At 37.4% G+C, this 230,056-nt stretch overlaps 2 protein-coding genes, 2 long non-coding RNA genes and 1 pseudogene across 11 annotated transcripts; 4 read left to right on the plus strand and 1 right to left on the minus strand.

Annotated features, from left to right (window-relative positions):
* Nucleotides 1-25,631: 25,631 nt before the first annotated feature.
* LOC149241914 (enhancer of mRNA-decapping protein 4-like) lies at nucleotides 25,632-129,022 on the minus strand. Of its 5 annotated transcripts, XM_089374075.1 has the most exons (5): nucleotides 128,670-129,022; nucleotides 128,135-128,254; nucleotides 127,851-128,021; nucleotides 115,894-116,086; nucleotides 115,321-115,715 (listed from the first exon to the last, which is right to left on the minus strand). In XM_089374075.1, the coding sequence occupies exons 1-4, from the start codon at nucleotides 128,982-128,984 to the stop codon at nucleotides 115,895-115,897; spliced, it is 798 nt and encodes a 265-aa protein (XP_089230201.1). In that variant the 5' UTR covers nucleotides 128,985-129,022; the 3' UTR covers nucleotides 115,321-115,715; nucleotide 115,894. The 5 variants fall into 5 exon arrangements, with proteins under 5 accessions (XP_089230202.1, XP_089230204.1, XP_089230200.1 ...); XM_089374076.1 differs by lacking the exons at nucleotides 115,321-115,715; nucleotides 115,894-116,086 and adding an exon at nucleotides 25,632-25,784 and having other exon boundaries at nucleotides 128,670-129,021; XM_089374078.1 differs by lacking the exons at nucleotides 115,321-115,715; nucleotides 115,894-116,086 and adding an exon at nucleotides 106,750-106,767 and having other exon boundaries at nucleotides 128,670-129,017.
* On the plus strand, nucleotides 48,916-53,556 carry LOC149241915 (uncharacterized; annotated as a pseudogene). Its single transcript, XR_016246599.1, has 2 exons — nucleotides 48,916-50,227; nucleotides 50,992-53,556. The product of XR_016246599.1 is annotated as an uncharacterized LOC149241915 (transcript).
* On the plus strand, nucleotides 53,707-56,131 carry LOC149241916 (uncharacterized). Its single transcript, XM_089374073.1, has one exon. It carries the CDS (start codon nucleotides 54,145-54,147, stop codon nucleotides 54,955-54,957), a length of 813 nt encoding a protein of 270 aa, XP_089230199.1. The 5' UTR covers nucleotides 53,707-54,144; the 3' UTR covers nucleotides 54,958-56,131.
* On the plus strand, nucleotides 94,454-192,417 carry LOC149241917 (uncharacterized). 2 transcript variants are annotated; one of them, XR_016246600.1, is made up of 3 exons: nucleotides 94,454-94,756; nucleotides 94,855-94,940; nucleotides 192,040-192,417. It is a non-coding gene; the product is annotated as an uncharacterized LOC149241917 (long non-coding RNA). The 2 variants fall into 2 exon arrangements; XR_016246601.1 differs by lacking the exons at nucleotides 94,454-94,756; nucleotides 94,855-94,940 and adding an exon at nucleotides 191,755-191,867.
* On the plus strand, nucleotides 179,819-191,503 carry LOC149241918 (uncharacterized). Of its 2 annotated transcripts, none has more exons than XR_016245669.1 (3): nucleotides 179,819-180,314; nucleotides 180,478-180,869; nucleotides 191,291-191,503. It is a non-coding gene; the product is annotated as an uncharacterized LOC149241918 (long non-coding RNA). Both variants share the same exon structure in this region.
* Nucleotides 192,418-230,056: the final 37,639 nt, after the last annotated feature.

A 230,056-nucleotide genomic window follows, 5' to 3' on the forward strand; every position in this document is an offset into this window, starting at 1 on the left:
CCTTTGGGAGTCTCAAATACTTTAGAATGATTATCCAAGACTTTTTGGAGATCTGAGAAATAAATGATTTCGATGTTTGAACCTCTAGTGAGCATATTGTGCAATTACGCTTAATTGTTTTTTCTTCAGAAGATTTTTCATGTCATTAGAGATGATTATCTTTCCTGGTTTCCCTGCGATACCCCTTAATTCAACTTCATTTCCTTCCCAAAAATTTCAAGAAAATTTCTTGAAAATTAAAAGCTATCGTCCCCAAAGATTGTAACCATTGGACTCATAGTACAACATCAACACCACCCATTGGAATGGAAATCATTGGAATATTCAATACATATTCCCCCATGGTTAGCTTGATATTATGGCATTTTCTAGAGCAATTTATAGTTCCTCCATTTGCAACCATCACTTGACACTTTGGTGTTGGATATAGAAGAATTCAATTCCTTGGTTATCTTACAATGAATAAAATTATGGGTACTACCTAAATCAATCAACACTATTACCTTTTTCTTCTTAATATATCCTTCTATCTTGAGAGTTTGAGGAGTGGTAATTCATGCCAATGCATTACAAGATATGGTTAGATTCATTTCTTCTTTCTCTGGGGTTGGTTCCTGGTGTATATCCTCCTGTTTGATGTTTCTTGTTCCTTTTCTTCCTCCTCTTCACAATCTATGTAGAATAATTTCTTCTCAGCACACTTATGACCTTTAATGTATTTTCTATCACAACTGTAACAAATCCCTTTTTCTCTTTTTTCCTCCAATTGTTGTGGTGTCAACCTTGCAAGTTTTGGAAGGCTAGGAGCAACAACACTTCCATTTTATATTTCTGAGTGGAAGACTTTCTTGTTGACATAATTTTTCTTTCAACTTTTCTTGCTACCTTGAATGTCTTCTACAATGAATTAGGTTCTCAAATGTGAACCTCATGTTGGATGTTATCCTTCAAAGTACCTATGAACAGACATCAATCCTATGCTCTTCTAGAATATCAGTTACCCTAATATTCAATTTTTGGAAGTCCTCAATGTGCTTCGCCATTGAATTCTTTTGTTTGATGTTCATCAATTAGCTAAATAAGGTGTTTCTCTTTGTATCCTCATAATGTGATATCATTTCCTCCGTAAAAATTGACCAAGTGACAAGTGGTTTACAAGAACAAATCCATCGATACCATAAAAACTGATTGGGTTCTAAATATAAAGATGTAATGCATACCTTTTGTGTGTGTTGCACATCATGGAGATCAAAATATTGCTCCATTTGTAGTATCCATGTTACTGGATCCTTGCCATCAAACTTCCTCATATCGATATTGGAATGTAGTGGTTCTTAAACCCAACATTAGAGTCTCTAAAATCATAATTCATATTCCTTTTGTCCTCATCATGAGTTTCATGGAATACCTTTTCGCCATTAGGAAGCATTTATTGTAGCAAATTTGTCAAACCTTCCATGTCTACATCTAATCCAGCTTTCAAACCTTCCATGTATGATTTTAAACCATTATCCAAATCATCCATCTTAGCTTCCATTTCATTTTTGGTTACTCTTTGTGAGAGAGAAATTTGTTGCACTTGGTCACGTAATTTGATATATCATGTTGCATTTGTTCCTCTTCTTCATGCCTTATAGAAGAGATTTTTGGTTGCTTACTAGGTGTGTCCATATTTTTGTTTCTAGGAATTTTGGAATCAAATAGTGATATCTATGCTTTACTATGCTCTTTGAATCACTCCAAACTATTTTTTCAAACAAAAGTTATGCAAAATTTAAAACAAATACACACCTTTTTCTTGATTTTTTGGAGCTCGATATTGAAATTGTTGTATCTCTGTAATTGTGAATTTCCAAGATCTGAAATTTCATATTATGGCATCCCTCCGATTCTTCTTTCCAATCCCACAATTAAGACTAATATTTTATCCTTCAAGAAAGAGTTATGCCCAATCTCCCATGATGAATTGATTATAGACTGGTTTAGTAGAGCGAAATTGTATGGAGTTTCACGTGTCACTGTTTTGACCTCCGACCCAGAAAATGATATCTAGCAAACTAAATTCTGTGGAATTTCAACCACTTTTTACGAAATTCAAATCTGATGCTTGGAGAGAAAGTTATGATGATTTTCCCTAGGTCACCTGTTTAAGATTGAATTCTGGAGCCTGCGAAAACCCTAAATTCCTTGGATCACATCTCCGAAAATATAGAGAACCAAGATTTGAAATTAGTACACACAATTGACCAATATTTTAGCTCCACATGGTTGCAATTTTATCTTCTGAAGCCTCGTAGAAAAAATGTATTTTGAAAATTCTAAGATGATATGTTTGAAGAAGAAAAACCCTAGAATCCAAAGCTTTGATACCAAATGTTGAAGTACGCTACCAACTCACAATCCCCTTTACATCACATAAATGAACAATTGGACACAAATGATAAGACCTCAGTATATAGGAGTCTAAGGGGTCACAATATAATAAGAGGCTACATAAAAATAATAATGTAAGGGCACAACAATAACAATAGTGGGCTTCTATGGGGCACAACAATAACAACATGGGGGATAAATGGGCACGACAATAACAATAGGGGTTACACTAACAATAACAATGAGCGGAATACACTAGTAGTATAGGGACTTAAGACTTTGTGTTTTCTTATTTTCTTGAAAGTGCATTTGTCACAACACTTTGTTTTCCTTTTTTATATATAATTTCAAAGTTACAAGTTAGCATCTTTGTAACCATTTTTTTTCAAATGATCTTTGTAACCAATTTATGTTTCTCATTTGAAGATAATTATTTTTCCAATAAGTAATTCAAATTATCATGATCTATTCTTACATTGAAGTGTCTTCTTATTAGGAAAAAGTGTCAATCTTAATTGCTTGCAGTATGGTCGACATTTCCTTTTCATAAATGCGTCTGAGTAGTTTTTTTTCCCTTAAGATGACTAATTCCAAAGGCAAGGATCCTTTCTTATTGCATTAATTATGGACCTATCGTGATTATGAATCAAATCATTCAAAGTTTGCAAACATTCCTTTTGATATTTTCAATATAAATTATATTTGTAAGCAAAACTTCGGCGAAAATCACATGAGGAAAGACCTTTGTCGACGCGTTTCGACCAACCAGTGTGGTTCATCGTCAGGACAAGTTGAAGAAACAGATCCAGCTTAGCATGTTAAATAGTCTGAGCAGAGACTCCAACGGCTAAATCGACCAACGGCTAATTTTGACCTACGGCCCAGGTCAAATTGCTATTCATTAATTTAATATTATTATTATTTATAATATTAATACATAAAATATTTTTAATGGTTAGTTTTTTTTAAAAAATTAATTAATATATATATATAATATATATATATATATATATATATATATATATATATATAATATATATATATATATATATAAATATATTACAGTTATAATATTAGGTATTAAGATAAATTATATTGTTTTTCATATTAATGGATTTTTCTATAAATTAATTTGCATTATTTCAAAATAACAGAGTACATCAAACTTCCCATTGTTGATAATCACAGTACACCATAATACCTCCACTATCTCCCTGGACTAACTACCTACCCAATCATAGCTGCTTCCCTAGATAAAGAACCTAGGAATAATCATGAATCTCTCCTATGGTCATTTTTTCCCTTTTCTCTTGCGCATATCTATCCACCTTGTGGAATTGTCAGGATCAACACAAGATGGTACAATACTTAAGTTTTCATGAGTCAATTCTAATTCTAGGAATTATGCATATGTAATTGCCTCCTTATCACTATTTGAGTGATTCGATTCATGAAAATGCTCGTAACTGAATATTTTTGAAGTTAGAACCATAGTTGTGTCTCCTGTGGTTCCATTCAAGGGTTGGACCCCAACAACTAAAGGTAAGACGATGTTGCATGTGTCTGAGTTGTAACTGAAGGAGTCGATTTACTTGTAGTAGTTTTTGGGGCTGAGGGTTTTGTGGTTGGTTTGCTGAAGATTTCTTAGATTCCTTAACAATTTGGGATCCTTCCATGCTCGAGGTTTATTCTTGGAAACCAGAGGATAAGGGCACCCATGGGAAAAAGCGTAGGAATTTTGTAGGTGCCTTGGTTGTTGGCAGAGTCTACACTGGAAAGCCATATTTTTATAATCCAATGACTACATAAAATATAATTTGTTCTAGTGGAGGAGTTTATCTGGCATTGACTTGGTAAGATCTACTTCAACGCATATGTGATTGAATGTAGCAATGCCCTTCTCTAGCCTTTATGTATATCCTTTAATGAAACAATCGATGGAATTGCCCACTTTAGCTAAAATATCTGGATGAAGCATATGAAGGGGCATATTTGGAAGCCTAACCCAAATGGGTGTGGGCAGGGATGGAATAAAAAGAGGGTTAAATCAATTAAAATAAGGCTTTAGGGAAAGCCTAACTTGACACTAAAACTAGGGTATTCATAAAAAACCATTTGGTAATCATGGATATTCTTAAATTTAACCACAAAGAAACCTTTTGAGAAAATAAACAAGTTTGCATCAAGTGTCCATGTATGATGAACCCAATTACAAAGTGCAATTATCGAAGGCAAAAGCCATTGAACCTACAAATAATAGCATGCCTCATAAAATCCTCGTTAGATTGATAGATGATAGACTACTCTAGATAAATCTCTGGGTTTGATCTGACTAGTCCATAATGAAATCAGACCCTAAGAGTTCTTTATTTGTCGGAGGTCTAGATCGTGACTTGAGTGCATCCTTGAAAGACTTGGACTTACAAGTAGAAGGTGCACCCCCACTAATGGCACCACCATTCAAGCTTGCAACTAAAGTGATTAAAGCATCCTTGGTAATACCATAACGACTGTAACATGCCCCCTTACCTTACTAGCACAAGGAGGTGGTTACTAGGTTTACCCGACTCCCATAGTGCAGTTGAGAGAAAGAGGTATAAAAATTGATACCACTTTGTAACACACCTCCTTACCTTACTAGCGTAAGGAGGTGGTTACTAGGTTTACCCGACTCCCACAATGCAGTTGAGAGATTAGGGTGTAAAAAAATTTCATTCCTCTTTTAGACCTCTCGAAGTAAAAAATGGTCGACACCAACACAATTGTCTCATAAATATGGCTCTAATGATACAAAAAATTGGCCCTATTCAGGTTCTGGAACCAGATGTTATGTCACCTTAAAGTTTTACTTCCTCTCTACAAAGGTGTTTTGTCATGCCACGTGGCCCCCACATGACATTCTACCTTAGGACCATTTCATCGTTATGATCAGCTAAGTGGTATTTACCACCTTCCCCTTGGGCCATGTGACATACTTACATGGGTCACCATTGGATGCATCTCATTCTTATTGTAGGGCTTTACCCCGCTAAGGCTTATATGATGGATTATATCTATGTACATATATGGCTATTTATATAATATACCCTTATATAAATTTACTAAGCGAGGCCATATAGTATGTAGGATAAGGCATGTATATATATTTTTATGTGCAATTACCATATCCATACACATGCAACCCTCAGGCACATTATGTGTTGCAATGATATGGTTTCATTAACATTGGCAACCCCATGTATGAAAAGTGTCACTATAGGTGTTGCATTGTGTTGTTCACAAGTGTGACTCCATGTACCTATAATAGGTACAGGAAATAGCTCACTCGTGTTCCAATAACTTGAACCTACCTCATAGACTAATCCAATTTCACTTGTTCCCAAACCTCATTTGATGGCCCGACTATTTGCGTATGGTCCAACTTTTTATTACTTGGCAGTCTAATGGTCCAAGTTTCACTCGATTGATGGCCTAGCCCTAGCCCTATGGCCCAATGATCCATCGTAGGTCGACGTCCCACTATCTACTGAACGACCTGATATGGGCACTCAATTCGACAGCTTGATAGGTTCCACACTTCTTGCCCAATGGTAGGTTGATGATCCAAATCGGGTAGCACTCTCTAAACCTCACCCAATAACAAGTTGAAGACTCGATAGGTGCACATGTTTGGCTACTTACATGAATTTTCTTGATGTCATGTGCCAGATATTGAGCTACATCCTACGTGCCCATTCAAGTGAGTGTGTTTCCCTTGCCATCAAGAGTGCAAGGTATAATCCCAGGAAAACCGTGCTCGGTCGGTGTAAGTGTTCATTGGTTCGGGCAGCCTCGGTGGCCTGATGTCCATTTTATTACGAGGTGTGAGTTGTGTGGATCAACAAAACCAGAGGGAGAGAGGCAATAATCATGCTCACTCAAAACATTACATGAGTAAGAAGGTAACATTCATGTACAATTAACAACAATAATTTCTCCAAAAATACTATAATGATATATAGAGTCATATAGAGCATAATCATCCATAATAGTGTAGACTAAGCTGGTCAATGGACTAAATAGTGTTCTAACTAGAAAAAATTGACTGGAAGGTGTACAAGAGGAGTATTGTTAGATACATTTTGGAAGCCAAAATGTGAAAATAATCGAACCATGCCTTGTCTAGTGTTGCAAGTTATACATATATCATCAAATTAAGAATACAGGGAAAGGCCAAGCTTTATGTATTTTGTAGAATAATGCATGGCATCATCCCCAACTTCGTGTTTAATGGGTAATACCCACACATTTCATGACATAGGTTATACATAGTGCCTTATGAACAATTCAGGCATTCTAGTTACACGTAGTTCACTGTATAGACCATACACAACATTTCATAAAATTTCCAAGTGCTCCAAGGACATAAAAAAAGCTATACATAGTATCTTGAAATCTTCCACAACATCAATCAAGACCACATTTCAAACTTACACAAGCTATGTATCCAATCTACTAGTAGTAGCAGTAGTTTGTTGTACAATTAACATAAGGGAGTAATATATTTCAAAGGGGTTAGGCACCGGGTTAGGAATAAGAACTCACCTCCCAAATGTAGATTAATTACACTCAAACCCTTTTTTTGTGCAGTTGTCTCCATAAAGTTGTATTCTTAGGGCATAAGGAGACTACTCCAAGGACAAAGCCCAAGATGCTAATTGATCCAAGTATTCTAGTGACAAGAATCTCCCTCCTAGCTGTGTGAGATTCATTCTCTTGGCTTTGTTTAACCCTACACTGCTCAGGATGGGTATAGGGATGAATCTTCAAGTCGATCTCCAGTAGTGTCAGAACAATATTTTATTGGGGTTCCCATGCTCTTCAACTCCCTCTTGTTCTTTATTTGGATATCCCTATCCTCCCTGCACAACAAGTCAAGTCCCCTTTTTCTCCCTTTCTTTTCACTACTTATTTCCCTCGTTGAATATTCCTCCTCTAGCGTATCCTGTAGTGGCCCAAATTCTGCCTTTTTTTTGTTGTTTTGCAAGTTTGTCCCAAAAACTGGCGATCCAATCAAATGAAACCAACTTGTCCATTCTGTTCCAATTTATTTTTTGTGTTAGTTGGCCTTCTCATTTCTGGTTAATTTTGTGTTTGCTTGCCAAGTCTTGCAAGCCAATCCCTATAATTCCACCTGCCCCTCACTTTCCATTTGTCATTAAGAACCTAAAATATTCCCCCAAGAAAAATCCTCCTTAGCCATAGAATCAATGTTCCTTTGCCTCAATCTATGTGTCTATATTTTCTTTCAAAATATTAGAGAATTCATAAAGCTGAAAGGTGACCGGGATATCACAACCCCCCCCCCACCCCCCTTAGGAGAACACCATCCTTGGTGTTCAATGACCATGTACAATATACAAATGACTGCTAAGAAGACACAATACAACTGATATGGAGCTTTAAATATATAAATCATTTCAACTTTAACAATAGAATTTATATGCACAATGGTTTACCTAACCAATCGTAGAAACTAATTCATTAATTTTGCAATCTTTTGAGTGGCCCTTTTTGTAGTCCTTTGTCGCTTTCGATGCATTTGATCCACTTGGATCCGTACCTTTTCCTTGGAGTGTTGTCTGCCTCCAATGTCCAATGCTGTTATCCTTGCGCTCCTTGTTCTTCTTTCAGTGAAAATTTCCCGAATCATTATTTCGAGGACACCCCTAATGTGCTTTTGATTCCAATCAGCTATGCTCATGACTATTTAAAACCAAATTATTTTCCAACCTTCCCTTCTTTGCTTCCCAATCCCTCGAGAAATCTGGTCATCTCCCTTTCGTGCAGTCACTCACCTTCTAGGTTTAGGCATCCCTTCTTTGCTTCCCAGTCCCTCAGGCAATCCATTCCTTGAAAATGTTTCCTCACATTAGAAGGGTCTCAAAACCAAGGCATATCCTTGCCTCAACAATATCATATCTGTCATAGTATGTGTTATGGTGATCAGTTGGAACCATTGGTGCTAGTGTCCTACAATGGCCTTGTTCCTGAGATATTTGCTTCTGCACACTACTGTTATTCCACCCTGTGGTCATATTTTTTCATTGGAACTGACCAGTGTCATGTCTATTCCTGCATCATAGACACACAAAATCCATGAGACTCATCATAAAGAAAATGTAATGAATGTAAATTATACCTCATTAGCAGTTTATCCTTGTAGTGAACTTGGAATTTTCCTTAATTCCTACAACAAAACCAGGTTAGTTCATAAGCCAATCCATGATAATTCAAAATATCACATCAGGTTAGCTCAAAACCAAACTATCATAAATCAAAATACTAAATCATATTCATAATTTAAAAATTTAGAAATCAATGAAATATTGATACTTATCTTGATTTGATGGCTTTCTCTTTTCTCATACACACACGGGGTCAATTGCCTAACCTGGAAAGACCCTGTTCCTTCTCTTCTCTTTGACTTCCACACACTGGATCAGTTGCCAAAGCAAAAAGGGAATCCAAAGGTTCACCTCCACCCTCAATCATAGAGGGAATATGGAGGCTTACGTCCACCCATAATCATAGAGGGAATCTGGAGGCTTACGTCCACCCACAATCATCAAGGAATGTAGAGGTTTATACCTCCACCCAATGATGAATATATATATATATATATATATATCCCATTTTCTACCCACTTATGGCCCTACTATATATTTTTCAATAGGAATATTATCATTAGGAATCCAGAGGCTATCCTGCCTCCACCTGAAAATAATACATAGCACACGCAGGCCCAGACAATCCCATACCTACTTGTCCCAAACACGTAATGGACACATACATATACTCATGGCACAATACAACGTACACATAACATGATGCCATGTACACATAACATACTACCACGACACATAACACAATACAACGTACATATGACACAATACGACACAAGTACCACACATGCACATATATACATGACTAAATACATTACAAATTATCACATAGAGTCCAAAGATCACACCGTCTATATTCTTGTGAACTAGGCCATAATGCATTTTTTTTCCATGTTCACAATGTAATAGTCATGTTCAGTAGGAATTCTTTTTGTCAATAGATTCCTCTTTTCATGTATCTGCAAGCAATCATCTTTCCATTTGAATGATCCTCGAAAACACTGTCAGACATAATGACAATTCCATACATACATGTAGGAATTCATTTTGTCAGTAGATTCCTCTTTTCATGTCATCTACAAGCAATCATCTTTCCATTTGAATGATCCCTAAAAACCTAGTCAGACATAACGAAAATTCCATACATACATAAATATGACACAATATGACATAAGTACCCCACATGCACATATACACATGACTCAACACATTACACATTATCACATAGAGTCCAAAGACCACACCGTCTTTATTCATGTGAACCAGGCCATACTGCCTCTTTTTTTTTCCATGTTCATAATGTAAGAGTCATGTTTAGTAGGAATTCCTTTTGTCAATAGATTCCTCTTTTCATGTCATCTGCAAATAGTCATCTTTCCATTTGAATGATCCTTGACAACCATGTCAGAAATAACGTCAATTCCATACATATATACATACATACATGTAGGAATTCCTTTTGTCATTAGATTCCTCTTTTCATGTCGTCTGCGAGAAGTCATCTTTCCATTTGAATGATCCGTGACAACCTTGTCAGACATAACGAAAATTCCACACACACATACACACACACACACATATATATATAATCTTGTATGCAATACATAAGTATATGTGCAATAAATTCAGGGTTAAGAGAACTCTCTTTTATTGTCCATCATTTCCATGGACTCAACCAGCCTACTTGGTTGTCTCATTGTTGTCCTGCGACAACCTCTTACATTTTCATTGTACTTATTATCATGTTCAGACTCAATATGCAATTCATGTGTTTCCCCTTTCACGAGAATTTGTGGCTTCCCTACCACCTTGGATAACTTGTTGAAAGGCCCCAAGTACATATATTAAAGGACATTTCTAAAGTGATTAAACAATGCAATAAAATAAGAGCAACATCGTAGGGAATGAGAATCCACAATTGCAATCATAATAGAAAACCACAAACAAAACAACATAGTCATGCACCTTCAACAATCATTTAACAGCTACTCACAAGATAAATTTTAAATACATAGCATAGAAATATAAACCAGGTAGTCCAAAATTTAATTCAATGTCTTGAGTCTAACACATGGTACTCTTGACCACCAACCATGCATGTACATATGTAATAAAATTAGTTTCCCATATTTTTCAGTTTGTGGGGACAATATCATTTTAGGTGCTCTTCCCCACAAGACCAACACGAGATAGTTTTTATTTCCCTCTCAGCCTCCCGAGGCCTTTTCCTACCATCATCACTTCTCTTTTCCAAGGATTGAACCTGATATGCTAATTCCTACAAGCGTTCTTGCAGTTCATAGTTCCAATGTGCCAATTCTTGTTGTTGCCCAACAAGGTAAGTTTATCTCTTCCTTACAAATATTGAGTTCAATTTCTAACTTTATGAGTTGATCCTTCAAGTCTTCTATTCTTCCCATGTGCTACTACACACACACTCAACTATTAGTTCATAAATGGAAATAAAAATGCATATATCAATGGCCCACTTACCAAGTGAATTCAAACATGTTTCCATGTAGTTGTTCACGCATTAATAGGATTGTTAGAAATTATACATCACAATCAAATCGATATTTACATGAGCTTACTTTTAAATCCAGGAGCTATCATCTTGTAATTTCAATTGTTAAACTCAATATACAATCCTTACATGGTTATGAAAGTCAGTTTCTTCGCTGAGACCATTATTACCATTAAAATTAGTTGTTTAAACATTTAGATGGATTCAACCTTCTTATTAAGTCTAGGAGACTTGGCACATACAACCTCATTAGTATGCATTGCATTCTTAAATTTTTCACATTCTTAAGAAGGAGCATGCATGACAAATCTTGTAGGAAATTTCAAATTAGTATACTCTCCAAGATCATAGCCAATTTCTTGATTCTTGGGTTATCCTTTGTCAACTTTGTCAAGCTAAGAAAACCATGCAGTGCAATGGTATTGCTAAATAACAACAAACAAGTAGTGCTGGTTTGATTCACCTATGGTGGAGTTAGCAGTTCTGTTGGTTATGGCTTTATTTCGCCCTTATGTGTAAGAAGGAAGATGATAAAAAAAAATGTTATTGCAAAAATTACAAAACAAAATCAAAATTCAGCTTCTTTATGAATCAAAGTTTTATCTCCTTTGAATGATTAGATCAAGCCATAATTAACCCATCTTTCGTAATTGGTATTTATGTTGTTTTTGCCACATCAACATGGACTCAACTTCATCCAATTTAGCCTACAGTTTGATGTGCAAATCAATGAAAGCATTTCTAAGAATGTTCAGTTTCAAGAGGAGACATGTAATAATGAATTATTGTTGGAGGTCTTTACTTCCAACAAGCAAATTGATTGGTCACCTATATGCATTTGGGGTTCTTGCTAAACATGTTGAGAAAGGCTCCCAAACAAAGACTTCCAACAAGCAAATTGATTGGCCACCTTTATTCATTTGGGATTATTTCTAAACATGTTGAGAAAGGGCTCTTAAACAAAGTGCTGGTCATGTGGATGAAGAAGGAGGTTGATAGTATTTCATGATGCCAATAGTAGCATGCCTAATCCTCTTGAAAATGCCTAGAAGCATGGCTCAAACACTATCATTCCACTTATGTGTATGAAGTAGTAGACAACTAATTTGATTTTCCTTGGGTGTTATTAAGAGAATTCTACATATTGAGGTGAAGAAAAACACACCTAACAAATGATGGTTAGCAGCTGGGAAGGAAAGAACAATAACTATAGTATCAATCTTGTTGGCTTCATTCCCTCTACCAAAGGAAGAATATAAATTGTGTTAAAAATATGAAATTTCTATGTAGAAACTTAAAAACTATTTGCAGAAAGTTGAATGTTCTTTGCAAAAAAATGAATTTTCTTTGCATAAAACTAAATGTTTTATGCTATTACAATTACTTATAATGCATATTTCTTCTTTAAAACTTTTTTATCTCATCGATTGTATATAAAACATAAACATAAGGATCATATGAAGAATTCCAAGCACAAATATGAGACACAAAGATTTAGGTCCAATGATCAGGGCAAGGCCCCTGAAAGGGGAAAACCCAAATGATTCTTCTTTTATTAGATTTATTCAAATTTTCAGCAGAGTACACACACACACACACAGAGAATGAGAAAATGAATAAAGTCACCAATGTCTGATCAACTTGCAGCTGAAGTGCTCTTGCTCTTTTCTTGAAGATCATTTGTTCCAACTCTTCCCTTGGTCTTTCTCTTCACTTACTCACACACTTCTCTTGCACATAATCAACACTTTCTCTCCTTCACAATGAACATGCCACACTCAACTCTCATGTGATCTTGCTTAAATAGATGAGAAAGGAGAGGAGCTACAAAATTGAATTCATGCATTGAGCTAACAATAGGAGAATCGAATTCCATGAGGCAGGAGTTACTTGAGGAGAAGTGTAACTCATCCCAAGAATATAGAGAGATGTACACTTTTCTTGATGAGTTACAATTCGAATTAGGGAGAGAGAGAGTAACAATTAGACATGAGAGGATATTTAATGAGAGTTACAAATCGAATTGAGCGGGGGAGTTACAAGTGCGTTTAATGAGGAGTTACACTTTTGCCATACATCAAATTAGTGAGGGAGAGTTACATTCTCTTAAGTGTAGAGTTACTATTTTATTCCAAGAGAGACGTTCGATTTCCAAGAGATTCTCAATTTAATTGGCCTATTCCATGAGACTATTGAGAATTCGTTTTTTATTAATCCATTAAATGTGAATGACTTTATACTATTTTATAAATAATAATATCATAATAATAATACTAGTAAGGATAAGTTATTAATTATTGATTGTATAATCATGATTGATTTGATTTTAAAGTGGATTTCATAGGTCGAGATCATCCTTGATCATTTAGACATGGATTTATATTTTTGGAAAGTCACTTCCAAATTGAGATGTGACTTAGTATTTTTGGAAAGTCATATTAGAATTGTCAAAAATGAAATTTTACTATATGTGATTCAAACATAACTAAAAGATATGATTTATTCTAGGAGAAATTCATCCCTTAGCTGCCAAATTTTAACAATCCCTCTCAGCTAGGGAGGAATTTCTTTCTGCATCAAAGATCTCTCCTTCCTTTAATCTCTTTCATTCATCTTAGTTCATCTCTGCTATGTAACATCTGTAATAATGAAGTCGTAATCTAAATAAGAATCATCCACTTGACACAAATTTGGAAAGGAAAGGATCACCCATGTCATATAGAGAAGGATTACACTCAACCAATTTTCATCTCAAAAATAAGTGATAGAACACATACATCACATAGACAAGACTCAAACAAGTCACATAGACAAGAATTAAACACAACCAAGTTTCTTTAAACATCAAGTGGTGGAACACCTACATTCTAGACAAGTCACACAGACAAGTCTCACTACACCTATTAGCAATATAGATGACTCTTCCCATGTCCCATGCTATGGGTCAGATGCATATTGAGGCTTACTCTTGTGGCACACACTACACAAGAGGTCCCTCATCCTCATTCCAACATCATTCCATAATCCTATGAATTATGACAAGGGGGAAATGAAGCTTAGTGTTCTTGATCAACTGTGACCGCTTCTCGAAAGAGTCATCTTCATAAGTCTAAGTTGCTCTCTAAAAGCCAAGAACTTTCCTTTCGGTAAAGGCTTGGTAAGAATTTCAAGTATCTGATCATCAATGGAGATGTGATGGAGCCTCACTTCTCCTCTCTGCACCATATCCCAGATTTAGTGATACTTGATATCAATATGCTTGAACTTGTCATGAAACACATGATTTTATGTAAGATGAATCCCACTCTTATTGTCACATTATATAACTGTTGTATCTGGAACTTGCTTAGTTCCCCAAAAATATTTCTCAACTAAACTGCCTCACAGTTAGCCATGCTAGTAGCAATGTACTCAACTTCAGTTGTACTTAGTGCAACAAACTTCTACTTTTTGCTCATCCAAGAGATAATGGTAGATCCCAAGCTAAAGAAACACCTAGAATTTCTCTTTCTATTATTAGAGTTACTAGCCCAATCAACATCCATGTATTTCAATCCTAGATTGATAGTTCCATGCCAGTATCTTAGCACATGTTTTGCAGCAATCTAGTGGGTATGAAAGGGATCAATCATATGTTGACTTAAAGTGTTTACAATAGAGCATATTTCAGGCCTATTGTTTACCAAAAACATTAAAGCACCAATGAGATGTCTATACTTCGTGGGATTTGCTAGATCAGGTCCCGCAGCTTTGCGACATAATTTCTTAAAGTTAATTTCCATAGGAGTATGCATGGACTTACATTCTACCATAGTAAATCTTTCAAGAAGCTTAACAACATATTTTCCTTGAGAAAGATAAATTTCACTAGGTCTTTGCTAGACCTCTAGACCCAGAAAGTAATGCATCAAACCAAGGTCTTTCATTTCAAATTCAGAAGCTAACTCCCTCTTACACTGGAGGATAAGAGGTTCTCTCCTGTCAAGAATAAATCATCAACATACAATACCAAAATAAAAGGTATACCTTGGACAGTCTTGAAGTAGAGGTTTAGGTTTGCACTACTTCTAGTGAAACCAAAATTCACCAGGTAGCTATCAAAGTGAGCATACTAAGATCTTAGAGCTTGCTCCAACCCATAGAAGGCTTTCTTCAGTCTGCATACATGAGTTTCCTTGCCATGATCTTCAAAGCCTTGTGATTGTTCCACAAATACCTCTTCCTTAAGTAAGCCATGCAAGAAATCAGTTTTCACATCCATTTGGTGAAGAGTCCATCCCTGGCTAGAAGTTAAGGCAATAACAGATAGAATAATATTATATCCAGCTATAGGTGCAAAAATATATTCATAATCTATTCCCTCTTTCTAAGAGAAACCTCTAACTACAAATATAACTTTATATTTTTTTATACTACCATCTACACCATGTTTAATCTTCATCTGGTTGTTCTGCTGAGAATTTCCATCCCTTAGGCTTCTTGGTTGGTTTCTTTTTCTTTCTAGGATCTTTCTTTGTCAAAGGACATGAGTTTTGTAAATGTCCAGTTTGTAGACAAAAGCGACACCTGAATGTTGTATTCACATAATTTAAGAATTGGGTCCAACAATCATTGTTGTGTTGCAGAAGAATACGATCAAGAAGTCCTTTGTTGAGGTCCACCTCTACACAAATTCGGGAAAAAGTATATATTGCTCCTTTTGTTCTTTGTGTACCCATCTTGATGTATCTTCCCAACAGGTTACCAATTCTTCGAGAATTTTGGATGCCATAAATGAAGGGCTAAATTATGAAATCTTACCCACACTGGCATTTTTGAGACCACCATTGAGTTGGCATCAAAATATGGGAACCATGGAGTGATAAATAGTCCTACATTACCCCAAAACCATGTGACCTCTTGTATAACATACTCTCTGGTCTCTGATGATTCAAATTTAACTATGAGGAAACCCTTGGACCATAAATGAACCTCACAGTTTGGTGTCCAAGTCATAAAAATCCATTGAAAGAGATCCAGAGGTTTTGGCAAAAACCATTAAACCTGCAAGTAATTTCCTGGGATTGATAGGTTGCACGAAGATTAGTTGACTATGCTAGATCTATTGTCATTGTTGGGATTTGTTTTATCTGCTCCACAATATAGGCTCCAAGAATGTTTAGAGTCTATTCAGATTTACCTGATGCAACAAATTTACCTTTAAGAGTGTCTTTAAAGGAAGTAGATCCATAAATTCGTCCAGGCAAGACTCCCCACAACCTCAGGTTAATGATGATTGTGGAGTTCCTATCTATGCCATAGTCCTATAGTTGTTGATCATCCTTCATATATCTACTGACATAGATCAAACTTTGTGCCTCCACTGGAATACGGGATCTGTTATGAATCTCTCTTTTCAAATATTGTACCAATAAATCATTTTTTAACCCCATGAGGATCGTTATTCCAAATGGGGCTTGAGTGAAAATTTGAAATACTGCACATTTTCCCATGGTAAGTGCTTTCTTTCTTTTCTTTGATGGAAACTCGTTGGGAATAAAAAATGCCTCTCACCCATATTTCATCGATCGACCTTGGAGACCCTCCTTTTCGTCTTCATCGGGTTCTACCAAGAAAGGAGGTAGAAAGCAAAGATCGAGTCTTGTACAGAGGAGGACTACAAAATCAGTATAACACTTTGGCGGATTTGCTACATGGTCTATGGAGTGTTCAATATGCATTTGAAACATAAGGATTTGGTCTCATAAATCTCACATCCATGATTATCGAACATAATCTTTAAACCATAGGAAAACCCTCCATGGTCGTGGTCATTGAATGAGCTAGAATCAAAATCATGAACATAATGGAAACATACTCTAGCGATTGAAGAAAATAGCCACCACACACAGAGGAGCCATACCACCATTTACCAATCCATGGCGAGAGCACTACGGTTGTGGAAATTTTTTTTGGCACAATGGTGGCACCCTTTGTTGGAAAATCTGATGCATTGCTCTCAAGACATCTAGATCACAGTTTCAACTTGCCACACCTTCATTTTTTAGCCAAAATTTGGTCTTCCTCAGCCATATCTCAAAGGTCCCCACTGTCGTTTGCATCAAGATAACAAAAGAAGCAGTCTCCATTGTTTGGCCCTTCCCCAAAGGTGTAAGCCAACTCATGGCAAGCAACGACATCCAGGCAAGAGAGGTGTAGCAAACAAACCCTAGAATCAATCACGTAGACCATTTTTTCTGGAGTGATTTTTCTCCTTTGATCTTCATAAGTAGGGTACAATTTTCATAGGATATTAAACCAATTTCACTTTAGAAAAATCAATTTCTCCCTATTAACTTTTTGGAGAGTCACATCTAATATACAGATAGATCCATTATTTAGAATGTTATGACAATTAACCATAATGATACAAAATCACAAAAATCATCTGTAAGCCCCACTTTACGTGTGTTAAAATTATGGTCGAAATCTTAAAGTCATAGAGAAAGGGGGCTTGACTTTCGAACATAATTTTTGTCTCATGGATTATGTTTTTCCATTTTGAAGCACTTGATAATCCATGCCCACCCTCAATAAAATTAGAATTAACATGATTATTTTCCAATTGAAATAGCACTTACAATGCATTATGTAACTCCAATTTCACAGTGGTCTCATAGGATATTTTTTGCATCAAATAATTTATAAAAATTAAGGTTTTTTGTTTTGCTCATATTTTAGTCGTTAAGATGGCAAGTAGTCATGTTGGCACGAGTAATTAATTGGTTTAGTTATCAAGTTGGCAGGTAGTCACACTATCATAAGTAATTAGATGTCTTTGCTTTCCTAGATGGTTCAAATCATCTTAATTGATACAGAGCTGATGATGCAGAGCAGTTCAACGCAGAGTCATTGATGCAGAGTCATTCAACAAATCCATCCAATATCTTCCTACAACATTTTAAATAGGTCGAATCTATATAACTCTTTTAATATATTTACCTATTTTAAATTAAAAACTCTACCCAAAGGCCCTTGTTTCGGTGGCCAGGTCGAATATGGGGGCTTTGCTTGGTTTTCCGGCCAGGTCGAATTTGGAGGTTTTTGCTGGGTTTTTCGGCCAGGTCAAATTTGGAGGTATTTGCTTGGGTTTCCTGCCAGAACAGAAATCATGGCGTACATTTAAGTACATTTAAGCTGCATTAAATGTAAAATTTCCTATCTGCATTTTCCATTCCCGCAATTTTTTTCATGCCTTTATTTTCCATCTCACGATTGTTTTCTTCTTGGCCAACTATCAATATTCATTTCACCTCCATTAATTTGAAAGGTGGCCTCCAAAATCTACACACGAAGAGCATGTTGTATGACCAAAGAAAAAGCGAGGAATAAGAGTTTCAATAAAAGGAAGAAGAAGAATTTCAAAGAAAGGAGTTGTTGTAACACACCTCTTGGAACTGGGGAAATGAATAATAGGGGAACCTGTCTCTCTAGGTGAGAATGGGTTCTATGACTCACATTATTTAAGTTTGGTTTTTGGTTGGATTGAATTATGGAGATTTGAACGATGAAACTTTTTGTTCTAGATGAGAAAACATATCTTACATCATATTTTAAATTTGCAAGGTCAACCATTTTGTCTCAAAGTATTTTAAGGGAAGCGAAAAACATATCCTTGGCAACCACTAGACAACAATAGTCTAGGTAGTAATAGAGGGGTTGCAGTTCATATGCAGGTTAAACTGCGAGTTGTAATGGATATTTTGGAGAGTTAAATTCAAGTTTGGTTGTCAACGTACCTATTTTTGAGATCTGGAATACTAATTTATATTTACCACTTAACAGAATTAGATGTCAAGTGTACTTTACATGGAGATATTTCAGCATTCCAGCTCTGTAAAGGGACTAGAAATTTGACTGTTTTCTTTGACACCCTTGTTGTTGATAGTGTGGTGCATCTTTTTTTACTCTATTCACCTATCCACTTAGAGGTTTGTGACTATAAGCATTGTTTCTACCCTTTTTGTTGAATCTATTCATGCATCTAATGAAGCTCCTCAAATTCTTCCTATTCTTTGCAAGCAATGAATGATGTAGTATAAGTTACCACATGCAGGATATATATATATATATATATATATATATATATATATATATATATATATTTCACAATCAATGACTCTAACATTGATCATAGTATTTATCTTACTTTATAGAAAAAGGAATTTTGCAATTGAGGTTATTTACAACTATTCGAATGTAAACATATCCAGCCTAGGAAAACACTACGCATGTGCAAAATTCACTTGATTAGCATACAAAACCATTATAACATGTTGTTGTAATGCATACACTATGAGATTACATATGTTAACCCCAAATTTCATCATGGATACAACCCCTTGTGCCCTCTCAGTGTGGACTTCTCAAATAAGGAGCAATAATAACCATGCCTTGTTAATCCATATGTTGGTTGTAATGTAGAGGAGATTTAAACTTGTAGATCCACTAATTATATTAATTAGCTGTAACCCGTGAACAATCTTATGTATATACACAGATTTATGGTATGGTCCTTACATATGATACCATTGGTTGTCATGTTCTAATAGGTAGCATGTTTCAGAGTAAATTCTGTAGCATCTAGGTATATGAAAATCAACGGTGGTGCATTAAACCTTATGCAATGAAAACCTGAGATTTATTTGCATATAAAAGAAACCATTAGAGGTAATTTCAGTAACAACAATTATCTCCTTTACAACATTCCAGTGTTCCTCATAATAGCACACAATGCAACTAGGGAATAAGCATGATGTAATAGACTAAAGTGCTATGTAGGTGTTATGCCAAAGCCCTTAAAGCACCATACCATTTTTGTAACTTTAAGCTCTAAGTGTAAAATGGAATATAGTTTGTTAGGTCCCTATAATACTAGTGTAGCCCCCTATTGTTATTGTTGTTCCCGTGTTGCCCCTGTATTGTTATTGTTGTGCCCCATAGAAGCCCACTATTATTATTATTTTTCCCTTACATTATTATTGTTATGTAGGCTCTGATTATATTGTGACCCCTTAGACTTCTATATATATCAAGGAGGTCTTATCATTTGTATAAACCAATAATTGTTCATTTATGTGATGTAAAGGAGGTTTCCCCATCAAAGAGGATATTTCTCAAGTCGTTGATCTATATTTTATTCTTTTTTGTGAGATGGTTTATAACATTTGGTATCAAAGTTTTGGATTCTAGGATTTCGCTTCTTCAAACAGGTCATCTTGGAATTTTCACTATAATTTTTTTCTATGAGGTTTCAGAAGTTGATATTGCAACCACATGGACATGAAATCTTGGTGAAGTTCATGTACAAATTTCATATCTTGGTTCACTATAGTTTATGAGATATGATCCAAGGAAGTTGGGGTTTTGCAGGGTCCAGAATTCATTCTAAAACAGGTGACCTAGGGAAATTCGTCATAACTTTCTCTACGAGCATCGAATTTGAATTTCACAAAAACTGACTGAAATTTCACGAACTGTAGTTTTTCTTGTATCATTTTCAAGTTCGAAGGTTGTAACAATGACACATGGAATTACCTACAAGTTCAATATACTAAACCAGTCCATAATCAGGTCATCGTGGGATATTGGGGATAACTTTATCTTGAATAATCCAATATATGTATGACTTATGGAATTGGAAATAAGACTCAAAGGGAAACCACAGAAGAAATTTCAAACCTTGTAGAGCCGAAATTATAGAGATACAATAGTTTCAATATAGAGCTCCTAAAAAGCAAGAAAAATGTGTGTATTTTTTTAAATTTTGCATAACTTTGGTTTGAAAAATCAGTTTGAAGTGATTCAAAGGGCATAGTGAATCATATGTATCGTTGTTTGATTCAAAAATTCCTCAAAGAAAAAAATGGACACACCTAGTAAGAAACCAGAAAGCTCGACTATGACACATGAAGAAGAGGAAGAAATTCAACATGATATATCAAAATTACGAGACCAAGTGCAACAAATTTCTCTCTCTTAAAGAGTAACCAAAAATGAATTGGAAGTGATGATGAATTTTAAGATGGATGGTTTAGATGTAAAAATAAAAAGGGACATGGAAGGTTTGAAGGATGGTTTAAAAGAAGACGTGGAAGCAATGATGAATGTCAAGATGGAAGAATTGAAAAAGTTACTACAAGAAAGGCTTCCCAATGGTGACAAGATAATCCATGAAAATCATGACGAGAACAAAAGGAATATGAATTATGATTTTAGAGACTCCAACGTTTGGTTAAATACAAACCACATTCCAAATATCAATATGATTTGATGGTAAGGATTCGGTAACATGGATATTACAGATGGAGTAATATTTTGATCTCTATGATATGCAACACACACGAAAGGTACACATTGCATCTTTATATTTAGAACCCAATCAGTTTGTATGGAATTGATGGATTTTTTCTTGTAAACCCCTTGTCACTTGGTCAATTTTTACGGAGGAATGATAACACATTATGAAGATACAAAGAGAAACACCTTCTTTAGCCAATTGATAAATCTCAAACAAAAGGGTTCAATGGCAGAGCACATTGAGGACTTCCAAAAATTAAATATCAGGGTAACTGATATTCTATAGGACCATAGGATTGATGTTTTCATAGGGACTCTAAAGGATAACATCCAACAAGAAGTTTTCCTTTGGGAACCTGATTCATTGGAGAAGGCATTATAGGTGGAAAGAAAAGTTGAAAGAAAAATTATGGAAACAAGGAAGTCTACCACTCACAACTATAAAAATGGAAGTTTTGTTGCTCCTAGCCTTCCACAACCTACAAGGTTGACACCACAACAATTGGAGGAAAAAATAGCAAAAGGGCTTTGTTATAGTTGTGATAGAAAATAAACTAAAGGTCGTAAGTGTCTTGAGAAGAAATTATTTTACATAAATTGTGAAGAGGAGGAAGGAAAGGAACAAGAAACATCAAAAGAGGATGATATACACCAGGAACCAACCCCTGAGAAAGAAGAAATGAATTTGACCATATCTTGTGATGCATTAGCAGGAATTACCACTCCTAAAACTCTCAAGGCAGAAGGATATATCAAGAAGAAAAAGGTAATAGTGTTGATTGATTCGGGTAGTGCCCATAATTTTATTCATTGTAAGATAACCAAGGAATTGAATTGCTTTCTATATCCAACACCAGAGTGTCAAGTGATGGTTGCAAATGGAGGAACTATAAATTACTCTAGAAAGTGCCATAATATCAACTTAACCATGGGGGAATATGTATTGAATAGTCCAATGCTTTTCATACCAATGGGTGGTGTTGATGTTGTACTAGGAGTCTAATGGTTACAATCTTTGGGGACAATAACTTTTAATTTTCAAGAACTTTTCTTGAACTGTTTTTGGGAAGGAGAGGAAGCTGAATTAAGGGGTATCATAGGGAAAACAAGAAAGATAACCAACTCTAATAGCATGACAAAGATTCTTAATGAAGAAAAACAGGGCGTAATTGCACAATTATGCTCACTAAATGTTCAAACAACGGAATCATCTATTTCTCCAAATCTCCAAAACGCTTTGGAAAATCATTCCAAGTTATTTGAGACTCCCCATGGCCTCCTACCTATTCATGATCATGAACATGCTATTCATTTGATTCCAGGAAGTGTTCCTCCAAACATCAAGCCTTACAGATATCCCTATGTCCAAAACAGTGAAATTAAACATATGGTTGCAGAAATGTTAGAGGTTGGTATAATTCAACCTAGTCAAAGTTCTTTCTCTGCTCCAGTAGTATTGGTGCACAAGAAGGATGGATCATGGCATATGTGTCCAGATTATAGGGAGCTCAACAAGCTCACTATTAAAGATAAATTTCCCATTCTTGTTATTAATGAATTGTTGGATGAATTACATGGAGCAATTTACTTCACCAAGCTAGATCTTCATTCAGGATATCATCAAATTAGAATGAAGGTTGAAGACATTTCGAAAACAAGAGAGCGACTATGGCCTAAGAGGTCTAGAATAACAGTGGGGCCTAGAGACAGGCTGTCTAAGTGGCTGACTTGTCTCCTGAGGGTTCTGTTGATGATGTTGGATGAATGTGTGTGATATTCCATCAATTCCACTGCCTTAAGGTCACATATGAGGTTGAATTTGATCATAGTAGCCTCTCATCTCATGTTTACCCCGGTTAGCATGGTTACTTGGGTAGATGTGGGAGGAGAGTGTTGCATTTACATTAAAAAAATTAAATGGATAGAAAAAGAAAATATATCTATATATATAAATGTGTTTTTAAATTTCTCATAAATAATAATAATAATAATTTCAAAAAATCCATAATCAATATTTTCTAAATTTTTATATTAAAATAAAAATCCCAAATTTTTATATAAAAAAACGAAAACACATTTCCAAATTAAATTAAAAAAAAAGAACAAATAAAACAGAGACATAAAAATAACTTTCAAAAATAAAACAAATAAAAAACACAAAAAAACACTTTTAAAAACTAAATTCAAAACACTTTTTTTAAAACTAAAATTAAAAATTAAAAGAAATTAAAACAAACATTAAAAAATACTTAAAAAATATAAATTACATAAAAATAATAATAATAAACTATTTAAAATTAAAAAAAAATTAGTGAAAGAAAACATTAAAACAAAAAAAAAAAATTCATGTATTTTGGGGACGGGCATTGTGTGACCCCTCCACCTACATTCCCATTCCTTCCACCATGTTTATCCAAACAACCACTATCTAGTTGGCCATGGGCCACCTCAACAACAACATGGTGGTGGAGTCTGCGTGGATGGGAACGATGGAAGGGTGTCCACCTTTGGTGGGGTGACCTACAAGTTACATGGTGGTGGAGCTTGTTTGGATGGATGTAGTGAGAGGATGGGAGCTTGGGTGAAGGTTTGGGTTTTGCTCACAAAACAAACGAATTTTTAATAGTTTTAATGATTTGTTTCTATAAGAAAAAACAAGGCATCAAGGCGTTCCAAAAATCTAGCTAGTGTTTTAGATAAAAGAGGGACCTTGTTGATCCTATCACCAATGTTCAACTTTCCTTTATCCATGGAACCATAGATATAATTGCTCGCATATTAAGGAAGAATCAAGTTCCTACTTCTTTCAAGCCATTAAGCAACATTAGTGGTATCTTGAAATCTGTCAAGGATCCTGTTGACCCTTCAAACATGAAAGGGGTATACTTAATGTCGTTCTCTTGAGGGGCTCCCTATGTTGGCGAGACAGGAAGATATGTTAAGCAAAGGATTCTAGAGCATGTGGAAGACATTAAACATGGTAGGTATCATTCCTCAGCTCTAGCTAAGCATTCTGAGAAAACCAAATGACATATTCGCATTGAAGACTACATGATCCTATAAAAAAATGGGCATAATCATCATAGGAAGTTCATAGAATCCACTGAGATTGAAAAACATTGGGAAATCTGAATGAGAAGATGGTTGGAAGATTAGTAAGAACTTGGTTCCCACCATTTCTTTTAGATTTGAACAATGTAAATTTTGAAATGGGAACTGATATTGTTACCCGTTTCATAGAGATAGCAAAAAAGTGACCCGATTTTGAAAAGGGGCGATGCAGAACACATATTTTTAGAGCATAGTTTTTGGCACTTTGTACATTACATTTTAGAATGTTAGTGATTTGCATGTTGATTTAAAAAAGTGGTGATTCTGCATCAGGCCCTTTTTTTAAAAGACCTATTTTTTGACTTTAAATTTTCTAATGTATGAAATGTAAATAATTATTTTCTAAATTTAACAATTTTAAAGTGGTCTTCTTTTTCATATTTTCTTGTTTTTTTTTTGTAGTGAGGTTTTTATTGTTTTGCATATTTAAAGAAGAAGGTCAATATTTTAAAGTTTCGATATTCTACATATTTATACATCATTAATTAATTTTTCAATGCACATGAAATAATTGTCTCTAAAAAACAATAATTTTTAACAATTGATATAAAAATAACCATTTTCAACATAAATATAACTAAAAAATTACATATTTTGATAATATTTTGTAATTTTTTTGCTAGAAATGACATGCCAAAATCACAATTTTTATAGGAAAATTTTAACTGAAAATGGTCAAATAATATTTTTTTTTTTTTTTAGATTTCATGTAAAAAAAATAATAATTACTGTTTTTTTCAAAAAATAATGATTAACATAAAAATTAATGCGAAAATCACATAATACAAATATTGAACACATAACAACATTAATTGAATGCTTATTTTTCTCATCAAATGTCAAAGTCAAAACATTACAAGTATAACTAATTAATAGTTACAAAAAATGAGTTTGATTTCCACGAATAACTTAAATTTAATCAACAATATCACGTAATCCAAACTCTTCATCCTCTATAGTTTCATCATTGTCTTCTTCCACAATATTTTATGCTTCATTTTGCTCATTGTCCTCTTCTAATGGATCTTTGATGTCTATGAATCTACCAATGTATGCCTTTCCAATCATTCCATGTAATAGTGGTTGAGGTTTCTTTGCCTTTCTTGTCACACGTGATTCACTAAAGTCCCCTTTCTTCAACCCAATTTCTTGCATTGCATCTGGAAGAAATTGAAGAGCATTAATTCTTTGCTGAACAAAATTGCACTATATTGGATCTTTTTCAATGGCAATGTAATTTCTTCCTTTTTGAAGACAACATGCTTGTGTTGTACCTAAATATCAAACATGAAAGAAATAATTAAGTAAATTATTACAATGACATATAAATTAAGAAAGAAGATGTTGAAATTCAATTCCATATACTAAAACTTACCTGAGCCAGAAAATAAATCGAGAACCCAATCTCCTTCATTTGAACATATGTCTATAAGATAGTTAATCAATAACTGTGGTTTTTGATAAATTTTAAGTATCTCTCATTTTTCTTCTTTGTCTTCATATATTAGTTTTCTCACAACAACATCATAAGCCAGTACTTGGTTATGACTCTTTCCATATACCTGATTAAAAATCATTGACATATAGCTATCATCTTTTTCCCAACTATCAATATGGATGAACTCACAATCATTTATAAATGGTTGATCTTCATGGTTAAGAAGATTTGACTTTTGCCTGTATCATGAAATAGTAAAAGTTCAATTAACTTGTACATAAATTAATTTTTTAACATTAATCAAATATACATTTTCAACGTCTTACCATGTAAGTTGAATCCTTGAGTTTGTTTTCCTCTTTGTAGAAATTCCCACTGTAGATCACCTGATAATGCAATATACTAAAGAAAAATACTTGATCCACTTCTACAAACAATTATGTGGAAGCTTAATTGAATATGAGCAAGATTAATAAGAACACATATAACAGATGAAGAGAAAGCAATCACATGAACGCAGAAAAATAATCCTGGGGAAAGCCTCAGCCTAAAACCCCAATCTATGTATATCATATAAGTGAAAAATATGTCTGATTACACAAAGCCTTAGCTCAGAAAACTATCCCGCTCTCAGCACAATCAGATAATGCAGCTCATAGACTGTCCAGGCAACATATATGTCTTTCCTCAGCCCTCCAAGCCTCCTATTTCCTTGTGCAATTTCTCTTAGGGTCTAGTGAAGCCACATGTGTGAATTGGTCTCATCACACTCACTAAACAAGAAGAAGTAATTGCGCAATCCTCAAGGAAAGAATTCCTTCTGCATGTAAGAGATATTCACTAAGGAATATTCTGGCAACTGATAATACATTGTCCCACCATCTGATCTCAACTGGGTCTATGACTGAACTGACATGCATGATTTATTTATGAGAGAATATTTAGTTATCTGAAGTGCAACAGTTACATGCAAGCATGCATTAACTAACTAAAATCATAATTAGTTCAACAAACTATTTGAACTAATCTAACTAGACTTGACTCAATTAATTGAGCCAACTAATTACAACTCAAATTACAACTCATCCTTATCTCTTTAACAAATGGATAAATTCCTCAATTAATGGATAAACTGTTGCATGTGTTCACATAGACTTCATGTTTGATTTTCTACAACTAACTAACTCAAGATGAATTAATTAATTATTAATCAAATAGTTGTTAAGACCAAATTCAAATTTTACTTCTCTATTTTAGTTCAGGGACTAACTAAAATAAGAATCCATCCCGAAATGATATTTATAGCAATGTTATTTTTAGCACTTCCATTTTTCATTCCTTGTTGCTATGTCCAACACTGGTACCCGAACTACTATTTATAGCAATGCTATTTTTATCACTTCTATTTTTAGCATTTATTGTTGCCATTTTCAACACTCCCTCTCAACAAGAAAGGCATTCAACTCAAACCCAATCCTGAACCTTTGGAATGTTTTGCATGCAACACTTCTCCCAAGTGTTATTGCTCCAACAACTCTAGAAACAAAAAGACTCCCAGCTGACCTCTTTGTCAGGCTAGAACATACTTTGATGCTAAAGCTTCATCTGCCGCTGGCAAGTGCTCCCTCTCTGGCCTCTGAGCTACTGCAACACTCCATGCATCTCGCACCATTGCACACCTCTCTGTGCCATCCTACACTGGTGCAACACTCCTGTGCCTCTCGCATTGCTGCAGCTTTCTAGCTCTACACAGTATTGGGACTCCTGCACTGTAGCTCTCTCTGTCGCTCCATCCGCATCTGTCTCTACCCACTCATCCAGTCCTGCTACTCCTCGTCGAAGCTCCCGTAGCAAGGTCTAATCAAAGAGGTTGGGTACCTCAATGATCCTGCCCTATTCCAGCCTTCTTGGGACTGTCACTCCACATCGCCCCACCTCCTACCTGGAGGTATGGATGCATGTGATCCCTCTGCCCACCTGGCTCGACCCCTACTGGAAGTCTCTACATGAGTGGATGCCTCCACTCTATCTCCTCTTACCTTCCCCAATTGTGGCTGCTCCACAACCTCCTGAAGTTGCTTCACCAATCGTGGTTCCTCCACAATCGTCTCAGACTTCTTCTGGAACTGCATGTTGAGAGATAATGTATTCTCCCTCTCAACCACCAGGTCTCCATCAGTTGCCTTACTCCTCAAGGTTTTTCATGCATCTTGAACCTCAAGAGCATACAGGTTCTTGACCCGTGAACCAATATGCTTCACCTGTCTCATGGTGATGTGTTGAAGGAAAACCTTTCCCTTACTGAAGACTACATCATAGCCCTTGTCTTCCAGTATGGCGATCGACACCAAATTTCTCTTCAGTCCTGGTATATAATTGACATCGGTCAAGGTAATGTGAGCTCCATGCTCACTCTGAAAAATAACCGTGCCTACACCTGAGACACTATACTTTTCATCATTACCCATCACTATGAGTATCTGGAGATCTTTCTCCTCCAAGGTACTGAACAAAATCTTGTCGTCGGTCATGTGGAAAGAAGCTCCACTGTCAAGAAAACAACCACTTCCCACCATGGTTGAAACCATGCATGCGAAGAGGGTGAAATCCAACTCAAACTGTGAGGCCAGTTCCTCACCTTCTGATCTTTCCTCAGATCTCTTCTTGGATTTCCTCAGTGGACAATTTGTAGCAAAATGGCCCATTTCAAGACAACGAAAGCATCGCACTTTCGCTTTGTCAAACTTCTTCCCACCATGTGAAGAACTAGATTTGGAATGAGAATCCTTCTCCTTCCCCTTCTTCGCCTTACTCGCTAAGGCGCAGTTTTCTTCATCCTCCTTGGATGAAGAACCATCTCTGGTGCTTCTTCTTATATCCTCCTGCATCAGATTCGACCAAAGTCGTTCCCTATCTGGCAATTTTTCTCTTCCATTTACCAAGTCTTGGTAGCTATGCCAGCTCTTAGGAAGACCGAGGAGAGCTAGACTCACCATGTCGTCATTGAGTCGTGATCCCTATACTTCCAAGCTCATCCCTGCAAGAGGTGAGGTTGTTCAAATACATAAAGATCGTGTCGCCCTTTTCACACATGATTTTATGAAGCTTGTCTTTTAGTACCAGCTTCCTTTGATCGCTACTGTTCTGATATAGATGTTTCAATGTTTTCCACATTGAAAATGGTGTCTCCTTCCCACGGAGACTCGAGACTATGTGGTCTCGAACTCTCTCCAGAAGGATTCTCCTTGCTTTAGCCACACATTTCTTCCATTCCCCCAATTCTGTGGCATTAGCCACTACGGGCTTGGGGACTTCTTGATAAATGAAGTCCTTTAGACCGTTATCCTCTAATACTGTTTCCATGCAATCCCTCCAGGCTATATAATTCGAGCTACCATCAAGGGCATACTCAAGCCTTAAACCGTTGAATGCCATTGGTGAAATTGAGATGTGATAAGAACTCGATTTCTATATTCAGGAACCATAAAATTCAAACTTATCCCTTCTTGTATATTTTTCTCTCCTTGATCACCTTAGCTCTAATACCATGTAGAAATTCCCACTGTAGATCACTTGATAATGCAATATACTCAAGCAAAATACTTGATCTACTTCTACAATAAATTATGCTGAAGCTTAATCGAATATGAGCAAGATCAATAAGAACACATATAACATATGAAGAGAAAGAAATCACATGAAAACAGAAAAATAATTGTGGGGAAAGACAGCCTAAAACCCCAATCTTTGTATATTATACAAGTGGAAAACATGTCTGATTACACAAATCTTTAGCTCAGAAAACTATCCAGCTCTCAGCACAATCAAACAATGCAGCTCACTGGCTATCCATGCAACATATATGCCTTTCCTCATCCCTCCAAGCCTCCTATTTCCTTGTGCAGTTTCTCTTGGGGTCCAGTGAAGCCACATTTGTGAATTGGCCTCATCACGCTCACTAAATAGGAAGAAGTGACTGCGCAATCCTCAAGGAAAGAATTCCTTCTGCATGCAAGAGATATTCACCAAGGAATATTCTAGCAACTGATAGTACATTATCCCACCATCTGATCTCAAATGGGTCTATCACTGAACTGACATGCATGAGTTATTTATGAGAGAATATTCAGTTATTTGAAGTGCAACAATTACATGCAAGTATTCATTAACTAACTGAACTCATAATTAGTTCAACAAACTATTTGAACTAATCTAGCTAGACTTGACTTAGTTAACTGAGCCAACTAATTACAACTCACCCTTATCTCTTTAAATGATGGATAAATTCCTCAATCAATGGAGAAATTGTTGCATGTGTTCACATACACTTCATGCTTGATTTTCTACAACTAATTAACTCAAGATGAATTAATTAATTATTAATCAAACAACTGTTAAGATCAAATTCGAAAGCTGATTGGGGAAGAGTTAACGGAAGTGGTGGAGGAATCAAGGAGAAAAGGCGAGGTTTATCCCCCTTTCAATGCTACCTTCATTGCTCTTATACCTAAAAAGGAGGATCCGGAAACTTTCGAGGATTTTAGGCCGATCTCACTGTGCAATTGCATTTACAAAATCATTGCAAAAACCATTGCAGTTCGCCTGAAACCGGTCCTATCAAACTGCATTTCTCCGGAACAATTCGGTTTTTTAGACGGTCGCCAAATCCATGAAGCTATAGGGGTGGCTCAGGAGACCATTCATAGCATCAGGGTCTCAAAAGCAAAAGGGGCCGTGCTAAAAATTGACCTGTCCAAAGCTTACGACAGAATCAGCTGGAATTATCTAAGGATGTTGCTGACCCACCTGGGTTTCAAGGTGGATTTCATAAGCTGGATCATGGGATGTATCTCAAATGCAAGTTTTGCAGTATTAATAAACGGGGCTGCATCCCAATTCTTCAGAGGACAAAGGGGATTGAGGCAAGGGTGTCCCCTTTCCCCTCTGCTTTTTCTTCTAGCTGCTGAAGGCCTCAGCAGATTGATATCAAATGCCAAAAGATCAGGTTTGGTAAAAGGTTTGGAAGTAGCTGTAAATTTGTTTATTACCCATCTCCTATTTGTAGATGATATTTTATTATTTACAAATGGAAGCTTAAATGAAATTAGAGAGCTTAAAAGTATTCTTGACTTGTTCTTGAAAGCAACAGGCCTTCAAATAAACTCTAGAAAATCCCAGCTTATTCTGGAGGGTTTCAACAGACAGGAGGAACTCCTGATTTTATCATACTTACCTTTTGAGGCCTGTAAAATGGAGAATCCTTTCAAATATCTTGGTTTTTGGTTAAAACCTCAATTGTACAGAAAGCAGGACTGGAACTGGCTGGTGGCAAAAATTGAACAAAGAATATCCCATTGGAGTTTCAAGTGGCTATCTCGAGCAGGCAGGTTGACTCTGGTGAATTCAGTCCTCCAGGCCATGCCTGTGTTCTGGGCAGCTCTGACATGGATCCCAAAAGGCATTCTTCACAAGATTAAACAACTATGCAGCAGATTCCTTTGGTCAGGGTCAAAGGAGGACTCAGTGCTTCCTTGGGTGTCATGGGACAAAATTGCAAGGCCAAAAGACTGGGGCGGCTGGGGCATTAAAAATCTCATTGACTTCAGCTCCTCCTTAGCAGCAAAATCCGGATGGCGTTTAATCACTGCTGAGAACCTATGGACCAGAGTAGTAAAGAGGAAATATATAGATCCCATGCCCCTAGAAGATTGGATAAGGAACACAAACAAGAAAGGAAGGAATTTCTCTGTGATATGGAAAGCCACAGTAGAGGCATTCAAGGTAATCGAACAGGGTCTGGCCTGGCAGGTAGGAAACGGTGAAAATGTAAGGATTGGAAGAGACCCTTGGGTGGGATGCAACGAATCTTTCGCTCTTTCTCCTGAACTGAATGCCCATCTGGATTCGAAGGGGATTCTTGGCTTAAATCAGATTGCTAATATGGGTCAGTCAACCATTTGGGGCCAAGCATGGAAATCAGAAGAAGAGTTAGGAATCGACCCCAGGTGGAGGAATGAGTGGCGGAGTTTTCTTCAGGAGCTAAAGAGATCAAATGTCAGAATTCAGGACAGACCGGATCAATTGGTGTGGGCTCATGCTGAAAATGGAGCCTACTCCCCAAAGGTGGGGTATGCTTTCTTGATGAAGAAGAAAGGGTGGGTTAATCCAGAATGGTGGGCAAAACCTCTACTAAAATTGAAGTGCCCCAAGAAAGCAAGATTATTTTTCTGGTGTGTTTTAAGAAAGAAAATCCCTACCTGGGACATCCTTCAATCCAGATTCAAACAGGGCCCAGGTAGGTGCCCCCTATGCTTCTTAGACTCTGAATCCATTTACCACTTGTTCATTGCTTGTCCTTTTGCAAGGAAAGTTTGGGAAGAAATGCAAAAGCTTTTGGGGAGAAATGTTCGCTGGGAAGGGGATTCTTTTCTCGCTGCTTGGGAATATTGGTGGAACCATTACTCAGAAAGGAACCTTAGGAATCTTCCCCCCATCCTCTGTTGGGGTATCTGGATAGCTAGAAACAGAAGCATTTTCAGAGATCATCTCACTCCAGCGGAGGTGATTGCAATACAAAGTTCAGCCATTCTTTCTAGTATCCCGGAGTCTGAAGAACCACGAAACTCAGTCCCTAAAAAGGAAGAACGGATTAGGGAAGGAATTCCGTGGGCCTATTTTGACGGGGCAGCACAAAACAATATTGCGGGTGCTGGAATCGCCATTCATATAAACCCCTCTCACTCTCTCAAAGCCGCTGTGGGATTGGGTCCCGGCACCAACAATTTTGCTGAACTTCTTGCCCTTAAACTTCTTCTTTGCTGGCTCATAAACAGAAATATCTTCACTATTCAGATCTTTGGTGATTCTCTGAATGTAATTAACTGGGTCATTGGGAAATACAGATGTCAAAATTATATGTTGAGACCGCTTCTGGAAGAGATTCAAAACTTAAAATTACATTTTAATATTTTCTCCATTGAACATATCTACAGGGACAGGAACGAAGAGGCAGATAGGCTTTCTAAAGAGGGTTTGCAGCTCGCTGTGGACTCGTGGAGGATAACTGAACAGATGAACGAACAGATCCGTGTGTCGGATCTCCCTCCCCACACTTAATTTTGCTTTTACAGGATATATAGACAGTCTTTCTACAGCTCTTCTTTTCTGTTTCGGTCAAAGAAAACTTTGCTGGTTACTATTTTCTTGTTTCACCGGTTTTGCTTCAGAAAACTTGTCTATTGAAAACAGATCCGTGGGTTGTTTTCCTGCTGTAAAAGGAGGCCCATGTTATTTTTTGGTCATGTTAAAGTGCTGAAAGTAAGCGGAAAAACTACTTATGGTCTATTTTATGCTTGGACTTTGGTGATTCAAAGGGGAGTATGTCTCTCTCCTTGAGGAATGATGGTGGTCTCATGATCACAGTAGCTGCTGGAATGTTAACTCATGTGCTTGTAACTTTTTTATTTCTTATAAAAAGGTTCGTTTTTTTCCTCGGAAAAAAAAAAAGATCAAATTCGAATCCATCCTGAAATGCTATTTATAGCAATGATATTTTAGCACTTCCATTTTTCATTCCTAGTTGCTATGTCCAACACTGGTACCCGAACTGCTATTTATAGCAGTGCTATTTTTAGCACTTCTACTTTTATCATTTCTTGTTTCCATTTTCAACACCCTTGAAGCTTGACAATAACATTGCCAATTGTGTGTTTGAATGAAATGTCACAAATCTCCATAATTTTGATGATGTGACTTCTATAAATCCCACAACAACTTTACTAAGAGCTTGATAAGTATAAGGGTCACTATCATAGTCAATGTTTGGAATATTGAAACCATAGGGAATATTTGCAATGACTAGGGCATAATCCCTTTTAGGTAGGAGTTTAACAATGTCTTCAGTCTTTTGATCTTAATTTGTTCGATAAAGGTTCTGAAACTATCTGGTGCTCCATTTTCATCCTTCCTCATCTTTACTAAAATAAACATATATAGGTGTAATTTATAAAATAAAAATAGTATACAAATGAATATATAAATCAACATACCTTTTTAAATGCGAGATAAATAAATAAATAAATAAATAAATAAAATTAATGTTGATGTGGAATGTGAATCTGGATAGTTGCGCACAACATCATCCCAACTATCTTCATTCAACAATTTAACCATTTGTTCTTGTATTTTCATGTAAAATTTGTGATTACATAGATAAAGTAAAAAAAGTTAATATAATGATATGTATAACAAATACTACCAAGAACAATATGTTATATTTAAAAGAAAATTATAATCTAGAAATAAATAAAAATAATTCAACAAACTTACTTTTGAAATTCCTCAGACATTTCTTCCAATGATAATTCCCCCGACCTCACACGAAATAATATTTCTTTGACAAGTTTTTGATCCTTCACTCCTTGCAATGCTCTCCAAGGTGTGATAGTCATATCTTCTAGAAGTTGCTTCATTTCAGAACTTGATTTACTGTCGCTACATATCAATGGTTTAGACATTTTGACCTTCTGGTTTTTAATGCCAATGTTCTCCCACATGCTTAAAATATCATTAATCAATTTCCATATCTCTCCAGTTCTAAATTCCAACTAGAAAATGTTGTCAATACCTCTGAATAAATCAATATTTACTTTGTCGCCTTTTGAACTGATTTTCTCCTTAATTTGATAGCCTATTTCCATACAACATTTATTTCGGAAATCTACAGTAGGATTTATCTTATCCCCGCCACATTTTTCTTCAAATTCACTCTGAATAAATCTAACCCTTTGGATAGAAGTCATAGACATCCTATATTCATTATTTGAATTATGATCCCATGCCACTAACTTTGCTTCTGTATCTGATAAACCAACATAAATGATACATTTCATTGTTTCAAAACGTGGGTTATTGGGATATTCCTCCATCAATTGTCTTTGAGCTTCTACAAAATGGTTCCCCCCAAGCACATAATAATTGTATTCAAAACATTTTGACTTATCAAATGCTTCTTTGTTGGGAACTTAAACTGGATCAACAAGAAGCACATAATTAACCACATGAACATATGGATTGTACCTCATCAATGTCTTCAAGTTGTGAACATGCAGGTGGTGTGGCTTTATGATTTGATATTTACATTGTCCTACACTTGCCTTATAGATTTGTCTCACATTAAGCTGAAATGTATGACGACCCTCAATTAAGTTTTTCTTTGTCAAGTTTTGTCAAATGGCATTTTGTTTTGTTTTAATAATGCCCCTTTAAATCAACTCTTGGTGTAATGATTTCTCTCCTTTCTTTTGAAGTTTCACTAGCATCTTCACTGTTGGTAATAACTACTTGAGAATGTCAACTTTACTTTTCTTCATCATAACATTCTCATCATTAACTAGAACAGATTTATTCTTGGGCATTGTTACTTTTGGTATTTTATGGCTCTTCTCCTTTCTAACATCAGTTCCAATGTCATCCTCGGTAATGACAACATATTCTTCAGTGTCAGTTTCAACTTCCTCATCTTCAAAAGTAATTAGTCTACCTTTGCTAGATTTATCCACTAGAGGCATTTTTTCTAATCCCTTGGATGTAGTTTTGTAGCATCATGAATTACTACCTTTTGCTTGTTTGCCTATCTTCTTCTGACACTGATTAGAAACTGCTGACAACTTTCATAATATCATGCTCTATGAAATGAATGCCTCCCAACATAATTGAAACACTTTCAACAAAATTATGCCAAACAAAATATCATATGTCAATAAAAACAAAGTTATAAAAATATAATGAGACATTTACAAGAATGCAAAACACAAATATAAATAACAATACTTATGATATTTTGTGTCATATCATTTACAATTTGTTTACACAACTTTGTAGATACCTCTCTCATGTCATACACTGAATATAATAATTGATATTTAATCCTTTCATGTGACTTGGGCGGTTTTGTAAGTATGTAAACAACTTCATTGTCTGGTACCGAACACCTGTCTATGACCTTTCCCAGCACCTCATAAATTCCATTATCATTAGGTATATCAACATATAGATATATCTACACATCTTGGCTTTCTCTTTCTTTCACATACCAATTTTTTTTTTGGAAGTTTCACTTCTTTTGATTTCTTCCTGTATGAAATCTTCTTATCGTTTGAGGCACTTGAAAGATTTGTAGCTATCAGCTTAGGTTTGGTTCATTCAACAGTGTTTTTGAAGATCCACCTTTAATAGTATTTGGCCCAAAAAGATTCACAAAAATCTTCTTTGATGCCATTTTCTTGAAAAAAAGAGAGATATATAAATTAGTAAATTACAAAAAAATTATAGCTTAAATTAACAAACAAAATGATAAATGATAATTATTTTTGTAAAACATAACAATTAAAAAAAAAATAAGAAATTTAAAAAATACAGCGCCTTGCCGCCCCACCCCGAAAATCGGTTGGCCACTCAACCCAGCCCCTACCCCAACCTGGCGGCCCAACAACCGCCCCCCTACCCATCCCCAGCCCTGCCCAACTCCCCACCTAAGCCCAGAGGCCCAACGGTCTACTGCCCTAATCGGCTGTTGGGTCGCCGAGGTGAGGCGGGGGGCTGGGCGCCAACCCACTTGCCCCACCTCGACGGCCCAACAACTTGCCGCCTCGGCCGACCGTTGCGCTATCGGGGTGGCGCGGGTTGCTGGGCATCTGGCCCCCCCCTGCCCTCACCCACAAGCTAGTTGGGCCATCGGGAGCATGATCGGGCCCGCCACGCCCATTGCGGGACGTAGTGAGTAAATTTGTCCCACAAAAAATTTTAATTTCTTAAAAAAAATTTCAATAAACGTATTTAATTTTAAAACTTGCACAACAGAAAAATTAACTAACCTTTCAAATGGGATAATCCTCCGTTGAATATGTTGTTGATAGCAATGTAGCTACTCCACAAATTCACTCCAAGTTTTTTAACGAACCTCGGAAAACCTTGATGTGATGTGAGGAATAGTGATAATGAAATTTATTATATAGGGGAAATTACAGAATTGTTTTACCGTACGGTTAATGTGGGATTAATTTGTTTTTATAAATTTTAACATGTAAATTTTGTTATGGTGATATAGGAAATTATGATAAAGCGAACATTACAGAATTGTTTTACAACACGGTGAATGTGAGATTAATTTGTTTTAGAAGGTATAATAAAAATAAAAATAAAATCGATTGTCTAGTCAATATTATATAGTTTAAGTAATAAATTAATTTAGGTAAAAGATTTAGTTTACAATTTTAATTTAAAAGGTTTATTTCATAAAAAAAATTAGTTAAAATCTTTCAATAAATTGTAGAACAAAATAATGGAGGGAAATACATGAAACAAAATTTTTGGAGGGAAAACTTTTGGCGAAATTTTTGTGAGGAAAATTTTCATTCTTTAAGCTATATATTATCATTAGGAGATTCTTCATTTGTATCATTCAACCTCTTCTATTTGAAAGGCATGGATTCTTCTGATAGTGAAGTTTTGCTTTTTGAAGCATCAACATCTTCATCGCGGAACAACTCTATTCATATTGATGAATATAACGGAAATTCTTCCACTATGAATAGAGATTTAATTCTTCCACTTGGCCCTAATCCTAAGGACTATGAGAGCAACATTGATGAAAGACAAGATGAAGAATTTCAAATAAATAAAGGGTCACGGTTTCCACTTATTCTTAATCCCATGGATTATGAGAGCAACAATGATGAAGAGCATGATGAAGAATTTCAAAAGAATGGAGTGTCACGGTGTCCACTTAGTCCTAATCCTATGGACTATGAGAGTAGCAGTGATGAAGAGCATGATGACGAATTTCAAAAGAATGGAGTGTCACGGTGTCCACTTAGTCCTAATCCTATGGACTATGAGAGCAACAGTGATGAAGAGCATGATGATGAATTTCAAAAGAATGGAGTGTCACAGTGTCCACTTAGTCCTAATCCTATGGAATATGAGAGTAGCAACGATGAAGAGAATGATGAAGAATTTAAAAATAATGGAGTGTCATGGTGTCCACTTAGTCCTAATCCTATGGACTATGAGAGCAACATTGATGAAGAGCATGATGAAGAATTTCAACTGAATAGAGTGTCATAGTGTCCACTTAGTCCTAATCCTATGGACTATGAAAGTAGTAGTGATGAAGAACATGATGAAGAATTTCAAAAGAATGAAGTGTCACGGTGTCCACTTAGTCCTAATCCTATGGACTATGAAAGCAGCAATGATGAAGAACATGATGAAGAATTTCAAATGAATAGAGTGTCACAGTGTCCACTTAGTCCTAATCCTATGGACTATGAGAGTAGCAGTGATGAAGAACATGATGAAGATTTTCAAATAAATAAAGAGTCGTAGTTTCCACTTAGTCCTAATCCTAAGGACTATGAGAGCAGTAGTGACGAAGGATAGGATGAAGCACTTAGTACGATTATGAGAGTAGCAGTGACAAAGGGCAGGATGTAAAATTTTCAATAAGTAAACAGTCACATTTTCGACGTAGTCCTAATCCTATGGACAATGAGAGCAACATTGACAATACACATGAGGAAGAATATCCAATAAACGTCGAGTCAAATTTTCCATTTAGTCCTAATTTTAACGACTATGACAGTAGCACTGAAGAAAGGGAAGATGAAGAATGTCCTCCAAGTCAGTATTTCAAAAGCACAACTCATCATAGTGAGGATAACATTCTTCAAAATGATGATGAAAATGCTTATACAAATGATGATCTAATGATGGAGATGTTGCAAGGAAATATTGTATCGAGGAGTAGGAGTAGACCTTTTCATATCAATCCAAGATGTTCTAGTTATACAAGGGGTAGAGAAGAATATCTGACGAGAAGAAGTTCTATCGACACTCTCATTTCAGGTGAATGTTGTCAAAATGATTGCTTGAAACATATGGATTTCAAGTTTGCATTAGAGAAAAGGAAGAGATATTTCTCAATATGGACCAGAAGAAACACTTTTACCACATTTTTTTCGCACACCCAAAAATTTACAGGAGGAAAATTTTATTCAATATCACTTGGTCAGTTGTATGACCTTCAATGGAAAAATGTTGCCAAGGGTGTACTTCACAGCTCCAAATATTCATAAAGATGCAAATTTGACAATAACCATAATTGATGATGTTCTTTCTCATTGGTATGGTAATCTTCTTGAAGTTTTGTATCTACAATTGAACAATACTTACCGTGAAAACAAAAATCAGATTGTTTTTGGATATCTAAAAATGCTTGCTAAATTGAGAATTTTTCAAAAGGTAAAGGTTGGTTTCCTTCTTGTTGGGCACACTCATGACCATATTGATTAGATATTCAGTCGTTTTTCAGTCACATTAAGGAGGAAGGAAGTTGGGAGCTTTCCATCATTAATTGCATGTACTAATAAATCATATATGTTAGAGCCTACGTTTGTTGTGTTGGAAGAAATTGTTGACATGCGAAGGTTTATTTTGGGATCGCATGGTGAGGAGAAATGCGTTGACCAACTTAATGACATTAGCTTCCAACATCAATTTTGCATCAAAAAAATTGATGGGAAAACACTAATATGGGGAAAGAAGTATTCAACTACTGCAGAATGGGCACCGTCATCAGGTTTGGAATTTTTGAAGTTCATTCTGGATCATTCAATATTTGCATCAAATATATTGTTATTAAATCAGTTGGTGAAGTTCATAATGCATGCAGACATAATAGAGATATAAATTATTCTGATTGCCTAGAAGAAACTAAAAAATGTATTAGATATACATACGAGTACTTTGACATTGTTGATTCAGTTTGGTGGGCGTCATTTTTCAATAATCAAAGTGATATCATTTCAAGAAAAACAAATGAAGATATACCTTTGAAAAATCCATTTATTTGGCCACAAAATGTGCCAAATGAACATGAGGAAAGAAACATTGTTGAACAACAACAATCTCAAGGTATTATTAATTCTTCATAGACAGAGGAAAGATAGATGTATATTGGTTCTAAAAGATATCATGCACAATGTGAAGCCATGGAAGACCTTTACAGGGATTCAATACTGGATATTAAGGAGGGTTGCATGATCGCAGTGCTAGTAGATGGAGATCCTAATGGCTATCCATTATGGATTGCAAAAGTTATAAAGGTCTTTACAGAAAATGAAGATGTTACAGGTGTTGAAGTACATTGGTATGCCAAAAATATAAGCCATAGATGGTAGCTGATAAAAAAATTGGCGTAAAGAGAAAAAGAAATGGTACAAATATAAATCGTCATCGCACAAACCTCTTAAAGTTGGAGGATGTTGACGTACTTTTTTATGACTTCAATTTAACAAAGAGAGGAACTATTTGCTTCAAGACGACAAAGATTCTGAAAATGTTGTTACCAGAAGGAACATTGTTGAGATAGGAGTGTGCTGAAACGAGTCATAGATCCAGAAGAATTTTGAAACTTGAAATGGTGGGCATGCATGTGGACTCAAATGGGGCACTAGCTGATGAAAGAGAAAAATATGGAACATCTTCATCTGCATCGAGTCATTCATCTGAAGATGTGAATTCTGATGGTATGCAAGAAAATATGAGTGATTTTGAATAATTGTCTAAGACAATTTATATAACTGATGTTTGCTTTGTATCTTGAAATAAAAATTTTGATTTCCATATGGTGTTAAATCAGAAGTTATGAGTCATTTTTATGTTATTGGATTATATGTTTTAATTATGATGATTTTTATTGTTTAGAATATCTACAATGCAACAATAAATTAAAGATATAATGTATGTTTCATTCAATCTACAAATAATGACATTTTGATTAATTTAGTCATGTAATTTGTTCATAATGTCATGGTTTTTTAATTTTATGGTTGAAAATTTTCCTAATTTTTTTGTATCTTTAATGTTATGGTTGAAACAATTAGAATTTTAGCAATCTTTAGTGTGATGTTATTATATGTTTAACAACATCAATGAAAACTAATAGAATTTTAATGTGTTTCAGATCCCATTATTTTATCTTTATCATCATTACTAAAACATGTTGAAATTATACTTAGGAAAGAAAAATGTTATTCTACCAAAAGCATTAGTGTGTTTTTTTCCTCAAAAACGACTATTTTTTTCCACATAAAAATTCGGTTTTACTGGAATTTTTAAAAAATGTTGAAAATTGACCCTAAAAAAAACCATCGTCTCAGTATCAACACTTTTCATTTTCAGGGTGGTTTTTGCACAATTTTTGCACAAAAAATTCGTTTTCACTACCATTTTTAAAACATGTTCAAAATTGACCCTAAAAAGAAAACCATCGTTCTAGTATACACATTTTTCATTTTTAGCACTGTTTTTTATGTTTTTCAGGGTTTTTTGGCCAGAGTTCCCGTTTTTGCTTCATGTTGAAGCAAATCCTTTCCATTTTCCCTTCTACTTTCATTTTCTTGTCTCATTTGAAATTTTGTCTTCTTCATTTTTATCTTCCCCTTCATTCTCTCTTTTGTTGGGTGTGGAGCCTGATTATTTTCTTGATTCAAAGGTATTGTTTCAGCTGCATTTGGATGTCAATCCCTTACGGGGGGTGTGGGGGGGCTTACCCCCCCCATCCACTAATGTCACTAGGGGGAGAGGGGGCTTGGCAGGGGTTCAAGGGTAGTGCCCTTGAAGAAAAAATTAGAGAAAATTTACCTTGTAAATATTGTAATTTCGTAGTCAATCTCAATTGTTTTGCAAGAAGAAGATTTAACAGTAGAAGTTATGTTAATTTAGGGTTTTTTCCTTAGAATACAAGTCTTAATTTATATGATGGTATTGTATTGCGCTTGTGTATTATTCCATGACAGAAAAACATAGGAAACTGTGTGAGAGATAAGAGGAAGTTACAAGGAATTTTCTATAGGTTGTATCCCTTCAGTTTGCTAGATAATATAAAAAGGAATGATTGGTTGTTTCTCTGGGGATGTAGCCCAAATTGGGTGAACCACATATATATGGGTCTCTCTTGTTTTATGATTTTTTTAGTGTTGGTGTTTCTGCAACATTTTATGTGTTCCATTGCTTTGTTATTTAATTTCTAACATATTTATGTTGATCATTAAAATCTTCTCCCTGATTCTTCTTACTTTATTTTTCTTCTAACCCCCTTCTTTTTAGCTTGGTCAAATATTTTCTTAGATTTCAAATATATATATATATATATATATATTGGATATTTTGATGGCTCGGCCCAACCCGAGGGCTGTGGGGAGGGGCTATATTACACATCAACAATCTTGTGTCCTACAAAATCCAAGTCGACCTAGGCAGGGGCACCAATAATTATGTAGAACTAAACAATCTCAAACACCTTCTCCTATTTGTGAGAGAACTAAATTGCCAAAAGATTCAGATATACGGGGATTCACAGCTTGTTATAAATTGGATAAACGATGTATATCACTGTCACTTGCACACACTCAGAGACATGTTGGATGATATCTTTACATTAAAATCACAATTTGATTTTATTGTATGCTCACATATATACAAGGAAAGGAATGAGATCATTGATCGTCTTTCCAAAGCGGCCGCGCAACTGAACATGGGACAATGGAAAATTCAGGAATACAGGGAGGGCATTTCTACTCTTTTTTCCACCATCCGTTCATTGAGATTAGTGGGCATCTCTTGGAGTGATCTCACAGATCATTCCTTTTTTTCGGTTTTTTGGTTCTATGTTTTTTTGCTACAGTTTATGTTATTACTATTGGGACAGTGACTCAGTATTTTTGTTTATTATGGTGGATATAACTACATGGACTACTATGATGTAAATTTGTATATAATTTTTCCCTAACTCTTCTAAACTACTCTTCAGTGAATGCATCTCATACATGCAACATTATACAACATGTAATTTTCTTAACATATTAATGAAAATTGCGCCTTTTTCCTTGGATATATATATATATCTTCCCTATTATTTTTGTAACCCTCATTATTGTAATAATAATTCCCTAGTGTTACTAATTTCTTTCTGAACTTAATATCTTTATTTCTTTCTTTTATAATGTAAAAATTGATTATATATATATATATATATATATATATATATATATATATATATATATATATCCTTCTATTGATTATTATATACTTTTGGCCATTTGAATCTCTTTTGTTTCTCGATTTCCTTATATTAACGATATTATTACTAATGTATTTTTACACACTTTTATTTTATATATATATATATATATATATATATACTTTTGATTACAATTTGTTGATATAATCCATATATATATACACACACACACACACACATGTTAATTTTTTATTTATTTTAATAAATATGATCCTTTGAATCATGTTCTTACAATTTTATTAATGAATTTAATTTACCTCTAACATGTATCTAACCTAACGTGTATTTTCCACTCTCTGAACTTGCATCTCTCTCCTATTTATCTTTCTAAACTTGATCATATTTCTTATCTTTGTCTTGATGATGAGCCACAATTGCTAGCTCGAAACGTCAACCAGAAAATACAATGTGATGAATCAAGAAATATCAGATCATTTTTTTTCTTTTTTATTAACTTATTTTTTCAATATATTTATAAAAAAAATAGTAAATAAATTTCAAGTGCCAATTTTAGAGTCAATTTTTATTTTGCAATCTAGATTTGTTGACTTAGTGTTCTCATTTTGAGATAAAAATTCTCATTAAGTTGATAACTATATTATCCTTCACAAGTGGAGCCATACTCTCTATTTATGGAATAGATCCCTTCACCTAAGAAGGTGCACACTGCTCAATATGGGTATCATTAGAAGCTCCATGTTTTTAAATCTTTTGTTCCTTTGAAAGACACCCTGAGCTAGGCTCTAAGTTATTCTTTTAATGATCTTTCTCAACCTCTTCTTCATTGTCAGAGCTCCAAATATATTATTGGAGGGATTGGATAAGTGTAGATGAGATTGGTTATCAAGTTGAGTCTCGCCAAGGCTATTGTCACTTATGCTTTGTTCTTACTTGTTTGAGTGCACCTTGCTCAATATTATTTTGAGAGGGTGAAATTTTCTTTGAACTCTGCTTCGAAGATGGTTGAATTTCTTGGGATTTTAAGTAACATTTTATACAATGTCCACACTCATGTTACATTTAAAAAATGACTTGCTTATGATTAGGGCCTGTTGATAGCTCTGGTCCTCCAAATTCGGTTAAATTTCCTCAGACACTCTCAGTTGAAAGTCCATTTCCACACAAATTCTAGCACATGTTAAAAAATTTCCCTTAGGTTCAATGTAAATTATGTAACACCCCAACTTGTCTCCAATAATTTGAAGGAATCAAGGTCCCAAAGATAATATGGAGGTGTGGGAGTTTGATCCAAATAGGAGCAAACATGATTTCTATATCTGGGTTAAAGTCCAAAGTCCAACAAAATAAATACATTCCCCTATTCCCCTGCAACCCATAGAATAGGAACGAGTTGTAAAGATCAAGTTCTTTATTCTAAATTTTCAAATAAAAATCGACATGGATTGGATCGTTACATTTATTTTTATCCATCTCAATGCTTATAAAGTGGAAAATTAGAGAAATCAACTTACATGAGCATTTTAGTGGTAAGGCCCAATTTGGAGAATTGGGGCCTTGAACCTTCTAGGGCCAGTGTGAGGCCTTTAATGATGTTTTTTGGGGAGTAAAACTTTTCCCCTTAAGCACTCCATCCACTAGTGTTATTATACAACATAGAACTTTCCAACTATCTACAAAAGTCGTTAATTAGAGTTTGCATGCAAGAGTTATGCCTCCCAAAGTTCACCTATCATGATGAACCACCATAATTCGAGAGGATGCCACACCGGGCCCTATTATTCATAGAAAATGCACTAGACACGTGAACATGATGAAGAGGACTCTAGAAGGGTTGATATTGTAACTTTACTTAGGAGTTCAAAGGAGTAAAACTTAACCACTAGTTGGCTACCAAGCTATGTTATAACCATGCCACTAGGAGGTAACATGGTTCCATTCTATTCAAGTGCATTATGCTCCATAGTTGAAAAGAGTTGCTAAGAGTGGATAGAGAAAGAGAGAGCATAACATAGGGTTTTGTTTTGTAGTAGCCCATGGGCCATAGGTCTCACTACTTTGTATTTGCACCACTTCCATTCAGAGGAAGAGAGAGCAAAGCAACCTCACCTTCCAACTAATTTTTCTCCTAAAAGGATTTCCCAAAGAATATCTTATGTTCATTGTGGTTTGTTGATGTTTACTTTTCACTGTCCTCTATTTTCCATATTTTTCGTTGTTCTAGATTTATTAAATTAATAAATTTAGAAATCTAAGAAAAATAAAACCTCATAATATACATTTTCGAATTTTAATATATTTTATCAAATATGTTGAGACAAACTATTCAATGGAATATCCACTGCATTTTATAGATAAAAAAATATATAAAAATGCTTTTTTTTTGCAGTAATAATAGAAATAAAGTTTTGATTGATGCAATTCTTAGGGGTCCATTCTTGAACAATATTGGGGCTAGACCAAAGGCTAGTGAAATCATTAATTAATCCTTTCTGCATCGAATTTTTGATGTTCGATTTTTCCATAGAGTGTTTCATATCTAGAGTGGAGTTGGAACTCGCCCTTTTGACAATTTTGCATTTCTTCTCACTTGTTGAACCAAGGGCTTCCACATTTGATGTGGAAGGCCCAACCATTGAGATTGTTTAACAACACACCAACAAAAAAAACTCAACAAATATGAAGTGCAAGCCTAGAGAAATGAAAGGCATAAGTAAACACACAATAATATATGGGAGTTTGATGTTGACAAAATTGCTCAAAGATCCATTCATGAAATTGGGATGAAGAAATTAATAATTTACAAACACAACTCACAACTTCACTAGACTAAAATAGCATGACAACAAAAGAAACCCTAGGTGCAACATAAACACAATTTTTAACCCCATATATATATATATATATATATATATATATGAAATTAATATGATTAATTTAGTTTTGAAAATTAATTAGATTAAACTTACAAAATGAAAAATATATTGAGAAATTAAATATAATTTTTTTATTATACAATCTATTTTTATTAAATATTTTATGAATAAATAATAAATAATAAATTATATATAATATTTTATGAATTTGTTTCTCTACATATTTATATAAAAATGTAGTTTAATTAAATAAAAATAAAAATTTAATTAAATTTATTGTCATCAATATTTTTATAAAAAAAATTGAAAATACTTGAATTTATAGAATATTCAACTCTCAATGACTATCAACAAATATGACTCCCACTTGTGAGAAATTGCATATAAAATAAAAAGTTTCCTTAGTATTTTGCATACCCACTCTCTAATTTGTTTCTCCTTATTTATAAAAATAGGTATAAATGACAAGCAATGAAGGGTTACTTTATAGCAATATTATTATTTAGTTGGTTAATGGTTATTTGTATGTAGATGCTTTGATGAGGGTTGTAAATGCCTAGAAGTATATTGATTTATGTAAGTTAAAGATGTTATTTATAAATGTATAGAATATAAAGTTAAAAAAAAAAACTTTATTGATAGATATATATAGCTTTTAATTATAGACTTTTATATTTGCAAAACGAAAATAAATTAATTTTTAAATAAAACACATTTTATAAAAACATATTGAAGCCTAAAATGCTTTAGATTTTATTTTTTTATATTTGAAAAATATACACAATAAAGTTTAAATTTTAAAATGATTTTTAAAATGATAAGCACTTAGAATATGATTAAGAATTTTCAGAATTTCCAATTATTAAGTTTTTTTAATATTTTAATATAATAGAATTTTATTATTTTTATAAAATATTTTAGCAAGTGTATAATTAAAAATTTTAAAGATGGGGAATTTCAAATTATTAATTTTTTTAATATTTTAATATAATAGAATTTTATTATTTTTATATAATATTTTAGTAAGTGTATAATTAAAAATTTTAAAGATGAGAAATTTTAAATTATTAATTTTTTTTTAATATTTTAATATAATAAAATTTCATTGCTTTTATATAATTTTTAAATAGTTTTTGTTTTTAAATTAATTTAGTAAATATATAATTTTAATAAATTTTTGAAATAAAATTTATTTATAAAAAAAGTCAAACATATAAAAAAAATTAAATTTTATATTAAAAAAATATTTATGCTATAAGGCGTTTCTCTCTCAAATCAACTCCCCCTCTGCACACTTGTCATCTTCTGCACCACAAGATTGTATGTTGTTTCAGTCGTTCGATCAAAGTGGTTACCAATTCGTTGCCGAAACGGTTTGCTGCAGGATCTGTTTATTAGATGCTTCCATCTCGGTTTGCAACTTGGCGCAACAGTGCAGGACAGGTGTGTGTTTGCCTGCATATCGATTTTTCAAACTGTAGTGGTTTTCAAGGTGTTGGATTCTAAGTCAACTTTAGAGCTGAAATGGTTCTCATCTCCACCCAAGTCTGCATGGATTCTGACTGGCCACAAGTATAACAATAGCCTAATTTCACTGCGATTAGGCTCAGACTCTTGTTTCTGCCCTCCTCCTCTTTCTTGGTTTTCTTAGGGTTAGGGTTGCAGCAAAGGCGATGGTATGGTATGTAGGTCTGAATTCATCCCATCCCGTCTGGGGTTTCTGAGCTTTACAAGCATCTCACGTACACTTTTGTAATGAATCATTACTTTAAGCCTTGGAAATTTAGTCTTGATTCATGTTTAGATGCAGCTCAGGGTGAATTTCACAAATATATGATGCTTTATTGTCAGTTATTCTCATGCAGGACTGCATCGATTAATGGGTCTCCTTCACATATCCACCATGCTCTGTAGTGACTGTAATTCGCTGTAAAGTTCCCAACTCTGACATTCTCTGTGCTCAGCAGCCCTGTTATTCTGTTATTCTGGTTTTAGTTACATTCCGCAGAGAATAAATTTCGTTTTTATTTGTGTAAAATAAACCTTTTATTGCAGGCATTATATTGTTTTTTATTTCAGGATGTGGTTACTCTAGACTCATGAATTTTCTGAATGTATGGCAATGAGGCCTTCCCCTATAGCTTATAGGTATGTCATTCTTGTGTTTACTACTTCCAAGAGAACAATAGATCACGCTTGTGCTCAAATGAACGAAGCTTCCACATCTGTTAATGAGTTAAACATAAACGGTTCAGCTCCCCTAGGGCATTCTCAAATTGCAAATTCTATGTTCTATGGGCTTCCTGCAGAAAGTGCTACTACTCATGATGGCATCCACAGTATTTCTCTTGCCACAATGATGGTAGATCAGAGAGCTCTATATGGCAATGATTCTGAGTTTCTAAGGACATTCTTTGATCCCCGTAGCTGCAACCTATCCCCTTTTAATGGGCTTTCCTCACTGAACGCCCTCAAATCTTTTAAACCCACTTTTACATGTCTCAATTTTAATTCTAACCCTAATAGAACAGAAGCCCTAACTAGAGCAGTCAGAGATATAGATGCCAGCTTCTTTGAAAGTCTCCCCACACAAATCTCAGAAGTACCGTTACCAGTGCTGAATTCCACTAATTGTGATGATTTGTCTCCGTATTCTCTATCTCTGCAGGAAGGGATCAATAATGGCAATACCAACAGGTATTCTGAGGCCAATCAGTGGAGTGCAATTGCGCAGCAGAATTTTTAGTGCATTCGGTCTTTCGTGATTAGACCCATCTCCAGTATCTCATGGCAACTCAAGCTCAAGCCTCAGCAAGCAACCATCAAGAGCATTCTGAGTCTTTCTCCACCCCCAGTTAAAATGCCACTCAGTTCCTGCTGCGTTATCTCTTTTAAGTCATTCTCTTTCCTCTCCATTTTCAATTACAAGCCCACCTTCAATCACATAAAACACTCATACTCTGTCAGTCAATGTACACCCGATTCAATACCCCACAACTTCAACCCCTTTCAGATCACCTTCAAAAACCTAAGTATTTCTCAGCTGATATATGCACAGCACAAAAACAACATTCTCAAGGATGTGGGTAAGCAAACTCTGTCAATGGCATCCATGCTCTTGTTCACCTTTCTGATTCACCAAGTGCAGTTGACACCATCTTTAGCAATTACCCAAATCCTGAACTCAGACTTTCAATCCAACATGGCCTTAAAAGGGCTAGAAGCAATAAAAGTCCCAGACCTTCAGCTACCCAACAACTTCACCAATGTTATTGACATAGCCAGGGTCTTATCTCCAGCCCAAGCAGTGAAAATTTCACAAGAGTTGTAGGCTTTGGAAGACAAGTCAGAGTGGAAAATGAGAATCCTTACAAGGTCTGGGCCATACTTGCCTCCCCTAATTACCTGCCTCGGTTTCCTTCCACATCCACCCGGTATCCACCCATAAGAGAATCATGGGAGCTCTTTCTTTCTTGTAGCTGCTAGCTGTGGGTTTAGGTCCAGGCCCCGCCTGACTGCCTGTCACTGTATGTACTTCGGAGGATCGTTACAGCCTCGGTTTTCGTCACCGTCCAGCCGCCTGCCAATCAGATTCCCTTACCCTAATCCCATGCCCATCATCATCATCATCCCCACTCAAGCTATCATATATTCACACGCCCTCTTCTCCACGCTTGTCTTCTGTGCCTTCCCTCTTTTCTTATGCTGGTCTTCTGTGCAATCTGATCTCTTCTTCTCCTCCCATTTGTTTTCATCCTGCTCCCTGTTCTTTCTGTATTTGTATTTCTCTGTGTTTGCGTGCAGAGAAAATATTTGGAAATAATTACTATTTTCCAGATTCATCACACTGTGTTACTTGAGTCGACCTTTCCAGCCATAGAGTAAACGTTACTAGCCATTCAGTGTGATTCACTTTCAGAACACTACAAGCCAACAGTTTGTTATTTAATACTAATGTTATTGAAGCCTGAGACTCCAATAAGCAAATCAAGGTGTGTGGATTTTACATTTAATTTCTGTTTCTTTGGGTAATCTCATCTCAGGCTCCCATAGCCTATCCATTTGTTTCATGGTATTAATTCTTTTGGATTCTAACTATTCCATGTTACTGCAGGATCTGTTTATTAGATACTTCCATCTGGGTCTGCAACTTGGCGCAACAATGCAGGACTGGTGTGTGTTCGCCTACATATCGGTTTTTCAAACTGTAGTGGTTTTCAAGGTGTTGGATTCTAAGTTAGCTTTAGAGCTGAAATGGTTCTCAGCTCCATCCAAGTCTGCATGGATTCTGACTAGCCACAGGTATAACAATAGCCTAATTGCACTGCGATTAGGCTCAGACTCTTGTTTCTGCCCTCCTCCTCTTTCTTGGTTTTCTTAGGGTTAGGGTTGCAGCAAAGGCGATGGTATGTAGGTCCGAATTCATCCCATCCCGTCTAGGGTTTCTGAGTATATTATATGCATATTTTGTAGCTTTACAAGCATCTCACGTACACTTTTGTAATGAATCATTACTTTAAGCCTTGGAAATTTAGTCTTGATTCATGTTTAGATGCAGCTCAGGGTGAATTTCACAAATATATGATGCTTTATTGTGAGTTATTCTTAGAATTTCATCTGAATCACAACTTCTTCTACTAGCATTCTTATTCCATGGAGGAGGTCAAATGTTTTGGCTTGTGTTGGAGATGTATCAGTCTGTTAGAATCCAAGATCAAGATCCTTTTCATTGATTGTTTTTGTTTATTTGAGTTTTATCTTCGTTTATTTGAGTTTTATCTTCAGGATACATCACATAGAGATTTATTGTGATAAAGTTTTCAAGGTTGGAAAGTTTATTTGAGTTTTATCTTTAGGATACCTCACATAGAGATTATTGTTACACAGTTTTCAAGGTTGACAAATAAAAAATAGATTTATTAGAGAGATAAAATTCAAATGAATTAGAATCACAAAAGCATAAACTCTGAAACTTTCATTTATTTTGGCATAATTAGAAATTTGAGTTGTAGCTGAGATATTGATGCTTGTATTTGACGCAATATTTCCTTTGATTCTTTGTGCAGAGTGTCATGCATGAGAGAACCCTAAAGCCTCTGGAGGAAATGCTGTCGGCTTGCTCCCGGCCTATGATGGAACAAAGTGGATTGAAGCCACCACCGCCAGATCAACCACTCAATTTCCCTCGTTGTGATTCAGCCAACACCAAGTTTTGCTACTACAACAACTACAGCTTGTCCCAGCCTCGCCATTTCTGCAAGACATGCAAGAGATATTGGACTAGAGGAGGCACTCTGCGCAACGTTCCTATTGGTGGTGGGTGCCGGAAGAACAAGCGTGCTAAGAGAACAATAGATCACGCTTGTGCTCAAATGAACAAAGCTTCCACATCTGTTAATGAGTTAAACATAAACGGTTCAGCTCCCCTAGGGCATTCTCAAATTGCAAATTCTATGTTCTATGGGCTTCCTGCAGGAAGTGCTACTACTCATGATGGCATCCACAGTCTTTCTCTTGCCACAAGGCTGGCAGATCAGAGAGCTCTATATGGCAATGATTCTAAGTTTCTAAGGACATTCTTTGATCCCCGTAGCTGCAACCTATCCCCCCCTCTCAATGGGCTTTCCTCACTGAACGCCCTCAACTCTTTTAAACCCACTTTTCCATGTCTCAATTTTAATTCTAACCCTAATAGAACAGAAGCCCTGACTAGAGGAGTCAGAGATATAGATTCCAGCTTCTTTGAAAGTCTCCCCACACAAATCTCAGAAGTACCATTACCAGTGCTGAATTCGACTAATTGTGATGATTTGTCTCCGTATTCTCTATCTCTGTAGGAAGGGATCAATAATGGCAATACCAACAGGTATTCTGAGGCCAATCAGTGGAGAGCAATTGAGCAGCAGAAGCTAGCTGAGGGTAGTGATCCTGTACAGGTAGGTATAACCCCTTTCTCTGAACTGGAAAACACTAATAGCTCCAGGAATGATCTTAACCTAAGAGTGGTCACAAGCCTCCCTTCTTGTGTCAAGGTGGAAGGTCAAGACAATCGTTTGAATATAACTCCAGAATGGCGAGTTCCATTAGAGCCCTTGTTTGAGGCAGCTAGTGATACTGCATATTGGAATGGAGGAGTATGGCCTGAGCTCACTAATTATGGATCTTCTGTAGGCTCCTTGATCTAGAATTAAGATAATACCCATTAGCTGATGCACATGAAATGCTTCTTGAAAGAGCATGAATTGATGAAAGGAACGTATTTTTTCAGATGAAGGAAATGTCAATCATTAGGGTTTAGACTTCCAGGGCTGACTAATTGTCATGTAGTCTGGCCAGTCTCTCCAGATGAAGGCTTCCCTACACTTGAATTTTGTTGTGTTTGTTTATTTGTTTTTCATTTGTCATAAAGATCTATAAGATGGGTCTTCATCAATGTCCAAATTCACTTCATAGGAATGCAGTGACATGATGGACTTGGGACATGATCACCATGATAGAAGCTGACTGAGGAATATAGATCAAATGTACAGCATAAGAGGTTTGAAGCTTCATTTTTTTCCAGCTTCAAACATCACGGGGCAACAAAGGTTGGGGTTAATAATTTGCCTTAATTATCCTAGCAAAATTGCAAGGAGAGGAGGAAATCAAATTATCACATCCAGTTCTATGCAGGACAGCTGAATATGCTAACTCACTTTTGTCTGGAGTTTGTGAGTCAAGACAAAGTTATTGCTAAGGTCAGGTGAAACTGTTTCCCAAGTTTAACAGTTTTCTTTTGATAATCAGTTGGTATCATGATGATATTCTTTGTAAATATGCGAGGGTTCATGGCAGTGGGTTGTGCTGTTCTTCTTTCTCCTCTGTGGCTATTGTTATTTCCTTCGTTTGGGATCCTTCCAATTGTGGGGAGAACTTCGGATTGGGAGCCTTTGGTAAAGAACAGCTTAGGGATTTTAGGAGCAGCTGCTGCTTTTTATCTGACACCCATTGGTTAAGAGACACATATTGTATTTGATATTATAGTGACCATAGTGGTGAAAGGTTACATTAAGAAAGGGAAACAATTAGTGGGGCTAATACATACTGCAATATATAGGAATATCTAATAGTAAATTCATTATAAGTATTTCCTATCTATTTGTTTCATGGTATTAATTCTTTTGGATTCTAACTGTTCCATGTTACTGCAGGATATGTTTATTAGATGCTTCCATCTGGGTCTGCAACTTGTTGCAACAGTGCAGGACTGGTGTGTGTTCGCTTGCATATCGGTTTTTCAAACTGTAGTGGTTTTCAAAGTGTTGGATTCTAAGTTAGCTTTAGAGCTGAAATGGTTCTCAGCTCCATCCAAGTCTGCATGGATTCTGACTAGCCACAGGTATAACAATAGCATAATTGCATTGCGATTAGGCTCAGACTCTTGTTTCTGCCCTCCTCCTCTTTCTTGGTTTTCTTAGGGTTAGGGTTGCAGCAAAGGCGATGGTATGTAGGTCCGAATTCATCCCATCCTGTCTAGGGTTTCTGAGTATATTATATGCATATTTTGTAGCTTTACAAGCATCTCACGTACACTTTTGTAATGAATCATTACTTTAAGCCTTGGAAATTTAGTCTTGATTCATGTTTAGATGCAGCTCAGGGTGAATTTCACAAATATATGACACTTTTGTAATGAATCATTACTTTAAGCCTTGGAAATTTAGTCTTGATTCATGTTTAGATGCAGCTCAGGGTGAATTTCACAAATATATGATGCTTTATTGTCAGTTATTCTTAGAATTTCATCTGAATCACAGCTTCTTCTACTAGCATTCTTATTCCATGGAGGAGGTCAAATGTTTTGGCTTGTGTTGGAGATGTATCAGTCTGTCAGAATCCAAGATCAAGATCCTTTTCATTGATTGTTTTTGTTTATTTGAGTTTTATCTTCAGGATACATCACATAGAGATTTATTGTGATAAAGTTTTCAAGGTTGGAAAGTTTAATTGAGTTTTATCTTTAGGATACCTCACATAGAGATTATTGTTACACAGTTTTCAAGGTTGACAAATAAAAAATAGATTTATTAGAGAGATAAAATTCAAATGAATTAGAATCACAAAAGCATAAACTCTGAAACTTTCATTTATTTTGGCATAATTAGAAATTTGAGTTGTAGCTGAGATATTGATGCTTGTATTTGACGCAATATTTCCTTTGATTCTTTGTGCAGAGTCTCATGCACAAGAGAACCCTAAAGCCTCTGGAGGAAATGCTGCCGGCTTGTTCTCGGCCAATGATGGAACAAAGTGGATTGAAGCAGCCACCACCGCCAGATCAACCACTCAAATTCCCTCGTTGTGATTCAGCCAACACCAATTTTTGCTACTACAACAACTACAGCTTGTCCCAGCCTCGCCATTTCTGCAAGACATGCAAGAGATATTGGACTAGAGGAGGCACTCTGCACAACGTTCCTGTTGGTGGTGGGTGCCGGAAGAACAAACGTGCCAATAGAACAATAGATCACGCTTGTGCTCAAATGAACGAAGCTTCCACATCTGTTAATGAGTTAAACATAAACGGTTCAGCTCCCCTAGGGCGTTCTCAAAATGCAAATTCTATGTTCTATGGGCTTCCTGCAGGAAGTGCTACTACTCATGATGGCATCCACAGTCTTTCTCTTGCCACAAGGCTGGCAGATCAGAGAGCTCTATATGGCAATGATTCTGAGTTTCTAAGGACATTCTTTGATCCCCGTAGCTGCAACCTATCCCCTCTCAACTGGCTTTCCTCACTGAACGCCCTCAACTCTTTTAAACCCACTTTTACATGCCTCAATTTTAATACTAACCCTAATAGAACAGAAGCCCTAACTAGAGCAGTCAGAGATATAGATGCCAGCTTCTTTGAAAGTCTCCCCACACAAATCTCAGAAGTACCGTTACCAATGCTGAATTCCACTAATTGTGATGATTTGTCTCCGTATTCTCTATCTCTGCAGGAAGGGATCATTAATGGCAATACCAACAGGTATTCTGAGGCCAATTAGTGGAGAGCAATTGAGCAGTAGAAGCTAGCTGAGGGTAGTGATCCTGTACAGGTAGGTATAACCCCTTTCTCTTAACTGGAAAACAGTAATAGCTCCAGGAATGATCTTAACCTAAAAGTGGTGGTCACAAGCCTCGCTTCTTGTGTCAAGGTGGAAGGTCAAAGACAATCGTTTGAATATAACTCGAGAATGGCCAGTTCCATCAGAGCCCTTGTTTGAGGCAGCTAGTGATTCTGCATATTGGAATGGAGGAGTATGGCCTGAGCTCACTAATTATGGATCTTCTGTAGGCTCCTTGATCCAGAATTAAGATAATACCCATTACCTACTGCACATGAAATGCTTCTTGAAAGAGCATGAATTGATGAAAGGAACGTATTTTTTCAGATGAAGGAAATTTCAAGCATTAGGGTTTAGACTTTCAGGGCTGACTAATTGTCATGTAGTCTGGCCAGTCTCTCCATATGAAGGCTTCCCTACACTTGAATTTTGTTGTGTTTGTTTGTTTTTCATTTGTCATCAAGATCTATAAGATGGGTCTTCATCCATGTCCAAATTCACTTCATAGGAATGCAGTGACATGATGGACTTGGGACATGATCACCATGACAGAAGCTGACTGAGGAATACAGATCAAGTGTACAGCATGACAGAAGCTAACTGAGGAATACAGATCAAATGTATAGCATAAGAGGTTTGAAGCTTCATTTTTTTCCAGCTTCAAACATCACGGGGCAACAAAGGTTGGGGTTAATAATTTGCCTTAATTATCCTAGCAAAATTGCAAGGAGAGGAGGAAATCAAATTATCACATCCAGTTCTATGCAGGACAGCTGAATATGCTAACTCACTTTTGTCTGGAGTTTGTGAGTCAAGACAAAGTTATTGCTAAGGTCAGGTGAAACTGTTTCCCAAGTTTAACAGTTTTCTTTTGATAATCAGTTGGTATCATGATGATATTCTTTGTAAATATGCGAGGGTTCATGGCAGTGGGTTGTGCTGTTCTTCTTTCTCCTCTGTGGCTATTGTTATTTGCTTCGTTTGGGATACTTCCAATTGTGGGGAGAACTTTGGATTGGGAGCCTTTGGTAAAGAACAGCTTAGGGTTTTTAGGAGCAGTTGCTGCTTTTTATCTGACACCCATTGGTTAAGAGACACATATTGTATTTGATATTATAGTGACCATAGTGGTGAAAGGTTACATTAAGAAATGGAAACAATTAGTGGGACTAATATATAGTGCAATATATAGGAATATCTAATAGTAAATTCATTATAAGTATTTTTATTCTTTATGAAAGTATTTTTTTGTTGTATTTGCCTTCTTCAATTTATGCCTTACGGCGTTTTCTTTGCAACATCTGGTGCAAATGCTAGTTTAAACACTTCCAAAAAGTTAAAAATATTTTTTTTTTTTTCTGTATTTTTAATAATCTTTAATAAATTTTAACATAAATTTCTATTAAATGAATTTACATGAATTTACAATTAAATGAATTTACATAAATTTAATGTAAAAATCTCAATAAAAATCTCAATAAATTTGTGTTAAATGAATTTACATCAATTTAATATAAAACTCATTAAAAGAAATTTTATAATATCACTTTATAACTTTAAAGCTTTAAAAAAGGTTTAGTTCTCCAAATACATAATTCGTCCTCGATAATAATCTTTAATGAAAAACTTTGAGCTCCGGATAATATAAACTGCACTGTAGCCACCAGACCACGATTCTCATTCTGAAAGTGCTGTTATATTTTACCACTCGCTTTCGTCTCCCGGATACGCGCTTTCTTCACTGAAATCTATTTCCAAAGTCGCTTTCTTCACTGAAATCTACTTCCAAAGAGTTAAAAGTAAATTAATTATTTTTAATAAATTTTAACATAAATTGAATTTAATAAATTTAATTTAAAAATCTCAATAAATTTGTGTTAAATGAATTTACATCAATTTAATATAAAACTATCACTTTATATCTTTAAACCTTTAAAAAAAGTTCAGTTCTCCAAATATATAATTCTTCCTCGATCAAAAACTTTGGTTTCCAAATATATAAACCTTAATAAATTTCTTTGGTAATATACACTCCACTGTAGCCACCAGTCCACGATTGTCATTCTGAAAGTGCTGTTATATTTTACCACTCGCTTTCTTCACTGAAATCTATTTCTCAGCTTTCGTCACTGCTTTCTTTATTGAAACCCTCTCCATCACTGGAAACTTCATGCCATCTTTCTTCAATAAAGCCTTCTCCCAGGCGTTGGCGCAGTTGCTCTACTATTCCCGCATCCCATTGCAGTTTGGAACATTGAGACACATTAAAATACTCCAACGAACCCAAATGCTCAACATTGGGCACCATCTCTAAATTGGAACAACGGCCCAACCGAAGAGTTTGGAGGCTCGTTAAGTTGCCAATCGAGTCTGGGAGCCTTTGCAGAGCGGAGCAGTCATACAGCTCGAGATCTTGGAGGCTTCTCAACTTCCCGATTGAGTCTAGAAGCATATGCAGAGCGGGGCATTTGGACAAGGTAAGACTTTGGAGGCCTCTTAGATCCCCAACCGAGTGTGGGAGGGTATGCAGAGTGGAACACCCTCCCAAGTAGAGATGTTGGAGGCTTTGCTAGGTTCTCAACCGAGTCCGTAAGCGTCTGCAGAGTGGTGCAGTAGAGTAAGTTCAGAAGTAGGAGGCCTGCTAGGTTTCCAACCGAGTCCTGAAGCGTCTGCAGAGCGGAGCAGCTGCTCAGGTCCGGATAATGGAGGCCTGCTAGGTTCCCAACCGAGTCCGGAAGCGTCTGCAGAGCGGAGCAGTAGCCCAAGTCCAGATGTGGGAGGCCTGCTAGGTTCCCAGCCGAGTCCGGAAGCGTCTGCAGAGCGGAGCAGCTGATCAAGCACAAAAGTTTCAGGCCTGCTAGGTTCCCAACCGAGTCCGGAAGCGTCTGCAGAGCGGAGCAGCCGCTCAAGTCCAGTTTTTGGAGGCCTGCTAGGTTCCCAACCGATTCCGGAAGCGTCTGCAGAGCGGAGCAGCGGCCCAAGTTCAGATGTTGGAGGCCTGCTAGGTTCCCAACCGAGTCCGGAAGCGTCTGCAGAGCGGAGCAGTAGCTTAAGTCCAGATGTTGGAGGCCTGCTAGGTTCCCAACCGAGTCCGGAAGCGTCTGCAGTTTGGAGCAGCTAGACAAGTTGAGATGTTGGAGGCCTGCTAGGTTCCAAACCGAGTCCGGAAGCATTTGCAGAGCGGAGCAGTAACTCAAGTCTAGATGTTGGAGGCCTGCTAGGTTCCCAACCGCAAGTACTCGGAAGCGTCTGCAGAGCGGAGCAGTGCCTCAAGTCTAGATGTTGGAGGCCTGCCAGGTTCCCAAACGAATCCGGAAGCGTCTGCAGAGCGGAGCAGAGCCCCAAGTCTAGATGTTGGAGGCCTGCTAGGTTCCCAACCGAGTCCGGAAGCTTCTGCAGTTTGGAGCACTCCGACAAGGCGAGATGTTGGAGGCCTGCTAGGTTCCCAACCGAGTCCGGAAGCGTCTGCAGTTTGGAACAGCGAAACAAGTTGAGATGTTGGAGGCTTGCTAGGTTCCCAACCGAGTCCGGAAGCGTCTGCAGAGCGGAGCAGAGCCTCAAGTTGAGATGTTGGAGGCCTGCTAGGTTCCCAACCGAGTCCGGAAGCGTCTGCAGAGCGGAGCACCAGCTCAAGTCCAGATGTTGGAGGCCTGCTAGGTTGTAAGTAGGCTAAAACTTGCAGCTAAAAAATGGGTTTATGGTTACCTCGGCGGTATTCCCTTAGAAGCCAGGGAACACTATGATTGATAACATCACTCTCTTTTCTCCATTTTTCAATAATGTCGGAATCGTGTCGATGCTGACCATCAAATGTTTTTTTCCCTTGAAGTTTGTATAGGGCTTGAGCGTAGACTCCCTGTCCGTCCTGCGTCCACCGAACCTCTGCAGGCGTGACACCAAAGAAGACTGGGATGATGGTGGACTTGTACTTTGACATAGAGTCTACCATATTTAGCAGCTCATCGAGGCACCATTTTGATTCCGCATAATTTGGAGAAAAAATCGCTATATTCACTGAGGATGTTCTAACGGCGCTTTCAAGTTGAGGGTTTACAGTATCTCCCGCGCGCAATTCCTGCTCATCTAAAAATACCCTCAAGTCATGTTTGCAAAGGCGATGGTAGAGATGGGTGGCCAAGGTTTTCTTGACATCGGGGCCCCTATGACTGATGAAAACATCAAATACATAGTCGTTGTTGTTGACGCTATGCGAGGTGGAGGTGGATGTTGAGGAGGAAGCCATGGGATATTATAGAAATGAATAACAAAGAAAGATGTAAAGATTGAAGATGTGTTGCAGAGCTTGGGAATGCGCACTTAACCTTAATATTGTGGTCCTCTTCTCACAGTACCTGCCAGGCTAGTAGCTGCGCCTGTATCACTCTCTTTATGTCTCAATATTTCAATGTGTTCAACCAATCTATGAAACACAAAACAGCACTGAGATCTGGTTGATTTCTGAAATTCGCATTTCATTGAAGACACAGTGGGACTTTATATATCAAAATAATGCCCTTCTCTGTTAATAATAAATTGTTTTAATGGATGGAGGGAAGCAACCAGGAAGCGAATATGACGCATTGATTAAACATAAATCATAGAATAAGTTTTTTTTTCAGGGAGACGGGTCCGCTGAAGAAGCTCTATGTTGACAAATATTTACAATCTGTACATAGTACAAATAGGCTGCAGGGTAGCTCACAGGAATGAAGAAGCTATAGATAAATATTTACAATCTATACATAGTACAGGAATGAAGAGGCTATATATCGACAAATATTTACAATCTATACATAGTGTGCAAACCTACCACCCCTACCGGTCAAGGCGTGCAAACCTACCACCCCTACCGGCAAATCGTAGAATAAGTTGTTCCTGGCAATTTCTTCTCAAATGCATTTTGACCCGATACTGATGTATTGTAATTAAACAATACACCATAACACATTGATTAGACATAAAACATTTAGTAAAAGAAGCATTTAGCGAAAGTTCCGGACAATTTTTTTGGTCAATGCATTTTTAAATGGGTGTAACACAGTGGTTAGATGTTTTGTTCTGTTTTTTAATTTTAATTTTTATAATTTAATAGAAATTTTGGAATCACAAATTTAATTTATGATTTTTTTAAAAACTCTAACCATTTTAATAATCTAATAATTTTTCCTCACAAAAATATATTTTAAATAACAAAACATTACTATTTCAAGAATTATGTTATTTTAAATTAAATATTAACAATAACCTTATATATTTAATAATCTACCCACCAACCAGACAACGATGTTTTTGTTATAAAACACAAAGTATTTAGCGTTTAGTCAATGTTCTTGGCATTTACTATCAATCCATTTACGCGCATCTCTCACCACTTGCGAGACATTTTCTATTCCTATTCATATGAAACACAGTTGGTGACGGGCACACCGATTTTGTTATGTATGAGATACATCAATGCTCACCAATTGCTCTCGCATGGGAATATCGTAATCAATTTGATGTATTGGACATTAGTTAGTTTTTATGGGAATATAGCAATTAGTTTGATGCATTGGACATTAGTTAGTTTTTACGGGACATTAGTTAATTAGTTTGAGTCTCCATAAAGAGAAGGCCCACCTTTTTAATGTTTTTGTTAAGAACGGTTACGGTAGGCACCTTGGTCAAAAAGCTTTCCTTAAAGCCAGCAATAATTTATTGGTCAAGAAAACCCTAAAGATGATCGAGTCAGTCTCAAGGGTTCATCTCCCTTTCATCCAAGGGACTACTCATAAGATTGCTAGGATTCTTAGGAAGCATAATGTTCCCTCTACTTTTAGACCCCTTAACACTATCCGTAGCTCCCTCCGGTCACTAAAAGACCTGATCGACCCCAAGGACATGAAAGGTGTCTATGTTATTTCCTGTTCTTGTGGGACCCCCTCCATTGGTGAGACGGGTCCTATTAATCAAAGGATTAATGAGCACTCAGCGGACTTAAAACATGGGAGGACCCGGTCGTCCGCCTTAGCAGAGCATGCTGAAAAGATGAAGCATCATGTATGTGTTGAGGAGGCTCGTGTTATTGCTAGGGTTGCTCAGTTTCATCACCGGAAATTTAGGGAAGCCATTGAGATTGGAAAAAGGCCAAACAATCTCAATAGAGATGACGGCTGGAAAATTAGCAGTTGTTGGATCCCTGCCCTCTCTTCCTAGCCGTTTCCCCCTGCCCCGCTCCTTTTGTTGTTCTTCCCCCTCGCCTCTCTTCCTAGCCGTTTCCCCGTGCCCCGCTCCTTTTGTTGTTCTTCCCCCTCGTTTTCTAGATTGTCGATTTTTCCTTTTTATCGTCCCTTTGATTTTTATTTTTGTTCGCCTGTTCTCTTTCCCTTCCTCTCAATTAATATTGAAAACTTTATTGTTTGCTTAAAAAATAAAAAATCCTTTTATAATTTTTTTTTCATAATTAGTGACGAAGGTTTTTTATTATGAACTAACCTTCTTTAAAACAAGCTTCTTTCTCCCCATTGGTTTAGTTAAAAAAAAAAAAGTATCCTTGATCCCTTATTCAACTACCTTAATAAGCTATCCTTTAAAGAATTATTCTTATTATATTTTAGATAAGGCTTAAGTTTATTTTATTTTAATAGCTTTATTAAGATCAAATAATAGATTTAACAACAATTATGGTTATGGTAATAAATGTTCCAATACTAACTTACAATTAGATTTTTAATTTTTATTAACTCCTTTGATTAAATATAAATTAAAACTAACTTACATTTAATTAACTAAATATTTAATTATATAATTTTAATAGAATATGAAATAATTAATTATACAACTCTTATGTATATTTAATGTAAACCATTTTAATTCATGTTAATTAAATATGTTACCTTATTTATATATGTTTTAAACTAACTTTCCATTACTATCTAATGTAAATTTAATATTAACTCCTTTTAATTTAATAATAGTAAAACTAACTTACTATTAATTATGTAACTTTAACTTATTTATATATTTAATATATTACCCAGTTTATATTTGGTACTAAACGAACTTTCAATTAATTAACTAAATATGTATTTATCTTACTTAAATAGATGTCATTTCAAGTAAATAATTAATTCCTAGTGATTAATTTTCATTTAAATATAGTTATGTTCTCCTGTCCCTGTCCCTTGGTCCAGTCCAACTAGCAGTTTCCCAGTCAAATATAGTTGTTAGCGAGTCTAGCTTACCAGTTCAATATAGCCGATGCATGGTCAAATATAGTCGTTGGGTGTTCTGCTCTGACTTTTCAACATGCAGCGTGGATCTGATTCTTCAACCTGTCTTGATGATGAACCACACTCGTTGGTTCAAAACGTGTCGACAAATGCATTCGAATGTGATTTACGCCGAAAATTCTTCTCAAAAAACCTGATATGGATCACATAAACTTAAATTCAACAACTATAGTAATTAGTTTGATGCATTTGACATTAGTTAGTCTTTCAACTTCAACATCTTATTTGGCCTCTTCCCTAGGCACAAGAGACTATATATTATTTTGCAGTTAGTCAGTTCTTTTTTAGAAATATTTTCGAGTGGCAGACTAATGTTAGCATTAGTTTGAGGTTCTTAAATATTATGTATTATTAAGGTGAGAAACTAATTTTTTCCTATGGTTGCAGGTCGTTGTTGTGGAGCCGCAACTGCATTACAGGTGGATGCATGTAGATGTTGTGTGGTCGCGTAAGATCTTGTCAAATATTACCTGATTGTTTGATGCTACGGAGCTGAAACTATTGATAAATATCTCCTTCATTGAGTTGAATCTTTCCTCTAGTCCATGGAGACCGCTAATGGAGAAATTTCTTAAACCCACTGCAATTTGAGCCATCTGAGGCATTTGTGGCAAAGGAAGCATTAGAAAAATCATCTAAGCCAGTAGAAGCTCCCATCATAGGGGCTAGGCCTCCTTGTCCTTTTCTCCATAATGGCGCTGGGACATCAAATTTTTTAAATTTATTAAAAGTCAATGCAACCTAACAAACTCTGTAACACACATTCGAAACATCTGTTGAGCATATTCCCTTCCCTTAAGAATCAATCTAGAATGTCAATTTAAAAAATAAAATAAAATAAAAAGGTCAGTGAATCTTCGTCCAAACATTTAACTGAAGTTGTTGGGCAATTTCTTCTTAGTGCATTTTCGATCATGCCTCTACTAGGTATAACACATTATTAGACATAAAGCATTTAGTAAAAGAAGCATTTAGTGAAAGTTCCGGACAATTTTTTGGTCAATGCATTTTTAAATAGTTGTAACACATTTGTTAGATGTTTTGGAGTGTTTTTTAACTTTTTTATTTATTTATAAATTAATAGAAATTTTGGAATCACAAATTTAATTTATGATTTTTTCATAATTTTAGTATTCTAAGAACTCTAACAATTTCAGTACTCCAATAATTTTTTCTTATTCTAATTCATATATGATTAACAAAAATATATTTTAAATAACAAAACATTACCATCCCACCGAATTATATTATTAATTTGAATTAAATATTAGCAACAAGCTTATATATTTACTAATCTAGCCACCAACCAAATAACAATGTTTTTGTTATAAAACACAAAGTATTTAGCGTTTAGTCAAAGTTCTTGGCATTTACAGATCAATCCATTTACGCGCATCTCTCACCACTGACAAGATGTTTTCTAGTCCTATTCATATGCAATATAGTTGGTGACGGGCACACCGATTTGACATATTTTAGTGACGGGCACATCGATTTTTTTGTTATGTATGAGATACATTGGTCCCTGCCATCTCGCATGTGAATATAGAAATCAGTTTGATGCATTGGACATTAGTTAGTCTTTTAACTTCAACATCTTATTTGGCCTCTTCCCAGGCATAAGAGACTATATATTATTTTGCAATTAATCAGTTCATTTTTAGAAATATTTTTCGAGTGGCAAACTAATGTTCGCATTAGTTTGAGGTTATTAAATGTTATGTATTATTAAGGTGCAAAAATATTTTTTTGCTATGGTTGCAGGTTGTTGTGGAGTCGCAACTGCATTACGGGTGGATGCATGTAGATGTTCTGTGGTTGCGTAATATCTTGTCGAATATTACCTGATTTTTTGATGCCATGGAACTGAAACTATTGATAAATGTCTACTTCGATGCGTTGAATCTTTCCTCTAGTCCATAGAGACCGCTAATGGAGAAATGTCTTAAACCCACTGCAATTTTGAGCCATCTAAGGCATCTATGGCAAAGGAAGCATCAGAAAAATCATCTGAGCCGGCAGAAGCTCCCATCTGAGTTGGGGCTAGGCCTCCTCATCCTTTTCTCCATAATGGCACTGGGACATCAATTTTTTTTAAATTTATTAAAAGTCAATGCAACCTAACAAACTCTGTAACACACATTCATATGAAACATATGTTGAGCATATTCCCTTCCCTTAAGAATCAATCTAGAACGTCAATTTAAAAAATAAAATAAAATAAAAAGGTCAGTGAATCCTCGTTCAAACATTTAACCAAAGTTGTTGGGCAATTTCTTCTTAATGCATTTTCAATCATGCCTCTATTAGGTATAACACATTGATTAGACATAAATCATTTAGTAAAAGAAGCATTAGCGAAAGTTCCGGACAATTTTTTGGTCAATGCATTTTTAAATAGTTGTAACACATTTGTTAGATGTTTTGGAGTGTTTTTGTTACTTTTTTTTTATATAATTTAATAGAAATTTTTGGAAACACAAATTTAAGTTATGATTTTTTCATAATTTTAGTATTCTAAGAACTCTAACAATTTCAGTACTCCAATAATTTTTTCTTATTCTAATTCATATATATGATTAACAAAAATATATTTTAAATAACAAAACATTACCATCTCACCGAATTATATTATTAATTTCAATTAAATATTAGCAACAACCTTATATATTTAATAATCTAGCCATCAACCAGATAATGATGTTTATGTCATAAAATACAAAGTATTTAACATTTAGTCAAAGTTCTTGGCATTTACTGATCAATCCATTTACGCGCATCTCTCACCACTGACAAGACATTTTCTAGTCCTATTCATATGCAATACAGTTAGCGATGGGCACACTGATTTTGTTGTTATGTATGAGACACATCAATGCTCACCAATCTTATCAGTCCCTGCCATCTGGCATGGGAATATAGCAATCGGTTTGATGCATTGGACATTAGTTAATCTTCACGAGACTATAGTAATCAGTTTGATGCATTTGACATTAGTTAGTCTTTCAACTTCAACATCTTATTTGGCCTCTTCCGGAGGCAGAAGAGACTATATATGATTTTGCAGTTAGTCAATTCATTTTTAGAAATATTTTCGAGTGGCAGACTAATGTTAGCATTATTTTGAGGTACATTAGTTAATCTTCATGTGACTATAGTAATCAGTTTGATGCATTTGACATTAGTTAGTCTTTCAACTTCAACATCTTATTTGGCCTCTTCCAGAGGCAGAAGAGACTATATATGATTTTGCAGTTAGTCAGTTCATTTTTAGAAATATTTTCGAGTGGCGGACTAATGTTAGCATTAGTTTGAGGTTATTAAATGTTATGTATTATTAAGGTGCGAAAATATTTTTTTGCTATGGTTGCAGGTCGTTATTGTGGAGTCGCAACTGCATTACAGGTGGATGCATGTAGATGTTGTGTGGTCACTTAAGATCTTGTCAAATATTAGCTTATTGTTTGATGCCATGGAACTGAAACTATTGATAAATGTCTACTTCGCTGTGTTGAATATTTCCTCTAGTCCATGGAGACTGCTAATGGAGAAATTTCTTAAACCCACTGTAATTTTGATCCATCTGAGGCATCCGTGTTAAAGTAAGCATCAGAAAAATCATCTGGGCCGACAAAAGCTCCCATCTAAGTCGGAGCTAGGCCTCCTCATCCTTTTCTCCATAATGGCGCTGGGATGGAGGACCCTCCACACTAGGGATATTAGAAAGTAGAGTCTGGCTTGTCAGAGAAAATCCCAGCCTTGACACTTTACCCAGAGACACTATAGGGACAATTATCACGAAGCTTCAGAGGTGGGCAGAGGGGGATTAGAGTGATCTATAGCTGCGAAAGTGTATGCTTTGTGACAAGTTACCCTTTTATTCACTATCATTGAGGCTCTGTATCTAGATCTAAAATAGGAGAGGATGCTTTTACTGGTGCTGAAACTAATGGTGGCTAGGGAACACCCCTAAAGGTAATGGGCTATGGAGAAACATCAATAGGCTATGCCTCCCATAGATTTGCTTGAACTGGGGTGGGGTATCGCTCTCGGTCAACTGGATCAATGGATTAAACTACGGAGACTGGATATTCAACTGTTGAAACTGCTGCTTCAACGAATCTGGAAGCGAGCGAGGATAAAGGGAGACTGACTACTATCAGACTGATAGTGAATTCATAAGAAAAGTAGCTTATAGGTCATGAGAAGGCAGGTCAAACTTCGAATTTTGGACCAGGCGGGCTTACAGGGGGTGCTTAACTGGGTGAATTGTTCCAGGTGTAAAGGGTTTGTTGTAACTGGGGTAGTTCTAGGCTCAAGCAGGCCTCATATAGAGAAGGCAGGTCGAACTTCCCATGGCGAATGAACAAAAAGCGTACCAAAGAGTAGCTTATCATCAGAACTGAACTAGTTTCAATGAGGTAATATGACATCTATTTCGAAACCTATGACATCTATGACATTTGTGTTGGTTAAGCTGATTTGACAGAGGTTAACGCAAATCACATCATTTATACGTGTTCCTTGCTAATAATTTATTGTGAACACATTTCATTCCATCCAGCATTATGCATGCAGAGTCGTGATATGTGTAAGTTACTGTTGTTATATAATATGGTTGTTGTCAATAAAGTTCTATTGTTTGAAAATCAATTAGTAGTGACTTGAGCCCTTTCGCTTTTGCTTCGGCCCGACTTGGTTGGTGCATATCAAGTAAGTAAAAGCATTAGTAACCTTAACATCCATTTGATCAATCTTGTAATCTTGCATATGGGTAGAAATATCTGTTACTGAAGAAATTTGAGTAAACAAAACAAAATGTCTTCCTTTGATGTTTTTCTAGTCAAGTAATTTTTTTTCTCTTTTGAAATTGTTATTATGGGCGGTGATGCTCTGAAAGCGGGAGTAGTAATCCCATTTAATGACAGTTAAGCTCCCTCGCCCAATTCCTGTAGGGTAGGTTCCTCAAAAACTATGCCTTCCCTCATAGGGGGCTATACATAACATAGTCACGACTTCTACTTAGCTAGCTCTGCTATGGTTTTGAAATGGGTGGAAAGCTCCCACATCCTAAAATGTCATCGCAGGCTCCCATGCAGATTGGATGGATACGTAGGCTAGATTCCTATCTCTATATTACCTTCGTCTTTGCAATAACTTGTGAGACTACTTAAGAGTGTTTGTCCTCGAGTTGTTCCTGATAGTCACTTGGTTTTTACAAGTCCTTGAAATGTGTGGGATTCTATGAAGTCTTGCCTTGCTGAGTACCCTTTCATTCTTTAACAGTTTCTTTATTCTTCCTATTTTTCCTTGGACTCTGTAAAGGTTGTCCTTCGTCTTCAGGGCATCTTTTGTTCTATCTAGATCAGATATTATATGAAGTCTTGCCTTGCTCAATACCCTTTCATTATTTAACAGCTACTCTATTCTTCTTAGTTTTCCTTAGACTCTGTAAAGGTTGTCCTTAGTCTTCAGGGCATCTTTCCAGTTTTCCTATATATCTCTAGCTTGTAAACAATGCCAATGTTATTGATATGCGCAATAATTTTCATGGCAGAGTAATCATATGCATTGTTGGGTTGGCTTGGTGTTTGCTCTGATTTGCGACCTTAGTACATAGTTCTTTCTGATATGATGTCTTGTCATAGCAATGCCAAAATTGTCTTCCCCTATAATTTCCAAGAAGAATCTAAATAAATCAAAGGGAGCCCTGAAAAGCCAAGTCTTTTTCCATTTTGTCTATTCTTTAGGATGTAATTTAGTTGCTTCATGGAGACGAGAGGCATGGGCTCTACATTTGTTTATTCGTCATCCCATCTAGGGAAGACCGAGGCCACTACTAGAACAACATCTCTTCTAGTTTCCTTGTAGGGTTTGGATTATATATTTCAGAAATATAATCTAGGAAATTTACTAATTTAAGAGAAGGACACAAATATCAACTCTTTCATTGCAATATATCTATATGGTATTTTGGGCTTTCCAAGTCCCTGCTTGTTTGTGGAAGAATATTGTTTTTTTATCTATTACTTTCTTCCATGTCACCCTTCTCTTAATTTTGCACATAGCCTCCTCCTAAGACAAAATAGTGTCCTTTTTCGCTTCTAGATCCTTTCACTTGGTCCTCCTAATAAGCTCACTTGACTGTCGATTCCCATATTGATGCAATTTTCCCTTCAAAATATTTGAGTTTTTTATTTGAACTCCTTTCTTTTTGGACCATTACTTTTGCACCTATTTTTCTTTTATCAAATTCTTTTCAATTGTGTTGTGTTATACTCCTCATTGGTAGGGTTAAAGGGATCACGGTTATTTTTTATGAGTTCATCATACTAAAGAAGCTTGAGCCATAGTGGCTTTGATTTGAAATAAAGATTGGAAGAATTATTACAGAGCATTGTACCTTGCTTTTGGACTTCATTTATCTCTATTGTTTAGTTTTAGATTGATAAGAAATTCAGTATGAGTCAAAGTGTTGATCACTACATAAATATAACAGTGCTTGAAAGTAAATAATGCAATTCTAGGCATAACCATAGAAATGAACATTAACATGAAACCATAGGAATTATAACTGTACATTGAATTGGGGTAGAAGTTTTCCCCACAAGATCATAGAACACTTATCTTTTTACTTCCTCTTTCTTGATTGGTTTCTTTGCTTTTAGACAAGGAAATTGTGCTAAAAACAACAAAAAATGGACACCAATCGTTGTCTTTCTCAAAGAAAAGTTTGTGTTAAGGTTGTATAAGTAGACAAGGAGGTCTTCTCACCTACACATTGAACCTCAAAATAAGAGAAAACAAATATCCAGACAAGGAGTATCAATGAAAGAAAGGAAACAATGATCATGTTTATGAGTTTAAAGTTTTTCCTAAACTTCAAGACGTGGACTGTTGTGAGTCATTTGAGACTAGAGCACAAGTATTAGAACTAATGGTGGTGTTAAAGAGATTTTTTTCTCCTCAATCCAATATGTTAGTTATGAGTATTGTGCAAGAACATATATGCTTCTTAAGAGGTTAATAGAAAGCAGTGTCCTTCTATATACATCTACACAATACTCATGAATAGCCTCTGCAAGGCTCACAAATTAGCAGGATCCTTAAAGCTTTCACTGAGTCATTCTCCTGAACTTAGGGAGCTTGCATTACATTGTACTTAATCAACATAACTAAATGGATTATTACTGAATATGCATTCTCCTCATATTCTTACATCACGGTCCCTCTATATGACACTCTTGGTAACTGACAAACTTTATTTTCATCAATTGAAGCAAACCTTATTGATCATTTTTAAATGAGTAATCTTCAGCCTCTTTATAATAGAGTATCTTCATAATACACATCATTAGAAATAGTGGCAAAATAAAATCAGGTGTCACTGGTTTGTCTCTCCTTTTTTAGTGTCCACATACTAGCTGTGACATTAGAAACAGTGTTAGATAATAGGCATGAGACCATAGATAAGTGTGTCTTAAGCTAAATCGTGTATTCTTTCATTAAATGAAATCTCACATGGTGATATTGTTTTATTTTCTTTTTTTCTCTAATATCAGACTTTTTTATATCAAAACCACCACAATTTTCATAAATATCCTAAAGCCTCAAGTCCTTAACAATATAAAACTTGACAAAAAGTAGACTATTGAAATCTTTTGAATTCCAGTCATTCTACCTTTGAGAGTTTCTAGCTCATTTTACACATCAACTTTCTCATGTTTTAGCTCATTTATGTTTTCATATTTTTAGGTAATATGCCTTTCCAAGTTTGCTATTTCATCTTCTTGTTCTTTTATTGAAGATTGCAAATTTGAAACTTCATTTTCCTTGAGTTTATGCCCATTATAACTACACTATATTAACTACCGGAGGCATGAGCTCTACATTTGTTTATTCATCATCCCATCTAGGGAAGACTGAGGCCACTACTAGAACAACATCTCTTCTGGTTTCCTTGTAGGGTTCATATTATATATTTCATAAACATAATGTACGCGATTTACTAAGATCACTCCACTGCCGATTTCCATATTGATGCAATTTTCCCTTCAAAGTATTTGAGTTTTTGATTGGAGCTCCTTTCTGTTTTGACCATTACTTTTGCACCTCTTTTTCTTTTATCAAATTCTCTTCAATTGTGCCATGGTATACTCCTCATAACAATGCTTAAAAGTAACACAACCGAGTGATCAACATTTGGACCAGCCTTGCTACTTTCACCAATAAAGCGCAACACGCTATTTCCATACCACACCCTAGCAATCCTACTTCTCACCGAGTTCAACCTTCCATAACACGTGAAAACTAAACTTATATATGTTATTTATTCAACTTTCCCATATTATTATAACATAGGTCAATAGGGATTATCCATGTGAGTCCAAGGTCAATGTTTCTATGCAATTTCAACCTGTTCTTTTTGTTCATGGCCAGGATCCCTGATTAGGAGCCGCATCCCAGCAGGTCCAAATAGGCCCCATAGAGAAATTAGTAGAATTGCAGACGTAGATATGCAACTGAAACTAGCCCATAGTAGCATAGGCTAGTACTTACCCATGGTGATATCGTATGTTAACTAGGTTGAACTAGCAACAACATAAGAGTTTACATAGGCCTTCATATTCATAGTCTTCAGGTTGATATGGGTAATTTCTCAACTATGGGAGTAGGCATGGGTTAAGGGCATAACCACCTAGGTAAAGTTCCTGTTGTTCATAGCAAGTAAGTATATATGGCGACATCATATATTAATCATGTCATTCAGGTTTTTGGATGTTATTAAGTCTGTGGGCAAGTGTAAACATCTATATGGTTACATCATATATGAACTAGTAGAGATATTTATATGGATTGTGCATCTCTGAAGTCATATTATATACGAACCATTAGCATTGTTGTTCATGGCTCCATGTCTAGAGCATTGTGCCAAGTAGATAGATATGTCAATATCAAATTTATCCATGGAAATATCATGTATAAACAAGTTTAGTGGATATGGCTCTGCAAGGATGTAAATTTCATTGCAATGGCCATTAGCCTAGCTCTAGCATCAGCAACACCTGATCGATTTAGCAGTGGATCATATCCATTAGAGAGAGCATCAACTAACCCGATAACTCATATGGCCTATGGGCAATTTCGACCAACTTCTCCATGTGAATTCAACCTGTATGGCCACGTGATTAGACCATGTCAGCTTTGGTTGTTGTTTTTTGTAACCAAGTATCATTGTATATCAATTCGGTGAACTAGTATGGATTCACCCTATCTCCTGCACATGCATGAAGTTCTTTTTCAATGTCCACTTCAATAACCCTGCCATTCCTCTACATTGTTTTGTTGGCTTGTCACAGCAATGCCAAAATTAAGACAAAATCTATGTTTCTAGATACAACCAGCAACTAATTTTGAAAACAAATTGAATTTTTTGGTTAAGCCAAGTACATACAAAAATATAGTAAGCTCAAGGATATCATTTGATGGAATTTGGAATGAGATGGATCCTTGTCCTGCAACTGGCTAGGTAGCATCATAACCAAGTTCCACTTGCATGCATGCCTGCCTCCTGTTCCTGAAGTTTGCTAAAGGCCCTCATACTATAGGTCATATGTTTCGAGGCTTTACTATCCACATACCAGCTGTGACACTAGAAACTGTGTTAGATAATAGGCATGAGACCATAGATAAGTGTGTCTTAAGCTAAATCATGTATTCTTTGATTAAATGAAATATCACATGGTGATATTGTTTTATTTTCTTTTTCTCTTGATTCTATTTGTACATGTGTTTACTAGTTTTGAGTAACATGCAATTGTATTTGGTTCTAAGGTACTCTATAATGCTTTATAAAGGGCAAGGTCTTTGATAGCATAGCCATGGAATTGTAAATCATATTGAATCTATGTTTTCAACATTTCCACAAGATCTTAGTCAACCATTTATTTCAATAGGGACTTGGACATTCTAAATAGTGTCATTTACCTACTTCTCCAACCTTTGTGGAACCAATTTCAAGTCTTCTATATTTTTATCTTATTCTTAAATTAAATTTTAAAATATAAAGAGAATTCTCAAATAGCATTATCACCTTTTTGTAGGGGGCACTCTCACTCTCTTTATGGAGATCAACCTTCACACCACTCTTCTTGGAACTATAAGACTTTATGAAAAAAGGAAGTGACAAATTTTAGTTTTATTCCCGCCCTTCACCTTTCTCATGGGTTGTTTCTGATAGTTACCTACTTTTTACAATTCCATCAAATCACGGAGGACGAGAAAATGCAGTTTTCTTTCAGGATGTCTGTAGCATTTGAAGATGTGTCAATTTTTGCTACACTTCATAGCTTTTCTTCTTGCTTTTGTTTACTGTTTTTTATTCATAGACATATGGAAGTATGTTTGCATATTTTCAGTTTCCATGCTCTTAAAATTTGGGTTCTTTCTGAGCTGTCATGTACTTAGTCATTGGAGCCTTACTTAATATCAGAATTTTTATATCGAAACCACCACAATTGTCATAAATATCCTAAAGCTTCAAATCCTTAACAGTATAAAACTTGACAAAAAGTAGACTATTGAAATCTTTTGAATTCCAGTCATTCTACCTTTGAGAGTTTCTAGCTCCTTTTACACATCAATTTTCTCATGTTTTAGCTCATTTATGTTTTCATCTTTTGAGGTAATATTCCTTTCCAAGTCTTTTATTTCATCTTCTTGTTATTTTATTGAAGATTGCAAATTTGCAACTTCATTTTCCTTGAGGTTATGCCCATTATAACTACACTATATTAATTGTACATGAATCTACAGGAAATGAGTAGAAAGCATATAAGCACTATAAACAAAAATTACATGTTAGAATGTATCATGCACCTTGACTAGCAAGGGTTGATCTGCATCAATCATTTCTTTTTGAACTTCATTCATCTAGCACACTATGTGTATGTACTAATCATAAATTTATGCACTAATTATCAATATCTTTTTTCTTGAATGTCTTTTATTGAATGAGTTCACTGGATTCTGACATTGGCAATCTAAACAACTCAGTACACATTTCAACTTGCAATCTAAACAAAAAAATAGACATTTGCACTCCAAAGGTACACAAAAATTACTTGTTGTTCTATAGTGATGATTAACATTAGTAGTTTTTGCATAGTAGCGTATTATTAAAAAGAAATATGATATAAAACTTTGCATAGATTATACATTTGGTTGACAAGAATGGATTTTATTTAAGTGCTTTGTTTGCAAGGGTAAAGTGTATCCAGAGGGGGACTCATGCTGATAATTTTAAAATATCTCTAGTCATATGCCTGCATGTCTTTTCTTTTTATTTGAAACTTAGTAGTCCCTTATGTTTCCAACATGAGCAGTTGTGTAGTGATGACGAAACCATTTTTTAAGGAAAAAGAAAACTATACCATGTAGGAATTTACAGGGTAAGTTCCTTAGACAGAACACCAAAAGGACACCGCTCACAAACAGATCACAGATCAATACACCAGTACTTTTGACGTGGTTAAAACCCTCAAAGAGGGAAACAGTCCACGGCTTGAGCCAACGCGGTCACTTCAGGCAATTTATTAATAAAAGAATGAAAATTTACATATGCTTCTCTCATAGACTGATTACCCTACAAATGACCCTCCATGCGCTTTAAATAGAAATCATGGACCAATCGGGTGTTAAGCCACGGATCAAGTGTCGGTAATACCGAGGAGAGAATGAAACGTCGGATCACTACATACCGTGACCGTCGGATTGTAAGTTACAAAATGTACAAGGTAAAGAAACACACTTTACCTAACTCTATACCTAACTCTATACTAGACCAAGTTGTACTTAACTATTTCCTATGTGTCGGAATATCCTAACATCCCCCCTTAAGAACAACTTGGGATAGGATTGAAGGATTTACAAATATGACACAATAGGAGAAGGAAGGAGGCACTAGAGCCTATCCCCCCTTAGTGACAACTTCCTGAACTCCAACCATAAATCGAAGTTTAGTGAACTTCGCCTTTGTGAGAGCCTTTGTAAAGATGTTTGCAACTTGATCATCTGTTGAACAATATTTCACTTCAAGAATATGGTCATGAATGAACTTTCTGATGAAGTGCATGTGCAGTTCAATGTGTTTGCTGCGCTGATGTTGGACTGGATCTTTGCATAGCTGAATGGCACTTTGATTATCACACCAAAGTGTAGTCGGATGATGCTGCTGAAAGCCAAACTCTGACAGGATCTGACGAAGCCACAAGGCTTCCTTACTAGCTTCTACGGCACCACGATATTTTGCTTCTGCTAAAGAAAGAGAAATGGCACCTTGTTTCTTGCAAGCCCATGTAATAGGTCCTAAACCAAGAGTGAACACATAACCTGCAGTAGACTTCCGATCATCAGGGTCACCAGCCCAATCGGAATCAGTGAAACCAACCAATAGAGGAGATGCTTTGGCACTGTAATGAATCCCAAACTGAACTGTACGTCGAACATAATGAAGTATTCTTTTAGCTGCTTTCCGATGACTTTCATGTGGGTTTTGCATAAACCGAGCAACAAGGCCAACAACAAAGGAAAGGTCAGGACGAGTATGGGTTAGATACAAAAGTTTTCCTACAAGTTGACGGTATAAGGTAGCATCAACTTCAGGAGAAGTACAAGTGACTGAAAGTTTGACTCCAGACAGAAAGGAAGAAGGGGCTGGCTTACAGTCTTCCATGTGAAAGTGGCGTAGAATATCACATGCATACTTGGACTGAGAAAGGGAAACACCTTCCTTGGATTGCAAGACTTGAAGACCGAGAAAATAATGTAAGTGTCCTAAGTCTGTCATTTCAAACTTCCTTTTAAGGCTAGACTTCACATGGTTTATAAGGTTGGAATCACTACCAGTCAGGATAAGATCATCAACATAAAGAACAAGAATGATAAGAGACTTGCCCACTTTCTTGGTGTAGACAGTATTGTCAGAATGACACCTAGAGAAGCCAGATTCTAAAAGAAAGTTATCCATTTTGGCATACCAAGCTCGAGGAGCTTGCTTGAGACCATAAAGGGATTTCTTAAGCCGACATACAAGGTTGGAGTCTGTTTGTATAAAGCCAATAGGTTGTTCCATATAGATTTCTTCATGCAAGTCCCCATGCAAGAAGGCGGATTTAACATCCATCTGATGGACTTCCCATTTGAAAGAGGTAGCAAGGGAAAGAACAAGGCGGATAGAGTTCATTTTGGCAACAGGGGAGAAGGTTTCAGTATAGTCAATGCCTTCAACTTGTGAAAAACCCTTAGCAACAAGACGAGCTTTATGTTTATCAACTTTCCCATCTGGTCCATACTTGGTTCTATAAACCCATTTGCATCTAACAAGTTTTCGTCCCTTTGGTAGGGGAACAAGATCCCATGTATCATTTGCCAATAATGAATGATATTCTTCATTCATAGCTGCTTCCCAATCTGGATGGCCTGAAGCTTCTGCAAAGGTGTCAGGATCATAATTCACTGAAGCTTGAGCCAGTAAAGAAGAGGCTCTCTCGAACTGAGAATGTGTACGTCGCTGATCTGTAGGATCACCGGCAAGATCACCTGCTGCATCCCGAGTAGCACGGACCCATTTTGGAAGCTGAGGAGCTGAAGGAGGATCCTGAGAAGGTGGGGGAGGATTTTCATCCTCGCTTTCATCATCTGAAGAAGAAATATTTTCAAAAGTAGAAGAGATAGGGAGAGGTGGCACATCCGCCGAACTAGGCTCGCAGGCTGATATATTTTCATCAAACTTTACATCTCTTCTAATGATAACATTTTTGGACTTAAGTGGAATAAGTCTATATCCTTTGACATCTTCAGAATATCCAACAAAAATACATTTTTCACTCTTTGGTTCTAAAGCTTTATGTTTCTCATCTGGAATATGGGCCCATGCTTCACTTCCAAAAAAACGAAAGTGACTTACATCTGGTTTGATTGAGCTCCATGATTCTTCTGGAGTGATATTCTTTAAAACCTTAGTAGGAGTGCAATTTATTATGTAATTTGCACAGTTAATTGCTTCTGCCCAATAATGAAGACTAAGTCCTTTAGATTGAAGCATACAATTAGCCATTTCCTTTAAGGTGCGATTCTTCCTTTCAGCTACACCATTTTGTTGTGGAGTATATGGAACAGTATGTTGCATTTGAATTCCATTCTCAGTGAAAAAGTTGATGAATGTGTTTTTAACATATTCTCCGCCATTATCAGATCTTAGCTTAAGAATTTGACGTCCAGATTGTTTTTCAACAAAGGCCTTAAAGGCCAAGAACATGTTAAATACTTCACTCTTGAGTTTTAAGAAGTATACCCAAGTGCGTCTGGAGAAATCATCAATGAAAGTTAAGAAATACTTGTAGCCAGAGAATGAAGCAACTGGAAGTGGACCACATAAATCACTATGCACGAGCTGTAAAGGGGCTGAGGCGTGCCAAGAGGCACGTTTTTCAAAACTGTCCCGATGATGTTTTCCGAGTACACATCCGGAACAAACACCATCTCTGCAAGATACCATGGGAAGACCTGTCACCATATTTTCTTTACATAGATTCTGAAGAGAGCGATAGTTTAAGTGACCAAATCGCTCATGCCAAAGTTTGCTCACTTCATCATTATGAGCAACAAATACTGAGGGAAGATTTGATGACCCAAAGTTGTGAAACTTATACAACCTTGTAGAATCATCAGCAATGCTAGTAGCTAAAATCTGTCTAGGATCTCTTAGGTCCTTAATTACAACATCGTGAGGTGAAAATTCAACGATTTTACCTTCACCTGAATGGGTTATCTGATATACAGATAGAAGGTTGCAGGATAAGGTTGGAACACATAATACATCATTAAACTGACCATTGTCTAGATGAACAGTTCCAATCCCTACAACACTAAGAGATCTATCATCACCAACATATATATTTTTGGTGTTACAATCATTTAAAGAAGAAAACATGGCTTTGTTTTTGGCCATGTGATAAGAATCTCCAGAATGAATGAGCCACTCATGAGAATGAGAAGAAGAAGATACATTTAGTGCATAGCCAGACCGAGATGATTGACAACCACATGCAAAAAGTGCCATTCCTGAAGATGGAGTTGAAGTTGAAGATTGCTCCAAATGGATGTTATGCTTCTTCATTGCTTCTTCCAAGGCTTCCATCTTCTTAAAGCATTTGGATTCTAAGTGGCCATCTCGATTACAAAATTTGCAATGTCTATCAGTCTTCTTCCCTTTGTTTTTATTTGTCTTATCATTAAATGATTTTTCATTTTGAGGCTGAAATTGCTTAGGACCCTTGTTTGGTTTAGGACCATTCTTTTTAGGATACAACTTCTTAGGATTCTTTGGATTTGGTTGCTGTTGGGCGGCTAATGCTTTCTTAGAAGATTTTCCAAGATGAAGAAGACCAAGGTGTAAGAGTTTTTCTTGTTCTCTTATTAAAGAATCACAAAAGGAATCAAAGGAAGGGGACTTGTAGGTTTGTCCTTGAGAAATGAAGGCTTCTCTTGTAGAATGGAAGGTGGAAACAAACACAGAATAGGTTGGTCCCAACTTAGTAAGAATGGAGTAGATAAGGCTACTATCTTCTTTCTTAACCTTAACACCTTCCAAGAGAAGTCTAAGGGTCTTGAACTTGGACAAAAAATCTTCAATGCAAGAAAAATTATTGGGGTCCAATGTAAGCAATTCATTTTCAAGTTGATGGGCTTTAAGTTCATTTTTAATTCCAAAGACTTTAGTAATTTGTTGCAGTGCTTCATCAGGAGTATCAAGTTCTGCAATATGGAATCTAAGATCTGGAGAAATAGACATCCCTATCAACCCATGTGCTTGGTCTTGCCTATTTTCCCATTTAGCTGCCTTATCTTTATCTTTCGGTTTGGTCTCTTGGCCTGTGGCTATTCTGGAAAGACCTTTACTTCTAAGTAAATCCACAATATAGGACCACCATTGGAAGTAGTTAGTGTTATCAAGAATGACTTGGCATGGAATTTCCATTTTTAACAAAAACTGAAGCTGTAGATGATGAAACTAAGTGTACCAATGGAAAGATCTTGAAAAATTAGGTCGTTTAAAAAAAACGGTTCTGAAAACGGCTTCCGGATGAAGAAGTTATGGCTTTTTGAAAAAAAGATTGATGAAGTCGCCGACGAAGTACGGGAATGTGTGGAAATGAAAAAATCTGCCCCCAAAAAATGGAGACTTGAACCCAAGACCTCTACTCTCATAAATTAGCTTTGCACCAAGTGAGCTATACAAAAAGTTTGAGAGAGAGAGAGAGAGGGGGGTTGATGCTTTGGGTTGCGTGCTTGCTTTGAGAAGGCTCTTTTTCCCTACAAAACAAAAAACACAAAACCCAACACGGACATACAAAAAAAAAACGAACCTTGTGGCTCGAAGTTAGCTTTAGCCAAAAAAACTAAATATTTTCAAAAAAATAACCTCGCGGCTCAAAGTTAGCTTTAGCCAAAAAACTAAATATTTTCCTCAATGTTTCTGATTTTCCGAGATCACACTAAGGCGCAACGGAAAAGAGCATACGCATGAGAAAAATCCTTCCTTTCTATTTCTGATTTGCCCAGATCACACAGAGTCGCAAGGCAAAGAGCATACGCAGAAATGAAAGGTATAGATCCGGTAATAAAAAAAGCTAAATAAACCGAAACCGAAATAAATAAAGAGAGAATAACTGTAAACTGCAAATAAACACTGTATACCTCTAGATCTTAAAAATGACGCAGCTAGGGCTACCAGAAACCTTTTCGCGTGAAACGAAAGGGGTTCCTCACTGGAACAGATGCTCCCAACACAACAGAGCATTCCTCTCGGCCCGAAAGCAGTCAGAAACAGTAGATCTAGGAAACGGCAGTCGGATGCAGTTCTACCAACTTCAGATTTGGATCACCAACGGATGCGGCCCTCAAATAGCTCTTATACCATGTAGGAATTTACAGGGTAAGTTCCTCAGACAGAACACCAAAAGGACACCTCTCACAAACAGATCACAGATCAATACACCAGTGTTTTTGACGTGGTTAAAACCCTCAAAGAGGGAAACAGTCCACGGCCTGAGCCAACGCGGCCACTTCAGGCAATTTATTAATAAAAGAATGAAAATTTACATATGTTTTTCTCATAGACGGATTACCCTACCAATGACCCTCCATGCGCTTTAAATAGAAATCATGGACCAATCGGGTGTTAAGCCACGGATCAAGTGTCGGTAATACCGAGGAGAGAATGAACCGTCGGATCACTACATATCGTGACCGTCGGATTGTAAGTTACAAAATGTACAAGGTAAAGAAACACACTTTACCTAACTCTATACTAGACCAAGTTGTACTTAACTATTTCCTATGTGTCGGAATATCCTAACATACCATACATAGTATTTACATCCATCCCTTAACCTTTACAAAAATAATTTCCATTGTTTTACCTATGGAAAGCCATAATTTAAGCCCTTCAAAACCAAACAAAATAGAAAAAATATAATAGACACTTTATTCCAGTTTATATTGGATTATAACAAATTTTTACTATAGCTTGAGAAATATTTTAGGGACTTAGGTGGTTTTTAGAAGGTTTTAGGGACTTCAGTGGTTTTTACATCCAACCATTAACAAGGGCCTTTACCAGAATACTTTCCATTCTTTTACCTACTGAAATCCAGAATTCAAACCCTTTGAAACCAACAAAAATAGAACAGATATAATGGCCATTTTATTCACATTTTCTTAATTGGCTTAGAGAAAATTTTCACTCTACCTTGAGAACATTTTTAGGGACTTCAGTGGTCTTAATAATTAGCTTTAAGTGGAGATAGTTCTTCTCTTTTTCGTTCTTCAAGGCTTCGTCTAAGTTTCTCAGGAAACATATTGAATTGGGTATTAGAAAGTGTTTCTTAGGGTTTTCTTAATATGGTGCCTCAGGTCAGGTTACCTGTAAACACATGTCGGGTCTCCTTCCTGCAAGGAATTAGTGTCATCCTCTTTCCATTTGTTTAGGTTGTTCGATTGATTTGTGCTCTTAATGAAGCTCACCTTCTATTTATGATCATCCTCTTTCTGACAAAATTCCTCTACATGTACATTTATTCATCTCTTATTAGCTTCTTACTCAGAGTTCCTTCGAGCATTTTCCTCTTGTTTGAATAAGAGGTTTTCCTCTGTCTAGGTTCTGTCCTGAGTATTTTAACCTCACCTCTGCCCCTACTACCTTCCCTATGGGTGCAACTCCCTTTGATACTAGAGTAAAATTTAAACATCACACCACTTAAACTTAATCCACTGGTGCCTCTTCAACGAATGTTGCTTAACTCCTTCTATATTTGCAGAAGCAAGCACAACAATTTGGCTTCTACATTCTCTTTATGGTCAAACCAAAGATGGGAGAGTCTCAGGACATTTATACATTGAAAAGGGAAAAAAATGTGAAGGCTTATGGTGTTTCTTGCCAAAATTTATGTTCCTATCATGTGGTTGATTCTAACAACTTGTTATCTAAATGCAAGAGCTGAAATGAAGTGCTACCAGTTGTGGGCATGATTACTTCTATATCAACCATTTTATTCCTCTGAAATGTTTGACAAGCACATGATGTTCTAGTTCAGTGCTTTTGATACCTCAAAATTTGACACTTGAAAACAGATTCTGGGTGAGTAAAAAAAATCCCTTCTCCATCCCTTTTCAAGGGAAAAACTGGCTGCTAGCTCCTTATTGCACATCCCAAATGAGATATCAGAGATCATGACCCCTCTCCACCTCTCATAGCCATTATCCACCATCTCATAGCCATTAACATGCCTTTTATTCAGGAAACAATTAAATGACTCATCTATGTGTCATAGCTTGCTTCTACAACTTATCACGTTGTTCCATGCTTTCTTGATAGCCCTTTTCTCATTCATGATTGACTTTATTTGTATTTATAATCTCGATCGCTTTTACCAATTTTTGACTTTTTTCCCACATAAGCTTCTTCTAATATGATCATTGTACTTGCTCAGCCTTGGATGGGAGCCCTCTCTACCAGTTGCACAAAATCCTGCTCATAACTCATCTGTTATAGTGGCATCCAATAAGCTTATGAGTCAACTATTGAAACTGTCAAGTTGGTTCTCTGTGATAAGATGAGATCAAACCAAGCAAGAAAGCACACCAAATTATCTTTTCCATTATGTTTCTTGTCAAACCATAGATGCGATGGGGATTCGACAAAACCAAATTCCAGATTCAGTAGAGAAATTCATGATAATTGTTGAAAGATGGTGACCAAAAACATGGTTTCCAAAAACATGACTGTCATGCAGCAGATATGGGGCATGCTTATAGAAATGCCCTTGTCATCCCCTTAACAGATTTGTATATTGTGCTCAAGTGGTGACTCCAACAGTGGAAGATTCGATTTAGTGAGTTGTGTACCAATAGTATAGCCAGGATGATTAATGCAATGCAAACATAAAAGTGGAACACACTGAAAACTCTGAGTCTTTTTGTTGTTATTCTTACTTTAGTGGATGTACTACACTGGGGAAAAAAGACTTGTTATCAACAAATACTCTAGGTGGATAGAAAATAACAAAAGAAACTCAACCCTTGCCTTGAGTGGGGTCAAGGGACTTTTTTCAGAGTTGTTTTTGGGTTGTTTAGGCAATATTTCCATTTGCTTGTCTCATAATCTCTAGAAATTTGGGATTTTATTGTCTGGTTTCCCTTTTGATGGTGAAGTCTCTGTTTGTTTCGACAAGACTTCCATTATTTTTTTCTTATCCTCAAGATTTATGAAGTAGATAATGAAATATCCCCAAGAATGAAGAAAATTGCAAAGTCCTTAGTGTTGTAAAGTGTTATCCACCATTCCAGTACATCTGCAAACAAGCAAAGACATTTGAACTTGTAGATCAAAGTTTCTTCTTTTTAATCCTTCAAAGATTTGATAAGTTTCTCTTTGTTCTATGACAAAATTGGATCTTCCTTGTAGTTTTCCACAAAAACACCCCCTCCATAGAGGTTTGCTTCATTCATGTATCGTGAATGAATTGTCATTGAAGGAAAAAGAATCCTTAGGTGGCCCAATCCCATCAGTTTTTGAAGTCCTTTGTCCAGTGACTAGGTACAATTTTAAAGGGGGGAGAAACCATGTCTACACAAGAACAAGATTTAGATAACAAGTCTTGAAAATATCCTTTTCGTGAAAAGGACACATGGGCAACTTGGGACTTTTCAGTGGGGGAATTAAAACCACCTGAAATACCTTCTATATGACTCATATAAAGCAAGCTCCTTGGAAAATATCGACCACGTCATTTGGGAGCTACTTTCTTTTAAACTAGAGCCTAATCCCTTGCATAGTCATTGGCCCTCGCATTGTCATTGGAAATTTGAATTAGAAACGTGCAAAGAGCTTTCTTGGAAACAAACAGTTCGATGTCATCAACTAATTTGAAAACACCCTGCTGATGGAAATCTCAATAGAACATGGAATCTAAAGTCTACTTTTATGGTCATCTGTCTTCAACCCATTTCATCTAGTTTAACATGAGGTTAGTCACTTCTTCTTTTATAATTGCAGCCTCTCTTTTTCAGTTTGAGAGCTAGACATAAATCTTCAATGCTAGAAATAAGCTGCACCAAAAGAAACATCTAAGAATTCTCGATATTCACCCATTTGAGTCACGAGTTAAAAATCAAAAGGTGCTCAAATCCATTGGCATAATCAAATGGGCTAGTACTATGTTCTTCATTCTACTATGCCCTCTACAACCAGATTAGAATTCAATCTTCAAGCAACTTTCATATGGTTGTCTGTTGTTGCCAGAAAACAACAAAAGAAAAATGTCTCAACATAGTCCTTGATGGTGCTTCTATGACTAGCTGCACTAAATAGAGCTTCATTCATTCATGCACCGACCAGAGCTTAATGCACTTACAAGAGTTTATAAGTGCACCGATAAGAAATCCATTCACTGAGTAGAACTTATAGGCACTAATTGTTTCTAGCCCAGTCGATCTGGTAGCCAACCAAGCCCAGTTGAGTAGTTGAGTAGCCTATAATCCAAGCGAAGTAGTCAAGTCCAACCGAGTAGTCGAGTAGTTACTTGTATTAATATAGGTAATCAATTACTTGTATTAGTATAAGTATACTAGAATCATGCACAACAACTACCTGTTCAATTGCCTTAACTTCGAAGTCAACCCATGCAGTCCTCAACCACTCACTCCTTGCTCCTCCCGCTTAAGGCAGGGACTAGCTACCGTGCAACCCTCCTTGTTTCATATGTTTTTGGTGATGCATAACGTGCATCAATGTTCATAAGTATTATTGGATATTTTTTTTATCGAGTAAGAAAATGTATCACAATTTTTTTAATAAGTAAGAAAATGTATCAATTGAGATGGTTATTATTGGCTTATGTAAATTGACTAATCATCTTTATTTAAGGAACCTATTTCACCTAAAATTACTTATACGTGATTTTTTTGTAAGATTTCAAGCGTCAAAATTATTGATAGATCTAGAACACTTTAGTGTTCTAAAAATGCTTGTAGTAAAAAAATCTGAACATAATTGGGGATCTGAAAGTGAAACCCTTTATTTATATTATTAATGGAAGAAATTATTACATACCCATACAATAATATTAGAGCCCCTGCAATGGCATGCACGACTGCTCAACAAAAGACAATGAAGCACAATTGTGGACCCTGGATGGATCCACCACATAAATTTCACCACGGGGTTTTCATCTCGGGATCAAGCTAGAACTGACCACACCAAGTTCTAAGCAAACATACAATACAATAGACAAACTCCGGATGATCCAAATGCCTAGCTCCTATCTCCTTTAATAGGTTCGAGGGGTCTCTTTAGAAATATTATTTTATTATTTTCCCTCAAAAAACGAAGGCAAATACTATGGGCAGATCCCATGGGAAAATACCATCGTAAATACCATGGGTAGATTCTGTCCATTTTGACCACATCAAGAAAAGGGAATATTACAAATCCCCTCACCCAAATATTGCTTGCCCTAAAGCAATCCACTTCTATCCACAACAAAAACATCTGCATACTGATACCTGGATCCCATACAAACTAGTGTGTTATTCCATACCTCCATGCTAAATGATTCTGAATGGATCCCTTGATACCTAGATCCCAAACAATCCTCCACCCAATCATGGCCTCAATAGACTCACCTGGATCCCATTGCCACCTAAGTCATGGGACATGTGAGTTATGATACCATCTCAACTCTTCATCACTTCCTGTGCCTAAGGGCCCAAGCTGCACTATGCCCTTTGCTAAGGGTATCCTCCTAGGAATCACGCCATCGATAGAGTTCCAACTCATAATCTCTCGCCAAAAAAGCTCGTGGGAATGATCTAATGTAGGAATGTCTGCACATGGAATAATTCTACTATTTTGATGCTGAATGATGCTTAACTCATGTTGCTCCACTTGACCACCCAACATGATCCATTTGGAGAACTTTGACCTGCTCTCCCCAATGTATAAAGGCGGGTTGGTAGTGTTTCAAGATTTAACTATGTACTCCTGTAGAAGGCTACTCTAGAACTCCCAACTGTACTCCTTTCGCTACCTTGTGAGGGACATGAGTCATTCCTCAACACTATACAACTTGGTCATTGATTCGACACTTACCCCTATGAGATCCTCAATTTTCCTATTCTCTTGTAAGACAATGTATCAGACTGTCTAGACTCTCTGTTTCAACTTCATAAGATTTGTCTTGAAATGCATGATCTTTTCCCGAAAGTCCTTTACTGACAATTCTAGTGCGTCTCCTTAATGCCTCTATGCCTGTATGCACCATATGCTCAACTATCATAGCTCTAGCTTGAACCTTTGACTGACCCTCTAGAAATGGCTCAACCTGCATATTATATTTTTCATGCTGCCCCTCATGATCATGCTCATAATATAAGTTTATTACTATTGGCTCCTCAATTGAGTCTCATTGAATGTATTTTTCTTGGCTTTCTCCACGTGTGGGAAAAATTTGTTGTTCACCCTCTCTGGTTGTGAAACATGGATGTACTGGTGGACTTTTATCTACACTTGATTTCCCATACTCTTTATGCATGTCCTCCTGGATATATATGGACTCAATTGTACAAGAGTCTACCACATCATTAGGAATAATTACCTCCTTCATTTCCCCATATACTTTGTCAAGCTGACTGATTATCATCGGCTTGTCCTATAATTCTCTCTAAAAAACAATGTGCAGCTGCTCACCATTTGTACTTGATTGCTCAGATCCTTTTGGGTGCTCTCCTGAAAACCAATGAACCTAGCTATAAATGATTCCCATGATCTGAAGGAGTTTCCAGTTGTTCTTCCCTTGTTTCCTTCTTATCACCTAGACATGAATGGTTGAGTTACCAAGGTCCCTTGCAAATAAAACATAGTCCTCTCCTTCTTAGTTCATTCTTGCTGCAAGTTTTACTACCTTTGTTCTTTCTTGCTCCATTAATCATTTTAAGCTCCTTCTTAGTCAACACCCTTATGAGAAATTTTATGTTTGCATGACCAACTTCCCCACCAGATCATAGGAAATTGGTGATACAATTAGTTCCTTCCTCCAAATGGTCAAAAGTTTGGATCTTAGTATCTTGTAGATTTCTCCATCTCCTTCTAGGAACAAGGACACAATATTTTGCATGCTTGTTTTGACACGGATCAACTGATCTATTGTTGGTGTAAAAGTTATGGAATACCTGAAAGATTAAGTCATCACATTCCAGGTTCAGCATGAATGTGCCAAAGCTAAACTCTGCCATGAGTTATAAGATTTTGCATTGCTTCTGAAAGGTAGGAAGCATGATGTTGTTCAATCCTTGTAGGGCTTCTACTATTAAATTCAATATCTCCATCATGATATCAGACCCCTACACTCAATCTGCAAAAGCCATGTCAGTTCGGTCAAGTTTGAGTGGCCTATTTTGGTTTCTCTGCCCCTTCTCAAGAAATGGTTGCACCTGCCTTTAAAGTCTCAAAGTAGATTTCCTTCAAAATGCATAGGATTTTCCAAGTACAGCTTCTGAAAACTCATGAACATAAAAGAAAGAATGTACTAAATGCCTGCCCTTAATGTTCCAAATTCAATCTCCATCAAAATGTACAAGACTTTCCCTGACCGTTTCTGAAATTTCATACACGAGACAAAAAATAACTCCCTCGGTAAAATTTGGCTTAACGTCTACCTCTAAACTAAGTTCTGAGCTGATTTCCTTCAAATTTTATAGAACTTGCCTCTATATCCCTTCTAGAAGCTCAAGATGTTAGATCTCATATGACAGTCCTAGTTCTGATCTCAAACCACCATACAAACCAGTTAAAATAATTGACTAATCTAGGGTGACCGCTAGTACCACCGAAGATGGGAAAATGTTGGTTAGGGTGAACATAAATCCATCGAACTTGAAACACCCTCCTCCCACATCCACCCAAGTAACCATGGAAACCATGGTAAACATGAGATGATAGACTACTATGATCAGATTCGACCTCCTATGTGACCTTAAAGATGTGTAATTGACAAAACATCACAAAGAGTCATCCAACATCATCAACAAAACCCTCATGAGACAAGTCAGCCACTCAGACAGCCTGTCCCTGGGTCCCACTGATGTTCTGGATCTCTTAGGCCATAATCGCTCTCATGGTATGGGAAAGGGAGCGACCAACAACCTAAAGTCACTCTCATAGACTTGCCTACCAGCGACCAAAGACCAAAATTTCTAGTTATGTGCCAGCGACCATGGGATTTAAGCCACTTTTTCAGGCTGAGAGTCCAAGCCACTGCCCAGAATGGAGTGACAACTTAGGATCAGTAAAAGTAGAAGGAAACAATGGTGCACAAGAAATAAACTGAACAAACCCATAAACAAATCCCTACTAGCTATGACAAGAATTTCGTCAAACACATCATCAACATGTAACCTACAGGTGTAAAAAACAGAATTAGGTGTAGGGATCTCATACTTATCTAAGAATCGCTCTGAACCATTGTTCCCTCATGTCAATTGTTGCATTATTCTCTATTAGGTCATAGACACATTATCCATTCATATGGAAGTAAAAGCATGCTGAGAGCCAAACATAATTGGTGTCATAAAATGTACATATAACCAACATAATAGGAATAGAGATACCATAAACATATCAACCATCAAGATCCACATAGACATCAGTACATTTGCACATGAAAATCAAGGGACTGAATTTCTCATTAATGAGTGAAATGAACCAACCGTAGATGGGACTACCATGTTCTACCCGACCATAGATTGGCTGAGCCAAGTCTCTCTTCAAGCAATCACCCCTGTGTCATATTCCAAGCATGAATGTGGAACTCATAGAACACACCAAAAACACCAATCAACATGGATGCCACTAGAGTTCTCCGCCTACACTGTGAGGAATTTGAGTGCCTCCTAGTCTCTGAGGCTTTACTGTGCATCCACATTCCGATCTAGGGATCACTAGGCCCTACACTGAGACATACTCTCCAGGCTTTACCATGCATCCCATCCCAGGACCAATAGGCCCAATAGAGAGAAAATACACCTCTTGGCTTTACCGTATATCCTGCCATTCATCGACAAGGATTCCTAGGCCCACCGAGGCACACAACCTAGCTTTATTGCAACCCATAGTCCGGTTCAGGGGCTACTAGGCTAGTGGCTTTGTGACCCTTAGTTCGGTTCAGGGACCACTCAGACCATGTGTTTGTCAATTCGGAGATCCACCCCACTTAGCTTCGAATCCAATCCGGTCATCCCACATAAACCATATGAGAGAACCCATCTCATCAAAGCTATCAGGAAATGGCAAGGCTAGGTTGAAAATACTGTCACACCTGGCAAAACCCATGCCATGGTAGAAAAGAAACACATGCAATCTCATGCATGCCAAATCTAGCAAGGAAAATACACATGCAAGTCAATACCTGCAATGAAGCCTACTGTGGCTTCTTGATCCTGCCTTTCCTTGCTTGATCTTTGCTTCATCTTTCCTTCTTTTCCTTTCTTGCTCCAATGCCAAAGTGCTCCAAGAAAACTCTAAGTGTCCAAGAGTGTGTGTGAGAGAGAGAGGAAATAATGAGAGAGTTCCAAAACTGAACCGATCAAGCTTTCCAACTAATCATCGAAAGCCTTTTTATCAATGAGGCCTCTATTTTCTTCATTTTCCATTATTTTCCTTCAATTTCCTCCTCACATGCAACTTGTGACCTTTCACCTTCCTTTTCTCCTAATTTCCATTATTTTCATAAATAAATGTGCCAAAAATGCCATTTTTCCTTTCCAAAGCCTTAGCCATTGCCTTTTCCAATTTCCTTAGCCATAAACAACCAAATGAACACCCACACTAGGATGACCTACCCAACATTCAGCTTGGAATAAGTGTCTCATCAACCGTGGTCTTATATATTTTTACATGGAATTTTCACCAGGGTTGTTATAGAACTTACGACAAGAATTAAAAAAATATATGATCCACTGATTATAACCCTCAAGCTGGCAAGATGCACAACTCTCATACCATTGTAAGATCCCAAACGTCAAAATTATTGATAGGTCTAGCACACTTTAGTGTTCTAAAAATGCTTGCACTCAAAAAACACCGGACACAATCAAGAATTTGAAAATGCAACCCTTTATTTATATTATTAATGGAAGAAATTAGTACATGCACATACAATAATATTGGAGCCCCTGCAATGGCATGTGTGACTGCTGAACAAATGAGAAAACAAAGGCACTGAAGCACAATGGTGGACCCTGGATGGATGCACCACACAAATGTCACCGTGGGGTTTTCGTCCCGAGATCAAGGTAGAACTGGCCATGCAAAGTTCTAAACGAACATACAATAAGATAGACAAACTTCGAATGATCCAAATGCCTAGCTCCTATCTCCTTTAATAGGCTCGAGGGGTCTCTAGAAATCTTATTTTATTATTTTCCCTCAAAAAATGAAGGAAAATATTATGGGAAAATCCCATTGGAAAATATCATGGTAAATACCATAGATAGATTCCGTCCATTTTGACCACATCAAAAAAGGAGAATATTACATTTTTAAGTGGGAAGCTTTCACTTATATGACATATTTTACGTGATAAAACTTTACCATATTTCCTAACATTCAAAGAAGTCGAGTTTTTAACCAAACATAAACAATTTTAAAACATACTCCAAATAATTAGTCGCAAAAGTTTATAATTAAAATCTTAATGAATGTTTTTTTAAAATTATTATTATCTTTTTATCAATAAAAGTTAGAGATTAATAATTTAATTTTAAAGTTAAAATAAAATTAAACATTAAATTAATATAAGATTTTTTATAAGTAAATAAATAAATATATATAACTATATATATATAATTTGATTATTATATATCTTATAAATACAATCTTCTAATGATTTAAAAATAAATATTATTTAAAAATTACATTTTAATGTTTAAAAAATATTTAATTTTATTTAATGATTCAATATTTTAAAAACTAACCCATACAATAAATTCAACCACTTTCATCTAGAAAGTGTAAACTTGTATTCATACTTAACCATGAGAACCTTACTTCTATAACTTATTTAGAGGCAAAGTGGTTTCTAATTCCTTTCCTTTCCATTATGTCAAGCGGGTATTTTAGTTAACCAATTTTCATGGATAAACGTCATATATTTGGTTGTCCGAGGATGCCATTAATGGAGGTGACAACTAGTATTAATGATGGGCTTTCAAGGATAGGTTTGGGTATTTATGACAAAATTGACATTTCAAGGATAGGTTTGGGTATTTATGACAAAATTGACATTTTAGTGATATAGGATTGCATGTGGAGTCGATATAGGATTGAATGCATTGCATGTGGAGTCGATATAGGATTTATAGGAGCTTTCAAACATGATTAAGAAGAGAGAAATTGTTGGATTTTTTATTACAAGTATGAAATTATCAATGACCATGGATGTTGGATTTTTTATTGTATAAAATTATTAATTACAATGGATGTTTTTATGTATAATTTTGTAAAAATATGACTAATGGTATCCTTATAAGTTTAATTGGTTCAATCGTCAAGTTATGAAATTTAATAAAAATAAAACATTAATGACATAAGTTAAAGAGATCGATATTTAAAATACAACTTAAACTAGAGCAACTATTGAAATCGAGGATTAATGGTAACGGGAACAATGTTGTTGTTTGGGACATAAATAAAAGATGTTGCATTAAGGATAAACACCATTTCTAAAAAGTTGAAGAAAAGTCGAACCCCTTGTTAGGGTAGAAGCATTTGTCAAAAAATATGAATTAACTAGATGAAGTGTCACCATAAAAAAAACAAATTACATGCAAAATTAACTCCACTTGATTATATTATCGGCTCATTCTCATAATTCCATTAAATAAGAAAATGTTGCTAAAACCACCTAACTTGGTACCGGAAAAAATGAGATATATGGTTTGTTCGGTGCCATCAATGTCAAATGGAGATATTTCAATGGGAGCGAAAGTTGAAGTTGTTATTTCCTTTAAAAGTTTTCATCCTCATGTTATGAAATTTAATAAAAATAAAACATTAATGACATAAGTTAAAGAGATCGATATTTAAAATACAACTTAAACTAGAGCAACTATTGAAATCGAGGATTAATGGTAACGGGAACAATGTTGTTGTTTAGGACATAAATAAAAGATGTTGCATTAAGGATAAACACCATTTCTAAAAAGTTGAAGAAAAGTCGAACCCCTTGTTAGGGTAGAAGCATTTGTCAAAAAATATGAATTAACTAGATGAAGTGTCACCATAAAAAAAACAAATTACATGCAAAATTAACTCCACTTGATTATATTATCGGCTCATTCTCATAATTCCATAAAATAAGAAAATGTTGCTAAAACCACCTAAATTGGTACCGGAAAAAATGAGATATACGGTTTGTTCGGTGCCATCAATGTCAAATGGAGATATTTCAATGGGAGCGAAAGTTGAAGTTGTTATTTCCTTTAAAAGTTTTCATGACTTTTAATAATGTAAATTGAGTCATCTTGATTGTGAAATGGAATTTGTTATATGATAAGAAAAGAAACATAACCCATGTATGAAGTTGGCATCAATTAAAAGAATTTGAATAAAGCATAACTCTTGTACTCTTTACAAGATTTCAGATAAATGTTTTTTTAGATAATGCGAATTTTAACCTAAAACTTTATTTAAAAGATATAGACATTATTTCATCACTTGAACTTAATTGAATTTTAAATGTACATTAATCTTGTAATATGTCAATGTTAGTTTTTACATGTTAGTATTATATCTTTTTTTCTACCCATTTGTTTTCTTATGTGTTGAAATTACTTCATGTTCTAGGGATTGTTTTTTGCATGCAAACGCTAAATTTTGTTGTATCAGCAACCCGTTAATTTGAAATGGAAAGGCCACTTGAAACATAGTGAAATTATTTTTTCTTGTATTGCTAACTTACTCAATTTAAATGTGGAATGTCATTAATAATAAGCCAATGTCTTTTATTTTTTAGTAATAACTTATCAATTGTAAATGTAAATGCACAAAAAATATGTCGATGTTATTTCAATACTTGAACCTATCCTATTCTTTGATGCCTATGGGAAATGGTATTGTTATGGTTTAGAAGATTAAGTAGATACTATTACTTAGGATTTATTAAAAATGTAGGAAGCATATGAATTAAGAATGGATAAAGAGATGATGTTAGTTACATTGCATTATTAAAATAATTCATGACATAGATCACACTCTGTTCATCATTTTTCTGTAGTCTTAACATGTGGGCAAACATTGTTTACTTTGCCATGGTTGCACTAATCCAACATCCACAGACAAATGGTTGCATTAATGTATGATCTTATCGAAAAGTATAAGACATTTTGTAGGATGTCTTCGTTTTTCTAGCTTTTCTCGAATGAAGATATATAGTGTGAATTATCAAATGCAATTGATTGTTACATGAACTCACAAGGGCTTTCTTCTATCTAATGGAAAGATATGCCTTCGTGTAAAAAAGGGTCATTGATTGAAATTGGATCATCACCAAAAAAATCTCTTTGTAAACATTGTAATAAGCGTTTAATTAGTTTTTTGGCATGTCACATACCGAACCACCTAAAATCTATTAGGAAGGTGAGATAATCACAATTTTCTTCTTAATCACCTTTCTTAACATGAATCTAAATCCACTTCTAGGCATATGGATGCAATCCATTCATTAAGAGCTTTCCAATAATTGTACTCTTTCTCAATTCCAAGCTCTAACCAAAAAGTTATGGCCTATGTCAAATGGTTCGGGTTCGAATTCGAGTTCAACAATAATTAAATTCAATTCGATTCAAATTTTCTAATAAAGTTTTGATTATATATATATATATATATATATATAATTATAATTTACTAAATTTAATATATAGTCTCGAATATAATATTCATATATTAAATTTTTAATATTTATAATGTAAATAAAGTTGCTAAATATATATAATTCAATTAAATTCAAAATAATAATAATAATAATAATAATAATAATATATTATATTTTTAAGATATGTAAATTATTTTAACCCCATATATATAATTATAATTTTAAAGTCAATAAAATTATATATATATATATTAAAAAAAGACTTAAACTTCATTATTAGAAAAAAAAATGTATTTGCATGTGCCCATGGTACACTAAATAAAACATAAGCAGCTACTGAGTCCTTTAAATCTCTCTGACATAGTAAGAGACTAAAACATAACCGAAACAAAAAAATAAACTATAAGCATCCATCAACAACGAGGTTATAAACCAAAACATATGGCGATACATACTTTAAGTTTTACATGTCTTAAAGATGTCGAAAAAAATCAACAAGGCTGAAAGAAAGAGAAGGAAATCAATCAATTATGAATTGTCTCTAGAACATCCACCTAAAGCCCTTCAATGAAAGGTTTGTGAAAGAAAATTGCGGAGGTGTTATCTGCCTGTTCACTAATTTTCCAGACTCCCAAAGCTTATGAAGAACCAACTTTAGAGAGAAAATATGCTTCCATATTGTGTTCCCGATATATATGGTGATAAATAATCTGATTAAAATTTTGTTTAAGCACAAGAACCTCCTTAAGAATGGGAATCAATGTGTGAATGTGACAATGTTGCAAATAATTAAACCAATTGATAATGACCATAGAATCAAAAAATTTATGCAATGATAAAATATCCTTTTCAATAGAAAACAGAAAGAGTTTGAGGCTAAGAAGTTTCATAAAATTGTTTGTACTCTTCCCCAATCCACTTTGAAGCTTTAAAAAGTGGTTTTCATGTAAAACAAGGACTACCCCTCCACCACAGGAACCATTCATTGAAGTAGCTCCACCAAAGTATGCCCATAGATAGGAATGATCAATCACTTCTTCAGTAATGACTTGCTGGACTTTAATGTTTTTCTCCACTAGAATAAGCTCAAAATCAATGCAAATTTTGCTCGTCACTCACTCAAGGAATGAAGACTAATCCTTGAAAATTGTTCTGTTACGAGTTGTCCATATACCCCAACAAACCATAGGAGGTAGGTTCCAAAGATGATTTGGATTGATCTGATCCACCAACCTTGCCACGCTTCTTAGATAGTAACCCCATCTCAATTTATAGATCACCCAAAATGGTTTATTATAAGATCCTAGACAGACTACATAAAATGGCCATTAATGAAAAGATTAATTTGTTTTCACCCTCTAGTTACCATTTCTATGCCAGATTACCACAGGACAAACGACGGGATGTCTCGCCTACCACACATAGAAAATTTCAATGGCGAATTAATGGGAATTTCGAATATGCGGGAGGTGCTCCATTTTGAATTTCAAAATGTTTCAAAAAAGAGTCGAGTTGATGGTCAGCGAGACAATAAAATTTATGGACTCCATTCCTCCCTTCTGAACTCTTTGACTTGTCTTTAAGAGTTGACAATTTTAGAATCTTGTTCGCTCGTGAAAATCCATAGTATTTAACTCTAGAAAAACTCATCTGTAATATTCAAATGATAATGCCCCTTCTATCGTTTCTCGTCCACATTTTTATTCTTTCTCTTCTGCCGAGACTCCCTCAAATTTCGCCCATTTCTGTTTGCAGATCGTAGTCTCCACAACCTAGGAATGGAATATATTTGCAAAAAGAATTGAAGACACGACCCAACTATGGAATTCTTTATGTTTGTGTGAAAGGTAGGAAAAAGAAACAAGGGGAGAGAATTGTTCCCATTTGCAGCAAGAATTGTTGACCCAATTGCAGGAATTCTTTCTGTTTGCAACAAGAAATGATGACCCAACTGTGGAATTCTTTTTGTTTGCAGTAAAGGTAAATTTACTACATTTTTTTTACGAATTTTCTACATTGTTTTGATCCTGTTAGGAATATTTCTAACAAATTTTCTTATTATATTTACAAATTTTTAGGTTTCAGGTTTAAAACAATTTGGGTTGGTTAGAATATGTCGCGCCTATTTCTTGAGCATCATATTGTCGAAATTCAGTCAGCAGAGGTAAATTACTACTAGATTTTGTTACATTCCTTTTTTGGTTGTCGTTGATTCTGTTAACAAAAATTCAGTGAGCTACCACAACGATGACAAGCGAGTTTCCATAACAGTGGCCAGTGAGTTGCCGCAACAATGAACCAACGAGTTTCTGTAACATGTGAACTAATTGCTTTACCCATTGCGGTAACTCACTGAGTCACTATTGCGGCAATTCACTAGTCAACATTATGGCAATTTGCTTGTCGCTGTTGTGGCAACTCTGTAATCTAATAAGTTATGCTCCTCTTATATAGATTTAGCCAAATTTGCTCTTATTTTCACTCTGTGTGTGTTATTTTCAGCCAAAAAAAATGAATAAACTTATAAAGGATTGGTAGCCATAGTTGGACAAATCTTTCCTAATCATTTTAGTAGTAATTGATCTTAGATGAACTTGATTATCTTTTGATTTTTATTATTATAGTGATGATTATTTCATAATGTAATTATTTTTCACTATTAAGAGCTAAAAAATTATTGCATTCAAATTATTAAAAATTAAATATGGATATCTCAAAGTTAGAGGTCAATCATATAAGCTTTGAAAGTTTAGGTGGTTTGTGATTTAGATAGCCATAAAAATAGCATGGCCACATTAATAAAGTGGTTGAAATACATTGATAGGCATCATTTTCCACCTTTAATGCTATTTTTTTTTTTTTTAACAGAAACGGTTAGAGAGATATATTACTTTCTGGCCATAATGCCATAATTCTGATTACAATGTGCAGAGCAATATTCAGTGAGCTCTTTGCTCAAGTCCGGGATCTCTTTTCCTATGCTACGCCAGGAATTTTTACAAAATGACTTACGGGCAACGGCCTCAATTTTACCAGAAATAAAGGTGCAAACAAACTGCTTCAGCAAGAGACAGTAAAACATAATCACCAGGAGATTAAGGAATGGGGTCCCAGCTTTCTTCGCCTTCTCTGAGGATGACTCCGAGGGGAAGAAGGGCTGCTTTATTAGCTTCCACGTCTGCCTCTTTGTTGTTTTCTCTCAAAACATGATAGAAATTCAAACTCTGGAAGGAATTTGAAAGGATTCTTGCTCTGGTGATCAATCTGGACAATCTAAGATCAGATGGGGAAGAGCTGTCAATGAAGATTTTTATGATGGTCTGCGAGTCTCCTATCACTATTGCATCCTTGATTCCAAGGGATATGAGCTGCTTCAGACCTTGGAAAAGGGCCAGAGCTTCGGCTTGCATACTGGTGTTTAGGCCCACACCCCAGGCAAATCTGAGAACAATTTTGCCATCCGCTCTCTTGACAACACCACCTGCACCGGCTCTGCCTGGGTTGCCTTTGGCAGCCCCATCAAAGAAGAGAAAAGAGTGAACCTGCTTTGAACAGAAAGCCAAGAAATCAGAAGCGTTGAGGCGAATTTGCCAAACTTTAGGGAGGACGAGGGGCCTGACAGTTTTGATGAAGCGGAGGTCCAAGGAATCGCACCAGGCTGAGTCGCGGTCGCACAGACCTGCCCCATCCAACTGATCTCCAACACATTCCTTTAACTGCGTTTTAATTTTAATCCAGACAGAATTATAATCTCTCTTTCTATCCCTGAAGATCCTCTGGTTTCTCTCCAACCAGGTAAACCAGCAGATTAACTTGGGGAGGATGCACCAGGCAGTTTTGATGTGAGCATTTTGGAGCGAGCCTCCAGGGTACAACGCCCTCCAGTTCGAAAATAGCTCAGGAATATTGCTGGGAAGAATGACGTCCGCCTGCCAAGAGCCTAGAGCCGCGTTCCAGAGATTGCCCACAAAATTACAATGCAACATCAAATGCGCAGCGGATTCTGACTGATTGCCACACAAAGAGCAGCGAGAAGGACCATAATAACCTCTTTTGAGAAGTCTGTCGTCCGTCAATATGCGCTGGTGGCAAAGAAGCCAACAAAAATAGTCTATTTTTGGTAATGAGCTTTGATGCCAGACTCCTTTCCAAGGTTTCGGGTCAGAGGGAACATGTGGGTGCGCTAACAGCTGTCTATATCCCTGAGCCACAGAGTATCGCCCAGTCGACGAGCCCCAACCACGACTGTCTTGCTTTCTGCTTCTCGTAGGGGCCTTACCACTGAGGAATTCCAAGAATATAGACAGATCTTTGGATAGGGACTGGGGAGTCACAAAATCTATCCAGCTGCGCCAGAAACCATTCTCCCATTTAGAAATGTCCCACAGAGTATTGTAACCCGAATTCTGCATCCAATCCTTCAGCGCTGTCAGAGATCTATCATCAGACAGAGGATTGCAACCCATAATACGATCCTCCCAGATTCTGATTTGCTTACCATTTCCAGGAATCCAATGCGCGTGATCCTTGATGAGGGAGAAGGATTTTGCACAGAGCTTTTGAATAGGCGAGCCAATATTTGTTCTGGGGTGATCAAGACATCTTTTCCTCTGCCCACGGAAGAATTTTTTCCACAAAGCGATCTGAGCCCACCCCGACTTTGGGGCTATAATCCTCCAGATCAATTTTGCACCCAAAGCCAAGTTTTGCATGCTGATGTTCTTGAAGTTCAGACCACCTTCCAATCTGGGCATGGAAATTTTATTCCAGCTTAATAGAGGGATTTTCTTTTCGTTGGATTTCCCGCCTTTCCAAAAGAATTTCCTGATATGATCCTCCATTTTCTTCATAATACCTGCGGGGGCTAGCATGACTGCAAATTGGTAAATGGGGAGGCTGTTAAGGACAACTTTGATAAGAACTGACTTTCCAGCCAGATTAAGCCAATTAAAGCCCCAGGAATGTATCTTAGCCTCGAACTTTTCAAGCAAGGGCAGCGAATCTCTGTTGACAGCACGATGTAGAAAGATAGGAAGACCAAGATACTTGAAGGAGGACCAAGATGAGGAAGCCGCGAAACCAAAACAACTGGAAATGGCCTGCAATGAGGAAGCAGGGGTATTCCAACAGTATATATGGCATTTACCTTTGTTCATCTTACTTCCTGATTCTTCACGGTAAAGATCAACCACTTCTTTGAAGCTTTTAGCAGAGGACACAGTAGCAACACCCAGCAAGAGGGAGTCATCTGCGAATAACGCGTGGTTTATGTTGTTAACGCCTCTCGCAATGTTAAGGCCCAAAAGGTCTTGATCATGTTGCTTTTTGATCAGAAGAAAGCTGAGGACGGAAGCTTGGAGGACAAAGAGCAGGGGGGATAATGGACACCCTTGCCTCAATCCTCGAGAGGCTTTGAAGAAATCTGAGGCTCTCCCATTCACCAGAGGGGCTATCCAGGGCTCGCTGATACAGGCCTTAACCCAATTGACGAATTTGGGATCGAACCCGAATTTGTGCAGAACCTCAAAAAGAAAACTGTGTTTCACTCTGTCAAAGGCACTTTCTAGATCTAGCTTGACAGCCATGCCTTTCTCTTTGCGGGCCATACTGGAGTGGATTGCCTCTTGGACCAGGACAAAGTTGTCCACAATCTGTCTTCCTTTGATAAATCCTCCCTGATTCGCAGGAATGATATTCGGAAGAATGGTTTTTAGTCTGTTGGCAATAACTTTAGTGATCAGCTTATAGCCTATATTGCATAGAGATATAGGACGAAACTGGCTGAAGGAGTTGGCTCCTTTCTCCTTGGGGATGAGGGCCAGGAAGGCCGAATTAGTGCTTCCCCCAATTTTCTGGCACTCTTTGGATTTCCTTATCATTATGCATAGATCTTTCTCCACTATCTGCCAACAAGTTTGAATGAAACCGGCAGTGAAACCGTCGGGGCCCGGGGCCTTGTCTGGTTCCATAGCAAAGAGAGAGGCCTTCATTGGGATTTGCTCCCAACTCTCTATATAATAGAGCCATGGGCTCTCATATTGTATCATGTAATAAGCTATTGGGCTTGAGGAAACTCTGTCATTTTTTACTTGCATACTTTCTTAATACAATCAAGACTTTGGGGCTATCTAGCTGGTGTTTTCTTGGCGTTATGAGGTGATGTCCTTTCATACTACTGCTCTTGTATTTAATTTCTTTCGCATGTTGAATTAATAATAGTTTATACTCGCCATCATGCTTGGATTGATGTGTGCAAGCTATCTTGCACATATTATTGATTTATAGTAGTATTCTAGGGATAAGCTTGCCAATTCATTTTAGGACGAATGTTTGGTTTATCTTTTTCATTACATTGCTCTAATCTTGTGCAAACTAATATGTGTTCAAGTGTGTAGGAAAAATCTTTTGTATTGTGTGCAAGAATCCATCTGGAAGTGGGAGGAATCTCAATTAGATCAACTCACTCCTAGAGTCACTACGATCCAAGACTCAACCATTTTTTCACTCCAAGTTTTCCATCAAACAAAGAGCAAAAGGGAGTTTTCTTAGTCCATAGCTACTTGATCATCCATTTAAATTCAAAAAAATACTTCTTTGATTCTAGTTCTTTCAAAGTTATATCTTCTATTCAAGAGTCATTTCCAAAGCTATGCAAGTATGGGATTCACTCCCATTACTTGAGCTAGTACTTTGTATATTAAATTCTAAGTTTGTTTTGGTTTCTTTTTCCTATGACAATTGGTACTTTTTTGTGTTTTGCAGCACATAGGCTTGAGCATTGGGCAACGAGGAGCTTGAGGAGAAGCTTTGGAAAACTACTCACTCATGTCTATGAAGAACCACCTCACGCTATCCAAAGACTGATTTCTAGGGATGCCATAAGCACTTGGAAGAGAGTTGCAAACTCATCTAGGCCGTGGGCCTTTTGAGCCTTGTGAATCTCTTTTGGAGAGTTTTTTCCATCTTTAAGTTTGTTGTTGTTATATTTTTTGGGAGAGAGTCTAGCTTTGTTAGAGTCCCATCTTTGTAAAGATCTCTCTCATATTGTGGGTTGCCCTCTTAGAAGCATTTTTATCCGCTTTAAGCGCCAATAAAAGATAATAATAAAAAAATGGAGGGAGCTTGGGCTTTTTCCCCATGGCATCCCCCTTTCTCATTTAGAGGAGGATTCTTGTGGGTGGCCTAATCTTGCTTTTAGTTTTCCTTAGCTTTTTAGCTTTTAATTTCATATTGTGCATACTTAAAATCAATAAATTTCACTCCACATGCAAACTTTTACTAATCTTGTATTTAAATTCCCACATGCGTACGCTCTCAAATTGTCTAAACTATTTCTCTTTGAAGCATTTGCATGAAGCATTAGTTTAATTTGGGGAATTAACACAATTTGCACTTCATCTAGGCATTTTAGTATAGCAAGGCCCCAAGCCTCATTAAAACTTACCTCCAACTTAATTTGGTTGAATAGACTTTTAGGGACCCTCTACCTCTATTGACTCCTCATTGTGAAATCCAAACATTTGGGCGACGATGAGCTCTGAGGACTAGAATTCAATTGTAACTTTGCAAATCTTGATGGTTTAAAGTCACACATGCAAATCTTTTTCAAGAGGCACTTTGGATGCAAGCATTGTAATGACTAATTCCTTTTAATTTTTGCAACAAGTTTAATTTTCTTGTACTTGGAAATTGACTCGTCTTTTGGTTTAATTACATATTGTCATGAATGGTTGATTTCATTTTCAAGAACTATTATTTTGGGTTGCAAACTTAATTGCATGTTGTCATCTTCATCTAACATTTGAGTTCTTTTTGTATCTTTTTTAGTAAGATAGTTTCCATGCTTTGATTTGTAGACTTATTCATCTTGAAAGCATTTATAATATCTTGTGCTAACAATTTATTGTTTCACTTTTCAGGGTTATTTTGGCTTTCCATTTGAAAGCATTTCAATTCATTTTAAGCAAAATACAATTTCATTTCTTAAAGAGCAATACTTTGCAGGCACTAGTTGTTTATGTATTTCATGTTTATATTATGAAATTACAAAATGCACTAGAAAATCAAAATGAAATTACAATGCTTGTTCTCTCTAGAACAATCCCAGCACTCGATAAATTCAATCTCCAACTCATAAGCAAGCTCAAGGCCAAAACTTAGCCTCTTCACAAGCTCTCCAAGTCTCTATTCTAATGTGTAATTCCTTTGGAGGATAGCTTGTATTTAAAGGGAAATAAATCCTCTAAAAACTGCGCAATCCCTTAAGGATTAGTTCCTGAATGCATGCATTGTCAGTGCAAGTCAGAAAAATCTAAAACAAATAGCACATTGTCCCTTCACTCTAGTCTCAACTCGATCTTTCTCTGATTCGACATGCATGAGTTTTTAATGAGTAAATATTCAATTAACTAGAGTATCACTGGCAGAGTTCATTAGTGACACCACTGACAATTAACTCACTATTAGTTCTCTCAATCAATTTGAAAACCAATTTAACTGAATTGACTCATGAAACTGAGTCTTCCATTTTACAACTCACAATTAACTCATACTAGACTCCTACAAAGTAGGGAGAACATACACATGATGAAATAAACTTAATTTAACTATTTTAGGGTGCTATGAGAACAGAATTCGAATTTGATTTCCAGTTTAATTCAAGGACAAATTAAACTGGACTCTCTTGTTGCCATTTCTCAACAATTCTGGCTTTCTTTGGCAGTAGGACAACAGAATCTCGTATGTACTTATATGCATTGCTAATTCCACCAGATTATTAAACTCTGAAAGAGAATTTATTGTTGTTGATTCTCAACAAATCCGAAAAATCAACAGATTCTTTGGATTTTCCAGCTTGAAATAGAACATAGAACAACAAATCATGAAAAGGCACCCCTCAAAAGCATTTTTACCAAGAAAAAAAGTAAGATTTCAACATCACTAAATATATTTTACAATATCTTTCATTAAGAACAGCAACCCTAGAGGAAGAACAAAGGTCACAGTAGAACTTACCAGAAACACACAAAGTATGCAAGCCATGAGAAGGATGAATAAAATCTTATGACATGCTGAAGAAGCAAACTATGATACTGATAGTAGCCTCCAGTGGGAAAAGAGAGTAGCAATAAAGGAAGATGTTAGAGAAAAGCTTGAAAAGGAAAAGAAAGAAAAGGGTCCCAACTTGGGCCTATTATGAGTGGTGCGGTAGAATTGCGCCTGAAAAGACCAGATTCTCGAACTCAAGTAACATGGATGAAACTTTAACACAGAAGCAAAATTTTGGCATCAATGAGAACTGAAATTTCATTACCAAGTCGTAGATGTGCAAGTATAGTCATAACGGAGCTCCTCACCATGGAACATTGGAAGTGAGATATTGAATTCTAATTCCACATGAAAGCGAACTATTTCAGCTTCCCATGTTTCTAACTTTAAACTTACAGAATATGTACAGGTGGTGACTCCTACAAAATAGTGTATACTGAAGAGGGACCCTACTAGCGGATATTATGAGTGCTGCAGCAGAATTGCACCTGAAAAGACCAGATTCTGGAACTCAAGTGACATGGATGAAACTCAAGTAACATGGATGTGCAAGTATAGTCATAATGGAGTTCCTAACCACGGTACAGTGGAAGCGAGAGATTAAATTCTAATCCCACAAGAAAGCGAACCATTTCAGCTTCCCCTGTTTCTAACTTTAAACTTATAGATTATGTACAGGTTTGACTGCTACAAAATAGCGTATACTGAAGAGGGTCCCTACTTGGGGTTATTATGAGTGGTGCAACAGAATTGCGCCTGAAAAGACCAGATTCTGGAACTCAAATAACATGGATGAAACTTTTACACACATGCAAAATTTTGGCATCAATGAGAACTGAATTTCATTACCAAATCATAGATGTGCAAGTATAGTCATAATGGAGTTCCTAACCATGGCACATTGGAAGTGAGAGATTAGATTCTAATCCCATATAAAAGTGAACCATTTCAGCTCCCCATATTTCTAACTTTAAACTCACAGATTATGTACAGGTGGTAACTGCTACAAAATAGTCACTAGTGTATACTGAAGTAGAAGAAACAAAGATTCATGGTAGATGATCTGGTCTGCCAGCTGTCTCCTCCACCTCTCAGTCCTCTAGTTCTATTGACTGCAAATGTCCACCTGCTACCTCATTCACTATCAAACTACAGAGCACACCTGTCTCACAGGAGATACAGCATGTCATAGTTGTGCTTCCACAATGCAAGGGATATACAAACTGAATGTTACTGTGAGTTAGTAGAGGTGCAGCCTGCAAACATTTTGGAATCCACACATATAGCTTAAGCAGAACCGCAATGTTGGTTTATACACAATGCTCTGACCTGTGATCCAGCTGTCACAGCAGCCCAAACTTTAATGCAGCTTCCATATTTAGGTGAGTTTTAAAATTCCCAACATAGTTTTATTCAACAGTCTTCAAAATTCATCACATTCTTCGTTCCTCTGAGACCAAGCCTCCACACTCAAGATTTGTTGGTCCCCAACAACTGCAGAACCAGTTGAGGAAATTGTTCTTGATATGCTTTGCAATAAACCCATTCTGTAGCCTGATGTGACAGTCTAATTGTAGCCCACCAAGTAATCCTATCTTTACCATACACAATTGTCTTCCTTTTTCTGTCCATATCTACACCAATCTCCTCAAGAAACAGAGCAGTAACTTCATCTTTTTCCCCATTCAGCATCGCTGGTTCAAAGAGCTTCAGAGAATCTGAATTGAACACAGGATGAATACCCACATACTGCAGCAACTCCAACTAAAACGCATTCTGCCCTATCTGCTCAAGAATGGTGTATGGGCAGTATCTAAGTGACTCTACCTTCTGACACTTCTCCTTGAAGCAATATGTCTGAGATAAACCCAGACCTTGTCCCCTACTTGGAACTTATGATCAATTTTGGGCCAATCATTATATGATTTGTGCCTCTGACACCCTTTGTGGAATATGATCAATGAACCAAACTGCTTGCCCATGTGCAAATTGGTTATTTAACATCATTGCCTCAGATTCTATCCCCAATATGTTTAATGGGTCCTTATTGAGGAAGACAAGACAAGCCTCAAGAGGCGAAGTGCCAGTGGAAATGTGCAAGGCACCATTATACTTGTGTTGCACATATGAAATATTGACATCCCAAGTCTTGGGGTGTGTGCAACAGTTGAATTGTGGTCTGCTACACCACTTCAATTTGCCCATCTGTCAACAAATGTAAGGTAGAGATTCTCTTATGCCTCATGTCCATTGATCCCCATGGACCTTGCCAAAAGTGGCTCAGGAGTATGTTATCTCATTTGGAAATGACTGAAAACAGTAATCAAAAATGCACCCATACTTTATCAAACAACAATTGTGCTACTTGTTGCACTGTGACAATCTTTTTCCAAGAATTATTGTGACCATTTTGCTAAAGCAATGAAAACTACATGAGATAGTTTGTTGCCTCTGCTGGTCATCGATAACCCTAAGTCCATTGAAACCAATTCTTGGATTTGCTTCTCCATCTCCCCATTCTCCAATGGCAAACTTCTTCGCAATGCCTGTTGGATTCACACTTATGGCAGGGAGTGAATCAGTATAAGATAATGCCTAAATAAATAAACCACACCTAGCTACAAGAACAATGATATGTTCAATAGAACATTTTGAAATTTGGAGGCATACATTTTGGTTCGTTGAAAATTTCAGCAGAGTGATGTATAATTTTGTTGTTCTATTTTCAAATCCTGCTCTTTTCAAATCTGATTGCACTTACCTAAACGATTAGTATAAAACTTCAACACTTTCTTTCTAGCATCAATTAGAATCGGTAGAAAATACAATTTTGTCTTCTTCTACCAATAGAAGAATAAGCATCATAAACTTCCATGATGACTTGATGAACTATTGAAATTCAACAGCAAAAACCAATGCTAGTGAAGTTGGATCTTTCTGCAAAGTCATTGCATAATCTTGTCCATCTTTCACTAACAGATATTAGTTCTTGTGCCTTCAATTGGCACAATCTCTATCACACAACGAATGGTGTCAAAAATCACACTGCACACATCCAAAGGAACTACATCAAACTCAAACTTATTGAAAATAAAATATTGCGATGGTAAACATCACCTTGCATTTGAGAGAGCATGCACATCCTTATTCCTGCTAAGACAACCCAAAGAGTAGAGATTAAAATGAAACGTCATCATCAAATTATGCTTCTTCACTCGCACTTCAGAGATTAGATTTCTGTAGCTGTTAGTGTCAAAAACAATAATGACCTGATCCTCCTTGATTTGGATTTCAATTTAGAACAGTCTTTCCGACTCTAAACAATTGGAATAAATTGTAGACATCAAGGCTATGCCCTCATTTGCAAAATCCAACACCACAATATTCTTATTGCCCTACTCCAACTGCATTGACTTGGGTTGCATTTCTAGGTGTATCTTTCAATATTACTCTTTAGGATGTTCTTCGAACTTACACTCATTGCAGAGAGAACTTTTTACAATTTATGACATGTCCTTCCTTGGAGGAAGACTTGGAGTTGCCCTTTTTGTTGTGCAGTACCACTGAATAACTTTTTCATGCCTTCTGTTAAAACTTAAAGTATTCCTTATGTACTTCATCCCAAAATTTGCACCACCTAACTCCTTATCTTTATCCAACTATTGTTCACTTCAACCAACTTGGCTTTGTAAGAAACATCTTCTAGAGATTGAATGTCAAACATTTTGAGCTTCTCAATTGGAATGACTAATACACCAATGAGATACATCACCAATTTGGGTTCTCCATCCATTTCTCCAAGTTGAATGGGAATATAGTTGAACTACTAGATGTAGAGATTTACCAACTGCTTAGCCTTCTATCACAGGAACTACCATTTTATATGATGGTCCTACATGTAATCGACAAGGTAATACTTGCCCTTGATGGTAATCTTGAACTAGTGTCATTTGACATTCTTAGTGGCTCCAAGATTTTGTCTACACTAGCAGAGATTCTCGTACAAAGTTTTGCAATGGCAAACGCTACACTATGTAGTACATGTACAACAGTACAACTACCTTGGCCAATCATCCAACATATTAACATCCTTCTTGCCCTCACAAGATAAGATCTCAACATTTTAGTCTTGACCTTTATTAAAAGAGCTTACAGTTGAGCAATGATAATTTGTTTGAAGAGGATGGAGGTTTCTAAAAAGCCTTCACAAAAGGAATATAACTATGTTTGCAATGTTGCTACAGTATCAATCAAAGTCTGCAGCCTCCACGCAATACAATTCATGTATCCCTTTAAATTCGCCATTTGCCCATCAAGATGTGAGATTCCCTTTTCTAGAGGCTCCAATTATGCCCATTCCTCATCAATCATATATCATTTTTAAACCATAGAATGTGCTACTATTGAAGAAACAATCACTTGCAAGTCAAATGCTCAAATCCTCATTTGATCCCTATCGAGGGATTACAAGTGGTGAAGCCCAATTACACCTGAAAAAATTAGAATGTGGAGCTCGAAACGACATGGATGAAATCTCCAATATTGTCAAAAATTTTATAATAGGGAGGACTGAAAATTTATTAAGAAATCAAACATGTACAAGTACAATCAAAAGACATTGTAACAACTATATTGTGCAAGTGAGAGATTAAATATTAACCCCATGGGAGAGTGAATCATTTATCTTTCTAACTTTCTAGCTTCCAATTACAGATTACATACAAGTGGAGATTGTTTCAAAATAAAGTGCATTGAGACAGGAGAAATAAAGATGCATGGTAGTGTTAACACTCAAATGAATTGAATGCACATTTAGGTAAAGTGCCAATGTAACCTTGGATAGTCCCTCTCACTTTGGTCTAGTGCCTGCTAGCGACGGGGGAATCCCCAGTCATATGAAGCCAAAAAATTTCAAAAGACTCCAAATCTGCAAAATATATTCACTGCGATCCCAGAAATTATTCAGATTTCTACCATTAAACATTTGAAAACAGCACATAACTTCAGATTTACAATTTAGAATGTCAAATCAAGATTTACCATTCATAAATCTGCTATAATCTACCTCAAATCTGTGACAAAAAGTTGTGGATCCGCAAGTGAAACAATCAAATCCACAAAATATATGGTTTTTTTAATGTATTTTGCAGACCTATGCCTCAAGTCCAATGGGCATCGAAACAGAAAATATAAAAAAAAAAAAAGATGATTGGATAGGGAACACACACAAGGCCAATCAACTCATAATACTATCAAAGCACTTAGAAAATACTATGAACACTAGTGAAATTGGTCACCAAGAAAGTGATCCTCCTTATCGCCAAAGTTGTAGTCATGTACAAGGTTTAGTACATCAGATCGAACCACAAGTCTTCAGGGTCAAGTCACTACACAAGAGCTCTCTCCCAATACAAGATAGATACAATCAGGTGACCAACAATAGGAAGCACCAACACCAAGTCTCAAACAGACTCTAACATTTGGGATGAAAGTTAAGTTGTCGTGGTTCACACACCCGGCTCCTTGGTGCTCAAACCCAGAGCTAGTTCACAAACCCCATCCCAAGTTTTGGAGCATGAACATCCCACCACAAACCCTAGAGAACCCAACACAGCTAAGTTCACTAGGGTTCCTCCCTATTAGAAAAAGGCAACATTCCCCGAGAATGGATACATCAACCTCAAAAAAAGACTAAAAATCCCAAAAAGAAGGTTGGGGCCCTCCTCCAAAAACCACAATCCCTTAGTTTCCAACCACTTTAATGAACTCAAAAGCACAAGTGCACACTTCAATTTTAATAGCTGATTTTTAGATTAAAGGGAGAAAATGATTGACAATGAAGAAAGATATTAACTTCACTGCCATTTTTCTTGTATCAAACTTGTGGAAAAGGATAGATGGTGACATGGTGAAGTTGACCACTAGCTCTAGTATTCAAATATTCCATTGCGAAGCTATTTTTTGTATGTTTTTCAACAAACTTCAATATTCAAATTAAATTTTCAATTTTCTCTTCTCACAAGTTTCTTTGCGGTCACTTCATCAAATCTGCTCTCTGTTGTGGAAATAAGTGAAGACGACAAGGCGAGCCAAGGGTGTGTGGGGACACCATTCATCAAATGCAAGCTTTTTCATTTAGAATGGAGAGCCATCTAAAGCACAATTAAAGTGCATTTTTGTATATCTTTCAAGAAAGGGTGTTAAGCCTCGTACGAGGGACCCTACAAATGCTACTAAATGTTGAGAAACCAAGTGTAATGAAGTCTAACACCTAATTTATCTTTTGGATAATCACTTGTGAATATTAGAGGTCTTCTTATTACTTCGTATGTCTTCTTCATCAAGCAATTATACAAATGTTCAATCGTTCATGAAAATATAGAGGTCAAAATGAGACAAGAGACACCAAAATTAGGTTGGTAGCCAGGGCAAAACCCAGAAAAGGAAAACCCAACAATCCTTTTTTTATAGAATCGGATCAAAATGAGAGATATCCAAGACTAAGACTAATTGCCACCAATATACCAAGTCCAACCCTCTTCCAAATAACCTCCAAAGTCAAAGTCAATGTTGGTCAAACTGCTCCAAATATAGTCAAACTCAACAATTTAGGTCCTGCAATCACTTCAAAAAATTTGGCCTCTTCCACAGAAAGTTAGTCCACACATGTGGGATGCAGTAGGTCAAAAATTCAATCAACAATATAATACTCTTCTATGCTTTGACTTCTCCTCTTTCTCTTGACTTGGCCTCTTCTTCCTTCGTTAGGTTTAGAAATACTTCTTATTGTGATAAATGAATAGCTCTCATGTAGGTCGAACTTGTCCTTTATATATATTTGTCTAGGAGGGGGTCGAATAGGTGTCTCTTCGAGGGCTAGGCCAACTTGTTCAATAAGGGTCAACTTGGTCATCTTATGGACTAATGACTCAAAATAAATTTCAAATTCCTTTTTCTTACAAATGTCCAAATGGGACATGACTTAAATAACTTTTCTTTTGACTCATAATAAATACATCAATGATAAATTTACATTATGAAGACAAAACCTAGTTACAACCTCAACACTCCCTCTTAAGTAGGGAGGTATTCATAATGACTCAACGGGATAATCTCAAGTTGAAATATTCATATAAGGATCCAGATTGATAAACATCGTTATAAACATCATCATGAGTAGCATTGTCAAACTACCAAGGCCTTGACAAGCTCTATCTCTCCACTAGATCAGAGCACAATGCTAGGAGGCATTCAATAGGACACCACACAACCACCTCTCTGAGGTACATAATCCACCTAGGTTCACCAAAGTATGTCCTCCACAAGACCATTTCCTAATCCATTGTCACAATACTTGACACAAGAAAATGTCAGTCCTCCAAACCATTCTTATACCAAATCAATGTACTTGACTTATGGCTGTTAGTCTTGGTCACAATACATGTCTCAAGAATGTCGGTCCATGATGCTTATCCAATCTACCATTCTCCCTATCCATGTTCATGTACTTGACTTACAGCTATTAGTCCTGGCCACAGTACATGACACATCAAGAACAAGGTGTCCATCCTCCCTCCCTCTCAATCTAGGAGGAGATATCAAAAATGCTCATGCTTTCCCTTAGGAAGGGACTTTGTCAATGCATCTGCAACTTGTTCATCAGTGGAGATATACTATAGCTTCACGGCTCCATTATGCATCATGTCACAAATCATAACGTGTTACAGCCTTCCGAGTTCTCTAACAATCTTCATACAACCTTGCAAAGTATCATGGTCTAATCCAACATGTCATCAAAATAGTCCATCAAACATTTTATGGAGCCAAACTGCTTCATAGCTAATTATACAAACTTCCATATCTTCTCCTTTCGTAGTGCAACAAAATCTTGCTTCATGCTCTTCCAAGAAACCATACCAGATCCCAACCATCAATAGTATCTCTACTCATCATCAATATTGCCAACCCAAACGATGTATCCTCGAGTCCCAAGTTGTAGTGTAAGATCCTTCATGTCAAATTTTGCTTCATGCTTCCTCTAAAGTCAATATTTCTTCATGAGTCCTTTTCCAAAGTATGAGGTCTTCTTTAATCATGAAGCTCCTTCAAAATCTGGGGTGGCTCTTCTAACTGAGGCAATCATCTTAACATGACCCTCTCCCTCTTACTAGGCGAACTTCCTTGCTTTCAAGTTGGCATTTGGTGCATGCTAGATTTTTTACTTCTCTAATGCATACTTCAAACTAATCTCTTCTTTCTACATTCACGTTCTTCCATAATTCAAAAAAGTCCCCATGCATTGCTAGGAGGCCATGAAAGAACAAATACAATTAAGCAAAGTACAAAGACAATAGAAAAAGTAGTAATCAAGGGAAGGAAATGTAGAGTACTTGTCTTTTGAGAAAAGTCAACTCCCTCTTAATCTTGGACCTTCTATAATTTTCACCATGATGTCATTTATGTTACTTCCAAGAGCTAGGGTTTCTTCTTGTCAGCGGAAACAATCAATGCTAGGGTTTTGTTCCTAGAGTATTCTTACTTCAAACTTCTGCTAGGGTTTACAAACCTTAGATGCTTCAATATCCAAAGTCTTCAAGACCTGTCAACTTTCAAATTGCAAGTTCTACATGTATACTAATGTGTTAGTTACAAACCCTAGAAATGCCATTTATATGCCTTCTATATTAGAGATGGAACTCATCGATGTTTTTGTTTGTCTTACTCTAATTGTAACACAGAACTTTGGCCTACATATGCAACGAAAGGATAGAGCAATTATCATATTGATTATGTCTTTGTCTTCAAGACAAGAGACACATGCATTGTAGCACAAACCCATGCAATATGATAGACTTATAAGATTATAGATTTCTGAGATCATTCTTTAAATGAGCTTAGGAATTATTAATTGCAAGAGAACTTGGAATGGAATTATATCTATGCCTAGTTCTTGAGATATTATAGAAAGAGATCATACATACCTCTTCAATCTACTTGTCCAACCTTACTTGTTCTCCATTTTGCCTTCGAGTATGGTACCATAATATAACTTCCTTGGCTTGCTTCAAAAAGATATGCTCACAGTAAACTCGGACTTCTCATCATGGCATCTCCAGTCAACTCTTCAATTCTTTGCATAAGTGTCACAATCCTTCGCATGAGCCAAGGGTACAGACCTCCACATAAACAAGTGATACAAATCTTTGCAAGAACTTCACATGAGCTATAGGTACAAGCCTTTGGTATTCAGTTAACCAGAACAAGATAATTTGCTTCGAATTAGACCTTCAACTATACTTCTCTTTACTTTAGACTTCAGATTTGGTGCTTTCATCTTCGTGAGAAGAAATGCTTCTCTGGTTATTTGCACATAGCATATCTTGTGTCATAATTTGGACTCCATGAGTGCTATGTCATAGGACTTGTCATTATTCTATAATTTGGATGGCGTTCTCAGACTTGACCATTCTATGAGATGAGAGAGCTTTGACCTGTTTAGGAAGAAGGAGATTTGTGCTTAAACAATGTTACTTCAGATATCAGCTATAGATCTTCGATCTTGAGGAGGAACTTAACCTTCCAATATTATCATCACTATGTGCAATAACAAGTGTCTCTCTTTATTGCAAACGAACTTCATATTTCGAGCTTCCTCTTGACTTCTTATTGAGATCATGACTGGGTCTTTTTGACCTTGATGAACTTTTGCCTTCGGCCTTTTGGAGTAATTTACAGGGATTGTCTTTTAAACATGTGAATTTAGGATTTGAAGTAGCTCGACTTCTATTATTGACTTTTGAGACCTTCGACCCTTTGAAATATGATTTGAAGCTTATTTGATCTTATTGAGACATATTTTAAAACATTTTTCATACCTCTTTTGACCTTTTCCAGAATTTCCGATTAGTGCTTATGGCATCTCCACCAAGTAAGAAATTTTGGATTTATAAATAATGAAACTCAATCCATGTTAATCTTCCTTCAGTAGACGAAAAATTTTTGAGGTTTATGCTTCTTCCTTGACTCTTCATGAAAGAGAATTCGGATCATCATTATGGAAAGGACATTATTAGCTTGTATCATAACTTTGCTTTCCACAAGAACCTAGATCATATTACCTTAAGCTCAGAATATAGATTTTCCTAATCTCGACCTCTTCTAGGCCTAATAGCAACAAACCAGAACCTTCAATCCTTCTCCTATAGTAGATATATTTCGGCCCTAGAAGAATAGAGATAATGTTAGGCCTATTCTAGGTTTCTTCTTCAATAGGAACTTTGTTGCCAACCACAGAAAAGTCTTCTTAGAAACTCAGCGTCTAGTGAATATGTCCTTGACTCCTTCATAATCTTGGCTAGATTTCAAAGACAAATTCAAACCTTGTTCCTAGCTCTGATACCATGTTGAGAAACCAGTCTAACACCTAATTTCTCTTCTTGATAACTACTTAATATTAGATGACTTCTTATTAGTTCTTATGTCTTCTTCATCAAGCAATTATACAAATGTTCAATCTTTCAGGAAAATATAGAGATCACAATGAGACAAGAGACACCAAAATTAGGTTGGTAGCCAAGGCAAAACCCACAAAGGGAAAACCCAACAATCCTTTTCTTATAGAATCACATCAAAATGAGATATATCCAAGACCAAGACCAAACTGCCACCAAGAAACCAAGTCCAACCCCCCTCCAAGTAACCTCCAAAGTCGAAGTCAATGCTATTCAATCTACTCCAAATCTGGTCAAACTCAAAAATTTCGATCTTGCAATCACTTGAAAAAATTTGGCCTCTTCCACAGAAAGTCAATACACACATGCGAGCTACAATAGGTCAAAAATTCGGTCAACAATAGAATATTCTTCTATGCTTTGACTTCTCTTCTCTTTCTCTTGACTCGGCCTCTTCTTCCTTCGCTAGGTTCAAATTCCATAAATATTTCTTGTTGTGTTGAATGAATGAGCTCTCAAGTAGGTCGAACTTGTTCTTTATATATAGTTGTCCATGAGGGTCTATAGGTGTCTCTTGGAGGGCTAGGCCGACTTGTCCAAGGAGGACCTACTTGGTCATCTTGTGGACTAATGACTCGAAATAAAATTCAAATTGTTTTTTCAGACAAATGTCCAAATGGGACATGACTCAAATATTTTTTCTTTTGACGCATAATAAATACATCAATGATAAATTTACATTATGAAGGTCGAACGTAGTTACAACTTCAACACTAAATTCCCTGCTACATAAAAAGCAAGAAGGCATTGATAATTTAGCACCCAAGAACACAAACTCACAACCACATCCCAATGACAATCATGAATTTGAAGAGAAAGAAATGCCATTTGATGATGAAGCTTACAGTAATGAGCATGTATCACCAAAATCATCAAGAAACAATCTAATTACATCACATAATAAACCTAAAATGGGTGGTCTTTCTGATATATTTGATGTGATGGTCAAGAGGGGCATTGATCTTGTAATAGCAAGATTTTTTCTTACATGCACCATCCCTTTGACTACAGCCCACTCACCCTATTTTGAAAAACTAGTTTGTGCCATTAATGATGGACTAGCAAGGTATAAGACACTTGGTTATGAGAAGCTCCAATCTGTGTTGGATAAAAAGCAAGTCTTGAGAAGGCAATGGCACCATTGAAGATGTCTTGTCTAAAAGGATTTTCCATTGTTATAGATGGTTGGATAGATTACTGAAATTTTCATTGATAAACATCCTTGTCTCTTCCATACTTCGCACCTATCTCTAATTGCTCCAAACAAGAGAAGAACAACTTATTTTTGAACAACCAATCATGTGAGGCAATTGCAAAGATGGGCACATCCAATGTCATCCAAGTTTAAGTTGTCATCAATTCATCCCCAATTTGCAAAGTAACGTGCATTTTACTGTTTTCATTCAAAACTATTGCTTATTATTACATTACTTCCAATTCTGATTTTCATCATAAATCTGATTTTTATCTATAGTTTATAATGTTGATTTGTGTATTCATGGTGTACCCCAGGGATATTTTTGGACACCATGCACATTACATTCTTTGAATAATTCATCGAACAATATTGGAAAACCTGAGTGGAAGCAGGGGTTGATTAAGGATGACCACAGAATTTACCATAACCATTAACAAGTGATTTATCATGTGCATGCCAGAATGGAACCTGTTTAAACCATCTAATACCATATTTCCAACTTGATACATTATATTTAGGTGGCATTTGAAGATGAAACGGGCTTTCACTACCACCATTATCATTGATATATGAGGATCAATGAAGAAAATATTTCTTAGATGCAGCCATGGAAGTGAAGCACTTAAAATTGGATTATTGCTTTTAAGACAATGTTAAATTTGCAATGGAATTAGTAGAGCCAATACATGATCTGCTTTGTTATGTAGATACAGCCAATGTTTAGGTAAGATTTATGATAACATGGACTCTACGAGGGATTCAAACCATCATAGATAGGAAATATCCCAGTTTATGGCCACAACTGAAACTAATTATGCATGGGTAGTGGAATAAATTGAACACCACACTTCACATGGCAGTGTATGCATTTAGAATAAAATGGCATGATCCTACAAGTACAATGCCTCCTTCCAGAGATAGAGAGCTTGTGGAAGGGTTCATGAATGTTGTTAGAAAAAAATATAGTTCTACAAATGAGGAAAGCGGCACCCAACATATGCTCCCAATTTGCCCAATTTTCATGTGGGCAAGGTGTGTTTGCTTCACATACTTCTATGATCAATAGAAGTAGGAAAAACAATCCAATTGATTTGCAGTGGCTCCACGCTATTGATGCTCCTAATTTGAACGTGTTTTCCGTAAAATTACTCTTACACGTAACTAACTTCTCATTTGTGAGGAATTGAAGCATTTATGCTTCCATCCATTCAATGAAGAAACATCAGTTGAGATCAAGGCAAAGAACTTAGTTTACATTCACAACACACTTCATCACATTGGTCAAAAAAAACCCCAAGGTATTAGGGGTGACGTTTCAGGAAATGGAACCAATACACAGAAGTGATGTTATATGTGTGGGCAAGGAGCCACAACCAAACGGCCTTGTCAAGATATCTCTAGTGATTGTTGGGAAAGAAAAGCCTATGTTTGAGAGTAAAGATTACCTAGAGAGCTCGATGACTAAAGACCTCAGTGGTGTCAATGATGACGAGGATGCGGCAAAACTAGTAGACTTGGCCAGAGGAAGCAAAATCTGTGAAAAATCGATTGCGGTTAATCCAATTATTATTCTCCTATCTTTAAATAAATTATTTGTCCCATCAAACTATTTATTGCAAATAATGAATAAAACACAATTGCAAAGTTCACCAATTAGATAGACTGCGGAAACTATGAGAAGAAAACCAATCACAAAAAAGGACACAATATTTTTGGACAAAACGTCCCTGGAAAAACCCTGAAGGGAAAGCCAATTCTTCAAATGTGAGGGTTTTATTATTAATGTTTACCAAATTTTGCAATTGGTAAATATTACAACTCCTTGCCAAACCACAACAAAGCTCTAGCAAAATATTTATTCACCTCCACAGGTCAATCTGCCCACTAGAAGGCTTACGCCCCCCTCTACAACCTGACACAGCCTTTCCTGCAATTCGCATTGTTAGACCTGCAATCTGTAGCGAATTCCTACAATTGGCCCTTTCCTGCAATTCGCACTGTTAGACTTGCAATCTGCAGTGAATTCCTACAATCAACCCTTTCCTACAATTGCACTAACTCCCCACAATTCTCTCTGCAACTAGAAATTTTGATCTATTAAACTGGCAACACGTACGACCTCTCCTGGAAATCTCGTACGGTCTCTCCTGGCAATCTCGACCTCTCTGTCTGCAAAATAACTCTGGAGAATTTCTCCTCCGAAAATATTTATTGCTTCATATGTCTCTGAAACCCTCCCTGGTGTCAAACCCCATGCATATGCAAAATGTATTTTCTATTTATAGATGAAAGTACAGTTTCTTTTCTCAGGGAAAAGAAAAAAAAGACCCTGTCTAACAAATATAATGGAATAAAATTACCTTAACTGAAAGAAAACCTGCACACCTTCTCAGGCAACCCACCAGGGCCACCACTGTTCTGTTTCGTATTTAAAGAACCCACACGAGAAGAACTTGTCCCTGCACTCTCTGCTAAAGCTAAAAGTTTGCGTTGGCCATCAGCCAAATCACTTTTAAGTGACTGAGCAAGAGATGATGCAGATGCAACAGTTTCCTGCAATTTGAAAAGACAGGTGACTAGTTACGCGCAAGTTAAGAGGCCAAAATGCACAATTGCTATTCAGATTTCCACACAGAAAAATGAAGTTTGCTTGTTTATAATAAATGGAAAGTGATACTGGTCTAATTCAAAACTTCAAGAATGTTAACCTCTCAGAAGTTTTTTTTGAGATGCAACTAAAAAAGTATTAGGACAGCAGCTGTTAACGGACTTTACTTAAAATTTAAATGCAATCAAGAAGACAAATTCAAAAAATAGAAAATAGGTGACTACGTGAGCACTAGTTGAAGGTTGCAAAGACACAGCATAAAATAATGGAGTTCAATTTCAGAATGGGAATCCAGAGTAGTTAAGCAGCATTGTAACATACCCAACAATTAGTCTTACAGACAGATTGTTTATATTCTTGAATCAAGTACAATGCCTACCATACTTGATGGGTTTAATATATGTCACGAATATCATAATTATCCTGCATACTAACTTATAGCGATCTAAAATGTTGTGCCTGTAATCAAGTGACTACTGCGGCAGACCTTTGCATGCTGCTTCCCAGAACCAGCACCATTTAAAATTGGAAAAAAAACCTCACACAATCATTGAACATAAAGGTCGAATCTGCCGTGGACAAATCTAAATGAATCTCATGCAGATCCCATCTCTCCTAGACATTGAGAAGAGAACAGCATTAGAAGACAACAGTTCAGATGCAGTATTCTGAGAATTCCAGGCAGAGCACATAACAAAAACGACATCAACGATAATGTGCTTCGGGGACAGGATGTTGCAACCCAACCAAACCAAAATAGGTCACCCTCCTCAAGGGCCACACCCAGATAAGTAACACAACAAATTTTGATGCCCACCTATGAGATATTCTCTCTTCCTCTTCTCTTTCTTCCTCACATTCCGACATTCTTACTTTTCTACAACGATGTTACAATGAGATGTAAGTTCTTTAGTCCCATCAGCCAATTGGCCTTGTAGACATTTTAATGAAACTCTAATTTATTCCAGTCTCTCTCAAACCCTCTCTCTCTCTCACACAGACACAAAGAAAGATTGCACTCGAATCAGTCTTGGACATATCTGGACAAATGCCATGCATATCACATCTCTCTCTATCTATCTATCTCTCAAGGGTACAGTGTGTGATACACGCTAAAAATCTTTGTAAAAATTTGGCTGAAAGGAAAATCCCTCTGGATATCAACAGACAAGATATAGATTTTACAAAAGAGGATGAGCAGGAGGGCATTAAAAGGCTAACACCAAGTGAGGCAAAAGACATAGACTCCAAGCAGAATATTTAAAATAAGGATAGAAATTTATTATCCAGCACAAAAGAGCAATACCAAATTAAATTACCATGGAGGGTATCCCCCTAGATTGTGCAACAAGCCTTATCCAGCATCTTCAGAGGGGGAAAAACCCAGGAAATTCAGAACCATAATGATAAGCTCAATCTTTTCCATACTGATCACGGAGATCATAGAGAGAGAGATCAACAAGTAGGCAGATGAGAGAGAAAAAAGAGCCAACAGACGAGCGTCTCATACCAAAGCACCCTACCACAAACATTGCCTTATCTTGCAGCAATGATGAAAAATTATGATGTTTTTTTTGTGGACTTCAGCAAATCCTTTAACACAGTCCCATGGGAGAAACTATGGAAAGGCCTACACAAATGGGAATCAGTCAAGTGGAGCAGAGTTGTTGAGAGGCTATGTGTGGGTTGGTGCCAGAATCAGAACACAGAAAGATATGTCAATGGGATTTAGCTGCAATGTAGGCATGAAACAGGGCTGATTCCTCTCTGACATTGTTTCAACTGTTTAACTTTATAGATAAACAAGAAGACTAGATGAATAACAAAGGTTGTGGATCAAGCATAGCATCAATTACAATAAAGAGACTGCAGATGATGTCTTCCTAACAAAAAATACATCACGCAGCCTACGAGAACATCTAACAGCTGTCGAGGCATTTTACAAAAAATTGGGTATGTTAGTCAACAGACGAAAGACTGACATGATGTTATTCACACTAAAAAGAAGACCAAACCAGGCTCAAACCATCTTCGAAAATTAACTCCTGGAAGTCAGCCAAAACTATAAATACATAGGACTGCAGGTCAATGGATTGTCAAATTAGCATGCACGAAAGAAGAGCTCTCCACAATCCAATCCAATGAGGGATCAATCTCCTCCATGACTTTGGGATCCCCAACAGATGCCTTGGACAATTGGTTGTCACAACCAAAGATTATATTGTGCAAATACCAAATCATTTTTGCTTCAAACAGTTTCCTTTCCTCGTGCAAATGCTCTCAAATATACTGTTAGTGCATTCACACCTGTTGAACACTAAAGTTGCACTTGGAAGTCTCCATGCCCAAGGATATTCAAAGCATTCCTGCACTTACAGAGTTCCAGATTTCACCAGGGCTTCTAAGCCCCTTCTCTCTCTTTTTCTTCATTGTGTTCAGACTTCAGATTCCACAGCGCTGCAGGGATATTGTATATATGATACTAGCATGATGAATAAAGCTATGTAACAGGCATAGATAGCTTAGGACTTTCTATCAAGTGAGTTCACGGTAGGGATTTTTCTTCACTTAATTAATTATTTGTGCTTTTCAGCGCTTAATAATTAATTGAGTTTTTTCTCCCAGATATACCCCCAATGCTGGAGTGCAGCTTGATGGTAAGGCCTTACATGAGCCCTAGTGTCTAGAGTTAATGTATCTACCATGTTAGATCACTTGTAAAATTTTGCGGAATTTGATTAGGTCTAAGTAAGATTTTTTAATAATTAAAAATTCCCTGCAAAATGGGATTTTTTAATTAATTTCGAAGTAATGATGTAAATCAGTGGTCCTAGGAAATGTCTAAGGCGTCTGACTACTCAAAATTCATCCTCATGACCCCAACGTTGTCCTAAGACCCACGTTGAGGGTCAAAAAACAACTTATAGTCCCTCGAAAGCCAATTTTTCTAATGTTGGTAGCAAAAAGGAAGAAATTTTCCCAAAAAAATTATTAATTTTTCCAAAGTCAAAAGAAGTCTAGAAACTGACATGGAAGGTGAGTGGCAGTTTAAATGATGATTGGGCATCCTAGGGCCCACCACATGAAGCACAACTCAAGTCAAATTTCCAACTACCAAGTAACCAAGTCAAAGGGCCCACGAATTTCCAGGTCGTGAGGCAAAACAAAATGGAAGCACAAGAATTTTATGTGATGAAATTTGGTTATAAGTCCAAAGTTAAGAATGAGTGGGGAATGGACCCCACCTCATTCCCTTCCCCTTGGTTCCACATACACCCAGCTAAAGGAAGCTTCCACACATGAAGGGATTTACGCACATGCTGAAAGGCTCCATGCAGCAAAGACTTTAATACACACAAATTGGATGAAATATTTCAAAGTTCAGTTAAACAGAAATTTCGTGGACTTGCCTAAACGTACTTCTCAACAAATTTCTACACCAGTCACACAGGAAGCTAGGAGGAGCTCACCCATGCAGTGGTCCTAGGAAATGTCTAAGGCGTCTGACTACTCAAAATTCATCCTCATGACCCCAACGTTGTCCTAAGACCCACGTTGAGGGTCAAAAAACAACTTATAGTCCCTCGAAAGCCAATTTTTCTAATGTTGGTAGCAAAAAGGAAGAAATTTTCCCAAAAAAATTATTAATTTTTCCAAAGTCAAAAGAAGTCTAGAAACTGACATGGAAGGTGAGTGGCAGTTTAAATGATGATTGGGCATCCTAGGGCCCACCACATGAAGCACAACTCAAGTCAAATTTCCAACTACCAAGTAACCAAGTCAAAGGGCCCACGAATTTCCAGGTCGTGAGGCAAAACAAAATGGAAGCACAAGAATTTTATGTGATGAAATTTGGTTATAAGTCCAAAGTTAAGAATGAGTGGGGAATGGACCCCACCTCATTCCCTTCCCCTTGGTTCCACATACACCCAGCTAAAGGAAGCTTCCACACATGAAGGGATTTACGCACATGCTGAAAGGCTCCATGCAGCAAAGACTTTAATACACACAAATTGGATGAAATATTTCAAAGTTCAGTTAAACAGAAATTTCGTGGACTTGCCTAAACGTATTTCTCAACAAATTTCTACACCAGTCACACAGGAAGCTAGGAGGAGCTCACCCATGCAGTCAGGAGAATGGTTGTTACAGCCACATGTACACTAGATATTCTCCAAGGGAGCAGCTCGAATTTGGTGGCATTGGCTCCTACCACTCTTACATTATCGGATTATCCACACTTGGAATCCACAGAAAATATGCACATGGGGAGAAAAGGCAACGCTGGGCCAGCAAGGGATTAAACTCAAAAATTTGTGGACAGTCACCTACAGCAGTTGGTTACACTTGGACAGTTTTGGTGCCACTTGCATATTTGCTTTTGCTTTGGGATTGTCAGCTTCTCCGCTTGTCACTTGCACTCTCATTGGGATGTTCTCCAATTTCCCTATGTAAATGAGTCTTGGGCTCCTATTGTAATCATTCTTAGATGAGCTATTTTGCTTGAGGAAATATGCAGAAATTTCTATTCAATTCTTTTATCATTTATGCAAATAAAGAAAGCCTTGGGGGTTCAATTTGGCTTGGGATTTCAGTTTGGCTTGGCTTGGTGTTCTCCTTTCATGGTTGTGAGATAACATTGTTCTAATGATCTGTGCTTAATGTTCTACATTGTTTCTAAGTCTTGTTAGCATCATCTGCCATTGATTGGATTGATTTATGTAAGCTTTCTTGCATCAAATTTTTGGATTAAAGAAACACCCTAGATTTAGGAGCACTAGTGTAGAAATCTAACATTGTTTGAACAAATTTTGAGTGTGGGGTAAGTCTTTCGTTGCACGAACCCACTCTCAAGAAACAAAGGTGGAAGGACCCATGCCAAGTAACTTTCAAAGGGCTCATCCAACGATTGAGAAGGGGGTCTCCTTACCTTAGTTCTCTAAAAATCATCAAATTTAAATTTTCTCTTGATAAATCTTATGTGCTTTACTTGTATATCAAGCTTTTGGAGCTTTTGGAAAGGCTTAGCCTTTCCTTGCTTGCGCAAGAGAGGAAATCCTTTCCTTCTCTCGTCGCATGCAATTGTTTTAGTGTACCTTGTTGAAAATGTAACTAGGTTGGTCTTCATTATTATCTTTGTACTTGTATCAATTTGTATTTCATGTGAAAGAAGAAAAATAATTTTATTTAAGCATGGGTTTCATGCTCAAGTCTCAGTCAAGCATGTTCTTCATGCTCCTAGGGTTTAATGGGTCAAAAGAGTTTGTCATATGTATAAGACTCATTTCGGCAATTTGTAACGAGAAAGAAAAAATATTTTTCAGTCTAGAAAGTCAATTTTGTCTCCCAAGACCAAGTTGGCCCTGCCAAAGAAAGTCCGTCTAGGAGAGGCCTATTCGACCCCTTGAGAAGGGTATATATTGGAAGAATACTTCAACCTATTTACACATTCATTCAAGCATTCGATCTCTGCACCAAGACAAAAAGAAAGAAGAGCGAAGAACAAAGTGTTGAAATATGTAACCAGGTTCGGTCTTCATAATGACATGCGTAATCATGATTTTATGTATTTGATGTAATGAGAAAAATAAATTTATTATTATTGATCTTGAGACATCGGTTTCATGCTCAAGGGAAACTTATTTTTAGGTCAAGCTCCCATTGTGAGCTCTTAGCATTAGTCATTGAGTCAAAGTCAATGGAGTCATTGTCATGTCTTGAAGACCCATTTGAGCATGTTACATATTGTAAAAGAGAATTTATTTGAGTCATTGTAAGAGTCAAAAGACCCCCCAAGACCAAGTACAAGTGCTACTAGCAAGTCGACCTCCAAATGAAGCAATCAGCCTACACCAAGATCAAGTCGGCCTGGAGTCAATGGCAAGTTGGCCTAGAATCATGTACAAGAAGCCTATGGAGGTACTCGGCCTCTCTCAAGGACACCCTTCACACACTTGATACTTGATCACAAGAAAGGAAAAAGGAGCAAAGAAGAGAGAGACGAAGGAAGAGAATAAAGGACGAATTTCTGAATTGGATTTGGGTTAGTTTCTCTTCACACATGTGAGGAAGCTAAGGCACATTACGCTGTTACAAATCACAGATATAATCACCTCAAAAAAACCGAATTAAGGAAAGGAGGTGATTCATCTTGTAAGCCGAAATCACCAAGCAACTAGTCCAAGTCTAGCGAAGGAGGAGAAGGGTTAAAAGAACCCTAATCTCATCACATGTGCGAAAAAGGCAATGAATTGCAGGGAGCCGAGAATTGCAGGAAGGAAAGTCGAAAGTTTTAGACCAGGATTCCAGGATCAAGGGTTAAGCTAGCAGCAATATCAAGAAGTAATTGACTTTGACTTGAAACAAGCACTGACTTGGTCTTGGACACTGTTTTACAAAACGGCCGAATCGACTCCGACTCAGCCGAGTCGAACCGAGTCAAAGGCCTGGGGAGTGACTCAGTGAGCTAACCGGTCCGGTAGACCGAGTCACATATGACTCGGCCGAGTCATCCAATGACTCGGCCGAGTCACTGTTGGGACGGCTGGGCAGCGTAAATGATAAAAAAAATTCACTTTTTTTGTAATTTTTGACAAAGTTAAATGCAGTTTATGGATTCCAAAGGGTAATAGTAATTTGTTAAATGCTTTTGGGGTCCATTTCCCCCTCCCAAACCCTATTTAAGACACCCAAATGCTCTCATTCACTCACAGCAGTCTTATGCATTTGAGTGAGAGTCTTCTTTGAGAATTAGTGAGCAGTTCTTGAGCTTGTTTTGGAGCAGCAGTGAGGAGTCTTGGAGGAGCATTGTAGCTGGAGTGAGGAGCTTCTTGGGCAGCCATTTGGAGCAGCATTGAGGAGCTGATTCTTGGAGCAAGCTTGAGGAGGCAGTTTGTGCCTGGAGGTATTTTTTTTCCACCTCTATAAATCTGTTTTTGCTTAGTAAATTTTAGGTGCATATCAAGAAAGCTTAGAGAGTGTTTTTTGTCAAATAAATGAACATTGAATCAATTTTTTATTTTTTTTTCATTTTCAGATTGTTTTCCTAGTCAAAAAATGGCACCTAGAGCAAAAGATCCTGCTTGGGCATATGTTGAAATGGTTGATAGTCAGATGCATTGCAAATTTTGCCATTGGAAAATTAAGGAAGGTCCTGGGGGCATTAATAGGCTGAAACAACACTTGGCAGGGATTAGAGGCCAAATTACCCCATGTACCTCATCAGAAATTGAGGAGATTAGAAAGAATTTGTTGGCCAGCTTTGAGAAATTTAAAGAAGATAAGGCTAGGCAAAAAGAGATACAGGCTGAAATTGGGAGGAAGAGGGAGATACAAAAAATGATGGCTACCAACCCCCACTATGATTTTGAGGGTTCTTCCTCTATCCCTCAAACTGAGGCATCCAACCCTTTCCGTTATGTTCCTCCCTCTTTTGGTTCTGTTCAAGATAAGGGAAAGGGTAGAATGAATTTGACAAAGGGTGATGTGACTATCAAAAGTTATTTCACTCCCTCCTCTCCATCAGATGCACATGGTCCTGAAGTTAGTAAAGGTCAAATTCAGCCCACTTTAGATGACCATTGGAAGAAAGAATTGAGGGAGACTGCTTGTGACTACATAGCTAGATGGTGGTATGATGCTGATATCCCCTTTAATGCTGCTCGTTCACCATATTATGAGCCTATGTTTGATGCCATACATGCTGCTGGAAAAGGCTTCAAAGGCCCTACTATGCAAGAGCTAAGGGGGTTTGGTTTGCAGAAAAAAATTCAATCCATTAATGAGTATTTGCAAGAGTTCAGGGACTCATGGGCAAGAACAGGGTGTACCATCATGTCAGATGGATGGACTGATCAAAGAAACCGTACCATCATAAACTTTCTTGTCTTCTGCCCACAGGGAACCATGTTTTTAAAATCAGTTGATGCATCTGATAAGGTAAAAGATGGCCACTTGTTGTTTCAGCTATTGGATCAGGTTATTGAGGAGGTGGGGTGGCTAATGTTGTTCAAATCATCACAGATAATGCCTCTAACTATGTTCTTGCTGGTAAACTGTTAGAGGAAAAACACAAGACCATCTTTTGGACCCCATGCGCTGCACATTGCATAGACCTCATGCTTGAGGATATTGGAAAATTAGATTGGGTCAGAAACACTGTAGATCATGCCAAAAGCATAACAAAATTTATCTACAATCATACACTGGTTTTGAGTCTCATGAGGAAACACACTGGAGGCAAGGATATTATTAGCACTGCCATCACTAGATTTGCTACACATTTTTTGACATTGCAATCTATGCTTTCCCAACATAGAAACTTGCAAAAGATGTTTTCCAGTGATGAATGGAATCAAAGCAATTGGTCTAACAAACCAGAAGGCAAAGAATTGAAAAGGAAAGTCCATGAAGAAACTTTTTGGAGAAAGGCAGCAGAGATTGTGAAGCTTGCTGAGCCACTAGTTAAGGTGTTGCGGTTGGTGGATGGGGAAAGGTTGGCTATGGGCTTCATTTATGAGGCTATGGATCAAGCAAAGGAGCAAATAAAGACAGCATACAAGGATAGAGTGGCAAAGTATGGGCCCATTTGGGCAATCATTGATGAAAGATGGAACAATCAACTCCATCGCCCTATACATGCAGCTGGGTATTTTTTGAACCCACGGTATCATTATAAAGCTAAGGAGTCAGGAGCTTTGAGGGGGGAGGTCAGAGATGGATTGGTTGATTGCATTGAACGCATGATCCCATCGGAGTCTGATCAGCTGGAGATACATCAACAGGTCACATCCTTCAGCAATGCAACAGGTACCTTTGGGAAGAACCTAGCAAAGATTGCAAGAGAAGCAGATGAGCCAGGTAAACAAAAATTTCAATTTTCAATTTCTTAATGGTTTTACAGGTTTACTTTTTTTATTAAAGTTTGTTAAATCATTTATAATTTGAAAGTTAGATATAATTTGTAATTTTGTTGAGCTTCAGCCTTCATCTAACTCATAATTCATTACACTCCTATGTTTTTTGCAGCACAATGGTGGGAGGCCTTTGGTGGCCAGTGCCCTCAATTGCAAAGGTTTGCAATTCGTATTTTGAGTCAAACTTGCAGTGCATCTGGGTGTGAGCGCAATTGGTCTGTCTTTGAGAGGATTCACACAAAGAAGAGAAACCGTTTGGATCAAAAACGGTTGAATGATCTAGTTTTTGTCCAATACAACCTTCGGCTCAGACGAAACCAATTGCTGAACAAAAGACCTGATTCAGATCCCATTGTGTTGGAAGACATTGATCCAACATCAGATTGGGTAGTGGAGAGTCGTCCACCAGAGTTTGATCCTGATGAGGATCTTGATGAACTTGAACATGTTGTTCAAATTCAGCCTGTTCAGTTGGATGCAGATCCCAATCCACCAGCCTCAGTCTCACAGCCAGCAAGGACTCCAGTTGTAGGTGCTTCCTCTGCTCAGCCACGACAGAAGCGCAGCCGCATATCTACTCTATCTCAGCTTGCATCTGCTGCACAGCCTGCTAGTGGTACTGGTACCACTTCTACAGTTGCAGTTGGAGACGATGATGATGATGAGGAGCCATGGGGCCCCTTGTCTGACTCTGATGATGATGATCCAGAGATTGGTCGAGATGATCTTGGCTCCTCTGGCAGTAGCTACTAGCCAGTAGAACTAGTATTGCAGTCTGGTCACCATCACAGTTTACTTTTGTTGTAGAGGCCATTTCTAGCCTCCTTGGTTACTTGTATTTTGTTTTGAGTCTTTGATCATGTATGACAGTTGACTATGTATTGCCATTGGGTACCATTTTGATATAGTGGATTGGTTCATGAGCCTACTTTGATCATATGTTGTCTTCCATCTATATTATAATGCTGTGTGTTTGGAAACATGAATAAAAATCTTTAAAATTATGTTTAAAATATTTAAAATTATGTTTTTTAATAAAAAAAATAAATATTTAATGTATTTTTTACAACGACCGAGTCATTGAAATCGAGCCGGCCGAGTCATTACCGTTTCGGAGTTGGAGTCGGAGTCGATCCTCGGCCGAGTCGGAGTCGGAGTCGGAGTCTTAAAACATTGGTCTTGGAGGGGTCTTGGTCAAGGGTCTAGGTCTTGGAGTTCGTCAATTGAAGATTCTATAAGAAGAAGAATTATGCGGGTTTTCCTCTCAAGATTGGAGAGGTTTTGGCAAACTAGTTGAAGTAAAAACATACTCAGATGTTGCAGTTCAGACGATGAAAATTCCAAGTGAAGATTATGCAACCAACTCAACAACATCAATACATGAAGTAAATTAGGAGATTGCCACACGCATGATAAGCGGAAATCAAATCACAAAAACTCCTTATCAATATCCGAATCACAAGAGCAAACATCTCAATCAGTCTACATATTTGTATCACTCAAAACAAAAACAACAGCCTTATGTTTCGAAGAATACTAATGTCTACCATAATCCAATCCTGTGATAACAATTCATCCCAAGTTTCTAGCAATCGCAAGATTCCACAGAAAATTAATTTGGGATGCCTAGATCATTTTACTATTCAACAATTTTGTACCACACTCAGAAGTTCATATCGTCTTGTATCATCAAAGATAATAGTTCCATAAGTTGAGGCGACAAAGAGACATTATGAAACAGAAAAATAATAAATATATCAAGCCTTTTCATTAATAAGCTTTAAGGACAAAGCTTTTCTAAAGGGGAAGGCATGTTACGAAATAATTAATAATTAATAAGTTAACAGTGATTAGTATTCTGAAGAGGAATGTCTCAAAATACATTACTGTTCATGAAGGGGTACCCACCTAGGTATGGGACCCTCTGTTGTAACCAATTCATATTCTTCATTCATAAATTCTATATATATATATATATATATATATATCCCCTCAATGGACGTATTCGTATTCCGAGTGTTCTGAAGATTATTGTATAGTACAAACTTTGTTCGTTACAGCCTGCCATGGGCCCATGGCCGCTATACAACCACAGGCTTGAGGGCTCAGCCTGCCCAAGCCTTTGCAAGACTCCCCTCAAACCTGTAGAAGTATTCTCCTTACACAGCCATCACTCTCTTGGTCAGATGACCTAATTGTACTCTGTGTTTATTCATTGAACATTAATAAAATTATTTCATCATCTTATTCCTATCAAGATGAAGATGACAATTTATGATCATTACATTAAATAGTAGCAGATTCTTTTTGATTCATTGAACATTCCACTGCAACCATACTCCTAGCAAGGAAAAATTAAAGATAACCATCAAGTTTCACCTGCCATGTGACATTTTAAGGAGTTTATAAAAGGTCACTGAAGGAAGTGTGTCTATGAACTTTTTGTTGTACAACATATGTAAATTTAGATGTGTAATGAAATTTTTAATATAAACTAAAAATCAAAATTCCAACTTTGCAATGTGCATTGAAATTGAAACTAAAGATGTTTAAAATCGTAAATAGGGATCCTATAATGTGACTTTATAGCATTTAAGTACATCAACATATAATTAAAAAATTAGATCATTAAGTTGTTATAGTGGTTGAATTGGACCACAAAATTGGCTCTTACCAAAGTGTTTTGATTCAGAGTTTGGAGAATAAGATATTTCTATAATGATAAAAAAAAAATGCCAGTTCCTCGACTAATGTTGCAAATCTACTACTGCTAACACATGACAGATTGCAATACCTTAGGAATAGATGCAAGTGCAGTATGAGATGCTGAAAATTGCTGCTGAGCAGCACTCGTATGCTCGGTCATTCCTTTTCGAAAAGCAGTGTCTACTTGCTCAAACATAGCTCTACAAGAATGATCAAAGGCTGGAATCACTGAAGCTTCAAAGCAAGTCCGCAAGGAATCCTGAAATAAAAGTTCAATATCTAGTTATGCCCACTCTAACAAAAGGTATATATATAGACCTTAAAATATTCATGCAAGTACTAAAACCAGTAAATATAATCTATGTTTATCACCTGCAGCACTTGCTTCCCAGATGACTGAAACTGAGTTTGGATTTGTCGAGATAAAGCTGGCTCAAGTTTTGCTCCAACTGACTTTTCTAGCAAAGTAAATGCCTTATCACTTATTCCTTTCTGCAGAATAATGCATGCTCAGAAACATTCATATCATAAAATAAAATAAAAGTAAAAAAAGCCAATGTAAGATGTTACTTCAAATCTTATTAACATGCCGTGATGCAAACAATCTCACATTAAAGTAAATAATATTAGAAACTGAATTGTACAAAAACAAATTAGATGAACTATATGCTGAAATTGCCATCGAGAAGAGCTCCAATAGACAAACAAGGCAAGATGGGAAAAGGATGATATTGATGCATGTGGAGCAATTCTTCCCTTTGGAAACAATATTATAAACACTGATAGGAGACAGATAAACTAGACATTCTCCAAACAACCAAAGACAGATAACAAATCGAGAAAAATGCATTAATGGAAAAAGGGTTATCCTAGAAAGCGATATAAACATAGAAATAAAGGGAAAAACCTGGAATGCATCATTTATTGCAGTTGAAATAGCTTTCTCCACAGATGGTGTAACTAAGCGTGCCACAGATGGACCCAAATTGCTAATCTCCTTTTTCAAAAGGCGCTCCAAAGTAGCAGGCAATTCTTTATTTAAAGTGTTAGTCAACATAGCTGACAATTGCCGTTCGGATCTCTCGCGTTTTGCATTTTCTTCCTGAATTCTTGCCCATAAGGAATCTACTTGAGCTTTTAGAAGCTTTTCCATACGTTGCCCAAGTGCTGCCTCCATTATTTTGCCCTCTTTTACAATAGGAGCAGCAACTGTCCCTGTCATTTGCTTTTGCAACTCCTTCTGTGTGGCAATTAGCTAACAACACAAAACCACCAGTAAGAAAAGTAACTAGAAGTAACTATTAAGTAGCATGGGCCCAACACAAGACAAAAATATTTTTAAAAAAAGCTATATATAACATATAATATAATGCATAACAGAGACAAAATTAAAATACTTTCAACATCAAGCAAGATTAAGACACGAGTAAGCCCTATTTTGCACAGCGAGAAATGATAAATTATTTCAGGTAAATTATGTTGGCTAAATCTATTAAAATAGCAAATATAGTAGAACACTGGGAGATATTTTATAAAAACATCAAATTTTTACAACTTAGTCAACTTTAAAAATGCAATGTGAAGAGGGACGAAATTCATTTACAGACTTACATTAATTCAATTATCTGTGAGAAACTCATGTTACTTAAAATTTCCCATGAAAACAAATCTAGTCTTAATTTAGGACATTTGTTAGAAATGCCAGCCAACATACACATTCTATATTCTAGGAAAGCTTGGGCTAAGCATTAGAAAAATGAAAAAAAAGGAGAATCTTTTTATGTAAACTGTTTTATATCTTATACCTCTGGGACTGGCATATACATCTCCTTAAAAAGATATGAAATATAGGCCCATGAAAATTACTTAAAATAGCTAAGAACACCTAATACTAATGGGATAAGAACTTTCTGCTGATTTTATCTTTTGTTTCAACTTTCAACAAAGAATTTTACTGTAGCCGCAACTTGTAACCAGTTAAATGTGGAACACAAGCTATTCCAGTGTGAGTCAAGAAAAAGAAAAAGAGCTTTCAAAAAAATTATGCAATGCCCCCATTCTATTGTATACATACATGCATACAATCCATACATGCACACATACATACATGACATACATAAATTCATACATACATGCATACGTACATCCATACATACATTGTATGTATGTAAGTATGGGTTGTATGCATGTATGTATGGATTGTATGCATGTATGTATGGACGTATGTGTGCATGCATGTATGTATGCACGTATGTATGTATGTATGGATGGATTGTACAGATGTAGGTATGCATGTATGTATGGACATATCGTGACCCCTATGTGTATGCATATATGGATTGCATGCACACATCGAAATACCATCTCTCCTCCCTCTCAAGGATTTTATGGTCCGGCTCTGGAAATAAATCGAAATACCATCTCTCCTCCCTGGAATTGATTTTCAGACACTCAGAAAGTGGTGACTAGGGCATTAAGGAAACAAGATTTCAATGGTGCGTTGCTTAAAAAGAATCTTTGGAGAGCTTTCATGGGGCAAGGTATCTAGCAAAGCATCATTAGGGAGAAATATCTTTAGCACGCTAATTTCGAGCAGATCATGTGTTGAAATGTAACTAATGTCCGTCTTCAAAATTGTATATGAGTCATGACTTGATGTAATTATTGATGTACTTGTCAAAGAAAAATAAAAGAATATTTATTTTATTGTGAAATGGGTTTCTTGCCCATAGTTATTGTGTCCTAGGTCAAAGCACACATTGAGTGCTCTAGGGGTCTTGATGAAAGGTCAAAATTTCAAAGTCATGATGTACTAGCCCTTGGAGGGCTCATGTATTAAGAAGGAAAAATTATTATTGTATTATGTCAAGTCTAGAAGCCTACAAGAGATGGGCCGACCATCCTTTCTCAAGTCATCCTAGAGAGTCCTCATTCACCCCACATGATGCCTATAAAAGAATAACTCGCTCTCATTCAAAGACACACATCTCTAACGAATTACTTCTGATTCTAGCAAAAGAGTGAAGGTCTGATCCAACGAATTAGAGGAGCAAAATTTTGAGGAGGTGTTGACGGTGTTGGATCCGCCAACATTCAGGGGATCTCCCCGGAATGAAGTCCCAACTATACCTCATGTTGTTTGGTGTAGGAGTCCCATATCGGTATGATGGCCCGGTTGCCATTATCTTCAAAATATGCCTTAGCTCTTGCTTGTCAACACATGAGAGTGATATACTTGGTCTTCAAAAAGAGAGGTACATGTGCTTGGTGAGTGCTTAGTGTAACTTGTGTCTAAGTTCCTTCACTACAGAGGGGGAGAGTGAAAGTGAGTCTCTGGTCGAGAGGGAGTAGTCCCAACTCAGGTAGAAACACACACAACACAACATGATTCGTGCAGCCTCCGGCGGAGTAGTCCACAAGGATGTGGCAGTGACAAACACTAAGGTAAATAAATAGCATGTACAACACCCAACGGAGTAGTCCACACGGATGCGATGATCGTTATAACAAATATACAAGAATGAATCTATCTAGTGTCTGGTGGAGTAGTCCACACGGACGAGACAACAATAGCAACCATTACAACACATCTTCAACAATATATGCACTAGAATAACCGAAGTAGTTCAACTATCCTAGTACAAGTTAAGCAAACATGCATTACAAGCGTTTAAAGAATAGTCTTACAAATGAATACAACGCATGCATGAAAACATGTTGGCCTATGACAGGCTTCTGAATTAAGCGAAATTTCCAAGACACATTCGTACACCATACATCACTAGCCCCAGTAGTGGAGCATTGGAGCCACTGCTCACTCCTCAAAGAAAAGATTACAGACTCTCAAGGCTATGTGGGAGGAGCCAAGGTGAAAAGTCCTTTGCATGTACAAATGAGGGGGTATATATAGCCAAGGGTGAAATTGACCCTTGTGACTCTTTGACTTCCCTCATGACTATTCGACTTACACGACCCTTCGACTTTCATGACTCTTCAACTTCATTTGTGGGTCTCTTGGACTTCCACGTTACATCACATTGATTACAACAAGTATGGCCCAAAGTAGCGATGTAGCCAAGACGACTCATGACACAACTCGACACATGAACATGCTGATTGTGGTGTCCATGTCATGCTACTTTGTTGTTGGGTGATGAGAATGCTCTTGGTGTATCATATCTTCACCTTCGCATGACGAGGTGTGCGGGGTCTTTGATGGTCTTGGTATTCGCTTGATGGTTCATGCATGTGTATGTATCTCCTTCGCTTGCTACTTGGTATGCTTCGTGTGTTTGTCCAACCACGAGCAAGTCTTCTAGCATGCGCTCCTTCTTCATCTTGTTCGTCGTCGCACCATGTTCTATTCATGTACATGCTTCTGCAATCACTCATGACGAGACGACATCAAATCCAGAAATCTCCTAATCTCCCATGATGCATCGTTTTCCGTGATCGATCAGGGTGACCAGGAGGGAAGACAAGGTACTGAGACTACGCAAAGCACAGCGTAGTCCAGGATGCGGGGCTGCGGAGTGTGGCCTGGACTGCAGGGAAAAATTGTGTTGTTTTCACTGGGAGGCTGCACAATGAGGGGCACCAGTGATAGTTGCAGGTCGGGAAACTGAGAGAGATTACTACGCAAATTCTAGAGGGAGAGCCCAACAAGGCTACCAGAAGACTGGTAGGCGAAACTGCGCAGTTTTCCGAAGCAATGCGAGGCAGAGTTGCTAGTGGACTAGCAAGCAAATCTGCACAGTTTCCAAGGGTAGTGCAGAGCAAGGCAACGGGGAACTGCTAGTCAAGACTATGCAATTTCCAGAGGTAGTGTAAAGCAAGCCAATAAGGGAATAACAGGTCATGATTGCACAATTTCCAGAGTCAATGCATAGTGGGGCAATGGGGACCTGACAGACATGACTGCGCAAAATTTTGAAGACAGTGCAAGGCAGGCAGTCCAGGGAGTACTGAGCATATCTGTGCAGTTTTGGGGAACAGTGCAACCCGAGGTCTCGGTGCAGTGCAGATTTCCAACAACCAGAGGGAGGCTTGATGACTGATGATGCGGGAAGTGCAGCTTGGACCAGGCTAGGAAATAATTTCTATGCAATTCTGGGCAGCAACAGGGTTACTTAGGGCTGAGATTGCGCAATGCAGCTCAGTCAAGGTCTGGTTGAAGGAGGTTGCCAAGTCGACAAATACTTTGGGAAAAATGGCTAAGCGTGGGAGCAAGTGAACTCGTGCATACATGACCTTGTGAACGCACACTTAGCATGACTCAACGACAAGACACCTCAAACCAACAAGCCAAACATGGAAAAGCATGACCCTCTACGAGACTGTCTAATGGTGAAAGTGACAAGTGCAACACTTGGGATGGACCTTCGGACGACCGTGACGACACTTGTGCGACAGTGCTTACAACATTGTGTGAGTGCGACGGGTGTTTACATAGTCAAAACAACTCATGCACACAAAAACAAACCTTCGATGTCATCAGAACAAGGTCACAAGCATGACATAGCAATCAACATGCCAAAGACGATAGTTGGTCAAACAAGCGAAAAGGAAGCAAGACATGTAGAGGAAACGCATGAAGTGACTTTTGTGTTTGCACACATGCATGTTATTGAAGACATGATGATATGACAATGACAAGCAATCCTACAAACTACACTAAGAGATGTACTTCAAAAGGTGTTCTTTACTTACCATACTTACCCTCAAGATGATCATGCATCCAACGGAGTTTGCATGTGGTCTTGATCTTTTTCCATCACTTAGTCTCTTGGTCCTTCTCCTCAACTCCTTGGGAGTGATCTTAGCATGTCACCTTTTCCTGTAGTCACTAAGAGATAGATCAACACAATTTCAGCAGGCAGTGATTGTTGCTGGGATGAGGCCCTAGGAGGCCCATCTGCGTAGTTTCTGAATGCAAGACAAATAGGGCAGCTTGGACAACAATGCACAGTTTCGAGGCACAAGACACTGCTGCGGGATGGGGTCTTGTGAGGACACCTCTGCACAGTTTCTGAGTACAGTGCAGCCTGGGCAGCTGAGAGGCAATACTGCGCAGTTTATGGATGCAAGGCACTGCTGCGGGATGGGTTCCAGGAGGACACATCTGCGTTGTTTCAGGGTGCAAGGTAGAACTAGCAGTTGAGGGACAATACTGTGCAGTTTCTGGACACAGTGGGTTCCGGCTGGAGGAAGGACACTGGAGGAAACCACTGCGCAGTTTTGGATGCCAAGGGGGGTTGGGGTCTTTGCGCACTACGCAGCTTCAGCAGGCAAGGGAAAAAGCTTAAGGGTTGCAGACGCAAAGTGCACAGTTCCGGGAAGCTGGATGAGGCTAGGTTGCTCGAGAAATTGGCTAAGTGTGATATCAGTGAAATAGATGTAAACAATGATAGGACTCAACTATGATCACACATGAACACTTAGTGATACAATGTAGACCATCTAGAATGTATAAAACATACTCTGCTTGATGCAACAACCTTCATGACAAGAGTGCGTGAAGTGAGTGTGAAACATGTCTATGTAATGAAAACAACTCATACGCACAAGATTTCCTTGAAGCAAAACAACATTCCCTTTGCGTGACAAACAACAATCCCTAAGCCAAAGATGACACATAGTACAAAAAGATGAGAACGTGAACAACTCTTAAGATCAAGGAGGAGGCTTGAGATCGTCATCCTACCAACAAGTGACCAAGGAACGATCGATCACAAGATCCAGGATAGGCTTTGAAATTTGCATGCGAGCCAAAAAACTTTAAGGTGGTTGTACAATAGGAGGCCAGCAAAGAAATAAAGGAAGCGAATTTTGTCTCTGCCTGCCCACACATGTGAGTTTGTTGGAGGACCTAGGATTTGTGAGAGATTTTTCGGCGGAAATCACATGGAGTACCATTCGACAAATGGTACTCCATGTGATTTCCGCCGAAAAATCTCTCACAATCTTGATATGGATCACAGAAGCCTGAACTCTTTGACCTAGGGTTTCCTCGATCCTAATTTTGTAGAGATATTATTTGGGGTTTACTTGGCTCATCTCTTGGAAGGTTTGGTCTTAGGTCAAGGTCTTGGAAGTCTTCATTGAATTGATTCTATAAGAACAGATTTCTGGGTTTTCCCCTAGTGAGGTTTTACCTTGTCTTGGAGCCTATTTATGGTGCTATTGTGTTTGCATTATGATCTTCTTATTGGCATTTGTCTTGATGATGAACAGAACTAAATAATGATGATAATGTCCTAATATAAATAACAAGAAAATGTCAAGGATTAAAGAGAAATCAAGTTCATAAATACTCTAACTCTCTGCCCTAGATTTCTCAAAATGGTATTAGAGTTAGGGCTTTAAGGTGAGGGCGGTAAAGAAGATCATCTAGGCACCATCTAATCTCAGAAGGAGAGAATTTCCTAGTCCCAGTTTGAGAAGAAAAGAAGAACAAAATTTTGGGCACAAGTTCTAGCCCTAATTGCAAAGATATGGTCACTAGCATACACAGAAAGGAGCGAGAAGTTTTAGAGGGATATAAGCACTATTTTTTATGACTGAATAGCTAGAAGATCTACTCTCCTTGGACCGAATTCATCAATCAAGAAACCAAAGTTTTGGACTCATTCTGTTAGTCCTCTTCTTTGTGGTTATCAAGCCCTAATCTCTGAAACAAGGCCACAAGCCTATTCTTGTAGAACGAGGGCATAAAATCTTGAGTTTGGAAGGATTAAGAGGCTAGTCAAGTAGCCTATGAAAGGCCCTTTGGTGAAGGAGTGAAGGTCAAAAGAGACCTCACAAGGTCTACACCCTCCATCCAAATTCTCGAATTTCTACGCAAAACTCCAATCTCTGGTATGTATTTAAGCAAATTTATTTGAAGGTCTGTTCTGAGTTTCAAGGTATCAAAACCCTGTACATTATCACTTCCAATTACCTTAAAAAAGAGTAATCCCTCTGTTAAATATCTAAATTTCTAAGGTATTTTTTTTGTAATACATTGGAAGCCCTAGAAAGACAGTCTCCAAGGTATCAAAAATCTGAGCTCTAAGATACTTGCTTTACACCTATGCACTAAGGAGATCCAAGATTGAATTCGTTGGAGGCCTATTTTGAGCATAAGTTCTATTTGTAGACCATTGTCAAAAGTGCCAGAGTTCTAAAGCAAAGTCTCTTTGTAAAACAAAATCCATACCCTACTTTTGTGCATTCTCTAAAGATCAAGAAATCCTCAATTTTGTTCCATCATGGGAAGGGGTTATCGATACATCAGTAGCTGACAACAAGATAAGTTTTGTTGGCAGTCATTGTCAACATCTTGGAAACTTCAAGAAATTCATGGTTAAATGGTATATCATTGCAAACAGTTCTCTAGATCTGTACATCATTGGTGAACAAGCAGAAGAGCAGTAGTATATTGATCCTGAAGCAAGATAAGCAAATAAATACAGTGATGAATATCTTGAATTGATGCACACCTTGAGAAAAAATGATGAAGAGACCATGGCATCCAAAATAACAAGTCCCTACAACAAAGGTGTGTAACCTTGAGGCATGTATGGCATAATTTATTAAGGATCCAACATGAAATGTTGTAGGGTTGGTTGAGTGTATGGTTCTAGGATTTATTGTTAAAATTGTTGATATTGGTATTGATATCTAAAACCATCGACGACATAAGTAAACCCTAGTCATATGGAAACCCTAACCTTGTTCCCTCATAGAAACCCTAACCTTGGCTTTTAGGATGTGTACAATCTAGGGCTTGTGACAAGTATGTATGGATAAGGTTGATGAGTTGTACATGGATCCCTTGGTCTAGGGTTGGCACTTGAAAACCCTAGGAATCCATCCTCTAAGTTTCCATGGTAACCCTAGATTGACAAATTGACATCATGCTTTTGTTTTTGTATATTTTGCTTGGGTGTACTTGTTAATAAATAATGCAGGTATAGGAAGTAAAGGAAGAAGGATGAGCAGATCCTTTGTTTTGGCAAGCATGATGGAGGGAGGGGAGTTGCAAGGACCCTTGGATCCTTGGGTACTTTGATGTATAAAGCCAAATTCATGGTATGATCATGCGATTGTGGATGCCTAGAAGAGAAAAATTAATAGCAGCATACGAAAGGATTCATGAACTTGAATAGCAGTAAACTGGTTGATATAAAGATCTTGCTGCAAGCTAATAATAATATATGCTTCTTAGAAGTTGTTGGTTCAGTTGCAGCACATTGAACCTCATCTTGGAAATGAGGAGCAGGGCTAGATGACTGGCTAAGATATGTTGATGTTCCGCTAAAGACTCTGATAAAGATTGAAGGAAGACCATGATGCTAAAGATGACATGATATATTGTTAGGTTCTGCACATCCTGCTATATGAAGAAGATTCGTTTTAAGTAAGATATGATGACTCCATTGGGTTGTTGCCTTGGTACTTGGTCCAAGGAGTTGATGTAAATCACGATGACAGATGTAATAGAAGGTTGCAAATGTCGATGATCATGTTCTGGTAGATCACTTTCTTGATGTTCAGAGGGAGCCATGTTCGAGCTCTATGATGATTGGTTCGTCAAGATGCAACAAATGCAGACTGATGATGTGGAAAGTGACAGTGGACTTTGTCTTGATGTTGTAGTTAGAGGGCTCTGTGATGTTCAAAGAAAGTTCGCACGTGTGATGATGAAGATAGAGCCCTGAGAGCTACTGTCATAGTAATTGATGATGGACACCCTTCCCTATTTAAGAGGGAGTGGCAGATATGGTTCTCTACTTCATGTGTCATTCACTAGACCAAGACTAATAGTCCTAAGTCTTAGTGAAGGCCATGAGGAGAGAATGGCATCCAGAGGATTGGGTATGCATCTGAGACTGATAATCCTTGAGGATTGTAAATCAAAGATAGGTAGTAGTCTCGTGACCGACACTCTATGAGGATCTGACAGGGTATCCAAAATAAGAGTGGTCGAAGAGGACCAATATTCTTTGAGGATTGGGAATCCAAGATAAGAATAATCCTAAAGGGACATACTTGGTGAACATTTGGGTGGGGTATGTGTCCTGAGAGGTAGTGTGGTGTCCCATGTAAAGCCTCCCAGCATTGTGCTATGATCTATGGAGAGACAGAGCTTGTTAGTAAAGGCCTTGCTATGTTGACAATGTTGGTTATATATTGATCATAATGTTGATGCTTAATATGGCTTACCAATCCGACTCTTGTGAGAATAATTCAATAAAAGTATTGTCTTTGTACCTATGGTCTAATATGAATACCTCCCTTGTTAAGAGGGAGTGCGGAAATGTAACTAGTGTCGGTCTTCAAAATTGTATATCAGTAATGACTTCATGTAATTATTGATGTACTTCTCAAAGAAAAAGAAAAAAGAAAAATGATTTGTAAAAGAAAATTTATTTTATTGTAAAATGGGTTTCTTGCCCACAGTTATTGTGTCCTAGGTCATGGCACCCATTGAATGCTCTAGGGGTCTTGATGAAAGTTCAAAAAATCGAAGTCATGAGGTACTAGCCTTTGGAGGGCTCATGTATTAAGAAAGAAAAATTATTATTGTATTATGTCAAGTCTAGAAGCCTCCAAGAGATGTGTCAGCCAACATTTCTCAAGTCGGCCTAGAGAGGCCTAATTCACCCAACATAATGCCTATAAAAGAAGCGCTCGCTCTCATTTGAAGATACACATCTCCAACGAATTACTTTTATTCTAGCGAAAGAATGGAGGTATGATCTAGCAAATTAGAGGAACAAAATTCTGAGGAGGTCAGCGAGGAAGTAAAGGAAGCGAATTTTTGTCTCTACTTGCCCACACGTGCGAGTTTGTTGGAGGACCTAGGGTTTCCTCAATCTTGATTTTGCAGAGATATTGTTTGGGGTTTGGCTGGTTCATCTCTTGGAAGGTTTGGTCTTGGGTCAAGGTCTTGGAAGTCTTCATTGAATTGATTCTATAAGAAGATATTTTTGGGTTTTCCCCTTGTGGTGTTTTGCCCTGGCTTGGAGCCTATTTCTGGTGTTCTTTTGTTTGCATTGTGATCTTCTTATTGGCATTTGTCTTGATGATGAACAGAACTAAATAATGATGATAATGTACTAATATAAATCACAAGAAATGTCAAGGATTAAAGAGAAATCAAGTTAATAAATACTCTAACTCTCTGCCCTAGATTTATCAACATCATGGTTGGTGCGTCGGTGGAGAAAAAGTCCTCCTATATTTGGCCCGACACGATGAGAACTAGAGATTGGGTGTGTTGTAACCTTTGTTGGATTGCCGACAAGGGTAGTCATATTTTAGTCGGGCTTGATGCAATTATTGGGATGGATGGTATCCATTCCCTCTCTTTCCCAATTATCCAACATCTTAACAGTAGCGGCATCTTTACATTAAAGCACATAAGCTTCTCATTGGTTGTTGGTTTCCCATCCATTCATGGGAGGAGCACTGAAGAGTTGGATCTGCCTCCTTATTTTTCCATTGAGTGGGAATCCTACCGTTCACATATACTTCAAGTTGTCATTGTTTTATCTGATAAGGAGGATAGACTGACTTGGGGCGGAGTATCATAGGGTGGTGAGATCAATGCTAAGGCAGCATATAATTACATTTTGAATCAATATCAACAAGACACTACCACCATTTGGTTGGCACGCATGTGGAAGTGGGAAGCTCCAACAAAGCTTAGATGCTTTTTCTGGCTTGTTGTTCACAACTGTATTCTAACATGGGACAACCTTGCCAAGAGAGGCTTCTTGGGTCCAGGATTTTTCCCTCTCTGTAGATTAGCTAGTGAGGACATTGCACACTTATTTATGTCCTATCCTATTTCTATAGCTATTTGGGAGGAGGTTCTTTATTCCTTAAGATCCCTTTGCATTTGGACAAAACATACATTATTTCATGTCTTTGTTTTTGGTCTTCTAGACCGCTAGAATACAATGCCATCCCCCTATATATCTTCTGGGGCATCTGGCGTTTGTCGGAATGCTTGCATTTTTTAGAATTTTGTCCCGGATTTTAGAGCCACTACTCTCATAATGGTGGCATGTTTTATGGAAATCGACCCTTGGAAATCTATTTGTAACAAGCATTGTTGGTCTCATAAACCCCTTGACAACATACATCCTATTGGATTCTTCAATGGTGCTTCAGTGGGTGATTTGTGCGGTTGTGGCACCATCATCATCCTTAATCCTTCCCTGACCTTCCCCTTTTATTGGTCCTGTTGAAAAGTGTAACTAGGTTCGGTCTTCATAATGACATGTAATTGTGATTTTATGTAAAGAGATGTAAAGAAGAAAAATAAAATATTGTAATGCTTGCATCATAGGTTTCATGAGCAAGAGAATTTGTTTTTGAGTCAATGCTCCCATTGAGAGCCTTTAGGAATTTTTGTCATCTAGTCCTAAAAGAATAAAAGAGTCATTGTCATATAATGAAGTCATGTTACACATTGTAAAGAGTCACACTTGTCTGTAAAGTATTCCTCCAAGACCTTGTCACTAGCCCTCTCCAAGTCGCCCTACAATGAACGAATAACCTAGAAGATGATGTCGACTCTCCTCCTTGTGATCATGTTGGCCTAAAAGACATGAGGCAGTGTGTATATACTATATATAGCCACACTCGGCCTCACTTAGAAGCAAGGAATTCGGTGAAGAAAATAAGTACAAGTGTGAAGAAGAGCTAGAGAAAAGAGCGAAGATCAAGAGAAGAATAGCAAATGAAGGGATACTTCTGGAAGAACTAATTTGGGCATATATGCTCTCCCACGTGCGAAGAAAGAAGGACCGAAGGCATAGAGATAAGATCGAAGAACTAGTTGCTGCATCGAGGTGACATTATTTGGGTGTAGGATCTCGCAGCAGGAAGCTGAGAGAAACAGTGTGGAAGAATAGAGACCGAGATTCTCTAGGGTAGCCGAGAGGAAGAGTATAGACCGAGATTCTCTAAAAGGAAGTCGAGGAGAGCAAAAGAAGCCGAGAAATGGAAGAAGCAAAACATCAAAGCTAGTGACAAGGGTCTTGGGAGGACACTAGAGTCAAGGGTCTTTGTCATGGTCTTGGTATTCGTCAATTGAAGATCTATAAGAAGAATTTGTGATTGGATTTTCCTCTCAAAGAGTGAGAGGTTTTGGCCCTGGCTTACAAGCCTACATACTGTGTCTCTTGTCTTCTATTGTTTATTTGGTAATTGTCTTGATGAAAAGAACACATTGATAATATAACGAAGAGAAGATCATAATACAAGAAGTAAAAGCATATCACAAGCAATTATCAAGAAGAGAAATCTCCTAATCACTAATGCCCTAGATTTTTCAACAGGTCTAGTGTTAGAGGCACCAACATGAGAGTTGAGGTGTTGGCCTTATGGGGAGTCTTACGTTGTGCGGCATGCCTCATGGCTCATGATAGATGAGATCCTTATTGTTGGCAATTCGAAGGTGGCCATTAACTGGGCGTTGGGGCATCACTCTCTTACTATGCCTTCATTAATCCACTCGCTCGAGCAATTTCTTCCATGAGGGCATGTTTCTCCTCTATATCTTTCTGCCACGTCTATCGGGAGAAAATCATTTTAGTTGATCATCTTTCCAAGCACGATGTCTTTGCTTCGGGTGGACTATTTCATTTTTAGTTTAGGACATTGCCACCAGCTCCGACACCTTTGTTCTTTCATGAAGGTCTTTTTGCTTCTCTGTTTTTCCTGTACTTTCCTGGGTTTTGTATTTGCTAGTCGATCCTTGTTATCTCTATTTTTTTAGTCGTCGGATTTTTCTCTTGGCTTCCCCCTTTTCTAGTCCACTTTTTAATAGTTTTCTAGGCTTTTTTGTGGTTTCTTGCTATCTGGAAGGGAGGTTCTCCACTGGTTTATCTGGCTTTAGATTATTTGTTGTTAACTTGATGCATTGTTTTTTCTTCATCTGGTTGTATAAGGAACAGTAAAGACTCGGGAATATGTAACCTCTTTTATTTTAATAATGAAAGATATTTTTTTCTACTGAACAAATAAATAAAAAAATGTATGGATGGATTGTATGAATGTATGTATGGATTGCATGGATGTATGTATGCATGCATCTATGCATACATACATACATTCCATGCATATATGCATACATCCATACATGCATACAACCCATGCAAACATTGTATGTATGTATGGATTGTATACATGTATGTATGGATATGTACTATGCATACATACATGCATACAATCCATACACACATGCATACAATCATACATACATACATGCATCAATTGTGTAAAATGAGAGCTCAAGTGCCAATTGCCAAGGGATATACCTATGCATAGATGACAACATTTTATTTAGCCAGCATGTGAAGCTTGCAATTAATTGGATTATGAACCAGATTGCCTTGGGAAAACAAAGAGGGGTCATGATATGTCAAATGGAGTAAAATTATTCTTTCTCTTGCTGAGGATTAAAGCTACATCAACTCTCAACTTGCCCCTGCCAACCATCTCACTTTCATAGATAAGAAGATGATGTTGTTGGTTATGGTTTTTCTTATTGGTGCAACTAGCCAGATACTGCACGTTGCACATTCTGCAATTTTCCCTTGACCCTTATATGATAAGCTGGTATAACCAACTACACACTTGCAAAAGGAATGTGTAGGCAGAGATATATTCAAGAAACCTTACTACTACAATGTTTGTTTGAATGTATCTTGTTCCTCAATCTCATGGGACTAGTAAGGAAGCTTGCTACATAGCTTTTGCCTTGATTTAGTTACGGCCATAAATGAGACTCTGATCGTATGCAACCAGCAAGTTACCATTTGGGTTGTTGTATATTTCTTCAGCTGGCATATTGGTCACCTCGATTTGTTGGGGTCAGCGAGATTTCAAGTAGTTGGATATTGCCATATTGCCCCTAGTCACAACAAAAATTTACCTTGAACTTTCTATATAGTATTATCTTGACCTAAATAGGACAAGAACGAGCACTCTTGTCATGTGTCACTTGAATCTTGAAAGAAAACTTCCATATTAACTACACCTCCATTACCATATCATTGCCTATTCTCAAGGATGGCATTCACATCAGACAGTTGGATCAAGAAGAGGTATCTTGCCAATAAGTTCCACAAGCTGTGTTGCACGGGTACCCGCACCCGGGGGTGGGGTTCTCGAACCCGTCCCGGGTTCCCGCACCCAAGTACCGGATTCGGGTACGGGTTCTTCCCAGACGAACCCAGAAGAACCGGGTTCTTCCATGAAGAACCGGGTTCTTCAAAAAAAAAAATTGGGTTCTTTTCCTTTAACGGGTTCTTGGGTTCTTCGGGTGCTTGGGTTCTTGGGTTCTTCGGGTTCTTCGGGTTCTTCGTGTGCTTGGGTTCTTGGGTTCTTCGGGTTGGGTTCTTTGGGTTCTTCATAAAAAAACTATATTAAAAATTTAATTTTCAAATAATTTTTTTTTATTGAAATTTAAAAAATGATATGCCATAAACGAATGATATGCCATAGAATATAGAATATATGCCATAAACGAATGATATCATTTTTGGAGTCATTGATGGTCATTGGTCTAGATTGTCCTTCAGAGATGGTTGTAAGGTCTTCTGAATGTTTCTCAAGGAAATTTTCTGCCATCATTTCCAAAGATTACAGTTTCCAAAGACTGTCTTTGTTCACATGCCTTAGCATTGCTTTGTGGGCATGACGTGCTGCTCAAGGGTAATGCATCATTGTAAAAATTTATCAACAGTGATAAGTTTTTCAAAACTTATGAGCGACACAGTATTCTGAAATCATATATGATTATGATATCTCAATATTATAAAAGGAACATTATGGGTGTACAATCCCACAAGCAGAATATCATATCATATTGGCTGTAGCTTTGTGGAAATATTTAATAAGGTGATGACCATAGTTGGAAAAAAAGGGTAGCTGTTTGCACATTCATGAGTCCCTTTCTACCTCAGGAGACTCTTATGATCAGTCTCTCCATTAGTCTTATGCTATAAATTTATAAAAACAATTTCAAAACTTATGCCCAAGGTTTGTTAGAGTCTCAATGTAAATTATGAATCTCCTGTATTTGTGGATCTTCAATGCCTTTAATATTATATGGCATCGAAACCAGAACTGGAAAAGAGACCTCTTACTCTGTAATTTGAGCTTGCAGATTCTTGTAATACAATTTGGAATGAATTTATGAAACATTCATTCCCGAGCCAAATAAGTTAATAACCATCAAATTATAAACTGTAAATGCACACATACAAGTTCAGACATTTTCGGTCAAATAGAAAGTAGGATTGAGACCAGCCATAAGCTGTAATTAGCTGATGTTGTTAAATGGCGAAGGGCTATTTTGGAAAATGGCCAAATTAAGTATCAAAATCTGCCAATTTCTCACAACATTCTAATAACATCATGTTAAGATTAAAACTAGGAAAATATGCCTAAATGAATAAGCGTGTTTTGTGGAAGGGTAAGGCTGCCATTGTTTTAACTTTTTGGGATTGCTTTACCACATAGCACACCATGCATGGGGCAGGTGGATGATTAGACATCAAGAAAAGTCTAGACCACTATCAGGTTGAGAAGAATCTCCTATGAAAAAATTGTGTTTTTATATGGGAGAGACTAAACATGTTTAAATGATTATCATTAAAGTTTTCTTGTTTAAAGTTGAAAAAATATACAAATTCAAATTTCATATATATTATTAATTACAAATTTATAATTTATAAAATATAATTATTAAAATTTAATATTATTATATTACTCGACGAACCCACGCACCCTGTTTCCAAAAATGCCGTCCCCGTCCCCGCACCCACGTTTCCTGGCAACATAGTCCACAAGCCATGAAGATAAGTACAAGGCTGCATGCCCACCATTGGGTAAGTTCCTTGGGTTTCTGCACTTCAGCGACACATAAACCCTATATTGAACCCTCAAACAAACCCTGAATTTTCCCATCAAAACTCCAAGACTTGGCCTTCAAAGTTCAAATTAGGCCTAAGCTCAACCTTCAAACATCGAAATTTGGCCACCAGAACAAACCTGAAACTCAGCCTCAACAACATTGAAGTTCGGCCTTCAACAGGGCTAAAACTCGGCCTCTAGAACAGCGTTGCAACTCACCTTCTAACTAGGACCAAAAACCTTCACAAAGAGTGCCAAAAACCCTTCCCACAAGAAAACTCTCCAACTATGCTTCACTTGGTTCATGAGGTATGAACCTTAGAATTACTCCTTTGCTTGCTTAGACAAACCTGAATTGGCTTGAGCGAGTATGTCCTAGGTCCCTACACATAACACCTATATATAGTGTGTTTGACCACCAAAAGCAAGGCCGACTTGCCCACTGGCTAGGCTAACTTGGCAGACTATATAATGAATATTGAAAAAAATCATCTCTTTAACCAAAAGAAGTTAGGGGGAGTGCCATATAATGTTGCAAAAATCTCAGAATAAGCTTTCCAACCATATATATATATATATATATATATATATATATATATATATATATATTATGTTCCATAATTGGAGTAAAAATGCATTCAAAGATAGGATACCTAAATGGGACATCAAAAATCCAAAAACAATATTTCAAGAAGGTGTGTCATATATCGTTGGAAAGGTCTCAAAATATGTTATTTGACTATATAACTCTCTTTCATTTGGATAGCATTTGACATCAATAACAACCATTTTCAACATACATAATTCAAAGGAATCTGTTGCTAAAATTTAGCTACTTTTCACATTGCTACCATCCATCGTCTATCGGTTGAAATGTTAGACAAAAGGAAACAAGCCCAATACAACAAAAAGAGAGAATTAATAGCCTGTAATATGTCAAGCCAACAATCCACAAACAAGAAATAAGTGGCAGAAAATTTATAATAACACTTGCCCTTCTGTGCCTTCCAGGGTGGAAGGAGATGCGAATATAAACAAAGGATTCACGCTCTTAGTTTAATAATAATTAACTACTACCGTTATGTAACCATTCTGTAATGGGCAAAAGTAATAACATCTTACCCCACACTCACTTTTGGGAAAAAATGGTGGCTGTGGAAAACTGTATGTCAAAGTACCAAAGGCAAAGGTGAATGTATTGATGCTCAAAGAATCATCGAAATGAGACCAAAAAATCTTCAATTAATGCTCTGTTGTCCAATGCAGTGTTGCAAAGATTGGTTATCTATCGTCAATATCATGAGATATCATGATTCTCTCAGCTCAGGGATATTATCAGCAGAAAAAGTTGTGAATTTTACAAATTTTGAACATATCATGATATTTTGAAAATATCCTGATATATCAACAAAATTTCACCAAAAAATGGAAAATATTAGCTGAGTTTGCAGATTATTGGATTTTTTTGGCTCAGTTTGAAGTGGTATCAAAGCTTTTTCGAGGTACAAAGTGGAAGAATTTTTATTTTTTTATATAATTTTTTCAAAGGAAAAAGAGGACAGCAAAAAGCAAATCAAATTCTAAAATTTTAAAATATGAAGAAACCAGTTGTAGATCTGAATTCCTCTAGAAAAATACCCAACTTCAAAAAAATTGTGCAAATCAGAGCCTAGGAAATGGAGTTATTGTTGATAGAAAACCAAACTTTTAGGGTTTTCCTAATGAAGACCACAGATTCTAGACCAATACATATTGACAGTTTGACCAGATTTTAGTCCATCCAATGCCAATAGATACAAAGTGGTTGTAGCATTTCCTAATTGTGGTCATAATAGCCAATCAAAGAAGTATCAAAGAAGTTATGATTTTTTATATATTAGTGGACTAAAATCCTAGCCGCACAAGGCAACTCCATTGAAAGGTAAGTTATCTCTTCAAAATCCTAGTTCTATTTTTGGGTTTACATTAGAAACATTTATTTTACATCAAAGCCAATGGTCCTAGTATTGAAGAATACATAAAAGAAACAAAATTCACATGGACAAGGCTTGAGAAAATTTGGCTCCCTGTTAATTTAACAAGTGTGGTCATATGGTGAAATTTGCTTAGCTATGACAAAATGAAGGCACCTTCAAATAAAAAAAATGAACAAGGGTTTTTAAATAGGAAGTTTCATGTAGGGAAAAGGTTATAATTAGAACTATACGTTTATGTTTATGTGACAACCACCTATTACAAGTTCATGGATGTATTAAGTAGAAAAATGTTATTGTTTCCATAAGCCTTAGTAGCGAGCATAACTTCATCAATGTTAACCAGTGCTATCGGAACCAGTGGAACCAGCTGGTCCAAGTTCCAAATGGATTTTTTAAAAACAAATATTTTTTAGTTGGCAGCCTAATATTCAAGCCTACGGCCCGTTAAATTCTTAAAGTAAATGGCTGAAAATGAAAGGTAAAGGAGATCATCTTTCAATTTCATCCTTTTAATTAAATTTTTAACATTACCATGAAATGACTCAAGATGTTTGAGAGTGGCTTTGATCTCTTTGGATTTATATCGAGAACGTAGAATTTTAGATCTCACTCAAAATCCAACAAACTTAACAATTTTTCAAGATGTCATGATTGGGAGGATTGCAATGTTTCCATTGGATTTTGTCATGTAAAAGGGTATGGGCTTAGTATTTAATCAAGAGCACCAAGCCCTCTATGTACCTTGATGTTAGCAGCATTGGTTGTCCAACTCTTCTATCATGACCCTACTACACATGTACCCATCCTTTGAACAAAATCTTAACTTGACATGCTATGTCTTTTCTATCTTAGAGTGTGACACTGAGGACGCAGATCCCAATAAAAGCAACGATTTTAGTGATATGTAGGTTTTTTGTTGTAACATGATTTTGTTTGGATGCTAAAGGCCATCTAGAGCGTATTTGTTGATGTATTTCGGTTCAGAAATGGATTGCAATCGATGCTATTTTGATTATGTGCATTGTTACATGCTATATAAATGAGAACTTTTGCTTATATAAATGATTTGGATTCATATGGATGCACATGAATATATATGTCTTTCTTTAAAATTTGAATATTCCATGCCTTTTTGGTCAACTAGTATTTTATTCCGGTATTTTTACAATTCCGGTCTAATTCCTGATTCAAAGGGTTTTCCAATTCGATCACTGATTTGGTTCCGATAACATTGACGTTAACTTGGATAAAGATGCAAGTTCCTACATATTCAAAGCAAACAATTAAGGGTGAGAATGTTCAAACTTCTAGAAATTTGAAAATTAACATTCATAGATATGTATTGCATTCAAATTTTCATGCTATGGATATCAATTATGTGGATATTTTTTGGGGATATCCTTGGATGGATTTGGTATAATTAATCTTAACATGCGAAAAAGTTTTTGAAGCTTTGGTAAGAAAAAGAAAACTACATTGTGGGGTATTTCTCTTACAAAACAATAAGGGCCCAAGTGGGCACTTGAACAAGTCATTACATGGGAATTAATTGCAATGCCTATTTACATATCAAATGAAGAGTTTGACGTTGAATCAGAAGAAGACCATAAAGAACTACATGAAAGGAAGCCCTAGGAAGAGCATAAAAACGAAAAGCAAACTAAGGAGCTAAATGATTGAAAGGAACCACGGGTTAAAGTGCCCATTAAGAAAAAACGATGTGTGGAGTTGTTGTGCATTGCCATTGACACCAATTGAAGAAACAACAGTTGTCAAGGCAAGGGCACTAGCATAAGCAAATCTACTATAGATTTATATGGAACCAAAAAGGCATCCAACATAAAAGCACATGGAGGACTAAAAGCAATGCATGGAAATATCAAAGTAGCACGGCAAAGACATGGAACTGAAGGAGCAACTAGAATCAAAAGAAAGGAGGAAAAGTCACAATTGGACCCCATGTCCACATTTCACTATGAAGGATGTATGCTCATGCATGTTACCAGTTCACTGCATTGCTTGACAGATCATTGTATATGCATTTTTCTCATGTTGCAGGGACAAAGCATGCCAGGGGAGATGGAATAGAATGTACTTAGAACAAATAATATTAGATACCTTCGGAGATATCTAAGGGGATAATGAATCTAATTTGGCCATAATCATGGAATAAACCCACTTTATAGTTTAAAGATAATAAATAAGCCCATTATGTAATGTATCTAGAGAGGTACCCAAGAGGATGATGAATGTAACGTGGCAATACTCATAAAATATGCCCACATACACGATATCCAAGAATAAGATTAAAAAAACTTCTTAATTTGATTATATAAAAATACCCTCACAATTGATCCTTCTATGGAAAAAATCCACTCATTTTCACTTACCTCTTATGGTTGGGCTACCTCTCAATGAGTTAAGCCCCAAGTAATAAAATACTCCATATCTTTCACAAGGCAAACCACATCCTTGTTAGAACTAACAAAAGAAACCTAATCATAACAAGCTCCTAACTACATAGTGGACCTATTGAAAATGGTAGCTAGGTTTGGTCTTCATAATTATCATTGTACTTGTATTATTATGCATTTTATGTACAAAGCAAAAAGAAGAAAAAGAATTTATTATTATTATTATTATTTCATTAGTTAAGCATGTTCTTCATGCTTCTAGGATTTATTGAGTCAAAGTCCTATTTCGACTTCTTGTAAAGAAAAAGGAAAAAGAATTTTTTAAAATGTAATTTGGGTCAATTCACCTAAGAAGCCAAATCGGCCCTCCTAGATGGCAAGTCATCCCACTCAAAAGGTGTCTTTTCGCATATGACGACAACTATATATTGGCATACGTCCTCCATGCAAATAGAAAGCAATTTGGGATTTTTTGCCATGTGTTCTGAAGTAGAAAGATGTGAAATTCAGAGGCTACTGAATTGTAAAGTCTTGTGAGTCACTGAGGTCATGTGATTTGAAAGTGAAGCAAGCTTTTCTGTGGCAAATGATGTGAATTTTCTGTGACAGATGGTCTGAAAGAGATGCAAATTTTTCTGTGGTAAATGGTCTGACAGAAATGTGAGCTCTCTCTGACATATGAGTTGAAATTGAAGCAAGTTACTATGACTAAGATTGATGATGTCTCTTGTGACTAAGATGATGGATTTGGAGGGCTTGACTTGGCATCTTGGAGGTTGGAGTCTTGGATCTTGGATTTCTCACTTTAATATGATTCTATAAAAAGAGGAATTTTTTGGGTTTTCCCCTTTATGGGGTTTTGGCCCTAGCTTGGAGAGCCTACATCTTTGAGTTCTTTTGTCTTTCTATGATCTTCATATTTCATGTATTTTGATAATTGCTTGATGAAGAAGATAAATTTAATTTAAAGCCAACTAACACTCACAAGTAATTATCATGAAAGCGAAATCAACCCTAATTCATAAGCACAGTGATTTATCAACAAGGCCTTCTTTACTAAGGCTAAATTACATTTATTCAATATTAAATGATATTATGGGCCTTATTTAATAATAGCATAGTGAAGACAATCCACCTTACATTGAATTGCCTTTGTCATTATTACTCTAATTGGTCTTTCGAACTCGATTACACCCCAACAGAGCATCTGAACGCTCCACCCCCTTAGAAAAGTGTTGCCCTCAATGCCTGTTGTCAAGAGGTCAAACTATAAACCAAGCTCCCATGGACAAGTGTTCGCTACAGTGTTGACGTAAGCAAGGGAACCATGATCCCATGTACAAGTGTTAGCCACTATGCAAAAATAGTTCAATAAGCTCCCCCATAAAACAGGGTCCCATGAGTGAGTATTGACCATCATGTTGAAGTAACTAGTGTCCCACGTGCAAGTACCAACTGCAATACTAAAGTAATCAAGAAGCTCATCCATTAACCCAAGTCCCATGTCCAAGAGCTCATGTTTACTCCCCACTGAATATATTGAATGTCAATACCTCATTGAAAATGATAAATGATATGCCTTACACAACCATGTGGATCTAGACATACAAATCTAGCCATATCACCAAATTTGTCCACATATCCGCAAAAGTTTAAATGTGGATACAGAAGGCACACTATTATTGGAAAATAGTCAAGCTAAAATCCTTTAGTTATAACTAGCTCTTGACTTCCTACAACAATGCTATCCACATTAGGTGCAGTAGAGTCATCAAATAAAAGTTGGGAGTAATTGTTTTCCCACAAATTACAACTATCCATATACCATTTCTCAAAAGCCTTCTCTAAATCATACAAACCATGACACTCTAAATTGCCATCATTTGGATTGCTTCATAGGCTTCTTGTATCTTTTGATGTGGTGGACCATGGTCCATTTGGATTTGCATTATACAAACTCCTTCGACAATTGAATTTTTTCTGATTTGTGTAATTATTCTTTGATATGCTCTTCATAATCCATAGCCTCTTCAAGAAAAGTTATAAGAGGTGTGTCTGCCATGCAATTTACATCTACCATATAATCTACATATATTATTAGCTATTCTTCAATGAAGAGGGCTAATATATCCTTGTAAATTGCCATAAGCCACTATAAGTATGAAAGTGATCTCAGCATCCAGGAAATGATTATTTCTTTCAGAAACCAAGGCGGGCACCTCATTCACGATAGAAGGAGGGTGATCGACGGCTTCATCATCACTGTAGAGATTTTTGAAGTGGATGAAAGCCGCATTTTTTATGCTTCTGATGTCTCTATGAATGATGGTCTCAACTTTGATTTCTGAGATGGAGTTGAAGCATTTTCGGGCCTGAGCTTGCTTGTGGAAGAACGATGAGTTTCTATCTCCTGCCTTGAGCCAGAGGCTGCGAGATTTTTGTCTCCAAAATTCTTCTTCTGCCAAGCTAGCCTTGAGGAACATGCGCTGAAGATTGGCCTCCCTGTCAAGTAACTCTTTAGTGATCTCAGCGTTTTCCGAAGCTAGTTGATGAGATTTAAGGCGCTCCTGGATCGTTTTCCTTTCCACAGCAGGGTTTGGTAAAGATTTTACCCAGGACTTTAGAGCAGATTTAACTCTCCTGAGTTTCTCTTCCCAGACAAAGAATGCAGAGCCTTTGACAGGGAGCTTCCAGGTTTCATTTATCAACGGCAGGAAGGATGGCTCCTTGGTCCAGTGGGTATTGAACTTGAAAGGTATGGGACCTTGATCTAGATGAGCCAACAACTCGAGTTTGATGGGACGGTGATCGGAAACACTGCAAGGGAGGATGTTCATTCTAGATTCTAAACCAAGAAGGAGAAAAGAGCTTTGGACAAGAAAGCGATCTAACCTTGCAGCGATGTGGCTAGGCCCGATTCTTTTGTTGGTCCATGTATACTTCCCAGCCGAAGGCTTGATATCGATCATATCCCAATCGATCAGCAAGTCCTCCACCCATTCCCGTGCCGGATCTCTGACGATGTTTCCTCCGCGTTTTTCAGCCACTGATAATGTTAAGTTGAGATCTCCTGCGATGATGATGTTATCTAAGTCTTCAGTAGCTGCCAGATTCCTGATGGAATCCCAACAGTTCTTTTTCTCTGCTGAGCTGACGGGAGCATACACATTGATGAGGGAGTATGTCGTATCCGAGTCTATATGATGGATTTTTGTGAATAACCAGTGAGTATTTTTAGCTTCTCTGAGCTTTGTGATCTTGTTTACATTCCAGATGGAGCCCAGTCCACCGGAAGCACCACGAGCTGAGGCTGCTAGACCTTCGCTTTGTTTCCACAGCTTCTTGCCGATATGGAGGAAGGCATAATCCTCCATTTTGGTCTCCTGGATGAGGAGTAGGTCGGGTTGTTCAGTTCTTATCAGACTTCTTATAGCTTCCTCTTTTTTTCTGCCCCCCAAACCCCTGCAGTTCCAGGAGACGATCTTCATCACTTGCATTTTGAAGAGTGAGCTCCTTTAGAGCTCGGGGGCTGGTTTCTGTTCTTCTTCGGGGTATTTTCCAGGAGCTTCTCAAGGGTTGGTTGACTACCCTGAAGCTTGTCTTTGTAGGTCTCTTGTTCTCTTTTTTCCCGCGCTGATTTCCGGCCCCTCAGTGATCTTCTGGTTGAGGTTTGCAAGGTTTCTATTTCGCCTTCTTCTTCTGATTCCTCTGAACTTTGCACCTCCTCTGTCTCTACAACGGGGGTCTCTTTTGATCTGTCTTCATTACTTTCCTCCTGGATCGATCCCATGGGGGGCTCTTTGGGGGTCGGTCCTTCTTTCTGGAGATCTGGTTCTAGGGAACCTTCCGTAGCTATGCTTAATGGAGTATATTTGTTTCCTTGTTCTTTACCTTTAATGCTATTGATAAGCGTATTGAAGGTAAAAAATGACATCAATCAATGTATTTTAATGACTATATTAATGTGGTTGCAATAGTTAACAACAAACATGTGTGGGGAGGATTAGTATGCCATTATTGACTATGGCAGAATATGTTCAAGTTATGGTTGAGGAGGGCTGATTATGGAAAGCATTTAGTTGACTATGGATGACAATGGTTCTCCACATTAAACTTTAGTTATCTGTGATAGATTATGATTGACTATGGTTCATCATGCTTGTTGATGTTTGATCATGTTAAAAGTGATCAACCAAGGTTTACAACAACCAACCATGGTGACAATGGTTAACTATAGTTGACCATCATTGATTATGGTTGACTATGGCTTACCTATAAAATAGAGTAAAGATAGATCAACCTAGTAAACCTAGGTCAACCTAATAAACCTAGGTCAACCTAGTAAATCTAGTAAACCTAGTTAACTTACTAAAGTTTGTCAACCTAGGTCATCCTAGTCAACCTAGTAAATCTAGTAAACCTAGGTAAACCTAGTAAACCTATGTAAACCTAGGTCAACCTAAGCAAGCTTAGTAAACTTAGGTAAATTTGGTAATCCTAATAAACTTAGGCCAACTTAATAAACCATGGTTAAAATAGTAAACTTAGGTCAACCTAGTAAATCTATTAAACCTAGTAAATGTAGATCGACCTAATAAACCTAGATCAACCTAGTAAATATGTTAAATCTTGTTAGTTCACTTGTCTTTATTCCAAAAGGAACTACAATGGTGAAAAAATCCTACCAAATAGATGTTTATAAAATTCTTACTATGGTATATCTAAAACCGGTAATGTAAAGACTTCATGAATTGATAATGTTCTGAACTTAAACAGGAACACAACAAATTATAGATACAGAAATGTAACATAAATAACACTTCATTTCACTAATATCAAAATATTGAAATATGCTTACAAACATAATGGAAATAAATTGGCTCGAGCAATGGTATCTTATCTCCAAGAAGAGATGTGGTGGCTACATGCCTCTGAACTATGTTACAATGAGGCTCCAAGGCCTTTTTATTATTGAGAAACAATGGAAAACCCTAAACATCTAGAAACATAACCCTAGGAGATGAAGCGCCAAAACTATGGTCCCTGTTTGGGTAAACTAGTACATCATTTTCCCGGGGTCATAACTTTGGCATACGATCTCCATTTGGGTATCATAATACATTGTTTTGAAGAACTCAAAGAGTAGGCCAAAAAAAATAACTTTTGAGATTGTGTTAGTTTTTTCGTTTTCCTTAAAAATGTCATTTAGGGCCTCAAAATGGCTCCGGAAGTTCAGGACCCGAAAAATTGCTAAAAATAGTAAACTGTGCTACAAATAAGGAAACTAAAAAAACTAAAAGAGACAGTGTTGGGGGTGCAAGCGGAATAGGAGGGTGGCCACCGATATCCACCTCGATCAGTCCTCTCCTATTAGGAAGCAATGGTCCCCATTGTGTTGAGTGCCTCCATGAGATGGGGAAACTTTTGTTGAACTTGGTCCCTGGTGAGCCACTTGCCTTGGTGCAAGAGTTGGAAAGCTTTAACAGCTCGATACAGTTGGATCCTCTGTTGGCGAGTGTTCATAATCTGTGTGTCCATGATCCGATAAGTTATGGCCTATTCCATGCAGCCTAGGTTTAGCTCCGCTGGTGTGAGTTGTTCTGCAATGTCGGATGTGTCCAACAATGGTGGAAAATATGACCGAAGGCGATCTACATTGAACAATGGGTGCAAACCAAGGAACGGTGGAATGTTGAGCTTGAAGGCGCTGTCCCCTACAACCTTGGTGATGGTGTATGGCCCATATCAGAGTGGGTGGAGCTTGCAATGGGGTCCACTGAGAAGCTCCTTCTACAAATGTAGCCAAACTTTGTCGCTCACCTGCAACTTGTGTGACACCCAATGATGATCATGGTGTTTCTTGTACTTATCATTGGCTCTGTTCAATATATCATGGATCTGCTGGGGGATGTGTTGAATGCACTCAATGAAGCTTTTAGCCCTGTTGGCTCTGAAATGGACATGATCCGAATATGCCTGAGTAGATGCAAATGGTATGGCTACATCAACGGGACATCATAGCTGAAATCCCAGCCCTACCTAAAAGGGGTTGTGGCCTATTGAGCTATGGAGAGCTCTGTTGTAGCTATGTTGGACATAGGGGAGGATTTCATCCCATGTGCATGGATTTTTTGAGTTGTACATGCGAAGAATGTGTATGATCATCTTGTTGACGAATTCCTTTTGGCCATTAGTTTGGGGATGGAAAATTGTGGACTTAGTGAGTTTGGTATCCAACATCGATTAGAGACTTGGCCAAAATTCACTTATGAATCTGTTATCTTGATCAGAGACAATTGAATGCGGGATCCCAAAGTGTACCCACATTGACTCAAACAAGAGCTTAACAATGGTCTCTGCTGTGATACTCTTCTTGTAGGTCGCCATAATGGCCATCTTAGAGAATCTATTGATGACCACGAAAATGAAGTTGCTCTCATGATTAGTAGAAGGAAGGCCCAACATGTAATCCATGGAGATGGATTTTCAAGATCAACTAGGAGTAGGCAGAGGAGTATATATGCCTTACTTCTTAATGGTTGGTTTGGAAATGGCGTAGGCAATGCAGGATTTGATGTACCTCCCAAAATCCTGACGAAGGTTTGACCAATAAAAATACTTTTGCAGTATTGCCACTACTTTGTCTACTTCAAAATGTCCAGTGACTCGACTATAGTGTTCCTCCCAAATCATCTGGGCATGCTCGCTTGAAGGAACGCAAATGTTTCCTAGGTGGCACAATAGTGCATACTGGAGTTGAAAATTTGGAACTTACTTACTTTCTAGGAGTGTCTGGTATGTGCTACTGAATTCTGGAACACTCTCGTAAAGATGCAACCACCGCGAAGTCTCGTGCCCACAGGAGTCAAGCACAATGATCAATGCCATGACTGGTGGTCGACTGAGGCAGTTTGCAACATTATTGGTGATGTCCTTATTGCACTTAATGTTCGAATGAAATTGTTACAGGTATGTGGACCATTTTTTATGGTGATCATTCTACAACTTCCCTTGTGTCTGTAAGAACTATAGGGGTCGGTGGTCTGTGTGGATGTCTGTTTCCTTCCCCATAATGTAATTCTTCCATTGATGACATGCCTGCACAATGGAATACATTTTTTTGTCATAAGTGGGATACTTTTGGACTGTGCTTGAAATTGTCTCACTCTGGTAAGCCACTGGATGCCCCTGCTGAGTAAGAACTGCACCAATATCATAGTCGAATGCGTATGTATCAATCTCAAATGCTTGTTGCAGGTCTGGTAATGTGAGCACTGGTGCAGAGTAGAGACGATGATTCAACTTGAAAATTTCCTTCTGTTGGGTTTCAAACCAATTTTTTTTCTTTCTCTCGCACTTGGTGATATGACTTAAAGGCTATGTGATATGAGAGAACCCCAACATGAACCTGTTGTAGAAATTGGCAAGACCCAGAGAGCTGCGGAGCTATGTTAGAGTTTTTGGGGATAACCAATCCCGAGTGACTTGTAACATGGATGGGTCCACATGCACACCCTGCTCATCAATGATGTACCCCAAATATTGAACCTGGGTCATGCCAAAAGTTCATTTCTCCAAATTGGCACATAGCTTGTTTTGTCACGGGGTTTGAAGAACCTGTCGAAAATGGTGGAGGTGTTCTTCCCAGCTCTGGATGAAGATCATGATGTCATCGACATACACCACCACGAATGCATTGGTGAAGGGTCACAAGATGTCGTCCATCAATCTCATGAAGGTTGTGGGGGCATTCGTCAACCCGAAAGGCATGAACAACGATTTGAAAATATCCTCCTTGGATTTGAAGGTAGTCTTCCACACATCGAAGAGTTCGATAGGCACTTGGTTATAACCGAACTTCAAGTCAATCTTGTTGAAATATTTGCCCCCCTTGAGCTAGTTCAGAAGGTCATCAATCCATGGGATTGGGTACCTATTACGAACAATGATCTTGTTAAGCGCCTGATAGTCAATACAAAGTCTCCAGGTCCTGTACTTCTTCAATACCAATACAATCGGGTTCCATCAAGGTGATGGGCTTGACCTGATGTGCCCTTTCTGCAACAACTCCTAAATCTGCCTCTTGATCTAATCTTTTTCTAGAACAGAGTGTCGATAGATCAGTCCATTGGGTAGCGGCACACCCAGGGTCATATCAATGGAGTGCTTGCCTTACAGTGCATAGATACCCTTGTAGGTGAGGTGAAAATGTCCCTTTACTCCTCGACGACCTTGTCCATCTATCGTTGTTGTGTGGAGGGATCCTATCTGGAAGCTGTGGCCATAACCTTCTTCTTGCCTTGAGGGAAAATCATAAGGAAAACAAATTTCTTGGTATGGGAAATAATCTTAATGCATTGCTTTGCAATGATCAAAGAGATGGAAGTAGGCGGGAATACCTCTAGTATCCTGTACAACTTGCTGCCAAAATTAATAATCCCAGAGCAAGGTTAGACTTATATACAACATGTCGCTTCCTATTAATACATCACAAACTTCAAGAGGAGCAACATCACATAGTACCTCATTCATGAAGGGCTTGATGGTGTAGGGAAGGCGACACTGCTGGCTGACACAGAAATATCATCCTTGATGAGGCCACCCAATGGTGTACGATTGAGGATGTGTTTTCATCTGTAAGGCCAACCACTTCATGAATTCTACTGAAATTAGGTTCTTTTGGCTCCCGCTATCGACAATGAACTATAGCAGAGATCCTTTCACCTGCATATGTGAGTGGAAGAGGCATTCCCCTCCTTTGGATCTTCAGGCTCATTCTTATGGATTTTGGTGGTGGCCACGGGTGGACAGGGCTCCGTGTCAATGATATTCTTCCCTTTGTTATTCCCCTTGTCGGTTTCTGACTTACAGTCGGAACATGTGTCTGATTCAGAAGCCTTTATCTTGGCCACCAGTGACTACTTGGCTCGACACTCACTTGTGTTGTGAGTGGAGATATTATGGAACTCACACCATTTTCTCGTGTCCTTATTTTTCTTCATGGTGTTGTTATTTGCTTGAGGCTTCGATGGGTTGTCTTGGGTCACCCCGCCCTCAATTTCGCCTTTGCTATGTGGTTTTGGGGTGCATTTTCCTTTCTTCAGATTTGTAGATCCAAAGTATCACTTTTTCTATTTAAACTTCTGCTCAATCTTGACAGCATATTGGTATAATGTGCTAAGCGAGGAGATTTCCAGGAACTCCATCTCATCTTGGATGTACTTGAGTAGACAGAAGCGGTACTTGAGTACCAAATTCTGCTCATAATCCTTGATACCTAACTTAGTGCAGAGGGTATGGAATATATTTGTGAACTTTGACACATCTTAGTCCCTTCCCTACTGTAGCGTGGTCTACTTGATGTATTTATCTTCATAGATCCTGAAAAGGTAATATTATTCCTTGATGGCATCTTAAAAAGAATCCCAAGTGGTTGCATCTGAAAACAGTCAGGATTCCCTCTCATCCTTTTTTTCACATTAGGTTTCCCACTAGTTCTTGACATGTGGGGTGGCTTTGAGAAGTGTAAAAGTAATCTTTTCCCGATTGGAAAAGTCATGAACTGAAAAATATCCTTCCAACAAATTCAACCATTTATCTATGACGTCTCCATCTATTTGGCCCTCAAATATGGGAATATTGAAGTTAACTTGTACCTTAAAGGGATTGGCATCTCCAAAGTGGCTGCTGGATGAAGATGCATTGCCTGTGGGTAGTCGTCGAAGGGTTTGGGAAAATTTATCCATCATTGTGTTCCTCTGTCACTCGAGGGATTCCTCGAGCAATATTTTGAAATGATCTCCTACCTACTCGTATTTCTTTTCTTCCACGATGGGAGGCCGTTGGGGTTTGTGAGGCTAGTCTTACAAAGGTTCAACCAGATTGAGCCCTAACTCCTTATACCTTGACCTCGTTGGGGACATGCAAAGAAAAAAAGAGAGAGAGAAAATCCTTATGATACCACTGGTCCAAACTTAAACATGAATGCAATAAATTAAAAAAATAACCATAAATACAAAAATGCAACAGAAATAACACTTCATTTCATTAATATCAGAATACTAAAATATGTTTACAAACAAAAGGGAAATAAACTAGCTCGGGAGATGGTAGCTTATCTTTGAGAAGAGATGTGGTGGCTACATGCCTCTGAACTATGTTATAATGAGGCTCAAAGGCCTATTTATTATCGAGAAACAATGGAAAACCTTAAACTTCCAGAAACCTAACCCTAGGAGATCATGCACCAAAACTGTGGGCCCGGTTTGGGTAAATTGGTACATCAATTTCCCCCGGTCATAACTTTGGCATACGATCTATGTTTGGCTATCATAATACCTCATTTTGAAGATATCAAAGAGTAGGCCGAAAAGAAAGAAATTTGGCATGTCTTTGGGGTCTTTATTTTCTCCTAAAAATGTCATTTAGGAGCTCAAAACGGCTTGAGAAGTTCAAGACTCGAAACACTGCCAAAAATAGTAAACTGTGCTACAATTAAACGAAACTGAAAAACTGAAAGAGACAATGTTGGGGGTCCAAGTGGAATTGGAGGGTGGCCACAAATATCCACCTATATCATATAATGTCTATAATCTTACCATCACTAAAAATCTAATGTCAATATTGTAGCACTTGCATAAGCTACCTTCTGATATATATTTTTATTGTTTATGTCACAACTTAATCAAAATACACATATCGTCTTAGAACAAGACCTTATTCTAATAAGAAAAGCCATAGTTGTAAATTTCATACTGCATTATATATATATGCACACACACACTCACACACTCAGCCTATCATTGTCCTTCAAATTTTCCATGCCTACTTTTTTTTCCTTGATTTCCTCATAACTGTTATGATTGATGTATAAGGAAATGCACATAGGGATTAACAAATGGTTTAAGGTGATGAGAGTTTTTTGTGATATGCATGTTGGCAGGATAAATCGTTCTTGCGGACAAGACCGATCTCCCTAGTATCAAAAGATATCTAGCAACAAGCAGGACAAGCAAATCTACCTTTCTCTAAACATATTGTGATTCATTAATAAAAACTAAAGAGGTGTTTTAGACCCTACCTTAAGTCCAACGCTAGTTTGTGGCAGCCATGCTCCAACCGTCCGAAAGAGTTTCCTTTTGAGAACCTACAATCACAAACAAGCACACATCAAATAACACCTCATAGCTAATACAATAAATCATGTTCATCATGGTGACCAAGGAGTCCATGAAATAAACCATAAAACACAGCTTATTGAGAAAAATAAACTTGATTGTATTAACTTTGAAATAGAAGAATTTTACAACCTTGGTGCCTTGATGTTGTACAAGCTCTTCCCAGGGTCCAAACAGGAATCTCCTCTACTTTGACAATCCTCACTCTCTTCCAAATGAGATAAAAAATGTATATAATCTCTCCTCTCAAAATCTCAATTAGGAAGACTAAGTTCGAACAACATTTCACCTCAAAAATATTCAGCTTTCAACCTCCTCAATAACCAGCCCAATGCTTCATTTTATAGTGCAAAGGAACAAGGTTATAGGTCCACCTATGAAGGGATAGAGTCCTCCTTCAAAGGGATAAGCTCCTCACATCAAGGGGTTTGCTCCTTAAGGTATGGGATGCATGAACCTTAAAGGAGCGAACTTGCCACCTCAAGATTCCTTCTAGAAGCTTCCATAAATGACTCAAAGTGAGTTTTTAAGAATGTACTTGCACCTTTTTAACTTTTACAGGGGTCTGCACCCATAACACAGAGACAGAGCTGTTAGGTGCACAGGGGACATGATCATTAGGTGCGGGATCGCAGGTAATGCTAAGAGAAAGTGCGGAACCAGACTTTTAGAGATTTTTAAGGACTTTCTATTATTTTCAAGGCTTGATATGAAGAACTGAGGTTTAAGACTTGCAAAGGAGGAAAGTATGAGTGGTGATAGACTCGCATAGATTGCAGAATGTCAAGGTGACAACTTTTTTGCAACAGATTGCCCCCTAAAGTGCGAAGTCTGTAATAGATGAGGATAGTTTTTGTCATCTAAGAAGAGTGAAGTACTTTATCATTTCAAGGATCATCCTGTGGACACCCCGATCGGAACCTGTAAAAACATTCAATGCAAAATATATATATGTGAACATATTATCGCTGAGGTAGGCATTCCCATGCTCAGATCAAAACTGACTAGAAAACTAACTAAATTGCTATGATACAGGAATGATTTCGTAATACATCACAAGTATAGAAATATGTAGACACAGTATGGGCGCAACCATCTGTTTATGAATAGTCCACTATATAATGAATAACAAAATTCCTCGCAACCTAGATGGTGGAAACTAGATCCAGGGTCTTGATTTCTGCTTCCCGAACTAGTACGATTCTATCCATGTGAATGAATGTGTCAAAGTCGAACATGGTAGAAACCACTTGATTACCAGTCAATGAAGTAAACTGTTAACAAGTGTGAGAGAAACCACCAGTGATGTTAATGGCTCTCAAGGTACTCAGTACAATCCATGAAATGTGAAAATGAGTTGACGTTGAACATGTCACAGAATCCTTTGATCAAAGGTTAATGATGCAACCTGTCGTCGAAGGCGAGAAACCTGCCATTGAGGCATGCAGATTTCAAGGTACTGACGATTTCTAGATCATCTTTCTAGATAATGAGCTGAAGTCGATAGAAGGTGATCCGTCGTAGGCAAGCCCACAACACGAAATCATAGATCAAGTTTAAAGAATTATATCTGGCAAGGACTAACTCAGGGATGGTCAAAATGGATGACAGATATTTTGCAGATGAATGGTTTATTTGAACTAACCTCTTGAACACATAACGACACTGCAGATGGTTTGGTGACAATTGACCCAAAGCTAATACCCAGAAACCGACTGAAGACTTTCAATATGGTTTGATTAACTGTTATGCAAAGGATTTCCCAACTCAGGTGAACAAAAAGTGTCGTGTTCAAGAGTGGTTAACTGCTTTTCTAAAACACAAAGTATAACAAACAGGTTCATTTTTCTCTCTTTCCCCCACCATTTCTGGCAAGTACCTCTTGTTGGACACCTAATCCTAAGTGGGTTAGTGTGGAAGTCGAATGGACAAAAGGAGTCCAAGAGACCTTGGGATCTGAAACCCAAGAGTCACATATTTGTACTATAAATGTATATCTGATGTTAATAAAAAATGTACTCACTGATTTATCTTTCCTATTCTATGTTTCCCATGTGTGTTTAACATGGTATCAGAGCGGGCGATCTCCTGCCCTGCTCCATTGTGAGCCACCTGTTTCAGCGCTGCCATTCCTCTGTCGTGAGCAGTCCTGGCCCTCTGCCATATTCTTTTCAAGCGCTGCCTTATAACGCCTCTGTCACCACTGCGCTCTGTCCATAAATGCCCCATTTAAAGCGCTGATCCATCTGCGATTTACTGACTGCCAAGCGTTTCATGATAATTATGCTGCTCCTGTAGCTGCTCCACCTGCATTTAATACGCTGCTCTCTGCATACGAAACGCTCCTTGTAACTGCTCATAAACGTTTCATACCTGCCCTCTCTGTACCTGCGCTCTGGACTGCCCATGAACGTTCCTGAAGAAGCGCTGTCCTGTCCAGCGCTGTCAATGCTGTCCCATTTACAGTTTATTCAAACCGCAGCCTTTTAACAACTCCAAAACTTCTTTCATATTCCGGGTCGACTTTGCATGAAGGTATTTCCTGTTATGCCTAAAGGCTTTCGCAATTTCTTCAGGTGTTAAACCGCAATTGCTGATAAGAAAATCAGAGACAACCCCACTGCGTAGTAAAGTTGTGGATGATGGTGATATTTGGGTGCAGAAATTGGAGAATGTTAGATGAAATTTGGCAGTAAATGCAAATTCAAGAGGAGAGGTTGCCTTTGATAATGTGTATTGGTTAGTTATCACTCGTTTCAGTATCATCATCGCAGAAGGAAGGAGGCGATAAGAATCAATTACCTGGAGGACAGAACGCCTCAAGAACGAGACGAGTCGATAGCCTTTCGGAGAAGGTTGGAGAGGGCTGAACGATCACAATGTCGTTCAAACAACTTTTCCAGCATGTGACTCATCCTTTTCTATGGTAGCATCAGCTGTTGTCCGAATGTCTTCGTGAATATCAAAATGAAAAAGCGGTCCACTTTTTCCCCTTACCTTATTTGTAATTAGCTCATAGAAGCTATGTTGATGTGGAATGATGAGGTCCTCCTTCACATAGAGTAAATTCTATACAGAAGTTGTTCGAATCTCTCTAAATTCAGGTGCGAGTTGCTGCTGAACAGAACGAAGAAATTCAGCTATTGTGTCTCCTTTGCGAACCTGAATAACTCTTCTATGAGTAACTGTAAGTAATCTCCAATGGTTCATTTCTAATATGCTCTTGTTCAGTCAGCCACTTCTTCCTCAACCGTTCACATTCAGCCTGACTGATTCTGGCCATTTATGCGTTACAAACTGAACAAGTGGGTAGTGAGCAATTCTGAAGGGTTTCAATATTGATAGAAACCATCACGCATCTGGCATTGTTTTTTCTATTTATCACTGTAGCTGTGATCTTGCATAATTTGTGACTCGACAACATTTCCATATTTCTTGAAATAATTCTTTAATTCCTCATCTGCAACCGACGGAGGTAAGCCACCAACAAACAGTTTCTTTGTCTTTGGACCCTTGATTAAGTCCATGCTTTCTCTTGGAATAGAACGTTTAATCTCAACCGTTCTTCCATCCAATGTATGCGTGTCTTTTATAACGACATCTATAACTGAAGGATCCGAATAAGTCACAAACCCAAAACCACGAGGGTGCTCCATCAACATATATTCTGAGATGTATCTGTCATATATTATGTTATCGTATTTGAGTAAATATACGGTGTTGCTCGATACATGATATGTGACTTCGTAAAAATATAAAATAATTTGTTGAAGTTGGATTGTGGGCACATTTTTAAAGGGTTTTATTTGAAAGTCCGGACGTGTTGTCTTGAATTTTAGTCCCACACCCAGTAAAACTTGGTGGTCTGCGTTGAAAACTGAAGATATGCCAATGGTTTGATCGTACGCCAAATGCTTTACTTTTGAAGAAGTGGCTTCAATGCATATCATAAAAATGAAAACTTTGGATTACCTGCTTGCTTAGCCCGAGCCATATTTTCAAATTCAGGCTCCTATATTTACAGCTGTCTAGACAAAGAGGAGCTCGGATCTTGGACAAGACCTGCAAGAACAATGAAGTATTAAGGCTCGGATCAGGTACCTTGAAACTTGAATTGTGTCCTATAGGTGAGGATCATTGAAGCATTTGTTGAAGCTATTTTGAGGTAATATAGATACATCCTTTAAGGCACTTGATGAAGCCTTGAAGAAGAATTTACAACAGCCTTGAGAAAGCCTCTCAAAGCCATTTTGAGCAGACCTTGGAGTATCATCCTAGAGCACATTGTGAAGCACTTGAAGAATTGATTGGTGCAGAACTTGAGCAACTTATTGAAGATACCTTGAACTATCAGCTGCTAAATTTCTTGAAGTAATTTGTTGGTTGTTTTTTTCCCTTTAAGCTACAGGGCTTTCTTGTGTAACTTGAAGATATTTAGTAGCTGACATTTTTTTGTGGGATTTTGGAGTTCGGTTGTTGCTGATTGAGTCTGTCAGAAAGCATATATATATATATATATATATATATATATATATATCCAAGTTGTTGTGCTGCTGCTAGGGTCTGGACAGTTTGTTCTACAGGATGAGATCAGAATTATGTGCTGGTGTTGAGCAGAAGTTATGTTTGGTTTGGTAATCAGATTGATGTTGTGATCCTTCTGATTGATGAGAGGAATATATATGCCACTGACATGATTTGACAGAGATGTATTTGGCAGTTTTATTTATGTAGGGTTTTCTAGTAAGAATATGAAGATACTATTGTTAATGTTGCTAATGTGCTGAGTGAATGTGAACCAATCAAATAATGCCTGGTCATTATGAATGACCTAGTGATTGGATATTAATGATGTTGCTAAGAGTTTGTGATACAGAAGTAAATTTGGCTTGATTCATTTGCTGCACATTTACAAAGGATTTTTCTGTGTCTTTGTACTGTGAGTGGGTGTTACTTTTACTCATTGGGTCATAGTTGTAATCAGTGTTTTAAAGGGGTGTAATTTTGACAATGAAGAATATGCCTCGAATTACTGAAATATTAGAGTTATTAAAAACTCTGATATATTCCTCTAATCATGAAACATTCCAAATTAGCAAAGGCTCTCTCTCAGAAATTCAAACATGTCTACAATATGCACAAGAGAAGATCGATTTTTTGCAGCTTGAATCTCAGCTACAGCAAGAAGAGCTACATCAAAATAGACACCATTCTGAACCAGTTTTTGTTCAGAACATTGAGACAACCACCCATCAGCAGCATGTTAATAATGTTACAGTTCATTCAAATAAAGCAGCAATTGTACATGCAGATGCAGAAACTCAGTCTTCACTTCCCAATCCCATCATCAGACCTTGGGAACAACTTGTCCACAACAAGCACAAAACTGGTCTTGGATATGACAAGGACTTGTCCTTTCATATTCCAGACTATGCCAAGCCCATTCAGTTTCAGAGTGCTGGATTCATTGATGACAGTTCACCTGCTCTTCATGACATTTCACCTTCAGCTGTTCCAGATTATGCCCCTCTTCCACAACAACAACAACAACAACAACAACAAAAACAACAGATCGTGAAATGCCAACACTATGATCGAGTTGGCCATCTGAAAGATCACTGTTTTGATCTTCATCCATGTAAGCACTGTCATAAAACCAGTCATTCTTCACACAGATGCTTTAGAAACAAACGTCCTGCAAGAACAAAGATTCATCTTGGATGGATCGCTTCTTGGCAATGGGCATCAACAGCCAAGAATATATTCCAAACACATGTTAGAACTTGTTCCAGAATATTGAACAGTCTTGCAGTTGATTTTTCTCCATCTTCTCACCTTGTATCTGACAGGGGGGGAAATGATGGTCATCTACAAGCTTCAAAGTCACATCAAGCGAGCCTGAGCCACAACCTGCCACACCAGTTTCAGAGTTGTAGCCAGAGACAAAGATGCCCCTGAACATGCCTTCAGTTGGCAATCTGGGACACTTCCTCTAGCAGAAGACTCCAGCTTCTTGCCAGTTTTGGAAGAGTTCCAGGAATCGCAGAGTTGTTGGTCATCCTTAAACCATCACAGATTAAGAACACTTCCTCTAGCAGAAGACACCAGCTTCTTGCTAGTTTTGGAAGAGTTCCAGGAATTGCATTAAGCATTCCAGAGTTGTTGGTTATCCTTAAACCATCACAGGTTGAGACTTCCCTTTTCAGGTTGAAGTTTTACCTTTTATGCGGGGTGAGACCTCCCTTTTATGGTTGAAGGTTTCCCTCTTTAAAACAATAGGATCACTTCCTCTAGCAGAAAACTTCAGTTTCTTGCCAGTATTGGAAGAGTTCCGGGAACTGCACTAAGCGTTCCAGTGTTGGTGGTCATCCTTAAACCACCGCCCTTTTTTACCAACATTTCATAGAGCACATTCAGCCTAGTGCTGCCATGCATTTTTTGCACATTTTGTATTACAGCTCTCTTCTTGGACTCATACATAACCCTTCGGATTAAGGGGGGGAATGTTGGACACCTAATCCTAAGTGGGTTAGTGTGGAAGTCGAATGGACAAAAGGAGTCCAAGAGACCTTGGGATCTGAAACCCAAGAGTCACATATTTGTACTATAAATGTATATCTGATGTTAATAAAAAATGTACTCACTGATTTATCTTTCCTATTCTATGTTTCCCATGTGTGTTTAACACCTCTTTATTTTTGACAAGCTTGAGGAGGATAACATTTGCTTGGTTATAAGCTCATCCTTCAGATGAGTCCACCTTAGTTTAAAATTCGAACCCTAAGAAGGAGTGGTCTGTTCCTGTTTAAATTGAACAAGTCCTTTATTGTTGAATTTTAACGAGTCCAGTATAGGAAAAACTCGGTGTTTTTCAATTTTAGGGAGTCAAAAGAAAAACTTAAGGAAACTCCATGGATGTCCTTTTTCGTAAATTTGTGTCTCCCAAGCCCGAAAAAGTATAAAATAATACTTGAGAGAACCGCTTGACCATTACGATCAAGGAGTACTTTTCATAATTAGTGGCCCTGATCTGAAAAAGTAAAAAAGCAATCAAAGACACGTCGTTTTATTACCAATATCGAACTTGAAACGACAAAAGTCCGGCAATCTTTTCATGTTTATATGGTCAGAAAAGAGCTTAAAGAAGACTCCAATGTTTTCCGTTGAAAATGATCAATTATCCCTGAAAATCCAATATTCTGCACAAAAACTCAAAACATTACTCATGCCTGTTTAAAATAAATAAAAATGCATCAAAAAGTTACATTTTTAAAGTGAAAAATAAATAAATTAAAAATTCATTTATTCAAAAAATCTTATAAAAAGGGCTTTTGTAAATTCATTTTTATCGTTTGACTTCAGAGTGAGAAATAAGAGCTTTGGGTAAGAAACTTCTTGTGGAGATTGCGGAAAATCCACCCATTGGAATCGAAAACCATCAGCTCTAGGTAATCCACATCATCCATATCTTACATTTCAATCGTTTAATTTTCATTTTAGAGCTTTAAAAATTGATTTTTTAAGGAAAATTTTGTTTAAAAAACCACTCGCGGGGGTTCGCAGGTGCAACATGTGGCGCCTGCGGCCCCGACCGCACCTGTTCCGAAGGAGGAGTGTGGATCTACGCACTGTCCCTAACTAGCGGGTGCAGACCCCGCGAAATAGGTTTTAAAACTTCAATTTTTTCCATTTCCGCTCCAAAATTTTTGAACTAAATTGTTCTAATCCGCCTTTTTTGCAATGTAGGATATACAAAATGCTCATTTGGCGGGAACGAGAGCATGAAGATGTGGATCTAGCCGCATTAATTCATTCACCTTCAATACGAGCATTAAAAGCATGCAAACTATTTAAATTTTGGGCCATACTCGGAATGAGGGCTTAGGTAGACTTCCTGCAATGGTTGGTGGACAGGTGGAGTACACAGGACCAGTGTTTCATTATTGGTGGTCACCGGCTCAAAATCGAGCTAGAGGAAATATATTTCTTGACTGGTTTTCCCAAGAGAGGTGAACGATTATCTCTATTCGGGACTAGGCCAGGTGGCCAGTCCGTCACTAGTCTCCGACTAGAGTTTTGTAATGACCAAACAGAGGACAAACGGATAGATATTAAAACTATCTCCTGTCCTAAACTTAAAGTGATTGCATTTACTGTCACCAGACTATGCGGGAGCGCAGCATTGCATGTAGCTACCGGATCCCAGATGCGAATGGCAGTAGACTGTTATCGAGGCACCATCTTCAACTGGTGCGAAGCTATGTTGGCGAATGTAAAAGGCCAACTTACTAGAGCAAAGAATGGACAATTAAAAAACTTTGGATATGGTTTCCTGGTCGTCAGCTTTGGTTTAGAGAGGGTCCCTATGTTGGTCCCATAAGAGCTTTTCGTTGAGGATGGACTTCCCCGAGAGTCTAAGATTATGCACTGGGTTGCAGTGATTGCCTGTCATCCCGAGGAGGGTTCAGAGGTTGTCCGATTTCCACCTGAGTATTTTCGTTGGTTGAGAAACCAAATTTTTGTGATTTAGGATTTTCCATATGTTGGGATGGATTATCGTGGTGATCCAGACATGGCTCTTCCACCAGGAGAGCAATGGGATGATTAAGGTAAAATCATTTTCAACACTTTCTAAATTTTTAATTTTTTTTTGTTTTTGTTTTTAAAATCGTCCAAAACTGACAGTAAAATGTTTTAAATGTAGATGTGGGTCCACGGTGACTAGCTGCTCTCCAGCCCTATGAGAGAAGACACCCAGCTACCACAGCACCGGCCCCACAGGACCTATCTACAGAGACCCTAACCGAATTGGAGAATCATCTAGAGTGTTTAACAACAGATATTCCAGAGACTAGCATAGCTGATATTCCACTTAGGTTACAACGTTACGTGATTGGGGTCCCAGGGCCTTTTAGGAGGTTCCTTTGTAGGGTGGCCCAAGCAGTTGTTTCTTATCGTGAACATCACTAGTGATAGGATGATCGCCTTTGTAGACTCATATGAAATTTTATATCTTTTTGTACTATCATTTTTGCGATCATAAGGTGTTTTTCAACCTATGATCGAAGACGATGTATATTTGACACACTTCTATGCTATGATATAACACTATTGCTGGCTATCTTGTACAACATGTTATGAAATGTTTTTAAACTTACTGTTTTGATTATTGCAAATGTCTATTTAACATTCGAGAAGCAGCTGCATCTGCTAATGTATTTAGATATCTTGGAATATGCTGATATTAAATGTAGTCAAATTCACGTTCCAAGAGACGAACTCTAAAAAATAATCTTAATAACACTGCATTTCTAATGGCATAAACTCTATTAAGTTGTAATACAACGAGTTCAGAATATAACCTAACAATCAAACTCTGAATCCCAAATGAGATGGATTCAGATAATAACTCAAAAACTGCACTATACTCTGCAATGTTGTTTGTTGTTTGACCGAGGCTTACCCCATCAGCGAAACCAATGTATGTTTGAAGAGACGTCAACATCTGCAATATCAAGAGTAAAATCAAGATAAGCAGGAATAATGATAAAAACACTCTCTAAACTAGGCACACATTTCCTAATCTAAAACACACCAGCTAGAAAGAAAAACTATTCTAATAAAAATCTCCACACCAAACTTTAGGCATAATATCTTTTCAGGTAAAGCCCATTTCTGGGTCTACCTAAAGAGACACCGTCAAAATCTACCAAGTCATAGGCCCCTTTTGCCAGCTTTCGCTTAACAATATAAGGACCATGCCACATAGGTACAAATTTTCCAGCCCCTAGCTTATCGTTTGCTTGATCGTATAGTAAAACTAGGTCTCCTTCCGAAAAATTACGAGGGGTAACATTTCGGTCGTACTGAGCTTTTATTTGTTTTGCATGAGTCTTGATTGCTAATGCAACATCACGTCGATTCTCATATAGCTGAGCTAAGTACAACAAACGTTTCTCCTCTTCGGAAGTGGCTGGGAGTATCTCTATGGCTATTTGCAATGACGGAATTTCGCATTCAATGGGTAACACTGCTTCCAAACTGTAGACCAGTTGAAAAGGAGTGAAACCAGTTGATGTTTTTACTGAGGTTCGATATGCCCAATGTGATAAAAATAACATGTTATGCCAATTCGACCTATGAATCCCAATGATTCATTGGATCATAGTGACTAGAGCTTTATTGATTTCTTCAACTAGACCATTAGCCTGTGGGTAATATGGAGTAGAACTATCTTGACGCAGGCCAAGTTGATCTGTTAGTTCAGTCATCATGATGTTTTGAAAATGACTCCCATGATCAGTAATAATCGCTTGAGGAACACCGAATCTAGCAATTATATGATTGAAAACGAAAATTGTAGCAGTTTTGCCGTCTGCCGAAAATGTAGGCATCACCTCGGCCCACTTAGTAAAATAATCTACCGCAAGGATGATATACGCATGCCCACCGGCCGAGTGAGGGTTACATGTAATAAAGTCGGTACCCCACTTTGCGAAAGGACCGATGACAATTATGGGGTGGAGAGGATCGGGTGGAGCACGCATCTTACGATAAAATTTTTGACAATTGTGGCATTTCCGGACTGCATAGATACAATCTTTAAATAAGGATGGCCAGAAATAACCAGCGCGAAATATCTTTTGGGTTGTGGCATACCCAGACATATGACCGCCACATGCTCCAGAGTGACAGTCATTAAAAACCTTTTCAGCTTCTTCATGAGTTAGACAACGTCGGAAAATAGAATCCGCTCCACGACGATAGAGTGTATCTCCAATAATATTGTATTGTTGGGATTGGAAACGTATTTTCCTTCGCTGAGATCGTGAGATTTCAGGCTGAAAAGATTGGGTTTGGAGATAGACAATTATATCTCCATACCATGGATCAAGAGTACTGATAAGAAACAAGGATTCATCTGCAATGGGTTCTTCTGCCACAATTTCAGTATCAGTACACGGGAAATCACACATCAGTTCCGCAAAAACCAAAGATTTCTTTGCCTTGGATTTTTCAAATTCCAAGTCAAATTCCTGCAGGATAACTATCCATTTGGAATACTTGCCCCTTAGCAATTTTTTGGTCAAAATATAGATCATAGGGTTACAGTAAGAAATTACTGTGGTTTTGCATGATAAGATGTAGTGACGAAATCTTTGGACAACTTGAACAGTTACCAAGGCCAATTTCTCCACATGCCAATATTTAAGCTCAGTCGGATTCAGAGTTCGACTAAGATAGTAAATCACATGTTCACTGTTGAATTCATCTTCCTGGACTAAAACCATCCCAATGGTGGAATGAGAAGCGGCGAGGTACAAGAAGTAATCCTGGTTGTAGTTGGGAGGATGCAATAATGGTGCATGGGTCAACGCGTGTTTAAGTGCACACTACAACAAAACCAGCGATTAGCGTCCCTTTTTACTTCTTTTTTTGCATCTAGAGCCCATTTTTGGTGCTATTTGCATCCATTTATCAAATATGGTGCAAAACTTGACACAAAATTTGCATCAAGTTTTGCACCAAATCTTACACCAAGTTTAGCACCAGGTATTGCAATAGGTTTTGCACCACGTTTTGCACCAAATTTTATGCCAAGTTTTGTATCATCCTTTACACCAGGTTTTGTTCCAGGTTTTGCATCAAGTTTGGCACCTAATTTTGTTTGACATACTTTTGCATCCTCATTTGCATCCACTTTTTGCACCTACACTTGCATCAACTTTTGCATCGACTTTTGCATCCTTTTTAAAATCATTTTTTGCATCCATTTTTTCATCCATTTGTGCATCCCTTTTGCGCCAAGTTTTACATCGTGTTTTGTGTCTAGTTTTGCATAAAATTTTGCATCTACTTTTGTTGCATCCACTTTTCCCTCTTGTTTGGCATCCATATTTACATCCTCTTTTGCATCTAATATTGTACCCACTATTGCATCTAATATTTTTGTGCCACAATTAGCGCCTAGTTTGGCACCTCCTTTTGCACCCACTTTTGATTATAATTTTGCATCCATGTTTGCATCCTCATTTGCGTCTAGGTTTTCATCAACTACTACATCTATTTTTGCATCCTTTTTTGTATCCAATTTTGGACCGGGATTTGCATCGGGTTTTGTGTCTCGTTTTGCATCTACTTTTGCATCGACTTCTATTGCATCCACTTTTGCACACAATTTTGCATCCACTGTTGCACCCATTTTAAATTTCACTTTTTGCATCCCTTTTTACATCTTCATTTGCATCATACTTTGATTCTTTTTTTGCATCTATCATTACATCCACTTTTGTTATGCCACAATTTGCACCATGTTTTTCACTCACTGTTGTATCCACGTTTGCTTCCAATTTTGCATCCATGTTCACATCCTCTTTTGCATCAAATATTGCATCTATTTTTGCATCCACTTTTATGTCAGGTTTATGCATTGGGTTTTGCATCTCGTCTTGTATCTACTTTTGCATCTACTTACATTATATCCATTTTTTGCATCCAATTTTGTTTTGCCTGTTGCATCAATGTTTGCTTCCACTTTTACATCCATTTTTGCATCTTATTTTGCATATTTTTTTGTCTATTGTTACATCCACTTTTGTTGCACCATATCTTGCGCCTACCATTGCAACCACATTTGCTTCCACGTTTGCATCCCCTATTGCATCCACTTTTGTTTCATCCATTTTTGCATATACTTTTGTTTCCGTTGTTGCATCCACATTTGTTTCACCACAATTTGTGCCAAGTTTTACACCTACCATTGGACCCATGTTTGCTTCCACTTTTGCCTTCATGTTTGCATCCAAGTTTGCATTGACAACTACATCTACTTTTGCATCCACTTTTGTGTCAGGTTTTTCATGTTGTTGTGCATCTACTTATGTTGTATCCACTTTTCATCCAATTTTACTTCTATTGTTGCCCCCATTTCTATGTTCGCTTTTGCATCCCTTTTCCAACACTCATCATATTTTCTGCATTGATGATATTCCTTATGGCATTGACAATTATGAACAATTGATGACAATGTCAATAATATTGACAATGATGAAAATGAAGATGATGGCGATGACATGAATTGTGATTATGATGATAAAGACGATAGTGGTTACAATGACAATGATGATGATGGCAATGATTATGATGATGACGATGCTAATGACGTTGGCGAATCTTCCCAATTTTAGATGTTATCATTGTCATAATCATAAGCATTATCTTTGGTGTCATGATCATAATTTCATCTAGGTCATCATAAAAAACAATAATGGCATGAATGATGATGATGCATGATTACAGCAATGTCGATAGAAATTACATTAATGATGATGATGGGGATGATAAAAATGACAATGACGATGATAATGGTGGTGATGATGATCATCATCGATCATCTGTCAAAAATAGAGTTGTTATTTCTCTTACGTATATCAATGTGTCCTAAACAACCCTTTTCTAGCACTGATCACATTTTCTGGGTTGATGATATTTCTTACAACATCTACAATTATGAACAATTGCAAACAATGTCCATAATGATGATGATGATGGCATGAATGGTGATTATGATGATAATGTAATGATGGCAATAACAATGAGAAGGATGATGGTGATGATGATGACAATGATTATGATAATGAGAATGACCTTACAATCTTATGGATTCGTGAACAATTACTAGTTTCAATACCATCTTCTGGATACGTATTACTATCATACTTTTTAAATTTTCTGTCTCTCTTGAGGTATCTTACTATAATGGTGTTGTCAACACTAGAAAGATATCTTGTTGTAATGGTGGTTCTAATGTTAGCACTAGCAAAGTTTAGTATGGAGGATGCTACTACAAGAGGAATTCCTTCTAAGTGACTATGGCATTCAAAATGAGGCTTTATGGGCTGCTTGTTAACACATGTTCTCATGCTCATATAAAATTAATGTGAAAAGTTGCTTTAATTGGTTCCCATGCATAATTGATATTGATAATGGGGTGGTATAAAATTGTAATGGGCATATCCGTTAGTTAGTTATGATGGGTCAACAACATTGAAACCATCCAAGTGACATTTCACCTTGGAACAATCGTCGCTCGTGCGAAAACACAAAGTTTATGTAAATGAAAGTTGTGATTGTAGTGGAATTAAAACCATCGAGAAATATCAAAGAAGACGCTGCCTACCAGTTTTGAAAGACAACCAAGGCATTGAACAACTATTTGCGTTAGGATGTAGTGAGGGAATCGAAGGAAATTTGGCAGCCCTAAGTTGCCATTACTATTGCCAATCACACATTCAATAGTAACCATAAAAGGTAGCCACATATAAACAGAACTTCGAGGTGTTGACAGTCAGAATCTATTGTAATAGCTTTGACGTATATATAGTTTTGTGTTTAGATGAGAATGAAGTGGGCTTCATCCAGGGTTCGGCTCAATCCTCGTCCATTCCATGCAGTGGTGTTTAATTCGCCAAGCAAGAGAATATTACGTGAGTGTTCAGAGTTAAATCAACAGAAATCAAGGACGTGTGATTGTCAAATTATTGCTCCTCCCTTATGATTGAGCGCTTGATGCGATGGTCATTATCCTTGGGTGATACTTTTATTCCCCATTTTCTATTGAAAAAGTAGCGTTTCTCTGTTCGATTATGATAGGATTAGATGAACGCCGGTTTGGGTGGATGTAGACCCGTGTTTTTTTGTGGTGATCTTCAAATGTCTTGAGGATAAGAAAAAAATCCTTGACCAAGGTCCATGGTTTTGGGGATGAGTTGGTCTTCTAGTGAAGCCATGGTTTCCCAACTTCAATCCTCTCACTATGTTGCCGATGACTACTCTAGTATGGGTAAGATTCCCAGTTTTCCCATTCACTTTACCCATCTAGATCTCTTAGAAAAAGTGGGCAATTTTATTGGAAGATTCGTCAAAGTAGACAGGGAAAGACTTTTGAAAGGCATTTTCACCTATGTTTGCATATGTGTTTAGGTAGATCCCAATGAAGTTTTGCGAGATAAAATTGAGCTCAAGTGGATGGGAATTGTGTATTCCCAACCCCTGGACTATGAAAATACAACTTTTTGATATAGGAATTACCAACAAGATAGACACCTTCAAACTGTCTGTCCCTTTCCAATAGGGGCTTCCTCCTTATAGTCATCTAAGAACTCTAGCTGCCGTTGGAGGGATCTTAAGGAAAGAGAGGGATCCAAAATGTAACACCCCTCCTTTGTGTGTCAAACTTTGCAAACCTAAGCTCAGAAAAGCTAGGTATGATGTGTAATATAAAAAGTAAATACATTATTAATAAATTAATCACTTGGAAAAGCGAGACACCAAGAGATGAGATTCTTGCCAAATCACATTGGTGAATGGGAAAGGATAATTCTTTCATGGTAAAGCTTCTCGATTTAATTCTAGATAAGTTGGATGGATTGGAGATAAATATCCATTGAGAAAAACATAAAAGTTGTGCGGGAGAGAAAGGCAATCTTCTATGAGGAAAATCCTCATGGGAGAGAAAGGTGAGCTTTTATGAGATAAGCCTACGCAAATGGATAAAAAGATCCATAAAAGCGAGACACCGCTAATGGAAACCATATCATGAAAGAAGGTATTAAATACCCATTGCATAGATCAATTGGAGGCGGTTGATCCATGGCAAGAACCTCGACTCGGTGGTGAACTGAAGAGTCATTTCTAGGTTGGGTAGCGGTGCTCTGTTTTCCAAGTGTCGTTCTCTCTTTTGATCTAGTTTGACTCACTTGCGTGGATTGTTCTGTATGTTGGTTTCTTACCCTCTATGTTATAAATTCCTTAGCATATGAGAGAATTTGCTTGAGTTTTAAATGCACTGCATGTGGCGTTAATGAGATGATTTTATGGATGCACATAAATGAAATTCTAATTACAGTCACAGTATGTGGATCTTATGTAGAATTGGTGTTAACCTGTCTTTTGTTAAGATAGTGAATAGTCGTGCTTGAGCCGCTATGCAAATTTGTTAATTGTGGTTAAGGCTCGACTGTATAAACTATGGTACAAGTTATTTGTGCTATGCATCCAATGCTGCGCTTCTGATTAATTGTGCATAATCCCTAAGATACACATGTTAACGTGTCATGCAACTGTGGCAGACAGATTATTGATTATGTATGATAAATGATTTTGTTTTGAAACGGTAGAGCCTATGGTTCGGGTTATCTAATATATGCATTATGCATTATAGGATGAATTGCATCCATTGAGGTGTTCTAATTATTTATTCGTATTGCATAAGATATATGTCGGTGGTACTTTCGGCCATGACAATAGGAATATGAACATGCTATATGGCAAAGCTAGTTATTGTAAATGGATGAACTGATCTCCATAAATGTTGGATTGAATCCTCAAAGGAGGGATACTCGAATGCGGGATATTGAATAATATTGATTGATTCCTCCTCTGTGATGTGATGTAGGCATGGGTAGAAGTGCTTGTGTTAGCTTTGTTATGAGGTAGTTGTATATGAACGCGTGTGACAACCATTACATCTAAATTTATTACAAGCTAAAATTAGTAAAGGAAACCAATATGTTGCCTTTAATACTGTGGCTAGGAGGTGTCTACTGAAAGAGGACCCAAAGTTGATCATAATTCATGGAACAAGGTACCAATCAACCTTAAGCACAATGCAAGAATAGGATGAAAACCTTAAGCATGACCACCAACTCATCGAATGGCCTTGAGGCTGCAATATGCAAGAAGAGGATGAAAAACATTGACTTTGAAAGCTTTTACAACCAGAGAACCTTAAAACCCCAACTCCCTCCTTAGGAAAAGTGTATTTGAGTTTACCAAGAGTTGGCTTCCAACACACCCAACGCTCAATGCCAAACATGACATGGTACACTAAAACACAAAGACCGTAAAACCTTTCAACATATCGACAAAGTACATATTCTTCCTTGAAATACACATTCTAAGGAAACCCACAAATGACTTCTCCTCATTTTGAGGATGGTACATAAGTTAAATTGGATTGCATAGGGTTTTCTTAACACAGGGTTCAAAATTATTACAACAATATACTCATTAATCACTAAATATGTCATTTGTAGGAATTGCAGTTAGGTGGGGAGGATAACACTCCTATCCATTTTTAAAGCTACACCCAATTAATAAGTTCTCCATGTGCCACAATAAATGAAATTTTTATGACTATAGTGACACATCCCTCGAGATTTCCTTCCACACCAACACTTTTATCCATGAACTAAAGAGTGACTATTTCATTATTATATTATACATACATGTTAATATAAGCATTAAAATTTGTATTCCTTTGTAAAAAATGCTAGTCCAAGAGATACATTTGATCACCTTGTCTTGTATCCAATATCCAATGTTGACCCCTATATCCTTAGATCTAGAGTGAAGGTTTCATTTCTAATGTTGTGTTTGAGCTTAAATTGTAATTAAATATTTGGGTTAGCCAAGGTCATTACTTAACTTAATGGCTTTGCAATATACAATGTATCATATTTTTTTTAAAGTTCAATTGGTGAGATATGTCTGGGGGATTGAACTTTCGATCACTTGGATACACAAGGGCTTGCCAACATGCTTTTTTCCAATTGTGCTACTACCCTCAGAAAATATACAATGTATCATATTAACATCCACTTAAACCAAATTGACTTTTGGGACACATGTCTCTTTGATGATGAAGGGAATCCAATTATGTGATGTCAAACACATTCCCTCACAAACACTCACAAAGACCCTACACTTTTTAGGGTTCGAACCTAGGTTGTCTGTTATGGAACCAACTCACAAAAAGATAGAAAAGATAGATCAACAACTTAGAAATCAGCTTCTTCGAGGGGGCAACCTCCTTTACATTACACAAAAGAACAATTATTGGATGATACAAATGACAAAGCCTCATTTCTATATATAGGAGTCTAAGGGGTCACAATATAATCAAAGTCAACATAACAATAATAATATAAGGGCACAAAAATAACAATAGTGGGCTTCTATGGGGCACAATAATAACAATATGGGGACAATAAGGGCACAACAATAACAGTAGGGGCCACAATGACACTAGTAATGGGGGAATCACTAGTGTTATAGGGACCTAACATTGTCTATATGGAAACACTGTATAATTTTGAATTTATTTATTGTAGATTTGTACATAGATGGATATTCCTTTCTTTGCATTTATCTTTTAGACTTCTTGCTTTCACCAATTGATTTAGAGCTTATGGAGTCTCAAGTAGCACCAATCCCCTTGCTTCTATTGGATTGAATAACATGATTTCTCTTTTGAAATCCATAATATCTCATTCACATGCTTCCTATTTCTCCCATAAGACTTTAGCACAGACTCCATGATCATGTTTGTGTCCCTCTTAATAACGCACTCCTTGGAAGGGGCCATAACATCTTTTATTAGGACTAAACTTGGATGTCTCTTCTTTCTTACCCTTTGATTCTTCATTCAATCATACCACCCATCAACTTGTTATTTTTCCATTTTTCTTATAATGACCTTTGTTGTTGGGAAGGTGCCTTTCAAGTATTTTGTCTTTGCATATAGATACACATAAAGTATCATTATTTTAATCTAATGGACGTGGTTGTTAAAATCACCAATATTTAATTAAATATGCATTGTTATACCTTTGCTCAAGTCAACTTCAATTCAAATTCTAACACATGTGTGTATACCCTTCCTTGCTTAGTTTGTATATTGTTGTAAGTCCCCAATATATTTATGTTGGCTTTTGAAAGATCATCTCATCCCAAAATAAGTAGGGGGGATTCAATATTCAAATCCAGCAGAGTGGGGTTGAAGAAATGGATATTGAAGATGGATTCAATTATAGAAACTATCTTTTGAAAAAAGGTTAGTTTTGCCCCAAAAAGAAAGTCCCTCCTTTGAGACCCAAAGCCCACTAAACCCCAATTAAGAGTGTTGTTAAGTATTGCTCCAATATAAAATTTCTCAAATTCTCGTCTCCTTCTAAGAAGAAACACTCTAGCTATTCTCGCTTTCCAATGTAACATTTCTGCAATTTTATGTATTCTCCTCTCCCGATAAAAAATAAAAACTCTAGCTATTCTCGCTTTCTACATGTAACATTTCTTGCATTAAGGGTTCCCTGTATTATGAGTGCGAAGAAGCTTACCGTATACTAATTACTAATTTGGAAATAAATACATGGGGTGTCTTTCTCGTCCCCTCAGTTGAAGAATGGAATTGGCACATACAATCCTACCTTGTGCAACCTCCAACTTAGCAGAATTTCGTCACATACTTAAAAAGGAAGAGCATGTAAATATTCATGCACACTCTAACATCAACATCAATGGCGATGCCTATCTCATCCATTGTCGTAGCCCAACTGTAGCTTCCACTACCATTAAATGCAAAACCACTGACAAACAGAAACAGACACAGAAGCCAAACGCCGTTATTGATACTTACGAAGGTGTGGCTTCATATTTGCAAGCTTGTACACACATATTCAGATTTGGGTTTCATGGAAATATTTTCTTGGTAAGCAAACTAATAAACCTCTATACAAAGTCGACCGCATGAATTATGCACGACTGGTTTTTGAAAATTCCCCTAAACGGGACTGTGTTTTATGGAATGTGCCCATCAGAGGGTACGCCATGAATGGACCCTGTGAGGAAGCCCTCCTACTCTATTCCCAAATGCGGCAGAAAGGCATACAGCCCGATGAACTCATTCTTCCCTTTATTCTGAAGGGGATGAAGGTTCATCATTTTATAATAAGAGCCGGATTGGATTGCAATCTATTTGTGGGGAACGCCCTTCTTGCTCTATATGCAAAATATGGAAGTATAGAGAACGCACGCCAAGTGTTTAACAAAATGTGTGAGAGAGATTTGGTGTCATGGAACTCTATGATTGTTGGATATTCTCAGAATGGACATGCCTATGAGGCATTGACGCTTTTCCATCAAATGCTGCTAGAGGAGGTGGTACCGGGTCCCGTTACTATGGTTAGTGTTCTCCGAGCATGTACATAGGTCGAAGCTCTTCAACGAGGTAAGTGTGTGCATAGTTACATGATTAGAAATGAGATTGAGATCAACATCTTTGTAGATACCTCCCTCACAGATCTCTATTCGAAATGTGCAAGTATTGAAATGGCACGTCTATTGTTTGACAAAATGTCTTGACAGAGATGTTGTGGCATGACTGCATGCAGTCAAAACACCCACGAATGTGATGTAGGTTGGCTTCACGCCACTGTGCTCCATTTGAGAAAAGAGCCCAAGAGCATTTTCAGCATGCCCGTTCATACCAAGACCCTCAATAATGTCTTGACCGTTTCAGAGGGGCTATTGCGAGGTTTGCGTAATGGAGTTCGGACAGATTCAGGACGGGGGGGGTTTCTGCATTTTAAGACGGTGATTCGAGGTTTTGTTTCTGAAGCATAAAATCTCTGTAGCGAAAATGAAGTCTTCTCTGAGGAAGCTGCGAGGGTTTTCACTCAGCAAACATGGAGTTAAAGAGAAACTGGGCACGGTCTATCACAGCCAGAAGCAGCAGCAGCTGCCACCTCCGGCTTCCCTGGACGAGCTCGTTCAAGCTTCCCAGGTACCGATTTCATGGATCATTTTTCAAGTTAGGGCATGTTGTTGCGTTATTTATATTTTCAAGAAAATTGAGCTTTTTCCTTTAAAAGAATTCGCGATAAAGAGGTTCTTGTTGCGTTTTAGAGATAGCCTGTGACAAATGATTTTCAAAAATGAAATGCGAAGCGTTAGTTCTCTTGATGAGTTCAGAATGTAATGATTTTTTTGATAAATTGTAAAGTTAGGACAGGTTATGATATTTCAGGTTTCAAGCATGGAAGTTGAGCTTTGCCTTAAAATGAATTGCATTTTTTTTTGCCCAAAACGGTTTTCTTCGAGTTATGCAGATCGAATTTAGGCGATGATTTAATCATCTAGACAATTCTAGAGGTTTATTAAGCCCGTCCTAACTTAAAAAAATATAGTGCATGAAATCACTACATCCTAGACTTCTAACATTTAATCCCAATGTTTTTTACACTGGATCTGTAAACCCGATAACAATCACTTCCGACGTAGCATTTCAATTTCTTTAAAAGCAAAGCGCGGTTCGATGCTTAAAACTTCCAATATCACAACGGCCTGTCCTAACTTTAGAGATAATCAATGAGGTATTCATTTAAAAGCAAAACTCTATGGCCGTGTGTGAAACTAAAATATCACGACAGCCTGTCCTAAGTTCATAGATAATCACTGAAGTGTTCCTTTCGAATGAAAGATTAATTTCCATGGGTAAAAGTTCAAATATCAGGATAGCCTGTCTTAACTTCACAGATAATCAATGAAGTCGCTAGATAGAAAATCCTAGAAGTTTTTGATCACAGTGGCGGAAAGAACATAACTTGTTAGGTCATTGAGATGTTGCCTTTGGCAATTGGTGACCCCAGGGCTTGATCTCGTCACCTCTGGCTGGCATTTGTAAAGGGCTATCATGCTATGTTGAGGGTTGATTGTTATGTTATTTGAAGTTTTATGCATGTAGGTTGAGCTTTACCTTCAAATGAATTGTAGCATTATGTTAAAAGGGTTCTCGTTGAGTCTTTGTTGTTAACGATTTGCTAAGTTGATCAAATTTAGGGCTGTAAACATGAATCATCACGCTTCTAGATAATGCGAGAACTTTTGTGTGTTATGTAACATGTTGAAGTGCAGAACTGAGTGGCTCGTTGAGAGGTTTACTTTTGCAATTGCTGATTCTGCATAGTTTGAACTTGTGACCTCTGGCTGGCATGTGACAAGGGCTAATCGTATGACTCGCTGAACCTAAATTGAGTGAAAAATACAGCTCAAAACACTTCAAGTCAATGAGAAGCCATCTGCTCTGGAGGAATTAAATTGTCTATGAAATTTAAATACAGAAATTTTGAGTCTTAATTAGCTTAATGTTGCTTAGGTTCCATTCCCAGAAAATGATTGGCATTAGGAAGTTTGAATCTCTTTTCATTCAACAGTGCTGTTTAGATAATATCTCAACACAGTCGTCTTCAATATCGTTTCATGCTGCATGCTTTGATTTTTGGGGTAATTAAGATTTTATTAAAATACAACTTGTAACAAAATGAGGATAATAATGGTTTCCCCTGTTGATTCTGAGTATGTGCTATATTTTTCATTGCTTTACATCTTTCAAAAAAAGAGAGGACTTTAACATCTCCTTACTTGAAATTCCTGGTTTAAACCCTTATATGTTCATATTGAATATTTTGTTGCATGTGCTGTTAATCAGGCATAAGTTTTATTCAGTTCTGAGTAAATATTGCAGCTCAAAGTACAACAAACCTAAACTTATAAAAGTTTCATTCTAACACTTTTTCATCCAACTTTTAATTTACTATTAACAACCACTGAAAGTCGTCCCCATTCTACTAATCAGCTATAGTTAGCTTATCTTAATTAATTAAGCGTAAGTTGTATCCAGTTCCAAGCAAAATGCTGCAGTTCAAAGTACAACAAATATACTAATAAAAATCATATTCTAACCTTTTGCTATCCAACACATTATCTTAATATTTATATCCATGAATAACCTGTGGCAGTCATTCCTAATCTAGTAAGTACTAAGCAGCTAGAGTTAGCTTATCTAAAACTACTTCTACATCATGCATTTGCCATTTTAAACACAAAGTCAAATTCTTTTTCGTTATTGAGAGTGTTTATGCTAAAGACAATAAGGGTGGCTCTTAAGTTTTTTGTTTATGTGCTACAGAATCTCCTCTACAGTAAGCGAAACCATTCTAGGTGCGGGGTAGGATGTGCAGGGTTGAGAGGGAGACAGATGCTACTTGCCTTCCTTTGTTCTCTCGACTCAGCAACTTGTCTGTTTGCTAAACATTAGAGGAATTTTTAACCTTTTAGAAGTTGATTATATGGGAGAAGATAGTCAGGATTCAAAATAATAAACTTATGTTCTTTAATGAAATACCACTGGAGTGTTTTTGGTCATTCGTACTGAAAGAATTTTTGGTCATTCTTACTTTCATCTACATTTTTGTAATTAACTTGTACTTCAGACTCTTTTTTTTTAATTTTTTTTTTTTCAACTCGTGTCTCCCATATCTCTCTTACTTTCCAACTATGTTGCATGGAGAGTCAACATGTGCCTGATGACAAATCCCTTGTACCCTGCATTCCAGTGTTTTGGGGACTTAAAAATGGCTTGGGAATGTCCCAGAATAGCTGGGGGCATCATTGGAGACATGGGAACTTCTAGGGCATTCCCAATCCGTCCCTCACAAAAATATCTGGGACAGTCAACTGACCCTTGAACCTACTGGCAGTTCAAGATTATATCTATATATATAGATATATATAACCTAAATCCATCCCTGCACCTGCCTGAAGTCTAAATCCTACCTGCTTCTAATTTTCTAAATCCTACCTGTCATCTCAGCATATCATTCTAAAATTGTTCTCAGCAATTCCTTTCTGCGGCGTTGGCACTCACAGACTCCAGTGCATCATACTCTCAGTCAATACTTGCTATTCCTCTGCAATTCTTATCCCTAACTGTATTTATAATCTTTATCAGTGTCAGGGGGGTGGGCATCAACGACGGATTTTGGGATCTATTTAAATTTTCTCTTTGAATTTATTTAAATTCTTATTCACAGTGTTTCTTATTTGCAATTGGAATTTATTTAAATGTTTTATATTTATCGTGGTGAATTAAGAAAAAAATATTATTATTATTATATTTAATATTTTATTATTTTCAAAATTTTAAATATTTATGATTACTATTACTATTATTATTATAATATATAAAATAATTTATATATTATTGCCATCTCCAACTTTCTGTCCCCTGAAAAATTTGGGGGTGCACTCTGGTGGTTCCGGAAACTTACCCACCATCCCTGCTACCCCCCGTCCCAAAGCCAGTGCGACATAGCTTTCTAACTATGTGTTTGCTGCAGCAAGGTGGTACAATTCGAGTTCAATTACTTTTTCCAGAAAGGCAGAAACAAGTTAGTTGCTTGCAGTTGTCTCAAGTTATTTTGCTTCATTGAATAGAGTGAGAAGTCCTCATGAGTCAAGGCCAGTATAATCCCCATGAGATTTGAACCTTTCTGAACATTGCAAGTATGAATTCTATTCACCATTTGGACTGACCATGGAGAGTAGTTGCCTAAGATACAACTGTTTGCAGCTGAGTTAAGGTTACTTTTCACTAATAAATAAACTAGGCTAAATAAAAGTGATTTGTAGACTGGTCATCTAGCATTCCATGAATTCTATTTTACAATTTTGTGGAACTTCCTATTCTTTCTATAGAATTCTGTGGAACTAAATATTCTTTTCATCCTCCCCAAGTTAATGGTTTATTCAATCTACTGCTATTGTATTTTACAGGATTGGTCTGTCCTGATCTATATCCCAGGTTAAATGGAATAATTTTCAATTATCTTGGAGTGTATAAGATGTTTAAAACAGAGAAACGGTTTGTAAATTCTTTAGTACTTCCTCTAAGATTGAAAAAAGCAGAGGCTGGTCAATTTCAATTTGATTTACTCTTGCTCCCAGAGTTCATTGTGAAAGTCTTGGATGAGATTTTTCTTAATTTTTTTTTTAATTTTATTTATCAGGCAGGGATAAGTGGCTTTTATGTTAATTTCTTGTGATTGCAGAATGGTTCCGAGGTTAATAATTTTTTTCACAGTTATAGCTGGAATCCATTTATTGATAACCTATGTTCCTTCTTGTAATATTCTACATAATATTTGACTTTTTTTTTTTCAAAGAAAAAAAATGTATATATTAATTAGGCAAAAATATATGCATCTTCTGACTGGCAACTGATTTTTCAGTTTTGCCAAAATCATGACTGGCTGTTTTCTAATCTTCCCAAAAAAAAATATTTGACATTGGTCATCCTGTTGATACAAATTACCTTTTTGTCATTTGCGTTATCCTTAGGCAGAATTGTTTGCAGGAGGCTTGAAATTTCCATTAGTTCCTGTGTAAGTTCACATACTAAGGATTTAGGGTAAGTGTTGCACCATTTTCTTGATCTACACATTACAGAAGCGTCGACCCTAAATCAAGGTGAACAACTTGCTTGGCAAGTTGAATAAATTCTGCCCTAATTGCTTGACGTTTAGGGCTACAAATCTAATTCTTTTCAGATCTGAATCTGTTTATGAGAGATAAAACACACAAATGGCATAATAATCATTTATTGCTCATCATAACATTCAAATGCATGAGATCCACGCCTTCCAAGTCACTTTCATGATGGAACAATTCACTGCATAAACAGTTTAATTTTTAGCCTGTTTCCATTGCTTTCTTGCAATCATTCTGATAAATCTAGCAACAGAGAACATCTCCAAGGACAGAGTCATGCCAAAACAAGATGAACAATTTGACTAATATAATTGGAATGATCTATGTTATTGAAGTTCGATGTCTGGAGTTTGAGATCACATTATTCTAATCTGCAAGTATTCATGATGGGTTTGGTATTTTATAGCTTGATACATCTTCTAAAGACTCACATTAACGCATGAACAAGCCTATCTCTCTGCCCTTTGGAATTTATGAACAAGGTTTGCTACTCTGCAACCAGATCATACTCTGCTCTGTCAAAACGTTTCCTTTTTGAAAATTTTTGCATGACTGATATCTCAGGTATATCCAAAACTAAATCAGTGCTGATAACAGCCCAAACATCCACTCAATAATACTAGCATCACACTGGTTCTATCTTCTGTTACTAGGAGTTCAAGTACTAGCTTTAACTGCAGAATTCTTGAGATCATGCTAACGTCTTGAATGATCAAACTTTGGGGTTTATTTGCATCATTGTTATGTAAACTTTCTTGTTTTGGAACTAGTATATATCTTCTATTTTTTATTTTTATTTTTTATTATTATTATTGTGGATGCATTGTTTTACATACATAGTCTTGTGCTTTGGTGCTGATGTCTTTCTGTCATATCTGAACATCATTAATGTGTTTATTTGGCACTAGTTTGACCATTGTATGTTGGAATCTAAACTTTGATTTCATTTACAGCACTGCTCTCTTGAATTTTGGAAAATTTTGACATTGTTTCAAATTTGATTCATATTTGAAATAACACTTGAATGCTCATTAATTGGTATACATCTGGAAGCACTAAGGGAGCATTTCTATGTTGTTTCATCATTTACACAGGGTACTTCCTAACTGTTATTCTACCCCGGATTCAGAGGAGCAGCCAAGATTTTATCCATAGTTTCTTTCCTTCCAACTTTAGATGGGATCTCACCTCAACCTTCTGCCTTGGTGGTCAATCAACATCTTTGATGCCTGTTCGGGGTTGTGCCATATTAGGTTACAGATCATACATAATCAGACCGAGTTATGGACCAGCTCCAGACAGATCCAGAGTATGGCGCCTTCCACCCATTAGGGGTAAATCAGCTCCAGACTGATCCAGAGTATGACACCTTCCACCTATTAGACTAGGCCATACATAATCAGAGCGAGTTATGGACCAGCTCCAGACAGATACTTTGCAGATCCAAAGTATGGCACCTTCCACCCATTAGGGGTAAACCAGCTCCAGACAGATCCAGATTATGGCACCTTCCACCCATTAGGGGTAAACCAGCTCCAGACTGATCCAGAGTATGGCACCTTCCACCCATTAGGGGTAAACCAGCTCCAGACTGATCCAGAGTATGGCACCTTCCACCTATTAGACTAGCCCTACATTCAGCAGAGCAGAGATAATATTTTCAAGAGTTTCCTTGCTTGGACATTAGATGATAGGAGAGCATTTTGCATATGTTCTTAGGATGCTTTTGTGCAGATTATAGTGGGTTGGTAAGGGATCCCCCTCCCCAAACACCCTATCAGCATAGTTAAGACTTGAGTTTAGGGTGGCTTTAATTATCTCTGGTAATAGAAAATGATACGGAGGATTGTGCATAACCCACCCCCTTTTTGATTCCAATAAGCAGAGGTGGTCACTATGGTAATCCGGTTTCAATTTGTAGTTAGAAAATGGGGTCACAACTTTCCATATTTTTTGTTTTGTTTTGTCTTTTTACATCAAACAATAATATATTTATTAGAACCATAGTCAACTAAACAAACAGGAAACAATTTATTTGACAGGTGGAAGAAGTGATAGGCTTAGAGCAATTGAATTGTAGGCCATGCTTCTTGACAAATTGATGAACATATGTCTCCTTACTTGAGATTTAGGTTGGCACCATGGCACCATCCTGTCCATCATTATACACTAATCTTGTCATTATCTTCTTCACTGTGAATGACTGGCCTGTTCCCTGCAAATAGATCTGGGCATAGAGGAGCCAATCCAAGAACAGTAATCTCTAGCACAAGACAATATTAATGATCTAAATACCTAATCCTGAAGCTTGAGTTTGATTTTTCTCTACTGGTTCTGAATCTCTGATTGAGAATCTCCCACTCGTCATTATCAAACCTTCTCCTTCATCATTGGCATCAACTGCACTGCTGAGGTACGTTGGTTGGTTGTCATTGGACTTGAGAGCTTGAAGTTTCAAATGATTATAGTAACAGACAGCCAGAAAAGCCAGTCCACACCCACTCAAGTTTATGACTGTAACCTTTTCATTTATTACAGACTAAGATTATGTTATGAGCAGCCAGTCCTTGACAAGACCAACAACATTCATAGTCAAGGCTGAAGTCTTTCCTATCAGAAGAAACACTGCAAGATTAAGAGCCAATGCACAAGTAGAATGTCATGTAATCCAAATCAAAGGAAGAGACCCTGATTATCAGAAATGGGTATTCTACTAAGGCCCAGGGGGTGCTGAGAAAAACAAGGCAACAAGGAGCAACAAAGATGTGATGGGATTCAACTTAATCCCTTTTGATGTTCGTGGAATTTGTATGAGAACCAATTGGGTAGTCTCACATGCAACTGCACTTAACTGGAGAATCACCTCCCATGCATTCATCTTGGCCTCCCCATAAGCTGAAATAGTAACTCCAATGGATATGGCCAACATATTGGCCTCGGGCTCACCTTTATAAGCTTCTTTCTTCAGGGAAACCACAATCAAATACACAGCAATGGGAATTAGAGCTTTCAGCATTTGAAATAATGATACTGAGAGGAAAACATAGGCAGAATTTGAAAACCAGAGACCCAAAGAATACACTTATCAATACTATGGGTTCAACGAGCTTGAAGACTCTTACAATAGCAACAGCCAGTGTTGAGTAGAAGCCCATGTGAATCATGGTGGGACTAATCACACTAAAGTTGTCAAGCAATGGCAACTCCAATGGATATGGCTAACATATTGGCCATGGCCTCACCTTTATAAGATTCTTTCTTCAGGGGAACTGCAATCGAATGCATATCAAATGGGCACAAGAGCTTTCAACATTTGAAATATCGATACTTTGAGAGACATGCACCAAAGGCTACATCATTTAGGATTTGTACTCAGTTTAGGTGTCATATTCAAGGGGAAGTTGTTATGCTTTCCACCACTTCATAGATTGTTAGAGTGATGAAACAAAAGAGGCTCCCTCTTGAGGCTAGATTATGTCATTCATATCAGCTGTGTTGTTGATGTCCTAGCTTAGCCAGGTCTTGCCAAAACTCTGTTGAGGTTCAAAATTTATTATAAACTGAAATGTCTTCATAAGAATTGACCTCATAAAATGCCATAATCACAAGATATTCCATACATGGCCGTGATTATGGCTCGCAAGACCCTTAGAATTTGAGCAATGAGGCTCGCAACATCACTTATGATTATGCACTCTACAATTCTGTGACCAGCTGAATGTCAAGCAATTGAACCGCGATTTAAATCCTATTTTGTCAGCAATAAGTACTATACTTTGTCTTTATTTAGTGTAGAGAACCAAGCACTTATTCTGCTCATCTATAGAAGGGACAATGGTTGTTTGCCTATGAGGTATAAGGAAATCCTATCAGATGTTTTGTATTTTCGTATGGAATTGAATCATACTCCTGCACACTGTAACATTCATATATATCAACCTGTAGAGGCTTTAATAACACCTGGTATTCTGGTTAGTGATTTTATTGGACCTCATGTGCATATCCTACATGCACAGGATGGACTATTCATATGTTACAAGGTATTATTCTTATTATTTAGGGTGCACATCTTCAGGTGCTCAAGAACGATTACTAGAACAGTCAGTTAATTCTGCAATTTAAAGGATGAAAAAGGAGGTTATAGGAGTCTAGTTTTGGTTCTCATCCACAATGTCACACTAGTCTGCCTGGGCATGGTTCTCATGGTTTAATAGTGACTTGAGGAGTCATAATACCACAGATCACTAAACACGAACAGCTAAGGTAGCCCAAGGACAATAGCCATCTTTACACATTAATTAACAGGTCTTACATTAATTATCCTAGGGGGTTTTAATACTTCCAAATGCTTAAAAAACAGTTAGCAGAGCATTCACATTACAAATTCCAGCAATCTTTTCTATAAACCAACCAAATGCAGTCAGGAGAGCCCTCCTTTTACACTATACAACCTTATTGTTAGTATGATCAACCTTATTTTAATATATAGTGTGACAAACCGTATGTGACAGGCAGGTGGAAAACTTTTCTCGCAATTGACTAAGCGACGTCCTGCGAGCCAGACTTGAGACGAAAACCCTCATCAGAAGTTTATGCTTGGCTCTTTTCCAAACAAATGAAGAGTCAATGAGGTTTTGTGTAATCACTTCTGGTATCGTATTGGGTTATTGTTAGAAGCGATAATTGGATTCGGATTCTCATCGAGTGAGTTGTTCTGCTTTCTCAATTTGAGAGGGTTTGTTTGGAGGGAAAAACGAAAGAGGACATACAAGAATAGTGAGGGGAAAGATGCAGAGGAAGAGGATTGAGAACATCGCCAGCAGGCAGGCTACATTTTCCAAACGTAGGTGGATTGCTGAAGAAAGCTTACGAGCTCTCGGTGCTCTGCACTGCAGAAGTTGAACTTGTGATTTTCTCCCCAGCAGGAAAGCACTATGAACTGTTTTTTAGTGAAAATCCTACTATTTTGATTCTAATAATCATGGCTATGAAAACCTCATGAGATTCTTACTAATAACCCCGGTGGTGCAAGCCCTAGTAAGCTCGATGTTGAAAAACTTAGTGTAAAACCTCCAAATCGCTGGTTTTGTTGTAGTGCTTATTGGAGAGTATATAAAAAATTTCACACCTTTTTATGAGATATGGGAGGAAAACATGTTAAAGATTTTTAATAAATATAAAATTTCCAAAATGATGCTAGTTACGTGTGATTCTTTTTTCATTGTTTGTGATTATGAAAAATGAAACTCAATGTTTTTTCATTAGTGCACACATATTTCATTATATAATTGCATATAGAAAAATCATTCCAGAGCCGATAACAATAAAAATGAAGAATTTATGGTCCAACGTTATATTTAAGGGAGATGTTTAAGGATGACGTTTGAATTTTGTTTTTCATTTTAAGACATTTGGAGCAAATATTAGGAAGGACTTTGAGAAAGGATTGTCCTTGATTTTCAAAAATGGAGTTGTTCCTTTCCAGCCATATGCCCCAAGTGACCATCAAAGGGAGAGCTCATATGTTTTTTGGATGTTTTCTTTATAGCCATTTTTTTACACATATCCATAGAGTCCCCATGCCATTGATGTGAATTACTTGTTCGGTTTTTTTTAACCAAAATTTTTAACCAAACAAGAAAAATTAAAAAAATGCCTCAAGATCAAAGACTGAAACAAAGACCTATTGACATACCTTTTAAAGTATGGAAAGAACTTGTAAAATCATATGAGAAGTTGGATGCACAAAGAAAAGCCGGCAATGAGAGCATTCAGGTATTGAATTTTTCATTAAACATTATTTAGAATGTATTAATACTTATAAGTATCTTAGACATGTATTTGTGTGAAAATAAATTGAATTGGTTTATGTTTAAGGACAAGGCATCCAAGGCGAGGTTAACCAAGACAAAAGTCACTCATCGTAGTGGCCAGAAAGGTTTAAAAGCACTGATAACAACCTTTGTAAGTATATTAAACATGTGATATTTTTTTAATAAATTTTGTACTAGAAGAAAGTCATTGTTATCTAATTTCTCCCTATTTACTGATTGATAGGAACTAAAATATGGAAGACCTCCAAATCATTTGGAAAAGGACATGGAAAATTTTAGGGGCTAATGTTCGCCCAGTGGGCTAATTTTCCATGATTTTTCCACAAAAAAGATTCGCCAATTTCCAATTTTATAAAAGACGATTCGCCCAAATTTTAGAATATAAAATTATTTTACCTTAAAAATCGCCAACATTATAGAGACTATATATAAAATAATTATAAATTTGAATAATTTTACAAATATATCAATAAACATTTATAGTTTGCATATTAGGGATTAGTGAGATTCACCAATGTTTTAAACTTCAAGAAAATTTTCCATCCTTAAAATTTTCCTTGGAAAAGGAGGTGCTGCAGCAAAAGAGATGGGTTGAATTTGTTGTTTGGATGGACTCTATGGTATGTAATTTTAGTTGGATTTCCAATATACTTTTAAACCATATTTTCATTTTATTTTTTAGTACTATTAGATATTATATCTTACCTCATTTTATGGTTAACATTGTATAACAAAAACATGCGTTGTGTTATGTAATTAATACTAACATGTAATATTGATTTTTTTTGTCAGAATGCTATAGGTAATGATTGCCAAGACGATGATCCAAATTATGTTCAACATATATCAGGAGATGATGAGGATGAGGATGAGGATGATGGTGGTGAAGGAGGAGATGATGATGATAGTTGCGGTGTTGGTGATGATGTGGATCAGAGTAATGAGGATGGTCAAGATGATCATGAGGATGATCTTGGTGGTGGTAGCTAGGCATGCACATGCATTGTTTTTTATGAAGAAATTATTGTGTAGAATGACATTGTTATGTTTAGATGGGTGTTGCGAATTTACCCTATATCAATGAGACATTTTGATTTTGTAATCATACGATGAGTTTGATTTATGTATGTTGTTAATTTATCGTAGAATAACGATATTCATGAAATATTTTGATTTGTTAATCATATTTGAATTTTACTTGTTTTGATTAAAAATAATACTGATTTTATTAGTATTATGTTGCTATTTTATACATGTTTTGAAAATTGTTAATGACACATTGTTATTTTTTTGGATGGATGTTGTCAATTTCTCTTAAATTTCTTCACAAATGATTTTGAATTGTGATATCTGCTTTAATGATATTTAGAAACTATCATATATTTCACTATGAATCTATAAAGGGGGTCATATATGTAAAGAAAAATATACTCTATATAAGAAGTCAAATGCGGATGTAACCATGGATGCAAAATTGGATGTTAAACTAGGAATTAATACAAAATGCAAACAATTGACATACAAAGTGTTTTAAATTAGAAGTGAAAAATTGTGCAATAGTTGACACAAAGAAGGGAACAAAACATGGCATACAAAAGGATATCAAATTGGGCAAAAACAAGGACACATAAATGGGCACCAAATTAGATGCAAAAAAAGACAACAACTAGATGTAAAATAAGATGCAAAGTTGAGCGTTAAAAAGAAGCAAAAAACGTTACAAATTAATATGCCAAATGATGATGCAAATAATGGTGTAAATTTGGGATGCAAACTTGGGTGCAAAAAAAGGAAAAAAAAAAGATGTAAGAAAAGACATAAAACAAGATGCAAAATGGGGCTGAAAAAAGGTGAAACCAAGGATGCCATATTGGATGTAAAAAATGATTCCTAATCACATGCAAATTTAGGCTCGAACTCAGACACAAAATTATATGCAAATGTGGACACAAAATGAGGCAAAAAAGATGCAAATTTGGATGGTGAAAACGATGTAAAACTAGACACCAAAAAAATGCAAAATTGGATGAAAAAGTCGGTGTAAATAATGGTGCAACATTGGACACAAGTAGACACAAAAAAATGGTGCAAAAAGGGGCATAAAATAGCTCAAAATTGGATGCAAAACTTGGTGTAAAAACAAATACAAAAGTAGACGTAAAAAATGGCTCTAAATTGAATGTACCATTAGACACAAAATAAGATGCAAAGGTGGACACAACACATGACTCAACATAAGATGCAAATATAAATGCAAATTTGGATGCTCAAAATGATGTAACATTAGATGCAAGAGATGGTGTTAAAAATGATGCAAAATTGGATGAAACAAATGATGCAAAATATGGTGCAAAATGAGATGGGAAAAATGGAGACAAATCAAACGTAAATGTGGATGTAAAAAATGGTCCAAAAAAAGATGCAAAAATGGGCACAAAAATGGATGCAAAATTTGGTGCTAAATCAAATTCAACACATGGTGCAAAGATAGGCACCAAAGCTGGTGCAAAAATAGAAGCAAAAACTAGTGTAAGACTAGATACAAAACCTGGCGTAAGACTAGATGCAAAAACTGACACAAAATGGATCCATAAAAAGATGTTAAATTGGATTCAAAATACAGTGTAAACTTGATGCAAATGATGGTGCAAAAATGGAAGCAAAGAATGACACAAAATAGGAAGCAAAAGAGAATGAAAAATAGATGCAAAAAATGACACAAAACTAGAAGCAAAACCTGTCATAAAATAAGATGCAAATCTTGGTTCAAAATTTGACACAAAAAATGATGCATAGTTTGGTGTAAAAAATGATGCAAAATCTAGCGTGAAAAAGGATGCAAAATTAGGTGCAAAAAAGGACGCTTTAAAAATTGTACAATAGACCCAGATTTAGCGCCAGGTTGCTCATCACAATTACAAAAAAAAATGCACTAAAATCTGGCGCTAAATCGGGCGCAAATCGCTGGTTTTGTTGTAGTGGCATCAAAAGATTTGTCAGCTATCTCATCCCAAAAGAATGGAGTGTTCTGTTTCAAAAACCTGGTAAAACCTTTCGTTATCTCGACGTAGTTAGGAATGAAACGACGTAAAATGTTTGCTTTCCCTTGGAAACTTTGGAGTTGGCAAAGAGTCGAAGGAGGAGCTAATTTGACAATAGCTTCAACCTTCGAGGGATCGACACGAATGCTGGCTTTTGAAACAATAAAACCCAATAAATGAACCATTTCTATACAGAAAACACATTTGTGTGGATTCATCCTAATTCGATAATGCCTACATCTCATAAAGATTGCTCGTAAATGAGTGAGATGATTGGCTCTATGTAATGAATGGGCAGGTAAATCATCGAGATAAGGCTGCACAATGTGCTTGGTGTCATGAAATGCGTAAGACATAGCCCTTTGAAAAGTTGCTCCGGCGTTCTTCAATCCAAAAGGAAATTTGCAATAAGCAAATGTCCTCCATGGACAAATGAAAGCCGTTTTTGGTTGAACAGCAGGGAGTATGTTGATTTGTAACCGGAAAAACCATCCATAAAGGAGAACATTTCACTACCGGCACAATCATCAATGATTTGATCGATATAAGGGGTTGGATAATTGTCTTTAGGACAAGCTCGATTATATCCCTATAATCAATACATATTCTTATCATTCCTTGCTTTTTGCTAACACGAACAATATTCTATACCCAATCCGTTAAGGGAATTGGATAAATGAAACCTGCTCGAAGTAATTTCTCAACTTCAGCTTTAATAGCAGCAGTTTTTCGCGGATGTATCTGACGTAAACATTGCCAGATAGGTTTAGCATCCGGGTAAGTTTTGATTTCATGGACAACAATTGATGGATCAATTCCTGACATTTCTTCATATGACCAGGCAAACACATTGCAGAATTATTGAAATAGGGCTTTATAAGTTTGGATTTGATCGTCCGTACAGGAAGCACCTATATGAATGTTTTCAATAATTCCGGGTTTAACCGAAATGTCAATAGGAACCATTCGAGAAATATTTACCAAATTCAACTTAGAATCAGGATGTTGCAATGGATTCTGTGGTTCTTTGACATAATTAGCGGTAAAAATAGATGAAAAATCATTTTCAAAATGATCAAGCTCAGGTAAAAATGAAGATCGATGATGAAGATCTTCTCAGGGTAAATCATCAACAAACAAAAGTTTGCGAATCTGCTCATCAGTGTGAACAGGATCAAAAAATGTTGTTGAATATGAGGTTGATATTGAAAGTGATTCCCCATGGACCACATTCATTGGATCAGATCCAGTTGAACAAGAGTCGGAAAATGACTGTACAGTCTGATATGCAACTTCAAAGGGACTCAAAGGAATCACATCACCAAATGAGTCCACCTCAGAATCGGAAGGTACGATCCAAGGATCATCAAAAGCAATGGTTTTTGGTGAAATCATATGAATAGTTGCAAAAGAAGGTGATACATTAGGAGGAGGAAATGAAAAAGTTCCTAGTAAACCATAATCTTTAACCAAACCTACCCCAACATCCTTGTAAGGGATAACTATTTTACCGACATGTTGAATACTATCAGAAGAGGTTGGATCGGATGAAAAATAAGTCAACTGGTCTATTGTAACGATCTTTCCATTATGAGGAAACTTGATAAGTTGAAAGACCGACAACACAACAATAGTCATGGCATAAGACTAACTGCGACCCAAGAGAAGGTTGTAATCTAGAGGGGCATCAACCACTTCCACATCTAGATTTACAGTTTTGCCTTCAACCCCTATAGGTAAATCCTGTAAAATGCCAAAAGGATGAAACCCTCGGCCATCAAAATCCTTTAGAATCGTCAGGGATTGATTGAGTATAGGAGAACCAAGCGATCTCCAACACTGAATCGACATAATACACGTAGAAGCTCCCTCATCAATTACTAGCAAGGTCTGATTTTGACTAACACTGGAATCTGGAAAGCCATTTGATGAGGTAGGCGAGGTGTATTATTTTCTAAATCGAAGATTATAAGGTTCGAATCCTGAAGATCAACAGCTCCTATAGCTGATAATAGTAATTTACACTGTGCTAGACATGATTGCAACACCTCCAAAGCCGACATTACTAAAGGGGAAATAGCTAAGTCTTCAACAATGTTATAATTATGAGCAGCTCTCGCATGTGGATTGAAAGATGACTTCCAAAGTATACCTTTAGCAGGGGGTTTGATTACTAAGTCTGGGTTAGGTTTCTCGATCTGTAGTGGATCGGAACCAGAAGGAGTTGAAGTTGATGGGTTTGAATTAGAAGATTATGCTTCCTTACCACCAACAGGACTTTTCTACCATAATCTTGCGATCGCGTCGCAATCCTGACATGGGACATCATCATTATGGGTTCTTCTGATGCATTTGAGGAAGAACCTATCATCTTACTATCTTGACTAGGAAAAGGATCCTTCAAGACAACAGGTATTTGAGAACCTTTGATGATTTTCGCAGCCTCAGCTTGATGTGGGCAGTCTCTTGTAAAATTCTCCTCATCACAGATGAGACAAGGATAGCGAGGTTTACGTTTCTCGTCAGTAGATTCAGTTTTATCTGATTTCTCTTTTGAGTTTTGTTTATTTTTCTTCTTCCCTTTCTTTTTACTGCCAGATTTTGATTTGGCCGTAGATGATTCTATGACGTGAATATCGGCAAGAATTTCAGCGGAAGAGTCTCTTGTCGGGGAATCTGGTAAAGTTATAATAGGAGAAGAATTCTTCGAAGATTTCTTCTTGCTTTTGGTACTAACTGAACCAATCATACCATTAACGGCATGGGACCCTGAAGGAGTTGTAGTTATTTGATTGTGTTTCGGAAGGTCGGGAATTTTTTCATGTAAAGTACCCGACTGTGTATAAACGAGGTCAAGGTACTGAGCCTGAGCAATTACTTGCTCTTCAGTAACAACTACTGCTTTAGCTACAACCTCAGTGATTTTAGGTAATAATGATTTAATAAACCATTCTGCCAAAATTTGATCCGGAATAAACACTTTCACTAAACTTCGTCGACGTCGCCATTCATGAATATGATCTGAAATATATGTGGACATTGACTGTTTTAATGAAGTTAATAATTCCATGCCATTGTCATATCTGACAGGCTGAAAATGAGTTAAGAAAGAAGTGGCTAACTGACTAAAATTATAAAAAGAGCCTCGTGGTAACTCAATGTACCATTTGGCAGCAAGACCAATCAGAGTGCGTTGAAAAAGACGTAAGCGAATTGAATCATCGATAATGGAATTGGATGCACACCAGAGGTGATAAGTCATCACATGATTAGACAGATCTTCTCTTGACTTACCCTCAAACTTTGGGATATCACTGGGCAACTTATTCGGCATTGGTGGCCAAAACGGAAGATAATTAATTGGATCGTTCGTAAGGCGCGACAAATCAGGTAAATCCAAAGTTTCTATAAATGGTAACTGACGGTTAGGGTCTCGAAAACCTTGGGTCATAAGACCAACCCCAAGAGGAGGATATCCAGAATAACTTGGAATTGGATTTGCATTTGGGATATTATATCCTCCTAGAAAGCCAAGATTAACCGGACCAAACTAGGGTTGTTGGGGTTGCTGATAAGTATATCCAGGGTACGGTTGATACTGATAAGCTAGGCTTTGCACAACAGGACCGAATTAGTACTGTCCCTGGTATGGTTGATAAGTAAATTGCGGTTGACTTGTGACAACCGTACTTGGACCAGGTTGTCCTACAGGTATTTGAACCGAAGTCTAAATTGTAGGTCCCGACTGAGGTAAAGAGGCTTGAGGAGTTGATGCAGGAACAATAGAAACCAGAGCTGCCGATACTCCAAAAGTAGTTGGGGTAGATTGAACATAAACTGCAGTAGTTGCAGCAGTCATTTGAGGCGGAGTCCGAGGTGAACTAGGCCCAGACTGATGAACTACACCAGGTGCAGAAGTTTGAATAGTAGGCTGGACAGGTTGCTGGGTTGGACCAGAAACCAAAGGTTGTCTAGATTGAGATGACAACTGCACATTAGGTTGCAAAGTCTGTTGAGATGAATCCCACACCACGTTCATTCCGGGGTATGGACCCATAAAAGGTTGAGCATATTGAGGACCATAACCGGGTTGAGCATAGGGCTGATAATTAAATGGTACATTTCCAGCTCCTTGAACAAATGGTTGACCAGAAGGTGGTTGGAAACCCTGAGTTGGGTACTGACCTTGAGGTTGATAACCTTGAGGCATGTACTGAAACTGGGGTTGACCTTGAAGTGTATATTGATACTGGGGCTGACCTTGAGGTATATATTAAGTCTGGGGTTGACCTTGAGGTATGTACTGTCCCGAAGGTATGTACTGTCCTTGAGGTTGCCCCCCAGGTGGTAACTGGCTACCTTGAGGCTGCCCCCCAGGCGGTAATTGAGTACCTTGAGGTTGCCCCCCAGGAGGTAACTGAATACCTTGAGGTTTCCCTCCAGGCAGTGAATGACTGCCTTGAGGTTGCGGATTTTGAATAGTACCAAACATCATAAGAATTTCTTCTACGCTCGACACTTGAGTTTCGTTATTGCCAGTTGATATCCCATGTTCAACTAGTTGAGGGGATGCTCCTGAAAAATACTAGAGAGTGACTGATACCTAGAAGGAACAGAAGGACCGCCATGTAAAAAAAATTTCCGGCGTTTGGGAAAACATGGATGACCGTTTGGACATATTCAAAGGAGGATAATAACCTCTGGGCGTAGGATGGGAAGGAATTCGAGGTGGTGAAAAAGCAAGACCCGGATTTTCTAAAAAATCTATCAATGATACGTACAAAGTGTCACTTCTAAAAGGATTGTAGAAGATTGATTCACGCTCCCTAAGTTCTAAAGTTGGTTGATTTTCAGGGAGAGTTGTATCTTCTTCCGAACTAACAAGTTCTTCAATGGAAATGAGTCCAAAAGGGAGATTTTGGGTAATAACACTTCCTACCTTGGGTAAACCAGGACCACTAGAAGTTGGAGAAGCAAATCCCGAAGATGGAGTAGCAGCAGGGTCAGTTTCAAGTTCAGAAATTTCAGGTTCTTCAGCTAATTCACTAGTAGGAGAAATACTACCAGTAACTTCGGAAAAGGAAATTGGTTCAGAAATATACTCTATTGCTTGAACTTGATAATCAGGATGAATAATTAAGGATGATTCTCCAGCTTCCGGTGACCCAACTCTACTGTCACTAGGTGATACAAGAGCTCGTAGCCCTTCAAGCTGACTTGGTGTATATTCGGGAGGTTGCCCCCAAAGTCTACGGGATTGTCTCGGTAATTCAGCCATGATTAAATATTTAATTACTTCACATGCAAACAAAGAAAATCTCAATAAAACCACCTAAAGTCTCTAAAGAACCAAACAATTGAATCACACGCCTAAAAAATCTAAGAGACCAAACCACACAGAAACAGTAGCTTTCTGTACCGAAAACACTAGTTGTTGATGAAATCCAACGTCTCAGAATTCAATACAGAAATGGCAGTTGGAACAGTTACCCCGACGACCTGCTTAATGAAATAGACTGGCACAAGTTTCTTCACAAAACTGTCTCGAGTGAAGATAACCCCCCAGAGAGTCCAAGTGAGTCTAGTTGACGTCTGCTCCAGGTACAGTGAGACCCGTCCTTCACCGTCACCTTAGGAAAGAATCTTAAGATTATGGTCACTAAGGCTACCAACAGTAACAAATACAACTGGGGGGATAGTCTACGATTCAATCTACGCACAAGGGTAGAGTAACAAATCTCACTCCCCTTGAAGGCTCCTCGACATGATCAATCTGAGGTTTACCAACAAGTGACCCCAGGCTCCTCGACAATGGTTAATCCGAGGTTTACCATTTTTAATACGTGCAAATTTTCTATATTTCCCAATGAGACAGACTTGATTGTCTCAAAGGTTCGGACATGATCTCGTGATTGACTCCTTTAAGAGGAGCTTCCCATATTATATCAATTACAATTGGATTTATTTCCTACCGCAAGATATAGCTACTTGTTTGTTTTAACTATCTTGGAGAGTTAATTACTCCCTACTCCAAGATACTAGCTTAAGCTATATTGGTGATAAGAGCCCTAGAAACAAAAAGATTGCTAGATCAATTTTAATTAAGCGTTATTTTTATGGGTTGTTTCTTAAGTCAATAGGTATGGAGATGAAACTTTGATGGTGTGAAGACTCGACTCCAAAATCACTAAAAAATGCACCTAAAAATAAGAAACAATTCTTTTTCCCTTCAATGAATTTCTAGCTAAAAGAAAGAGTTGAGAATGCAATTCTTTGAAAAACAAAACTTTCCTTCAACATGTAAATGAAAAGAAAATCTTTTTTGTCTTTTTCAACAAACTCAAAACGAGACCACTAATTATGCTCAAAAAATATCCCTTTTCTTTTTCAACACTCAAAACTACAGAAAACAATTCTTGCAAAAGAGAATCTATGATTTCTACAAAACACTCAAAACTATGAAAAACTAATCTTGAGATTTCACAAACCAGTCAAACTCATCAAGAAGACAAAAGAGACCAGGGTGATCTAAAGTTTCTTAGGCTTCTAATCTCTAAGTCATTACAAAGACCAATGAAAATCAATCCGGGCATGCAAAACTTCTAGAAAATCAACTAAAACAAAAATGCCAATGGAACTCACTCACAAGAGACTTTTGACAGGACACATGCAGATCTGGGCAGAGACTAACAGTCGTAAATAAAACCTAAACCTAACTGGACGAAAACATTTTAGGTTTTTCAAAAATTTTGACAGGGTCCGCAAGCTTCCAGTATAACCAGATGCAGTACCGCTCTGTGCACTAAAGGAATAGAGCAGGGATGTCCACATAGTGTTGTAAACAGAATGTGCGGTCCTCTTAAAAATTTTGAAAAAACAAAAAACAATCTAGAACCTAAAAACTACCCAATCCCACACACATCAAGCAAAAACCAGAAACAAAAACAAGTTTCTCAAGTCAAAGACAAAGGAAAATCAAAAAACCAAATTCAGTTCCCCAGTGGAGTCGCCAAATTGTTGGCCGGATAAATCGTTCTTGTGGATAAGACCGATCTCCCTATTATCAAAAGATATCTAGCAACAAGCAGGACAAGCAAATCTACCTTTCTCGAAACATATTGCGATTCATTAATAAAAACTAAAGAGGTGTTTTAGACCCTACCTTAAGTCCAACGCTAGTTTGTGGTAGCCATGCTCCAACCGTCCGAAAGAGTTTCCTTTTGAGAACCTACAATCACAAACAAGCATACATTAAATAACACCTACATAGCTAATATAATAAATCATGTTCATCATGGTGATCAAGGAGTCCATGAAATAAACCATAAAACACAGCTTATTGAGAAAAATAAACTTGATTGTATTAACTTTGAAATAGAAGAACTTTACAACCTTGGTGCCTTGATGCTGTACAAGCTCTTCCCAAGGTCCAAACAGGAATCTCCTCTACTTTGACAAGCCTCACTCTGTTCCAAATGAGATAAAAAAGGTATGTAATTTCTCCTCTCAAAAGCTCAATTAGGAAGACTAAGTTCCAACAACATTTCACCTCAAAAATATTCAGCTTTCAACCTCCTCAATAACCAGCCCAATGCTTCATTTTATAGTGCAAAGGATGGAGGTTACAGGTCCACCTATGAAGGGATATAGTCCTCCTTCAAAGGGATAAGCTCCTCACATCAAGGGGTTTGCTCCTTAAGGTATGGGATGCATGAACCTTAAAGGAGCGAACTTGCCACCTCAAGATTCCTTCTAGAAGCTTCTAGAAATGACTCAAAGTGAGTTTTTAAGAATGTACTTGTGCCTTTTTAACTTTTACAGGGGTCCGCACCCATAACACAGAGACAGAGCAGTTAGGTGCGCAGGGGACATGACCATTAGGTGCGGGATTGCAGGTAATGCTAAGAGAAAGTGTGGAACCGGAGTTTTAGAGATTTTTAAGGACTTTCTCTTATTTTCAAGGCTTGATATGAAGAACTGAGGTTTAAGACTTGCAAAGGAGGAATGTATGAGTGGTGATAGACTCACACAGGTTGCAAAATGTCAAGGTGACAACTTTTGTGCAACAATGCATTTCAAATCTCAAAACGTGATGATATTATCTAACAATGTGGATGTTTGTCTCTTAACATGCCTTGAATTTGGAAACTTAGGAAGTTAACATTCCTTGCAACCTTTTAAAATTATAATTTATTGATATATGATTTGATTGACAATATGAAAACATAATTTCTGTATTTTCAAAATGATGTGTCCATTTCCCTCATGAGTTTCCACCACTTTAAAAGTGAATTTTCACCACTAAAACACTGATTTGTCGCCACTGTAATAGTGAGTTGCTACCACTGAAACAATGAGTTGTTTCCATTGTAATCGTGAGTTTCCATCAATGCAAAAGTGAGTTATCATCACTATAACAATGTGTTGTCTCCACTATAAAGTGAGTTGTCACCATTGTAACAGTGAGTTGTTGCCACTGTAATAGTGAGTTTCCGCCACTGTAATAGTGCGTTGCTGTAACATAGTTTCAAAAAAATATAAAAAACATTTCATGTAATTGTTTTCTTGTTTTGTAGATGGAAGAGAATTCGACTTTGATCATTAAGGTTTGGTTCCATCTGAACCCTGGTGAAGCTCGAATTAGATTTATGCTTCACAATGAAGCACTAAGTTAGGTATATTAGAAAAATAGAAAAATTCCCGACAAAACAACAAACAATGAAGTTTACTGCATTTCCATTGTTGATGGGATAACAACAACGAGGAATTATGGTTCAAATGACATTGTCGTTTAAACAAATTCGGAATTGATATGAAATCAAATGACTAAAATTTATCAAGTCAGAAGTCAAAATCTGAAACCCCTTCACAGAGAAGAAAAAAACATTACTTCTCAGTTTCAAAGCTTTACCATAACTTATCGATCATATGTTCAAAGGGTTGTTGATGATATACTCTATGAAGCAACATCCAAAGGAGGTTGGTGTGCAATATATGTGGAGGAATCAACATGTGCTCCACCAATTGTCATTCACGATCAACGATATAGGTGGCATGTTAATGAATGCATTGCTTGATCTGGATTTAAACAGGAACACAACAAATTACAGAGATAACCATAAACACAGAGATGCAGTGGAAATAATACTTCATTTCATTAATGTAAAACACTTAAATATGCTTACAAACAGAAATGGAAATAAACCAGCTAGGGCGATGGTAGCTTATCTCCGAGAAGAGATGTGGTGGCTACATGCCTCTGAACTATGTTACAATGAGGCTCAAAGGCCTATTTATTGTTAAGAAACAATGGAAAACCATTAACATCCCAAAACCTAACCCTAGAAGATGAAACGCCAAATTGTGGGCCCCGTTTGGGTAAATTGGTACATCAAGTTCCTGGGGTCGTAACTTTGGCACCTGATCTCCATTTGACGCGTACAATAGCTCGTTAGAAAGGTCTATCCGAGAACTATAACTTTGGGAAGAGCAACATTGGTCCATGATCCATGTTGCTCCCAGATTTCCCAAAAAACGTTGTTTAGGGCCTCAAAACGGCTCCAGAAGTTCAAGACCCGAAAAACTGCTAAAAATAGTAAATTGTGCTACAATTACAAAAACTGAAAAACTGAAAGAGACAGTCATGGGGGTCAAAATGGGATAGGTGGGTGGCCACCAACATCCATTTAGATCATTTCTCCCCACTTAGGAAGCAATGGTCCCCATTGCGTTGAGTTCCTCCATCTGCAATCTCGGATGTGTCCAGTAATGGTGGGAAGCATGGTCGAGAGTAGTACACATTGAACACTTGGTGCAGGCAAAGGAATGGAGGAATGCTGTGCTCCAAAGCATTATTTCCCATAGCCTTATTAATGGTGTAAGGACCATGTCGTCATGTTCGAAGCTTCTGATGGGCTCTTGTAAGGCGTTCTTTATGCAGATGCAACCAGAATTTGTTGCCCACCTGAAGCTTGTGTGGTAACCCTATGGGTGAGGAGAAGTTGTTCCTGTTTTCTGTCATGACCGTATTCTTTTGTTGCTGCTACTGCGTGGAGGAACCCTTCGTAGGGGTAATGGATGTGGTGACGATCTTCCCTTTACTTTGGGAGTGAGTCAGACAGAAAATGAATTTCCTAGTCTGGGAGATGAGCTTGCTTCCTTTCTTAGTAGAGATCAAAGAGGTGGCGGTAGGTGGGGCTAGCTTCGGTATCCTGTATAATGAATTTTCCAAAGAAATAATGACAGCGCGAGGCCTTGAATCATACACAGCATGTCGCCTCCATAAGTATGGTTGGCGTAATAGTACATCACAAACATCCATATGTGTAACATCACACAATACCTCGTCTGTGAAGGGCTTGATGTTGTAGGGAAGGCGGCACTGTTGGCGAACTTTGAGATCTCGTCCTTCATGAAGCCACCCGATACTGTACAATTGCGGGTGTGGAATTAGTCGGTAGGCCCAACCGCTTCATGACCTCTACTGAAATGAGCTTCTTTTGGATGCCACTGTCGACAATGAATTGTAGCAGTGAACCCTTCACCCACATCTATGAGTGGAAAAGACGTTCCCCCTCCTCTGGATCTTCGGGCTAATTTTTCTGGATCTTGGCGGTGGTAATAGTGGCGCTGGGATCCACATCAATGATCTTCTTCCCTTTGCTATTACCCTTGTTGGGTTCTGGCTCAGGGTTAGAACATGCATCTGATTCGGAAGCCTTCAACTCGGCCACCAGTGACTGCTTGGTCTGACACTCAATTGTGTTGTGAGTGGGGCTCTTGTGGAACTCACACCACTTTGCTGTGTCCTTTTTCAACATTGTGGTGTTGTTCTTTCTTGCGGCTTCGACGGGCTATCTTAGGTCACCCCGCCTTGGCTTTGTCCTTTGGTCTTCAAATTCGCAGATCCAAAGTCTAGCTTCTTTTGTTTGAACTTTTGCTCGACTTTGGCAACATATCAGTATGTCGTGCCAAGCGAGGAGATGTTCAGGAACTCCATCTCTTCCTGGATGTATCTGTGTAGGTAGCTATGGTATTTGAGTACCAGATGTAGATCAGAATCTTTGATACCCAACTGTGTGTGAAGGGTATGAAAAATGTTGACTCTGGCACATCTTGGTCCCTTCCCTGTCGCAACGTGGTCCACTTTATGTATTTGCCCTCGTAGCTTTTGACAGGGTAGTACTGCTCCTTGATGGCAGCCCAAAATGAATCCCAAGTGGGTGCAGCTGAAAATAGTGAGCCTGTGCTTTCATCCTTCTACTCACAGTAGGTTTCCCACCAATCCTTGACGTGGGGGGCTGCTTTGAGAAGAGCGAAAACAATCTTTTCCTGACTCGAAAATTCATGAACAGAAAAATAACCATCTAACAGATTTAACCATTTATCTATGGCATTTGCGTCTATTTGACCCTCGAAGATGCGGATTTCAAAATTAACTCATACCTTAAACGGTGTGGTGTTTCTAGAGTAGTTGTTGGAAGCTAATGCTTCGCCTTTGGGTAGCCGCTGAAGGATCTGGGCAAAGCTATCCATGATCGCGTTCCTTTGTCGCTCGAGGGCTTCTTCGAGCAAGATTTTGATAGAATCTCCTACCCCCTTGTCTTCCTTTTCATCCACCATGGGGGGCCGTCGGGATTTGCGACGCTGGTCTTGCAAAGGTTCGACTAGTTTAAGCCCTAACTCCTTATAACCTGACCTCGTTGGGGACATGCAAAGAAAAATAGAGAAAAAGTAGACCGCTCTGATACCAGTGATCCAGATTTAAATAGGAACGCAACAAATTACAGAGATAACCATAAACACATAGATTCAACAGAAATAATACTTCATTTCATTAATGTAAAACACTGAAATATGCTTTCAAACGGAAATGGAAATAAACCAGCTAGGGCGATGGTAGCTTATCTCTGAGAAGAGATGTGGCGGCTACATGCCTTTGAATTGTGTTACAATGAGGCTCGAAGGCCTATTTATTGTTAAGAAACAATTAAAGACCCTTAACATCCCAAAACCTAACCCTAGAAGATGAAACGCCAAATTGTGGGCCCCGTTTGGGTAAATTGGTACATCAATTTCCCAGGGTCGTAACTTTGGCACCCGATCTCCATTTGACGTGTACAATAGCTCGTTAGAAAGATCTATCCGAGAAATATAACTTTGGGAAGAGAAACATCGGTCCATGGACCGATGTTGCTCCAAGATTGTTTCTGGGAAAACTAGTGTCTTTTCGATCTCCTAGTCCTACTAAGATTGGTAGCTATCTTAGAAACAAACAATCAAAGCAATGTGTGATTTCCTTTATGTATGATAGATAAAAGAGAAGCAAAGGGACCAACCTGGATCTTCCGCTTGACTCCTTGCTTGATTTCTCTCTCCTTCGATAGTGCTTGCAACCCTTCTCCTATTTGTCCTGCTTAGAGAATTCTTGTAGAAACAAAGTATCAAAACACCATCAAAGCATCTCGATCTATAATATCATAAACAATGCAGGATCAGAAATACATTGAACATACAATTGCATTCACAAATAACAAGATTCACAAGTACACGATTGTATGGAGGAAAACTCAAAGAACTTTATTAAAGTAGAAGGGAGAATTACAACCCAGCTGTCTGATCCAGCATCATCCTCCCAGCATCAAAGCCCTCTTCACCTCATGAAAAGCAAGATCACCCAACAATACAATGCTTCTTCTCAAGGACAAACTAACAACACTTCTTTACAAATTACAAAATTCCAGTCTCTAGATCTCTCATATGAGGGATCCATTTATAAATGTTTGCAAAGGTGTGAGTCATCCCTGGGTTTTTGATTAGTGTCATTCCACTTGTAGTTCTTGGTTCCACTTGGAGATTTCATTGATCTCTTACTCATCCCTGAGCGAATTCAGAGAGGGAAGTGTCATAAGAGAAGTTTTTAGAAGATTCCATGAGCATCCACTTAGCAAACTATCTCAACCATTTATCCATTCTTGCTCATCTCACCCTACAGAAAGCCTCTTTAGTATGCATCGCACTTGGCTAGTGTAGCAATCAGTATGCATCGCACCTTGACAGTGGAGCAGTTAGTATGGTCTAGTTTTGGCCAGTTCTGAGTGGTTTTTTAGGTGGAACTTTTGGGGAATGATGTAATCAGTTGACTATGATCCTTTAGGGTATGAAAGAACACTTTTAGGGGTTAAAGAGCCCTTGGTTTATCGACATATATGATTGGGGTTGCAGTGCCCAAATATGTCTATAACAGTTTCCCCCTAAAGCATGAAGTTGTAAATATTTTGATGTCGGGTGAAATGCTTTATCATGAGGATCCGAGGTATTCGAACTGGAATGTGACCTATATAAGATACAATACAATACATCATCATCATATTATTTTCATGATCTAGCTGAGGCGGGCATTCACATGCTCAGATTTATAAATTCATTTTCATGTACATAGGACAGATAATCGTCTGCAGTTGCAAACTGGTGATTCTTTGTATGTAGAGTCACCATCCCTTAGCTTGGATGATAATCTGTGCAGCTTATATGTACATTTGATGTCTTTATATTCCTGAATATATCATAGCCCGGATGGATGAACTAGATCCTGGGTCTTCAAAACTCATTAAATCTTCGCCCGATGTACAAGTCAATCCATGTGAAAAGATGTTCTGAAGTCAAACATGGAAAGACATCGCCTAATTACCAGTTGATGATGTAAGCTATTAACAGGCGCGAGAGGAATCACCGATAATGATGATGACCCTCAAGGTACTACAGTACAATTCACGTGGTGTGAATATATGAGCTGATGTCGAACACCATGCGAAATCTTCTGGTCGAAGGCCATTGATGCAAACCTGTCGCCAGAAGTGAGAAACTTGCCATTGAGGCATGCAAGCTTCAAAGTATTGAAAGGGTTGTTTCTAAGTCAACTTCTTGGATAATGAGTTGATGTCGACAAGAAGTGACCCGTTGTAGGAGGGCCTTAATGTCCCATATCTACGACACAAAATGAATCAAATGATTTTGTGGAGGTGAAAAAGATCTGAGGATACAAGGTTCAAGAATGGCGGTCATGAAAAATGGAGGGTGAAGGTATTGCAGTGGATGAGGCATTAGCTGGATGGTGAATTCTCTGAATGACTTCTCTTGAACATATCAGCGACATTGAGATGGATTGGTAGCGTTAACCCCAAAATATGGATGGTATGGAGGACTGATGGTGATATGACCGGTGAACGGTGTAACCCAACCCGACTCAATCATGGTGATGGAGTGAAAGTGTCATGTTCAAGAGCGACCTATTACCAATAAAATTCTTCAAGTTTTCTTCCCTTTTTCCCTAGTCATTTCTGACCGGTACCTCTTTATTTGTGTCAAGCTTGAGGAGGATAACATGTGCTTATTCTATAATTTTCCCTTCGGGCAAACCTGTCGCTATGTTTTAGTGAGCCTAGTGACAGTGAAACTCGTTCTTGTCTAGATGGACCTGTTTGTCGCTATTGTTTTAACGAGTTTAATAACAAAGACAACTCAGTCCTTTTCATATTTAGAGAGTTTGAAAAGGGACGAAAAGGAAACTCCAGTAGTTATTTTTCGTAGCATAATCCCTTGAGTCTGAAAAAGATTAAAATAATACAAAAGGGATGACTTTTCCGATCACTTTAGCGAGCCAAAAAAGACAAGCACTCGATATTTTTTGTGGGATAATCCCTCAAGTCCAAAAAGATTAAAATACAGGAGGGATGGCACTTCCAATCACTTTAGTGAGCTAGAGAGGCCAATTGCTCAACAATCTTTTCATATTTAGCGAGTTCGAAAAGAGTTTAAAGTAGACTCATTTTTTGAGGAACAAGTGGCATCTAGGGTAGTAGCTGGTTCCAGGTAACCTTGGAACTTCTCAAAACATGGCAGTGTGAAGAGGATGGCTAATAGGACCACTCATCGCAGTTGTTCCTCAAAATGGTAAACAATCAAGTGGAAGTGTATGATCGGCCAAACGGATGGAGATTATGGAAGGAACACAACGAAGGTTTGAAAGGCAGATAGAATGGCAATCACCAAGGTTATTTATCGAAGGTGGGTTCATTTTTTAATGAGCTTGAACTCTGGGGGAACATATGCTCAGCAGCAGATTTATTTTTTAACGAGCTTGAATCTTATCAAAACGTTGCTTGTACCAGTAGTCAAAGATGTTCAATTCACCATTTAATACATTAGATTCTTTTGACGGTCATACAACCTGCTCAATTTCTCCATCAAATTGATTAGAAATACATATATGTGCCCGAAAAATGAATTAAAAAACTAGCATTTTACTCGGAGTACGTGAATAGTAACATAAAAAGTAGTTTTACCTCTCATTTTTACCATTTCATTTCGAATTTGGGATTTTGGAGCTTTGGAGTGGTTTTCCCCCTCAATTTTCATCAGCTGATTTTGGGAGATCCGATGGACTATTCTCCGCGCCGTCAGGACCAGGTAGGAGCTAACCCTTAGCTCTTCATTTTCATACCATTCTTCTTTGATTTTGAGCAAGTTTTTCCCTTCTTCTAGGCCCTTGGGGTTTGAAGAACTCATTCTCTATCCATCGCACTTGGCCTACATCAAAAAGTGCAATGCATAATGAGCTGGACACTGGCTAGTAAGTATGCATCTCACCTTGCTCATAGGCAGGGTGCGATGGGCGCAGAAGGGAAACTTTGCACAGTGATTTTCCATGAAATTTTTGCATGTTTTTGCTCAAATCAGGATCCTAATTCATCTTTTGTCTGTGTTTCAGAGATTTATTGAATCAATATGGTCGTCACATGGCGTGAACGTGAACATGAAGAAGAGGACATGATTTCCTTACATGATTAGGGTACGGTTACTACATTATGAAACTGTGGTTTACTCAAATTCTTCTGCATATCCAGCATGAGGCAACAAATCAGTTTGTTACAGTATTTCCTCGATGCTTGGTATCCAATCAACAAGGTATTCCAGATTAGAGGCAAATCCATTCCATTGGCAGTCGAGGATATCTACTTTTTGACGAGGTTATTGAGACGTGGTGCCCCTCTCTCATTATCAAGATCCGCCTATGGAGGTGAGTTTGTGAGAGATTATATCATTAGTTTTGCAGAGATGGATCTTAGCCTAGCAGGGACGAAAAGATCAATATCTGGGATGTCACTGATCAAACCTTGAGGACCATTTTATTTACCTTTTCTAGATTGGCTGGTAGCGCGGTTCTTCATTTGGAAAACAGACCTTACATGCAGTACGCCCTGGAATACCTGGAACCGAAGGTATTCAACTGGTGTGAGGTAGTACTTCTGGTCATAAAAGAACAACTCTCCAAGGTAAAGAATGGAAGATCCAAGAACTTTGGCTACAGTTCCATCTCAACTGCTTTTGCCTTGGAGAGGATTCCACTGATGCAGCCTCAGTACATTTCACTAGGATTGCCAACACCGAGGGAACCACGGATGCAGAGATGGGTTGATCTCATGGCCAGACATGCTGGTCAGTCAAAAATTTCTTTCTCTGATGCCTTCTTTGAGTGGTTCGACCATCAGGAGATGGTCTTTGCGGAGTATCCATATGTTGGGATGGATTTCTGAGGCGACTTGGATTTGGCATTATCGACTGGCGAGCAGTGGAGTGTTATGGGTAAAATGATTTGACCATGTCTTTGTTTATCGGTTTTATAATGTTTTTTGTTTTTAAATGTTATCAAGACTAATCAAACTCATATATGCGTGCAGATGTTGGTCCAGTGCGTCCAGCGACACGCCCAAGGGTGGCAGCTGATGTTCCAGCAAGAGAGGCTGTAGGGAGGGTTGTTCTTCGCAATCTAGACATAGCGGAGACCCTGACAGTGCTGCATGATCAGACTGAGGGTCTCACTCTTGGTATTCAGGATGTGAGGACTGACGAGTTACCTCTGAGGTTACAGCGCCATACTACTGGCATGCCGAGTCGCTGGACGAGGCTCTTGCGTATGATCACACAGGTGGTGACATGTTATCACCAGCATCATTAGTCTAGGATGATTTTCTGCATTTTTGAGTTTTTGGATCGTATGGCCGATTTTGTCTCGGACACAAAACATTTTGTAAAAACTATAAATAGTTATATATTTTTGGTTTTTGAAGTTTTATCTTGGTTAAGTTATGCAATCCTTATGCAAATGTTAATGTAAAATGCTTTCTTTACAAATGTTGCAAATGTCTATCTAACACATAATTTGCTAATGAAGCAGTTAATGTGTTTAAGTTTCTGGAAATGTGTTGTTATTGAATGGAATCAAACTGTCTTTCCAAAATCCCAACTCTTAGGAACATACGATAAATAGCTGGGTTCCGAACGGAATAGACACCAGTGAGTTGTAGAATGATGAGTTGCGGGTCTAGCCTGACAACAAGTCGGTGCATACCATGCGAAATGGCATCAGAGAGAAGCTCAATCAACGTGCTATACTCAGCAATGTTGTTCATTTATTGACCAATACATATCCCCCTGAAACTCACTAACTCACCGCTTGGAGCAAAAATGGTCCACGCCGTAGAAGATAGGTTCCGCGTACTACGAATAGCTCCATCGGCGTATCCAACGAATGTTTCCAAAAAGTCTGACATCTGCAACAAATGCAAAGTGGATTACCTAACCAAAATGACAACTCTTAAAGAAAACAAAAAATGTTACAAAAGCATATCTATAAAGAGTTTACTATACTTAATCAAGCATAGTAACACTTAAGATACAACCCGTTTCGGGGTTGCGACAATGGAATCCCGTCATAATCGACTAGCTTGTAGGCTCCTTTTGTCAATACCTGTTTAACAACGTAGGGGCCCATCCATAATGGTTCGAACTTACCTGCTCCCAATTTATCAGAGTCCTGATCGTAGAGCAAGATCAGGTCACCTTCCGAGAAGACACGAGGCTTGACATTTTTTTCAAATTGCGCTTGACACGATTCTTATGTGCTTCGTTAGCTAGCGCGACATCACGACGGGTTTCATCCAAGTGGATTAGTTCCAAGAAGCGAGCCTCTTCCTCCGAAGTTTTAGGAAGCAGATCAATTGCGAGCTTGAGAGATGAAATTTCGCACTGAATTGGTAAGACAACTTCTAGACCATACACCAACTGAAAGGGCGTAAATCTGGTTGCATTTCTCAACGATGTCCTATATGCCCATAGAACTAAGTACAGGATTAAATGCCAATTCCGTTTGTGGACTCCAATCATCCTTTGCAGCATGCGCTTTAGGACTTTGTTGATCGCCTCAACTTGTTTGTTAGCCTGCGGATAATATGGAGTAAAACTATCGTGGGACAGTCCTAAATTGGCAGTCAATTCAATCATCATGTGATTGCGAAAATGCGATCCATGATCTGTGACTATAGCCTGTGGAACACCAAATCTAGAGACTACATGATTGAAAAAGAAAAGAGTAGCCGTTTTTGCCGCTGTTGTTTAATGTAGGCATCATCTCGGCCCATTTTGTAAAATAGTCGACATCGACTATAATATACCCATGCCCCCCAGCCGAGGTGGGGTTACATGTCATGAAATCTATGCCCCATTTAGCGAGTGGCCCAATAGTAACTACTGGATGCAGTGGTGCAGGTGGTAATCTGGTTTTGCGATCAAAAATCTGACAAGCATGGCACCTTCTGACTGCAATTATGCAATATTTGAATATAGTGGGCCAGAAGTAACCAGCTCGTAATATCTTTTGTGCAATAGCATAACGAGATAGATGCCCCCCACACGCACCTAAATGATAGTCATTCGGGACTTTTTCGGCCTCCTCATGTGTGAGGCATCTTCGCAGAACTATATCAACACCACGATGGTAAAGTGTATCACCGACGATCATGTAGTCTTTAGCTTGGTATCGAATATACCACTATTCATAGCTAGAGGTGTTAGGCCTAAAAGTTTGGGTTTGGAGATAGACCAGTATATCTCCATACCATGGATCGCTTGACGATATCAGAAACAGAGTCTCATCCATGATTGATGCTTTAGATGTTAAATCATTGGACGACGATGGGAGGTCACAAAGTAACTCCGCAAAGACGAGATTTCTTTGATTTGGATTTGGTGAATTCCAGATCAAACTCTTGCAAAATGGCTATCCATTTGGAATATTTGCCCCCTAGTAATTGACACGACAGAATGTAAGTCATAGGGTTGTAATCTGACAGAATGGTAGTTTTGCGAAAGAGTATATAGTGTCGAAATCTCTGTACTACTTGAATAGCTTCTAAAGCCAGCTTTTCAACATAGGAGTACTTGGTTTCTATATCATTTAAGTTGCAGCTTAAATAATACACAAGATGTTTTATTCCATTGTCTTCTTGTACTAAAACCATGGTGATGGTTGCATCTGTAGTGGTGAGATACAGGTTAAAATATTTTTGATAATCAGGAGCATACATTAATGATGCTTTTACTAGGGAATATTTTAAAGCATCAAAGGAAGCTTGTGTGACCTGATCCCAGTTGAAGGGTACTTCTTTTTTCAAAAGACGTGTATAACCTTTAGCAAGTTCGGTGTAATTTGGAATGAATCTCCTTAGAAAGTTTGATTTCCCTTGGAGTCTTTGAATCTGAAGCAAATTTGAAGGTGGAGGAATGTCAAGGATTGCCTAAACCTTACATGGGTTGAGTTGAATTCCATCCTTAGAAACTACGAAACCAAGTAATCAACCAGAACCAACACAAAACACACACTTGTGTGGATTGAGACATATCTTGTAGTGTTGGCAATGTAGAAATATGGCTCTCAAATGCTGTGGATGATCATTCCGCTTTCGCGAATGAGTTGGTAGATCGTCGAGATACGGTTGAATGATGTGTTTGATGTCATGGAAAGCATAGTTCATTGCCCTCTGAAAAGTTGCCCCTGCGTTCTTCAAACCGAAAGGTAGTTTACGGTATGCAAATTTGCCCCACAGACATATGAATGCAGTCTTCGACTAGTCCTATGGGCAGATATTGATTTGGTTGTATCCGGAAAATCCATCCATGAATGAAAAGATTTTGCATCCGGCACATTCATCAATTATCTAGCCGATGAAGGGTGTAGGGTAGTTGTCTTTTGGACACGTTTGATTTACATCCTTGTAATCAATGCACACTCTAATAGTTCTTTGATTTTTCATCACAAGAACAATATTAGATACCCAATCAGTGAGAGGAACGAGGTAAATGAAACCAACATGTAAAAGTTTTTCAACTTCTGCCTTAATGGCAATGACTTTCTTTGGGTGAACTGATTGAAGCCGTTGCTGTACTGGTTTGACATCTAGATACATCTTGATTTCATGTTCAACGATGCTCGTGTCAATGCCTGGAATTTCTTCATATGACCATGCAAAGACATCTCTGAATTCGCAAAAGAGAGCGCAGTATATTTCCAGTTCTAAAGGAGCACAAGTTTTGCCAACATGAATATTCTCTACAACATTAGGTTTGGTCGAGATATTAATGGCTATAGTTTCCTCAATATTGGATAGATTTCACTTGGAATCCACTATATTTACAGTATTTGATAGAAAATCGAATACTGAAGGATGATTAAGGTCACTGGAATAAGCTTCGTTCTTATCTTGAAGGTGCGAACGAGGGTGGTAATCTTCCCATGGTGCCTCTCCTATCATCACTAACTGAATGATTCCTTCTTCTGTAGAATGTATACGAGACCGATCGGAAGAGGTGCCATACTCTAGAGACTTATCTATCCAAACACTTGTTGAGTGTTGATTTGGGTTCGCCGCCCAAGCCTAGAAAATTGATTGCTACAAAAATTTTATAGGGCTTGGGGGCAGCACTCGGCGATGATCCACATTATCAAAATGATCAAAGTTATTCTTAATCTTGGATGATGTAGAAGATATCATATGATAGGTTTCCACTGTGGCCACTTTCGCCAGATTACTTGGAGGCGGGAGGGCAAAAGTACCCATTAAGGAAGGGTCTTTTAGGAGACCTACTTCGATATTCTAAAGCGATTGAGAACTTCCATGGATCAATGGAATGCTTCCAGTAACTTGAGAACTGTTGGGGAAAAAGGCCAGTTGGTCAACGATTGTAATCCCGCCTTGGAAGGGAAATGCAATCTTTCTAAAATATGTTGACACAATAGCAGCCATAGCATAAATCCAAGGCCTACCCAGTAAGATATTTTAGTCAAGGTTTCCATCAATGACCTCGAATTCGATTTCTACTGTTTTTCCCCCCAGTTCAACTTGCAAGTTACTCAATATCTCGTACGGTGTGTATGTTCTTCCATCGAATTATTTTAATGTTGTTGATGATCAAGACAAGGGTTGTGAACCTAAAGTTTTCCAACAGCTCATTGAAATTATACAGGTCGATGCCCCCTCATCAATGATTGTTCGATGAACAGTTTTGTTGAGGGCTTTTACCTGTATAAGGAAAGCGAGTTGGGCCGGTAACTGAGGTTCATATCCTTTATGGCTAAAGGCCACAAGAACGGAATTCGCTGGGTCAATCCCACCTATTGCTGATAACAAAGCCTGTTTTTGGGAGGGCCAATTCTGCAGTGCTTCAAATGTTGACATAGCGGATGGTGATTGAGCCAGATCCTCCACTATATTATAATTCTATGCTGCTTGGGCACGAGGATTAAATGTCGATTTATGGACTATTCCCTTTGGTGGCTTTATAGTTAATTCAGGAATGATGGGCAGAAAAAATTCTAGTGAATTTATTGTCGAACTACTGGGTTGATCTATATCCTTGTTGTTCGACGAGTGTGGATTCCCATAGTCTTTATTCCTTGTCGATATCAAAGCATCATTTTGCTATTTCGAGATAGATAACATAAGCACTTGGGATGGGGAAGCATGATCGATAGCAACCAGATTAGTTTCTGGATTTGGAAACGGAGTAGTCAATACCGCCGAGGTATTTGAAGTCTTTAAAAACTTTGCAATCTCAGCTCGGTGTGGACAATCTCTCATATAATGCTCCTCGTTACATATCAAACATGGAAAACAAAGAGGAGGTTTCTTTTGCACAGCAGGGTTTCCAGAAGATTTCGCAGGAGTCAAATCTTCCTGTTTCTTCTTTTTGTCTTTCCCCTTCTTGTTGCCCCATGGTTGCTTTGGATTCTTGCCCTTATCAGATGACAAGGCATTAATCTCTGAGGCAAGAGGTTTATCATTTTCTTTTTGACTAGAGACTGTAAGGGCTTTACCAGATGGAGCCTTTGCAGTTTGCGTGCTTGAGTTACTGATCACACCATCATCGGCGTGAGAGTCCTTGTTTGATTTAGGAAGGGGAGGAACGGAAAACTTTGGTCTAGGAGTGTCAGGAATTTTGTCGTAGAGCGTGCCAGACTAAGTATAAATCAAGTCTAGATATTTAGCACGAGCAATGACTTGCTCTTCAGTGACAAATCCTCCTTTCGCGACATCCTCTGTAATAGAAGGCAATAATGACTTAATAAACCACTTAGCTAGAAGTTGATCAGGAACATATGTCTTTACCATTCGACGAGGATGTCGCCACTCATGAATATGATCAGATATGTGAGTGGTTGTTGTCTATTTAAAGTTGGTAAGGAGTTATGTCCCCGTTTCGTACTTTATGGGTAACTGAAAGTGGGTTAGAAAGGTAGTGGCAAGGGTGTTGAATTTATCAAACGAAGCTCTAGGCAATTCGATATACCATTTCGTTTTCGAACCAGTTAGCGTTCACTGAAAAAGGTGAAGCCTAATCGAATCATCATTTAGGGTGTTATATGAGCACCACAAATGAAAAGTGATTACGTGATTTGATGGATCTTCACCTGGATTTCTGTTGAATTTAGGAATATCAGAGGGAAGTTTATGAGGAATCGCTAGCCACCAAGGGGTGTAAGCAATTGGATCATTTTTCAACCAGTTCAAATCTGGTAATTCTAGAGTTGCTACAAAAGGAAATTGTTGGTTCAGGTTTGGTGAAGTATACCTAGGATAAGATGGGATCGCCTGAGCAGTAGGTATTTTCATACCGGCATAATGTATCTGATGCTGGTAACTTTGATAAGGTTGATGGACATAACCAGTATAGTATGGTTGTTGATAACCGTTTTGAAAATGCGGTTGTCCATTACTTACAAAGCCTTGTTGCTCAGGTCCTCGGTAAGTTTGCTGGAATTGCGGTTGTTGATATTGTACCAGCCATGGTTGTTGGACCATTTGTTGTTGCCCAATACTGGATGATTGATCAAGATGTGGGATGATAACACCCATTTGAGCCTGAGTCTTTCCAAGTAAGGAGGCACTAACCTAAGATTGTGATTGAGCTGCAGAGACAAGAGGCTGTTGTATTTTAACCTGTGAGAGTTGAGGTTGACACGCAACAGGCGGTGCTTGTACTTGCGACACAATCACAATAGCAGGTGTAGTGGGAATATTCAACACAGGTTGGGCAGGTTGCATTGAATATACAACCCTTGGGTGTTGAGGCAGTATTGGTACCCAACCATTGGATGTAATTCCAGTGTGACCTGAATTTTGTTGTGAACTCTCATATGGTTGTTCTCCAGGAGGGAACAATGAAAAAGCATACTGCCCTCCATATGGCGGCAGTCTAGTGTTCAAAGGATATATTGGTCTTTGAAGACTAGTCTGCCCAAATTGATATTGGCATGCAGGATCAATTTGCTGAGTTTCAACATAAGAAATGCCAGATAGGATTCCAAATGAAAAAATAGGAACAGACCATGTCGTCGAAACGGTCCCTGAGTGGACTCCAGCTAGTGATTGATAAATAGTTGGGATAGATGGTATACCAGCAAACATCGTAGGAGTGGCAGCAGAAAGTTCTGCTGTGGCTGTATCAGATGACACAGTCCTAGATGTTGATGGTTGTTCAGACATATTTAGTCTATCCAAAAGATTTCCTAGTGATTCAACAGGAACTTGTGATGAAGGATGATTAAAAGAACTAACTTTAGGAATAGAAGGATATAAGTGGATTCTAGTTCCAAAATGCAACGGAGTACTGGATGGAAGATCCTCTACTATCTACTCTATGGCAATCAGTCCAGGTGGAAGATGTAGACCGTCAGGTCCGTAAAATATTTTTGGAGCCGAAGAAGGTATAGCTTCTGCAGTGACAGATACTGGAGGGGTGACACCTTCTGAATTCTGGAATTCAACTCCCAGATGTTCAGATAAATGAACTTCAGTCTCTGGATCAGCTCTTGCTGGAATTGTTTCAGGTATGGAAGTGTCTACTGTTACATTAGGATTAGTTCTAATGTCCTCTTGTAACTACGAAACTTCTTCTGTAAAGGCAAATGTACTAGAAATAACCAGAGTAACTATAGTCTTTGATGATGTCGAAACACAAGTTTAAAATAAACCAGGAGAATTAGACTTAGTTAAATGAGACCATTTTTCCCGGAATGGTTTTATTTCCGGAGTCAAAGATGGTTGACTCGCTAGTCTCTGCGAACGACGGGGTTTTGATTGACTTTCTTCCACGATTGAGGATTACTTAATCAACCCAAAATTAAAGGGGAAAAGTGATGTTATTCCGAATTAAATAAATTTTAAATGATGCTTTGGCACAACTTTGTTTTTTCAATTTTTAAGAGTCGAGAAAAAGCTAAAGATGACTTTGGTCTCCTTTGATTTTTAATGAGCCTGAAGTGACAAGTGCTCAGATGGACCTTTTCTTTTAAGAAGTCGAAAAGGAACAAAAGTGACTACTCTGGAAACCTAGACAGAGGGATTACCAAACCAATCACAAAACTGCAAAATACACCTTGGTGGTAAATTAAAGAGAAATTACCAAGGACTTATGTATGGCAGTCAATCTTCCCGAATGTTGTGTTCAATGCATTGCGATCGATAGGGCGACAGACACGACTTCCTATGGATAAAGGATGTAAGCCTATTGTGGTCTCCCAATATATACTCGACGGTACAGGGAGCACAAGTCCGTGCTAGCACTTGTCATATCAAAGAGGAAGAATCACCCAACCTTCAATAAAAATGATAGTTACTAGATTTTACGACGTTGGAACACGTCTCTAGCCTAGACTTCTAAATGTGTTGCGTTAGGTTCCAAAGCGTTGTTAAGTTCATTGATATTTATTTTAGAGTTGATCTTGTTTAGAAGTTTGTCTTTTAAGGTTCACCATGTGATGTAGATGTAAAATTCCTAAATATGCAATCTAAAATGATAAACAATCGTTGTTTTCTTCTAGCAATGAAAATCCTAGCTACTAAGGAAAGAAGATTACGATTCTTTCAAATAGAGAGCAAAGAGCACACACTACATGCACTTTTCCTAAATCATTTTTCACACACAGTCTAAATGCAAATGAAAATGCATGTATTTGTTTTTTGTTCCCTTTAATGTGTTGAATGCCAAAAAAGGAAAACTAAGTACAGATCTGAACTATTTTCTTCAAAGCGACATTTCAACAATTTGTTTTCAAAATGAAAGGAAGACTAAAACGACACTTTTCCATTTCAAATAGAGAAATGATTTCGACGCTTCAAATATTAACAATTCAAATCAAATACATGACAAAAAGTACAATCAACTAGCTAGAGGAGGAAGACTTTACGACACTCTTCTTTTTGACTAAAAATGATAGTTACGACACTTTTTTGCATCAAAACGACAATTCGATTAAGCTACTTTTTGACAAAGGATCATAAATGATGGACAAATACATAAAAACATTTACTAATCCTAATCAATGGAGGTTGAACTATGCAAAGGAAAGAGGCTTCAACAATGAGATACTGATCACAAGTAGCAAAACAACTAAATAGAGCTAAAAACAAGGACAAAAAACCCAAATTTCAAAGAGAGAAATAGGATTACTCAGTCATTGCACATGTTCTTCATAGAAATAGGGATGCATCTCACCCACTACACATGGGAGGTGCGATGCATACTGGCTTCCAGTGATGGACAGTGCGATGGGCCAGGGAGCGAAACTGAGGTGGGTTTTTGCTCAAATTTGCAGCCGAGTTCAGTGATTTAAGCTGAGCTATGATGGACAGTAAAAACAAAGTACAGGGGTATGATATTAGGAGGTTATTGAGCTACCACAAAGGCATTTAGAATGCTTGTAAGTCAGATGTTTAGTTCATAAACCAACCTAGAGATTGACTGAAGCAGCATTCATCTAGTTTGCAATTGCATAGCAAGAGCAGTCCGAAGGCTATCTAGCTAACTTCAGGCTCCGTCTGTAGTTTATAAAGCAAACAACAATAACAATCAAACAAACTATTCGATCCCCAGTGGAGTCGCCATTTTGTTTCCGGGAAAACTAGTGTCTTGTCGATTTGCTAGTCCCACTAATATTGGTAGCTATCTTAGAAACAAACAATCAAAGCAATTTGCGATTTCCTTTATGTATGATAGATAAGAGAGAAGCAAAGGGACCAACCTGGATCTTATGCTTGACTCCTTGCTTGATTTCTCTCTCCTTCGATAGCGCTTGCAACCCTTCTCCTACTTGTCTCGCTTAGAGAATACCTGTAGAAACAAAGTAACAAAACACCATCAAAGCATCTTGATCTATATTATCATAAACAATGCAGGATTAGAAATACGTTGAACATACTGTTGCATTCACAAGTACATGATTGTATGGAGGAAAACTCAAAGAACTTTATTAAAGTAGAAGGGAGAATTACAACCCAGCTGTCTGATCCAGCATCATCCTCCCAGCATCAAAGCCCTCTTCACCTCATGAAAAGCAAGATCACCCAACAATACAATGCTTCTTATCAAAGACAAACTAACAACACTTCTTTACAAATTACAAAATTCCAGCCTCTAGATCTCTCATATGAGGGATCCATTTATAGATGTTTGCAAAAGTGTGAGTCATCCATGGGTTTTTGATTAGTGTCATTCCACTTGTAGTTCTTGGTTCCACTTGGAGATTTCATTGATCTCTTACTCATCCCTGGGCGAATTCAAAGAGGCAAGTGTCATAAGAGAAGTTTCTAGAAGATTCCATGAGCATCCACTTAGCAAATTGTCTCAGCCATTTGTCCATTCTTGCTCATTGCACCCTACAGAAGACCTCTTCAGTATGCATCTCACCTGGCTAGTGTAGTAATCAGTATGCATCACACCTTGACAGTGGGGCAGCCAATATGGTCCAGTTTTGGCCAGTTTTGAGTGGTTTTTTAGGTGGAACTTCTGGGGAATGATGTAATCAGTTGACTATGATCCTTTAGGGTATGAAACAACACTTTTAGGGGTTAAAGAGCCCTTGGTTTATCGACATATATGATTGGGGTTGCAGTGCCCAAATATTTCTATAATACAGATGTCCCAAAAAACGTCGTTTGGGGCCTCAAAAAGGATCCGGAAGTTCAGGGCCCGAGAAACTGCTAAAAATAGTAAATTGTGCTACAATTAGAGAAACTGAAAAACTGAAAGAGACAGTTGTGGGGGTCCAAATGGGATAGGTGGGTGGCCACCAACATCCACCTAGATCATTGCTCTTGTGGTTATTATCAGGGTTATTATGGTGTTCTTATTCCTTATGATGTTATTGTAGTAACATAAACAATCATTATGTCCATCCTTTTTGATGTACTTATACGAACTCACTTTATTTTTTGGTACCCCTTTTATATCTCAACACAATCTGTATGTAACGAATGTAATTTTTAGTCAAATCTATTAATGGAATTGCATTGTGATTATAGTTCAATTGTGTCTAACAATTCAACTGTGTCAATTATAACAATTCAATTTCCAATTTGTACAATCACACATATGATTCCTTCAGGGATCCAACCCTAGAAGAAGTCTCCAATCTTCAGCAAACTAGGCTCCAACCTGTACTTCAAGTCTCTAACCTTGTGCTCCACCAAGCTCCAACTTGGGCTTCTTGAGGAGTCCAATCCTCTGTGCAATACAAGTTCTAAAGATAATCCTTCAAGTCCAAAAGTATTTCAAAATATGTTACAAAACAAGACCTTAGAATGCCTTCAATACTTCTTCATATTTCCAATCAAGGTTTGCAACAATTTACTGCTCCAAAGGTTAACTCTATTATAAAAATTCCAACACCCAAAGTTCCACATATCCGAGGGTACAAAGGTTTATTTTTGCACAGGTTTGAAGTGTGTTGAGATGGCCCAGGTTGTAGAGAGATACCACAATCCAAAATTTCAGAGAGACACAATAAGGGATTGCAAAGGAACACTACAGTCTTAAATTCAGTGACTTTTTAGATGTCTCATTTTCAATCCAGATAAAGGTATCCTACAGCTGTGGATTGTCTTCTTCATGGAACATGGTATTGTTTTCCACCACCAAAACTGGATATACAATAATAAAAGAAAATAGCCCTTACAGAAGTATAACCACAAAAATATTCCACCAAAAACCTTTAATCTCTTTTTCTCTCAGACCTTTCTAATTTAGGAGATGTGAACTATTCTACTTCTTGATCCTCTATGTTTTTTTCTAAATCTGCAGTTGGATTGATCATTGAAATCAATATTCACACTTTCTACATTAGAGAAATTTTGAGGTAAAAAATGGACCTCAAAAACAAAATGTACAACCAAAATCAACTTTATAAGAACCAATACGATTCAAGATGATGATGTCAACCATGGGGGATGACTCAACATTTTTGGAGTAAAAAAGTAAAAAAATAATAATAATAAAAAACTAAATTTTCAACTTTTATTTTCAATTATTTCCCTATGGTTTTACTCAAATTTCGAGAAGGGGCACTTGTTGGATGAAAAAATTATTTCCTCATCAAAGGAGTACCCATGTTGCATACTTTCCATGGACCCCACTACATTAAAAATTAGAAATACATGAAAATAATGATTGAAGCCAAAAGAGGGGAAAGTTTCTCACCAATTATACAACAAAATATAGAGGGGCACAAGATATGGCAACATATTGAATATATAAGTAGGGAATTCTCCTTATGAAATTGTCTAAGAACATTAGAATTATCTCCAAAATAGTAGCAACATGGCAACATTTTGTCTATTGGTATTCATTTTGCAAAATATGAAAAATAGTTACAAAAAGAGGCTCCTTCTTTGTTGGCTAGGTGAAGCATGAGATAAACTACAAGTATACAAAAGCGTCACAATCAGTATCAACTCCTCAAGCACCAAACAAAACTTATCTTTGTAATGCACCAAGCAAGGGTTTTCTTCATGTCAGTATATCATCCCAAATCCCCAATGTAAGGATTTAGGTACACGTCAGTGTAATTATGAATCCAACATGCTACAAAGAAGTAGTTAGGTATGTCATGTATGATATCTAAAAGGTAACTAACCATGTCATTAAAGAATACACAAATGTGATTTATTGTCGCAACGATGACCCAACGAGTTGCCACAACAGTGATACAATGAGTTGCTACAACAGGTGAACCAACTAGGGAACTAGCTAGCATCTAGAGCATGCAGAGTTTATGGCTAGGAAGAAGCATCAAACCATTGCATATTGCAGAGAGTAGATTGAAACATTGCAAACTATGGAACAAGAAAAATGTAGAGAAAGATGGAATAATGCAATGAAATAAACACGAGAAAGAGTTCCCTTTAACACCACAAACTTCAAGATAGCCTTAACAAGGGTTCATAAATATATTTATTGCATGGAAGAATGTGGGAGTAAATGGATTTGCCTTAATTTTAATTTTCCAATAATCTGGCTGCAAATAGGGCAATATAAAATGTCATATAACCTGAGAAAGAACAAATAACTTTCGTGTTGGAATAAAATTCGAGAAAAATAAGGGTATCATCATGTTGATGAAGTAGGGCAGAGTGATTATAGTATCAACAATCTTCATGAATTCCCCCCTTTTACCATAGCTTAGATTCATACTGAATGATGTGTTGTTGCTGACATTCATTGGCTCACCATTATTGAAACTTGTTCCCACTGTTGTGACAACTCTTAGCCAACAAGCACAAAAACTATGTTATTCTATTGTTTATTATTCTCTAGTAATATATCATTGTTAGCAATTAGAAGTTACCAAATACTAGTAAAATTGTGTTTTATATGTTTTTTTTTTTGTAGCTATTAGGTTAAATTCGATTGCTACAAAATTTGTCACGTTTATGTTGCTACAAAGAAATCCAAGAAAGAGAGCCCTTTAACACCTTGAACTTAAAGATAGCCTTAACAATGGTTCATAAATATAGTTCTTTCATGGAAAAATGTGGGAATAAATGGATTAGGCTTGATTTTCATTTTCCAGTGATATCGTTTCCAACAGGGTAATATAAATGGTCATAGAACCTAAGCAAGAACAAATAACTTGCATACTAGAATGAAATTCAGGAAAAAACGGGGTATCTTCGTGTTGATGAAGCTGGGTAGAGTAGTTATAGTATCAACAACCTTCATGAATTTCCCCCTTTTGCTGATAACTTAGATTCAAACTAGCCAATGTGTTGTTGTTGACATTCACTAGCTCATCGTTGATGACACCTGTTACCACTATTGCGACAACTCCTAGTCAGCAAACACAACTAAGTGATTGAGCTATATACAACCTAAAATTTATTTATAAAAAGCCACATCCAAGACCCTTAGCTCACGAATATCTAGGAGAGGAGAATAAGGAAATCAATTTTCTCCTTTTAAAATATGAACCTAATGAAATAACTTCATTTATTTGGTGATGAAATGATTTTTTTGACACTGAGGCATAATATTAAGTAAAGATTATCACTATTATTAATAATTTTAAATGAATAGTGTTAGAGATTGACCACCTGCTCATATATGAAACTTAGTAATTGTTGAAGAGATGTATGAAACTTTCTCAACAAAATAACAAACTAGTTTTAAAATGCCAATTCTCAGTGGTGTTTGAGTAATCCATACTTGTTCATTTGTTTTCCATCTTTTGTTGAAAAACATTAGCATGGAATATGCTAGGTACTTAAGGAATTTGAGTGAATAGGTGTTGGGAGGCCACTATTATCTGTAGCATGAAAGCATTTCCCATATGTTATACACAAACTGCATTAAATTCCCCATGCATAACATGAATGTTAATGCATAATATAGCTATAATAGTTGAAGAATCAATTATTAGGGCATTTGGTTGACCTGATTACTAAATGTTGTGTCAATTGGAAAGGAGGACTAATTTAGGAAGTGATCAATAAATTTTGTATGCAAATTTTGTAGAAAATTGAATGAAGCAATACCCACTCAATAGTTGTCAAGACTCAATTAGCTTGAATCTTTAGTTTGTGTTAGTTGGCTTCTTATCCTTGTCAATTATAGTGTATGTTAGTGGAATTATAGAGAGAATTGATATTTTCTAATCTCGTGGACAACATAAATCTATACCATGGTCACATTTAAATTTACTTCCAAAGGTTTGGTCAATGGTGTAAGTGGCCTTTAATTATTTGTCCCAATAGATCCTGTATCGTTTGGCATGTTGGGGTATTTAGGTGTTCTAACCAGATATCATAAACAACTGATAAGATATGGAAAGATGGGGTATTTAGGTGTTCATACCATAAATCAAGATGAAAGATTATAGTGAATTATTTAGGTCTTTGGTGATGGAGGAGAAGGTATTGAGGGTGTGGGCATTGATATTGGGTGTTATGGAATATTGCACATGGATGAAAATGGGTGTGATATTAGTGTTTTTGATGGCTCTAAATATATGGTCAGAAAGTAACTCAAAGATAGTTGTGATATGTCCTCTGGTGAGTATGTTGCAATCTTTAATACTGAAATTGCATTGATTATATGGTTAGGGAGTAGATATACTGAGAGATAGTGGAGGCACGCATGTGAATGGCCCATGACCCACCACTCTTGACACTTCTTCCTATTGTTGCAATAACTCCTAGTCAGTGGACATAACTTCTATGTGTATATATTCCTTGATTATTGTAGTGTTAGATATTCCATAGCTAATCGAGTAGTGTTAGATATTCCATGAGATGTAGTATATTAATCAAATGAGGTGTAATCTAAATCCATCTGGTAGCAACTGAATTGCAATCACAACGTAATTCCATTAATAAATTTGACTAAAATTACATTCTTTACATACACATTGTGTTTAGATATAAAAAAGGTACAAAAAATAAAGTAATTTCATCTATAAAAAACATAGCTACCATCACTATGAGAAAACATTTTTTTTTTTTTATCAGATAGGTACATAAAAAAATTGGGACAAAATTATTACTTATGCTACTATTGGCAGCTGGAACATGTTCGTGTAGGGTTGGTTCTGAAATGAAAGAACAACAACATAAGAAACCCAATAATAACCATAAGAAAAATGCATTCACTAATAGGCCACCTATATCGATCACTGTGAATGACATTTGTCGGAGCAGATGGTGATCGCTCCACGTATCACTACAAGGAAAAGACCTTCTAGCAGAGGATTTTGTGGAGGCCCCTATAAAAATAGCCCAAAAATCCATTTATAGCGGAGGTGGCTAGGCAGATGTTTTAGTGGATATTTCTTTGACAGTGCGTCTAAATTATTGAAGCACATTGGTGCCTTACTATCCATACATGCACCCAAGTTGCATATAACATGGTGCATCGTAGATTTTTTTTTTTTTTTGAAAAATAAAAATCCACGATGCGCTAAATACCCAAATGCATTAGTGCTTAAATATTCACTAACACCAGACTCCTTGATATAGTAAAAAATATTGTTTCTATTTGATAATGACATCCCGGTGTAGTAAACATATTACAATGCCCTAGGGCATCTTATAAAGCATACCAATAGACAGTTTCTAATTTCTAAAAAAAGGCCGGTGCTATTGTAAAACCATAGCACCAGTGCATTAACAATAACAAAAAGCCTCGAGGCATCTCGATAAAGCACCATGATAGTTTTAAATTAGAAAAAAAAACATGGTGCTTTTGGATATAGCTTGTCCTAGTGCACTTTGCAAAACACACCGGAGAAGGGTTAAATAAAAATAACCCTCTCGGTTCCATTTTTACCATCTACAGTGTGGGAGAGATCTGAAGTATCAATGCCACTCTTTCCACTTGCAAGTGCCTTGACATCAATGATTCTCTTGCTCACCACCTTTTATTACCATGCTCACTGTTTGAGTTTCCAAGTTTGTTAGACACATACATGGTAGCCACATAGGACGAATGATAAGCATGAGAGTACGTCTATTATTGACAATGATAACATTTATAGTACATGGTGTGACCCTTGGATTCATATTCCAAGTGGTCTCTTGGACTCCCTTTGGCTATTCAGCTTCCACACCAACCCTTATAGGATTAGGTGTCCAAAATTCCCCCCCTTAATCCGAAGGGGTATGTATGAGTCCAAGAAGAGAGCTATAATACAAAATGTGAAAAAATGCATGGCAATACTAGGCTGAATGTGCTCTCTGAAATGTTGGTATAAAGGGAGGTGGTTTAAGGATGACCACCAACACTCGAATACTTAGTGCAGTTCCTGGAACTCTTCCAAATCTGGCATGAAGCTAAGGTCCATTGCTAGAGAAACTGCTTCTGATGTTTTGAAGAGGGAAACGTTCAACTATGAAAGGGAGGTCTCAACCTGTGGTGGTTTAAGGATGACCAACAACTCTGGAATGCTTAATGTAGTTCCTGGAAATCTTCCAAAACTGGCAAGAAGCCGAATTCTTCTGCTAGAGGAAGTGTCCCTAATTCTTGAATAGGTATCACCTACTGAAGGCATCTCAGGGGCATGTTTGTCTCTGGCTAAAACTCTGAATCTAGTATGGCAGATTATGGCTCAGGCTCGCTTTATGTGGCTTTGAAGCTTCTAGATGACCATCACTTCCCCCCCTATTAGATACAAGGTGAGACGATGGAGAAAAATCAACTGCAAGACTATTCAATACTCTAAAACAAGTTTGGACATATGACTAAAATATCTTCTTGGTTGTTGATACCCATTGCTAAGAAGTGATCCATCCAAGATGAATCTTTGTTCTTGTAGGAGGCTTGTTTTTGAAGAATATGTTTGAAGAATGACTGGTTTTATGATAGTGCTTACATGGATGAAGATAAAAAAATTTCATATGCCAACTTGATCACAGTGTTTGCATTTCACAATTTGTTGTTCTTGCTATGGAAGAGGAGCAGAATCTGGAACAACTGAAGGTGAATTGTCATCAAGGAATCCAACACTTTGAAACTGAATGGGCTTTGAGTAATTTGGAATATGAAAGGACATGTCCTTGTCATATCCAAGACTAGTTCTGTGTTTGTTGTGGACAAGCTCTTCCCAAGGTCTGATGACCAACTTGGGAAGTGCAGACTGAGTTTTTGCATCTGCATGTAACTCTGCTGATTCATTGGGCACTGGATCTACTACAACATTATTGAATTGCTGCTTATGGGAGTCTGTTTCAATGTTATGAACAAAAACAAGTTCAGAATGATGCCTCCACTACTATAATTCTTCTTGTTGTAGCGGAGATTCAAGTTGCAAAAATTCAATCTTGTCTTGTGTATTTTGCAAGCATATTCAAATGTGAGATAGGGTGCCTTTGCCAACTTCGATTTTATCATGAACAGTGCAGTGTATTAAAGTATTTAACACCTCTAATACATCAATAATTTTTAGTCATTTTCTCCAATGTCAAACTTACACTTTAAAAAATTGATGACACCTATGGATCAATGAGGAAGGAGCAACACCCACTTACAATATCTAGTCACACTTTTTTTTCCAAAGTTGATTTGAAATTTTCTTTAGGATGTGTGATACATCTGATGAAATTTTTACACTTATGGTCAACAAAGTCAGCTTCACTTGATGCTACCTGCTGTAATAGGGGATTATACAGACTTCTTTACCTCTAAGTATCATACAATGAACTTTGGAATTATATTTCGTGGTCCTGAAAATCCTCTTCCTCCAAACTTGTAAGCATACTTTCTTTTGAATAACGCTCAGAGTCCATTGAATGTAAATAGTAAAGCTGGTTTCAACGCAGATAGAAAACAACAATGCAGTAATATATATCAGCACAATACGTTGAAATAATTCATGCAGGGATATGACAAAAGCAAGACAGCATATGGTTCGTCTCCCTGTAATGAGTTACTCTCAAACTAGATAGACGATTTTGTTGCTTCAAAGATCAATGCTTAAGTGAAGTTATGATAGGTAGAAATGACATGCAAAGAATTCCAGAGACTGATATTATGTGCTGAGAGGAGATAAGAATAGTGATACATTCATGGTATTAAATGGAAGTTTGCTGTGATAAATGGACCATAATCGCACAACAAAATATTAAATGCATATGAAAACATATTAAGAAGTTCGCAGATGGAAAAGAAACTAGAGCAAGATAAAGAAACATGAGAAAGACACCTTTCTCAAGACACCATTCTCAAACTGACTTTCTACAAGATCAGATTGTTTATCCGAATGCACCACCACCGACGGATGTGTAAACATCCAAATCACCAAGCGCTATCATTCTTTGAAGCATTCATTTAGATTTGTGCGAGCTCTCCTTAAATCACCCATTTGGCAGCTTGGGAGCTGAAGTTATTTTGACATTTTCACCTTCTTAAGATTTGCAGCTTGTCCTAATGGACATCATATCTTCCCCTATTCTGCACAAAGATGGGCATTTGTCAAGAGATTCGAGTTCCCTCCGCAACTCTGAGGGCCCGAACGAGCGCGTGGTCACAAATGCAGATCAGGAAGCCTCTCGTCTGGATACAACACTCTGCTTTAATTCAGAACTCCTGTAACCCCAGAAGTGTCAGAG

The sequence above is a fragment of the Pinus tabuliformis genome, chromosome 8, assembly GCF_031772625.1.
Source record: "Pinus tabuliformis cultivar Carrire ecotype Pingquan chromosome 8, CPIR1, whole genome shotgun sequence".
NCBI classification, from domain to species: domain Eukaryota; kingdom Viridiplantae; phylum Streptophyta; class Pinopsida; order Pinales; family Pinaceae; genus Pinus; species Pinus tabuliformis.

Bases quoted from the DNA above. Each gene is read 5' to 3' on its own strand.
- LOC149241914 (XM_089374074.1), bottom strand. From the start codon at position 128,984: ATGACAGGGACAGTTGCTGCTCCTATTGTAAAAGAGGGCAAAATAATG. The intron at 128,022-128,134 runs GTGATAAACATA...CTTTTATTTCAG, and splicing joins CTGGGAAGCAAGTGCTGCAG to GATTCCTTGCGGACTTGCTT. The intron at 116,087-127,850 runs GTATTGCAATCT...TTCAAATTGCAG, and splicing joins CACTTGCATCTATTCCTAAG to GAAACTGTTGCATCTGCATC.
- LOC149241916 (XM_089374073.1), top strand. From the start codon at position 54,145: ATGCACAAGAGAACCCTAAAGCCTCTGGAGGAAATGCTGCCGGCTTGT.